At 33.7% G+C, this 288,358-nt stretch overlaps 5 protein-coding genes and 1 long non-coding RNA gene across 16 annotated transcripts in view; 3 read left to right on the top strand and 3 right to left on the bottom strand.

The window, feature by feature from the left end:
* Positions 1 to 59,104: 59,104 nt before the first annotated feature.
* Positions 59,105 to 165,390, bottom strand: LOC127850980 (adhesion G-protein coupled receptor G6-like). 11 transcript variants are annotated; one of them, XM_052384381.1, is made up of 29 exons: positions 165,266 to 165,390; positions 79,335 to 79,538; positions 78,884 to 78,955; positions 78,236 to 78,307; positions 76,811 to 76,882; positions 74,678 to 74,749; positions 73,951 to 74,120; positions 73,651 to 73,754; positions 73,140 to 73,317; positions 71,920 to 72,038; positions 71,518 to 71,576; positions 71,155 to 71,315; positions 70,223 to 70,358; positions 69,016 to 69,119; positions 68,323 to 68,554; positions 67,359 to 67,518; positions 66,928 to 67,053; positions 66,425 to 66,595; positions 66,123 to 66,260; positions 65,684 to 65,811; positions 65,262 to 65,294; positions 64,261 to 64,384; positions 63,748 to 63,892; positions 63,507 to 63,582; positions 62,807 to 63,198; positions 62,447 to 62,509; positions 61,393 to 61,470; positions 60,577 to 60,609; positions 59,105 to 59,981 (listed from the first exon to the last, which is right to left on the bottom strand). In XM_052384381.1, the coding sequence occupies exons 1-29, from the start codon at positions 165,277 to 165,279 to the stop codon at positions 59,953 to 59,955; spliced, it is 3,465 nt and encodes a 1,154-aa protein (XP_052240341.1). In that variant the 5' UTR covers positions 165,280 to 165,390; the 3' UTR covers positions 59,105 to 59,952. The 11 variants fall into 11 exon arrangements, with proteins under 11 accessions (XP_052240341.1, XP_052240347.1, XP_052240340.1 ...); XM_052384387.1 differs by lacking the exon at positions 165,266 to 165,390 and adding an exon at positions 138,289 to 138,475; XM_052384380.1 differs by lacking the exon at positions 165,266 to 165,390 and adding an exon at positions 128,219 to 128,338.
* A 3,074-nt stretch (positions 165,391 to 168,464) lies between these two features.
* On the bottom strand, positions 168,465 to 169,108 carry LOC127851252 (uncharacterized). The gene is made up of 2 exons (XR_008035715.1): positions 168,932 to 169,108; positions 168,465 to 168,786 (listed from the first exon to the last, which is right to left on the bottom strand). It is a non-coding gene; the product is annotated as an uncharacterized LOC127851252 (long non-coding RNA).
* Positions 169,109 to 169,316: 208 nt separating this feature from the next.
* On the bottom strand, positions 169,317 to 181,359 carry LOC127851247 (deoxyribose-phosphate aldolase-like). The gene is made up of 8 exons (XM_052384870.1): positions 181,267 to 181,359; positions 177,753 to 177,850; positions 175,991 to 176,138; positions 175,419 to 175,517; positions 173,909 to 174,043; positions 173,370 to 173,498; positions 172,007 to 172,119; positions 169,317 to 171,260 (listed from the first exon to the last, which is right to left on the bottom strand). Exons 1-8 carry the CDS (start codon positions 181,295 to 181,297, stop codon positions 171,054 to 171,056), a joined length of 960 nt encoding a protein of 319 aa, XP_052240830.1. The 5' UTR covers positions 181,298 to 181,359; the 3' UTR covers positions 169,317 to 171,053.
* A 29,849-nt stretch (positions 181,360 to 211,208) lies between these two features.
* On the top strand, positions 211,209 to 252,548 carry LOC127851238 (adhesion G-protein coupled receptor G6-like). The gene is made up of 26 exons (XM_052384850.1): positions 211,209 to 211,624; positions 228,720 to 228,941; positions 229,218 to 229,289; positions 230,902 to 230,973; positions 231,392 to 231,463; positions 232,232 to 232,303; positions 232,742 to 232,911; positions 233,165 to 233,265; positions 233,788 to 233,965; positions 234,296 to 234,414; positions 234,548 to 234,606; positions 236,581 to 236,777; positions 237,264 to 237,399; positions 237,696 to 237,799; positions 238,233 to 238,464; positions 238,776 to 238,935; positions 240,523 to 240,648; positions 240,967 to 241,134; positions 242,796 to 242,933; positions 243,200 to 243,327; positions 248,765 to 248,888; positions 249,428 to 249,572; positions 249,902 to 249,977; positions 250,173 to 250,555; positions 250,846 to 250,908; positions 251,919 to 252,548. The coding sequence occupies exons 2-26, from the start codon at positions 228,736 to 228,738 to the stop codon at positions 251,945 to 251,947; spliced, it is 3,330 nt and encodes a 1,109-aa protein (XP_052240810.1). The 5' UTR covers positions 211,209 to 211,624; positions 228,720 to 228,735; the 3' UTR covers positions 251,948 to 252,548.
* Positions 252,549 to 269,321: 16,773 nt separating this feature from the next.
* Positions 269,322 to 272,456, top strand: LOC127851245 (uncharacterized). The gene is made up of 3 exons (XM_052384868.1): positions 269,322 to 269,658; positions 270,146 to 271,212; positions 272,109 to 272,456. The coding sequence occupies exons 2-3, from the start codon at positions 270,156 to 270,158 to the stop codon at positions 272,315 to 272,317; spliced, it is 1,266 nt and encodes a 421-aa protein (XP_052240828.1). The 5' UTR covers positions 269,322 to 269,658; positions 270,146 to 270,155; the 3' UTR covers positions 272,318 to 272,456.
* A 10,792-nt stretch (positions 272,457 to 283,248) lies between these two features.
* The window catches only part of LOC127851244 (heat shock 70 kDa protein 12A-like), a 13,156-nt gene continuing 8,046 nt past the window's right edge, over positions 283,249 to 288,358 (top strand). The window contains exons 1-4 of the mRNA XM_052384867.1: positions 283,249 to 283,386; positions 283,840 to 283,964; positions 285,578 to 285,726; positions 287,928 to 288,007. Coding sequence (XP_052240827.1) covers positions 285,712 to 285,726; positions 287,928 to 288,007 — 95 coding nt within the window. The 5' untranslated portion in view covers positions 283,249 to 283,386; positions 283,840 to 283,964; positions 285,578 to 285,711. The remainder of the gene's footprint in view (positions 283,387 to 283,839; positions 283,965 to 285,577; positions 285,727 to 287,927; positions 288,008 to 288,358) is intronic.

Genomic DNA, 288,358 nt, shown 5'->3' with positions numbered 1-288,358 from the left:
GTGTTCAAGGCGATAAGCAAACTTTGTCTAGGGGCTCATCTCCACTGGAAAGCGCTAATCCCCTTGTTAATCTGGGAAAATAAAACACACCTTGTATTTTGTTTTAAGCGAAGTGTTCTGATGACACATTCTGCCTAAACCAGATTTTTGCTTAGAACAGACTTTCTTTTAATGAAAAGTATCATTAAAGCGGAAAGTGTCGTCCCAGATTAGCCTGTTTGGACTGCACAGGCCGATCTTGACGGCACTTTACGCACATGCATTAAACCCCCTTTTCACAGAGCACGACCTATATACAAATATTGCAGTAATTTTAATTAGGATGGAGTTATTGTACTTACAAAATGTATGTGTAGGTAGGTTGCATGCAGATCAAGTGAGTGATGGGATTTGGGGCCATTAGGAACAAGATCACTGTTACTTAAACTGGGAAACAACAGATTCGGCTTAAAGATTTCGGTTTGTATGTAGGTATTTTTCTTTAATTGTGTGCATAGCCAGCTTACACGCATGCAGGAAAACATGAACTTTTTTCAAAGTCTGTTACAAGAAGCTTTTCATTCATGAAAACTAATAAAAGTAATACACACTTTTATTTAAAATGCTTAGCTTTTAAAGTGTTATCGAAATAAAATAAAAAGAACACATTTTTGAAAGTTGGTATTTTTTTATTAAAGACTCACACAATGAAAACATGCGCTTACAATCATTACATTTTTTTCATCAAATTTATACGAAAAGTGACATTATTTGAAGTCTTGAATTTACAATACTTCAACAAATACAAGTAATACAAAATGGTATTAACACTTTTTATCCAAAAAGTGTTACAGAATTAATTTTAACAAATGAACTTTGCTCTGGGAAAACGAAGCTTAATGCATGTGCGCAAATTGTAGTCCAACATTAGCCTCTGCAATCCCCACAGCTTTTTCAGGGACCACACTTTCCGCTTATGGTAGTTTTCGTATAAGGGAAGTCTGTTCTGTTTTGCAAAAATCCAATTTAGACGGAAAGTATTATCGCTGAATAGCCTTTACGGACTGCACAGGCTAACCTGTGACAACACTTTAAGCACATGCATTAAGCTCCGACTTCATTGTTGAACAGCTCCACATCTACTGGAAGTTTTATAATAATATTTTAAAACTTACGGTGTTGAAAGTGAATATTCCCTATTAATGCTACAGGTTCTGCTAGTTATTTAACAATGTATGTACCAAGTTTTTTCATATCTAATAACTGTTTTCGTCAGACAACAGTTTTAAAATTGCAAATGAAACAGTAATAATTCAGTCAATAAATTTAAAAAGGTTTTTTATGCAGAGGGGAACCGTTATAAATCAGGGGACCGTTTCTTGTACAATGCGTAACTTTACGGACGAAAATTTACGTACGTATAAAATTACTGTAGTACGTTTTTCTGAATGCGTAAGTGCGTTTCTATAAACCGAACGTAGCGTAAAACTTAGTTGCTATGCTTGAATAATCTCTAAAGTATGATGATTGCGCGGACCTAATAGAGATCATTTGAAGATATTCATAAAGTAGATTTCATTTGCTTTCTCGAACAAACTTTTGGTAGACTAAATATTTATACATTTATCCGTAAGAAGTACCTTACAAAGAGCACAGTTCTTTCCCTTGTTTGCGAAATTGCGACGAGTAAAAACAAGATCAAATGTAAACAAACTTCAATCTCTTGATTCTTTTAAAATTAAGTGTGACCATGCTTTGTTGTGCTGGGTATGCTCTTTGTTAAAACAGAAGAGATGATTCTTACTGAAGCAAATCTTATACAAAAGGTTAGTCAGATATATTTCAAAGTGGAATTGATGGAGCAAACTGGAAAACACACAGGTACTTGAAACTGTTTTTGGTCCTTATATATTTATAAGAGAAATGGTATCCAACGATGATTTCACAGGTGTATTGAATAACACAATGCAACCGCATAAAAGATCAAGCAATGCACACATATGTCGTTGTGGTTGCCAGCAGGAAGCGTCCATCTATGATAAAACACCTTTTATTTGATGAAAATCCACCAAGTATGTCCAAAATAGCTTAAAGTTTCACAAATATGACCCCAAAATCAACGTGTGTAATTCCGGACGTCCAGCTGTCAGTAACGAATGAAGGCGATTTTCGGTCTATTTTTCACAATAAAACAAGAACTTTGCTATAAACTCCACGAACTTTTTTCATTTACTAAATTTCCCTTCGAAATACATCGTTCTTTAGTAACGGCAGAACAAAATTACACAAAAAAGTAGAAAATACACCAATTATTATATATTACAAGTTCAAACAGTATACATGTTATTGTATAATTGCGCTAAATTTTATCTTGTTGTTGATTGGTTGAATAAGTCGTAAATTATAGAACAAGTTTACCAATTTGATTTTCAACCAATGGAAACGTCTTCTGTCCGTAACACCGATTTCTGCCTCAAAATGATGGTCGTGAAAGTAAAAGTACGCTAAATGTGTTGTTTCTTCTGAATTTCCGACTTTTTACCGTTCATCTGGGACTAAAGAACGCCGTAGTTCGAAGGCAAACTTAGTAAATGAAAAACGTACGTGGACTTTATAGCAATGTTCTTAATTTATTGTGAAAAATCGACCGAAAATCGCCTTCATTCGTTACTGACAGCTGGACGTCCGGAATTACACACGTTGATTTTGGGGTCATATTTGTGAAACTTTTAGCAGTTTTGGACATACTTGGTGGATTTTCATCAAATAAAAGGTGTTTTATCATAGATGGACGCTTCCTGATGGCAACCACAACGACATATGTGTGCATTGTTTGATCTTTTATGCTGTTGCATTGTGTTTTTCAATACACCTGTGAAATCATCGTTGGATACCTTTACTCTTATTATATATATAAGGACCAACAAAAGTTTTTCAAGTACCTGTGGGAAAACATGGATGGATAATACTGAGAAGACAGGTATGTGTATTGGAGCTTACACATCTGAATTTACAGAATCATAACCAAGGAGTTTCCTGACAGGAAATCAATTTACTGGAAGGGTATCTTTGATTATGTTTAGTGCGTCACTGAATTATAAATGGAATGTCCAATCATGAGAAGAACATCAGTAATGTCCTCTGTAAAGAAGGAAGTATTTTTTTTATAATTTCTTTTACAGATTAATAATTTGAAATGTACAGTACAGTATGGTTTAAGAAGTATTAACAAAGGTCTCTGTCTCTGTAACTTGTATTCACTTGTCGCATTTCTAGATAATTTTATAACAATCAGCATCATGTTTTTACCATGTTTACTGGTTAGCGACCTATTATTCGCCCGTACCTATTATTCGCCCACCCCCTTAAAACCAGTCAATGTAACGCTTAAGCACGATTTTTTTGGTCACATATTTACAGACGCTTGTTTCATTGAAGTTGACAGCAGCAATTTGTTAAAATGCTAGTGTTATAAATTGACAATTGCGATTTATAAATTTCGTCGCAAAGTATTGTGACCTCCTCACGGGGGATATTAATATCACGCGCATGCTCAGAAGAAATCCCTTACTGAAACCCGACCTGTGTGCTTGGTATATTCGTTCGTCTACTGCAATAGAGCAGGTCTAAATTATTTGTCTAACAATCACTTATTTTTACCGGAATCTAATGTGTTTAACACGCACACATGATTTAAATTGTAGTTTTTAACATTAAAATTCGACGCAATTTGATGTTTACACATATCTTAATTGCTTGCAAAATGTACCTTGTGCAGATTTCAAAAACAATCGAAAAAAATCCATTTAACACTATAAATCAACTGTTTGGTTTTTGTCCCTTGAAAAAGGATAGTTTGTTTTATCAAAGATCTATAAATAAACATGTTTATTTATATATATTTGTTGCACTGATATTTGAAAATAAGTTATTAGTCTATTTAAAACAAGCAGAAGATGACATATTGCACCATCAAATTAATGTATTTACATAATTTTAACGTTAATGTTAAGAAAAGTTTTATTTAAACTCTTATTTATTTCCAAATACTCAATATATATATATATATATATATATATATATATATATATATATATATATATATAAACGTCCGGAAAATACTTATGTACAGTGGAAAATTACTTCCCTTTAATGACCCCATATACGGCCCTCGTACATAAGCATTCGCCTATAAAAAAAAATTTAGTTAACTTTCGCTTGTAGATGACAAACCCAGGATGTATCAGTTAATTTTGTATAAAATATTTCGTATTATTTAGAAAGTTTTAAATAATACCCCTTAATGTCGATGAAGAAATACCCGCTGACCAGTACCAAGTACTTAGTGCGACTTCTTTTCAGTTTGTTTGCACAAGTTTCTATGTCAATTTCGCAAACACAGACTGTATAGGCATCAAATATCATTGTGCAATAAAAGAGCAACTGGATTTTAAGAAAACCTTGTTTTTCTTAGGTGGGCGAATAATTGGTACAGTTCCAAGCATTTCTAGGTAAATATATGGGTGTTTTTAAAGTGACAGTTCTCTGTTACATTTGTAAGATTTTCATAAAAAAATAATACTAGAATTGATGTCAGTTGTTAAACATTATTTCTGCCAAGTTTCAGTAAAATTGATCTCATAAAACACTTTACAAAGCTCCATTTCCGGGCTAAATTGGGTCGCTAACCAGTATATTTATACTTGTGTGCCAAATATTTGAAAAAACAACAACAGATTTTTTCTCATAAATTCACTTAAAATGAGAATCTTTTTTTCTGTGATAAATAAACATTTTCCATGAATGCTGCATTTCATTTGAGACAATTGGCATTTGCAATTATCATAAAGTATGCTACTACACATACTATATTTTTTGTTCAATATTTAAAAAATGCATGCATTGATAAAATATATGTCAGGGTATGTATCAGTTGTGATAAGTTCTAAATACAAAACTTGAGAAATTGGGATCTATCCTGGGTCATTGGTATTGGGTCATTAATCCGTCACCGTCATTGGTATGACAAGCGGGCACTTTACGTAAACCTGAATCAGTTTACATGCTTTACCAACAGCATGACTGAAATATTTGTGGAAAAGGTCAGTCACTCATAATATACTTATACAAAATGTCATTCACCAATGGAAACTAATGCATCAATTTAAATTCACGGAACAGTTCTACACATCTGGCTAAATGTACATATGAACAAAACACAGGGAGAAAGCAAACCATTTTTAAATGTTCCTATTTTCAGGAAAATAATATTTTACTTGAATCACAGTGTACTGTAGGTTGAATCATGTCATGATGACACAATTTATTCTTGCAAGTTCCTAATACTTATGCTATTAAAAAATATGTGTCCATATACTTGAAATTAAATTAATATTACAATTAAAAAAAATCATTAACAATTGTGTTATTTACGTGTTTTTTCATGTGTTTTGGAAAGATACATAATTATGAGAATATGTTAAATCTGTTTTTTTTCAGTTCAAATCTTTAATAGATTTTTTTCAATTGATTTTTTAACACATACACTGCTACCATACTTTTCCGCAAAAAGCTTTATTTAGCGCAAAACAAACAACTTCTTTTGAATTTATATTGTCTTATAAGTTATGTTTTTGACAAATAAATTAATGTGAATATTATGTGTAAATATGGTGTTCAAAGTGAAGAAACAAAAAAATGGTATTGTTTAAATTATTTGATTGCAATGGTAGTAAATGCTCTTCACAACACAAACATTGTCTATTTTATATGTTATTTATATATTTGTACAAGTTAATGCATTTAAAACATTAAAAAAAATACATTTACTTATAATAATGAAGGCAGTAGAGCGCTATACCTTATTATAATATTTCCGAACAAAAAATGGTATAAAATAACTGAATGTTAAAAAAAGAGAAAATTCACAGCATTGCTTTTCACAATATAAGATACAATAAAGTGAGTTTTGCAATTTTTACAGCGTTATTATAGAACTTTAAATGATATGAATGGACATTACTGTATGTACAAAAACACAGTATAGAGTAATTCAGAGTTTAAAAAAATGTGTTTAAAGATAGTTGAAAATTAAATTGATTGTTGATATTTTTTTGTCAATCTGTGTGACCACCTATAAAGAAAAAACGTTCTAAATAACTTCTTATGATATAACAAAAATTATTTGAGCATTTCAATCAAACTGCATTTAATGTGTCTACATGGTTTATAGGAAACTAAAAAATAATCTTAAAATTAGTAATAAAATATTTCAGACAGTAAAAATTAACAATGACCTTGATTAAAATTTGACACTTCTTTTTCATGGCAACTGCATTTATAATAATAAAATTAAAGATTTTGAATGTTGATGATACCATATATGAAACAAAATGAATTGACTTTATATTGTCCCCATGGTTTGTGTTCTAAAATTCCTTTGTAAAAAAACTGAAAACTAAGAAAAAATGATTGTTAAGCATACAGCAACAACTAAGTTGTGCCATTAATATGATATCAATAATTATCACACATGAAATCTGATAATACAAAATAAAACTTTATGAATTTTACATGTGTAACTTATTTACCAAAAACAAATCTCATTGGTTTAAGTCATAGTGTTTTGACAGGTTTCGTATAAAATGGCATATTTGGTACATTTCAATACATGTTTGCAGTAAATTTACTTCAACAGTGAAAACTTTTCAAACCTACTTTAAAATTAGCCATTATGAATATTCAGATAACTTAAGTTTAAGTTATTATTATTCTGTAGGATTTAAAACAAAGTAATAACTGGTGACAGTATTTGGGGAATGTACGAGACAATTAAAAGTAATATTAATTAACTGTTTGTGGATAGATTTTTCGACAATAACCATTGCGCAAAGTTAGCCAAGTGTGTGAGCCTTGACCTTTACTTCCAGTTAATAATTGCAGCGCCTTAACAACTGAGGCTCGATTGGTCATTGTTAGCCCGGTACTACTTAAAAGTACCCGGGGTACTCTTAAGTACACTACAATGTACCCTGGGTACGGAAAATACTAAATACTAAAATGCACTTGGCCAATATTAGACTGTACCAGAGTTTTATTCCCTCTTAAATCTGAGGTCATAAAACGCACTTCCGGATACGAAACAAAATCCTCTTTGAACAAAACCTAACTCAACATGCTTTTTTGAGTATGTGTTTCGATAATATCATCGCGGAGGCCCTTTCACAGAATATAAATATAAACATAATTAATTTGAAAATAGAGCCGACAACCGCAGATTTAGCCCAAGTATTCCTGGGTATGTTTTAGTATATTTTCTGTACCCAGGGTATATTGTAGTATACTTAAGAGTACCAGGGAACTTTCAAGTAGTACCAGAGCCGACAAAGACCAATCTAACTGAACAGAGCTAACCTGTCGACTGGTTGTATCCAACAGTCTCTACAGTATAGTATATTTTACGCAGTTTTGACAAAATGATATATGCATGATGTTCTTTCCAAAGAAATAGATCTTGACGCTGAAATTGTGCTTAAACTGTAAATGTGCCAATGAACAATAAAGTGACAACCATATACACATTTATAAGAAGCGCTGTTGGCATATCAATCAATATTAGCACAGATTACTGTATAATTGTCATTCATTGACACAGCAGTATAAATGCAACTGTTTACACACACGTAGATTATACAATGCTAATATATAATTCTTGACAGAAAAAGTAAACTTTTACCCATGTTTACAATAAATCAATTCTATCACTCAGCAAGCGTCACATTCGTTGAGCTCAAATTGTGATGGATAAAGCCTTGTTAAAAACAAAAGTTGAATGAATTGTCAAAAGTAAAATCGAACAAATCATAACAACAATCGTTTTGAACATGTTAAAATGCCTCTTTTAGCAAAACTCCAATCCACAATCGTACACAATAGGGAGTGCGCATGCGTAAACGGCAGAAGTAGTGTTTTCTCACGGAGGACTTAATTTCAACTATTTTTAAGTTTTTATAATTACAGAGAGAGCGTGTGATCCACCAAACCGCAAGTTTTGACAATATATTAGACCCATTTACTATTAGAAGTACTATGTTTATAGAATGCCTCTGTAAACCCTTTAAAAGCTGGTTCTCCACCACTCGGTCACAGAGTGTAAATCCAAGATGGCTGCCTCCAAGATGGCCGCCTCAATAAACACCACGAGGACCTTTTATGTTTTTACCATCCTGCTAACTTTGATTACAGTATTTGTGTTTAACATCATGCAATGCATAAAGCTGAAAAAACATGAGCAACCAAGCATAGCTATCTCGATATCATTGAAATGCTCACTTACAAACCTGTTAAAAAACTTTGCAAATTTAAAATCCAAATTGAGGTGAAACTCCATCGCTTTCCCAGTAAGTGCTAAAATTTAAACAGATCAACTTTATTTGTATTACTCCAGATTATAGCTGGAGACATCGAAGGTAATCATGGCCCTCGTCGGCCGCAATCAATACCTAGATAGGAATCAATCTTTCCATGCGGTATGTGTCAATAACCAGTTACCTGGTACCATATTGGTGTATGTTGTGATGAATGTAACGTTTAGCACCACAAGTCATGTGGAGACATAGCCACCAAAGAGATGGAACAACTTAACAGAACCTCAGTCGAATGGTATTGCTGTATATGTGAAAGTGTAAATAAAGACAGTTTTACTTTCAATAGCTATGAACTACACACAACGAACATGTTTTTCCCCCAGTCGGGTACAAATTTAACTTTTGTTTCTTTGAACTCTGTAACCCCATTTAGCCCGTTGCATACGAGTAGCCCCCAAAACAGAGATTACTTACGTAAATCATCGGTGAAATCAGGGAAATCAGTGTCAACAGAAAAATCCCGTTTAAACAGTAAGTCTAGTGTAGCAAATGACTTTTTACCCAGGAAAACAAACCTCAGACTTCTTAACATAAATTGTTGCAGCATACGTGAGCACAAACAAGAATTTACTGCTGCTTTAGATTATGTGAAACCCGATATTATTTGTGGCACGGAGTCATGGTTGAAAGGTGTCAGACCAGGTAAACCGATAGAGAGTAACGCTATTAAGAACTGCGTAATTTTTCCAGATAACTTCATCTTCCGTAGGAACGATAGAGATTCGCGCGGTGGCGGAGTGTTTACAGGCGTTAGCAAGAGCCTCATTGCAATCGAACAACCACAGCTAGTTACCAACTGTGAGATTGAATGGATAAAGGTGAAACTTAAAAATGAGAAAGACTTATACCTAGCCTCCTTTGATATGCCACATTGAAATATAAACGACCTAAAAAATTTAGACCAATCATTGAAACAACTTTCTGAGTGTAAGAAGAGTAAACATATTATCCTCTCTGGAGATTTCAACTGTCCGGATATTGATTGGGAAAATTTGAATGCAAATGCAGAGGATAGGAACGTACAACAAGCATTAATTGACTTATCTATTGAACACGGCCTAACGCAAGTACACTCTCAGCCGACACGTGAAGGAAACATGTTGGACCTAGTTTTCACAAACAAACCTTCTCTCGTAAAATCTTCAGTCAGCATACCAGGCATAAGCGACCACGCAATGGTAGTAACAGACTCTGATGTCAACCCGATTTATAACATCCAGAAATCAAGGAAAGTGTATCTATTCTCAAAAGCTAACTGGGAAAATATATTCACGTCGTGTGAAAAATTGTCTAGCGATCTTGTCAAAATGGACGAATCAACACCTGATATCCAGTCAATGTGGGATAATTCAAAAATGACTTAAACACCATCACTGAGAAAAATGTTCCATCTAAAACTTTTAAAAAGAAAAACACAGTGCCGTGGTTTAATAGATCGTTAAAAAGGATTACTAAACGAAAAGCAAGGCTCTATCGGGCGGCCAAAAAATCAAACCAGTGGAATGAATTTAAACAATATCATAAACTATGCAAAAAGCATTCAAAAAGGCAGAAATATCCTATGTTAATGAAACTATCAAAAATGGCTTCAAAGAAAACAGCAGTAAACCTTTCTTGAGGTACATAAAATCCAAAAAACAAGATAACATTGGTGTAGCACCACTTAAGTCAAAAGCAAATTTGTTCAATGAGGGAAAAGATCAAGCGCAAATTCTTTTGGATCAATTCAGTTCCGTATTCACAAGGAGAGCTAAACGGGAGCTTCCGCCCTTAGAAAAACAGTACAAATCAAAGTTACCTCCCTTAGTTATAACAACACCTGGTATAGAGAAACTACTTACATCACTGAAAGTCGCAAAAGCCGTCGGTCCAGACAACATACCAAATACCATCTTCAAAACATGTGCTAAACAACTTGCACCTGGGATACGTGCAATCTTCCAAACATCAGTAAACAGTGGCGATCTACCATATGACTGGGTTAATTCTAATGTCACACCGGTTTTCGAAAATAGGGACGTACATCTCGCTGAAAACTACAGGCCAGTATCATTAACATCCGTTTTGTGTAAAAACCTTGAACATATTATCTGTAAGCACTTACTGAACCATCTTGAGAAAAATAATATTCTTACAAACCTGCATCATGGATTTCGATCAGGCTTCTCGTGCGAGACCCAACTACTTGTAACTGTGAATGACTTATTATCTTCTTTCGATGAAGGAACCCAAACAGACGTTATTATACTAGACTTTTCCAAAGCGTTCGATACTGTGCCCCACGACGAACTTTTGTACAAGTTGGAATGTTTCGGCATAACTGGAACGTTACATACATGGTTAAAAACTTTTCTCACACAACGACTTATGCAAGTTGTAGTTGACGGTGAAGTCTCCCAGAAAACTACAGTAGACTCCGGAGTTCTTCAGGGCACAGTCCTTGGTCCCTCATGTTTCTATGTCACATAAACGATCTACCACTTTCGGCCAAATCGCAAGTGCGCCTTTTTGCGGACGATTGCTTGCTATATCGAAAAATAAAAACCCAGAAAGACTTTGGAATTCTCCAGAATGACTTGAAAGAACTTGAAAAATGGGCTAATAAATGGGACATGCGTTTTAACGCAAAGAAGTGCTATGTGATGTCAATTAAGAACAAGACTCCACACTTTTATTCTCTATGTGATCGTATTCTTAAACAAGTGCCCGATAATCCATACTCGGGGCTTACCCTATCTGAAGATCTAACCTGGTCAACACACATAAATAAATTAACAAAGGAAGCGAATTCGACAATGGCAATACTTCGTAGGAACTTAAAGAACTGCCCTATAGATTGTAGGAAAACAGCGTATCTAGCGCTAGTAAGATCTTGCATGGACTATGGCTCTTCAATTTGGGATCCTTATTTGAACCGTGACATCGACAAAATTGAACAAGTGCAAAAACAAGCTGCTCGTTTTATAACTGGAGACTACAAATCAAGAGAAGAAGGCAACGTTACCAACATGTTAAAACAACTTGAACTACCATCGCTCCAAGAACGGCGAAAATTCAACCGCCTAGTGATGCTCTACAAAGTGGCCGAGGGGCTGGTGCCAGCTATACCAGCTATACTGAATACCTAAAACCAGCAAGGGTTAAAAGACATATTAAGGCAAAACAATATAGTGGCTGTGTAACATCAAATATAATAGACAATCAAGTAATAAACAACAATAGAGGCTTTGTGATCAAAAACACTAATAGTGTACAATTTAAAAACTCGTTCTTCGTGAAAACAAATTATAGAGTGGAACCACCTAGAAAATAGAATGGTTCACGCAGAGACAGTTGAGGGATTTAAGTCTGCCCTCCATTTCGACTAGCGCACTCCCCCGGTGTACTAAGCCGTAATTGGCCCTCCACCGTACAAAGCAGAAGCAGAAACAATAGATCCTGCACAATCAACGCAGGATTTCCGTTACAGTATTTTCCCATACCCTACCATATAGTAAGATATAAATATAGATAAAAGGTTAAAATTAACTAAAATGATGTTGCGCTCGTAAATTTTCTTAGACTGAATTAATTATTGGTACTATTAATTCCCTATAAATTCGAGGCAAACGTGCGGTTCCCCGAAGCATAAGCCGCCATATTTACGCAAAATAACTGAGTTGCGCGAGCCTTTCAGCAACCGTAACTTTACGTGCAAACTTACGTAATACGTAATTTTACAAAGTTTATAGAAACTCTACTAGCTTTACGTTTTGCACTTACGTATGATTTTTGAACGTACATAAATCTAAGAAACGGCCCCCAGGATATATATGTTTATTGTTCTGAGAAAACTGGGCAAAATGCATATGCGTAAAGTGTCGTCCATGATTAGCCTGAGCAGTCCGCAAAGGCTAATCAGGGACGACACTTTCCGCTTTAATGGTATTTTTCGTTTAAAGGAAGTCCCTTTTAACCGACAATCTAGTTTAAGCGGAAAGTATCATCCCTGATTAGCCTGTGCGGACTGCACAGGCTAATCTGAGACGACATTTTACGCAAATGCATTATGCCTAGTTTTCTCACAACTCGACACATAGGCTGACATAAAAATTTGTTTCTTAAGTTTCGTTGTACTCAAATACATCAATATTTTTAGGGACATTATAAACTAATTATTGTATTGAAACAAATGTTTTTTTATCGAGTTTTCAAAGTAAAAACGTTCAAGAATTATTTCAATATTAAACTTCTTTAGGAAATAGGAAATTTGCCTTAAATAAATGATTCGTGTGGGTGACACGAATTTCTCTCTTGCTGATGCCGGGAGTTGTCCCTCTGTCTATAGTTAGGTAATACACCTGGTACTGTCAGAGCAAAGCACTGTTTGCACAAAACAACTTAGAGGCATCCAAATCTACCGCGCGTTCCAGGCGTATACACAAAGTCTACTTATATTTATGCATTTACTTGTTTACATAAAAAACAACCTCGTGGCTCTCTGCTCATTTTCTTTGTTATTAGTATTGTGTCGTTTAGTTCAGGCCGCACCAAAACTTATTTTAGAGCGGATGTATTTTTTTGTTCTCAATATGTTTATATCCCATGCAGTGCACCTGGGTATGATTTCAATAATTTGTATTGTCTGGAGCAGAGATGAAGGATGCAGTGCAAATATCTGTTTAAGTCAGTTTTATTTGATTAAGTACCCAGCTCGCAGACCCCCGCCCCCCCCCCCTCCCGCAAAATAAAAGCACCCTTGCCGAAAAAGCCGAACCCCACCCAACCTCTCACGCGACCCCACTTCCGATCCTCCGCCCGCGGGAGTATTGAAACAAGCGATTTCATCCTTTTGCTGCCCAAACAACAGGTTGTCCATTTCTTTAAATTTTCTGTTTACATTAACATGGTTATAGTTCCTGGAGTTGATAGTGTGCTCGATATGATACATGATGTTTATAGGAAACTGACTTATACTGTGAGAAATTATAGAGAATATATACATGTTTTGTTTCTTAGTTGACATTAATCGAATAAAGTTGATTTACGTATTTGCCAAGTTAATCAATATATTGATATCAAGCCAGGCTCTTATTATATTTGTAACCTATTATCTTATTGTTTGCTATGACTGTGCTCTATATTGCTCTGTTTTATTATTTGAATGATTTGCTATCAATTGAATCTATGGACGGCTTGATTACTCTAATAATTATTAAGCACTGATTCGAGCGGGGATTTACAGACTCCTGTCCGTAGTCGACATCGCTCATTTGCACACGCTGTCTCGTACCAAGCAAAAAGGCGGCTTACAGGCGCGGCCTCAATAATAATTTTTTTACTCTACAATTACAATAGTTATATAATGGTTTAGCATATGATACTAAGATTATTTTGAAATTAATAAATTATAAAGATACTTCTTACAAAATGTATGGTAAATTTGTAAACAGTCTTTGACTGCGTTTATTAGCTATCCGCCCCAGAATATGTTTAAGGTTCAAGGATATTGTTCAAGCGAAATACAGAAACTCACACACGATTAAAGAAACGCCCCTGGTTCCTTTAAGTGCCAAATGTAAAGCATAGATGCACTTTGCACGATTTCTATGACTTAGAAAAGAAAACGGTTACGGAGAAAATAAGTAGTATTAATTTAATGTATTGTGCTGTTGATTAAAATCGTATGGGCACTCTCAGCTGGAATTGTTAACCGGTTTGTAGCTGTCTGGTTTGATAAGTTATGTGTAACATACAAGATAAGAGAAAACCTCCACCATTGTTTTATTGTAATCTTTAGTAGGTAATGTAATCCTGGCCAAGTCGCGCGGATGCGTTAAAGATTTGCATTTTTGCCCTAACCACCCAAATGTACTATTTTAGATTACTGGATTTAGTTACACATAGTTTGTTCTGACTTGCATGATCAGACATATAATTTAAGACACATAGAGTAATAGTTACAATTTATGTACCTTTCGTAAGGGATTCACTATGGGTACAGTTTGTATTTCATCCTATTTGTAATTAACATAGTGTAGAGACCGTCCATAGTGTGTGTGTGTATTTATGTTCGTGATAATGTACACATCGGCCGGTAAAGATTATTTTGCATTTGTTGATATAGCATGAAGTGTGGTTGTGTTCAATTTTCTTGTTTTTGTTTGTTATATGTTTGAATGTGAAAGTGCGACTTAAGCAATTGGGTAACCACAAACATTCGTAATGCAAATTGAAGGCTGTAATTTGCAAGTTATTCTTTTACTCAGTTAGTTAGCGTGGTTGGTGGATATTTATAAATTTCTTAGATAAAAACATTTGTTATATAGCTCAGATTCAAAGCATTAATTAGATATAACCAAACACTTAGTTTGCTAAATTAAACAAATGGCATGCTTCATTATTTAATCCGATAGTTGATGAAAACTAGTACATTTATTAATAAAGTTCTTCATAATGTCAAAATGTCTAGTCTTGAATATATGACAGTTATACTACGTTAAAGTCTTGGTTACACGCATACCAATTAATGAATAGTCTTCGTGTGCAGAGTTTCCATGACATTATTGCAAAACATGTTGAATGATGCTTAATGAGCAGTGTTAAAAGCAATCTGGTGAACATTTGCTTAGAACTACCTGAAATGTAAGTAGGTAAATTATTTTCTTAGAATTGTAAAGAAATAATCAAAGTGATGCTTTTAGAAAATATATGACGCATATCTTAGTGTAGGATGTTCAAGGTAAAAGAATAAAAGAAGAGGCGGAGAGCAACGTCATTTTGTTAACGCTCGTTGCCCGATTAAGTACTTTAAATAGTGTTCTGTTGAAAACGCTTTAAATATATTAACATGGCATATCAACTTTAAAGACTGTACACTATTTTCAATCATGTTATCAATTGTATCAGTTTTAATTAAATGGTTGCTTTAAATATGCGTCTTGTTTGTATAAAAGCTTAATAATATATTTTGTTAATTAAATCAATATGAACCTGGAGACATTTTGAGCGAGCCAGTGGTAAATCTGTACTTTTAGAAAAATCGTTATGAACAAAAATCGAAATGAAGTTCCGCGTAATAGGGAAAATACATTTTAAATTTCGCGTTGAAGTAAGCGGTTGCTGCTGGCGTGAGTGTGAATCCCACTTGATGCACTATACAAAATCTTATGGAAAGAGATAATTCGCACCGCTTAAAACAAAACCAATATTTTGGGAGATATATATTCGAAACTCCTTAATAAAAATGTATCAGCCATTGTTCTATATTACAATGCAAAACAACCATAATCATGCAATATACTAAGTCTTTTGATAAAAAAGAATCAATAGGTCGTAGACAAGAAATGCCGAACCTCAAGTGATTACAACAAAACGCAAGCCCGAGACCTTAAAATCGAGTTGCATGCTATTGGTTGCTTTACATACACTCACATACGTTTGTTTGCCTACAATTCGGTAATATCAAAAAAACATGTCCGCCCGTTTGATACGGTTACGGAAAAACAACGTGTGGCATACTCGTGTATTTTTGTCTGCAATCATGTGTTTCATGGATTGATTAAGTATGTGTTTTATAACACTTTAAACCAGGATTACGCATATATTAATTTATATTGGTAAAGGTAAAGGCACAATTGAAATATTTGATGTTAATTGTTCAGTTACCTGTCATCTTAGAGATGAATTGTGTGTTGTCCAATATCGATTCAATCATAGTTATATATTTGACTTAATTACGTCTTGGAACTTTGATTCTTCTCGAAATGGTTTCTTCAAATTATTATTTATATAACACTTTTATTAAAAAAGGAAAGCATATGTATTGGCTACTTCGTTTTACAGACGGATTTGAAAACCGACAGCTAACCCAGTGTGGCCATACCACGTGGTCCGTGACGTCATTTTGGCTAGCACGCCTAGTAGAAAATTGTAAACATTGCCTCCGCTAAGAAACTTCAAATAAACGTAAGTATCTTATTATTTACTCTATTTTGCCGAAATTAAGCGCAGGCTATGGGTAAAGTTAAGCACTATTCGCGGTTATATAAATATTTGACAACAGATGAGTAGTTTGGTCTATCATTCGAGGCAAATTCCTAGTTTTTACGTTACAATGCACACAAGCACGACAATCACATTTTAAATCTTCAAAAAATCCGTTTTATATTCATGTTTGCAGTGTACTAATATATGCGAACGTGAATAATTCCATATAAAATGTGTTTTGTCCAAAAACAGTATCTTAAAACACCATCTAATGACATTTCTAAGGTACACCAACAATTTGGAAAACACGACAAGCAACGAAATTCAAGGCAAGCACGACAAGTCGATATTCGGCTAAAACGACCAGTAGTTATAAACTATGTTTCTGAAGCGATGTTATTGTCGAGTTAATAAAAAAAAATATAATTAGAATTTCAAAACATTTTCTTGATCCGGCACATAAAACACAACAAATACAATAGCCTCGATGCTGTCTTGCACAAGTGCTATAACAATCCGAAACTTTCACAAAAAACAAGCCTTGGAATCTGATAGAGAGACTATATTTCTGACAAAAAGTTCCAACTTAATCTGACGACTGTCTGACACACCCTTCTGGAGTCTGGTTTCAATTTAATCTTTTGATTTCGATGAACATTCCACAATAACTCCACTATCGTTACTACGAACTGATTGATATAAAATGGCACATTTGACGCAACATATCAACACATGTTTCTTTGATCGCTGTATACTTTAGTGAAAGATGATGGCGTATATTTGCACTTGTATTTTTGGTAGGATTATATTAGTAACATTTGGTTAGTAGCATTTTTATGTACGTTTTGATAAAACAATACTCAATGCACACATATAGATTCATAACAAGTGATATATCGATCGGAGTTGCAGTTAACTTGGCTTTCGATTGATCCTACTGTTGGTTATGCCCATGTTCTTTCCAACTGTTAAGGCCATTGCAAGGATTAAATTGTACTGTTGTAAACGTTGATTTTAAAGTGATATTATGGGCATTTTTCACTGTTGATTTGAGCTGAAAAGAATTAACAGAATAAAAGAGTAAGTTAAAATGTGTTTACTGACCAATTATCTGCAATTCATCTTGCTACCAGTTGTTTATAAAAATATATTTTATATTCGATATTTTACGTGACTCACCCAGTCCTGTAAGCCGAAATGATCCGAAAAACAAAATTTTGTCTTTGTGTCGTATAAACGAATTTGCACTTAAACTAAATTTAGGTTCACATTGTACATGCGTGATCAGTTGTCAAACGAAAGTACGATACGTTGATATTCAAATGCATTATTTTTCTCTTTCCGGGATATTGTTTTAGTATGTTGATGCTGCATTAACAAATTTAAGTGTATATGAAGTGAAAACAACAAAAATAAACAACAGTTGCGATAGATACCTATAAACTGTTAGATGCCCATAATATCACTTTAATTGCTGTAACATGTAGATTTAGTAATGCCCGTTGTCTTGTTCTTATATACGGTTAAGTGGATGAAATATTTGAAACGGTAACACACATGACACATACATTACATGTATATTATTATATTACTCTTATGGTGACAGCACGGTGAATACAGAATAAAAAATGCATATGTTTTTTATTTAACATATTTTATGTTTTTAGATACACAGCATGACGGCAAAAGCGCTATATATATGTGCTATATACGCCAGAGGATATAAGAACACACGCAATTTGGTATATCATGAAAGATCATACGTTGGGATGTTACCCTTTAACTGTTGCGGGGCTGCATTTCCATCTAGACGACAATAACAGAGACACCGGTCATTTATATAGCGCTCTCGAGAGATAGAGTGTGAGATATGTGAGCACAAGACAAGTAATCGGGCGCATATGCGAGAACATCTGAAAACACATAGTGAAGACAAAACGCATGTCTGCAGAGTGTGCAAAGCCCCCTACAAAAATATCAGCTCACTTTAAAGGTACTACGGGCATAAACACAAATGACATGTATAACGTGGTTTCACCTGTCTGTGATTTACCAGTGATTTAATAGTTTGATAATAGCTTTGTCATCAAATCTCAGTCATAATTAACATTTGAATCTTATCTGTTTATACCACGCTGTTTACTTGTTGCGTTTCTTTATTTTTATTGCATTTTATTTTTTTGTTAGCGCTACAATTATATTATAGCAATAGTGTTTCAGTTTGTGATTTATGTGTGATTTAATTATGCCATTTAATATTGTTTCATTAATTAAAAAAAATGCATTCAACATACACTGCGTAGTGTTCATTTCTGAAATAAAATGAATGAAAACACACAAATCGGTTCAACATGTATGCACAATCCGTGTAATTGGTGCTCACAAAGAAGGAGCAAATATTCCTTGCTCTTTAACAGCATGGAGCAAATCATACGAACAAAAAGCACAAAGTCAAATGAGCATTTGTGTTATATTAAACATTACTGTTATCCCTTTCTCAATAATCTCTGTCACACGATACATAAAATGAAGTATTATCTTTTGTCATTGGCAGTTGAAATATTTGAAAGTTTTGGAACATTTTAAGAGTTATATAAACAACGTTTGACTCAATGATGGTCAAAGCTTTAAGTAATTATTTGCAAGCAATTGTGATCGGATTTACAAATACGACAAGAAACACATAACATTAACATTTATTTGACTGAAGTAAATATTCAGCACTTCCATTACATTAAATATTGGACAAATTAAAACACACATTATGCACATGAATAAATATACATTTAAATGTCTGTTTTATCTCAATTCAAGCTATTTGATTGCAATCCCTCTAAAACAAGGAATTCTACAGAAAGAGGGTATCTGATAAAATTTCTTTTATGTCGAGTCCAAGTCTATAAGTAGGTAACAACTTGCTCTCGCTTCTTCTCGCACTATCCCACCGTACTCCTCATGTTCACCTATCAAACAGCATTTCGACTGGGACTGTGTGATGAGTAAACATTATGTGTGTTTTTATATTCATTTTCACTTAATTGAATATTTCATCTTTGGTTTTGATCCAAGATTACATCCACGTTGGACATTCGTGTTGCTGACGTCTCGTCTGGGTACGCTTGATTCGCCTTCCGAGTTTGTTTGTTGTTTTTGGTCTCATGATTCCTACAAAGGAAAAATAAATATTGTAAGAAAAAAAACCCAATAAAGTTCTAATTATACATGCAGTTCAAATATGAATGTGTCAACAATATTCATTTTTCTTTTGTGTATTTACTGTTTTATCTTTTTTATTAAAAATTAAAAAAAAGATACGTTGTCGGCAAATTTTAATTTGAACATTTTGCGATTGTTCCAAATATATTTTCAACATGTCTGTATATGAAAACAACTTGGGAAAAGGCAGTGTAGTATATAGTCATAAAGTGACTATAAACTATAAAACTATTAAAGGCACAATTTTACCGCACAAATATGTTCCATATGAATGCATACTTGTTTATACGTTTTAACAAAAACTGTTCTCGGTAATATAAATATTAATTTCATGACCCTTCATTCCTCATGGGCGAAGAGTCATAGTTATGGTAATACAATGTCTGAATTTTCATTAAGTAGTCATTTATAAGTGCAGATTGTGTTCATTTGTTCTGTTTTGAAATCTTAAACACGTTACTTTATATACATTATACATTGCTGAACGATCACAGGACAAGGCATAAAATCTCACAAGACAGTAAAGTTACACGAACTATTCAAGGGACTCACAGATTTCATTTATTTAGTTATATTATTTCACGACATAGAAGTTGCCAATTCTACACATATAAATACTAGTCGTTCTAGCCGAAAATCGACTTGTCGTGCTTGCCTTTTATTTCGTTGCTTGTCGTTTTAGCCAAATTGTTAGTGTTCATTAGAAATGTCATCAGATGCTGTTTTAGGAGATTTTTCGGATGGATTTTATATGGAATTATTCACGTCCGCATATGTTAAAGCACTGCAAAAAGGAACATAAAATAGATATTTTGGAAGATTTAAAATGTGCTTGTCGTGCTTGCTTGCATTGTAACGTAAAAACTAGGAATTTGCCTCGAATGATAGACTAAACTTCTTATCTGGTGTCAAATATTTATATAACCGGGAATAGTGCTCAACTTTTCCCATAGCCTGCGCTTTATTTCGGCAAAATAGAGTAAATAATAAGATACTTACGTGGATTTGAAGTTTCTTAGCGGAGGCAATGTTTACAATTTTTTACTTGATGTGCTAGCCAAAATGACGTCACGGACCACGTGGTATGGCCACACTGTAACCTGAGTACGAAGTAAGTGGTCAGTTAATGTCCGGCATCTGCTGTAATATGCTATCCACTTTAAGTTTGAAATCTTGATGCCAGTTTTAATGCTATCAGGTAAGCATGTCTATTATGACTGAGTTTGATCTGGGTCACGTGCGACCAAACTCTAGGTCAACTGTTAGAAAAACATCATTAGCTAGCTTAATGATCACTTAATTACTAAATCTTGATGAAACCTGGTAAGATAGTGAATCTTGACAATATCGTTCCCAAATGTTAACCTGAGTTTCATGCATTTAAAAACAAGGTAAGACATTCAGTCTTGACGAGTGACGAGATTTTTCTAGAACTTTAAATAGTGACCTGGATTAAAGTACGTGAAACAGATTATCAACATTGGATTAGGTTGCATTATGGCATAGTTTAATTTAAAATATGAATAAAAGAATTGTTATCAGGTGACAAAAAACTCACTTTGATTTTTTAATAAACTGTTTTATAAAGTCCGTTATTTTACTCCCATTTAAACTGTTCTATAGGTTACCCGCGTCAACATCCGTTTTTCTGCGCATGCGTTTTGGAGATTTAAATTGATATCAATCAAATGGGGGCTAATTTATTAATTGATTGCATATGTACATCCTTATATGCCATTTTTTCAGTATTGTATATTTTCACGACAAATTGATATGCAAATTAGGTTCTTATTATGCTCAATACATTCTAGGTTTTCCAATTGTAAACCAGAAAAACTAAAAAAAAATGTACATTAAAGTGGACGCCGCTGCAGTATTACTTAAACGAGAGATTAGGCCGCAGTTCTATTACTTAAAAAAAGCTGCGCCTCTATTATTTAACGAAGACTATTACACCACTTGACTATTATTTTATAAGAAATATTACACCACAGTTCTTTTATTTTACAAGAAATATTTCTCCGCATTACAATTTATTTTATAATAAATACAACCCGCAGTACTTGTTTACGCATTCGTATGCAAAGCGCAAAAAAGGCTATGTAACGTATAAGGTGCTAAGCGTTAAGTCAACTCAAGATACTGTGCGATGATATGCCATGTGTGGTTTCTGTGATCGATTAAAATACTAGTAATACATAATTACATAGTATATCATTCATCATATATTAATACGTTAGCAAAATTGCATTTCATAACGTGTTTTGAATGAAAACGTGTATCAAAGCTAGCCTCGACCGATCGGGATGCAGCAAGTACATTATACACAGCAAAACTATAAGTTCGACATGCCGGAACATGTCCACATTTATTGCGGATATTACTGGCATGAGTTGATATTGATATGTAAACTTTAAATTTGCACAGCGTTAATTGTACATTCTTTGGAAATTTTGTTGCAATATAAGCTATTGATAGATAGATTCTTTATTTCCTGCATTCATAGAGAGCATAACACATTTACTACAAGTATTAACATCATTAATAAATACAAAAGATAATTAAATATGTATATTAATACATGTACATGCATACAAACAACAATAGAGAGACACATTTTATAATAAGCACACGCAAACACTAACAAACTAGTCTCAGCAATAGGATTGCTAATTGAGCATTTAGGCGATTGTCATCTGTAGTGGCTAACGTCATTTGAAACAACATCGCGATTTGTTCTAATGGTGTCTTTCGTGTTAATTTTTATAAAAACACTTAAACTCCTTTTGGTAAATGAACGCCGGATTTAGGGGGGAAGTAATGAAAGTCTTAAACAATCAACATATTTAACTGTTTTTCAAACAATTCAATGCAACAATTATTTAAGTGTGCAATGTTTTTCTATTTATCTACACTGGATCAGGGTAACTTATATCATTTAAGGCTCCCACCCCGAAAAAAAAATTAATGACGCTAAAATTAAATGAAATGTTTCATGGTTTTTGCTGTCCAGTTTCTATACCTTTGGTGTGCATTGTTTTTAAACAGAGTACGCAGCAATCTACAGCGCGCAACCTGTTACTTGTTATATGGTTATATTGCACATTATCATATTACATATAAACAACGTTTCCTTTAATTGCATAGTGACATATTGTCAGTACAAAATAATGCATGATGTTGCACCGTATTGCAGAGTATTTACCTAAACCGTTCGCATATCACATAATATTGATTGGTGCAAATTGTGCAGGTACTTGTTTTGTTCAGTTCCATCGTGTTCCGAAGCTAAAATCCATCATACTCGGTAATATTTCTGATAATTAAATGTAATGCTTTGGGAATTAATAAAATATTGAACTTAATCGCGAGTAGTTGATGGTTTAAATTGTAATTTGACAGTGTTATATAATCAACTGTTTTAATTCTGATATCGGTATGATATTATAAAAATGTTGTTTGTTTTAAAATCATATAATAAGCATACAATTTAGTTGAGCACTTTCGTGCAATGGTGCACAGTTAATTAGACATTGGACATATTTGTAAAGTCGAAATCTAACGGGTAACGCACAACTTAAATGGAGGAAAAACGTTATATCAGATGCATCGCCTAGTGACGTTTAATTATATCATTTAATTCAAAGAGAAAATACTTGTTAAATACAAAGTGTTTCTCATATGTTAGAAATGACAAGTTTCACAATTCTTATCACATATTAAGGCAATAAAAGAACACTATACACCAGGGATCGAAATGCCAATAATGACGAAGACTCATAAGGAAGTAACGGCTCCGTTAATAATTTGAAACTGACCTAATTGTAAAGCGTTTCAAACAAACATCGAATGCATAATTTTGAGAGATTCTTTAATTTTATTAAATTATTTTGTTACAGGTGGATTAGTTAAAGCACGTATACTATATCTAAAAATATATGGTCGAGTTTTTTACGCAATAGTTTTTAATAAGATGTACACTGGTTTTACCCGAGCTGCGGACATACTTGTCCCTTTATTTTATTTTCTAAATTATATTCCTTTCTTATGAATGAACTAGACAGACCCTTGGTTAAAATGTAGCAATTTTAGGCATTAACTGACAATTAATTTAACAAATGCAACGATCTGTGACCAAGCTCCTTTAAAATATACTTTTATATCCAAAAGTCGACTTGATATATTTATATTGCCGGCCCCAGACAATCTTTACCTTCAGTTAATCTGTGTTAATATAACGTTTTCAAGATTACACAGGCTTATGAAATGCAAAGTTCCAAAAATATAATGCGAGCTATTTTTTTAATATCTCTACACATTTGCCATAAATAAAAGAAATGTAGGCGAAAGGTGAACACAATACGGACACATATGTCTATAAACAGACCGGCAACGATACAAGCTTCCATTAAGTTTTCGAAATGGAGTTCACCGCACGACCGTCATGGCTTTGTTAAATGTGAGTTCAGAGCCTTTTTAAATGTGAAGTCTTGCAAATGAGCTGTTGAAGCAAACAAATCCCAGGAAGTGACAGGAAATCATAAATGTCATTTATGGCTTTGAAGCCAGTTCTGTCATGTATTGTCTTTTTGAATGGTAATGCAATGAACATGGGAATTCGCTGGTAAAGATTAATACTATAGATACTAAAACTCATATGATTGATAAAAGAGATAAGAAAATAATATTTTTGTATCCTTTAATTGCATAATGCAGAAATAAAAGTTGAGCAAACAATTCTTTCGTAATCACGGTATTCCCATTTTATATCGAAGTATATGACAAATCATAGATAACTACAACGTTATCTACGTCTCTGAGTAAAGTTGCATATACGTGTTACGAGATCTAACATTTATATCATTTATGTCTATTTATATTGTTTATTTAATGTAAAGATCTACAATGGTATGTTTTAATTGGATTGTTGACCTTTGAAATAAAAAATATGCAAGCAATAGATCGATCGCAATGTAAATAATCGACATGCGAAAGGACATTTGAACGATCACTTACGCGGTCACTGCGCGAATTATCGCTTATCTTCGTGCGTTTTCTCGTTGGTAACTTGGTGTACACAGAGAGCTAAAACATGCATTAAAAAGACCACGATGCGATATTACGATTTTGATTCACAAACTTTTGCAAAGTAATTATAACTACATAGTATCTTGCTTTTTTGCATTTTGAAACTTTGGATAGCCAAGGCGATATCAGTCTCTCCAATTCTCGCGCCATGGTCTTGCATAATCGCATAATGATATTAAATTTTACGGTACACAATGTGAATTGACGATGCGAGGTTGCGAGAATTTCATTCGATATTGCTTAAATATCAACATAAACATGGTCGAAAAATGGAAGCCAAAACACGAGGGACGAGCTAATGATCCGAGATCGCGAAATTCATAACACTATCATTCCATGTTATCTCGCATTTCAAACCGTGTTCTCACGTTCTCTCGTTTTATATACAAAGGTAAACAATGCAAAACAACGCTTGGGCATCGTCGTATTATTGCTGAAATGAATCAATTGTGTTGTAAATAATTTAGCGATAACTCGATAAAGTTACATCAATATCTCTTGTCGCTTACAATTTGCCTTGCTGTTTAATTAAACTCTCACTCTCTACGTGATTTATGAGGGATTGAGTCTGAATTATGAAAGCGTTGACACACAAACGTAGTAGCCAAACATGCATTTGCTTGCGGACACTAAACCAACATTCTGCTTGTATAAAATTTTCCAAATAGCCAGGATTGTTATTTCGTGTTGTTTTTTTTTCGCCAAAAAAAAAGAATTTTTTTTTATTCAATATAAAACATACAATGTAAATATGTGCATAGGCAAGAACAAAAGTGGTATAATACATCAGTGATAATGTCAAACACATATTATACATGATATGCTAGTATATACTGTTGTTTGCCTAATACGTCAACAACAAGCAGAAGCTTAATCAAGCGATTGTATCAAACTGTTTTATTTTTGTTTTGTAAAACTTATTAGTTTAATTATTAATCTATAATTTCAGGGTACTATTTAGTTTAATTCATTCAAAATGTTGAACAGTTTGTTGAAACTCAGAACATACATAATTATGTGATATGAGTTTACAAATATATATAGTCATACAAATTTCAAGGATGTGGGTCTTGTGAAATTTGAGAATGTGCAAGCATATATGAAAAACAAATGTGAAGGTACAAAAACATGTTGATAATACTTAATATATGCACTTTTATTAAATTCATTTTAATTTTTAGGGGTTTGCCAAGTGGCTATTTTAAACACTTTTTAGGATAATTGTAATAAACTTTAAAAGATTGCAAAGAATAGTTTCATTTTTCTCATTCATAAGTTAATTAAATTTTACACAGTTTACATTCGTTAGATATTTCTTAAGTAAATATTTATTTCGTAGCTCATTAAAAGGTGTGCATTTTAAAAAGGTTATGGTATTCCTCGCAAATTTCATTTAAATTGCAAAGATTATAGCTTCGTTCATTGCCATTACTATTTGACCATCTTAATTTTTCTATTGACAAAAGATTGTTACACATTCTAAAATTTACAAAATATTTCCTATAGAAACATGGCAAAATGTCTAGACAGGTTTGCCTCCAGATTGGATCAAATGCTTTCAGCGGAAAACATTTCACTTTAATCATGATCAATCATGACGTTCGGGGAACTAACATTCACTTAATCGTTTTTGTTACTGTTATCGTCACATATGTAAAATTCTTTAAAATACTCATAATATAGTGACACGTTTACGCTGTTTTGCTTTTTGGTTTATTAATACTTTTAAGTCCGAAGAGCCTTTGGTGATTTACTTTTAATATGTGTTATATGCTTTCTAATTTCTCTTTTATAATTTTGAAGATTCTTTCTAATAGAACATTTGAACGATTTGGAAGCCGAGAGCATTTCCGACTTTGTATCATTATTTTTAACCCAGCTGTGTTTGCGTTTACTTAAATTGTATTTATTTCTAACAGCTTTACATGCATCATTAAATCGCGTCATTACTAGCATTACATTTTGTTTGCGTAAAGTTGTTATCTGTGAAGCTAAACAAACTTTCATAAACATTAGTCTGAATTGAAGTGTTTGAAGCACATGCAAGTTAAACAAATATTAAGAAAACATTATTAAATTGTATCAACTAACAAGCTACTAGTGTGCCCAACCGAGTGATGTAAAGAAGAACAAATAAAGACGGAGGTTGCAGTATATTTGTAAAGAATAACACATAACAATTAGAATTTGTCATAAACCGATCTGCATGATCGATATGTCAACACACAGTTGTTGTCGTTAAGAAATATAGACTTGTCATGAAGTATGATGTGTCAAAATTCTCACGAACGAGCGGGCTCTCCACTTTATCGCATCAAAAATGGTGAAATATTTAAAAAGACATAATTATAAATGTTAACTGAGTCGCGCTTTATTCTCCCAACAAAGATCTTAAAAAGTCACGTGGTATAGGCAGCGTGTTCCAGTACTTTTGACACAAGGACGCTAGACTTGGGAATATTCGACTCGCGCGTAACGTTTTCGTGCTTTAATTTTCTTTCTACATAGGTATATATGAGACGTTTGAGACGCGGGTATTGTTTGTGATTAGATCAGGGGTAAGTGGGAGGTTCACCTTGCCCTCACACCGGTTTGAAACTCACATGCTTTGCATTAGCCGTTCCAAGTCGGTGACCCCTGCTGTCATCAAATCATGTTAATAGTTGTTATCCTGTTATAGAAGAACCTTAAATGAACACAATTGTTTCCTGATACAGTTTCTGAATTTTAATCGTTTCAAATATTTGTTTAAAACAATTAATCCATGAATTTTACAATACAGGGCCAAACATACAATACGACATTATACATAAAACGGGAGTTTGAAATAGAAGTCTGGGTTGCATTTGAGAAATATCGAAACTTAAGAACTTAAATTCACTGAAAAAAAGTTTCAAAAAGTCGGAAGTCTGTTTATGACGAAGTGTAACGTCAATTACTGAACATTTACTTGTTTATCGAATCAGTTGGCTACATGTTTTGTGAATTTCCAGAAATTTCGTTAGAGCTATTGCGATACTTTGGCAACGTAAAATACGAATGATATGTTACATTCATAAAAATAAAATAATAATAATAAACAAACAATTGACGCATAAAGAAACCCAGTGGCAATTAACGCTTTTTAGTTATGTCAGTACAATAAAAACAATTAATTGTTTCGACGCTCTTGCATATTACGTTAAGAATACTTTTCTTTCGCAATTCAACGCGAAATTAGTGAAACTTCTTTAAATTATGATCTCTTTTACACGTTTTACCTTTCATTGTGTTCATGATTGGCATATAAATAAAACACCTTCAAGCTAGCATTACATGAAGCTTATTCATCATAAATATTAATTCCAAGTGTCATAAACGTTACCATTAAGTAAGCACTGCGTAATCAGTCATTCGGAACCTTGTTTTGATTGATTCTGCAGATGTAGTTACATTAAATATATAGCTCTAATGAATGGCAAACTTATAAATATACATTCTCAGGATAAGCTTACGCCGTCTATTAAGTTAACACCGTCGTAACATGAATTTTATTGATTGATAGCAAGGCAAAGTTGTTATATTTGTTCGGTTTTTGACGTAATTATATTTAATTAATAAATTATTACTTTTTGTACATCAAATGATTCTTTGTCCAAGTTTTGCTGTCATTATTTGGATACCTAAATAGAAGGGTTTATATTTGAATTGTTCTGTTTTTTTACAACTCACATACTATTACAATTGTTTGAACCGACCATTTTTTACATACGTTACGCGATTAATTTAAATCATCAAACATTATATGTTTGATGCAGTTTTTCTTTCATCCTCAGTGGTCAATTTATGAGAAGTTTGCCCATGAACATAGCTCACAATGCAATGCGATGGGAAATATCACATATATGACACAGGTCTATTAAATCTTATTAGACATTTATGTTTAAACGTTTCTATCTAAAGCAAAAGTCTATAGTTCTCTCTTCATTTCATGATTGTGTTTTGCAATGGCGTTTTTTTATTAACAAGTGAGTGTTTATATGAGTTTGGAAGCTGGTTAATCTACGAACTGCATGAGGTTTCCCGTAAATGCTTTGACTATGAAAAACATGCTAACGTATCGTCAGTTTATTTCAAAGGTTATAATATGTACTACTGATGTGCGTACTCATATTTATAAACTGACTACTCGCATATGTTACAATATTTTTCATTATTTTTATATGTATACATCAGGAAATAAATATCGAGGTATTTGCGCTTCTTCCACTATATACCTAAAAAATGGTTTTACAGCTCAAGGACGAGAACATTGCACCTAGTGACATAATCTAATGTACTAACCACAAAAACATCCAGTCTCTGTATTAAAATACAGTTCCATTTCTGAATCAACATAGAAGGCCGACTCACGAATCCTCTTCAAACTCGTCATCCAGGCATTGTAATTGTCACGTCCATAGATGATAATGACGAAGCACCATATCTCAACGCTTTTAAGGATCTAACATCTGAACTAAGGCCGACCAATATTCCGAAAATTGATATCCATTCTTTCCAACCTTCTATGTGCAAAATTACTTGTCCCTCTCAATTTAATTGAATCTCCTACAGTCTTCAATGTTCGAATGTTCAATGTTCGAATTCAATGTTCACATTAAGTCGAATAATCTGTGTTGTTCGCGTGATATTTGTTGAAGTTTTGTCCCATTGTCCTTGTTAAATCCGTTTTGAATTATTACATTCACATGTACTGGACGTGATTCATTCATAATTGAAAATGGAGACCTTTGAATTTTTAAAAAGGAAAAAAATATATTATTGTATTTCAATACTTATGTATTCATAGTTAAGAATTAAAATGCGTGTTTTTGCGGAACTGAAAAGGTATGTACTGTTTAATGTATCCATTTCATTTCAGCAATCGTGCGCTTTACTTCAAAACCATTTCGCGTTCTCATGCAAACAATATCGAACTATTTTATATTAATACGTGAGTGAAAATAACTTTAAGCTACATAACCTCATTTAATGATATTGTATCTTTTAGCAAAGATGCGCCATTATTTTAGAATAAATAGATTTTGTTAGTGTCTGTGTGAACTTGAACTTATGCGACTCGTCTCAGGAAAGTTTACCGGCGAGGCTTGCTAGTGACAGTAAGTACCTGAATTTAGCCGACTCGTCTCAAAAAGGTTTACAACGCTCGGCAAGTCGCCGTGCAAACCTTCTCCAACTCTAAAGTCAAGTATACACAGACATTAAAATAGTATTCTCTATATTTATGCATATTAAACATAATTAATAATACATTCACAATAAGCTGTTACAAAGTTTAAAAAAGTTAAAAAATACAACGAAAGTAACGAAAACTTTTTCTCAAAACAGATTTACATTCATTTCGAAAGTTTCTATTTATTATAGTTTAAATTATAGGGTTTGCCGCGTTGTTGAGGTAAAATAAATGGTGAATAAAACTTCCAAACACTCTCTTTATGTTTGTGTCCTCTTTCAAAATTTCTCCAAAAGTTGTAACTGTTAAACGAACAATAAAGAACGGCATCCAGGACAGGAACAAAACTGCGGTTACGCAAAATAAGATTTTAGCTGCTTTAAGACGGCTTTCAAAATTGTTTGTACGCGACATCTCAGCATTTCCAGTCGTGGATTCAGTTGTCGAATTATCATCATGTACTGTTGAAGATGGCTTAACATGTATTCTTGTCGTTTGAGCACATGAAAACATGTTCGAATTAGAACTACCTACAAATTGATTTCTCTTATTAGGAAAGGTATGTTTCCTGGAATTTTCGAAACGTGGCACCGTTAAAAAGTCATTGTTGGTGTGATAGGTGTTTGATAACTCAATTGGTTCTCGGGAGGTGCTTGGATATATACTTGCGACACTGCTGGATGCAGTAAGCTGTGGTCGAATCGTGTTTCGTCTTCTATATGCCACGACGGCTACTTTCCAGTAAAGTATCACCATCGCTACAACTTCTACTAAGAAGAAGCCCATAATAAGTGCTGCGAATGCCGCAAGAATAAATGATGTTTGATACTTTACTTTAGGGTCACAACGATACGCATATAAGATAACATTGTCAGTTTTAATTTCATAAATCGCTGATCCGTAAAATTCAAATAATGGTAAACTGAAAGCAAACGAACACGCAGTTATTAAGGCAATTCCTTTGCTTACATGATCATCAAACTTCAGGTATTTCAAAGGATGACATATAGCTAAATATCTATCAATTGCAATAAGAAGAAGGGAAAGTCCAGACAAAGACAGATTCCAGTGAATAAAGAACTCGAAGAATTTGCACGTGATGTCCCATGTTTGGTTGTGTGGATGAAATAGTTTATAAATCACGTACGGATGGATAATTGCGCAGGCAATCAAATCCATGATAGCGAGAAGAATTATGAAATGTGTTGCCGACTTCTTATTCCTCCGTTTTCCATACACAAATAACACGAGGATATTACCCGTGAGACCGACGACCATTAACAAAATCATCATCGCAATAATTGGTGTTTTTGCGACTGCATCATTTGCGTTCAGTTCCCGTACTCGTAGGTCCCAGCAGGTTACGTTGATTGTAGCACTGCATATTGACAATGTGTCGTTCTCCATCCTTTTTAGTAACTTTTTATTTTTGCGTCTAAATTACAATCTCCCAATTTTCTCTGAAATACAAATGAACATAAATGATAAAGATACACTACGAATAACAAAAGCAGTTTTATCATGTACGCACTCAAAGTACCAATTTTTGACATTGTCTTGTGTTTTTGGCGGTGGCGTCAGTTGTCAGTGAAATGTGTGCATGTGTCACACTTAAGCAGGAACATACAGCATAATACGATTATAGAAATTGTACATTTGGGTAAATCCCTTATCGTCATTATCAACCAAACGAACATCATAAGAACGTATTTTTGTCATAGGGTTGTTTGTAAAGTTATATACACCAAAATTCGTAAATGCATTACTTTCTTTTGAATACTACATTCATTATCGGGTGAAACTATATATAATAATAAGCGGTATACACGCCTTTTTCGCCCAAATAACGCAAAGTCCACGGTCCAGTGACTTCTCACATTCATAAGCCAAATTTTGTTACCATTATCAGGTTGTAAAACTTTTGTAATGTGTCACTGGATTAACGCATATATGTGAGTTTATGTTAAAAAATGCACGTGTCCAAAATTTTACAGTTATAGGTTATTGCGTAAAACCCGGGTTTCCGACAAATTGGAGTCACAACAAAATATTAGTTTGGTCTAAAAAAGAAAACTTAGAGTGTCCGAAAAATAAGAATATTTAAGGTAGGTCCTTTTTGACAGTTTTTTGTTTTAGCTTGAAATGCCCATGCTTAGCAAAGATTATTCTTTAGCCATTAGTCATTTATATGCAACGATTATTTATATCAGCCATGGTAATGCTTGAACTAAACAATTATATTGTTTGAAAAGAAATTTCGCATTATTGGACTTTTAAAATTCAATTATATGATTTTTAAAAATAAATAACATTTCCTTGACGTCTTTAAGTTCTTATGTTCTAAACTTTGGTGACATGGTGCAGCTTTTTAAGTTCACTGGAGAAGTTTATGCGAATCATTTCTTGAAATCAGCATGAACTGATATTCCGTTTTTATTGTCTTGTGCCTCATACTGGTTTTTATTTTTATTTAAATAAGTAAGCTTATATTTATAGAGCCAATTCATATAAGGTTTGTTTCGTCATAAGTCATTTTAACCTCAGTTAAGAAGGCGACTAAGGGTACCATTGAGGGCAACATCGGTGTCATCCATTAAGCGAGATGTATAATGATAAAACTGAGAAAATTTATTTATATTCAATATGTTCAATCACTATTCATTTGATTGTTTTACAATGTCTAAATTTAATTGCACACAATTCAGCACAGATAATAAAAAATATAGGTACTTATAAGGTCTCCTTGTCGGCTTCCTCTTGATTTTGTAATAAACTCTGATAACAACATATTCATTTTGAGTGACGTCATGGTATTATGAACGAAATGTGAAATCCGTATGGTGTTTTCAATTCTGTAGTTTGAGAACCTTTTTAATGGAAATAACATTAATTACGTCTATAAAAAATAATTCATGTGGAAAAATTATCGCAACACATAATTATAAATAGCACTCGCATCGACTAGACTTTACTCACACATACATAACAAACGCTTACATATAATTATAACCGGAATGCACCTCAGAATGGCAAATGCAAAACATTTAAAATTTTAATCGGTTTGAGGGATTTACGAATCTCAAACTTGTTTCAAATTGATTCACGATACATTTGAATGTGAATTAAAATAAGCCTTATCGCAAAACAATTCAAATAAAATAGCTATGAAAGACCAATCATTGACATTTAATTACCAAAACACTATTGAAAAGTTTAAATGCCAACCAGAGAAATCGAATTATTACTTGTAGTTCACAATGACATTAAACACAAGCAAGTATTACCTATATCTCGGTTTGTATTGAAAAGCTATAGAGATAAAGCATGATTCATCATCATGCATTTTCGAGAGGAATCCTGAATATTTGTTTTAAAACACCAATGAACATGGCTTATGATAATTTACATGTAAGAATGCCAGTGTTCACGATAGCAAAACCCAATAAATGTTCTTTGTATCTTTCGATGTATGGTTTTGAACAAACAATATGATGAGCAAATAATTGATCTAAGAAGTATTAAAAATTAAATTATTTTCACTGACATGAAGATTCAGTCAACTGACTTTATTCTATGCTTCATATCGGACAGTCAGTTCCAAGTACTTTTTGACACATTACAAAATTCTTAGATTTTTTTTTTAATTGAATTATTCGTTAAACATAATTGAGTATTCTCTAAAAGCAACAAAAAACAAAATATTTTATGGCAAAATTACTTTAATGTTTTCTTCGTTTAATATATATATATATATATATATATATATATATATATATATATATATATATATATATATTATTTACTTATGTAGTGGCTACATTCCGGTTGCCTCATGGTTAATATACATTAAAGCACACAATGTCTAAAATCACACAATATGTGTGCAATATATAGTATGAAACATTGAAGAGCTATTCTCTTAACGTTTATTCAAATCATTCCATTAAATAAATACATACTTGGTATATAAATACAAACACAAATAAACAAATAAATAAACGCAATATATAAATAATGCAATAATTCAACTTTTGCCAACACAAGCATATAAAAAAAATTACCCTAATACACTTACCGTCAAGCTTTCGTTTGCTATTGAGTCTCTTGAATCCGATGATTGTTTGACAACGCGCACTGTGATATAAATGTTTCTCGCTCGCCAACCCACTCACACCAGCGTCATACGGTGCTTTGTGATAAAGATTACATTGCACCATTATCTGTTTTTTCGTGAAAAGGATATATGGAGTTTATCTCAAATCAATTGAAATAAAAATGTTAAAAATAAAATTTATTAAATATAAACCTCCCCGACCTGCTTAAAATCTTTCTAACATATATCACTTTTTTATGGTGAAAATTGTTTTATTTGTTTCCATGAAAATAGTATGTTGACTCTGAATATTGTAAAAGACATTTTATTGTTTACAATGGATTATTTGCTTAAGCAGGATAAGTAATGAATTTATAATTCGATTTTTTTACATTTGCACACAAGAGAAAATATTTAATTATAAATAACACTAAAAAAATATACTATGATCGTTCACTAAACAAAGTGTTCGCGCAGAAACAAGAGACTTGTTCCTAGATTGTCGAAGGACAATTTTCCTATTTTTACATATTCACAAAAAAAGGACATCGACGTAAATTCATACGAAAAATACACAAGTTCATCACTTCAACTTGAAAACAAAACAAATTAGTATGATAACAAACGCGAAACGATTGTATAATTTAGAGCGTTCTATTGCTGACCGTGTATTGTGTGATAACACTTGGATCGTTTATATAGAGTCCTAAAATACATGTTCCGTTCGTGGAGAGGTAAATTGCCTTATATCCAGTAATTAATGTAAACAAATTCAAATTTATCAATTGAAACAAATTAATGAGGTGCTTAGAAAAAGGCCAAAACCCCTTCAAAGATAATTCAAACAACAGCAATAAAAATAGCTAAAATATTTGTGAAAACTTGTATAATATATGTCCGAATTTACATGTTTTATCGTACAATGTTTTTAAATAATTATTTGATTTGTTAGAAACCCGTTAACTTCGATGTGATAGTATGTGTTAACATGATTTTATCTATTCATAAAATGACAGTTATATGAACCTTAAAAAAAAAAAAAAATCTTGGTATTTAGGCCAAGGCTTGATGTATGGCCATATCGAACCGGAAATGAACAATAAAATTCCACTTTAGTAACTGCAAACAACCCAAAAAGCACTTGAAAGGATTATGCATTCTTAAATTATCTTAATAAAATTTACTTCTACGCACTACTAATTCAAACAATAAAACACACTCTTAAACATGAGCTGCTTTGTACTAGTCGTCATCAACAACAGCTACTTAGTAATAATAGATCTTTTACTAGTAGTAAAAGAAGAAGTAGTAGATTGAGTACAACGACTACTACTATAAGTAGTAGTAGTAAAAGTAGTAGTAGAAGTATTACACTATCTTACTGTTAAGGACTAGTCGTTAAACATTTTCGTATAAGCTCTTTTTTTCTAAGCGCGGCAAGTGATCTTTAAGCGCTTTCCAAACGGAATTTAATTGTGTAAAGAAAGAGACAGTTCATATCGTTCGGCACAGAAACTAATTCGGGCTCGCAAAACCTCGCTTTTTTCCTAAGCTTCACCGGATAAACTTTCTCAATTCTAAGCATTGGCCGCGTATTCTCTATAGTTATTATTAACTAAGCACGATATAATGACAGCGAATTAAAGTCATGCTGTATAATCATGCTGCATGATATGGGAAATATATAAAAATGGTTCAATGTAATATCCTTAACTTATCCCTTGTCTGCTCAAATAAAGCATATAATTACACTAACGCTTATATTAGTCTAATACTGTTTATTGATTTATCTATTATGTCGTGAGGCGCCTGTGGGCGTCTCTATCTGTATTTCATGTAACTAGTGCCTTCTATTTGTATGTGCAAATCAATTAACTTAAGAATGCCCTTTAAGCAAAATTATGGTTATGGGGGTCTTTACGAGCAAAATATTGCATATCTAATTCGTTATAGTTGTGAGATTTAATTAAAATACATCGGGATTGCAATATGTATAGTGTGACCTTAACTGCGCGATAAATGGACATGCTATGCAACTAAAGATTTAATATTGTGGGTGTATTAAACGTGTGTTATATATTTTTTAATAAATTCAATATGCCTTGTTCACATTTGATTAACATAGGTAACAAAAACCTATGCGTTAATAAACTAAGCGTTGATTTAAGTTTATATGCATACTAATCATATAGTATACAACAATTTTATAATATAATTAACTTTGAATACAAATATAAATATTTTTTAATTACTAAATTAATATCAAAATAGTGTTCAATAATTAAAGACACGTCATTGAACCTACTGCATGATAAATAATGCTATGATGAACTTATTATTTGGTTGTGTTGGCTTGAATCAATATTCGTATATTCTCAGCAGTCAGCGCCTTTAATAATACTAAAATCAAAGAAATAAGATCTAAAGAAGGTATTTATATTTTAAGAAGAAGAAGTAAGTATTAATTATAACGTGTTTATCACCTTATTAAGCAGGAGTTGGTGCGGTGTTCAACGTGTTTCTGTACGTTTTTTTTTAATTTCCCCATCAAAAAGCAGTGCTTTTTTTCTAAAAAAAACTTTATTGTCGTTTTATTAAAGATCAAATAAAAGATGGGATTGAAATTGTACGTAACCATTACGACGCTATTATTTGGTTGAAACTTAAGCATGGCTTTTTTAATACTGCTAGTGATATGTATATATGTGGAAGCTATGTATGGGGAGAAGATTCGCCAGTTTATAATACCATTAACGTGGATCTTTTTGATATTTTAGAAAGTGATATTTCATATTATTCTGAACTTGGTAGTGTCTTTGTTACAGGAGACCTGAATAGTAGAACCAGTAATACATGTGATTTTATTGTATATGACTCAATTAACACTGTACTTGACGATATTGACTATATACCAGATCACACCTCTGTTAGGGCCTCTATTGATACTATACACAATAATCATGGGATTAAATTGCTCGATTTATGTAAATCAACAACTTAACGCATTGCCAAAGGAAGAATTTGTGATAGTTGTAAACAAACATTCTATTCGATTAACGGTTCATCTGTCATTGATTACTTATTGACCAATGAAAGTAACTTTCCATTGTTATCAACATTTACTGTTGGCGATTTCAACGAGTGGAGTGATCATGCTCCGTTACACTTTTCATTATTTTGTAATAATTGTTTACCTAGTTACGAGACATTCGCTGATAATAAATATAAATGGGATAGTTCGCATAGGGATGAATTTCGCTCAAGAATTATTTCGAAACTTCCAATTTTTAATGATATTGTAAGAAGTATTAATAATTCGAGCCAATTGTCAATTAATTCCATTTAAGATAAATTTACAGCCACAATTTGCAGTGAAGCGGATGAGCTATTCTCAAAATCGTATACGTATAGTAATGAACCTTCATTCAATATTGACATTTGTTTAAAGCATGCAGATTGGTTTGACAATGAGTGTATTACAGCACGAAATCACTACCATGACGCTTTAAGACATTTTAACCTTAACAAGACCGATTTAGATAGAAAATCGTTGTGCGAAAACAAAAGTGTTTATAAGAAATTAATTAATAAAAATAAAAATAATGCATATCAGCGTAAAATGGCGGAAATTGAATGTTTAAAAAATAAAAATGCCAAGAGAATTTTGGAAATTTTTCAAATCAAGAAATAAAAGTAATTGTAATTAAATTCCATTAGATGTATTTAAACAGTATTTTGAAATTTTGAGTAATTCTAATTCGGAAAATAATAATGCAGAGGAAGAATGTTTTTGTTCGAATAATAACTTTGACGTTGAAAATTGTACTTTTCCAGAATTAGACCAACCTATAACGGTAAATGAGGTTTGAGCAAACACTTGAAACGTAATAAAGCGCATGGTGGTGACTGTATTTTAAACGAATATTTTATTGAATGTATTGATATATTATCCGGTCATTTGTGTGATGTTTGTAATAGTATTTTAACCTCGGGCTATTTTCCTGAAAAGTGGACACAAGGTAAAATTATACCAGTGCATAAAAAAGGCCCAGAGGATGTTGTTAATAATTATAGAGGGATAACCCTTGTTAGTTGTTTTTCTAAGCTATTTACAAAACATTTAAACAAGAGCATCGAATCATTTTGTGAAAACAATGCTAACATTTCGGATGCACAATTCGGATTTAGAAAAGGGTGTTCAACCGTTGATGCCATATATATTCTTATGTCAGTTGTACAACATTATTTAAATGAAAATAACCGTATGTGTGTTGTTTATGTTGATTTGCTTAAATGTTTTGATAGTATATATCGCAATGCATTATGGCTAAAAATGTACAAATCCGGCATACAAGGCAAACTATACAGAATTATTAAAAATATGTATGAAAATGTCAAATCATGTGTAAAAGCATGCGCGACATACTCTGAATACTTTAGCTACGCCGTTGGTCTAAGACAAGGGGAGGTAATGTCTCCTATTCTTTTTTTATTGTTTGTTGAGGATTTGGAACTTTTCTTACAAGACAGCGTGCATTCAGGTTTAAATATAGAAGATATAATTTTAATTTTATTGTTATTTGAAGATGATATGGCAATTTTGGGTATATCACAAGAAGAAATACAATCTCATTTAGACAAGCTTTACGTTTATTGTAACTCATTGGGACTTATTGTTAATACAAGCAAAACAAAAATAATGGTTTCCGCAAAAGGGGAAGAATTCGTCAAGATGAGAAATGGGCATATAACGGAAAAACTATAGAAGTCGTCGATAATTTTAACTATTTGGGAACTAGTATTAATTATACTGGTAGTTTTATATTAAATCAGGAACATTTAATAAGAAAAGGCCTTTAGGCTATGAATACTTTGCTTTTTAAATGCAAACGGTACGATCTTAAACCTAGAATATTGTGTCAATTGATTGATGCCTTTGGTGGCTCGATTTAAAATTATTCATCAGAGATATGGGGTTTTAATAAATTTAAAGATATTGAATGCATTCACTTAAAATGTTGCAAACGGTTGTTAAATTTTAAAAGCAACACATGTAATGCAATGGTGTATGGTGAATTAGGTAGACACCCACTTTATGTAATTAGATATGTTCGTATTGTCAAATATTGGCTTTAAGTTGTAAATAGTGAAAATATTTTCATGCAAACTGTGTATAACCAAGCAATAAATGATTGCATTAAAGGGTATACACATTGGGTATCAAATGTAAATTTTTTAAAAATGATTATGGATTTTCATATGTCTTCGAAAATGCAACTATGATTAACATAAATTCGTTTTCATGTGAATAAAAATGTAGAATTATAGATATATTTTAACAAGAACGGTTAGACAATATGAATAATAGTAATTATTATTATTATTATTATTATTATTATTATTATTATTATTATTATTATTATTATTATTATTATTATTATTATACCGGATTTATATAGCGCCCTTTTCATGCAAGAGTGCACGTTCAAAGGCGCTTTACATAAGAACATTTGACGTACGAATACATTTTGCAACACTGTTTCAAAAGAAATCGATCAAAACTACTCAATTATACTATAAAACTACTCTATTATACTATAAGTACTACGTAAAAACATGCACAGTAACCATAGATTAGAAAGATCAACACGACACTATAAAACTACCCTATGTGTATAGCTATGAGACAATTAATGAAACAATAAAAACTAAAACTTAAACAATAAGTACTACGTAAAACAACAAAAAAACATGCACAGAAACCATAGATTTGAAAGATCGGCAAGACAAACCAGAGACAAAACAGAGACGGAGACAAGGGTAACGTCAGGATACCATTACCACGAGTCCACAACCCCCCAAAGGAATAATGATGCTTCTTTTAAAAGGGTAAATTCAAGTTCATGCTGATTGAGACAAGGGTAACGTCAGGATACCATTACCACGAGTCCACAAACCCTCAAAGGAATAATTATGCTTCCTTCAAAAGGGTTAACTTAAGTTCATGATGATTTAGATTTTATATAATGAATTGAATAAACCACTGCTTATATTGCATCAGATTGGAGAAAGAGGTGAGTTTTCAGTGCCTTTTTGAATGAATTCATTGTTAAAGAACCTCGAATGTTTGATGGGAGTGAGTTCCAGAGTTTGGGAGCAGCGTACATGAAACTTCGCTCCCCGTATGATACGGATTTAATCTGCGTTAGAATCACTAATGAAGTCGCTTCGTTTTTCGATCTTAAGTTTCGCCCTGGTTCGTAGACTTCAAGTAGGTTTTTCAGATATACAGGCAATTGTCCATTTAAGGCTTTGAACGCATTGGTAAGTATTTTGAAGTGGATTCTTTTTTCTACTGGGAGCCAGTGTAATTCTTTTAGGATCGGTGTTATGTGACTATAGCGGGATGTTCTTGTGATAACACGCGCCGCAGTGTTTTGAACATTTTGTAGTTTCTTGATAGCTGATGTTTGTGTTCCATACAGCGGTGTATTGCAATATTCTAGCCGAGACGTGACAAGTGAATTGACCAATGATTTTGTGGCATTTGGTGTAAGATATTGCCTGATGTGACCTATTTGCTTAATCTGACCGAAACATGATCTACTTATAGCATTAATATGGTGTTCCATGTTCATTCTTGAGTCAAACCAAGCACCGAGATTTCGAACGTATTGCGATGGTTTAATTGTCGAGTCCCCTACTTTAATAGTTAACCCATCTACGTACTTGGCGTTGTTTTGACTTGAAAATACTACGACCTCGGTTTTGTCGGTGTTAAGTTTGAGCATATTTGTATTCATCCACGAGATGATATCGTGGAGGCACTTTTCAACTCGATTTAGTGTTTCGTCTTGGGCTGCTCCATCGATGGGTTCAAAGGAAGGTAGAGCTGCGAGTCATCGGCGTAGAAGTGATGCCCGAGTCCATGTTTTTTGCAAATTTCCCCAACAGGTTTAGTATACATGGTATAAAATTTTGGGCCTAACACAGATCCCTGGGGTACGCTGAAGGTCAGCAGCACTGGTTCTGATACCTTGCCGTCAATGCTCACCGTTTGGAAGCGGTCAGATAGGTAGGAAGCTACCCACTGTAGTGGTTTTTCAGCAAAGCCAAACTGTTGTTCGAGGCGGTTTAAAAGGGTTATGTGGTCGATGGTGTCGAAAGCGGCAGAGAGATGCAGCATAACATAGACAGTGACCTTTTTCTTATCTAATGATTGTAGGACATCGTTTTGAACTTTTAATTAAGCTGTTTCTGTTGAGTGAAACTTCCTGTATGCAGACTGGTTTTCTTCATTTAAATTGTTTTCTGTCAAATATTCATCTATTCTTTTGCTGACAACTTTCTCCAATAATTTTGAAACATATGGCAGATTCGAAACCGGGCGATAGTTTTGTAGTGTTTCATTATCTAAGGTGGGCTTTTTAAATAAAGGTCTTATACGTGATGTTTTAAAGGATCTTGGCACACTTGCTGTTTCCATCGAAAGATTGATGATTTTTGTCAGTATTGGTAGCAGTTCAGTTTTGCATTCTTTCATGAGCCAAGTTGGAATAGGGTCAAGCTCGCAAGATTTATTTGGGGATTGCATAATGATTTTTTCAACTTCTTCCTCAGTTATCGGACGGAAATGTGTTAAACTGCATGTTTCTGCTGTTGGGTTATTATCATTACTCTGTTTTGAATTTGCTTGAGAAAGGGCATGTTCAGAGATATCTTTTCTGATACGGATATGGCTCCTTTGTGCACCCATAGAAACGTTGTCGTGCAACTATATCATAAACTGTTGTTTTTGTAACTGTACAACACACAGACACACACACGCACGTACGCATGCACACACGAAATGAACCTGGTACGAATGAAAAATAGTTATGTTTATAATACAAAAGTACATAATTATCTAATGATGAAACAATATAGCTATTCATGCTCATTTATACTTGATCCTAGATATTTTACACGTGCATTATTATAATACCACACATCTGTACACTGTTTTTATGTAATTGATATATATTTTAATATATAACGGATATGGCTCCTTTGAGCACCTGTTGTCTGCAACCCTTTTCATAAACTGTGTTTTTTTTATAATTGTACAACACACACACAAACGCGCAAGCACCCATGCACGCACGCATTCACCGACATATCATTATATATACCTACATCCCCTACAAACACGCGAGCACAAACACAAGCATGCACACATCACGTGCTTTACAACCACCGATTAACATAAAAATACATCCATTCATAAAAATATTAAAAATATGTTTATTATACAGTATAACATAATTATCTAATAATGTAAAATTTTATATTTGTTGATGTAGCTATGTTTATTATACAATAGTATACAATTATCTAAGGATGTAACTTTTTATATTTGTCAATGTAGCTACTCATGCTTATTTATACTTGAACCTAGATATTTTACACGTACATTGCTATAATTCCACACATCTGTACACTGTTTTTATGCCACCGATATATATTTAAATACGTAGCGTGCGGTGATTATAATATATACCGAACGTTTGTGCTAAACATAAAGATAAATGCAATCTGTAAATTAGATTTACTCTATAATACCACATCACCTATGTTGTTATCTAACTACTCTCGTAAACATTTTTTAACCAAATACTACATTCCCATTGGAGTTACACGCTCATAATTTTGATAACTTAGTATAAACACGTCCGGTAGTTAGTCTAGTTCATCTTTTTTTCGGAGCTAGATAAACTGACGGCCGGATACAGACGAAATTAAAATATGAGATTTTCATTCCAAATGTAGATTACTTCTAACAAGCCTTTCTTTATTTAGTAAAAAGTGTGAGTACCCGTTAGTCGATCTAAGCATATTTCGTTTTTCGTATATTTGGATCGACAAAGAGACGGATGTACAAAATAACCTGTTTTAATTTAGCAGCTTTACCCTACGTTTTCGTGTGCGTTTCTTTATGAGCATATGTCTCTTAATATTAACACATATTTTTGTAACTGCAATAACCATATTTAGTTATTATTGTTATTAAAGTTATCTACGCTTAATAAGTATGACAACGTACACAGACGGGCAAACCCACACGTACGGACGCACAAACACATACACGTACGCGCAACCACATAGCGCGCATGCCCAAAACTCACACGTTCGCGTGCACGAAAAGTTTAACCAGCATACGCACACACTCAAACGAATGCACACACACACATGCGCGCATGCACACACACGAAAGCGTACTCACGCGCACGCGGAAACACACGCGCTCACACACACGCACGTACACTCACACACAAACGCACGAGCACACACACGTAGGCACAAACGCGTGTGTGAATACACACGCGCTTACACACACACAACTACACGCAAACACACGCACGCGCGCACACGCGCATACACAAACTTGCACACACACGCTCATGCCCGCACAAACGCGCGTACGGATACACACGCGCTAACACACACACGCAAGTACACGCAAACACACGCACAAACATAAACTTGCGGACACACGCTCATGCCCGCACCAACACAACACACGCACACAGCAAGCACGCACACACCCACATACCCACCCCCAACACACACCAGGTTACGTGTAACTTGTTAAATGTTGATGTCGATAATAACACATTGGTGGATCGACTCTTTTTACATTATTAAATGTAAACTATATTATATTGTAACCAGGATACGTAGATTTATAATGCTAAATATAAAATCGATTTTTTTTTTATACGTAGAAAAAGAATTTCGCTATTCAGTGATTTATTTTCCAAAGAGTGATCATCCATTGCATGGTGTCATATATACTAATTGTTTGTTGTTGGGTTTTTTTCAGATCATTATCAAAATTTTACGATGTTGACAAAACAGTGTTTATTCATCCCTGAACATAATATTCGTATTCCTTTTTGTACATATAACCTTTTTGTGTTGTTTTCTTTTTAATCTTGCATGTGTGTTTAGACGCAAAATAATCCCAAAGACGATAATGTTAAGAAAAACACAATGTATTTTTTATGAAATAGCTATTTTTGTAATTTGGATTGTGATTTTCTGCGCACAGTGTACTTATCTGACCTTTATTTCTATTACACTAAAATTATCTTTTGAAGATATGAAAAAACAACAACTGTTTTTTAGAATTTACTGCCATACATTTATGTCTCAGATCACTTTTATTACTCAATTAGTTTGAATATTTCCAGTGTACGGAAATATGTTTTTTTCATGTCTCTATTGGATGCCAGTCGTTTATTGTTCTTTTTTTCTCACTTTTGTTATTATTTCTTTTTACTTCCTCATTTCTATGGTATATTCATCTTTTTGTATCTCTAATCTTTGTTTCCTTTTTTTGTTTGTATGTATGGACATATGTCTTAAAATAGAAACCAACTGGACAAGCACACACAAATTATCATTTTCATTACCCTCTACCGCTTTAAATGATTAAAATATGTACTTTGAATGTAAATTAGACTATTTTTTAATATCTGAGTCACTTTGCAACATTATTGACTCATGTAGCATTAAACCAGGATTTATGACAGACCACTCTCTAGTTGAACCTAAACTGCACAATATACAACCTGAAAGAGGCCCAGGATACTTTAAAATTAACAACAGCATCTTATTAGATACACAATACCAAACACAAATAAAACAGGAAATATTAAATACGGTTCAAAATAATAAAGACGCAAACCCAAACACCTTATGGGAAGTAATTAAAGGAAATATACGTAACACAACAATTAGATACACATCATTTAAACAAAAAAAAAACACACAAACTTGAAACTGAAACCATCAAAACCATTGAAACACTTGAAAAACAATTGCATCAAACAAACACAAATGATACCACCGACATTGAAAATGAAATAACAATAAAAAAAACAAATATAAGATGGAATCTATCATACACATCTCAATGGAATAATACTAAGAGCGCGTGCACAGCATGTTAAACACAATGAAAAAAACACAAAATATTTCGCAAACATTGAAAAACGTAGAAGTGAACAAAAAACTGTACACAAATTAGTAGTCAATGGCAAAAAAAAATATTCTCTGATACCTTCAACTTTATTTATGAAAAAATTATTGAAATCTTGTGCTAACTCATCGGATGTTTTGCCAGACGGAAGAGCTATTTCAGATGGGTCATCTAGTAAGTGTTTTGTGATGTTGTGCATGCTTTTTTGATCACGGCCACATGATGTTACTTTATCTCAATAAAAATCTACGCGTGCTTTTTTCAACATTTTGTTCATTTTGGCGCAGTGGTTTCTATACATTTAATGATCAATAGTGAGTCTCGATTTTAGCCATTTTCTTTCCAAATTTCGTTTGATATGTTTAGCGTCATGAAGCTCATCTGTGTACCACGGGCAAGTCGGCCGCAGGGTTATAGGTTTTGTTCTTAGTGGAGCATGTTTGTCTACCAAAGATGAAAGTTTAGTATCATAAATTTGGACAAGGGTTTCAGGTTCATGTATATTTTCAAATTGTATTTCTGACTCTGTAATATCCTGTTTAAATGTTTCAATATTGATCTCTCGTAGTTTTCGAAAGATTACAGTTTTTCTTACCGGAACTGGTTTTGATGCTCTTGCATTAAAGATGACGGCATAATGGTCTTAAGAAATGTTTCCTGAGCCGACTGAAAGTCCAGGATCGGAAACAACTACGTTGGATACCGTATCCACAGTGTCCTTGGTGATCACAACGTCCAGAGTGTGTCCTCGTACGTGTGTTGGCTCTTTTACATGCTGCATCATACCAAAAGAATGGAGTATGTTATTGGATTTTAGAGTATCTTTATCAGACGTATCGTCAAGGTGGAAATTCAGATCGCCGGTCAAGATGATGTTTTTATCTGTTGTTGCATATTTTGATAAAACTGGGACCATTCTTCCTTTAAGAAAGTACTTGATTTCAAGCCATTTTCGTTTACATTACAGCCAATCGTAGAGAGTAGTCTTTAATTTGTACACTACAGTCCATGTTTTCAAAGGTAGTGAATTGTTTGTCTTTAGTTGAAGTCAAGACTTTTATTTCAATGCTAGTCTTGTGTATTAGAGCAACTCCGCCCCCACGGCGACCACTGGGACGTGGTACATGTTTTATTGGTAGCCTTCAGATAAGAGCTCGGTAAAGCAGGTTTTATATGTCGATGTGCCAAGCCGGGTTTCTGTTATGGCTACAAGATCAAACTCATTAGTTGATATAAAATCGTTGAGAAACAGGGTCTTGTTTTTTACAGATCTAGTATTTATGTTGCATATGTTGATGTTTTTCTGCCCGCTAACGGTGATTTTAGCTTCAATTTTGACTTTTATAAGGTTATCATGAATGGTCGACATTTGGGCGGTTTGCAGAGGTTTTGCTGTATTTGACAAGTTATTGGTTATTGTAGGAATTTCTCTTGGTAGTAATTTTATATTCTACAAGTGAACACCCTGGTATATGTCGTGATTTCGTTTCAGCTTATATTTACCGCCCCGGGCGCCTCTTTATTTCAAGATACTGTATGATTTCAATAGTGAAAGAGTTTCATTGTCCGGTTTTATCAACTTTCTATCCACACCAGCACAATGCAGTAATTGATCTCTATTGTACTTAATGAACGACATAATCCCTTGATTTTTCGATCACTCAAAGGTAACAATTAATTTACAACGTACAAAGTTGTATACACAATATTTATAAGACTATTTGTATCTAATTATTTTACTAATTAAAATGAAAAAATTACTACAAATAAGCAAAAAGTACTTAGCTATGTGTTCATGTAACAATGTGACGAAAATCCAGATTCTACAAGTCCATATAATCACTTAAATCCAACGTTTTATCAGACATTAATGTTTACAGCCGACACATGGCGCACTCGCTCTAGTTCTGTTTTAGATATGTACAGGATATTCAAAACAACTCTTGAATACGAAGCGTATTTAGAATTACAGCCAAAAAGTTTGCGTACATATTTTTTTAAACTAAGGGCTTCGGCCCACCCTTTGAGAATTCAAACGAGAAGATACACACGTAACCAAATTCCTCGTAATGAACGATACTGTCAATGTTGTGATCAACGGGACATAGAAGACGAATTTCACTTTATATGTAAATGTCAATGTTTCCGCCAAATAAGGCAAAAATATATATAAACTGTTTACTATGTAAATCCATCAGTTTTTAAGTTCCATTCTTTATTGAAATCAACTTGTAAAATTGAAATTATAAATTTGTGTAAATATATGACGGAAGCCTTAACCGTTAGATATTCTATAACAAATAATATTGTCAACGAAAACTAGTATTTCCTTACTGCCAGTGAAATGATGTGTAATATAAAGTCGTACTACTTTGTTTCAAATTGTAAGATTACATTTTATTATAACCCATACGTTGATATATAAGACACATGACAATATTTTGTATTATATTTCATGTATTTAGACGATGTATATTTGTATAAGTCTTAATAAACTGTCTGTTCTGTTCTGTTCTGTTTATTCATGAAACAAATCGCACTCACTCCGCGAAACGAACAATGGTTCATAACATAACACCATACACAAAAAGATGATTTTATGCAAATACTGCTCACGTGTGACGGGGACTGTTTAGTGTTTAGATCACACAATACTTATTCCAATCTCTATGTAAAACTTTTCAAATGTCATTTATTAATTTGGAATCAATAAATTATGTCAGAATCATTTCATAATCTCTAATATTAACCAAACGTTAAATAAAGGCCATACTGAATACGTTATTTGTTTTTTACTTATTGAATAAAAAGCAAATGTTTTAGTCAAATGATCAGTACACATATTATTATTCAATGGTTTCTTTAAAACATATTTTGCATCGTACATTTATTAACCAATACATTTCATATATATTATAGCTAATATAAGATAGAGGGATTTATTAGTGCAACTGTCAGTAGCAAACAATCATAATCTGTTTAATGCTTGAAATTGCGAAAACAATAGTAAAGGGGAATGAGTGATATGTGGTTGAAGTCAAATGTTATTTCTGCAATATATGAATAACGCAACTACATCGAATTAATGGTACTGTTCGAAAAGAATATTAATAACATCCGCGGCTTTTGACTTTTGAAGCTTTAAACATATTAACTTCAAAGAGATAATCAATAAGCTGCAGTAAAAACATATCTCCCATAAAAATACTAGAACGGTTCTAGACTGGCGAAAAACTTTCCCTTATTATTTTACATACTCAATGTTTAAAGGGGTATATTGTAGTCTGTATGTCTATTAATATTATGGTAAGGCATTCCGTATAAAAGTTTTAAAAAATTGCGGTTGAGTGTATCCACATTCAGCAGGATCAAATAGACGTGTAGATTGCTTTTAACATTTTATCATCGGAGACATACTCTGTCATGAAGTACTTGCCCTTGTACTTAACTAAAAAAATGTTTGGGTATACGAATTACGTTTGTAACAAAAACACGGATGATTGTTATGATGCATTATATAAAGCAAGCGGGGTCTTTGAATATTCATTGACAACCCGATACCCAGTATTCATATAAGTCGATGGTTTACGAACAAAATACACGAGGTTTCCTGTGGATGCTTCAAATAAAAGACAATAACCACATGAAACAATTCAATTTTAACGTTTGGATAATTACTTTTCTAACAACATTCCAATGTTTAGACAATATTAGTTAATCGACGTTTTCAGATGCGTTAGATATACGACTCGTTATACGATTGCTTCACGAACTCGATTTTAGCTTTCCTTGGTCATGGCAACTTCGGTAGTGCCTTAAATAACATATGACGACAACAAGCAAGGCATGCAGCATTACCGTCGGATTTACCCAGGGCTGTACAGACAGGTGCACCAGAACATCAAGTTAATGTGGAATTGTGGTGCTATCCGAAGGAGTGATTCCTCTTACTCATCAAACTGTGTTAAACTTCGAAAGAAAGACAATTTTCTTTGCTATCGTCTTTATTTTCTCATGCGTTACTGTAGGACCATATATTGCGCTTTGGTTAATTAAAGTGCAATATTCCTACGTTGTATGGAATAGCGTTTAAGCGATCCTTTCTTATATGAATGCCTTGTTTTACAGACGACATCGTTTTGTTTTCAGATATGTTTGGGACACATTTAGAGCGACTACTGAAAACGTATGGTCTTAAGTTAAAAAGTTCGAGGTTTGATTTTTAAAAACTTTTGTTAAATATACGGGACAATAATTCAGAACATGGTATTGTCACAGGTTCCGATAAGTCTTCTTCATTTTTGACTTGGTCTATTGAGTGAAGAATATGTGACTTATATTATGTCTAAATATATATTGCATTTAGGTCCCTTGTCTTCATATATGCGTGTCTGTTTGGTAGTATGTGTCTATTTACTGTCTTGGTGAGATTAAGTCCCCTGTCCTGTGTTCGTTCAGCCATGTACCGTGATGTCATACATGGTTTGTCCAGTAAGTGTGAGTGGTTTATCATCAACAAGATTTTTTGGTTAATGTGTAAATGCATTTGCAGACTATGGGAAATATTGCACTATGAGACCTGTTAAAGATTAACCATACAAGTTACAAGACTTACTTTGAACTTTTTAATTTTTCAACCACATTTCCAACCTGGTGAGTTTGTAATATTCATTTAAATTATTGCTTTTGTAAAATATAAATGCGGTGTGCTATGTATTAAATTGAATGTCTTTCAGAATATTTCATTATATTAATTATGTGTTGACGTAAATGAAATATATATAATTTACAATTATGTTATGTTTTCAGTGTTAATTGTATGTCATTTGTTTGTTGGAGGTTTTTTTTATATTACTTTATTTGTGCGAAATTGTTGTTAACCCTGCGTTATATTTGACAACCGCCACCACACTACATGAAGATAATTACTAAATTAGGCAAATTTCTAGCTACTGCAGTTTTTATAGGCGTTTCATAAAATATGAGGAAACAACCTCTAAGGCCTCCTTATGATGGCCACGGTCGATCCAAAAAGGCTAAGGAACCCTCTGTCTTTTGGCCCTCGGAAGAGAGTCGCCTTTGACTTTCTCATTTCCATATTGGCCTCACACATGTTCTTGCATTTGCATACGACACCTCCAAACTATAAATTTCACACACTGATGCATATGGCGTTTGGTTGAGGGTTGTAACTCTCTGTCATCAGGAAAACACATCTGAATGGTTTTAAGCTTACGCAAATTCCAGTGAGCGCAACTATCCTGCACACATTTCCCTTGCCCTGAACTGGGCGATAAGAGGCGAATTTTATGACTATGTGTATCCCAGACCATTTACTGCGACAACTATCAATAACCACTTGACGTATGCCGTGTATACACAGCTTGATGCGACCGTTCAGCGTGGGGTCGTCGCTATGTCGAAGCAAAATTTTGACATTACGTAAAAAGCAATCAACCATATACTGTAACAAGTACCAAGTGTTACGCGATTAGCCGGAGACCATAGAAGTTCCCAATGCTATTAAGTCAATTGGTCAGATAATAACATAAATCAAATTAAATTGCAAAACAATATCGTTATTCCACAAAATGATAGACCCGTTCGAAACTTGTTGTTATTACTGTGTCAGTGTGTTCATGTTTGGGCGTCAGAGGCGCGACGAGTCACCGTCGCTTGTTTCACAGTGTATTTACTTGCTATGAATTGCTAAATTAATGTACAGTAATATTTTCTCATGAAGCAGTTGTATTGTCAGGAAATAACAACAACACATTTACTTCTGCAATTTTGCATGTATATTTAGTCATGAAGGACAATTCAACTTGTTTGCATTGAAGTTTTCGAAGTTGATAAATGTAAATGTGTTCATTTGGATGTGTTGTTTATAATTGACCACTTTGCCAGTTATGCGAAAATAGCCTTGTCGCAATCAGAAGGCGAATACAACTGCCAAAACCTTAAAACGTTGTGTTGCTTATTTATCATTCTCTGAGCGTATCTTCTCTGATCACTTCAGAAACTTTGAAAACGTTGTTATCCTGCAAATGTTTGGAAGACTCGGACCACGCCTTTTCAACCCATGGGTAATCTATCAGCAAAGCCGTTAAATCGTACCATATCCCGCATGTAAGGTACTCGTTGTGATGAAAAGTCAAACTGGGGAAATTCATTTCTTGATACAGGCATAAGATTCGTTTAAGAGCTGCTCCACCGGGTTGCACCCAAATTTCTAAATATTCGTGTGGCGCTTAGGGTAACCAATTTGTAGGAACGCCTCAAATTCGCATACTGGTTATTGCAACTAGGCGTGCATCAAAAAACACAACTCTGCTAGAAAGTTAAGGAGTATCAACTTTACATAACTGATCATGTACTTAAGCGAGCCAATTCACTAGGTAGACATAAATTGGCCAACAAATGTGAGAGAAAACCGTACTTGGTTCTATAAATCCCCATTGAAGGAGGACACTTTCAGAACCGCAAGAGGTCTTTCAAACTCTGCAAAGAAACATGTTGTTGCAATTTGTGTCCGTCCCGGACTCACAACAGGCATTTTTATTGGGTGGCACGGTTAGTACGCATACCAGGTCTTGTCCAGAATTCTGGTAGTAATAGTTCTTGTAGTTCAAATTCTTATTCGGTTATACTTTATTCAAGGAAGGAACACTATCACTCACAAACTGTAACGATAGGCCCAGTCACCAACATCAGTACCCCTTTCTGTTTTTTCTCAATCTCTCTCTATGGATTCTTCTTCACAGCTCTGTCTTTTTAGTCCAACTTCCCTTTTAGTCACAAGCGGTCAGTCCACTCATAGAGACAGTCAAATGTGCTCAATTTGTTCAATATTTCTTTTTCAAGCAGTTTTTTTGTCTCTGCCCTCCTTTAATCTTCAACTATGATGACCCTTACACCAATATTGTCTACAATACAGGTTTGGGAATGTTTTTTTTAAACAGGTTACTGAGTAGTATGTTTAATGTACTGATATTTCTTCATTTTTCAGATTTTTAGTTAGGCGTTCTGTAACATCGAATAGTTGCATGTAACTCACCATGTCCAGATTTGCTAATGTATTTGTATGCGAGTATTATTACATTATTTGTGCTATTTCAGGTATTATAAATTCTAATATTGCATTATGTGAAAAGTTATACCCTGATTTGTAACATGACTGCTTTAACCATTTCGAGACAGGCACAGAATGGTCTGAAATAATATTAGTATCGTTTTTGTATGTGACAGTTTTATTTTGCAAATCTTACTCTGAAAGATAAATTGTCACTTTTTGGGGCAATATCTTTTAGAATATATGTTTAAGATTCCTACTAAAATCATACAGTGTAATATGGAGTGTTTTACTCATGTATTATAAATCGTGTTCAAACATTTTAATATTCCTTGTCATAAATGGTTCAAGTTTTAAGTACTTATATTTAAAACAGGCACAGTAACTATTTGTGTTTGTCTTTTTTAATAATTTAAATAATTTTACTAATTGATCTAGGAAGTTTTTCATTTAGATTAATTGATAATCACAGTCGTTTCATTAAATATATGTTCCTTTTGTTTTTCTAGTTAATATGTTCTATACATTTGGTTTGTCTATCTTGTTTCTTCATTATTCCCTTTCATCAATATAGCTTACGGCACATGGGAGTCAACTCGTATTAACATTGAATTTTAGGATTGACGGCTTGTCCCGTTTTACTACAATATCATTGATTAAAGTAGTCTATCAGCCAGATGGGTTGGGGTGTACCACTCAGGGGGGCAAAACAACACCTATCTTACTTGATTGTATACTCAATATAAAGAAACAAAATGCGTGATAACAATCTCAGTTGGGCAGCTATAAGTTATTATTGAGCTTTTTCTATGGAAACCGTCATGCTTTGACTAAATAGCTAGTTTAGCTGGTATAATTCTCAAATATTTCTTCAAAATTGTTTCTAGAAAAAAAGTTTGGTGTTAAAATGAAGATTATGATTATTACCTAGTATGATCTGCAGTTAAATATGCAAATTAACACATTTTCATATCTATGAATATTAATGAGATTGCAAGAAAAGTTCCTAAAAAACTAGCGAGCCTCCAAAATAGTAGGGTCAGTATATGACAAAAAACACCAAAAAATTGTTACTAAAGGTATTTTAACTGAACCTGGTAGGGTAGAAGCTTCTTCAAAACATATCAAAAGTTTACCACAATCGGACCTCCGGAAAGTTTGTTTTCAAGATGGCCGCCAAGATGGCCGCCATTAACTATTAATGATCACAACTATGTAACTATACAATCAAATTTGACGAATTTGGTGTCTATTGCTAAGTTTCAAGGGGCAAAAAACACATAAAGATCATCAGACATTGTTTAAGTGTACAATAGTACTCACAAATCCAACATGGCGTCAAAAATGGCCGACAAGATGGCCGCCAAATCCTATAAACAATCATAACTATGTAAATATCCACTCAAATTTGATTATTTTGATGGCTATATATGGGTTTCAAGGGGCAAAGAACACATTTAGATCATCATACATTGTATAAGTTGATTATATTACACTCAAATTCAAAATGGCGTCGAAAATGGCCGCCAAGATATCCACCAAAACCTATTAATGATCATAACTATGTAACTATCCACTCAACTTTAATGGATTTAGTGTCTATACATACGTTTCAAGGGGAAAAGAACACATAAAGATCATCAGACATTGTTTAAGTTAACAATAGTACACACAAATCCAACAGGGCGTCTAAAATGACCTCCAAGATGGCCGCCAAAACCTATTAATGATCATAACTATGTAAATATCCACTCAAATTTGATTATTTTGGTGGATATACATAGGTTTCAAGGGGCAAAGAACACATTAAGATTATCAGACATTGTTTAAGTTATCAATTACACACAAATCCAACGTGGCGTCCAAAATGGCCGCCAAGATGGCCACCAAAACCATTTAATGATCATAACTATGTAACTATTAACTATTAGATGATTTTGTTGTCTATATCGAGGTTTCGAGGGGTAAAGATAACATTTCGATTGTCAGACATAGTTTAAGTTTATTATGTATATTATGTTACACAGAAATCTCACATGGCGTCCAGTGACACAATACGAAGGATCGCAACTCCATTACTTTTGACGTGATGCTTGTTATGTGAAACGCCATAGTTTGGACCTGCCGCAATTTCTGAATTTTGACAAAAGGATCGATATTTTTCAGCTTCAGGCAACACTGAATTGGCAGGGAATGACGCGTATTATGCATAAGCAAAGCCAGTACCCTGGGCTGTTGTCAGTCACATTCTTGCCTATGATTAATATGTAAAATGGGGACAATGCGTGCATTCTGTCAACATTAGTCGTAGTTTGCAACCTAGCCACAACCTTCACACTATTGTAACGTTTGACCAACCCGTGTATTGGAAAGCTGCCGAAATAATAATTAATGCGCCACAAAGTAGTTGAAATGTTGTTCAGAATTTGGGATGTTTCATAAACGTATGAACTTGGGGGGGGGTGGGGGGCAAAGGATCCCTCATGGAAGAAACCGCTCTCAAAAACATACTTGAGGCTGTCTATTGAGAAATGCAATTGTGCACATTGTGACACGAAAAGCTGTCCAGAGAGCTTTACGGGGCCATCTTCTCGTTGAAAAGTGCATACACAGCCAGCTTTCAGCCGAAATGACCAAGGAAGATCCAGACATCCAGATGCTGCTGGATCATGCCCAGGATTTGTACTCTTCCGTTTTGAGAGGCAAAACGACGCTAGCAGATGATATGTAATGCGATTTTGATCAAACTCGAGAGGGCTACAGAGAAGTAGAGACATGAAATTGCCCAGACCTCAAAGACAAGCATAGTATGGCTGAATTATTAGCTTATGATTAACAATTCAAGGGCGTTGATTAAAGCATATCGTACTTGGTGTTGGTTGATGCATAAGGCAGTGCCCAAATTGCTATCCAACTTTGCTGCTGCTGGATACATTACCTGCAATCTGCGTATTACTACATATATCTGCAGCAAATAAGCAACCTAGAGGAAACGCACCCGGACGTTTATCGAAAGTTCGGTATTGGTTTTCACGTTGTTTGTAGGAGCCATCAGTGCTGGGCTGGGCTAGGACTTGATCTTGTTATTGATCAAACATTGATGATGTTTTTATAGAGCACATGTGGTCTAACTCGCGGCAGTGGAATGAATGAGGAAATGCAAACCCCTTGGGACCTATCTGCAACATCCGAGCACAACAGTGCGATGCAGGATTTCAAAAACCTGACCTATACTACAAGTCCACAACACAATGACTCAACTGAAGCGTGCATCAAAGGGGATTCTTCTGATCTAGAAAAAATGCAGACACAGAGTACAACCTGATCACCATACACAGATCAGAAACATGGTCAATAGGATAGTAGCTGGGTTACATGCAAATGAGGCGGTTGGGAAAACGATCATAAGAGATATCACAGGAAAGTCGGTCTTTGCTTATAAATTCACGAAAAAATGCATAGCCAAATCTCTTTGGAAAAGCTTGGCTATTAAAATCGCTTCTGACAGTGCTTTTGATCCAGCTCTTCTGTTCCAGCGTTTGCTTGTGGTGTCGACATATGAAGACCCTTCTCTTGCAGTCATATTGTCTTATGAACTGAGCTCCCATCCTGCTGCCTTTTTTTGAAGCCAAGAACATATTTTGTATAGCAGATAAGATATCATTTGAGGCTGTGATGAAATGTATTCATGAAACAGATGCATGATCGTGGCACTTTGCTGCATCGTTAACCATGGAGAAGGGCGACTCGTATAACGCTATATCCGAGTCTTATGTAGATTCAGTGAAAGGCATTATGGACAAGCGACAGTGGGGTTCGATGGCTACGAAAACGGTGATTATTACAACGACAAAACGAACCGGAAACGTGAAACATATTGTGAGTTTTAGCAAAGAAACAGAATGTTGATGTAAAAAAGGAAGACTTTTTGTCTCGTAACAGAAACGCGGCCGGCATGATTGCTCTGATCAGCACAACTCTGACTAACATGGGATGCTATGTTGTTCTGTCTTCAGGGGATGCAGACGTTCAAATTGTTAAATACAGTATAACGATCCCGTCGTAGCGCCACAACGTTCGTGGGCGAGGATACAGATTTGCTCATCTTGATCCTGCATTACTCCGAAAGGGACAATAAGACCATCTGCTTCCGCTTTTATGTAAATAAATAGTCAAAGGAACGCAAAGTGTATAATATTAACCTTTTGAAAGAACTCGTGCTTATTCAGGCTGTAATTAATCTTCAATGATTTTCAGCAACGGTGAAAAATCGAGTCTACAGAAATTTGTAAAACCTGATCCTATCATGAAGTCATGTGCTGGTTTATTCTCTCTTCCAAATGTCGTAAATTGGATGTTATGAGTATTCAACTCCTTAGTGATAATCTCAATTCGATTAAAGTGTTTCTTGTCTCCTAAACTATGGCATTTTACATAACAACCATAACGTTTGAGTAACAAGTTATGATTATAGTCCTTCGTATTGTGTTGATGGCCATTTTGGACGCCGTGTTGCATTTCTGTGTAACATAATTAGCTTACATTTTGTCTGATGATATAAATGTGATATTAATGTATTGTTTGCTCTCTGAAACCTGGGTATATACACCAAATTCATCCAATTGAGTGGATAGTTACTTAGTTATATTTTACAATCATAAATATGTTTTTGCGGCCATCTTGGCGGCCATTTTGGACGCTGTATTGGATTAGTGTGTAATATAAATAACTTTAACAATGTCTGATGATCTAAATGTGTTCTTTGCCCCCTGAAACCTATGTATAGACACAAAAATCGTCAAATTTGAGTGGATAGTAACATAGTTATGATCATTTGATAGGTTTGGCGACCATCTTGGCGGCCATTTAGGACGCAATGTTAAATGTCTGTGTAATATAATTATCTTACACTATGTTTGATAATATAAATATGTTCTTTGCCTCCTGAAACCTGGGTATAGACACCACATTCATCAAATTAAAGTTGATAGTTACATAGTTATGATCATAAATAGGTTTTGGCGGCCATCTTGACGGCCATTTTCGACGCCATGTTGAATTTGTGTGCACTAAATTAAACTTAAACAATTTCTGATGATCATTATGTGTTCTTTTCCTCTTGAAACCTAGGTATAGACACCAAATTCATCAAATTTGATTGGAAATTTACAAAGTTATGATCATAGCTCTTGGCGGCCATCTTGGCCATCCGAAGGTCTGATTGTGGTAAACTTTTAATATGTGTTTAAGGACCTTGTACCCTACCAGGATCAGTTAAAATACGTTTTGTAGCAATTTTTGTGGGGACTGAGTGTTTATTGACTCTACTTCGGTTCAATTTTTCCCAGACAATTTATGAACATTAAGCTTATTGAAGCCCCATCTTCTAAGGAGAAAAAAATATCAAAAGATGCCAGTACCAGACTGTTGTCAACCATTTGTATATGCTACCGGCTTGAATCTTCCAAGATATATAGGTGTAGTCTTGCCCCCCCCCCCTTACTGGTACACCTCATCTCAATTTTGGGTACTTGGCTGAAGGACTAAGGCACAGTTTACTTTTGTTTACCAAGTTGGTGTTTATCTTCGTTCTTTCTATAAAATTGTGTTCGATGAAATCCCAAAAATATTTCTTCTCCTGTGGATTGTTAATTACAAGTTTAAATTTATGGATGCCTTTTCAAGACGGGACGGAATCTGTTGTTAGATAGGTAATGTTACTCTGTGGTTCATATGTCTCTATATCTCTCTATCATATAAGTGGGTACGCCCCTTGTCGTGTATGCATCTGTTGTTAGATTCGGTCCCTTGTTCGGTGTGAACCCGACTTTGTTATGTGGTGCCATACATGTATTGTCTAGTCAGAACGAGAGATAAGCAATTAACAAGTATTTAAGTGAGCACTTAAAATATGTTAGAGATTTCAAATTATTGACTACGCTCCAATTTGCATTTTGACTGTCGCAAGACAAACTTCACAATGTGTTATAGTCTTTCTGACTTTGTACATGGTATTTTTCCAAACTGCTGAGTTAAGAAAATAATGTTTATGTTATTAATTTCCCTGCAGTTTAAACTAATATAGTTTTGTGTGGATCGAATATATTTGTGGAAGATTTTAATAACATTTAAAAATATAAATATTGGTGATCATGATTATGATAATGATTGCGATGATGATGATGATGAATACGATGATGATGATGATGATGATGATGATGATGATGATGATGATGATGATGATGATGTTGATGATGATGATGATGATGATGATGATGATGATGATGATGATGATGATGATGATGATGATGATGATGATGATGATGATGATGATGATGCTGCTGCTGCTGATGATGATGATGATGATGATGATGATGATTATGATGATGATGATGATGATGATGATGATGATGATGATGATGATGATGATGATGATGATGATGATGATGATGAAATAGTAATTATTATGACGATTTGCATCTGCTGATAGTATTGGTGATGATTATGCCAAAAGTATAAATAATGCTGGAATTGATATGATGATGAGGTTGGTGAATCTGCTGATGATAATGACAATGATTCAAATTGTGAGGTAATGCAAAAATGTATTTCGTGATGATGATGATGATGATGATGATGACGACGACGATGACGATTGTGATGAGATGATGATGATGATGATCACGATGGCGATAGCGATGATGATGATGGTGGAGATGATGAAGACGACGGCAACGACGACGACGACGACGATGATGATGAGGAGGAGGAGGATGAGGATCATGATGATGATAATGAGGATGAGGATCATGAGGATGATCATGACGATGATCATGATAATCATGATGATCATGATGATAATGCTCTACAAAATGTACTCGTCTCTTAGGTAGTTATGAACTATGTAAAAATGCAATCGTCAAGTATAGCGTCTGTTTTCGAACATTCTTGGACCTTTAAACTTAAAAAATAAACATTATAAAAGCGTTTAGGTTGTAAGTTTAAAATATGCAGTGGAAAAACAAGGTTTTCAGTTCAAAGGCTCAATTTATTACAATACAATTCAAGATATTATTTCATATTTACACATGCGTTAGGCCTTAAACACCCATACCAGATCATCACTCCTGCAGACAATTATAACCATGCATACCATAATAGCACTGTCGAATCGTATTCTTGATACTGGGTGCGCTAACGGTACCTAGCAACGATGTCGGCATTTAAAAGAATCTCAGAATAATGTCACTGTTTTGTTCAAGAGATTCCGGTCGTTGTATGCTTAACAATAATGTCATCAACATCGATCCTGAGTGTTTGAAGGAGCTTAAAGGAACTTTAAACGCTAAGAAATATATAACACTGTCTGTCGCTTAACATGGTTATCATATCTTCTTTAGCGTAAATAAATCCATTTATTGAACGCGTTCCTGTCTGCTTGAGTTTACGTACACCCAACAATGAATCGACTGAAATGGTCTGTATAAGGCTGCGTACGCGTTCAGCTTCCAAGTTGGCAGCGATGCACAATTGTTTTATCACACTTTTAAAGTCATGTATTTATAAAGCCGATGGGTGATCAATTGTACACCACCATTTCACAAAAGTAGACACATTTGCGCAATATACTTATATTGAAGTTACGGGCAAACAAGTCCGCTCATTCTGTCATCAGAATTTTACTATTGCTTATAATCTCGATACATTTGACTTATGCGTTGCAATACACCTGTTGTATACACAATCAATAAGCTTTTACAAGTTGACAAGGGTTAGGTCTAGGTATAGCTTTCATCTTCCGATAGTTCAGGTGGCATCCGTTTAACACAAATATTTGTACATGTAGTTTCATTAAAACTAGATCTGAAGTCATGGCTAGGCAGATGAACTATTGTTTGGTTTATCTGAAATGTTTCAAAAAACAAAATTTAGAGAAACGGTTATTACAACATGATTGGAAAATGCATATCAAACAAATGAATTTATCAGGAAAAATTTATTTAAAAAAAAATACACATCAATCCAGTCATTTTCTTATGTTAAGTTTATTTAGCTTGTATATGTAGTTTGGTTATTAATGGTATAAACAAATATTATTATAAACAAAGTTTAATTATTGCAAATATGGTGTGCGAACGCGCGTGGCGCTTTTCCTTTCATAATTTAACACACTAATAAATAAGACATATCCTGATAAAATACTACGAGAGTGAGATATCCATCTATCTTTAAAAACTACCTATATTATAACATGTGCATTGGACATTGCTGATTAAATAAACCACAAGCAAACTACAATATTGTTTTTAATACAGTACATTTATCACAAACGTACATGGTGCTCTAATGAACAACTGATACATAACATACTTATATGATCAAGATATCTAGCTCATTCAATATGCATAGGGTATAAAAATAATTGTTTAGCTATAGGAAGCACTATTGTATATTGCATTAAAAGATATTTATGTTAAAGCCACGTGCATGCATACACACCTGATATTTCCACCTGCCAATTGCCTCTAAATGCTGCAAAATTAAACCAAACAGCAAACGCCTATATTAACGAAACCATAAAGCAATAAACTGAAATAATTCATGCTTAAATAGCCGACAACCAAGGATTTTCTGAAAGCCATATAATTAGCAAGATGAAGTAAGTTGAATTTCCAACTGCATTTTTCTATACTTAACATTGAATTGCGCTTATTTGAAAACACCAATTCTTTAATTTGTGTTTTTATTAGTCAAAACAGTTTTGACTTTGTTTTTATACATTTTAAGTTTCACTTCAAATAATTGTGTCTGATGCCCACAGTTGCATTGAATAAGAACATACTATCTCAAATTAAAAAACATAAACATGCTTTTTACACGCATTCGTGTACGGTTCATTTCTTTGCAAAGTTTAGAAATGGAAAGTTACTTGCTGTTGAAGACATTGCTTACCATATAAAATTTATTAAAAGCAATAGCATTCATTCAGGAATAAAACCTATTATATTATTCTAACATAGCATAAGCGATACTTTCTCAAGACATGCAGGTAACAAAACAAATAAAAATACAATAGATATTAACATTTTTATTATATCTTACGAATACAATGATGCTGTAAATGGCATAAATAAACCAGTATTTTACAACATGTTTATGCTGTTGCTTTTGATAGTGCAGCTTTTTTAAAACACCAATCCGCTTTGCAATCACGGATACTTTGCTTTCTGCGAATCACTTTTGCAACAAATCAAACTTATAATCTCTTATTTTAGCAAACATAAACTCATGCCCCATGCCTCAAGGGTTTTTTACCTGTAGTTTTGGATGTATCAACTTCGTATTTCGGCTTTTTCTTCTCTTGTTGGTTCTGGGCGTTGGCAGAGGTGCGTTCTATTTTTGGGATTACAGACAATATATCAACAAACATGATTCCGATACAAACAAATGCAGAGCAGTAAGTATCCCGATGTTACATTTCCCTGTATTGATCATTTTCCTAATATGATATACTGACGGATAGTAACATGGATTTCCTGAAGATGTGTCTATAGTTTCATTGTCTTACATGTACTTTATCTGAGATACCCGCTGCTCATGCGAAAACATGACCTCAGTATACAACTGTATTTAGAAAATAAATCTCTTAAAGTCAAAACTTAAGTCACAGTTTTCGATCCGCAATTGCTAGTAGTTTTAAAGGAATTCAAACACAGGGGCAATGATTTCCAGTAGCCTAAAAAGAATCGATTACAGACGGCAGCTCATACAGCTGACTGAAATTACCTACAAATTGCGCACGAAAGATTAAAATGGTCATGGTGTTCATGCCAATCAAAACTATTAACAAAGATTATGGTTTAAGCCTATTTCACTTTGGCTTAATGTTCATATCAATCTGTACATTTGGTGAATTTAAGACACAAAACAAGAAAATACATTTTCTTCTATTGTATCATCTTTGTATTGCCAATAATGAGAAATTGTACTAGCTTTGTTCTCTGTGTACTCCTATCTCGACAATTTTTTGTTTGTGTTCATATAAATGTTTTGAAATTCAGTTTGAGATCGGACATTCAATCAACCTTAAATATTACAGACAAAAACATTTTGATGAAGATGCCTTTTTGCTTAACACTTTGCTATCCGATTCATTAAACATTGATCCATAAGAAAATAATAAAAAAATCGGTTTACTTTGAAAATAAGTTATTTGGATATTTACTTTGAAACCTCATTCCAAATGAACAAGAATTATTTAAAATTCTTTAACTTCCGTTTTTATGTTAAAGTTCTGGTGTTCTGAGAAAAGAATTGAAACTAAATATACATGGACATATAACAATAAAGAAATAGAGATTTTTCATACCGCTCTGATTTGTTGCCGTTGCGTTGGACGATGTAGTCTGTGCCATGCTTGTGCCACTCGAGTCTGTAAGAAATTACAAATTATCATCGGTTTATCATTAGATTACAGTCATAATAAGCAATACGCTAGAAACATAACGACGTAATCGCTGACGCTAAGGCCATAAATACTATCTATTAAATTCACAATGTAACATGTTTACGTCATATTACCTCTGCAAATTATACAATTTTGTCGTTAAAGCGCCTATTCGTATCATCTTATTTCTGCCAAATTACACGATTATATTACTGTGGTGGGTTTACTTGGTAACTTGTTGCCTAGAGACGAGAAAGAATTTACCTGAAACATGGTCATTACCATTTGTGCTTGAGGTTGTCTGGTAAGGCGACTTCAAACATGGCAAAACGCTCTTGATAGCTTTTCGAACATCTTCTTTTAGTATGCAAAAGAACATAAAAATGAAGAACCCTTGTAGTGAGTTGCAAATGACAAACAGGTACAGAAATGCTATTCCAGCGTCGCCAATAGCTAGAATAGCAAAGGACCAGGTCAGTCCAAGAAGCACCAACAAACTTGCTGCCCCACGAAGACGAGCACCTGTCTTACTGTGCTCTGTTTTTGTAAGTTTACTAGAACTTCTTCTGAATATTTGCTTCATCACGAGAACATATGTGATGACATTAAGCACAAACACTAAGCATACTGGAGCAAGGAATGCCGCATAGAAAGGGATACGTTCCAACCAACATCTGAAAAATAAAACAAACATGTTTTAACAGTACCTTATAGCTGGCAATTATAATGCTTTACTAGTATCTGCGTACGCAAAATATAAAGCATTCATAAATTATATAAATCTTTAGTATGATTAACTATACCGGAAACTATTTACGAAGGAATTGAATATGATGATATTCCCTGAAGAAGGATTTCGCTCAGAATGTATGCATGGTATATTTGATTATGATGCTTTTTAACCTGTAACAAGATATGCTCGAATACGATTTGTGTTGATAACGATTAAATTCATTACAAAAGACTTTAACTATAAACTTACATGCCTCCAGGCCGGTAACCATAATTATCGGTTTTGTTTACAGCCAATGTTGCGACCACTATAATCAATGGTGTACCTACAACCAATTAAAAAGTAAGCAAATAATAATTCAACAATACATTTGCGAATGATTAAAATTATATTAACATAGTGTCGCTGTTTGTATCTTTAACGTCAAATTGTATTGTTTACTTGATAATGACTTTGTCAAAAGTTTACTGAACTAAAAAATACAAAGTACCCCAAGAAAAGACTGCAGCTTTGAGCTGGAAACGTGCAATGTATGTATCGAAGACTTTCACGAGCGACTGGTACATATAGAACGCCTCCACAAGCATCCAACACATGATGACGAGCAGGAAGTAGTGCAGCAGAACCGCCACTGTCTGGGAAAGATTTATTTTTAAGTCAAAATAAAGCCATCAAATACCATTAACTATGGTGATGATGTTTTATGCATTGGACCTCTGAACTCGAGTCAACTATATAACGTGCAATATGTACCATTAGCAATTTAAGGACATTCTTTTCACAATCGGCCGTTGCGATGGTGAAGTTGTATTATGTTCGATCACATTGGAAACATATTAAGGAACATATAAATTGTATTAAATTAATGTGTTTTAACCAACAACAAGATTTCTCTCTTCTGAAGACAGTTTGTGTTTCTATTATCATTCAGCAACGGCTATTAGTGCCCCGGTAATCTGTCTTATTGAAATAAAATTTACCATAGGCCTCATTTTTTGTTTACCTTGCAGCCACCAATATTATTTGCCGAATATTCTTGAGCCCCAACTAGAAACACGAGATTCACCGCGGCTATCGCAGCACACAACTGCATTAGAATCTTCGAAGGGTTGTCCCTTCGTAGCCGTCTGAAAAAATTGAGTAATAGCTACAATAAAAATTAGACAGGATTAAAAGGAAGACTGTTCAGTTATGAGGTCATCTTTTAATCAAGTTGAATTTTATTTTAAACGATTCTCTGTCGTAACAATACTTCGAACATTTGTTTTATGAATTTGAAATGGAACTAATATTTATAAGAGGAGGTAATGCAGAGATAAGGTTGCTTAAAGTTAACAAAAATGGTGGTAACATGCTAGCCGTGTGTCTGCTAAAGACACTCAATATCACAAGAGTATCAATATATATAATAGATTGATTGTGCATAACATGTATCCATGTAATATTTCTTTTTTGGAAACTGACATGATCGAGATGTATAAGTCCCTTTTTTTCTTTGTTTGTGAACTACCATTTTTGCTTATAATACATCGCAAAACAAGCGCTTGCTAATATTAAATTATTCATTATTGTGTGAAATTAATTATAAAAGCCGTTTGTTAACTCACACTACACTTTGTAATGCTCTCAAGAGCCATTTATGAATTTAAATTATCTTCGTATAGTTGTATTTAAGGGTTTCAGTATGATAATAAACTATTTTTAAGACTTGTATGCATTTGTACAAGCCGTAATTTATTTCGAAAGTTATCTCGAATATGTATATTTGATGTAACAGAGCTAATATACTTATATGCTTTTATTTATTGAGCTGCACAGTAACATTTAAATGAATAAACCATCACAACAAAGGGAACATTCCGTTATAGATTCGGAACATTAAAACGCAACAATAATTGTTGGAAGAGTGCAAGTGCAGGTGCTTAAGACCAGTTACAGAACGTAACAATCTAGCAAAACGGTATATCAATATAATTATATATATGTGCTTAAGACTATACTAACGTGCTGGAAGTAACTGGAATATGCCTGGAACTGCTGTTTTCAAAAGAACATAATAAATACACATACAATTAGTGAAGCAATTTATTTTGTATTCTAACTGATTTTATGAAATTAAATGTATATTCCTTATGTTACTGTGTGTATGAATGATCAATTACACCCATTTAAAAACGATAATGGGATTCATTCTTTTCAATATGGAATTTTTAATAAATTCGACTCAAATTTGATCTGTTAGACTGTGTTTTATATTGGCATTAATTTAGTGTGTTTCTTAGTGCGTTCATTTGTTTCTGCATTATATTGTTGTAAACGGAAAAAAAAATCTTAGGATAGATATATCGATTAAAGTGGTTGATTGGTATTTGATATATTAATTATGGTAAAATTGATTCGAACATCATAAACATTGGACTACCTACCTGAATATTGCATATATTATAAGCGTCAGCAATGCTCCAGCCAATGACAGCCCGCAGCCCACAATGGAAATAATACGCAGGGCTAGTTTGTTGGATTCGCTTAGTTCTCCACCAACGTCGTAAACGTCCTTTTAGAAAAACAGTGTACGTATGATGTAATATAAAAAACACGGAATGTTGTTTACTACAAAAATCATTACTGTAAATCATGAAAGAGAACATTTTTGCATCGTTCTAGTTAGTACAACTTAAGTTACTACGAGTAACTGTTCAAATTTAATAACATTATGGCACCCTAAACTCATTTATTATACTATTCTATAGCATATTTCGAAGATTATATTATTTAAACAAAAACGGTTATATGTTTGTGTGATTAATTTTATCCATTAAGATCCATCGTCTTGATTAACAAATACATCATTCTGTGTAAACTCACCATTAGCAGTGCAAAATTTGTCAGGTGATCACAGTGACATTCCGTGTAGACCTCATTTGTTGTATAGACAGAACATCCATCTGAACGCCATTCTGATGTTGTCAGAGACCAGAACACGCATGACACGTTCTTGCCTTTCTGAAAAACGAATTGAACATATCGAATATTTTCCTTTCATTTCGGAAATAAAAACATGAAACGAATGTACAAGTGTGCTCATCATCAACCTAATGGAATACTTATACAATTCCAGAATGTGTGCAACGCATTAACTTCTCTATCTATCTTTGTAACAATCTTACCTTTTCATGGTTTAATCTAATTTTTACTGGTTCCCTTAAATTTGTGATCACCCTTTCTGGTACGCTGGCTGCAATAACTTTGCTGTTTATCTTGCGCTCCACTCCCGTATAGGTATTGGTGTCCGAAATTGCATTAGAGGATGGCTCGGTTTTTGTTTGATTACTTATGGACTGAAAAAAGCCATGTTCATGATTCATTATATATATAATGAAAGATAAAATTAATCAGTATTAGCCTTTTTCACCCTTAAAATTGGTTTTATTATTTTTAATGGATGTCATCAACGTAAATTTCTGTTCTATCAACAACAAAAATTTAAATACGAATTGAGTTTCGGTCTCAACCTCTGTAAGCTCGATATATTATATATATATATAATAATGTAGGGTCAATATAACCGACATTACTTTTCTTATAGTCGTGGATGAGAATGTTTAGATAAAATTTCGTTTATGTACAGGTTGCTTTTATGATTAATAGTACTATGTTTCCAACTGATTACCTTAAACAATTTCGGATCACTATAGATATTCAGTGTAACTTTTGCAGCAATATTCAACATTGTCTTTGGCAGCACAATACCGGACATTCCTGCTCCTATATCTACGGCCGATTTTGAAACGTCGATCTGTAAAATATAAGCGTGAGCATATGTCTGGTTATATGGTGCATGTTTAATAAACGTATATGAACTTCTTGCATTTTTATTTCAAATTTTGCGTATGATTACAGACGATTATATCCCTTAAACGTTGCGCTTAATAAAACGATAATATAACAATAACATTAAATCAGCGAAGGTTTCACTCAATGGAAGTCAAAGTATTCAAGTTACATTCATAAAATTGTGACTAACCCATTGGTTTGCTTTGAGATAAAAATGGTTCATTAAATAATTTAAAAATAGTTCAGGATCATGAAAATCAATCTCACCCCTGACTTTGTAAGGTCCTTTATGCCATCATTAAATGACAGCGTGTAACCACTGAATGCGCCAGTACTGCCGGCTGATACAAATCCAGCAAGGTTTGATTTTACTGCAGTAAAGTCCTTTTCAATACGGCTTAAAAGTTTATCGACGGCTCGAATTAATCTATAAAAAAGACATTTAACATGTGTACTCATTTTTCGTCGCTGTTGAATTCTATTCAATAAAAAAGTTGATCCATGTTCTTATTGTTCGTTTAAGGTGCCACCTTAAAATCTTATAAAAATGATAATTAAAAGCCCATTAACACTCAAAATCAACTAATATTTAAAACCATATTTCAAAAAATAAAGTTAATACATATACAATCAATGTTCTTTATAGCAATAGCCAAAGTTTCAACGCTATATGTGGTCTGGTAACACAGATTTAACGCGATACAAAATGTTCGTTTATTTTTAATTTTTTGTCACAATATAATCAATGTGAATTTTTGGCTACAATATTCGAACATTCACGCGTGAATGCGAGATTGGCTTCACATGAATACGTCGTTCTTCCGACGTTGCCCGAAGTCAGTTTCGCGTTCGCTCGTAAATGTTAAGAAATCGTGGCAGGAAAATTAAAATGGAACATATTGTCGCACAACAAATAAAAACGAGCATTTTTTATCTCGTTAAATCTATGTCACCATACCACATCTAGCGTTGAACTTTTGGCTAATGCTATAAGGAACAGTGATTTTTACGGGATTACTTTTTTTACGAAATATTTTGCGAAATATAAGTTGATTTTGAGAATTCGTGTTACTTTAAGGATTGTCATTATTTGAGTATTTATGTTACTTTAAGGATTATCATTAGAGAATAAAAATCATACGACGCTCCGATTATTTGACATAGCATTAAATTTAAGAAAAACATAAGGCGATTAAAATAATGAATGCTTATTAAAAGGTGTAATACCTACCTGGTTGACGATTGAGAAGATGCCTCGGACTTAACTAAAACATCATCTCCGACATTAAGCAAATTGTTGATAGTATCCACTGTATTGCCAATGACACCGTCGTTCGTGCTTGACGTGTCTGTGTTCAATATTTTATCCACTGTTTCAACAGCCATCACTATGTCCGTCGACGTAAATGAGTCCCATCTGCTGGTAATCGTGGACAAAACAGATGAAACGTCGCCAACGTTTTCTACAAAACACTCATACTATTGAACAGAATGACACACAAATTTCGCATACAAACATTCAAAATGCATCATTGTTTGGAAGAAGAAAAGCACAATGCTTCGCTTGTCATATGTCTTTGACGATATAATAAGCGCCGTTTTTTATAACATCAAAAATGTACGTATTACACTCATCAAGAATGTATTGAACGATTCAATTAAACAACCAAATAATATACTTATATTATAAGTGTCTTGTTCCATAGTATGCATAAACATTTCAAGAAGATATAATTGAATTTGATGATATTTTATGTGCACACAAATGTTATACCACATTAAAACGAAATGAGATAATGATTTACTATCTGCATGTTAATTACTGGCTTAATCTCACTAAGAAATTCAACGATTATGATCAATTTAGGACATCATTTATATAATGCATTTGTTTCTGTGAAAATAAGTGTTTCATAAGCTTTACCCTCAGTTATTGATGTTTGAGAAAGCTGTTGAAGATCACGTGATTGCTCATCTTCAAGCGGACAGAGAGCAATCGATGAATTCGTCCACTCTTTGCCAGATTGACTGAAATATTTTTAAAATATTCACGCCAAGTTTCTTTGCATTCCGATTACCTTTCTTTTTGGTTTAATAAACACAATTATAATCGTTTCCACTACAGCACCAAATCACACAAACTGTAATGTCAAATGGCTCCAGTCGTAATGTATTAAATGGCATTTATAAAATGCTCTCAATTTTATTCGTTTTCAACGAGAAAAGTAGTAATATGCTGCATATTTCTTTGTGTCCGACTGACTCAAAAATGCAACGTCTCACACGCGGCTACACGTGTGTTATATACTTTTTTCCATAGAAAACACTGCTGACACTAAATTAACTAAACATGATAATATTTGTTGTGTCTTTTTTCACCGTTTAAAGTTATTTTTCTTTTTTAGGACATGAAGCATTCTAGAACTTAAGTAACGTACACATGGGCTACTGCTTATGACCAAGCCGATGGCTATAAAGCACTTTATTTTCTAACAAAGGTACTAGGGTTCGAATCTTACAGTTGATACTATACATCGTAGTTTATTATTTATTTATGAAATGTAAAGTTATGAAAAATAATTTATAAGTATATTGATATTGTTTCAGATAATTGTGTACTATTTCTTCGTATTGTAATCAAATCTTCATTATAATTTACAATGATCTATCGCAAATCTGTATGTCTAGATTCGCCTTCATTTATGACGGCATTGACACAGAAGTCCGAATAACGACACCAGAAAACTTTATTAAAATGGCCGAATTCCCTTATGACCTATGTACCTTTAACCAATAAGGACTGGTAAGGCAATACTAGAAAACGGAAGTGAAATGTTAAGGTTATAATACCGAAGATATCTAACGATTACGATATGAATTAGATTTAAAAATGTTTTATGCATTGAGCGTTCATTAATTGAAGGTCACGTGAATGACCGGCATTACAATAATATAAATAAGTTAACAGCATACACAATTTTATTTGCATGGTTTATTTTATGAAATATGTGAATAATTTTCTGGGCGCATAAATTACATTGCTTCAAATAAGTACCTTACGCAAATGAAAATCTTGCGGAACAAACGCACGAGGATGTAAATACATCCACAAATAACAAACATATATTTACCAAAACTTCGTAGCAGTGCTTAAAGAGCCATTGAACTGGAACGGGCATTTTATGGTGGCCGATGTTGACACCTGCGTTAGGGGCCAGTTAAATGTTCCACGATCTACAGTCTTCTCAACAACCGGCGGACAAAAGTCTGAAAGAAAAAGTTGATGGCATTCGTTGAAACTCATCATGGAATGTCCTTAAAGCAAAACATCGAACGTCAAGCGGTAAAAGTATCATTTAATCGTCTAATCAATTAATACTTGAAATAACCGTCTTGGCGTACACACAATAGAACCACATAATCGTGCTTGATTGACGCCATTAAAGGGGCCTTTACACGTTTTGGTAAATTGACAAAATTTATTTTAAAAAAGGCTTCAGATTCGTAAATTTTCGTTGACGCTATGATATTTGTGAGGAAACTGTCATACTGAACAGTTACCATGCTCTTACTTATCCATGATACGCATCTTTTGACGATTTAAAAACCTGAACATTATAAAGCGCTGCAACGCGAAACGATTGAATAATTTGGAGTGTTCTGTTGTTGTCGTTATATTTTGTGAAACTGCGAGGATTGCTTATATAAAGTATACAATACATCCCTAATTGTATGAGCACGGATGGCCGAGTGGTCTACGCGGTAGGCTTTTACCCAAGGACTCCAGGGATCAGTGGTTCGAGCACAGTTGAGGGTTACTTTTTTCATTTTTTTTAAATTTTATTCTTGTTGTTTTACTTGAGCGTTTTAGATCCGATGTAAACATTTGTCAATATAAAGCATTTAATGACAAACTTCAATACATGCCAAAATCTGTGAAAAGGCCCCTTTAAGATAAATTATAATAAAAGAAATACATTTGTGTTTGGCAATATAATTATTAAGCATGAATATATCAACTTCATTTATTTCCACAAAAACCGTTCAACCAAAGGATGCATACCTGATTTATCCGAGGAATATGCGATATTCACTTTTGCTACTTTCAATCCATTGAGTATTATCTGGGGAAGTTTTGCAAATAAGGCTTTGATAACAGTATCTGTTGTTATGTACCAAATAGTGGTACAATGAATATTCAAATGAACAGTTACTTGGGGTGTACTGAAACATAAACAAATGTGAGGCTGAGTATGTAATGAGTAAATGTTACCTGTAGTTGATGTTACTAGAAGCAGCAGATAATAATTATGTTCAAATATATAATAATAATAATAATGATATTAATAATAATAATAATAATAATAATAATTATTATTATTATGAAACCCGTTTTTTTAACTGAACATTCCATAACATGCTGTACCTTAGCTTTGAAAACTCCACCCAAAATCCAGCTTTCTCGTCAAGTAAAAAGTTTTTTACCTGCAAAAATATGATTCTGTCATATGACGCTCTTAAAAGTGATACTTTTAAATAATGCTGTTAACTTCAGATAAACTGTTGGCTAAAGCTAAATACAAATACTTAAACGGTTTTTATTTAAATCAAAATATATAATTAGTCGGCAATGACGATGTATAGTATGACCAACTTGGTATGTAGTGTATAAAATCTTTCCTTATAATGAAATCCAGTTAACAAAATAACGACCGGAATAAAATAAGTCACTAACTCGTCACGTTAAATATATGTGAGGTCATATAATATTTCTTACATAAAGGACAGTTAAAACATATGGTATGGTTTTGTTTTATTATCAACTTACCTCTATCTCAATATTTCTCGTAAAAATGGCATATTCATTTGAATATACATTGTTCAACGCCTCCGTCAAGTTTGCCCTTATCTCCAAAGTAACGTTTAAGACAAATTCGTTCGTATAACCTGTAAAATGAAATGAATTGAATACGTTGAATCATTAAATTTTGAAGATTATGACGACACCTAAGAGTAACTTAAATATTTGCATAAGCTTATGGCTTAGTATGTCAAATATGTGACACTGATTTTTTACACCGTACCGATTTCCGTTACATTTCCGGTCCAAGTGGAAATTGCAATGATTACAATCCTGAATTACTCGTGTTTTTGATTCCAAATAAAATAAAGTACGTGAAATAATTAAATTAAGCATTATGTATAACCTTAAGAATGTATATATTGCATTTAAAAAACGCCAAAAAGCATGCAAATAAAAACACAGAATGTGTTTGAATCTTAAGACATAGGTCAGACTTAAATCAATATCGATGGTTTCATTGTAATTCAAATACAATAAAAAAAGCACACAATAGATCAGTTTATAAAAAAATGCAAAAAATACGGACACATTTCCTTTCGTCGGCATATTTTCCTTTTTACAACATGCCGTTGCGGCTAAATGTATCATCTATCATGACATGTTGTCTATATCGTGTATTGCATACATGAGGATCATACAACTGCAGACACATTATTAATAGATATTTTCTCATCTTATCTAGGCAAGTGACTCTATGCTTATAAATACAGAAGAATACACAAAACACGGCATGGAACGCTCGGTTCAAAGTTTTGGAGTCAAACCGGTTGAATCCAATTTAGCTCTGAAAAAATCCCTAACGCATGTGTTAGTAAATATTAACATCATAGCAGTCTTCGTCAAATTACAAGTGGTGAAAGGGAATGTGAATCCTCTTTAATGACAATGAAATTTTCAAATGGTAAAGTAAGCAACAGAAAAGGATTGAACAAACTCTTTGAGCATGATTAAATTAAATAAAAACAACATTCAATTAAATTACCTCTGAAGTACATAAATAGAGAAAACAGCATGATATAATACTGCTGCCATATAAGCGTAAGGCATATCAGGAAGAAACGGTTATGCTGTGTGTAGAACCCCCCGATTTCATTGTGTGGGTCTTATTATCATCGTTATCACCTACTTAAACGCATCATTTTGCATTAATTACAAACGGCCTAATAGAAATTCGAATGACATACGTGCAGTATCCTTTGTGTTTGAAAGACTTCCAAGGTAGCAGGAGGAGCAAATGGTATCTCCCTGAACGCAAGTTCTGTTGTTCTTTGCAATGAGGTCAAGACATGCAATGTAATCCATGCAACCCGCAGTGACCCAGAGTCTATTGCTGTTGTAAGTAATTGTGGAATAGCAAACATCCTGTAATTAACAATCATAACTTGACACTAAGTGTATAATTGTATGTGATGGTGGTGTAGCATTCATTATGTGTTGACATATACATATGTTTCGTATGTTTGTAATTGTGGAATATCATAAATAGTAGGGACGTAATAAACTGAATAAAAAGATGTCCGAACTGTGGCTTACAAACAACATAAGAAAAACTTAAATATAATGAAAGGAAGGCTGTGGACTCGTTGTATAATGCAGGCCGTGCCAAAGTATTACAGAATGTAACTATGCTATAATATATTCTCATTTTTTATATTTGCATGTTACATAGGTTCATAAAAACACACTGTCACAAACCGTATTCTTCCCACAATTGGCAATTCCATTGGTACCACACGTCACAAGGCCAGGAACATTAGCACAGCTGTAACAATTTACACTGGATTCCCAATAACTTTCTCCTACAATGTGAACGACTGTATGACTAAATACCCATTCGATTTTTGTTACAAAAGAAATATAATTATTCACAATTGATGTACTTAAATAAGCAGTTAAATAAGCAATAATGCATTTTGTAAAAGTATTACTACATTACCACACGAATGTAATATGCATAAACGTGACATTGAAACAATGGATAAGGTTCGTTTTTACCTCTTGTACATGTGTGCATATCAATATTGAACAGCTCTTGGTTATCGTAGTTTGAACAAAGAGGTCCTTTGACGTTGACTTTGAAAGGGCTTTGCGAATTTCGGTATTGTATGTTTTCTTTCATAAGTTGCTCTCCACATTGGCAGTTCAAGTTATTCGCGGTTAAAATGCTGAAATACGTATACGCATGTTAACAATTTACCGATTTAAAATAAGAACTGTCTTTTGCTGAGATAGATATATGTTTAAATATCTTAAATACGTGATCAAGTAAAACACGTAAAACAAAATGAACAAAGCAAGCCTGTATTTATTTCTTCGATTAAAATGAATTGTACATAGACAAGACTAAGTTTTTTTTGTAAATATGTGTCTATATCATGTACAGGGAAAAGAAGACTATGAATCATGAACATATGTGTCTTTTTCTGTGCAAATTGCATGTGCGTAAAGTGTCGTCCCAGGCTAAACAAGGAAGACATTTTTCACTTGTATGGTATTTTTAGTTTCAAGGAAGTTCCTCCGTACCGAAAATAAAGTTTAGGCGGAAAGTGTCGTCCCTGATTAGCTTGTTTGGACTGCACAGGCTAATCTGGGACGACAATTGACGAACATGCATTAAGCCCAGTTTTTTCAGAACAAGGCTCATATGTGTTAAATAACTATCTTAATTATTGTTTTGCACATTGCAGCAAAAACCAAACAAAATAACACAAAACAAACTTACAGTTCTTTAAGACTGGCGAGTGAGAAAAACGAATGTTGATGGATAGTAACAATACTGTTATTTGCAAGATTTCTGAAATCGAAAGAAACACTCTTAAATCATATATAAAATGCGTGATAATATTAGCAATTACGCATGTCTGGTGACTAGTTCGATATGTAAAAATCTTTGTTCGCTGTTAATTGGTATTTATGTATACACCTTACTTGTTTGAGGTGAGTTGGTCATGACATCGGTTAAAAAAGTATTAACAGAGATTATTAATCTTAACCCAAACATACGTCCATACTTCTATACAAAGGATTATTTTTTTAACTTACATATAACATGAAATATAACAATTAGAGTAACCTGTGCGAAAACAACAATAATTTTAGGGTATAATTAAAGTATTCAGAACAAGATGAAAGGATGTGTTGAAGAATATTTTTTATAACGACATGAAATGATATGGGACTCTTGTCTGTCAATGGCGAGTATATCATGGCATTACACAATTCATTAAATATCAGGATATTTGAACAGGACAATATTTATCAAAAGACGTAGAATTCCATTTAGTTATACAATAATGTATAATTATATTGTTTCACGTCTTAATAATATAATGTTTAATGAATCTCAATATAAGAAAATTACAATTATTACGAGAGAGTCAAACAATATATAAGGGTACATAATTATTGCGTCTAATCTTTGTGATGCGATCAAACACACCTCAGTTTTACAAAGTGTATCGTATCAGTTTCTGAAATTATTGAAAGAAATCAAGTTTGTCAACGATCTTTCATTATCTCATTATTTAAACTGGATTTTTTATTCGTATGCATCAAATACGTTATTAAGTGCAAAATCACAGGAATTTGATCTCCGCGTAACCCGCATCGGTTTTAATAGACGTTTTAAACATGACATTTCATCGGACGGCCTGGTTTTCAAATGATCTTTGATACTAGAATTGAAATAAATAAATGTTCGCTTCGTTGCTTTTGTTAACATGAAACGTATATAAGTCGCTCAACTCATGTTGACTTAGCAAAGAATGTTGATCCTATAATGTTAACAACTGTTGTTATATTGCCACAGCAACCTAGTTTGAAAAATAATGTTCTGAGCAAGTTGTCTATTAAGTCGTGATTTGCTACAATGGGTATTATGTCGCTGTATTAAAGATGATGGTACATAACTGAATTCAATATCATATTGATATTTATTTGCGTCTCAATAATATATAGCTCTTCGTCAAATAAAAATATCGACCAAAAAAATCAATAGAGAAATAACCTTTTTTTAAGTCAGCATTCTAGTTCCTTATGAATTTATTTGTACTATTTAGTGTATTTATATAATCAAAGTACTGACAGTACTGGTGTGACGAGGCTTTTGAAGAGGATGAAAATAAAAGCATCGATTTAAGTTTATCTCCATCACTTCAAGTGTGTATGTGGGTACAAAAATTGTGGGTACGAAAAAAATAAAGGGACGAAAGTTTTGGGTACGAAACAATTATGCAAAAAGAAATGTGGGTAAAAAAAAAAATGTGGGTATGAAAAAAATTTGGGTACACAAAAATTGGGTACGAAAAAAAAATTGAGTACGGAAACAATTTGGGTACGAAAAAATTTGGGTACGAACACAATTGGGTACGAAAAAAAAATAGAAACGAAAGATTTTGGGTACGAACAAAAATTTGGGGGCATGGGGAAGTAGTACCCGTGGGGAACTTGACCCATTCAGCGAAACTTGGAGGCGGGTTACATTCTCGATCAAATCTAAAAATAATTACATTTGGGGTTTTCCCATCGACAAAGCGTTGGAAGTGCAAACTGGCAGTTTCGTGTCTGGTTCCTGTCCCGAACTTCTCGATAAATTTGAAAGAGGACGGGAACCAAGCTGCCTTTACCTTTATCAATGATAATCAGTGAGGTATGCCGATTGACAAAATTTTGCTTACTCAATCGGACTGGCTCGGTCTTTTATATAGGTCGCCATTGTGAAGAATTTGTTCTTTTTATGATAACTTAGACAAGCTGCTTCTCTGGAGCAGCATCGTCAAAAAGAAGTCAATCAAAATTGACATATACATATAATAAATCTACGTAAATTTGCTACAAGTTTATCAAAGCTACTTACAGAACTTGCAAAGACGGCAATTCTCTGAAAATATCGTTCGTGATATTTCGTAGACGGTTTGTTGATAAATCTCTGCAAACAAAATCATATATTAAAAGGTTGTTTGTACTACTGGTTTGCATGAATTTGTCATCGAAGGAAGCTATAATGATCGTTATCGCATTGGCCCACCGTCCTTAAGAATGGTCTCGCACCTTGTGCGAAGTACGGAACGGAATTTTAATACACTTTATATAATGATAGAGTTATTTGCAGGGAAGTGAAGTGTAAAATAATCCATAACTATCTCAAAAAGCACTTTTCCATTTATTCGATGTCATGTATCATAACTCGCTCGGTATGTAAGAGGCATGTATACTTGTGCTAAACATTATACATTGTGGTCATTCAAAAATAAACTGAATAATAGCTTCAACTTTTTTGTCAGTAGTTATAAAGGTATTTCAGGTGCTTATTTTGTTCGTACAATCCATTTCTGGAGCGGAGCATAAACGGTTTTCAAACGAACCTTTACATAAATATAGATGACATTTTGAAAAAATATCAAGTACAATGGCCAGACCTCTCCCGTCAGTTTTTACATAATAATTATCCATTTTAATGATTCTTGCGAAAGTATTACAATAGTATAGTATGGTTTACTATTGTAACTTTTCATATCGATAGAGAGCAATGATAGGAAGTGTAGTGTAAAATAACCATAACTCTTTACATTTTAATTTTAGAATGACTGCCCTCTGTTTATTATTTGTGCAACATTTATTCGAATACCGTAATAAAGTGCGCAAAGCATACATTGAAACGTCCTGAATCGATCCTAATTAAAATGTATACTTCAATAAAGTACATTCTTTGGAAGTTAAAAATAGAAGTATTACAACTCTGTCTTTTAGCACTCTATGATAACTTTAAAATTTCATATATTAAAATGAAACTTTCTAGACCTAATGAGAATATTTTGGGTAAGTTTGGAGTACAAGAACTTAAATTTTCTTTTCATTGTATTTCTCCTTTTGTATTTTTCATGTGCATATTCCTATTACAAAGTAGAAGTTTCAAGCTTATAACTCTCAAAGTATTAAAGGGATTAAAATGAGTCTTTATATAATAATTTACAGTGCGGAATACAAGAACCATACTTTTTTGTTTGATATTTATTAAGTTTTAACCTGTTCAATAAATTTAATAGGTAAGGATTACCTCTTAGTATCAAATTCAGTTTAATGGAAATTCATATCAGTTAAGGACATACAGTTTTCTGTCTCTTTATAAATGTATGACACTTTCTTCAACATCTTGACAGGACATCACACTTTTGTGTCGAACTAAGACTTCGATGAATTTGCTCCTATCAGTGACAAAAACATGTCCTTAAAGAAAGACACCATTGCGATAAAAATGTAGTATATAATAAAAGCAACTCACAGTGTATGTAGGTGTACAAGTCCAGCGAATGAGTTGGGCTCTATACTGGAGATTATGTTGTTTTTCAAATATCTGCAAGCAAAATGTAAGTATTTTTGTCAAACGATACGTGGTTTTGGAAATTCATACAAATAACAAATTACATATCGTTTACACCAAAAACCGTTCAAGCGTATTATAATTTGCATTGCAACTGTGTAAAATATTACTACTCATTTAAAACCAGAAATGGGTGATACAAGAGTTTATGAATGAACATAGTACATTCGACTCGATTTGCCCGCGCATGTTACTGCTTCTGTTATTAACCGTTGTACTCCACTATCGAATATTGAATTTGGTGTATCCCACTTAATGTAAGAACTTAAAAATCATAATTAAATATATCTCGTTAATATTTCAAAATAGCATTAAGGCTTCTACCTCGAGTTTAATTAATGTAAACATGCATAATGTTCGCACATTTTGAAAGCAGTTAATCTTCTCGACGTTGGATTATGCTTTGTATAAACTCACTGAAAGATATTATAGAAAGTCCATGCTGAATGTTGTATTAATTACATTTGGTATTACAATCTTATTTTGGTAAGAACATTTTAGTATATGTGTTACTGCTTAATTGTGATAGAATAAATTAGAACTACTTACAGGACGCGTAGGCTCCGAACAGTTTGAAAGGAGTAGTTGAAAACTGATTTTAAGTAGTTGAGTGACAGGTCACTGGAATAAAATCGAAACCACATCAATGCGTGTGTCAGATAAGAAATATTCATTGCCAAGTCTCACGAGAGGCCGTACTGTGATTGAAAAGGTATTACAAAACAAAGCGTGTGTAACTTACTAATTGACATAGATGTTTGGTAACAATATACATTCTTTCAGAACAATATAGCATTTTTAATATAAATATGTATAATTAGAATGATCTCCAAATTAAAATTTGGGTTATGCATGTCAACGGTATTTGTATGGTTGAAAGTATTACTCAGATAAATGGAACACAAATATACCAGCACGCGATACATTTCAAAAGAAACAACTGTTGCCGAAGTCAAAACAACACGATAAATTACAGTCAATAACACAAATATTCAATTACATTTCTATTGCTGAAGAGGCTAGTTGAGGGACTCCAAAATGCCGCTCACTACTGCAGTTGAATACATAAATAGGTGATTCCGTGCAGGCGTCCGCACGCTGTCCGCCTATCGCCATGCTAACAAATAGGACAGCTAAAATGCCTACACAGTGTTCACTGGATCGGATTTGCGTTGACATTATGGATGATGCATCAGTTGTGATTCTACAACATACAACACATCTCTTCAACAACTTGAAGGACAATGCCCTCCTCATATGACATATACAAGTCCCAGACAATAGCTTATATGATCACGAATACACAATTGAAAACTACACACTTTCAGTTCAGTAAAGTTGACGCGTAATGTTTGTTTTATGCTACGTCTTCTTTCGTTCGTTCCAAGAAACCAAGAAAGCAGTGTGTTTATTTGTTTTTATGAAACAAAACATTTATAAACAAATGTGCCAGTTGTCCAACTGTATACGTATGGATATAATGCTGTTGTGTTTGGTCAATAAAACCTATATATTCTTATAAAGACATAATTATATGTGCATATGTACATTTTCAACCTTTGATTGCATACCTATCCAAATGTAAGATATCACAATAAGCCTTCCTTGTGCATTGGGTAGACAGAGTCAACAAGGCGCTCTTTACTTTTCAATAACCCTTTAGTTAACCGCAAAAGTTTCACCGATATAGTTGGCTGTGTATGGCATTAATATGCATATTACCCAGCCAGAATAATCCCTGACCACAAAGGGAATTGAACCCGGGACGTCCCCGTTGCAAGGCAGATACTTCCTCATGGCTATACAAGCTAGATCATATAGCTAGGCAGCATACGTTCTCCTAATACCTAGTCCTGCTACATATATATGAACCAATTAAGATAAGTGGCTTAACTTGTAACAAAACATACTTGTGAAGATTAAAAGCATTTGTCGGGCTTTGTGATATTAACTGTAGACACGTAAATCTTAATTGAAAATGTATTGTTCTATTCAAGATTTGAGATGTAGATGATAACTAGTGTTATATCTTCTTTCTTTCGGTTATTATTAGAAAATTAGTCTACTATTATTATTAAACTGAAACCTTTATTATATAAGTGTACTTCATTCAACTGAAAATGAAGTCCTTAACAGTCGGGTAAGGATGTTTTTGTTTATTAAGCGTACGCTAGTTGATGAAATTAACCCATTTATGCCTAGCGTCTAGAAATAAGGCATTGGCAAACAGCGTAGACCCAGATGAGACGCTGCGTGATGCGGCGTCTCATCAGTGTCTACGCTGTTTGCTTAATAAACTTTCTGTAAGAAATATTCTAAATATAGAAATAAATATACTGGACATCCCTAAGTTTGGAAATAAATTGACCAATGAAGAAGGATGGGAGAGTCCACTAGGCATAAATGGGTTAATTATCACAATTTTGTTTTAAGCCATCTACGTAGCAAATTAAACAACTAGTCACTCACGATAGTTACTTTAATAACACTGTTACGAAAGTAGTGAATAAATAAGTTTGTTTGATTGTATTAAAAACGAATAAACGTCCATGTCTGATACCTCTGATGGACGGGAGTGTCGAAAATATAGCAATTTTATATTTCTATTCAAAGAGCGAGTGTATGTTTCTATTATGTTTATGTTTATTGTTTTTATATATTTTATGATTGTTATAATAACGATTTATGTACTAGTGTAATATTCTCAAGTCGCCATATATATCTTCCGGACTTCCGTAAACGTCAACTTAAGGCCGAACAAACGCAAAAATATTTGTTCGGCCTTAGCTATACTGATAATATGGCGTAACCAAAAACATTCAGTTTATTTGTAAAATGGATACGGGAATCATTGGAATCGTAAAGTGCAACGCATTGATAAGAAAACAGATGGTTGACAACAGTATATCGTGTTAAAATCTCAAGATTATCAAGGGGAATTTGCATGTATTATTTTATAGGCATTTGCGTTATTATCCCCACGCTTTTTGAAAAAAAGGTGGGGATATTGTGGTGATCTCCGCCGTCCGTCCGTCCGTCCGTCCGTCCGTCTGTCCGTCCGTCCTGGCCACTATCTCCTCCTACACTAAAAGCACTAGAACCTTGAAATTTACACACATGGTAGCTATGAGCATATGTGCGACCCTGCACTATTTGGAATTTTGATCTGACCCCTGGGTCAAAAGTTATAGGGGTTGGGGTGGGGCCGCGTCAGAAATTATCACTCATTTTTTTAGGTTATTTTACATTTACTTCTTTATTTCTACACCGATTCACTTCAAATTGATACTGGACCTCACCTATGACAATACGGTCAATCTCAACCATGCATGGCCCCATTCCCAACCCTGGGGCGCCCCGCCCACATAGGCCACACCCACCAAAAATTTCCATTTACTATAATTTTTTCATTTCTACACGGATTCACTTCAAATTGATACTGAACTTTTGTTATGACATTAGGGTCAATCTCAACTATGCATGGCCCCAATCCCAACCCTGGGGCGCCCGCCCACATAGGCCACACCCACCAAAAAATTCCATTTACTATAATTTTTTCATTTCTACACGGATTCACTTCAAATTGATACTGAACTTCTCTTATGACATTAGGGTCAATCTCAACTATGCATGGCCCCATAACCAACCCTGGGGCCCCGCCCACATAGACCACACCCACCCAAAATTGCCTTTACTATAATTTCTTCATTTCTACACCGATTCACTTCAAATTGATATTGAACTTCTCTTATGACAATACAGTCAATCTCAACTATGCATGGCCCCATTACCAACCCTGGGGCGCCCCGCCCACATAGACCACACCCACCCAAAATTGCCTTTTACTATAATTTCTTCATTTCTACACCGATTCACTTCAAATTGATACTGAACCTCTCTTATGACAATACGGTCAATCTCAACTATGCATGGCACAATTACCAACCCTGGGGCGCCCTGCCCACATATGTCACACCCACCCAAAATTGCCTTTTACTATAACTTCTTCATTTCTACACCAATTCACTTCTAATTGATGATGAACTTCTCTTATGACAATACGGTCAATCTCAGCTATGCATGGCCCCATTACCAACCCTGGGGCGCACCTAGGTCAAACATTCGGCGTGGGGATACGCGTCGGCCTCTGCCGCGCCATTTCTAGTGAAATATGTTTTACTATTTAAACGGTAACAAAAACAAAATAAATTAATTATATGAAGAACAAATCATATTAAGCGGCTATTTTTCCTTTCTTTAACAATTCTGAACTGAATTAATATATAACATTATGAATGTATTTTGCAATTGTATTTTGAATAAGTATGAACATCTATTATACAGTTTTTCATGGTTGTTAAAAAAATAGGTTTGCAGGACAATGACAAAAGGGAAAATTAAATGACAAAGATCGTGACTGAAATATGAGCAACCTCCGCCTTCTTATCTTTATTATCAAATTCATATTGCCACTCAATGGGTTTTTGTGTTATGGGTTTCGAATTTTGTCCGTCACTTTATTCAAATTAAATTGTGATATGATCTTGGATAATTGATCAATCTGATCTATTCTTACAACCGCCGTTGTGGAATCAACAAAGCTGAATGTCCTCTTAAGTTTTGAGTCACACACAAGACAGAATTTGAGCAAGAAAACATGAGTCTGTCTAAAGCTAAAACATGATGTTTTTGTTGGCAGACCGACATTATCGGTGTCAAGCTGAGTGAAAACTCAATGCCTAGCGTCTGAGCTGAGCTTAATGATGGGAATGTTTTTCATACAATACGAAGAAGAAGGAATTTGTTTGCATACGTGCATCTGCAAGATAATCTACGTGAGAAAGAAACACTTGGGAGCTCAATGTCCTGACATGATGAAGTGTGCTGATGTTAAGAGCGCGTCCCTTTGATAACACAAAATTGCATACAAAAACATATACAATTCAATTAGAAAAAACTTTTAGATTCTGAGAGTTCTTGCAATTTTTACGCGACGGGTTGCGAAACCAGACTCATTGCATTCTGGCATGCAGATATCTGCCACAAGACATTTTTAAGTGGCTAATATGCAGCAAGGCACCTGTATCAACAATAATGTATAGGAAACATAGCCATGTTTACCCCGAATTCAATATACAAACAAGTGTGCGTCTTTCGTCAAAAATACAAAAACATATTAATGATGGCTTTGACGCGTGTTAAAAATATACAGTACGAAAACAAATACGGTAAAACGTGGAAATTGTAGTATATTAGGTCTAGAAACGCTAAAAGTGTTGACAGTATGCTTATTTTTCGGTGAGTGGTCCGCAATGATTCACATAACATTAATTTCAAGACATAACTCATATGGATATATCACTATACAGACTTTGCTGAAAGCATTGGTTTTATTATCAGTAGGATCTTTAATAATCCAACTATTGCAAAACGTTATCATGATTGTTGTGGACATTAATGTCGCAATACATCAAAAGCTTATCTTTTCTTAAATGCGGATCATTAAAAGTTGTCGACATAAACACTTGCTGTCATGCTAGTTTTCGGATGATCGCAATAAATCCTAAACAGTTCAGGTTCGACAAACATTATAGGTTTACAGCCATTACGTTTATATAATAGCTGTAATTATTTAATAAAAATAAAACCAACTACAACACTACATTACTCTAATTCTTATTATATTGATTGCAGATGTGTGTTTTTGATTTCTTCATATTCACCAAATAAATAATCTTGCTTCTCCGTATTTTTTAAAATTAATTTAATTTTAATTGTAAAAACAAAAAGTGTACATTACCAAGTGTTTGCTATTTAATATAGCAAAGTGGATAAGATTCAGTTCAATACCAGTTTTATTCTGTGCATAAGTGAAACAAATATAAAAACAAACAAAACATTATTATTGTGAGGAAAATAATTTACTAATGCTTAATACTGTTGCTAATCATTATTATCATCGGTGTCACAACTACAAAAATATTGACTGAAGATCAAATATTTAAACGCAGTTTTACTATGTTATAATGACATATTAGTAACGACGTACGTTTAACGAAATCAATTATTATTTATTCGAATATAGTTACTTTCGTTGAACAGTAGTTGTTGTCAAATCTAAAACAGTTTTAAATTTAATTGACGCACACAATATAATAAAACACTACAACGGCTCCATTTGTAGAGCAATGTTTATATTTAAGTATATTAAACACAAGAATACAAATATGGGAAACAGTCCACACCTGTCTTTACCTAGACTTATATCCGACCGTTGACGAAATCCGGTGCTTAATTCTAAAAGCTATATACGCACGTGTAATTCCTTACGTAAACACTGATCGTTTTAAAGCCTATTACAATGCGAGGCTATTTCGACAATAAACCTCGCATGTTTAAAGGATGAGGTCAGGTTAGACTTAAAGCGTTAGTGTTTCGGACTACTATGCTTTTATCAAGTATCTATCGAAGGTATACACTGGGTATGTCTGTGTAACAAACAAGAGTTTATATTGAAGGAATAAACTTTCGTTCTTCGATATGGTGACTGTCTAGTGTAGAGTACAAGTGATCAATATTGTAAAAAAAAAAGTTAAAAATTAAAATAAATGCATACATAAATAAAATAAATTAAAAACATAATAAAAAGTATCAAAACATAACAAAATAGAGACAAAATAAAAAAATCCGAAACATTGCTTACGATTGACCATGATGTATAGCCGCGACGAAACTAACGCCTTTGTAATACAAACGTTGGTGACATAAGTCGCTCGAGGAAGTTGGCCAAATAAATATACAGCTTTTTTCGCTTCAACAATTTGCAAGTTTCCGTTCGTTATGTTTGCGCATTGTTCAGTGAAGTAAAGACATAAAACCTTTGATCGTAAAGTTACTCTCTTCAATCATTATATTTTTTGTTATATTTGTTAACTTATGGTCGTAGAGCACCCTTTTGAAGGATCGTAATTCTATATTCAAACCATATCAGTGGTGATATAACACACACCAAACTGACATTGTCGTTTTGTGTTATTCTTTAAAAATAACTTTTTAATGTTGTATTATTTCATTACTATAGCGAGTCAAATTATCAAAAACACGAAAATCAACTTCGTTATTTAACAAAGTAATCTTAACCGGGTTGAACATTAATGTTTGCTCATTTTACTTTTCAGTCATGAAAGTTAATATTTGCATAAGTTTCCAATTGATCGGTGTAAGGACTCGCTAGTGGTGTGGTTTATAATGAAGTCGATAAAGATTTTTTATAATAATAATGGTCGTTCTCGAAAATCCGACGTTTGAAAAATATGGATATGAATGAATTGTGTTGATTTTCATATTATCTTTTTACGTAGAAAAATTATATTGTATTTAAATATTATAAATGAATTATCAATGAATTAATAGCATAAACGTGATGCCAGTTTCATTAGCATGACAGGCATTGTATGACTTCTATGCAGTTTTAACTGGAGGTAAGTATCTGATTGCACAACATTAAGCCAAAACGATTTTCAGTATAAATCTTCAAATCACATTTGTTGCAACTTATATAAAATTAAAAGCGTATATGTATACATGCAACGATATTTTACCGCAGATTTTAATTGCGTGATCAATCACTGATGCGAACATTTTAATGGCACGAATTAAGAAGTCTAAGTAGATAAAGGTTTTCACTGAATCTAATAACACTTGATACGAAATTGTAATAATTCGTGACGCTAATTTATGCAAATCTGTATGTTTCTATTTTTTCTACGACAAAAACATAAATCATGTATATAAACTTTGATGATTAATATTGAGTTTATCAAACTACATCGGTATAGCGAACAAAACCGAATAAATCACTTAAGTGTCCTGTTTTTGCTATATGTTTAATCGAACTAATTACTTACAACTGATGTTGTTCGTGTGTATGAACGAATGACGAAATAAATAATCATTAAATGTTATTCTTGTTCTGACGAGCAAGTCGGACAAAATACATTGTCCTCTTAGATCACAACTCGTTAAGGCTTTATACTATAGCAGGCGTGTAATCATGAAATAACTTTAACGTTATCGTTATTGTTAATGCATAATATTTGCTTAGTTGTCATAATTCGTGCAAAAGACGTTTATATTCAGACTATTTGAAAACTATTCCTTATTAAGATTGAGCATCTATAATCGGAGTTATACTTTAAAGTGACGGTATATAATGATAAGAGATGCGAAAAACATAATATAAGTCGCTTAAATGCCTAAGACTTTACGCACGAATTCATTTAGGACATCATAATGTAACTGTTCTTCAATAATAATATTTCAAAATAAGGACACTCGAAACGGGCTCCATCCAGATGAAGCGTGGTTGCCAGTTATCAATGGTATAAATTAACCCAAATAGCTCAGGTTTCTTTTACAATTTCTTCCAAACAGGGACTGATGTTATCAAAATAATTAATAATTATTTCACTAAATCATGTACAGAATGGCATATCTGGCGAATAACTTAAATAAGTACGGTTCATATTGCCTTTAATCACTATCATAACCGTTGCTGAATTGGGTGAAAGACTGTTGTACTAGCGACTGCGTATACTAAATCGACACAGTTTTTGTACAGCAACACATAATTAGAATTAACTTTTTGAGACAAAAGAGTTTAAACTGTTTAACTTCAACTATATCTTGTTTGTATTATCATATCAAAAATGAATTTTCTTTATAAATACGTGAATTTAAAATACTATGATAAGTTTGACGGAAATAGTATCTTAATTATTAAGAATATTTACAAAATTGGTTGTAACAAAAAAGTGGGACAGTGATAAATCATGAGTTGTTTTTACAAACGACGTTATGAAGTACAAAAAACGTTCACCTTTATGGTAAAATGTTGAATCGCAACCTTATTTATTAATGACAAAAAAAACATTGATTGATTGATTGATTGATTGATTGATTGATTGATTGATTGATTGATTGATTGATTGATTCCGGTCTCCTACGTCGGTTATGAAGCGTCCGTTTTATCGTGCAATGGTTAAGCAAAACTTCATGGTGAACTTATAATAACAGCGTATTTACTTGACGAGTTCTTGCATAACCTGTGCTTGCACTTTTAACAAAAGCGACAGATTAAACTAGAGCTTTGTCACAGACGTGACGAATACCCCACGTGCCGCATTGACACAGACTATTTTGCAAAACAAGAGAATATAATTTATGGCGATTTTTAAGAATTAGTATGCCATTATCATTTATGGCCATTTTGACCTCTGAATTCTTTCGCATAACACGCCCTCCAATGAATGTGAACAAAATTAATGTACAGACTCATTTTAAAATATCAGAATGAATGACATAGTTTTGGTGGGGGACAAGCTCATTTATGGCCATTTTTTACCTTTGAACTCAAAGTGTGACCTTGACGTTTTAGATATCTTCGCAATTCTTTCGCGCGACACACCGTCCAATGATGGTGAACCAATGTGCCAAATGATTTAAAAATCTCATAATGAACGACATAGTTATGGCCCGGACAAGCTTATTTATGACCACTTTTGACCTTTAAACTTGAAATGTGACCTTGACCTTGAAAATATCGACGCAATTCTTTCGCGCGACGCACCGTCAAATAATGGTGAACAAATGTGCCAAATGATTTAAAAATCTCACAATGAATGACATAGTTATTGCCCGGACAAGCTCATTTATGGCTATTTTTTATATTTGAACTCAAAGTGTGACCTTGACCTTGGAGATTTGGACGTAATTCTTTCGCGAAACACTACGTCCAATGATGGTGAACAAATTTGCAAAATGATTTTAAAATCTCACAATAAATGACAAAATTATGACCCGGAAAAGCATTTGACCTTTGACCTCCAAGTTTGACCTTGACCTCGGAGCAATCGACGTATTTTTTTCACAAGACACACCGTCCCATGATGGTGAATAAATGTACCAAGTCATTTTAAAATCTAACGATAAATGACATAGTTATGGTCCGGACAAACTTTCGGTTTAAAACACTAAGTGACCCCGTGACCTAGTTTTTAACCCGGCATGACCCAAATTCAAACTTGGCCTAGACATCATCTAGATACAATTGTGACCAAGGTTGGTGAAGATCGGATGAAATTTCGGGACAGACCGACAGACCGACCAACCGACAGAGTAATTCTTATATAGCCCCCATTACCAATGGTAATGAGGGTATAACAAAAGCACTAGAATAAACCTAACAGGTTGCGTACACATCGTTTTTAGTGAGCGCATAACGGGACAAATGATTCAACTCAACTGTGCTGTAATCTCAACAACATTATACATGCTTATCTGCGTGGGGACATTACCGCAACTTCAATTGATATATCATATGAACAAATAATTGTTATGAGTTTTGCGCATGTTGAATCTGATTGTGTGATCATAGATCTTAGATGAGTTTCAATTCAAACTGTGGACAGCACATACATGATATATGAATTGACAGCATAATAACACTACATGAAGTAGAAGGTGAGAATTCACATTACTATTATTATCCAGAACTCACCACAATAGGCATCAATAATTAATATAAAAAAAACTGAAAAGAGTATATTTATTTATCCGAGCATCACGGAACATCATTACAGATAACGTATGTGTCATATGTTATCGGGCGTTGGTTAAGACATCGATGTAACATACCAACAAAATCCTTTTTGTTTAAATTTACTGTAATAAATTGGTATCGGTATTGACACTTGCTGCGCCTGTCATTACAAGTCTTATTACAGTAATCGTAGCCAACAACTGTTTGCCAGAACGTTAAATCTTGACAAGCCTTGATCGCGTTATCAGTTTTCTAAAAGGATAGAACTGAAATCGAAAAGCTCTTTATTTAAAGAAACTGCATCTATTTCTTGTGATTTAAATATACAATTAACAGATGTAGGTTAATTTGAATATTTAAAGTGTGTTCTTTACACATGAAAATCGCTCATATGACTCTGATATTATCACACAACAGTTCACCCATTTATGCCTAGCGTCTAGCAAAAAGGCATTGGCAAACAGCGTAGGCCCAGATGAGACGCCGCAAAATGCGGCGTCGCACCAGGGTCTACGCTGTTTTCTTAAAGGAATTTCTGTAAGAAATATTCTAAATATAGAAATAAATATTCTAGACATCCCTAATTTTGGAAATAAATTGATCCAATTTAGAAGGATGGGAGAGTCCACTAGGCATAAATGAGTTAAAGAAACTGCATCCATTATTTTTGGTTTAAATATACATTTACTAGATGTAGGTTAATTTGAAATATAAAGTGTGTTCTTTCCAATTAAAATCGCCCATATGACTTTGATATTATCACATAACAGTTACACACATTTAGGTTCTATAAAACTGTCAGAGCATTGTGACACATGTTCAGTATTCTTAAATAAACAAAAACATTAACCCATTTATGCCTGGTGAACTCTCCCATCCATTTAAATGGGATCAATTTATTTCCAAAATTAGGGATGTCTAGTATATTTATTTCTATATTTAGAATATTTCTTACAGAAATTCCTTTAAGCAAACAGCGTAGACCCAGATAAGACGCCGCATCATGCTAATCCTAATGAATGAGAAAATAAAAATCTAAAAGAACAGTCGTGTTTGATAAACACTTGAAACAGACATAATTGTTGGTGGTTTCAATTATGGGTTAAGTAAATTTCAGAGCTCGAGTATTTATTTAAAAAAAATAATTAAAAGAACTATACGAAAATGTTCTGTGGAAGACTATATAATGTAATAAATCTTACAGAAAGGTATTTCTATAAGAAATGCTAAAGCTGACTCGGTATGTATTGCATTCTATAATATTGTATAGTATATAAACATTTCTCGTTCACTGTAATAATTATTGATGATTGGCAAGGTTTAATGTACTGTAAGACTTATCAGGACGGCGAGTTATATATTATAGTAGTCGCGTATGTATGGTTGATGATAAAGTAAATAACGAAGGCTTTTAACGGTTAAGTGAACGTTCTATTTTCCGTTTTTAAAAGTCTGGCTCACCAGGCACACTAAACAAGATTAACAACATTTGTAAATATAACGTGAATAATAAAGTACATCTAAGGCTCACCCTTTGACAGTTAATTTCAAGTTGTTTTAATTTGGGAATACTTAGAGTTTTAATTTACGATTTATTTAGATTATATTTTATTCATCTTATTTTAACTTTTTGATGTTGTCGATTCAGAGTTGGAAATTTGAATGAATCCGCCTTGTGACGCTCGCCTTTTTATAGACAGTATCAGCCAATCGGGTTGCACGTTACAAAATTCGGACCAATGAAGACAATTGTTACCAAGTTACATTAGCGTTCTAAAATGATTATTTCAGAGAAAATTTAGCTTCTGATGCAAAACTACAATTAATTACAATTTATAATGTCGCGTTCAATTGATATTTAGAAAGAACACTATTTAATGAATAAAATGGCACCACATATGGTTTTAATAGACAAAAATATGATATCAAACGCCGCGTTTCCAAAATAGACAGCTTCCAAACAAGATGGCGGATGCGAATGACGTTTGACAAATAAGTTGACATGAGCAAACTGCTTAAAATTGCATTACATACATTTACATAAACACTCTCATTTAGCCATTAGGTTATAAGAAAAACATATTAAATATATATAAAGGGTGACCTTTTTCAGAATCATACTGATTTTAAGCATAAGCAAAAACTGCAAAATGACAACACATCAATAAATAATTAAATACAGTTTCAACCGTTCCCCAGTAAATTACTGGTGAATAAAATCACATTTTAACTGTTATATTCCATAGGCTATATTAACCTAACATTGATAATGGCCAAGTAAACATACAATAAATTATTTGAGTAATAATAATATTGCATTTGCAATATAAATATAGCCTATAATTATTCATTTAACAACTACTAAGTAAAAATACAATATGAGATATATATTAGAAATTATTAGATGTTTAGAGTTATGGCTTGAGTTCTGTAACAACTAATTTGTTACATTACGTACGCCGATCTCCACTATCATACATTTTTAGCAACTATCAATTGAAGAAGATTAATTATGTATATGTGAGTCTTCCTAAAGCTGAGACATGAGGTTATTCGTTAGCTTACCGACATTATCAGTGCTCAGCTGAGAGAAAACTCAATACCTATCGTTAGAGCTAAGCTAAATGATTTAGAATGTTTTTGATACTAGACCAAGAAGAAGGAAACGGTCTGCATATATGCATCTGCAGGATAATTTACGTGAGAAAGGAACACTTGGGAGCGCAGGCGAACATATCACTCGATCTCCAGTTTCCAGACATGAACATGCTGATGTTAATAGCGCGTTCCTTTGATGACACAAACGTGTGAACAAAAACATCGACAATTCATTTAGAAAAACGTTTAGAGTCTGAGAGTTCTATCACTTTTTAAACGACGGATTGCGAAACCAAACTCGTTGAATTCGTGCATGCAGATATATGCCACAAGAGATTTTAAGTTCACATATGTATCAAAGCACCTGGCTTAACAATCGCGTTTTTGATTCCAAACAAAGCTCAGCCATGTTTGACCCGAATACAATAATTTACATACAAGTTTGCGGCATTCGTCCACATACCCACCCCAACCTTGACGTTGCAATAAAAGTGAGCGCAAATATTCATGATGGCTTTAACACGTGTTGGATATAAACAATACACCAGAAATATGGTTTAAAGTAAAAATTGTAGTAAATTAAGTCTAGAAACGATAAAAGTGTTGACAGTCTGGTTATATTTCGTTGAGTAGTTCGCAACGGTTCACATAACATTTAATTCAAGACATAACCCAAAAAGATATAATACGGTACAGACTTCGATGAAAGCCAGGGTTTTATTATCAGTAGGATTAATAATCCAAATATTGAAACCCGTTATCTTAATTGTCATGGATATTAATGTAGCAATATATCGAACGCTTATCTTTTCTTAAATGCGGGTCTTCAAAAGTTGTCGACATTAACACTTGCTTTGCTGTCATGCTAGTTTTCGGATGATCGCATTAATCTTAAACAGTTCAGGTTCGCCAAACACAATAGTTTTACAGCCATTATATTTATATAATAGCTGTAATTATTTAATAAAAATAAAAACAGCTACAACACTACATTACTCTCACTCTTATTATATTAATCGCTCATGAGTGTTTTTTTATTTCTTCGTATTAACCAAATTAATACTCTTTGTTTATTTTAATAATTTCAACTAATTTAATCAGACATTAAGATAGATGATAATTTCAATACCAGTTTTAATTTTTGCATGTGGAAAATAAATAAGCAAACAAAAAGTATATTTGTATTGTGAGCCTAATAATTTACTTATGCTAAATACGGTTTATTGTTATTATAATCGGTGTAACAACTACAAACATATATATTGTGGATCACATCTTTGAAAACGCTTGTACTATGTTATTTGACTAGTAACGACTTACCTTATAGAGATAACAATTATTGTTTTTTAATTGAAAGTAGTCATTGTTGTCAACTCTCAAAAGTACGCAATCTATTTTACGCATACAATATTTTATCACATGCTATACCCTGTTTCCCATGTACTACAACCATTACATATTTTTGTATATAGCACATGTGTAATACAGCATTATTAATAGTTTTCATTGGCTTAGTTTTCGTTTATTGACCCATCGCATTTTGTTATTTTGCTGAAATGACGTTGCAACTTCAAATGACGTCACGAAATGTAAACAACATTCGAGATTTATCATAATGTTTGCGTAAATATTTATTTAATTTGCTTATTTAAAAAGCATGTGATAAAAATGATCTGACACTCGTTGTCATATCATACCATATTTTATTAAACTCGTCCAGGAAATTCGTTAGTAAGCTCGCCAAAGGCTCGTTTACTAACAAAATTCCTGAACTCGTTTAATAAAATATGGTATGATATGACAACTCATGCCAGATCCTATATATAGAACACTACAATGGCCTCATATGTATAGCGATTTTTTAATTAGAATAATAACATAAAATGGCCCAATATAAATATGGGGAACAGTGCACACGTGTCTTTGCCTAAACGTTTATCCGGCCGTTGCCGCGACGAAATCCGGTGCTTCATTCGAAAAGGTATATACGCACGTGTAATTCAACACGTTAACACTTATCTTTATAAGCCTATTACAATGCGAGGTTATTTCGACAATAAACCTCGCATGTTGAGCTGTTAAGGACAGGTTAGACTTAAACTGTAAGTGTTTCGGATGACTGTACCTTTATCATGTAACTATCGACGGCATACAATGGGTATATCTGTAACAGTTTACATTGATGGAAAAAAAACGTCCGCACTTTGATATGCTGACTTTCCACTTAAGTGTACAATTGATCGATATTGTTAATAACCTCAAATAAATGAACTTAATAAATTAAGTGATTTTTTTTTCAATAAGGTAAAGTAGATACAAATCTTGAAAGTTCTTGGACCATTAACTCGATTAAAAAAAATAATTAAAAACATATGTATCAATAAATCTCAAAAGAGAAAAAAAAACGAAAAATTCCTAAAGTGTACATATGTTTAACGATCATGCAATATGATATATTGATGGGACAAGACTAACGCCTTTATAACACAAACGTAGTTGACAACAATCGCTCGAGGTAGATAATCCAAAACATAAAATAAAAATATTTTTCGCTTCAACAATTTCAGCAAGTTTCCGATCGTCATTGTTAAGAAGTGTTAAATGAAGTAAAGACATAACACCTTAAAACGTCAAGTTACTCCTTTCAATGAATATAATATTATATGTTTTTCTATGTGTAACCATTCAGTCGTCGAGCTCCCTTTTGTATCACCGTACTTCTATTTCCATATCAAATCAGTGGTGATATAAGATTAACCAACGTGACAGTGTCGTTTCGTGATATTCTCTAAATATAACTTTTGAATGCTGTAGTATATGTCCAGATGTCATAACTGAATAGCAAACAATTATCAAAAGACGAAAATTAACTTCACCAACATTCACATTTCAGTTGCATTGCAGGTATCTTATGACTACTATGCGGTACTTAACTCGTGGAAAGTATCTGATTCTCAACAATGAGGTAAAGGACCAAGACACCAGACAAAAATCGCTTCACACAAGTTGATGCAAGTTTAGCTATTAGTTGTAGGAAACCAACTTCCCAGTATAAATCTACAAACCCCCGTTTTGCAGTGTCTATGAAATTTAAATCATAATTGTATAAAAGCAATGTTTGTTTAACCTCAGATTGTAATTGTGAAGAAAATTGCAGATGTGACAATCTTAATGGCACAAAGTAAGAATTCTGTGTGAACACGTTTTTTACTGAATCAAATGATACCAGATCAAACATTACCAAAACGTCGTAACGCTAAATTATGCCAACGTGCATTTTACTATTTTACAACGAAAAAACTATATATTAAGTTTATAAACATATATATTTACTGTTTTGTTTATAAAAACGGCGAATGACTACATTTAATTGGTTTTGTTGTATATTTAATCCAACAACATATTTTGCAAAATGATGTTATTCCAATGCAAGAACGAATGACATAATCAATACGAATTACATGTTATTAATGTTCCGACAAGAAAGTTGGACAAAATGAATTGTCATCTTATAGTTAAACAGAATTGTACTGATTTTAAATTACTTTCAATTAATATTTCCTTTTTAATTATATTTGCTAAGTCGTTATAATTCAGACATAAGACGTTATAATTATGGACCGATCGACAACACTTAAGGCGGTTCAGACGAGTTAAATAAAGGGTGTGTCTTGGAGAGTAACAACCAACACATTTGAAATTATTTTTAATGTTTTTAACATGGTATCTTAAGTTAAATTATTGTTTGATATTCACAATATTAAGACGTTTTATAGTTTCTTGATAAACAAAAAAGAGAATTTCTTATTATCGCTATGAAGGACGGGTTTTGAATGACGCCCGTCACGTATATCACAAGAAAGTTATTAAGCGCTTTTTTCTAAAATTTTCAGAATTAAGATTCAGCATACCGATATTTTAAATATTTAATATTATTTTTTATATTTTATAGTGAGTGTATGCTATGTTCAGCAATGCGATCCCAAATATGTAAGGCTGTTAAATTCATGAGACATTATAAAAGCATTCGTTTAGAACATCATACTGTCACTGTATTTCAACATTAACAAAATGGGACACCAAATAGCCTGGTTTTCGTTTGTGAATGGTACAGATTAACCCAAATATCTCAGGTTTCTTATACAATTCAAAAGGAAATTGATGTTATCAGAATAATTAATAAATAATACTTTATAATGGGCCTGATGACATATCAGTATGAAAGTTGGAGTATTTTGTTCAAACTAACTGAGCTTTTTTACTGAAGTGTTTTTGTCAAGCAGCATATTACTTAAATTACATTTTTGTGAAAAATATAAGAGACTGCAAAAAATTACTGATTAAGTATATCTTCATAATTATTTAAATCATTGGAGATATGAATACTTTTTATAAACTCGTCAATTTGCAGCGAAATGGTATGATAAATTTGAAAGAAATAGTATCTTAAAGCTTCTCTACGCGACTGGTTGTAACAGTACCGATGTGGGGCAATTATATTTGAATATTTGTTTTTAAAATCGACGCTATCAAGTGTCAAATAACCTGTAAACCTTCGAGGTGAAATTTGCAATCTCAACCTTATTTAATAATAACAATGAAAACATTGATTGATTGATTGATTGCTGTCTCCTATCTCGGTTATTAAGCGTGGATTTTATCGTGCAATGTTAAACAAAACTTCAAGGTGCACTTATAATCACATCGTATTATCTTGACGAGTTCTTGCATAAACTGTGCGTGTACGTTAAACAAGCGATAGCTAAAACAAAAGTATTACAATCATGCTTACTGATGGCTAACATAACATATTTAGTGAGCGCATAACGGGATAAATGATTCAATTCAACCGTACTGTAATCTCAACAACATGATACGAGCTTAGCTACGTGGGGCAAAAGTCTACATTAGCCCGCAATTCCAATGGCGATTTAAGAGAAATAAATAAATGTTATGAGCTTTGCGCATGTTGAATCTGAGTGTGTGATCAAAAATCTAAGAAGAATTAAAATTGGAAACTGTGGACAGCGCAGCACATAAATGATTTATCAATAGACATCATTTACAATGGTAATATAAGCATGACGGAAAGAGTTTCTTAAAGCTCCTCTACACTGCTAGTTGTTACAGCACCTATGTGGACCAATGACAAATGGTTAGCTGTTTAAAATGACGTAATTTAGTACCAAACAAGAGGTCCGCGGTCGGAGACATATGCCCCCAAGGGCTTTGAACTAGTCACCCCAATTTCAATAGGGGTATTCTACTGTCCGAGGACGATGCACATGTGATGTATCAAGCACATCGGTCAATTATTTGACGAGTTATTGATCTGAAACAATTTTCACACTAGTTGTGACAGTGACCTTAACCTTAGACCTTGTGACCCCAAGTGCAATATTGGTCATCTACTGTTCAATGCCAATGCACATGGGAAGAATCAATCCAATCGGTCGATTCGTTGACGAGTTATTGATTGGAAACGATTCTCACACTTATTGTGACAGCGACCTTGACCTTTGACCTGGTGACAAAAATTTAAATAGTGTGGATTAAGTGTGGACATTGAAAAAATGAAAATAATGTAACTTATTTTGAAGAACCATTCATACACATTTCAATTATGAGTTAATTAAATATTTGAAACCACTAACCTTATTGCGATTCAACCATATAATCCTTAAATTGCCTACAAATAATGATTGTCAAACAAAATTCGTGGCAGTCTACTTTAAAAACTTATTCAAACTCTTTGACGCACACAATACAAAAGAACACTGCCACAAATGCAAATTTAGATCGCTTTGTATTTACATAATAGCTAACACTAATCAAACTGTAATCCGGCCGTTAATGAAATCCGATGCTTTCTCGGCGAGCAAGCTCACCGTCTGTCATCACCACCGGGATTAGATTACCAGCGAAGCGAAAGTGAACAATGATGTTAGGCATCTTACAGAATAATTAATATGTTTAAAAATGTGTAACTATCTTGCAATTCGTATTGATGAAGCATTATTTACACAAATTTATGACCGCTTGGTACCGGGTTGAAATTGGAACTTCTCGAAGAAACAGCTTTTCTTTCATGATTACATGGTTTGCCATCGAGTATGGAGTTGATTTCCTATTCTTATAGGCAATATATACCATCTTAACGCTATTTCGTGTCTTAGTTTGATTATTGTTTGTGGAAATCTATTAAATTAAAATAACTGTAGTGTACGGCGAATAGTTGTTTATGGCAAAAGTCGTGTACGGTGAATAGTTAAAGTCATGTACGGCGAATAGTTGCAGCGTATTGGCCAAAGTTGTCGAAAATTTAAATGATTTTAAGAAAATATTTTTTCAATATACATATGTATTATTAAGGTCGGACTTTTTTCCCCTTTGAATGATGTATAAATCTTCATTTAAAACTTAGTTTTTGCCCCCCCCCCGAATTAATACGCAAACATAGCACATGTGCTGAAATTCAAACAATTGCGACGTCATGTGCGTTTGTGGTTGAACGCTACAACGCTGTGAACAGAAAGTCAGCAGAGTTCCAATAATTACACGAGTTGTATATCAAACCCTGATTGGAATCAACTTGTTAGTAAATATGTTATCGATTCATCTTGATTTTAAAACATAACTACGATGAAATGCACTAGAATCGTATTAAACTAAAATACGGACTGAACAATGGTCGATCGATTTATCATACCACCGCATTGATATCTGCCTGATATATAGAGAATAACAGGTAACTGTCTGATCTTTTTGTAATATATCAGGCAAGGCTTAGAATAATATAACGGCGAGGCTTGCCGAGCTGTTATTTTATTCGCTCCGAGCCTGAAATATTACAAAAGATCAGGCAGTAACCTGTTTTCTGTTTATCAAAACCTCTACGTCCCCGATTTTAAAGAAATAATGAAAAAAATCTCTATATGGCGGCGAATGTATTTAGATAATGCAATGCATATATTCTTTTTAAAAGCATCTAACTTACTTGGATCATAAATACAATCTAGCTACGGACACTATTCTTTGCCAGTGTACTTAAGGATTCATATTTGTACCATAGAGGTACTTAACACGAACTCCAACAAAAAGAGTTGCATTGGTGTCTTTTGTGATCTGTTTAAATATTCCCGAACGGTACGGGTAACATTAACATTTCATTCAATAAAGTATAACAAGATTCAACATTCACCATATACTGAGTATGCCTTGCTGTTAATCATAGAGTTCAAAGTAGCTTAGCTGAGCAAAGTTTGTCTATAAAACCAATGTAAATTTTAAACAGTGACCCATAAATCGAATCAAAATAATTTACAAAATGTAAGTAACAATGTTCAAACACGCTCCATTCGCACAACAACAATGCGTTTTAAATACAATTAAGTTATTTTTGGAATGTATATATTCCCATGGATTCGTGTCGCACTTGTGTGGTGCGTTTGCTATTTCACGTATAGTAAATCATATGTTGCCTACCCAAGCATACATGGCACAATATCAAATGGCTTGATTACGAAGGATGATATAACATACCATTTTGAACCTGTAACCTAAGATATAAATAACCACAACCTTCATATGTCTATTAACACTTCAGTAATTATTGCCGTATATATATCGCCTAACTGTGTTTATCGCGATTTGATTGTGGAAATTTAATTTTAGAAAACACGCGGAAATTTAGCTTATAGTATTGCAGCTGTATATGCGAAATACAACCCACACTATAACACAAACTTGAAGGCGTTAATGATTTGGTAATTGCGATTGTTTACATTTTTACTGCGGTAACATAAACTGCATGAATTTCGTACATTTCCACTTTTCGGTTTTGTCTGTTGAGGATAGGAATGCGAGTTGTACTTCAAGTGATTTGAAAACAGTGGTGTAATTTCCGAAATAATGCAAACATGCTGTGTTACAGTCGCTAAAGACAAGTCCCATCGTTCCATGCCACAATAAAACCTTTCAAGTATAAGAAAAATTGGTCAACACATGTAATGCACATGATGGTTTAACCAGAAGCAATCAGGATAAGATTAGCGATCGCACTTAAACTGTCAGAACAGCATAGACTGAGACAAATGACTCAACACAGCCGTTTGGTAACTTCAACGAACTTTATATTAGCTTAAACACATATATGAGTCAACCAGAAAACACACCCAGCAGAAAAATGAAGTAGCAATAAAATGCGAAATAAAGAAATATGAAATATGAATGTGCTTGCATCATCCATTCAAATGTGAACTTGGTTGGCAATAGAAAATAGATGGAACGAAAATACGTCTACATTGTTTTTATCCCACTACAAAGTGATCTTTCATAAGAAAACTCTATGGTGTAATACATTAAAGCTGTATCAAATCCATCAATATTCAATATTGTTATTGCATTATAAGGCCTCCGGCCCATATACAAACATATGTACAACCAATGATTAATCATATGTCAGTGCGCATGAGGTTACAATACAGATCACAAATGGTTTAAATCAACAATGAAAATCTAGACAAGATATAGTATGTCTCAATCAAACATATCCAAGTATGCATTTCGTTCTTTAAAGGCATAATATATGTACATGGAAATATTTCTTATCAGTTTCATATCCTCAGTTGACATAAGGCTGTAAAATTTCTCTAAAGTTGGATATTGAAAGTAATACAGTGGTTTATAACTTGGACGAATATTTAAATACAACGGGCAACTAATTATAAAATGGAATTCATCTTGAAGAACAGTTTCGCAAAATAGACACGTACGATAATCCTAAGAAAAATTGTAATGCCTCCCTTTCTCTACCATAAGATTATGTGAGGAGCTACGAAAGCTAGCCAAACATTTTCTAAATGTGTCTATATCTATAGCAGTGACATATTTTTCGGCAGTGAAATTAGTCTTAAATATCGAGTAATAATGTAATTTACTACTATCAATACATCTTGAGTGCCATGTTTACATAAACTGATCTTTTAGCTTTTGTACATATTGTAGTAAAAACAACTTTGGGTTAACAACATTTTGAGCTTCCCAGATATATCCGAAACCATTTGTGTATAGGTTACATCTTACATTTGTTACCCAATTTTTATTTCCGTTTCTATCATAATAAAGTAACATTTCGTAACATAGCCTCGTGTATCTATCTCTTGGAAGGCTTAAAAGTCTATCCAATATGTAATCAAACGTTTCGCAGCATATATGTTCATCGGGAAACTACCCAAATCTCAAAGTATTGCATCATTTCATGCATTTATATAAACATTTAAAAAAACGTTTACATGCATACTATTGGACAGGCTCAATACCTTTTGGATTTTCTAGCCCCCATAATTCAGATCTATAAAGCATAGTTTCTGTAACCTTTGAATCAAATATCTTAAAAAAAGTTTGAAAAGGCAGACATGAAATATGTTGAAATTAATTTAGGATATACATTAACACTTTCTTTGCTTTAACTGACATTGATATTTAAATCCATCATACATCACTCTATGCACATAATGTATCAGAATACTTTTTATCCCACTTTTACAGCGAATTCGGTTGATTAAAGCCCCGTTGATTAAAAATATCATATAATCAACGGCAGGAAATGACGTCAATATTTTGACGAAATGACGTCATAAATCCAGCGAAATTATCCTGTCAAACTAATATTGTTTAAACAAAAAGGTTTACAAAATTACAAGTGGGATAAATAGAATAATAGATTAGTGTTGATTACAGATCAGGTTTATCATGCTCGGCACGAAAACGAAAAAGCACTCGCCAGGGCTCGTGCTTTTTGTTTTCTTAAAGCCTCGCATGATAAACCTGATCTATAATCAACACTAACCTATTATTCTCTATTTCTAGAATATTAAGAGTTGGTCCTTTCTTTGACAGTTAATCTTTGACAGTGAACACTAAACATATAATAATATTATTTCACTGTATACGTTTAGAGTACGCATCAAGCATACACACAAGAAATGGAAAATAAATCTTATCATTTAAAGACAATACAGAGTTCATGCAATTGATTTTCATTCAATGAATATATTGTGTTGATTGTCATATTATCTTTTAACGTAGAAACATTATATAGTATTAAAATATTATAAATGAAGTATCAATGTATTAATAGCATAAAAGGGGTTCCAGCTTCATTAGCATGACAGGTATTTTATGACTTCTATTCAGTCTTATAACTGAAGGTAAGTATCTGATTGCACAATATTAAGCCACGAGACATTCAGTATAAATCTTCAAATCCCATTTGTTGCAACGTCTATGAAATTAATAGCGTATATGAATACAAGCAATGATATTTAACCACAGATTTTAATTGTGTGATTAATCACTGATGTGAACATTTTATAAGCACGAATTAAGAAGTCTAAGTAGATAACGGTTTTCACTGAATCAAACAACACTTGATATGAAATTTTAATAATTCGTAACGCTTATTACGATTCGTGCTTTTGCTGTATGTTTAATCAAAGTAACTACTTAAAACTGATGTTGTTCGTGTTTAAAATCGAATGACAAAATAAATAAGCATTAAATGTTCTTATTGTTCTGACGAGGAAGTTTGACAAAATACATTGTCCTCTTAGATCATAACTCGTAAAGTCGTTATACTATAGGCGGAGAGTACTCATGAAATTACTTTAACGTATTCTCTAATTTTAATGCATAATATTTGCTTAGTTGATATAATTCGTTGAAAGGAATTTTTATTCAGACTACTAGTCCTAATTCACATTGAGCATCTATAACGGCAGTTGCATTTTAACGTGACGGAATATAATGATAAGAGATGCGAAAAACATAATATAAGTCGCTTAAATGCCTAGGACTTTACGCACGAATTCATTTAGGACATCATACTGTAACTGTTCTTCAATAATAATATTTCAAAATAAGGACACTCGAAACGGCCTCCATCCAGATGAAGCGTGGTTGCCAGTTATCAATGGTATAAATTAACCCAAATAGCTTAGGTTTCATTTACAATTTCTTCCAAACAGGGACTGATGTTATCAAAATAATTAATAATTATTTCACTAAATCATGTACAGGATGACATATCTGGGGAATAACTTAAATAAGTACGGTTCATATTGCCTTTAATCGCTATCATAACCGTTGCTGAATTGGGTGAAAGACTGTTGTACTAGTGACTGCGTTTACTAATTCGACACAGTTTTTGTACAGCAACACATAATTAGAATTAACTTTTTGAGACAAAAATATAAGCAACTGCAAACTGTTTAACTTCAACTATATATTGTTTATATTATCATATTTAATATGATTTTTCTTTATAAACGCATGAATTTAAAATAGTAAGATTAGTTTGACGGAAATAGCATCTTAATTATTAGGAATATTTACACAATTGCTTGTAACGGTTTCAATGTGGGACAGTGATAAATCATGAGTTGTTGTTACAAACGACGTTATAAAATACAAAAAACATTCACCTTTATGGTGAAATGTGGAATCGCAACCTTATTTTTTAATAACAATAATAACATTGATTGATTGATTCCTGTCTCCTACGTCGGTTATTAAGCATCAGTTTTATCGTGCAATTGTAAAGAAATACGTCTGACAATGGGTACTTATTATAACAGCGTATTTACCTGACGAGTTCTTGCAGATACTGTGCTTGCACTTTTAACAAAAGCGACAGATAAAACAATTGCACAAGAATAAAGCTTACAGGTTGCGTACACAACGTATTTAGTGAGCGCATAAAGGGACAAATGATTCAACTCAACCTTGCTGTAATCTCAACAACATGATACAAGCTTATCTGCGTGGGACCATTACCGTAATTTCAATGGCTATATAAGAGGAAAAAAAAATATTATGAGTTTTGCGCATGTTGAATCTGATTGTGTGATTATAGATCTTAAATAAGTTTCAATTCAAACTGTGGACAGCACATACATGATATATGAATTGACAGCATAATAACTCTACATGAAGAAGAAGGTGAACTTTTACATTACTATTAATATCCGGAACTCACCACAATAGGCATCAATAATTAATAAAAAAAAAATGAAAAGAGTATATTTATTTATCCGAACATCACGGAACATCATTACAAATAACGTGCGCGTCATATGTTATCGGGCGTTGGTTTGGACATCGATGTTGCATACCAACAAAATTCTTTTTTTGTTTAAATTTACTGTAATAAATTGGTATCGGTATTGACACATGCTGTGCTTGTCATTTAAAGTCTTCGGCTTATTACAGTAATCGTAGCCAACGACTGTTTGCCAAAACGTTAAATCTTGACAATCCTTGATCGAGTGATCACTTTTTTAAACGGATAGTACTGAAATCGGAAAGCTCTTTGTTGAAATAAACTGAATCCATTTCTTTTGGTTTAAAGATACATTTAATAGATGTAGGTTAATTTGAATATTTAAAGTGTGTTCTTTCCAATTAAAATCGCCCATATGACTCTGATATTATCACATAACAGTTGAATTCATTTAGGTTTTATAAAAATGTCAGAGCAGTGTGACATATGTTTCGTTCAGTATTCTTAAATAAACAAAAACTTTAACAATAAGGTTATAATTTCAAAATATATGATTAATAATTACATTGCCGCACAAAGTATGGGCATTCACAACATGATTGATCGATCGCATTTTGAAGAAATGTTTATACACATTTGAATTTGTGCATTTATTAAATATTTAAAACCACTTACCTTATAACGATTCGAAAAGCATATCTCCTTAAATTGCCTATAATAACTGCCCTTTAGTATTTATTGCTGTCAACTCTCAAAGCGTATTCTTACTCTTTGACGCACACAATACCATATAACACTTCAATGAATGTACATTAAGAGCGCTCTTTATTAACATAAAAGCACAAGAATGTCCGATCCGAATAATGTGGTGAACAACTCAAACTTTTTCTACTTAAACGCTTATCCTGCCGTTAATGAAATCCGATGCTTTCTCACCGAGCAAGCTAAAATAAATGCTGTCAACGCACAGGGAGTCTACATGGAAACCTTCAACGCCGATTGCTTGTAAACAATGATCAGTAGTGAGTCTAATTCGACTATAAATCTCACACGTTAAAAAGGGAGGACACTTGATGTTGAAAACACATGCTTAGCGATGGGTATGTTGGGGGTTTTATTACTAATCTTTCGTTTAAATAGACTGTGTATTTATATATTTATGAAAGACTAGGGGACGTACACTGTTTCTTAAACACATAAAGGTTCATAATTATTATGAGATAATGTAATGATATGTGAATATAATATTGAAGCTTTCAGTGGAATTTCTACTCCTAATGAATGAGAAAATAAATCTAAAAGAATAGTCGTGTTTAATAAACACTTGAAACAGATACAAAATAAACCCACATTTATGTTACAACTTACCCATAATGAAAACAAGTGCGTTAGAGGGAAGATATCTACATACTAGACGCTTTAGGTGGAATGTTCTCAACATAAAACACAGTTTCCGTATTTAATCATTTGTGTGAATAAAGAGACGAGTATACATTCTTCTCTTGTCTTCATTAGAAAAGGTTAATTAATTGCGGACCCACAGGCTAATCAGTGACGATTCTTTCCGATTTATGAATGTGTTCGTTTTAAGAAAGTATGTTCTAAATCTTAAAGTCTAGGCGGACTGTGTCGCTCCGGATAAGCCTGTGCCAGCTTCACGGGCTAATCTGGAAAGACACTCGACACACATGCAGTTAGCTTGGTCTTACACAGCACAACCTATTTCTTATTTAAACAAGGTTTTTGTTAAGAAATGTATGTCCAAAGCTCATTTCGTATGTTTCGAAAAACAATCGACAAATATGTTGATAGTGTTGATGGTTTCAATTATGGGTTAAGTAAATTGCAGAGCTCGAGTATTTATTTAAAAAAAAAATAAAAGAACTATACGAAAATGTTCTGTGGAAGACTATATAATATAATAAATCTTACAGAAAGGTATTTCTATAAGAAATGCTAAAGCTGACTCGGTATGTATTGCTTTCTATAATATTGTATAGTCTATAAACATTGCTTGTTCATTGTAATAATTATTGATGATTGGCAAGGTTTAATGTACGTACGCCGATCTCCACTATCATACATTTTTAGCAACAATCAATTGAAGAAGATTAATTATGTATATGTGAGTCTTCCTAAAGCTGAGACATGAGGTTTAAGGTTATTCGTTAGCTTACCGACATTATCAGTGCTCAGCTGAGAGAAAACTCAATACCTATCGTTTGAGCTAAGCTAAATGATTTAGAATGTTTTTGATACTAGACCAAGAAGAAGGAATCGGTCTGCATATATGCATCTGCAGGATAATTTACGTGAGAAAGGAACACTTGGGAGCGCAGGCGAACATATCACTCGATCCACAGTTTCCAGACATGAAAAAGCATGCTGATGTTAATAGCGCGTTCCTTTGATGACACAAACGTGTTAACAAAAACATCTACAATTCATTTAGAAAAACGTTTAGAGTCTGAGAGTTCTATTACTTTTTACACGACGGATTGCGAAACCAGACTCGTTGAATTCGTGCATGCAAATATATGCCACAAGAGATTAAAAGTTCACATATGTATCAAAGCACCTGGCTCAAGAATCGCGTATTTGATTCTAAACAAAGCTCAACCATGTTTGACCCGAATACAATAATTTACATACAAGTTTGCGGCATTCGTCCTCATACCCACCCAACGATGACGTTGCAATAAAAATGAGCGCAAATATTCATGATGGCTTAAACACGTGTTGGATATAAACAATACAACAGAAATATGGTTTATAGTAAAAATTGTAGTAAATTAAGTCTAGAAACGCTAAAAGTGTTGACATTCTGGTTATATTCCGTTGAGTAGTTCGCAACGGTTCACCTAACATTTAATTCAAGACATAACCCAAAAAGATATAATACGGTACAGACTTTGATGAAAGCCATGGTTTTATTATCAGTAGGATTTATAATCCAAATATTGCAACCCGTTATCTTGATTGTCACGGATATTAATGTCGCAATATATCGAACGCTTATCTTTTCTTAAATGCGAATCTTCATAAGTTGTCGACATTAACACTTGTTTTGCTGTCATGCTAGTTTTCGGATGATCGCATTAATCCTTAACAGTTCAGGTTCGCCAAACACAATAGTTTTACAGCCATTATATTTATATAATAGCTGTAATTATTTAATAAAAATAAAAACAGCTACAACACTACATAACTCTCACTCTTATAATATTAATCGGTCATGAGTGTTTTTTTATTTCTTCGTATTTACCAAATTTATACTCTTTGTTTATTTTAATAATTTCAACTTATTTAATCAGACATTAAGATAGATGATAGAGTAAAGTGGATAATTTCAATACCAGTTTTAATTTTTGCATGTGGAAAATAAATAAGCAAACAAACAGTATATTTGTAATGTGAGCCTAATAATTTACTAATGCTAAATACGGTTTATTGTCATTATAATCGGTGTAACAACTACAAACATATATATTGTGGATCACATCTTTGAAAACGCTTGTACTATGTTATTTGACTTGTAACGACTTACCTTATAGAGATAACAATTATTGTTTTTTTAATTGAAAGCAGTCATTGTTGTCAACTCTCAAAAGTACGCAATCTATTTTACGCATACAATATTATAGAACACTACAATGGCCACATATGTATAGCGTTTTTTTATTAGAATAATAACATAAAATGGCCCAATATAAATATGGGGAACAGTGCACACGTGTGTTTGCCTAAACGTTTATCCGGCCGTTGCCGCGACGAAATCCGGTGCTTCATTCGAAAAGGTATATACGCATGTGTAATTCAACACGTAAAAACTTATCTTTTAAAGCCTATTACAATGCGAGCTTATTTCGACAATAAACCTTGCATGTTTAGCTGGTAAGGACAGGTTAGACTTAAACCGTAAGTGTTTCGGATGACTGTACCTTTATCATGTAACTATCGACGGCATACAATGGAAATATATGTAACAGTTTACATTGATGGAAAAAAACGTCCGCACTTTGATATGCTGACTTTCCACTTAAGTGTACAAGTGATCGATATTGTTAATAACCTTAAATAAATGAACTAAATAAATTAAGTTAATTTTTATCAATAAGGTAAAGTAGATACAAATCTTGAAAGTTCTTGGACCATTAACTCGATTAAAAAAATAATTAAAAACATATGTATCAATACATCTCAAAAGAGAAAAAAAACGAAAAATTCCGAAAGTGTACTTATGTTTAACGATCATGCAATATGATATATTGATGCGACAAGACTAACGCCTTTATAACACAAACGTAGTTGACAACAGTCGCTCGAGGTAGATAATCCAAATCATAAATAAAAAAAGTTTTCGCTTCAACAATTTGCAAGTTTCCGATCGTCATTGTTACGAAGTGTTAAACAAAGTAAAGACATAACACCTTTCAACGTAAAGTTACTCCTTTCTATGAATATATTTTTACTGTTTAGTTTTTAATAACGGCGGATGATTACATTTAATTGGTTTTGTTATATATTTAATCCAACAGCATATTTTGCAAAATGATGTTATTCGAATACAAGAACGAATGACATAATCAATACGAATTACATGTTATTAATGTTCCGACAATGAAGTTGGATAAAATGAATTGTAATCTTATAGTTAAACAGAATTGTACTGACATTTGATTACTTAAAATTATTTCCTTTTATAATGATATGTTCTAAGTCGTTATAATTCAGACAGAAGACGTTATAATTGTGGACCGATCGACAATATTTAAGGCGATTCAGACGAGTTAAATAAAGCATGTGTCTTGGAGAGAAACAACCAACACATTTGAATTTTTTTTAATGTTTTAAACACGGTATCTTAAGTTCAATTATTGTTTGATATTCACAATATTTAGACGTTTAATACGTTCCTGATAATAATTTATTTTAACAAAAAAGAGAATTTCTAATTGATCGCTATGAACGACGGGGTTTTGAATCCGTAACGTATATCACAAGAAAGGTATTAAGCACCGCACTTTTTGTAAAATTTTCAGAATTAAGATTCAGCATACCGATATTTTAAATATTTTATATTATTATTTTAAAGTGAGTGTATGTTCTGTTCTGCAATGCGATCCCAATTATATAAGGCTGTTAAATTTCTGAGACATTATAAAAGAATTCGTTTAGAACATCATACTGTCTATGTCTTTCAACATTTTTTAACAAGAGCACCGCCATGCGGGTGCAGACCGCTCATCTATTTTTCTTTTTAAAGGTGAAGGGAGTCTCAATTTCAATCACAAAGAAGGGAGGGGTGGAGTGAAGAGGGGTGTATAGTGTGGGGTGTGGTCATTTATTACATTATCTTCCAAAAATGCGAAAAAAAATGCAAAAAAAAAACAACAACATTTTTTTCGGGTGGGGGTGGGGTGGGGTGTGGGGGGGAGGGGATTCTTGGGTGCGATGGTTGGACGGTAAATCTAAAATAAAATAATAAAAATAAATATTTGTGTTTTTTAACCGTTTCAAAAAAAATGGGGGGGGGGGGGGCAGGGGGTATAGTGTGAGGGTGTGGTGGTCATTTGTGAGATGGTTTGGGTAGAGTCTATTGTGGTATGTCAGGTAAGAGTTGTTTTGTCACAGTATCAATCAAATCTAATCATAAATAAAGAAGTTATGGCAATTATAGCAAAATTTAATAATTTGACATTGAGAGTCAAGGTCATTCGAAGGTCAAGGTAAAATTCAACTTGCCAGGTACAGTAACCTCATGATAGCATGAAAGTATTTAAAGTTTGAAAGCAATAGCCTTGATACTTTAGAAGTATAGTGGATCGAAACACAAAATTTAACCATATATTCAAAGTTACTAAGTCAAAAAAGGGCCATAATTCCGTAAAAATGACAACCAGAGTTATGCAACTTGTCCTTTACTGTCCCCTTACGATAGTTTGCGAGTGTTCCAAGTATGAAAGCAATATCTATGATACTTTAGGGGTAAAGTGGACCAAAACACAAAACTTACCCAATTTTTCAATTTTCTAAGTATAAAGGGCCCATAATTCCGTCCAAATGTCAGTCTGAGTTACATAACTTTGCCTGAACAGTACCCTTATGATATTTAATAAGTGTTGCAAGTATGAAAGCAATAGCTTTGATACTGTAGTTATAAAGTGGACCTAAACACAAAACTTAACCAAATTTTCAATTTTCTAAGTATAAAAATGGCACATAATTCTGTCAAAATGCCAGTCAGAGTTACATTACTTTGCCTGCACAGTCCCCTTATGATAGTTAGTAAGTGTTGCAAGTATGGAAGCAATAGCTATGATACTTAAGGAATAAAATGGACCTTAACACAAAACTTAAACAAAATTTTCAATTTTCTAAGTATAAAAAGGGCACATAGTTCTGTCAAAATGCACGCCAGAGTTATCTAACTTTGCCTGCCCAGTCCTCTCATGATAGTAAGTAAGTGTACTAAGTTTGAATGCAATACCATTGCTACTTTCTGAGAAAAGTGGACCTAAACGCAAAAGTAAACCGGACGCCGACGCCGACGCAGACGCCGACGCAGACGCCGACGCCGACGCCAAGGTGATGACAATAGCTCATAATTGTTTTTCAAAAAATAGATGAGCTAAAAATGGGACACCAAATTGCCTAGTTTTCGTTTGTGAATGGTACAGATTAACCCAAATATCTCAGGTTTCTTATACAATTTCTTTCAAAGAGGAATTGATGTTATCAGGATAATTAATAAATATTATACTTTATGATGAGCCTGATGACATATCTGTATGAAAGTTGAATGAAGAAGTTTAGCTTTATTAGAACTGAAATAGCCATTTACTTAAACACACAAAAGCTGAATTGGTTGAAAGTATTTTGTTGAAACTAAACAGTCTTTTTACTGAAGTATTTGTGCCAAGCAGCAAATAACTCGAATCACTTTTGTGCAAATTTTAAAAATATAATAGACTGCAAAACATTTTACTCATAAAGAATATCTGTATGATTATTTGAATCATTGAGATATGAATACTTTTTATAAACTCGTAAAATTGCAGCGAAATGTTATGATTTGTTTGACGGAAATATTATCTAAAAGCTTCTCTACACTACTGGTTGTAACTGTACCGATGTGGCACAATGATAAATGAATATTTGTTTTAACAAACAATTAATAACAATTAACACATTGATTGATTGATTCCTGGTTCCTACGTCGGTTATTCAGCGTCAGTTTTATTGTGCAATGTGTAAGCAAAACGTCATGGTGCACTTAAAATTACAGCGTATTCTCTTGACGAGTTCTTGCATATACTGTGCATGTACGTTAAACAAAAGCGATAGCTAAAGTATAAGCAATCATGCTTACTGATGGCTAGCATAACATATTTAGTCAGAGCATAACGGGACAAATGATTCAATTCAACCATCCTGTTATCTCAGCAACATGATACGAACCTACGTGGGGCAAAAAGAGTCTACATTAGCCCGCAACTCCAAGGGCGATATAAGTGAAATAAATAATTGTTATGATTTTTGCGCATGTTAAATCTGATTGTGTGATCAAAGATCTAAGAATAATTTCAATTGGAAACTGTGCACAGCACAGCACATAAATGATATATCAATAGACAGCATTTACAATTGTATGATAAGCTCGACGGAAAGAGCATCTTAAAGCTCCTCTTCACGGCTGGTTGTTACAGTACCTATGTGGACCAATGACGAATGGTAAGCTATTTGAAAGGACGTTATTATGTACCAAATAAACAGTTAACCTTCGAAGTGAAATATATGTAGCCACCAGCTTATTTATTAAAAACTGTAAAATCTTTGATTGCTCCATGTCTTGAACATCGAACACTAAGTGTCAATTTATAGAGTTATATAGAGTAATACTTGAGCAAAACACCATGTCGGAGGAAGAACAGCTTATGTATTTGGCGATATCTTTCTTATATTCTTCTTTAACGATGAACAAAATGAGAGCAAAATCAAAAGCATTACCTTAAAGCTTACAGATAGCTATCACAACATTGCAAGTTAACGCATAATGAGACGACTGATTGAATTAAACCGTCCTGTCATCTCAGCAATTTCATTCGAGCACAGCTACATGAGGCAAAAGTCAACATTGACCCGCTATGGCACTTGTGATTAATGTAAACAAATAATTGTGATGAGTTTTTCACGTGTTGATTCTGTTTTGTGATCACAGATATAAAAGCATTTTCAAAAGTGAACTACGTACGGCACATGCAAGTATTCGGCTTATTGCATTAGTCGTAGTCAACAAATGTTTGCCGAAACGTAGTATCTTGACAACCATTGATCTTTTTATAAGTTTTCTTAAAATATTGAACAGAGATCGCAACGATATTTGTTCAAAGAAATTACATCACAATTTGTTTTAATATGTCTATAAAATGTACATGTAGGCCATTTTTCAATATTGAAAATGTGTTGTTTCCGATTGATAAATCTTTTATCAATCTGAAATATTCACATTTTTATTTTACTTAAAGACATTTTCTTGTTTATCTTAGAGCAGTATGTACGATCATTAATTAAGTATTGATTTAACATCAAGTTTATACTTTCACAATGAGTGAAAAGTGAGGCCATAAAGAAAACTTGAAAATAATGTCACTTATTTTGAAGCACCATTCATACACATTTCAATGAACATAGCATTAATTAAATATTTGAAACCACTAACCTAATTTCAATTCAACCATATATTCCTTCAATTGCGCACAAATAATGACTGTCGTTCAAAATTCATGGTAGTCTACTTTAAAAACTTATTCACACTTTTTGGCGCACACAATACAATAGACCACTGCCACAAATGCCAATTTAGAGCGCTTTTTTATTTACATAATAGCTCACCCTCTTCATACTTAAACTGTAATCCGGCCGTAAATGAAATCCTGTGCTTTCTCGACGAGCAAGCTGAAATAAATGATGTCAACGCACAGGTAGTCTACATGAAAAACTTCAACGCCATTTGTTTGCAAACGATGATCAGTGGTGAGTCTATTTCGACTAAAAATCCCATACGTAAAAAGAGGACACTTGAGGTTGAGTACATTTACGTAGTGCTTGGTGACTGGGTGATATGAATTGATCTTTCGTTTAAATAGACTGTTATCAATATAAGAAAAGTGGACGTACACTGTTTCTTCAATAAATGAAAGATCATAATTATTGTTTCATAATGTAATGATCATAATATGTACAATTATCTTAAAGTATTCAATAAAATATCTATGTCTAACGAATAAAAGTACAACTCTGAAAGAATTTATCGTGTTTAACAAACAGTTGAATAAATATATTTTACAGATACAAACAAACCCGCACCTATGCTACGACTCGAACATAAAACAAATGCGTAAGAGAGATGAAAGAAATGCATTTGATATTTAAATACTAGACGCTTGAGGTAAAATGTTCTTAACAAATTGTATCATTCGTGTGAAGAAAGAGATAAGTAAACATAATCTTCTCTTGTCTTCATAAGGAAAGGTTAATTAATTAAGGACCTTATAGGCAAATCAGTGACGACACTTTCTGATTTATGGATTTGTTCGTTTAAAGAAAGTTTGTTCTATAAAGTCTAGGCGGACAGTGTCGTCCCTGATAAGCCTGTGTGAGCTTCACGGGCTAATCTTGGACAACACTTGACGCACAAAGATTGGCCTGTGTATTATATATACAAGCTTTTTGCTAATATGTTAATGCCCAAATCACATTTTGTATGTTGCGAAGAACAGTCGATAACTATGTTGATAGTATTTATGACTTCAACTATGGGTTAAGTCCGTTTCAATGGTTGACTATTTATTTAAAATCAATTATAAGAATTTTGCGATAATTTTCTGTGGGAAATTATATAATAGAATAAATAAACAATAAATATTACAGGAAGGTATTTCTATAAGAAAGGCTTAAGATGACACGGTACGTGTTGCTTTCTATTATTTGCATAGTGTGTAAACAGCGCTCGAAAATTGGTATGATAATTGATAATTGGCAGGATTTTAGTTCATGAAGGCGATTTTCTCCATCATTGAAATTTTAAGTTACTAAACTTTGAAGAAATGTTCCGAAAGAAGATAAATCGTGAATGGCGGCTAAGGTATTTGTAATAATACACTGCGAATATTCTTTTAAAAAGCGTCCAACTTACTTGGACAATACAATAACTCTAGTTTGTGACAGCATTATTTGCCATTGAACTTAAGCATACATATTCGTACCATAGATTTACTTTAAACGAACTTTAACCGGAAGAGTTGCTTTGGTGACTTGTGTAACTTGTTTAAAATAAACTTTATATATTCCTGAACAGCACGGGTAACATTAAAATTTTCTACAATCAAGTATTACAAGATTTAACATTTATCAAATAGTATGCCCTGCATTCAATCATGGAATGTATTATTTGTAAGTATAAATGCTGAATTTTAGATGTTTGAAGACACACGTGAATAAAAACATGTCTGGTATTATTCCAAAATAACACATAACACATATTGCATAATTTATTTAAAGTAGCTGAACTGAGCGAATTATGTATATTAAACCCACGTATATTTTGAACAGTTACCCATAAATCGAATCAAACTATGTGAAATATTAGCAAACACGTTCAACCGCGGTTCATTTGCACAACTATTCATTTATACATTTGGAATGAATATATATTCTCATGTATTCGTGTCGCACGTGTGTGGTGCGTTTTCCATTTAAAGTTTCGTCCATCATATGTTGTCTGTTCAAGCATACATGGGACAATATCAAATGGCTTGATTACGATGGATGATATTGCATACCATTATGAACATGTTACCTAAGATATAAATAACCACCACCTTCATATGTCTATTAACACTTCAGTTATTCTTGCCGTATATATAGCGCCTGACTGTGTTTATCGCAAAATTTTTGTGGAACTTTAATTGTAGAATAACACGCGGAATTTTAGCTTATATTATTGCAACTATCTTTGCGAAATACAACCCACACTATCACACAAACTTGAAGGCGTTAACGATTTGGTACTTGGGATTGTTTACATTTATACTGCGGTAACAATTAACTAAATGAATTTCGTACATTTCCACTTTTCGGTTTTGTCTGTTAAGGATAGGAATGCGAGTTGTACTTCAAGTGATTTGAAAACAGTGGTGTAATTTCCGGAACAATGCAAAACATGCTGTGTTGAAGAAGCTAAAGAAAAGCTCCATCGTTTCATGCTACAACAAAACCTTTCAATTATAAGAAAACTTTGACTGGAAGGTATGGTGTAAAAATTATGTCAACACATGTAACGCACATGATGGCTTAACCAGAAGCAATCAGGATAAGCTTAGTAAAGCAATCGCACTAAAACTGTCAGAACAGCATAGAATGAGAAAAATGACTCAACGCAGCAATTTGGTAATTTCAACAAACTTTATATTAGTTTAAACACATATATGAGTCAACCGCGAAACACACCCAGCAGAAAAATGAAGTAGCAATAAAATTGGAAATAACTAAATATGAAATACGAATGTTCTCGCATCTTCCATTCCAATGTGAACTTCGTTGGCAATAATTGGACCAATACATGTTAGATACATGTAAGCGTATTTATTTATGATTTATTTTTAAATAAACTCGATCTAACGCTTCTGTGTTACAGTGGACAGTGTTACAGCGTTGATGATGGTGAATGCATATGCTCATGTTTTTCAAAACATGTTTGTGCTTTTCAAACTGCCATGTGAAAATTTCTTTAACTGGTCAGATAAATTCAAATTAGCACAGATACTCGGCTTATAATCTCTATATCCTACAATTAATGAACTTACTGGCTGACAACGTTGTTATTGACATCAACGTCAATTTCAAACAAAAGCTCATTTCTTAAATGTAAGTATATATTTAAAAAATAATCGACGGGTAACCGTTGGTTATTGCGGTAATAACCAACGGTATGGAGTTCCGATGCGTAGGAATTAAACCAAGAGGGCGTAGCCCGAGTGGTTTGATAACAAGCATCGGAACGACCTACCGTTTGTTATTACCGCAATAACCAACGCTTACACGTCAATTATTTCGATTCTAACACGATTTCGTTTATAAGTTATCCGCGATTTAAATGTTATAAATGAGAAATATATTAAGCGAACGTCCTCCACTTTTCAGCGAAAACGTGACGTCACCACAACAATGACAATTTAATGACGTCGTCTTCATTCATAAACAGTGCGCGGACAATCAAATTTCATTCTTATCTCCGTTGGTATATTAAGGTAATAACCCACGGTAGTTTTCCTTATTGTATATAGAAAACAAATTACGTGCCGTGGTAGAATTATAATTAAATTGGTGTTGAAAATGACACGTGCGGTACCTTTATTTGCTAGTGGCCGATAGCCGTAATTATGACAGTTCAGTTTCCCACAAAGCGTAATATGTTCATCAACAATATCATCCTGAATCAGCGCATAATTTATATAAAATACAGGAACTAAGGTATTTTATAGACCAAAAACAAACAGACAAAATATTTTAAAAATACTGATTACCGTTAGTTGAAACAAGATGTTGAACTTGATTAAACTTTTTTTTAAATTAAACTTAACATATTGTATGTGTTACGATGTTCATTGAACATGCAAAAGTAATAAGATCTTACTATTTAAAAAGATTGTGCATTTTAAGATTGTCTGCGGAATCCAACTTTAAATTAATTTTTTTTCTATTACACACTAAATTGCCATAAATACATGTTGGTATTCTGTAGAGTATTGCTCAAAGTGTGTCAAAAGGTTCCACGACGTTCATATGCATATAAAATAGTTTATTTTGCAACAACTTACCTTCTAAAAATATAAACATGTATCCAGAAATCAAAAATAATCACTATCGTTTTTCTTTGATCGCTCACTAGTTTCAAAATGTATTCACACTTTTTGGCACAATATAATAGAACACTACAGCGACAGCAAATTTAGAGACATGTATTAACATAAAATCACAATACGAATACGCATCATGCTTGAAACTGTTCTCAAGTCATGTTTCTACTTAACCATAACCCGACTGTGAATGTAATCAGATCATAAATCTCAACGATAAACGAAAGGGAAATGTTGTTAACTCACAGGGACTCCACACGTGAACTGTATCACTAATTTGAATATCTTGATTACAAATACGCTTATATGAAAAATAAATATCGCACATAAAAAAGAGTGGTCATGTCTGATTGAACAAAAACGTGTATGGAATGACTGCGCGTTAATTATTATTCTGCCGACTGAAACACATGTAATATTATTGTATGTCATTATTGATTGTGAAATAATCATTAGCCATTTCTAAGTTAAATTTCTTTTTTGTGTAAATAAATTGTAGCAAACAACAAGTTCAACAAAATTAAAAGCGGGCAGGTCATAAACATTTAAGTGTCGACTTTTTTTAATTAAAAGAATACCATTTAACAATACAATTTTAATGTGCGTAAATATTAGTTGTCGAAGTGTGTTCATTTGAAGCACGGCATTCCAATGCTGAAATAATATTAAAGAAAGGAATATTACAATTCAATATCTACTTATAACCGAACAAACACAAATTACATTTTTCAGTTTGTTTACCGATAACCTTACACCTTTTGAATAGTGTATACAATGTTCAACTATTTTCAAAGGCATATTTGGAAACGGAGTCACAAGAAAGAACACATACATCGACATATGTTCTCATTATACGTCTAAACCGCCTTGGAATTAAACTGTTATGTACGGAATAGCGTAAATAAAATCCAGAGGGAGACAATGCGATAGTGCGATAGTACGATGGCGACAATGCGATAGTACGATGACGACAGTGCGACAATACGATGGCGACAGTGCGATAGTACGATGGTGGCAATGCGATAATACGATGACGACAGTACGTTAACGCGATAGTACTATGGCGACTAAGCGATAATACGATGACGACAGTGCGACAATATGATGTCGACAGTGCGATAGTACGATGGCGACAGTGCGATAGTGCGATACTACGATAACGACAGTGCGACAATACGAAGGTGACATTACGATAGTACGATGGCGAAAATGCGGTAGTGCGATAGTACGATGGCGAAAACGCGATAATACAATGACGACAGTGCGACATTAAGATGGCGACAGTGCGATAGTACGATGGCGACAATGCGATAATAAGATGACGACAGTACGATAATGCGCTAGTATGATGGAGACAATGCGATGGTGCGATGGCGACAGTACGATATGACTATCGCATTGTCGCCATTGTACTATCGCACTGTCGCCACCGTATTGTCGAACTGTCGCATTGTCGTCATCGTACTATCGCGATGTCGCATTGTCGCCATCGTACTATCTCATTGTCGCCATCGTACTTTCGCATTGTCGCCATCGTACTATCGCAGTGCCCCCATCGTACTATCGCATTGTCGCCATTGTATTATCGCATTGTCACCTTCTGGATTTTAATGTGTTACCACGATGGCACTAACGGTATTCCATAGTAGTTAAGACATTCGACTTCTAGTTTTGGTAATTGTAATTGTAAGTCGTGCTTATTTTTACACTTCGTTGGCCAATTTATTGATTTAAGGCACTTATCGTATTGCTGTCTTTAGTAAAATCAACAAATGCATTAAACAGTTATGGTGGTCAATTAAATTTTAATATATCAATAAAATAATTACATATTAGCATCAATCGTCTGTTGAAACTGAACGTGGCTTCATAGCTATCAATGATCTAGAGTTTGCTTCAACTGGAAGATTTCTAATTCCATTTACTCTAATTTCAATAAAAGAAATTGAAATCATATATAATAATTGTGTTGCAATGATTCAAAACTAAATGAATCAGTGAGGTTTCCTGATTTTACTATCATTGAAGCCATGTTCTCTCAAATACTTTTCGGTCGATATGGTCAGTGTACAGTTGTACACAAACTTAATTTATAATTATTATTATCTCGAACCATAATGTAATAAATACAATTATTCGTGAGCAACACAGATATCATATGATCCGCGTCATGCGAGAATGAGTACTAAGCCATATGCGACCAGCATATCTCCAGACAGAAGTGCAGAATTCGCACAGTCTTGTCAGGAGCTACCCTGTCAGCTTAAGAGACCACGAAAACTTGCAATACTTGATAGAAGGCAGAGTTACTAATGACCAGACTGTGAAAATACAAACACTGACAATGAGCTACACTGGTCGCATTTTTTTATTAGACCCATTATCGCATGACTCGGGTCATTAAGAGACTTATCGCACGTCATTTACGTTATGATACAAACCGACATATATTTTCAACAATACGTCGGGTTAAGATACGACTGTCCCAAATTGTCAACTAAACAGATACATGCACTAGGACACGTCCGTTCAGCAGTTGATTGAACCACCCATTGCATCTTTAACACGTGATTTTATAATTTAACATTTCCGGAGGGCGCGTGAAAACATACATTCGTGAATGCAGGTAATTAAACAGTTAATGCATGTCATTTAATACGTCAAATTATTCATCAGAAACTTAGCCGATCGGGGTAAAACCGAATCGCATTGTTATCATAGTATTGAAGCATTTACAATAACTGCAAGCAGCAGTTTTATTTATCCAACAACAATAGAGATTATGTCCTTTCAGATGTTATTGGGCGTTGACATGAACGCTAACGGCACATAAAACCTAGGCTGGTCTATTTTAATGACAATTAAATATAATTGAATCTGGACTTGTGGGTGTAATAAAGTCGATTCATAAAAGAACCGTATCGAAGCTATAGAAAACGACTGCTTAATCATCATAAATACGTATTGTATTACCATCTACAATGTTCAAAACCATTGTGTCTAAGAAGAATCTCAGCGACATTTTACGTCTGCAATCCTTAAAATATGTATTATGTGCGATAACCCGACTCATTACATGGAAGCATTGTGATTTATACCAGCTATGATTCACTTTATAATCCTTACAAATAATCTTAATGAAAAACGCTCATATTGTTCTCATGAAAAACGACCAACGCTCGATAATTTTGCAAACAACAAACGCGCGAACTTTAGCTACGTGCACAACGTCTTTCTTGTAAATATGGCCGCACATAATGTTTTCCCCTAAAAGTCTTTGGGATGGCGCAAATAAACTGAGTCGGTATGGTTATCCCAAATAAATCCATTTTTAAGGACAGCCACGCATTTGTATTTGTATTAGGTATACTATGACAATTATTAAACTCTATATATAAGGTGTCCGCCTAGCGATCGAGAAGTCACGGGATATATCCCCACTCGGGGAGCGTTCTCTAGATCTAGATCTTCCCCAAAGACACCAAGTACTGGTTATAGGTCCAGAAAACGGACACGATAGCGTTTCTGTAAGCCTTAGGCTTTCGAAGCAACCGAGCTTAAATAAATAGGTTTAAACTAAACTCTGTTTAAAATTACAGCAATGTTTACATGTAATGGTTATGATAAATTCAATAAATTTACCCATTCCAATGGTTCTTTTGCACAATAATCGTTCATGTTGACGCACATAATAGAACACAATGAACGCAGCGGCTTTTAAGCGCTTTTATACATTCACAAGTTAGCCAAATCTGAATAAAGTGGGTAAATAGTTCACGCCTTATGAAACTTTAACCTGGGCGTTAATGAAATCTGATGATTAAATTGTCAGAGGCTGCCCGGCACGAAGAGTTACTTTACACCAAAAAGTTGCAGGTCACGCCTATATTGAAGAGGCGTTTTGACCGTCCGTTCAGCAGTTGATTGAACCACCCATTGCATCTTTTTAACACGTGATTTTATAATTTAACAAATGTTCCGGAGGGCGCGTGAAAACATACATTCGTGAATGCAGGTAATTAAACAGTTAATTCATGTCATTTAATACGTCAAATTATTCATCAGGAACTAAGCCGATCAGGGTAAAACCGAATCGCATTGTAATCGTAGTATTGAAGCATTTACAATAACTGCAAGCAGCAGTTTTATTTATCCAACAACAATAGCGAGTATGTCCTTTCAGATGTTATTGGGCGTTGACATGAACGCTAACGGCACATAAAACCTAGGCTGGTCTATTTTAATGACAAATAAATAAAATTGAATCTGGACTTGTTGGTGTTATAAAGTCGATTAATAAAAGAACCGCATCGAAGCTATAGAAAACGACTGCTTAATCATCATAAATATGTATTGTATTACCATCTACAATGTTCAAAACCATTGTGTCTAACAAGAATCTAAGCGATATTTCACGTCTGCAATCCTTAAAATATGTATTATGTGCGATAACCCGACTCATTACATGGAAGCATTGTGATTTATACCAGCTATGATTCACTTTATAATCCTTACAAATAATCTTAATGAAAAACGCTCATATTGTTCTCATGAAAAACGACCAACGCTCGATAATTTTGCAAACAACAAACGCGCGAACTTTAGCTATGTGCACAACGTCTTTCTTGTAAATATGGCCGCACATAATGTTTTCCCCTAAAAGTCTTTGGGATGGCGCAAATAAACTGAGTCGGTATGGTTATCCCAAATAAATCCATTTTTAAGGACAGCCACGCATTTGTATTTGTATTAGGCATACTATGACAATTATTAAACTCTATATATAAGGTGTCCGCCTAGCGATCGGGAAGTCACGGCTTCGATCCCCACTCGGGGAGCGTTCTCTAGATCTAGATCTTCCCCAAAGACACCAAATACTGGTTATAGTTCCAGAAAACGGACACGATAGCGTTTCTGTAAGCCTTAGGCTTTCGAAGCAACCGAGCTTAAATAAATAGGTTTAAACTAAACTCTGTTTAAAATTACAGCAATGTTAACATGTAATGGTTATGATAAATTCAATAAATTGACCCATTCCATTTGGTTCTTTTTGCACAATAATCTTTCATGTTGACGCACATAATAGAACACAATGAACGCAGCGGCTTTTAAGCGCTTTTATACATTCACAAGTTAGCCAAATCTGAATATGTGGGTAAATAGTTCACGCCTTATGAAAATTTAATCCGGGCGTTAATGAAATCTGATGATTAAATTGTCAGAGGCTTCCCGGCACGAAGAGTTACTTTACACCAAATAGTTGCAGGTCACGCCTATATTGAAAAGGCGTTTTGACAGTAAACTTAAACGTTGTTATTATTTTCTTTTTTATAAATGATTTTGGTCGATTCTTACGCTAACAGATTATCGGATGATTACAAGAGATTCTGATGATATCTCTGGGGTCTTATTATCTCTAAATCCGTATACCCGTTTATTATGTGTCATAGCATTTGATAAAATAATGAAATGAAAATACTTTTGGAATTCAATTTTGACCCACAATAGCATTTTTCAAACGCATAATTTATGCACATGAACAATCGTCCTAATGCATTATGATAATGTTTCAAAAACATGTTAATAATTATGCTACTCATTTTAAAGGCTTAGCTTAAGGCCTCCATATTAAGTCCTTTTTAATGTTACATGGCTCTTTACTAACTTACCATTGAGGAAGCAGTCAGCCACATTTACCAGCGGTGAACACAGCACACATACTTCAACAATAAACCATTGATAAGTCATCCGCGAGGGAAATATGTTTACGATTGTATGTGTTTACTCCATTCACGTAAAAGGAAATGCCCGATGGAGACACAAGTCGCTCGTGATGGTTACTGCTTCGCATAAATAAACAACAAACCCATTTATGTTTTAACCTTTGCAAACAGCTGTTATTTAATATGTATTTTGTCTTTCTTATGAAAAAAAATGATTAAATTTAGATTTGAAGGTAAATAGTTTTATTCGGCAAACATGGTTAAAGTTACTATATACATTTGATAAAAGTCAATCCAGTGCGTAAAGGTTCGGTTAGTGAACTGGTAACTGACCATTGTAAATATTTGCACAAGTCATTTGTCAATTGATAAATGTCTAACACACACACGCCTATTAGTACCGTCTTATTTAAGTCAATCAATATTGTCCGATATGATGTTCTTAAGTATTGGTCAAGTATGTTCAAGAATTTCGGGGATTAGTTAAACTTGCATTGCAAAACTCGAGCAAAAGGGTTGAAGTGTTGGGAAAATGGTCAATACTGTTCCCACTCATAATGTTATTGAATTTAGGTTTTAGATTAAATATGTACATTTACCAGTATGAAAAAAGTTATCGAAATCCACTTCTTCATATGTGAGTAGTATCATCATCGAAGTTGAATACAAATCAAACAAGCCAAATAAATAAATATATTAAATATTGACGCTTTGATCTTTAACATGGGCATGACACAACCCATTGTATTACCTTGAAGATAACACCGACCGTGGGTGTCGCAGAGTATTTCACACAGCCTCGAGTATTTGTTTTATACTTAATAAAATGTTGTCAACATTCCCTAAGTTATGTTATGTTTATGATTGATTTAGAATAATCCTTTTTTGTTTCGGGTGCAACAGAGTTATCAAGCTGTGAATATTGATGTTGTATGAGTGCACAGAACACTATAATGTTGTTTGTATTCCGAATACAGCCTAGTTTTTAAGGCAGTGTAATTATACAGGTTAAACACCAACTTACGTTTCAGTGATGTCATAAACCTATGTTTTAATCCTGCATAATCACTGTTTGTTATGATTAAATGATGTCAACTTTCAAAATGTTTTCAAACGATGTTTAAATCCAATAAAATCACTGTCGTTTATCATAAAATGATGTCAACTTTATATATTTATTCAAACTTTTTGACGCACACCTTATTAATGAAACCTTCAACGAATGCAAATTTATGGCAACTTTTTAACCCAATAACGAAATATGATCCGATCTAAATGATGTGGGCTACGACTGATATGTTTTATACAAATCAAATTTTAAGTTCTCAATGATCGACCTAAAATAAATACTGTTAACTCACGCAGTGTTTCATTATTAAATGAGTTACTACGATGAAATGAATAAATCTAGTTTACAAACATGAGGACATTAGTCGTTCAAGATCGTAATAGCGCTTAACATAAATAAAATATGTGCCGTTTTAACCTTTAATGCAGATACGGTGGTAATTGTGCTAATACTTTACTTGTCATTTTGTGAAAGGTTGAGTTAAAGAAGATAGTTTACTCTTTTTAGTGAACATTATTCTCTTTAAACTGTGATATAAAAACTTATAATCTCTATGACTGGTTTGATTGTTATTTTAAAACACATAATTTCGTTATTTATTTAGATGTGAGGAAACAACACAAGCCAATTATTCTCTGTATATGTAACAAGAATAACTTACCTTTTGAACACCATATCCTTTCAAAATGAAACGTGTTAAATAATGTTTACATGTCCAAGTATCATAAGCGCGTAAACACGAAAATTAACACGGACAAGCAATTAGACTCGTAATTACTGCTAGACCATCATAGAATGACATATTTTATCCCATTTGTCCTGCATAAGTTCTGTTTGTTGACTGGTCAGTCGCGTTGGTTTGTATTTACACAAGTTATTTGTCAATTGATTAGTGTCAAACACACACGCCTGTTTAAATGGTATCAAAGGTCAGCCGATCAATAGGTTGATAGCTAGGATGATCTTAAGTATGGATCAATTATGCGAAACAAGTCGTTTATTTTTATTACATGAATAAACCCCGTAGAGGACAAATCAATTAATAATTGTAATTTTAATTCATGTGAGCAGCTGGTATTGTTATTTGTTTCCGCTTATCTTTGTGGGTTGCTACTGTGCTGTTGAGTTCATAACTATGTGATTGAATATCTGTCACAAGTGTGTGTACAATCTATATATTTAATACAAAAGCAGGCAGTGCTACTTTTTACACGGATGAGGCAAACTAAATTAATTATTATATACCGAGTTCATATTCAAACATGTCCAGATTGTTTTTTATGAATTAATATTTGTATGAAGGAAAGACGATAAAACCATACGTTAAAATCGTAAAGAAAAACACACCTTTTATAAATATAGAATCCTTCGATAAAGTCGAATAATTTCAAAAACATGAATTGTTAAAACAAATAGTCTATCAAATAGTTATTATTTGAAAATGTGTTAAATGTAAGCGTTTTCAATAATAACAATAAATATGATACTGTAGTTTCGTCATTTAGTTATAAGTTGACCTATAATTTACACGCATGTAAAAGCTACATTTCCTGCATAATATAATGATCGTAACGTGATGTTCGTTATCAATAAACACTTAACATAATCAAATAAGTTTTTTTCTCTGCTCTACTAATGTTTATCAATAAATTGTAACATACGCAAGCGATGTGCCTGGGAGTATGGTTTTGGGTAAGTAAAACATGTATTGGGTCGGTCTCTTTGAACTTACTTTAGACAAGTTTATCATCAATTTGACTAATTCCCTATTTAAAGTCAATCAGCATTAAATTCAACTTCATATTTTAATCGAATTTAACCAAACGGTCAGATGAACAACCCCGTCATTTTTAAAAGCTTTCAGCAAATTATTTAGCATCTAGAGCGAGATTGGAAATTGAATTATGTTCAGTGATGCGATATATTTTTAAAGGGCGGTCATATTGCTTAAACATCGCGATAACTTATTTTGAACATCGTAAGCTGCTTTTTCACTTAAAAGTCGATGTTTGAGAGAAGAGACACTTGAAACAAAGGTCACAAGAATAAACGTGTGCGTTTTCTGTAAACAAACTCCAACGAGATGTTTTTATAATGGATTTCATAAGGATGAGCCTTATCAAATATCCTCATAAAATGCAATTTTTATTGCAATTGATTGAGCTGTGTGTACGGCACATTATGAGGTTTAGCCATTTTTGATCTGAATCATTGTGCAAACATCGTGCACAACATACATCCGCTATAAATGTGAGCTCAACCGTCATTACTTAGACACTGAGCATTGAACGGAATGATTTTTGCAGCAGCACATTAATAATTTTCATTGATAGTTGTTTAAACACCAATATGCTTTTATACTTTATCCTTTATTATATTAATATTTTGTCTGTAAAATTAATTATCTTCCATTTTTTTAAATTAAATGTTTGATAGGTTTAATTTTTTTTCTTAAATGCATAGTGTAGTTTAAGAGATGAAGCATCTTAAAATAAACTTTGCACGATTTGTTGCTCAAGCTTGCACGTGGGTCATTGGTATGACGAATGGCGAGGTCTTAATACAGACTTAAATATCAAATATGAACCTGTAACCTGTAACCTGTGTGGCCAAAGCCTAAGCATCGATTGTAACGAAATTTATCTAAATCCTATACATTATCAAGCTTATGTTTGCTACTCAAATTTTAAAATAAAAATACAACCGTGTAAAATAAGTCGACTAACATAAAATAATACAAAATGTCAGAATTAAAATGTACTTGTATATTGAAAAACAAATGCGACTTTGAACAGGTTGTCTACCCTATTTATGTTTATTGTTTAGTGATAGAACTTTGGGTCAATCAAAAATGCTATCAAGTAGGATCGTCAAAAAGCATCATTTACGCTTTCATACGCTTTCCAATTCAACTTACAACATTTTTAAGACAGTGTGATAAATTTTACATTTTATTTCTTTTTATGATTAATGACCCAGTATGGAAAACAGCAGCATCCATAACATTGGTTTGATAGTGGGTACAAAATCACAATTTTACCCGACCGCATTTAAAATCGAAATGACGATGAATCCCAATCCGTATTGCCTTTAAATTGCTTTTAATAAGGTATAATTTTCTAATTAAATACTGCATTACACTGTAGTTTTAAACTTTGGAAAAACGATGCAATAACAAAATTGTGCAATCTACAACATTATGAGTAATCATCTTGAACCAAAATCTAACTTGGTCGTACGTCATTAATCTTGAATGTTTGCATGCGTTATTAAAACAAATCGTATTTATGAGGACTGGCTTTGTTATCCTGTAAATGCATCCACAATTCTGAATATATTACATCCGTCTATCTTAGATCCTAATTTAAAAAATGTTAAGACAGTTCGCGTAAACTTATAACGTGCATCTGCACTTTTCTATAATGTTGTCGATTGATCATGCAGACAACGATTATGCGTTGCGCCTCATAACAACTTTGCTTTGAACTCAAAGAATCAGATGCAGGTGTTGTGCAAAACATGCTGGGTTTCGGAAAAGATACGTTCCATGCCCCGTCCATCGCACGTTTAAAGTACGACAAAAACAACCCTTTACAATTAGACAAGCAGTCAGACAACTAAAAAGCTAGCATATATGTGTCTTGTTCTGTGAAAATTTTGCAAATTCTTGTGTGTAAAGTGTCGTCCCAGATTAGCCTGTGAAGTCTGCACAGATTAATCTGGGACGACACTTTCCGTTTTTATAGTATTTTTCGTTTATAGGAAGTCCCTTTTTACCGAAAAACTAGTTTAAGCGGAAAGTGTCGTCACTGATAAGCCTGTGTGGACTGCACAGGCTAATCTGGGGCGACAATTTAAGCACATGCATACTGCCCATTTTTTTAGAACAAGACACATACAATGAGTCAGCATGTTATATGTCAGAACAGTATTTTACAGACGCAATACTATTTAGCTTACGGAAAGCAAACACTGGTTGAATGATAGCATTGGGATTACTCAACACTTACGCCGAGTAAAGCCTGCAAACTCAGATAGGCTACGTTTGTCTCAAATGCAAAAATTGCTGGGTCAATTTTCAAAGGACATACTCCAAACATTGCAGAATAAATACGAGTAACATTTAAAAAAAATAAACCACGATGACGTCATCACTCATTAGCGTATTTACTTAAATTAGGTCAATAGGAACTGGCGCCATTGGTTATTGGTTTGCCAGCATGTTAAAATACTTTTTTTGATGATTCCTGTGTTTATCTCAGGTCAGATTTATATAATACATCTTTTATTGCAACTATAACAGTTAACATACGGATTTCACTCATACTTGCATATTCATTAATTCAACAACAACTATGATAATGTCTGCGCCATATGTTATCAGGCGTTTACATGAACAATAATAATACCTAGGCAGATCTGATTGTATGTAAATATCATCATATGGTATTGATTTTGACGCTTTTTTATTTTCTTTACATGCAAAGCCGTTCCCATCGTTCATTGAAATTTATTGGATAAAAATACTCGATGTAAATTTAAACAACTATTTAAATAGTATTACATTTTAAAGTAATGCAGTTCAACGAAAATTGAGTATCTCTACGTATGTATAAAAACAAAGTCAAACAAAGTTGTCATTAGTTTAAATTACAGAGTTTACAGCAGAAGAGCTCATGATGTTAATTATGAAATACCATGTTACAATAAGTGATTGCGACATTTGCCTTTCACATTGACACTGTTTGAATAACTCATGAAGTTTAGAGGTACTGCTATCAATATAAATCTCGATTCACTGTATTTATAGCACATTTAATACCATATGAATAATGTCGCAATGCCAATGCTGTTTGTACTGTAATTAAATATTAAATGCCCCTTGAAATTATTGTTATTTATCGCAATCTTACCTTTTGGCTATTTTAATATTTCCTTGCATTTGAAGATGATTTTTTACAGAAATTCCGTCTCGCCTATTTGCAAACTGAATAAAAATATATTTCACGATGACATTATCATAAGCACCACTGACACTGCAACTTTGAAGCGATTCGTCTTACTTTAAGATGGCCCAATCTAAATAATATGGGATAGTGTTCGCATACTTAAACTGCAATCAGATCGTAAATGCAAACTTATGCTTGAACTGAACTTGATCCTAAGGCACAGAGGAAGTCCTCATAATATTAAATAGTATAAAATACGATCGCATTACGAGGGTGTTTCGACACTTAACCTCGCACATTACATTAAGGGATTACATGCTTGGTTAAAACAGTTCAGTGAAATGGTCATTAATTATTTATGTATTTAGTAAACGACTTTAGAAGGAGTATCACATAGGCTGGCTTTTTTCACAACTCTGTTCGTTGACCACTCAAAGGCTGTAAACCTGTTTTAATCAGTCGTGGGTTTAGTATTGTGTTGATGTTTTATATTATCCTGTTGTTGTTGTGTTTTTTTCAGGTAAATCGTCATAACCTTACATACGAGATTTCTTAATGGTAACTAAAGATTGTCCACTCATGATATCTCTTAACGCTTATAATTCCTATATTATATGCACTTTTTCAAGAAAATTCATTTTCAAATAATTTTAAGATAAAAGACCGCAATAAATGTGGACCATTTACATGTATATAGGATTAGAATTGAAAACCTATGGCAGGCATTTTACAATCATTGTTTGGGTCACTATGAAAGAGAAATACTACAATATATGCTTAAAGTAAATCACAATTTTACGGATTATTCGATTGCTTATAAGAATGTGTTGACTGCATTCGGAAAATGATGTGCTTGAAGTACAAAAGTGGGTGACAAATTGCATTTAGATGTTCATGCTCCAGGCGAACTGAAACACCACTCACATTTTCAATATTTATATATGTCAGATTACATGATGATATGCGAAAAGGAACCGTGTACTTTTAGCGCTCATGTTTCGGTTAATAAAATTTATGCCGTTGACCTCTGAAAGCATGCTCTTAGTTTAATAAAGAAAAAGTTCACTGTATTTTTTCCCCGATTTGTTTAAGCACAGTAAAAACCCAGGTGTCACTTATATAAATACACACCCACGACATTTAATGGCATATAGATTTCAAGTTTTGCTTTAATTGTTTGAACTCTAACAAATGAACACTTTCCACCAATGTTATATTTGAGTACACTGTCCACATCATATTTATCCGTACTACATTAAGTGGGAAATCGATTGTTTAACGACGTCATTCTGCTGACACTTATCTCTGAAGCCATGTTATTTTATGTGTTATGCAAAATAATAAACATGAATATCTATCATATTTAACCCACCTTCGTTATTTTCATAACAATCACAGTAGCCTTGTTCTGCCATGATTGTCATACAATTATTGAGTAAGATATTGCAGTGTGTCTATTCTTGGTGTTGGAAGTGATGCTAACAAATGAGTAAGTAAAGGTAGAAGCGTGATTCAAAAAATGTTATCCCATTGGTGTACTATTTCTAAGAGTTCAAGTACTGTTTTAACTTTGATTTTTATTTCGAATTTCAAATTAATAATAACCACGTTTGATTATGTTAATAATTTTTTTATCACAAGACCTTAAAAAGTAGTAGCTGCTATGTCAGTTTGTATTCAGTTGTTATTAATCTAGTACTTAACTTCGTACAGCCTATCTACATTAAAATAGTTTTGTCCTAGTTTATGTTTTGTTCAGAGTACATTAAATTCGTTCAGTATGTTTTGCATACAGTTAATGGATGAATCATATCCGTCAAGACGTAAAGAGGTATCATTGGTAAATTAAAATAGTTTATATTCAATGTCTTAAATGGAAAGTAGAGAAATAAATAAAGTAAAACAATAAAAGACTTTGTGATTATATTGCTCTTGTGTATATAATTAATTAGTAAATAAAATTGTTATTAAATCGATTAATTTCATTCTGGAATTATTGTTAGGCTAGGTTTAAACTCCTTTTTCTTTAAATTAAACGGCCCAAGGTCGTGATCGCACGCAGTTTTTGACTTTGTTTTATTCAATGTACGTGTTGAATGTATTGCATGTATTGTCGTTTATTAAATAGGCGATTGGTCACTTGCCTTCAAGAAAAGACTATTGGAGAATACCTAGAATTTCTCTCGGATTAAGTTTCTGGAGCTCCGTTTTTCCCATAATAAAGGAAACGTGCATAAACGAGAATTGTTTTAAAAATATCAATTAATTATTTTTTCCCTTCGCTTTAATTAGAGTGGGCTGAAATGGCACTATTCTCGTAAAGTGCATTTTTCACATAAGCTTGTGTAAAGTGAGTATCGTTTAGTGAGTGAACACGCATTTATGATTTGCTTGCAAAGACGAGGCATTTAATTTTTATTGGGAAGACACTTGAAACCAACTTCCGGTCGATGCGTGGGCGAAGTATGTGCACTGTGTAAATACAGCTCAAAAACATGGGTAATTTACAATTCGTTTCGATATGAATTCAAACGCAATCAGTGTGTATTGTCATCAACGGGAAATCTCTTATCTGTATTAATGTTCCATTACACGCTTGTACTAGAGTTGGTTTGGAATCCGTCATATATGCTGATATGACCTGATACCTAATTTATCTCGATTAACATCTAACCTTGATTTTTACCCCTTATGACGCAGATTTAATATGGGACGAGATATTATTGGATTAATCATTCTTACACAGTTTAAGAATTAAGCTAAGAAGATTGCTTCTTGTTGGCTTTTGTAAAATTAAAAAAATAAAAGTATGGTACACGTATTACTTTTCATTCTGTTAAAACCAGGAAAACTGCACCATCTTCAAGCAAACATGTATTTTTATCGACCATCATCACACTCTATAAAGAAATAATTATTATAAGAAATAATAGTGTGAGTACGTTTTGTGATAATTGCGTTTTACTTCGATTTGCTTGTTCGCAATAATTCTCTATTGTCACACGCAAAAAAATCTTCGCCACCCCCTGTTGACAAAATTAAATGTTATACCAAGTTTCTTGGATTTTTGCCAAAAAAGTCGCCTCTAGGGTGCGTCATATGGTTGCAAAAATAACTTATGTTTTGCAAATAAAGTACTTTTTTAAGAATGATGAGCAGTCATTAATAAATTGTGTGCATGTTTACTGAATCTGTGACAATATGCTTTATTTCGAAAATTAATGATCGATTTAATCGTTGCATGCTTAAAAAACCACCAGGCGACGATATGATTAACAATAGTGAAGTGATAATTGTGCATGTTTATTGTATCAGCACGTTTAAATCAAATGGTGGCGATAGCAATATATCTGAAAGCTTACATATTAATATCGCTATGTTACATTTCGTTGAGCGTTTCGTTTAACAAGAACAAATACAACAGCACCATCTCATAATAGAACTGAAATTAAAGCAGTAAAACCCACTACAGCGGTGAGCGATATGTGTTTGATCATGCATGTACGCTTTTGTTTTGCCCGAAAATGACACTGAATTAAAAAACAAAAAGATGCATTGCTACACCGTAAAGAAATAATTGTGTATTTTCTATAAAGATAATGTATGTATGCAAAGAATTGCGACAAAGTATATAATTATGTATTGTTAGTCTTATAATTAAACATATTAAATGATTAAAAAATACAGTATATAAAAATAACGTAATTTGTTACTAACACTTTATGCATATATAGAATATATTATGCGTCATATATTTGTTGATGCAGATCGGCATATTTCTCAATTTGATCCATGTTTATTGACACATTTATTCTGTAAAAAAAATATTTTTACAGACATGACATTTTTCAACAATTTAAACCTTCCCATCATATTGCTTTTATAAGATTCTGAAATCGAAAATCCAATATATTTAATGTGTTTAGACGCAAAGGCAATTACAAATATTAAACTCACAAATCGTGTCAAATGAACAGACATAGATTCAAAAAACAATCGTGGCAATATTATGTTATTGTTCCAATAAAAAGCAAAAAAAAAATATTGAAATTGTTCTTACTATTTCAGCACCATACGTGGAGTCTCTGTTAGCAAACAGTTGATAATCACGTCGTTTTTAATACACGTTATTTAAACAAAATGTTCATAAATGTAAAACCAATATTGTAAGTCCTCATGTCGCAATATGTTGACTTGTTTTCAAATTCAAACAACAGCTCATTTGAATCAACACATCAGGAATCATACACTAGAAGTTATAAAAAATTTACCCCATGCATTATTATTTAAGTTGAGCTTGCACATAATCTTGCTTCTAAACATATTTACGAAGGCCGTTTGATGAATGTGAATTTTATGATGCCTGAAATGTAAGAAAATACAATGATAAAAAACTGCTCACGCTCAATCTTCATATCGTTTCTTAATAACCATAGAATAAAGATGTGACTTGAAAATAAGAGTAAAGTTTGCAATTCAGTGTTATCCTTCATACTTTCGTGTACACTGAGTATTGTTCAATATAAATATCCGCTGTTAAAATAGCATTGCAACAAATTATCACGAAAACAACAGTAATCATAAGAAAAAGCTTTGAATATAGTTTAAAGTTGAAAGTATAATGACAGCTATAAATAAAATATATTTGAAATGTATTTTGCAACAATAAATCATGAAAAATGCATTAAACAGTAGGGGCATATGGAAAATCGGTGAAAAGTCTTAAGACAGCAATAGATAAAAATAGTTGAACTAATATATTTTTCTGATTGAGTTAAATGTTTAAGTTATTACCATATGTTCTTTTCTTGAAACAATCTAAGTTTGTAATCACGATAGATGAAAATGGCAAGTTTACAATTCCGTGTCCGTGTCCGACCCCTAACCCCTCCCACCCAACCCCCTCCAACATAACAAACAAACAAAAACAGCAACTTTAACATATGGAATTAAATAATCACGGGTCGGTTAAACGCCATGAACATTCTTAAGATTAACACCTTAAATATTAACGAACGATATCATATAAGGGCTTAAGAGTGATTCCACCGGCTGTGCGAGCGGATTCACGCAGTTTGTGCAAATTCTTCCTCTAATTCTCCCGGACTTTGTCTCAAGCTTTCATACACGACATTACTCCATATTAATGATATACACGAAAATACACGACATGTTATAATGATTAATCCGAATGAGAGAATTATACAAATTCTTCGCACAAACAGATGAAATATTGTGACGCTTATCATAAATACGATTTTTATGCAACAAGTACATATACGATATACTTTACGCTGTTATAAGTTGCTACCTATTATTCTTACAAACAAGATCTAAACTCTAACCTGACATAGCGTATAATATTTGAATATTCGTCAAGTGAATAAAGTAAATGTACCTTCTGGTGTGTATTTGACAAAATGTTTTCATCGTTTTATGCCCACACTATCATAGAAAACAACCTCCTATGTAATTGAAAGTATTTAATAAGTAAACACAAGGCTGAAGAATATAAATAGCATTGGTATAATGTTTACAATAGTTCTATTTAAACTATAACCCGATCGTGAATAAATTCGGATACTTGATTCTCAAGAATAAATCCGACCAAGCTCTTTTGGTACGAAGGGCTCTAACACTAATCATTTGCATTTCACAATAACATGTGAGGGTGTTAACAAAAGGGAGGGAATGTTTGATGAATGCGCTGTTTTGTATGGCTGTGTGTGCATTAGGTATCCGTGTAATCTAATTGTAATATAACATACAACGGATATGTTCATCTGATAACAATGTTATTTTATTCAAATGTTTTTGCAGTGGGGTAGTGGTAATTAGAATTTTGTTGAAGGTGAACGCATATAGGTTCGTTTTTGTTCGGCCAAATAGTCACCTTACTCAAATAAGTGATTATCGAATGGTAACGAAAGTTTATAATCATAACACATATATGATGCATTTGTATTTAGTGGAAATAAAAACATATAGAGTTCATTTTTATAACACACTTTAACGGTCACATGTGAAACAAAATGCTATCCACGTAGCGTCGTAACGTATCAAATTGTATACTTTATCACCTGCGAATAATTTGTGTCTACCGCATTTTGGTGAAATGATATGCTTGAAGTTCAAACGGCAGTGACACAGGTCGCTGAAGGTGGTTATCCACATTAATGAAACAAACTGTAAAGATGTCAGCATTGGCTTAAGGCAGCTTCATATTAGATGGTACGTTATATTTCTTGTTAATGCAATCCTAAATTCAAGTTGTTTACTTATTGAAATAATTATTCCCTCGTAACATGGGTGCAGAATGAACGGACTTTCCCGAGTTTTACACACGGGTTGGACAGAATGTAAACACGTCGTTAAGAACTTTATTTGTGCAAATACCTCAAGTTATTGAAATACATTTGCAAAAATCTTTAGTGCATAATAGACAGTTTTTCTTGCAGTATGTGCCGATATCTTAAGATATAAGAATAAATGATTGAATACGTCTTGAAAAGTTGACAAAATTTCACGTCGCGTGAATCATAGCCGTCTTAAATGAATGCAGCAGATATCGATTTTTGAACAAGAACACAGGCTTGTTAAATACAGTACTTCCGATGTATTCCACATTTCCATATGCAGCATAAAAATCTGTCTTTTATGCACTAGTTGAAATCAGTTTCGCCTATTTGTTAACACAGCATAGTAATTTTTCATTTATAATAATAATTCTAACATTTGTTGCTTTCAAAGACAGTTATAGTCTATGATAGTTCAATATATTCATTCAAATAAAATGTATTACCCTAGTTTTTTACAATTATTTCGGATAAAGTATTGAGCTACTTAATCTGCGTCGTGAATAGCCTTATTACGCAGGCGGATCACGCGTTGGGTGAATCAAAGCCAAGATGGCTAGAAATAAGGTACGAGTCCACTCTTTACGGAGACTCCGGATATGGACGAAGTGTTACGATTGTTGTTTAAATATTCCCGAACGGCACGGTAAACATTACAATTTCCTTCAAACAAGTATAACAAGATTCAACATTAATCGTATAGTATGCCCTGCATTCAATAATGGAATGTATTATTTGTAAGTATAAATGCTGCATTTTAGATGTTTGAAGACACACGTGAATAAAAAACATGTCTGGTATTGTTCCAAAAATAACAAATAACACATATAACGGTTACATAAATTATTTAAAGTAGCTTAACTGAGTGAACTGTGTTTATAAAACCAATGTATATTTTGAACTGTTACCCATGAATCGAAATGAAATATTTTAATTGTTAGCACACATGTTCAACCGCGGTCAATTTGCACAACTATACATTTAGACATTTGGAATGAATATATATTCTCATGGATGCGTGTCGCGCGTGAGTGGTGCGTTTTCTATTTAAAGTTTCGTTTATCATATGTTGCCTGTTCAAGCATACATGGGACAATATCAAATGGCTTGATTACGAAGGATGATATAACATACCATTTTGAACTTGTAACCTAAGATATAAATAACCACCACTTTCATATGTCTATTAATACTTAAGTTATTCTTGCGTATATATATCGTCTGACTGTGTTTATCGCAATGTGATTGTGGAAACTGAATTATATAATAACACGCGGAATTTTAGCTTATATTATTGCAACTATCTATGCAAAATACAACCCACACTATCACACAAACTTGAAGGCGTTAACGATTTGGTAATTGCGATTGTTGACACTTATACTGCGATAACAATTAACTAAATGAATTTCGTACATTTCCACTTTTCGGTTTTGTCTGTTAAGGATAGGAATGCGAGTTGTACTTAAAGTGATTTGAAAACAGTGGTGTAATTTTCGGAACAATGCAAAACATGCTGTGTTGCAGAAACTAAAGACAAGTTCAATCGTTCCATGCTACAACAAAACCTTTTAATAATAAGAAATTTGGACTCGGAGGTCTGGTGCAAAAATTATGTCAACACATGTAACGCGCATGATGGCTTAACCAGACGCAATCAGGATAAGCTTAGTTAAGTGATCGCACTATAACTGTCAGAACAGCATACAATGACACAAATGAAACAATACAGCCGTTTGGTAATTTCAACAACTTTTTATTAGCTTAAACACATATATGAGTCAACCAGGAAACACACCCAGCAGAAAAATGAAGTAGCAGTAAAATGGGAATTAACTAAATATGAAATATGAATGAGCTCGCATCTTCCATTTGTTTCTTATGTGAACTTCGTTGGCAATAATTGAATAGAAAATACGTCTACATTGTTTGTATCCTACCACAAATTGATCTTTAATAAGAAAACTCTATGGTGTAATACATTAAAGCTGTATGAGATCCATATTCTGTATACATCACTATATGCCTATAATGTATCAGAATACTTTTTTCTAGAATATGAAAGGTTGGTTCGTTGTTGAGAGTTAATCTTTGACATTGAACACTAAATATATAATGATTTCATTTCACTATATACGTTTTAAGTACACATCAAACATATACACAAGAAATGAAAAATAAATCTGATTATTTAAAGACAATACAGAGTTCATTTAATTGTTTTTCATTCAATGCAAAATAAAGCAAAATGCACGTGCGTGTGACGCAGTACATTAATTACATCATTCAGCTGTGGGTCGAGTCAAACAAGGACGCTAGAGTGGTTGCATATATTTCCGTAAACTCAATCGGGATAAACTTTTAAATGTATATGTTATTTGGAAATAAAATAGATATAAACACATTAGAATATATTATTAAATATGTTTGGAATATATAGCACGGCACAATCTGGTATGGTTAATTGTATTAATTACACTATATATAACTGCAGATTATACTCGTCTATTTGCGGGTCGGGGCAAAGACTCTCGGTCTTTAAGAATAACTAAGAGTAGCACAAATGTGTGCAATCTAGTAACATTGGTGCACGTATCGTGTGATTGTGCTTTTAGATGTAACTTAAAACTTTAATCACTAATTTTGCAAGGCATTGGTAAGAACTTTTTCGAATGGCGCGAACATCTCAAATAGATTTCATTTATTACGTAATGTTAGAATCGATACGTTAATGCATGTTTAGAAATTGTTTTACAATGAAACGGTGTTTGTTTCATATAAAAACATAGATTTCTGAAAACAAAAACATTTAATTAGATAAATATATTTTTAATAAGCGTCTTTATTTAGGATTTTTGTTTTTTATAAACTTGCCCCAACGCTTCTGGAGTGTGTTACGGTGGACATGCTGATAATGGTGAATGCATATGTTCATTTTTTTTAAATAACATGTTTGTGCTTTTCAAGCTGTCATTTGAACCTTTCATCAACTCGTCGGATAAATTCAGATTAACACAGATACTCGCCTTAAAATCTCTAAATCCTACAATTAATGAATTTATTGGCTGGTTACGTTGTTATTGAAATCAAAGTTAATTTAAAACAAAAGCTCATTACTTAAATATAAGTATATCTATATTTAAATTGGTGTTGAAATTTTCACGTGCGGTACCTATATTGGCTAGTGGCCGATAGCCGTAATTATGACAGTTCAGTTTCCCCAAAGCGTAATTTCTTCATCAACATCCTTAATCAGTGCATAACTTATATAAAATACCGGAACTGCAGTATTTTATAGAACAAGAAAAGCACACAGAAGTATGTTTCAAATACTGATTACCAACAACAACAATATTACCTTTATTAAGCTCAAATGAAACAAGTATGTTGAAACAAGATGTTGAACTTGATAGAATCAAACTAATATTTAAAATTGAACTTAACATATTCTATGTGTTACGATGGTTATAACACATTAAAAAGTAATTCAAACATACCATTTAAAAAGATTGGGTACTTTCAAGATTGTCTGTGGAATCCAACTTTAAAATATAGTTTTCCATTACACACTAAATTGATATAATACATATTGTTTTATTTAGATTATTGCTGATAGTGTGTCTATCGGTTCCACGACGTCCATATGCATATAAAATAATTTCTTTTGCATCAACTTACCTTCTAGAAATATAAACATGTAACCAGAAATTGAATATAATCACTGTCGTGTTTCTTTCATCGCTCACTTTTTGTAAGATGTATTCACACTTTTTGACACAAAATAATAGAATACTACAGAGACAGAAAATTAAGAGACTTTTATTAACATAAAATCACACTACGAATACGTATAATGCTGAAAACTGTTCACAAGTCATGTTTTCTACTTAAACCATAACCCGACTGTGAATGTAATCAGATCAGAAATCTCAACGATAAACGAGAGGGAAATGTTGTAAACTCACAGGGACTCCACACGTTTATTATATCACTAATTTGAATATCTTGATTAGAAATAAGCTTATTTGAAAATAAACATCGCACATAAAAAAGAGAGATCACGTTTGGTTGAACAAAAACGTGTATGGAATGACTGCGCGTTAACTTTTATTCTGTCGACTGAAAAACATGTAATATTATTGTATGTCAATATTTATAGTGAAATACATTGTCGATTGTGTAATAATCATTCTACTAGCCATTTCAAAGTTAACTTTCTTTTTTTTGTAAATCAATTGTAACAAATAACAAGTTTAACGAAATTTACAGCGGGCAGGTCATAAACATTTAAGTGTCGACTATTTTTATATTAAAAGAATACCATTTAACAATAAAATTATAATGTGCGTAAATATAAGTTGTCGAAATGGGTTCATTTGAAACACGGCATTTCAACGTTGAAATAAAATTAAAGAAAGGAATATTACAATTCAATATCTACTTATAACCGAACAAACACAAATTACATTTTTCAGTTTGTTTACCGATATCCTAACACTTTATGAATAGTGTATACCATGTTCAACTATTTTCAAAGGCATATTAAGAAACGGAGTCACAATAAATAACACATACATCGGCATTATGTTCTCATTATACTTCTAAACCGTCTGGAGATTAAACTGTTAAGTACGGAATACCGTTAGAGCCATTATGGTTACTTATTTAAATCCAGAGGGCGACAATGCAATAGTGAGATAGTACGATGGCGACAATGCGATAGTACGATGACGACAGTGCGACAATACGATGACGACAGTGCGATAATACGATGGCGACAATGCGATAATACGATGACGACAGGACGATTACGTGATAGTACGATGGCGACGTTGCGATAACACCATGACGAGAGTACGACAATACGATTGCGACAGTGTCGCATTGTCGTCATCGTACTATCGCGTTGTCGCATTGTCGCCATCGTACTATCGCATTGTCGCCATCGTACTATCGCATTGTCGCCATCGTACTATCGCATTGTCGCCATCGTACTATCGAATTGTCGCCCTCTGTATTTTAATGTGTAACCACGATGGCACTAACGGTATTCCGTAGTAGTTAAAACATTCGACTTCGAGTTTTGGTAAGTTTAATGGTCAATTGATTGATTTAAGGCACTAATCCTATTGCTGTCTTTATTAAAATCAACAATGCATTAAACAGTTTTCGTGGTCAATTAAATTTTAACATATCAATAAAATAATTACATATTAGCATCAATCGTCTGTTCAAACTGAATGTGGCTTCATAGCTATCAATGATCTAGAGTTTGCTTCAACTGGGAGATTTTCTAATTCCATTTACTCTAATTTGAATACAAGAAATTGAGATAATATATAATAACCGTGTTCTAATGTTTCAAAACTAAATGAACCAGTGAGGTTTCCTGGTTTTACTATCATTGAAGCCATGTTCTCTCAAATACTTTTCGGTCGATATGGTCCGTGTACAGTTGTACACAATCTTAATGTATAATTATTATTATCTCGAACCATAATGTAATAAATACAATTATTCGTGAGCAACACCGATATCATATGATCCGCGTCATGCGAGAATGAGTACTAAGCCATATGCGACCAACATATCTCCAGACAGAAGTGCAGAATTCGCACAGTCTTGTCAGGAGCTACCCTGTCAGCTAGAGAGACCACAAAAACTTGCAATTCTTGATAGAAGACAGAGTTACTAATTACCAGACTGTGAAAATACAAACGCTGACATGGAGCTACACTGGTCGCATTTTTTCATTAGACCCATTATTGCGTGACTCGGATCATTAAGAGACTTATCGCACGTCATTAACGTTATGATACAAACCAACATGTATTTTCAACAATACGGTGGGTTAAGATACGACTGTCCCAAATGGTCAACTAAACAGATACATGCACTATGACATTTCCGATAAGCAATTGATTGAACAATCCATTGCATCTTTAACACGTGACTTTATAATTTAACAAATGTTCCGGAGGGCGCGTGAAAACATACATTCGTTAATGCAGGTACGTTAACAGTTAATTCATGTCATTCAATACGTCAAATTATTCACCAGGAACTTAGCCCATCGGGGTAAAACCGAATCGCGTTGTAATCATAGTATTGAAGCATTTACAATAACTCCCAGCAGCAGTTTTATTTATCCAACAACAATACAGATTATGTCCTTTCAGATGTTATTGGGCGTTGACATGGACGCTAACGGCACATAAAACCTAGGCTGATCTGTTTTTATGACAATTTAACACAATTGCATCTGGACTTGTGGGTGTAATAAACTCTATTCATAAAAGAACCGTATTAAAGCTATAGAAAACGATTGTTAAATCGTCACAAATACGTATTGTATTACCATCTACAATGTTCAAAACCATTGTGTATAAGAAGATTCTTGACATTTCACGTCTGCAATGCTTAAAATATGTATTATGTGAGATAACCCGACTCATTACATGGAAGAATTGAGATTTATACCAATTATGAATCACTTTATAATCCTTACAAATAATCTTAATAAAAAACGCTCATATATTGTGCGCATGAAAAACGACCAACGCTCGATAATTTTGCAAACAGCAAACGCGCGACCTTGAGCTACTTGCACTGCGTCTTTCTTGTGAATATGGCCGCACATAATATTTCCCCTCAAAGTCTTTGGGTTGGCGCAAATAAACTGAGTCGATCGGGTTATCCCAAATAATTCATTTTTAAGGATAGCCATGCATTTGTATTTGTATTAGGAATACTATGACAATTGCTATAATTGTTCTTATGGTTATTAAACTCTATATATGAGGTGACCGCCTAGCGATCGGGAGGTCACGGGTTCGATCCCCACTCGGGGAGCGTTCTCTAGATCTTCCCCCAAAGACACCAAGTACTCGCTATAGGCCCAAAAACGGACTCGAGAGCGTTTCTATTAATTAACCTGAGGTTTTCGGAGCAATCGAGCTAAAATAAATAGGTTTGAACTAAACTCTATATAAAATAACATCAATGTTAACATGTAATGGTTATAATAAATTCAATAAATTTACCCATATTAATCATTCCATTTCGTCTTTTTGCACAATAATCTTTCTTGTTGGCGCACATAATAAAACACAATGAACGCAGCGGCTTTAAAGCGCTTTAAAACATTCACAAGTTAGCAAAATCTCAATAAAGTGGGTAAATAGAGACTAGTGGGTAAATAGAACTGAAACATTAATCCGGGCGTTAATGGAACCTGATGATTAAATCGTCAGAGGCTGCCTTGCACGGGGAGTTACCTTTACACCAAATATGAGCAGGTCACGCCTATATTGAAGAGGCGTTGCGAAAGTAAATTAAAACAGTTTCGTTTTTATTTATTTCTTTTTTGTAAATGATTTTTGTCGATTCTTACGCTAACAGACTGTCGAATGATTACAAGAGATTCTGGTGATATCTCTGGGGTCTTATTATCTCTTAATCCGTCATTCAGCTTATTTTGTGTCATATGAATTTGATAAAAATAATGAATTGAAACTACTTTTGGAATTCAATTTTGATTCACATAAGCATTTTTCTAACGAATAATTTATGGCAATGAACACTCGTCCTAATGCATTATGATAATGTTTCAAACCTACGTTAAGAATTTTACTACTCATTTTGAAGGCTTAGCTTAAGACCTCAACATTAAGTCCTTTTTAATGTTACATGGCTCTTTACTAACATACCATTGAGGAAGCAGTCAGCCACCATTACCAGTGGTGAACACAGCACAGATACTTCAACAATAAACCATTGCTAAGTCATCCGCGAGGGAAATATGTTTACAGTTTGTATGTGTTTACTCCATTGAAGTAAAAGGAAATGCCCGATGGAGACACAAGTCGCTCGTGGTAGTTACTGCTTCGCATAAATAAACAAACCCATTTATGTTTTAACCTCAGCATACAGCTGCTGTTTGATATTTATTTTCTCTTTCTTATGTAATGTAGGATTACATTTAGATTTGAAGGAAAATAGTTTTATTATGTACACATTGTTAACGCAACTATCTACATTTGATAAAAGTCAATCCGGTGCGTAAAGGTTCGGTTAGTGAACTCGTTACAGGCCATTGTAAATATTTGCACAAGTCATTTGGCAATTGATAAATGTCTAACACACACACGCCTATTAGTACCGTCTTATTTAAGTCAATCAACATTGTCCGATATGATGTTCTTAAGTATTGGTCAAGTATGTTCAAGAATTTCGGGGATTAGTTGAACTTCCATTGAAAAACTCTAGCAAAAGGTTTGATGTGTTGGGGAGATGGCAAATACTGTTCCCACTCATATTGTTATTGAATTTAGGTTTTGGATTGAATTTGTACATTTACCAGTATGAAAAAAAATAGTTATCGAAATCCATTTCTTCATATGTGACTAGTATCATCATCGAAGTTGAATACAAATCAAACAAGCCAAATATATAAATGTATTAAATATTGACGCTTTTATCTTTTACATGGGCATGACACAACCCATTGTATTACCTTTAAGATAACACCGACCGTGGGTGTCGCAGAGTATTTCACACAGCCTCGAGTATTTGTTTTATACTATATAAAATGGTGTCCACATTTCCTAAGTTATGATATGTTTATGATTGATTTAGAATAATCGTTTGTTGTTTCGGGTGCAACAGAGTTATCAAGCTGTGAATATTCATGTTGCATGAGTGCACAGAACACTATTATATTGTTTGTATTCCGAATACAGCCTAGTTTTTAAAGGCAGTGTAATTAAACAGGTTAAACACCAACTTACGTTTCAGTGATTTCATAAAACTATGTTTTAATCTAACATAATCACTGTTTTTTATGATTAAATGATGTCAACTTTCAAAATGTATTCAAACGATGTTTATATTAAATATAATCACTGTCGTTAATCATAAAATTATGTCAACTTTATATATTGATTCAAACTTTTTGACGCACACCTTATTAAAGAAACTTTCAACGAATGCAAATTTATGGCATGTTTTTTTTTAACCCAATAACGAAATATGATCCGATCTAAATGATTTGGGCACAACGACTTATATGTTTTATACAAATCAAATTTTAAGTTCTCAATGATCAACCTGAAATAAATACTGTTAATTCACGCAGTGTTTCATTATAAAACCCGATGAGTAACTACGATGAAATGAATAAATCTAGTTTACAAATATGAGAACATGAGTCGTTTAAGATCGTTATAGAGCTAACATAAATAAAATTTGTGCCGTTTTAACCATTCATGCAGATTCGGTGGTAATTGTGCTAATACTTTACTGGTCTATTTGTGAAAGGTTGAGTTAAAGAAGAGAGTTTACTATTTTTAGTCAACATCATTCTCTTTAAACTGTGATATATAGACTTATAATCTCTATGACTCGTTTGATTGTAATTTTCAAACACTTAATTTCGTTATTTTTTTAGTATGAGAAAACAACACAAGCCAATTATGCTCTGTATATGTAACAAGAATAACTTACCTTTTGAATATCATATCCTTTCAAAATGAAACGTGTTAAATAATGTTCACATGTCCAAGTATCATAAGCGCGTAAACACGAAAATTAACACGGACAAGCAATTAGACTCGTATTTACTGCTAGATCATCATAGAATGACATATTTTATCCCATTTGTCATGCATAAGTTCTGTTTGTTGACTGGTCAGTCGCGTTGGTTTGTATTTACACAAGTTATTTGTCAATTGATTAGTGTCAAACACGCACGCCTGTTTGAATGGTATCAAAGGTCAGCCGATCAATAGGTTGATAGCTAGGATGATCTTAAGTATGGATCAATTATGTGAAACAATTCGTTTATTTTTATTACATGAATAAACCCTGTAGAAGACAAATCAATTAATAATTGTAATTTTAATTTATGTGGGTTGTTGTAATTGTTACGGTTTTTTTTCCCGCTTTTCTTTATGAGTTGCTACTGTGCTGTTGAGTTCATAACTACATGATTGAATATCTTTCACAAATGTGTGTACAATATATATATATATTTGATACAAAAGCAGGCAATGCAACTATTGACATGAATGAGGCAAACTAAATTAATTATTATTTACCGAGAGTTCATATTTAAACATAACCAGATTGTTGGTATGCATTAATACTAATATGTGTATGAAGCAAAGACGATATAAGTTAAAATCGTAAAGAAAAAACGCAACGTTTATAAATATAAAATCCTGCGATAAAGTCGTTAAGAAAATAAAAAATATGACTTGTTATTACAAATCGTCTATCAAAAAGTAATTATAAAAAAGTGTTTTATGTAAGCGTTTCCAATAATAACAATAAAGATGATACTGTAGTTTCGTAATTCAGTTATTCGTTGACCTATAATTGACACGTATGTAAAAGTTACATTTCCTGCATAATATGAGTTGCGTTCTAAGAAAACTGGGCATAATGCATGTGAAAGTGTCGTCCCATATTAGCCTGTGCAGTCCGCACAGACTAATCATGGACAATACTTTCCGCTTTAATGGTATTTTTCGTTTTAAGAAAGTCCATTTTTACCGAAAATCTAGTTTAAGCGGAAAGTGTCGTCCCTGATAAGCCTGTGCGGACTGCACCGGCTAATCCGGGACGATACGCCCAAGCATTTTGCCCCGTTTTCACAGAACAAGACACATATAATGATCGTATCATGATGTTCGCTATAATTAAACACTTAATATGACACAAGTTTTTTCTCTGCTCCACTAATGCTTATCAATAAATTGTAACATACACAAGCTATGTGCATGGGAGTATGGTTTTGGGTAAGTAAAACATGTAATGGGTCGGTCTCTTTGTACTTTAGACAAGTTTATCATCAACTTGACTAATACCCTATTAAAAGTCAATCAGCATTAAGTTCAAATTCATATTTTAATCGAATATAACCAAACGGTCAGATGAACAACCCCGTCATTTTTAAAAGCTTTCACAAAATAATTTAGCATCTAGAGCGAGATTGGAAATTGAATTATGTTCAGTGATGCGATATATTTTTAAACGGCGGTCATATCGCATAAACATCGCAATTACTTATTTTGAACGCTGTTATTTCACTAAAAAAATAATGTTTGAACGAAGAGACACTTGAAGCACGGGTCATAAGAATAAACCTGTGCGTTTTCTGTAAACAACTCGAACGAGATAAAAAAAAATAAATGGCTTTCCTAAGGATAAGCCTTATCTTATATCATGATCAAATGAAATTTTTATTTCAATTGATTGAGCTAAATTTATGGCATATTATGAAGTTCAGCCATGTTAGATCAGAATCATTGTGCAAACAACTTGAAAAACAAACATCAGTAATAAATGTGAGCTAAAACGTCATTGCTTAGACGCCGAGCATTTAAATGAATAATTTTAATAGCAGCATATAAATAATTTTCATTGATAATCAAACGATTTGACAACAATTATGCGTTTCAACTTTATCATTTATTATAATAATATTTTGTCTGTAAAATTAATTATTGTCCATTTTTTAAATTAAATGTATGATAGGTTTAATTTCTTTTCTTAAATGCATAATGTAGTTTAAGGGATGAAGTATCTTAAAATATACTTTGCACGATTTGTTGATCAAGCTTGCACGTTGGTCATTAGTATGCCGAATAGCGAGGTCTTAATACAGACGAAAATATCAAATATGAACCTGTAACCTGTGTTACCACAGCCTTAGTATCGATTGTTACAAAATCTATCTAAATTCTTTCATTACCAAGCTTATGTTTGCTACTCAAATTTCATAATAAAAATACAACCGTGTAAATTAGTCGACTAAAATAAAGTAATACAAAATGTCATAATTAAAATGTACTTGTATATTGAAAAACAAATGTCACTTTGAACAGGTTGTCTACTGAAACGGAAACTGGTTGATTTCATTAAACGCCTATTTTAATCCGTAAATATTCAATGGCGTTGTACATGTAAATATAACAAACAATTCATAGAAGTTATGAGGTGAAAAGCTGACACCATATAAATAAATGTAGTAACTAAAATCTGATAAACACTTTAAAATAACCAAACTAAATAGATAAAACAAAACACTATAAATCAAAATAAATATGTAAACATAAATGAATGAGTAAGTGCATGAATTGTGGGGTTTTAAGCACACATTAAGTGAGCACATTTAACAGTTTATACAATTAAGAACAGTGTGTCAAACTTCCTAAAATAAAATGTCTTCAGGTTTCTTTTGAATAAATCCAATGTCTCTGACTGCCTGAATGCTAATGGAATAGTGTTCTGGATTCTTGGGCCAGCAGTCCTGAAAGCCCTATCGCTGAATGTCTACCCTATTTATGTTTATTGCTTAGTAATAGCACATCGAGTCAATCGAAATGATATCAAGTAGGATCGCCAAAAAGCATCATTTACGCTACCATACGCTTTCTAATTTCACTTACAACATTTTTAAGACAGTCTGATTAATTGTACAGACTTAGTTCTCTTTATGGTTAATGACTCAGTATGAAAAACAGCAGCATGTTTGATTGTTTGCCATGGTGTACTTCACGTGTGTCGTTTTTATGAAAAATATTTAGAACAAACAACAACGATCAAAACGTGTAATTATAATGTTTCGCAAAGATAGCAACGTGTTGATAACGAAGATGTTAACGTCAATTTCAATAAATAATCTCAATTAAGCATTATTGAAATAAGTCGACACATCTAAAACAAAGTCCCTGTAGCTGCTGACTATTTTTAAAAGCGGTTGTGTTTGTATTATGTATTTGTCTTCATAAAATTCCAAGCATCCATAACATTGGTTGGATAATGGTGTTAACTTGAGTAATATTTACTACGCTACAAAATCAACATTTTACCCGACCGCATTTAAAATCGAAACGACGATGACTCACAATCCATATGGCCTTAAAATTGCTTTTAATAAGGTGTAATGTTGCAATAGACCATACTACATTACACTGTAGTTTTAAACTTTGGAAAAACGATGCAATAACAAAATTGTGCAATCTATAACAACCTGAGAGCTTCAAGAATATAAGACCTAAACCTCTTGAACCAAAATCTGACTTGGTCGTACATCATTAATCTTGAATGTTTGCAAACGTTATCGAAACAAATCGTTTTTATGAGGACAAGTTTTGTAATCCTGTTAATACATTTTACACCAAATTAAATAATGAATATTTAGCATCCGCCTGTCTTAGATCTTTCGATCCTAATTAAAGAAATGTTTAGATAGTTTGCGTGCACTTATAGCGTGCATCTGCACTTTCTATAATTTTGTCGATTGATCATGCAGATAACGATTATGCGTTGCGCCTAATACCAACTTTGCTTTGAACTCAAAGAATCTCAGTTGCTGGTCCTGTGCAAAACATGCTGGGTTTCGGAAATGATACGTTTCATGCCCCATTTATCGCGTGTTTAAAGTACGACAAAAACAACACGTTACAATTAGACAAACAGTCAGACAACTAAAAAACTAGCATATATTATGAGTCAGCATGTTATATGCCAGAACTGTATTTTACAGACGCATTACTAATTAGCTTACGGAAAGCAAAAACTGGTTGAAGTATAGTATTGGAACTACTCAACACTAATGCCGAGTAAAGCCTACAAACTCAGATAAGCTACGTTTGTCTCAAATGCAAATATTGCTGTTTCAATTTTGAAAAGACATACTCCGAAACATTTCAGTATCAATACGAGTAAAATTTAAACAACACGATGACGTCATCACTCATTAGCGTATTAACTAAAATTAGGTCAATATAAACTGGTGCCATTAATTATTGGTTTTCCAGCATGTTAAAATACTTTTGTTGTATGATTCCTGTGTTGGTTTATTTCATGTCAGATGTATATAATACATCTTTTATTGCAACTATAACAGTTAACATACGGATTTCACTCAACATTAACATATTCATTAACTCAACAACAACTATGATAATGTCTGCGCCATATGTTATCAGGCGTTAACATAAACAATAATAACACCTAGGCAGATCTGATTGTATGTAAATGTCATCATATGGTATTGATTTTACGCATTTTTATTTTCTTTACATGCAAAGCCGTTCCTATCTTTCATTGAAATATAGTAGATAAAATACTCGCTGTAATTTTAAACAGGTGTTTAAATATTATTACATTTTAAAATTATGCAGCTCAACGAAAATTGAGTATCTCTACGTTTGTATATAAACAAAGTCAAACAAAGTTGTTATTAGTTTAAGCTACAGAGTTTACAGCAGAAGAACTCATGATGTTAATTATGAAATACCATTTTACATTTAGTGACTGCGACATTGGCCTTTCACATTGACACTGTTTGAATAACTCATGAAGTTTAGAGGTACTACTATCAATATAAATCTCGATTCACTGTATTTATAGCACATTTAAGAACATATGAATAATGTCGCAATGCCAATGCTGTTTGTACTGTAATTAAATATTAAGTGCCCCATTGAAATTATTGTTATTTATCACAATCTTACCTTTTGGCTATTTAAATATTTCCTTGCATTTGAAGATGATTTTTTACAGTTACTCCGTCTCGCCTATTTGCAAACTGAATAAAAATAAATTTCGCGAGGACATTATCATAAGCACCACTGACACTGCAACTTTGAAGCGATTCGTCTTACTTTAAGATGGCCCAATCTAAATAATATGGGAAAGTGTTCGCATACTTAAACTGCAATCCGATCGTAAATGCAATCTGATGCTAGAACTGAACTTGATCCTTAGGCACAGGGGTAATCCTCTTAACATTAAATAGTATAAAAACACGATCGCATTACGAGGGTGTTTCGACACTTAACCTCGCAAATAACTTAAAGGGATGACATGCTCGGTAAAATAAGTTTTGTGAAATGGTCCTTAATTATGCATGTATTTAGTGAACGACTTTAGAGAGAGTATAGCATAGGATGGCTTTTATTCATAACTCTTTTGGTTGGCCACTTTAAGGCAGTAAACCAGTTTAAATCAGTCTTGGTTTAAGAATTGTATTTCTGTTTATATTGTCCTGTTTTGTTTAGGTAAATTGGCATTACCTTAAATACGAGAGTTCTTCATAGTAAACTAAAGATTGTCCACTGATAATGTCTCTTAAAGCTTATAATATGTATATGCACTTTTTTCAAAAAAAAAATATTTTCAAATAATTTGAAGATAAAAAGACAATTTTACGTGTTATTCTATTGTTTATATGAATGTGTTGACTGCATTCGGAAAATGATGTGCTTAAAGTACAAACGTGGGTGACACAGTTGCATTTGGGGGTTCATGCTCCAAGTGAACTGAAATACCTCTCACATATTCAATATTAACATGCGGCGAATTGCATGATGATGTGCGCACATAACCCGTGTACTGACAATACTTTTCACGCTCATGTTTTTTGTTTATAAAATGTATGCCGTTGACGCCTGAAAGCCTGCTTTTAGTTTAACAAAGAAAAACGTTCACAGCAGAGTGTTTGTTTTATTCCCGGTTTGTTTAAGCTTATTAAAAACCTACGTTTCGCTTATATAAATACACGCCCCGGACATTAAATGGCATACATATTTCAAGTTTTGCTTTAATTGATTGAACATTTACAAATGAACACTTTCCACCAATGTTATATTTGAGTACACTGTCCACATCATATTTATCCGTACTGAATTAAGTGGGAAATCAAGTGTTTAACGACTTCATTATGCTGACACTTATCTCTGAAGCCATGTTATTTTATGTGTTATGCAAAATAATAAACATGAATATCTATCATATTTTACCCACCTTCGTGATATTTCATAACAATCACAGTAGCCTTGTTCTGCCATGATTGTCATACAATTATTCAGTAACATATTGCAGTGTGTCTATTCTTGGTGTTGGAAGTGATACTAACAAATGAGTAAGTAAAGGTAGAAGCGTGATTCGAAAAATGTTATCCCACTGGTGTAATATTTCTAAGAGTTCAAGTACTTTTTAACCTGATTTTTATTTCGAATTTCAAATTAATAATTACCACGTTTTATTATGTACATTTCAAATTTGTTAAGCAAGTTTTACATACAGTTAATAGATGAATCATATCCGTCAAGACGTAAAGATGTATCATCGGTAAATTAAAATAGTTTATATTCAATGTCTTAAATGGAAAGTAGAGAAATAGATAAAGTTAAACAATAAAATATAATATAATATTGTTTCAATTGTGACTCAAAAAGTTGTGATTATATTGCTCTTGTATATATAATTAATGAGTAAATTAGATGGTTATTAAATCGATTTATTGCACTCCGGTATTATTGTTAGGCTAGGTTTAAACTCCAATTTCTTTCAATTAAACGGCCCAAGGTCGTGATCGCACGCATTTTTTACTTTGTTATATTTAATGTGCGTGTTGAATGTATTGCATGTATTGTCGTTTATTAAATAGGCGATTGGTCACTTGCCTTCAAGAAAAGACTATTGGAGAATGCCTAGAATTTCTCTCGGATATCTGGAGCTCCGTTTTTCCTATAATAAAGTAAACGTGCATAAACGAGAATTGTTTTAAAAATATCAATTAATTATTTTTTCACTTCGCTTTAATTAGAGTGGGCTGAAAAGGTACTGTTCTCGTAAAGTTCATTTTTCACATAAGCTTGTGTAAAGTGAGTATCGTTTAGTGAGTGAACACTCAATTATGATTTGCTGGCAAAGACGAGACATTCCATTTTGATTGGGAAGACACTTGAAACTAACTTCCGGTCGATGCGTGGGCGAAGTATGTGCACTGTGTAAATACAGCTCAAAAACACGGGTAATTTATAATTCGTTTCAATAAAGTTATTCAAACGCAATCATTGTGTCTTGTCATCTACGTGAAATCTATTTTCTGTATTCATGTTCCATAACACGCTTGAACTTGAGTTGGTTTGAAATTCGTCATACATGGTGATATGACCTGAGACCTAATTTAACTTGATTAACATTTAACCTTGATATTTACACCGTATGACGCAGATTTAATATGGGACGAGATATTATTGGAACAATTATTCTTACACAGTTTAAGAATTAAGCAAAGAAGATTGCTTCTTGTTGGCTTTTGTAAAATTATCAAATAAAAGTCTGGTACACATATTACTTTTCATTCTGTTAAAACCAGAAAAACTGCACAATCAACAAGCAGCTATGTATTTTTATCGACCATCATCACACTCTCCAAAGAAATAATGATTATAAGAAATAATATTGTGAGTACGTTTTGTGATAATTGCGGTGAACTTTGATTTGCTTGTTCGCAATAATTCTCTATGGTCACACGCGAAAAAAATCTTCGCCACCCCCTGTTGACAAAATTAAATGGTATTACCAAGTTTCTTGGATTTTGGCCAAAAATGTCGCCTCTATGGTGCGTCATATGGTTGAAAAATATAACTTATGTTTGGCAAATAAAGTACTTTATTAATGATGAGCAGTCATTAATAAATTGCCTGCATTTTTACTGAATCTGTGACAATATGCTTTATTTCGAAAAATAAAGATCGACTTAATCGTTGCATGCTTCAAAAAACACCAGGCGACGATATGATTAACAGTAGGAAGTGATAATATTCTATTACAGTTTAAAGTCATAAATCACAGAAACAGTTATTTTTTAAAAATCACGACAGCCCGCACTACAGAAGTTAAATGACGTCATCAATGGGACAATAAATCTTAAATATCGATATAGTCTTGCACTCGCAAGTGTTGCACTGAAAGTCAAGACAAATGATAACTGTATTCTCATCCTCAACTATTTAAACAAACGATTAAACACGCTTATGGCAATATTGACACCATCATCAAAATGTCAATTTCAATACACATCTCCAAAATGGCGTCCCCAGACTTTTCGATGAAGTGTGTTCTTTGATTAACTTTGTCGCTGCAGTCCATTCCTGATCTCCAATTCAAGACGTGTATAATTAAAGCGGGTGTACTCTTTCCATTCGTAGTGTAAACAACTTTTTTTCTCTGTACGATGTTTAAAATGAGCGATTATTCGTGTCGTCTTTGCGAACGCCGTTGCTTCATGTATGTCAACGTGTAAAAGCCGGATCAGCAAAATCAGCGTACATTTTAAATATAAAAAATGGATTGTTTTGCAGATTTTTAGGAAAATGTGGTATGATAAACAGAAAAACAGGTTACTTTCCCATCGTTTTGTAATATATCAGGCTCGGCACGAATAAAATAACGGCTCGGCAAGCCTCGCCGTTATATTATTCTAAGCCTCGCCTGATATATTACAAAACAATTGGACAGTAACCTGTTATTCTCTATGTATCAGCACGTTTAAATCAAATGGTGGCGATAGCAATATATCTGAAAGCTTACATAGTAATATCGCTATGTTACATTTCGTTGAGCGTTGCGTTTAACAAGAACAAATACAACAACACCATCTTATAATAGAACTGAAATAAAAGCAGCAATACCCACTACAGCGGTGAGCGACATGTGTTTGATCATGCATGTACGCATTTGTTTTGCCCGAAAATGACACTGAATTAAAAAACAAAAAGATGCATTGCTACACCGTAAAGAAATAATTGTGTTTTTTCTATAAAGATAATGTATGTGTGCAAAGAATTGTGACAAAATATATAATGATGTATTATTAGTCTTATAATTAAACATATTAAATGATTAAATAATACAGTAAATAAAAATAACGTAATTCGTTACTAACACATTATGCATATATATAATTGCGTCATATATTTGTTGATGCAGATCGGCATATTTCTCAATTTGATCCATGTTCGTTGACACATTTATTCTGTTAAAACAATAGTTTTACAGACATGACATGTTTCAACAATTTAAACCTTCCCATCATATTGCTTTGATAAGATTCTGAAATAGAAAATCATGCAGGGATAATAAAATTAAGGTGTTTAGACGCAAAGACAATTAAAAATATTAAACTCATAATTCGTGTCAAATAAACAGACATTGCTTTAAAAAGTAATCGTGGCCATATTATGTTATTGTCCCAATACAAAGCAAAAACAAAAGTATTGAAATTGTTCTTACTATTTCTGCACCAAAAGTGGAGTCTCTGATAGCAAACAGTTGATTATCACGTTCTATTAAATACACGTTGTTTAAACAAAATGTTCATAAATGTATAACCAAAATTGTAAGTCCCCATGTCGCTATATTGTGATTTGTTTTCAAATTCAAGCAACAGCTCATTTGAATCAACACATCAGGAATCATACACTGAAAGTTATAGAACTTTAATCCCAATGCATTATTAATTAAGTTGAGCTTGCACATAACCTTGCTTCAAAATAAGTTTACGAAGGCCGTTTGATGAAATTGAGATTTATAGTGCTTTAAATGTAAGAAAATACAACGATACAAAACTACTCACACTCAATCTTCATATCATTTTTGTAATAAAAATAGAATAAAGATGTGACTTGAAAATAAGAGTAAAGTTTGCAATTCAGTGTTATCCGTCATATTCTCGTGTACACGGAGCATTGCTCAATATAAATATCCTCTGTAAAAATAACATTGCAACTATTTATCACGAAAACAACAGTAATCAAAAGAAAAAGCTTTGAATATAGTTTTAAGTTGAAAGTATAATGACAGCCATACATAAAATATATTTGAAATGCATTTTGTAACAATAAATCATGAAAAAGAGCAGTAATCAGTTGAAACATATGGGAAATCAGTGAAAAGTCTTAAGACAGCGATAGATAAAAATAGTTTAACTTATATATTTTTCAGATTAAGTTTAATGTTTAATGTTACTTTACAATATTTAACACTACCTTAGCATAAATTAGTCCCTAAATTTTATCTTATGTTCTTTTCTTGAAACAATCTAAGTCTGTAATCACGATAAATGAAAATGTCAAGTTTACAAATCCGTGTCCGTGTCCGACTCCTAACTCCTCCCACACCCCCCCCCCTCTCAAACAAAACAAACAAACAAAAAACAACAACTTTAAAGTATGGAATCAAATACTCACGGGTCGGTTTAACGCCATGAACATTTTAAGATTAACGCCTTAAATATTAACAAACGATATCATCTCAGGGCTTAAGAGTGGTTCCACCGGCTGTGCGAGCGGAATTCACGCACTACGTGCAAATTCTTCCTCTAATTCTTCCGGATTTTGTCTCAAGCTTTCATACACGACATTACACCATATTAATGAGAGAATTATACACGCACAAACACATGAAATATTGAGACGCTTTTCATGAATACGATTAATGCAACAAGTACATATACGATATAATTAACGCTGTTATAAGTTGCTACATAGCTATTATTCTTATGAACAAGATCTAAACTCTTTCCTGGCATAGCATACAATAGTTGAACATTCGTCAAGTGAATACAGTAAATGTACCTTCTGTTATATATTTGACAAAATGTGTTCATACTTTGAGGCCCATAATATCATAGAATACAGCCTCCTATGTAATGGAGCGTGTTTAATAACAGGGTGCAGGATCACGTGACTTTTTGGGATTCCTCTTTTTAACTTAAAGAGATTTAACACGACGGAAAGCGGTGCTATATTTCAAATAATTTACAAGTTTAAACAAGTTTTCTGATGAATTTCAACTAGTGCATAAAGATTGTTATGCTGCTTATGGCAATATGAAATACATCAGAATTACTTTATTTAATAAGCATGTGTTATTGTTCAATTTTTTCATTTTTACTGCATGCGTTGTTGACGATTATTGGCCGATTATGTTTCACGCAACGTAAAATGTTGTCCTCATTTTTCTGACGAATTCAATGATTAATCTTATACTTTAAGATATCGGCACAAACTGCAAGAAAAACTGTCTTTTATGCACTATAGATTTTTGCAAGTGTATTTCAATAACTTGAGATATTTGCAAATATAAAGTTAGTAACGGTGTGATTTCATTCTGTCCAGCCCGTGTGTAAATCCCTGAAAACCTCGTTGATTCTGCACCCTGATAAGTAAACACAAGAATGAAAAAAAGAGCATTGGTATAATGCTTATAATAGTTCTATTTAAACTATTACCAGATCGTCAATAAACTCTGATACTTGATTCTCAACCATTAATCCGACCAAGCTCTTTTGGTACGTAGGGAGTCGTCTAACAATATATATTTGCATTTCACGATAACATGTGAACATGTGGGGGTGTTAACAAAAGGGAAGGCATGTTTGATGAATGCGCTGTTTTGTATGGCTGTGTGTGTATTATGTTACCGTGTAATTTATTGTAATATAACATACAACGGATATGTACACCTGATAACATTGTTCTTTAATCAAAATGTTTTGCAGTGACTCCAGTGGTAATTAGAATTTTGTTGAAGGTGAACGCATATAGGTTCGTTTTTGTTCAGCCAAATAGTCACCTTACTGAAATCAGTTATTATCGAATGGTAACGAAAGATTATAATCACATATATGATGCATTAGTATTCAGTGGAAATTAAAACATATAGAGTTCATTTGTATTACACACTTTAACGGTCACATGTGAAACAAAATGCTATCCACGTAGCGTAGTAACGTATCAAATTGTATACTTTATCACCTGCGAATAATTTGTGTTTACCGCAATTTAGTGAAATGATATGCTTGAAGTGCAAACGGTAGTAAGACAAGTCGCTAAAGGTGGTTATCCACTTTAATGAAACAAACTGTAAAGATGTCAGCATTGGCTTAAGGCAGCTTCATATTTGCAAAAATCTTTAGTGCATAAAAGACAGTATTTCTTGCAGAATGTGCCGATATCTTAAGATATAAGAATACATGATTTAATACGTCTTAAATAGTTGACAAAATTTCCCGTCGCGTGAATCATAGCCGTCTAAAAGGAATGCAGCAGATATCGATTTTTGAACAAGAACATTGACTTATTAAATACAGTAATTCCAACGTATTTTACATTTGCATAAGCAGCATAAAATTCTGTCTTTTATGCACTAGTTGAAATTCTTAAGAAAGAATTTCTTATCCTGTGCACATGCAATTCATTATATTGTTGAGAGAAAGAAACAAACATAACTAAATTATGCTAAAATGCTGTACTAGGCAACATGTTTTTGTCTACGTATTTAAAGCATATGTGTACAGCAACATGAACATCAAATATATAGTGTGTATAAGTAAACCTTGAATTGTGACATTGACCTTCGACCATGGGGTTTAATATTTATTTGCTACACTTCGCCATGTCGCCCTTATCTTTTCAATGTAAATAATTGCTCAATTAATGTATAACACATTTACGATCTGGAAAAAGTACTTGGAAAGATGTTTAAATATTTAAACTTTGGGCATAAAACTGTAACCTTGACCTCAGTCTTAACAACTAAGTTTTTGCGTTTGGCTATTTTCAGTTCTTGCGTTCGGCTATCTTCAGTTTTTGAGTTTGGCTATATTCAGTTCTTGCGTTCCAATATCTTCAGTGTTTACGTTCAGCTATCTACAGTTCTTGCGTTCGGCTATATACAGTTCTTGTGTTCGACAATCTACAGTTCTTGCGTTCGGTTGTCTACAGGTCATGTGTTCGGCTATATACAGTTCTTACGCTAACTATCTACAGTTCTTGCGTTCGGCTGTCTACAGTTCTTGAGTTCGGCTATCTAAAGTTCTTGAGTTCGGCTATCTACAGTTGGTGCGTTCGGCTATCTACATTTGGTGCGTTCGGCTATCTACAGTTGGTGCGTTCGGCTGTCTACAGTTGGTGCGTTCGGCTATCTACAGTTGGTGCGTACGGCTGTCTACAGTTGGTGCGTTCGGCTGTCTGCAGTTGGTGCGTTCGGCTGTCTACAGTTGTGACCTTCGGCTGTCTACAGTTGGTGCGTTCGGCTATCTACAGTTGGTGCGTTCGGCTGTCTACAGTTGGTGCGTTCGGCTGTCTACAGTTGGTGCGTTCGGCTGTCTACAGCAGGTGCGTTTGGCTGTCTACAGTTGGTGCGTTCGGCTTTCTACAGTTGGTGCGTTCGGCTGTCTACAGTTGGTGCGTTCGACTATCTACAGTTGGTGCGTTCGGCTATATTCAGTTCTTGCGTTCAGCTATCAACAGTTCTTGTGCTCGGCTATCTTCAGTTCTTGTGTTCGGCTATCTACAGTTTTGCGTTCCAATATCTTCTGTTTTTGCGTTCGGCTTTCGTCTTCCAATTGAATTGCAAAAACACCCATGCTTGTCGAAGTTGTGTTAAGCAAACAGTGCTTACAATGATTAATTTTATTTTATACTTGACCTTTGACCTTGAGTTGTGAACTTGATCTTGTTTTTGAGGCATGCGTCTGGCATATAACAATGCCGACCACCATGTTTATCACGTAAATAAATTATTTTATTATTTATTATTATCAAATCTTCAGAAAGTTATTTTCCAAGAAATGTGTTTTTGGTACATTTTTCTATTGGGCATTTGACCTCGAGTATTGACCTTGACCACTGATCTTGGCGCCTGGGTGTTGCGCAGGACATTTTGTCTCATCCTGCTAATAACTTCTTCAAAGTAACTTCAAAATCCATGATCCTATCTGAACAATTGTATGCCCTCAGATCCTGAATAAAGCGACCTCGTTATTGATTGCGACACAAGGTCGGTCATGTTTATTATTTCTGCCCAGTTATTTTGAAATGCCATCGTGGTAGACAAAGTTATGTTGCATGCATGTATATCCCTGACTCAGCCTGCCGTCCCAACAAACGTATAGAACAAAAAGGTATTTGCCGTAATGTTTGTGCCGCAAAGAATTTCTTAATGAAATAAATACCGCATCCTTGCGTGTGTACTCAAATAAACTAGTCGCAATGAAAAAACATACTGTTTTTAAGATGCAGATTTTTTTAAATTGCAATTTGTATAGAACGCTTCATTATGAATCACTGCTTCAAATGGACTGCAATTTCACTGACTCGTTTAGAAAAAAAAAGGAAAAGCTTAACAAGATAAAAAGAATGGCCTTACTGACAGTAAAACCGTACATGATGATGGCAATAAAAAAAAATCCGTCTCACATGTCTAACCAACCCAAAGAACAAGGTGTTAAACAAAACCACTTCAAACATTATTTAACTGTGGCCTTTTATATTTTTTTTCCAAGGGTGGGGAGAAAGATTTGTAGCACAAACATGAATTTTGTGTATTGTGCAAAACAATCTACAACATGCTGTTTACAAACAAAGTAAGTATTCTGATTATGACACATTATGAAATTTAAAAAGCGGTTGTGTTTGCATTATGTATTTGTTTTTATTTAAGAAAAAACATCATTAACATTGGTTCGACAGTGGTGTTTACTGGAGTAATATTTTATTAGGCTATAATATCACCATCTTACTAGATTGAATTTTAAATCGAAACGACAATGACGCCCAATTCGTAATGCCTTTACATTGCTTTTAATACTATGTAATTAATGTAATAGGCCAAAATGCAAGCAAGAACAAAAAAGGTATCTACAGCAACCGTAAAGTTTCAAAAATATAAATCCTAAAACTATTGAACCACAATTTGAGTGTTTGCATACGTTATTAAATCAGATCATATTTACGAAGACTGGTTTTGTATTCCCGTAAATTCATCAAATTAAATAATGAATATTTAGCATCCGCCTGTCTTAGATCTTTCGATCCTAATTAAAGAAATGTTTAGATAGTTTGCGTGCACTTATAGCGTGCATCTGCACTTTCTATAATTTTGTCGATTGATCATGCAGATAACGATTATGCGTTGCGCCTAATACCAACTTTGCTTTGAACTCAAAGAATCAGATGCAGGTGTTGTGCAAAACATGCTGGGTTTCGGAAAAGATACGTTTGATGCCGCATTCATCTAATATTTTAAGTACGACAAAAACAAACCTTTACAATTAGACAAGCAGTCAGACAACTAAAAAACTAGCTATATGATGAGTCAGCATTTTATATACCAGAAATGTATTTTACAGACGCAATACTATTAAGCTTACGGAAAGCAAACACTGATTGACTTATAGCATTGAAATTACTCAACACTTACACCGAGTAAAGCCTACAAACTCAGATAAGCTACGTTTGTCTCAAATGCAAAAATTGCTGTGTCAATTTTCAAAGGACATACTCCGAAACATTGCAGAATAAATACGAGTAACATTTAAAAAATAAACCACGATGACGTCATCACTCATTAGCGTATTTACTTAAATTAGGTCAATAGGAACTGGCGCCATTGATTATTGGTTTGCCAGCATGTTAAAATACTTTTGTTGGATGATTTCTGTGTTGGTTTATTTTATGTCAGATGTATATAATACATCTTTTATTGCAACTATAACAGTTAACATACGGATTTCTCTCAACACTAGTATATTCATTAATGCAACAACAACTATGATAATGTCTGCGCCACATGTTATCGGGCGTTAACATGAATTATAATGAAACCTAGGCAGATCTGTTTTATTCAAATGTCATCATATGGTATTGGTTTTGACGCTTTTTATTTTCTTTACATGCAAAATCGTACATATCTTTCATTAAAATCTATAAGATAATACTCGCTGTAAATATAAACAACTATTTAAATATTGTAGACATTTAAAGTAATGCAGCTCAACAAAACTTTAGTATCTCAACGTTTGTAGTTAAACAAAGTCAAACAAAGTTGTCATTAGTTTAAGCTACAGAGTTTACAGCAGACGAGCTTCTGTTGTTTACTATGACATAACATGTTAAAATTAGTGATTGCGACATGGGCCTTTCATATTGACACTGTTTGGATAACTCATGAAGTTTAGATGTACTACTATTTATATAGAGCTCGAATCACTGTGTTTATAGCACATTTTAATAAGAACATTATGAATAATGTAACATTGCCAATACTATTTGTACTGTAATTAAATATTAAATGCCCCTTGCAATTATTGTTATTTATCGCAATCTTAGCTTTTGGCTATTTTAACATTTCCTTGCATATGAATATGTGTTTTTTTTTGTAATTCCGTCTTGTCTTTTTGCAAACTGAAAAAACATGTTCCACGATGACAGTAACATAAGCACCACTGACACTGCAATTTTGAAGCGATTCGTATAAATTTAAGATGGTCCAATCTAAATAATATCATGGGAAATGTTCACATTCTTTAACTACAATCCGATCGTAAATGCAATCTGATGCTTGAACTGAACTTGATCCAAAGGCACAGGGGGAGTCCTCTTAACATTAAATAGTATAAAAACACGCATTACGAGGGTGTTTCGACACTTAACCTCGCACATTACATTAAGGGATGATATGCATGTATTTAGTTAACGACTTTAAAGGGAGTATCACATAGACTGGCTTTTTTCACAACTCTGTTCGTTGACCACTCAAAGGCTGTAAACCAGTTTTATCAGTAAAGATTGCCCACTAATAATGCCTCTTAACGCTTATAATTTTCAAGAAAATTCATTTTCAAATAATTTAAAGATAAAAAGACCGCAATAAATATGGACAACTTATATAGGATTAGTATTGCAATGGCGGGCATTTTACAACAATTGTTTGGGTCACTGTGAAAGAGAAGAACTAAATATATGCTGAATGTTTATCACAATTTTTAGGGTTAGTCGATTGCTTATAAGACTGTGTTGACTGCATATGGAAAATGGTGTGCTTGTAGTACAAAAGTGGGTGACAGCGTTGCATTTGGAGGTTCATGCTTCAGACGAACTGAAACACTTTTCGAATTTTCAATAGTTATATGCAGCAGATTACATAATGATATGACCCGTGTACTGATAATACATTTAGCGCTCATTTGTCTATTAATAAAATGTATGCCGTTGACCTCTGAAAGCCTGCTCTTAGTTTAACAAAGAAAAACGTTCACCGTATAATTGTTTTTCCCGATTTGTTTAAGCACAGTGAAAACCTAGGTGTCACTTATACACGCCCATGACATTTAATGGCATATAGATTTCAAGTTATTCTTAAACTGATTGAACCTTTACAAATGAAAACTTTCCACCAATGTTACATTTGAGTACACTGTCCACATCATATGTATCCGTACTAAATTAAGTTGGCGATCAAGTGTTTAATGACTTCATTCTGCTGACACTTATCTCTGAAGCCATGTTATTTTATGTGTTTTGTAAAATAATATACATCTATATCTATCATATTAAAACCCACTTTCGTTATATTTCATAACAATCACCATTCTTGGTGTTGGAAGTGATACTAACAAATGAGTAAGTAAAGGTAGGCGCATAATTCGAAAATTGTTATTTAATCCCTGTTGTGTAATATTTCTACGAGCTCAAGTACTGATTGAATTTTGTTAGTTTTTTTCAAAATTAATAACAACCAAGTTTTTTAAGTTAATATTTTTACCTAAAAAAGTATTAGCTGCTATGCCAGTTTGTATTCAGTTATTATTAATCTAGTATTTAACATCATACAGCCTATCTAAATTAAAATGTTTTGTATTAGTTTATATTTAGTTCAGACTCAGAGTATATTTAAAATTCGTTACACATATTTTACAAACAGTTAATGGATGAATCAGATTCGTCCATAAGTAAAGATGCATCATCGGTATATTAAAATTGTTTATATTCTATGTCTTTTATTGTTTTACTTTATTAATTTCTCTACTTTCCATTATTTAAAAGCATTACATATATAATATAATATTGTTTCCCTTGTAACTGAACAAGTTGTGACCATGTTGTTCAAGTGTATATAAATAATTAGTAAATTAAATTGTTATGAAATCGATTTATTGCAATCTGGGATTATTGTTAGGCTAGGTTTAGACCTCTATTTCTTCAAATTAAACGTTCTAAGGTGGGCATCGCATGCAGTTTTGTATTGGTTATAATTAATGTGCGTGTTGTATGTATTGCCTGTATATGGTCGTTTAATAAATAGGGATGGGTCACTTACCTTCAAGAAAAGACAATTGAAGAATACCTAGAATTTCTATCCTGATAAAGTATCCGGAGTTCCGTTGTTCGTATAATATAGTTAAAGCGCATAGGCGAGAATTTCTTACAAACATAAATTATTATTTTTTCTTTCGCTTTAATTGGAGTGGGCTGAAATGGCACTTTTCTCGTAAAGTGCATTTTCACCTAAGCTTGTGAAAAGTGAGTATCATTAAGTGTATATGAACATTTATGATTAGCTGGCAAATAAGACACACTCCATGTCGATTGGGAAGACACAAACAAAACAAACAAACTACCAGTCGATGCGTGGGCGAAGTCTGTGCACTGTGTAAATACCGCTCAACAACATGGGTAATTTACAATTCCTATAAATAGTGTCATTCAAACGCAATCATTGTGTCTTGTCATCAACGTGAATTCTCTTTTATCTGTATTCATGATACATTACACGCTTGAACTAGAGTATGTTTGATATATGAAGATATTGTTAAACACGATATCCAACGTATTGTGGCGCTCACCTGAGTCCTAAATAAACTTGATTCACTTCTGACCTGGCTTTTTTACCCCATTTTAATATGGGACGAGCTATCATATGAGCATTTATATATTCATGTAAGTTTAAGAATTTAGCATAGACGATTTATTGTTGCTGGCCTTTGTAAAATTTTCAAATAAAAGTTAGGTACACGTATTAATTTTCATTATGTCTTAACCGGGAAAACTGCACCATCTCCAGGCAGCCTTATATTGTATAGACCATTTTCAAACTCTCCAAAAATATTTATTAACTTCAATTAGTCCCCAAAGTTTACCTTATGCTCTTTGCTAGAGGCAATCTAAGTCTGTAATCACTATAAATGATAATGGCAATTTCACAATTCTGCTTCCAAGTCCGACTCCCAAGCCCTGCAACAAGCCCCCCCCCCCCCAAAAAAAAAAAAACAAAAAAAAAAAAAAAACGTTTAAGTATGAAATCAAAACGGGTCGGTTTAACGCCATGGATATTCTTAAGATAAACGCCTGAAATATTTGCAAACGATACAATCTCAGGACATAATAGTAATTTCCCCCGGCTGTGCGAGCGCAATTCACGCACTACGTGCACATTCTTCCTCTATTTATTCCGGATTTTGCCTCAAGTTTTCGTACTCGACATATTGCTCCATATAAATGACATCAAAGTACACGGCATGTTATGACGGTTAATCCAAATTAGAGAATAATACAGAATCTTCGCACAAACACATGACATAAATAGACACTTTTCGTTGATACGAATAATGAAAATAAAGTACATATACGATATTATTAACACTGTTAAAAGTTGCTACATGTACCTATTATCCTTATGAACATGATCCAAAATCTTACCTGACAGCGTACTATATTTGTATATTCGTCAAGTGAATATAGCAAATGAACCTTCTACTAGTATGTATTTGACAAAGTGCTTCCACCGTTTGAGGCACACAGTATCATAGAAAACAACCTCCTATGCGAAAGTGTTTAATAAGTAAACACATGGGAAAGAATACAAATAGTAATGGTATAATGATTACAATAGTTCTATTTTAACTATAACCCGATCGTCAATAAATTTTGCTACTTGATTCTCAACAATAAATCCGACCAAGCTGGTACGTAGGGAGTACTCTGACACTTTACATAAGCATTTCACGATAACATGTGGGGGTGTTAACAAAAGGGAGGGCATGTTTGATGAATGCGCTGTTTTGTATGGCTGTTTGTGTATTATGTTACCGTGTAATTTACTTGTAATATAACACACAACGGATATGTCCACCTGATAATATTGTTCTTCAATCCAAATGTTTTTGCATTGACACCAGTGGTAATTAAAATTTTGTTGAAGGTGAACGCATATAGGTTCGTTTTGTTCAGCCAAATAGTCACCTTACAGAAATAAGTGATTTTCGAATGGTAACAAAAGCTTATAATCATAACACATATATGATGCATTAGTATTTAGTGGAAATAAAAACATATAGAGTTTATTTTTATTACAAACTTTAACGGTCACATGTATGTAAAACAAAATGCTATCCAAGTAGCGTCCTAACGTATCAAATTGTATACTTTATCACCTGCGAATAATTTGTGTTTACCGCATTTTGGTGAAATGATATGCTTGACGTGTAAACGGTAGTGACACAAGTCGCTTAAGGTGGTTATCCACATTAATGAAACAAACTCTAAAGATGACAGCATTGGCTTAAGGCAGCTTCATATTAGATGGTACGTTATATTTCTTGTTAATGCAATCCTAAATTCAAGTTGTTTACTTATTGAAATTAGTATTCCCTCGTCGTTAAGAACTTTATTTTTGCAAATACCTCAAGTTAGTGAAATAAATTTTCAAAAATCGTTAGTGCATAAAAGACATTTTTTCTTGAAGTTTTTACCGATATTTTAAGATATAAGAATAAATGATTGAATACGTCTTAAATAGTTGACAAAATTTCACGTCGCGTGAATCATAGCCGTCTCAAATGAATGCAGCAGATACCGATTTTTGAACAATAAGACAGGCTTATTAAATACAGTAATTCCGACGTATTTCACATTGCCATAAGCAGCATAAAAATCTGTCTGTTATGCACTAGTTGAAATTCTTAAGAAAAATAATGTTAAAAAGTTATTTGAAATAAAGCACCACTTACCGTCGTGTATACATTCAATAAAGTTAAAAAAAGGGAACTACACAAGGTCACGTGATCCATTACCCTGGTAACACATCCATGTTAAACTGCGAAATGTTCTGTGGCACGTATTCTTGTAAAACATGCATGAATATTTCATGCAATATTAATAAATGAAAATATAAGCAATTAAACGCCTACAATATTTGAAATTTCATCTTCGCTCTAAACTACATATTAAGTTTAAAATAAGGATATTGCATGGTTTAATGTTATCTTTAACCAGTTTAACATACCTGTTTATAGCACACTTGCTGTAAATCTTTTTATAAATGGTATGTGTATACATATTTTCTGCCTTTACATGATATATTCTCATAATGCACAATGACTTGCGAAAATATCATGACTTTCATGTTATTGTTCTTAAAATCGCTCCGGACGCCGCACAATGCTACAAAATGACCCGGTGACCGTGTGATCATCGGCCGGGCGCCAGCCCGATGATCGGACGGTGATCGGTCTCTATTTGTGACTAAGGTATTAAACGTTGTCACTCATCGGACAGCGTACGGCTCCGACGTGTCCAGTCTTCCCGATGCCAGACAATCGGACCAATCGGCTGACGACCGGATTATTTGTGACTGAGTCATAAATGCTGTTCGAGTACCAATTTTACCATGAAAGTTGTGTCGATTTACAACAAACACAATCTAAATTATTTATCAGGTCAAGTAAAATTTTACAGAATAAAATATATCATTTTACCCCATAAATAAATGGAAAAGTAAAACAGGATATAAATCATATAACAATAATAAGTATACATGTATTTTACCTATAATTATAATTAACATTATAATTATTATAATAATTATTAAATAATAATTATTATTATCATTTTTATTGATGTTATTATTATTAATTTTTTTTTATTATTAACAAATAAATTGCAATAAAATACTGAAATAAAAAAGCTAATACTGAAATCTAAAACGCTCATCATTGAAATCCTGCCTAGTAATTTATCAGTAAAGTGAGAGAAAAGATAATGATTAGTGGATTTATTGTTGGGCAGTACAGTCTATTTGTTTCAATATGTCGTCTGTAATACCAAATGGATAGAAGATTGAAGTTTCGTAAACCAGTTTTTTTAAGCGCTACATATTTTAGCTGTGAATGTGCTTTAAAATTGATAGTGTTGACATAGGGACACGTGATAACAACTTCAACAAACAAGATGCATGGGTTACATCCTTGTGTAAATAAACCCAAACGACACCGGTATTTTTCAAATGCTTTCAATCAGGTATCAAATATTAAAAATTAAGATTAATACCTCACTTAAACAAGGACATTCCTATTTCTTATCCGGTGCGCATGCAATTCATTATATTGTTGAGAGAAAAAAAAACATAACTAAATTATGCTAAAATGCTATACTAGACAACATGTTTTTGTCTACGTATTTAAAGCATGTGTGTACAGCAACATGAACATCAAATAAATAGTGTGTATAAGTAAACCTTGAATTGTGACATTGACCTTCGACCATGGGGTTTAATATTTATTTGCTACACTTCGCCATGTCGCCCTTATCTTTTCAATGTAAATCATTGCTCAATTAATGTATAACACATTTACGATCTGGAAAAAGTACTTGGAAAGATGTTTAAATATTTAAACTTTGGGCATAAAACTGCAACCTTGACCTCAGTCTTAACAATTAAGTTTTTGCGTTTGGTTATCTTCAGTTCTTGCGTTCGGCTATCTTCAGTTTTTGCGTTTGGCTATATTCAGTTCTTGCGTTCCAATATCTTCAGTGTTTGCGTTCAGCTATCTACAGTTCTTGCGTTCGGCTATATACAGTTCTTGCGTTCGGCTATCTACAGTTCTTGCGTTCGGCTATCTACAGTTCTTGCGTTCGGTTGTCTACAGGTAATGTGTTCGGCTATCTACAGTTCTTACGCTAACTATCTACAGTTCTTGCGTTTGGCTGTCTACAGTTGGTGCGTTCGGCTGTCTACAGTTGGTGCGTTCGGCTATGTACAGTTGGTGCGTTCGGCTATATTCGTTCCTTGCGTTCAGCTATCAACAGTTCTTGTGCTCGGCTATCTACAGTTCTTGTGCTCGGCTATCTACAGTTTTGGGTTCCAATATCTTCTGTTTTTGCGTTCGGCTTTCGTCTTCCAATTGAATCGCAAATACATCCATGCTTGTCGAAGTTAAGCATACAGTGCTTACAATGAATAATTGTATTTTATACTTGACCTTTGACCTTGAGTTGTGACCTTGATCTTGTTGTTGAGGCATGCGTCTGGCATATGACAATGCCGACCAACATGTTTATCACGTCAATAAATTATTTCAAAATCTATCAAAACTTCAGAAAGTTATTCTCCAAGAAATGTGTTTATGGTACATTTTTCTACTGGGCATTTGACCTCGAGTATTGACCTTGACCACTGATCTTGGCGCCTGGGTCTTGGGCAGGACATTTTGTCTCATCCTGCTTATAACTTCTTCAAAGTAACTTCAAAATCCATGATCCTATCTGAACAATTGTAGGCCCTCAGATCCTGAATAAAGCGACCTCGTTATTGATTGCGACACATGGTCGGTCATGTGTATTATTTCTGCTCAGTTACTTTGAAATGCCATTGTGGTAGACAAAGTTATGTTGCATGCATGTATATCCCTGACTCAGCCTGCCCTCCCAACATACGAATAGAACAAAAAAGGTATTTGCCGTAATGTTGGTGCCGCCAAGATTTTTTTAAGGAAATAAATACCGCATCCTTGCGTGTGTACTCAAATAAACTAGTTGCAATTTAAAAATACTGTTTTTAAGATGCAGATTTTTTTAATTGCAATTTGTATAGTACGCTTCATTATGAATCACTGCTTCAAATAGACTGCAATTTCACTGACTCGTTTAGAAACATTATGAATCACTGCTTCAAATAGACTGCAATTTCACTGACTCGTTTAGAATCAAGGGCTGTTTGTAAAACATGCATGCCCCCCATATGGGCTGTCCGTTGTAGCGGCAGCCATTGTGTGAATACGATTTTTGTCACTGTGACCTTGACCTTTGACCTAGTGACCTGAAAATCAGTAGGGGTCATCTGCGGGTCACGATTAATGTACCTATGAAGTGTCATGATCCTAGGCAAAAGCGTTCTTGAGTTATCATCCGAAAATCATTTTACTATTTCGGGTCACCGTGACCTTGACCTTTGACCTTGTGACCTCAAAATCAATAGGGGTAATCTGCAAGTCATGATCAATCTACCTATGAAGTTTCATGATCCTAGGCGTATGCGTTCTTGAGTTATCATCCGAAAACCATTTTACTATTTCGGGTCACCGTGACCTTGACCTTTGACCTAGTGACCTCAAAATCAATAGGGGTCATCTGCGAGTCATGATCAATCTACCCATGAAGTTTCATGATCCTAGGCGTATGCGTTCTTGAGTTATCATCCGGAAACCATTTTACTATTTCGGGTCACCGTGACCTTGACCTTTGACCTAGTGACCTCAAAATCATTAGGGGTCATCTACAAGTCATGATCAATCTACCCACGAAGTTTCATGATCCTAGGCGTATGCGTTCTTGAGTTATCATTCAAAAACCATTTTACTATTTCTGGTCACCGTGACCTTGACCTTTGACCTAGTGACCTCAAAATCAATAGGGGTCATCTGCGAGTCATGATCAATGTACCTATGAAGTTTTATGATCCTAGGCCCAAGCGTTCTTGAGTTATCGTCTGACAACCACCTGGTGGACGGACAGACCGACCGACAGACCGACATGAGCAAAGCAATATACCCCCTCTTCTTCGAAGGGGGGCATAAAAAAACGGGGATGCTTAACAAGATAAAAAGAATGACTTACTGACAGTAAAACCGTACTTGATGATGGCAATAAAAAAAATCCGTCTCACATGTCTAACCAACCCAAAGAACAAGGTCTTAAACAAAACCACTTCAAACATTATTTAACTGTGGCCTTTTATATTTTTTTCCAAGGGTGGGGAGGAAGATTTGTAGCACAAACATGAAGTCATCTTACATTTTATTTGTTTGTGTATTGTGCACAACAATCTACAACATGCTGTTTACAAACAAAGTAAGTATTCTGACTACAAACTGATTATGACACACACAATTCATATAAATTGTACCGACAGGTGAATTTGTATTTGTCAACAACCAGTAAAAAGACAGTTTTATTTTAGAACTTTAACCCATACACGCTTCCAAATACATGGTTCTCAAAACGAATGAACATTACGAACCACATAAACTGCCTTATATTCAAGTTATTAGTTCTTTAAGATTATATTACATGTATTTGAAATCATTTATTTTGAACATTAATGTCTTTCATTAAACTTTTATACGAAATTCTGGGGGTAACAGTTTTGATTTTATGAATTTTCAGTCATTTGTTTTATCAGCATTTCAAAAACATGTCAATATATGTATATAAAGTCATCAACATACATTTTTCAGATGAGATTCTTTCAAGAATCAATCAAATAAAAACAAAATAGTGACATAACAAGAGGTATATTTAAATGTAAAATAGAATGCAGTGCCTTTTTATATAAAACATAGAGACAGTTGAAAAACATAAATATCACTTCCAAAGACAAAATAACTCAGTAAGTCCTTTCCATGTCTTTTATTTAGCTAACAAGATGTATAACTACTCCATACCATGTATAGTATAACACAATAAACAAAGTATTTTTCCTAAAAAATATTAATAAATAATGATAGCTCAATATCATTCCAGAACACAGAAATTCCAAAAACTAAATTACATTTTTCTTAGATTCTGATTGTCATATAATGAACACGAACTACAAATTATGCCGACTATTTAAAACTTCTAATCTTGAACGTAGTTATCTATAATTGATATTGAATGCTGTATTTCTCTTATAAAAACTTATGGCGATAAATCAAATAAATCTACACAAGTCATTAACAGTAATATTCCATACAGCACAACACAACAATTAGTACACTTATACAGCTGCCAATAGATAATTAACAACACATACTTTGGCATGTGGTGAAAAAGTATTCACTCAAAAATTCTTTTGAGATTCAATTGAACACCTTTTTAGTAATGACACAATAAAGGCAAATGGGTCCAATACATATTTTATTATAAACAGAAAAAATAGTATATATAGCTAAAGCCTTACAAAAAGTTCAATTTAACGTAAAGCAATCTGATACTATCTCAAAGAAAAACAAAAATAAATAACTCCATATACTTAAATAATTCTGTTCAGATTTCAAAAAAACTTAAATCCAAAGAAAGACTATTCCTCTTTACTATGGTGGCCATTAAAACACTAACATACATAATATGAAAACAAAATAATACCAAACAAAACTAAAACAATAAACTCTGAATACAACAAAATCCTGTACCATAACAATTTTTAACAAAATGTAAATGCAATATGGCAGTTCCCTGCAGATCTCTGATTATATTTCATTAAATTAAAACACTTACTTGGAACTTTAAATAAGGTTTAATAAACAGGTTTCGTTACTTGGAATTCAATATACAACAAAGTTTTTTAAAAAACCTACTAAAAAATACAGAAGTTATTGTGATATGTATGCTAAGAAATGCTAGTTGTTAATAGTCAACTAAATAACTTGTTACCAAAATATTTGTCTTTTATAGGAAATAGACGTAAAAAAGCTTGAATCACAGGATACCAAAATATCCAACCTTTAATTAAAAGCTAAATACACTGGAAGAAAGACATGATTATGACATAGGAATTTCGTGAGCAGCGGCATAGCGTCCATAGACAAAGTGGAAGAGCTGCCTCTCAATGTCCACCAGCAGGGTGCTGGCCCCTAATCTGAAGAGTTCCGGTTGGGTCCACTCATCCCCTAGCTCTTCCTTCATAAGGGACAGCCAGGTGCATGCATCCTTGGCAGATCTGATACCACCTGCAGGCTTAAATCCCACCTTCAAGAAAACGGGTAATGTGCATTTCAAAATTTATGAGATTCTTTCTGTGACGGAAGATGATTTATGTGAAGAAACAAAAAGTGTCGTAGCGCTCATACCTAATTTATCTACTAGACATATGTGGGCCAACTTTGAATTAAGGTGGCCACTTACCAAACTTACACGCATAACAGGGTGGGAATAAAGGCCAGATTGTTGAGGCAATAAGTATACAAACCACTGTTCAAGCTGGATAATGTATTTTTTTCTTGCATTTTGATGCAAAAATGTCTGGGTGAGGGTTTTAAATAAACTGAAACCTTATGGTCTCAGGAGTATACAAAAAAAATCAACTCTTTGAATTTTTTTCTTCAAATTAAAGGGAAATAACTCTATTGTTTGTACTTAAATCAGGAACATTTTTAAATCTTTTGACAATTGTCCCTTAAACACAGGCCGTTTAAGTTTGGTCAAGATTTGATGAAATATAATGCTTATATGTTGCACATAGCATCTTTGGAAGTTTTTGTCTTGTAAGAAAGAGTAATAACTCCAGTGTCATTCAAAAATTGTGTAAGTTTGTGAAAACAAAATGTATGAAAAGTTAGGTTTCTTATGCATGTTTCCTATTATTGTCACCATAGGGAAAACTCACTGCATATGACTGAGGAGGGGTCACCCATACCAATTGCTAAACTACATACAAACACATTTTAACACATTTGAACTTGTGCATGACTGTGTGATATTGCATATGAATATACCTTGTAGCCTGTGCGTTCAAAGTATTCTCTGATAGCTCGTACCATCACCAGGCCTACCATCAAGGTGGCATTCACGCCTTCTTTGCCAGTGGATGTTTTAATGAAGTCCGCTCCTGCAATTCATAATAAGAATGAGCAACATGGGCCTGCATCAATCAGAGGTTTCAGAGGAACAGGTTGAAATAATGACAAAAAAGGTGGCAGCAATCTTTGTAGCCATCTTGGATTTATATTTTTTACTTCTTTCTCTGTTGATTAAGGTCTGGCTGGCATAATATTGCAGAACTTCATACCATCACTAGGTAGGGCACTTCTAGAATCAATAGCAACTTTCTATGAAATATCCTCAAACAAGAAGCATTAAAAATGAAACAAGCCTTCCCAAATTTACGATATAAATTAAAATAATTGTGTCATAAGCTATATCTGCATGAAAGCGACTCATGCACACAATTTTCAGCAAAAAATACCAACTTCCAAACTCCAGTTATTTAGACAAAACAATTCACAGCAAACAGTGTTTTTGATCCAACCTATCCAAATACAATCCTGCTCCGTTAGATCAAGCTACATCAAAAGTTTCTTAAACATTGGTCTATCCAAACTAAAGTTTCGAGTAAAATCCACCTGTTTTCTTTTTAAAGTAACAGTAACCTTTACCTAAATTTGACTGGCTACAAATGAAATCCCAAGCAAGGTCGAAATGTAACAAAACTACACGATTTCAGTGAAATACCTCAATCCAAACTCAAATTATTGAGTCAATAACTGTTTTTTTCTATTTTGAGTAAGTGACTTTGAACTTGATGTGACATGCCTAAAATACATTCCCAAGCTTATAGGTCTGCATAAAAGCTTGCTAAGTCCCGAATTTACAAAAGATTCTTTAATTCAAATTAGAAAACTACTATTTGACATCACCCTACATGACGCGTGACCACCTTGCCCAATCTCATAATCATGATTTTCCACTTTGTCATCTGAAGCTGTTTATAAAATGTTACCAACATATGAATTTAAGTCACAATATCCGCAAAGTGTCTGCAAGAAAATTTGAACTGTTATATCTTCAGTATTCAAACAGCATTTTTTTGCATTAAAACACAGAACAACTCTGAATATTTTAATAGAAATTAGTATTGGAATATATATAAAAGTATTCAACAACCAATCTAAGATATAACTAACCACTCATCCAAGTTCTCTGGTTCACCAATTCACACTTGACACACAGCATTTCAAAACCCCTTTGGTATTTTTTTAGCATAAGAATACCTAAACATGTTTAACAGGACCAAAGGGAGACAAAAGCAAATTATGTAAACAGTTAAACATAAACAAAGTGAGACAACTGTGTCCATACCAGCCATCATGCACACGAGGGAGGCCTTGTAGACATTGACCAGGGTACCCAGCTCTCCAGTGGCTAGGATGGTCTTCATGTGGGCGTCGCTGCATGCCTCCTTCATCATACGTACCTCCTCATAGATTCCTGAATTAGAAATATACAGTATGAAGGGTATTTGTTTTATGCTTCAGTCATGACAAACATCTTTATTTGTTTAACCATTCTGTTTTATTCTTACTGCTTAATATACACAAATTAGTTAGGTCTTGAAATGACTTTTGGTGATAAAAAAATCAAAATGTTCAGCTTGTCGTATCTTAAGGTTAAGGTAACGTTAAAATACATTTAAGACTGTGGCTATTGCCTTAAAAAAGAAAATAGGAATGTTTACTTAATAATGTGTGGTTGATGTTTTGCATTCGTATCATATTTCTCATTTACCAAATGTATTATTACAAGATATAAAAAAGAACAAATTTTGAAAGAAGGTCACCCAAGGATAAGTGCAGTTTCATGAAATAATTTTCATTAAAATATTCGTCTCCAATTCCAACCTTTCCAGTCTCCAGTGAGAGCCAGTTGCCGATTGATGACGATGTCGATCTCCCGGGCCCCATCTGCTACTGCCATCCTGATCTCCTCCAGGCGTGTCTTTAGTGGGGTCTGACCACACGGGAAACCAGTGGCAACTAGAGGGCAAGTCAATTAGTTTCTGTTTGAATTGGCTATTTAAGTGTGTATATCAAATAAAAACATACATTTTATTCATTATCCAGTTCAACAAATAGTTAATAAAATTATTAAGAATAAATTGGTACAAAGTATTCCCCCAAAATTAAATGATTATAAATAGTACCAGTTACAATGTTTTAAAAGTAACTTATATTTATTTATCACATGCTATACCCTGTTTCCCATGTAATACAACCATTACATGTTTTTTTTAATTACACATGTGTAATACAACATTTTTAAGCGTTTTCATTGGCTTTGTTTTCGTTTATTGACCAATGGCATTTTGTTATTTTGCTGAAATGACGTTGCAACGTAAAATGACATCACAAAATGTAAACAACATTCGGGATTTATCATTATGTTTGCGTAAATAGTTATTTAATTTGCTCATTTAAAAGCATGTGATAACAAGGGACAAAATTGTCACAAAACCAGGTTTTCATTGTGAAAAAAAAATCTGATAAAGGGAGAAAACTCAAACTGAACTTTTGAAATGACCAAAAAAAATTAACCCCCTTTGTAATCTTTTTTTTTTTTTTTAAATCTATTTTTAGTCGTGGCGACCTTGACATTGGAGATATTGACGTGATTCTTTCGTGGGACACACTGTCCCATGATGGTGAACAAATGTGCCAAATGATTTTAAAATCTCACAATGAATGACATAGTTATGGCCAGGACAAGCTCATTTATGGCCATGTTTGACCTTTGAACTCAAAGTGTGACCTTGACCTTGGAGATATCGACGTAATTATTTCGCGCGACACACCGTCCAATGATGGTGAACAAATGTGCCAAATGATTTTAAAATCTGACGATGAACGACATAGTTATGGCTCGGACAAGCTCATTTATGGCCATTTTTGACCTTTGAACTCAAAGTGTGACCTTGACCTTGGAGATATCGACGTAATTATTTCGCGCGACACACCGTCCAATGATGGTGAACAAATGTGCCAAATGATTTTAAAATCTGACAATGAACGACATAGTTATGGCCCGGACAAGCTTATTCCGCCAGCCCGCCAGCCCGCCAGCCAGCCCGCCAGCCAGCCAGCCCGCCCGCATTCGCCAATCTAATAACCAGTTTTTTCCTTCGGAAAACCCGGTTAAAAAAGATCTGACACTCGTTGTTATATCATACCATATTTTATTAAACTCGTCCAGGAAATTCGTTAGTAAGCTCGCCAAAGGCTCGCTTACTAACAAAATTCCTGAACTTGTTTAACAAAATACGGTATGATATGACAACTCGTGCCAGATCCTATATTTATACACCCATGCCAGCTATAGCCATTAAAAAGTTTGCAGAATAAGATTAATTTCTACCTGAAGCCACAGGTATGTGTGAACCACCAGCTGCTTTCAGGGAATTAATAGCGTCTGCCACACGATTTGGATATACACATACTGCTCCAACAGTCAAACCTGGTCAATACAATTAATCGTAATAAGTTCTTAATATTGTTTACATTGCATGAACAATATTTGCAATGAGTCACCTTTACATAGAGTTCAAGTTTGTTAGATTATTTGGCTGTTACACACCATGAAACTGGACAATTTTTGTCCAGGTATAAGTGGGCAAAATAATGTTATTGTCTGACAGTTGATTTAGACAAATCAGACATGTTTCACATAGAATGTCTACACCCTTTTTCATTAAATTGTTATAGCGTAGTAAGCAAGTCATTAAATGATAATTGCAATTAAATGCTCAATAACATACATTGTACTCATATAATGCATCATATATAATCAAGGAAGTCATACATACCTTACATAAAATTTCCAAAAATAATTAAATGGCAAGCTGTAATCAAATGTATAGTTTTAAACTACAAACAATCATAACAGTTTATACTAAAATTTATCAATATATGAATCTTTAGTTTTCATACCAACATCATCCATTTCCAAGGCCTTTAGAAGGTCTGGCCTCACTGGTGATTTTGCCTTAAAGCACAATCTGTTCACGTTTGAGAGGGTATCATCCCCAGCCAGTGTGGTCAGGTCAATACAGGCTACAGCTCGCAACTCCCATGCAGCCTGAGGGTTACATACCAGCAGAGGATATGATGAATTCATGCACACGGGTAACTTATTGCATACAATCCAGAGACTAAAATATTTCTTTTGTAAACATTTCTTTGTAATAAAATATTCTCAACTTACGTGCCTTTTCCAGATTGTACAAGCACCTTTTACCGAGGTGCTTGAATTTTTATATCCCATGTCTTGTGTTGCACTTACAACCATGGCCAGAACATTATTTTATCAATTAATCAAGTATGTTTACTGCAGCTGAATGACAGTTCTTACTGTGGACCTTAAATCAAGATGGCCTATGCGAAACTTAGGAAACCTGTACAATTACCAAAGCAAGTGTACCAATCATCATTTAGCATTTTGTTCTAAACATGAAATTGTTTTTCAATTATAATTGTTTCAAAAAGTAACGTATTAACACACAAATAACTTTTAATGAAAATTACTGTACATTAATGGTAATTTATACAATAAGATTTACATGAAAATCGCTTTGTTATTTTAAGGTATATACACTTACAAATTTGATGAATCTATTTTACCATTATGTAAACATATAGTCATTTATTAAACTAAACTAAACAAGAGATGTGTTTGTCAGAAACACAATGCCCCCGATTGCGCCGCTTTAAAATAAAATTTCAATACATCATTTGGCAGGTTTAGAAATTATCTCCCTTTTAAAGCTTATTACTTCCCTTGGATTGTATTTTTTACTTTTGACCTTGAAGGATGATCTTGATCTTTCAACATCCAAAATGTGCAGCTACATGAGAGACACATGCATGCCAAATATCAAGTTGCTATTTTCAATATTGCAAAAGTTATCGTAAAACTTTAACCAAGGTTAAAGTTTTGGGACAGAATGACAGACAGACAGGCCAAAAACAATATGCCCCTGATCATTCCGGGGGTATAAAATCAAATCAACAATACTACATCTACACACAAACAGCATGCATATGGAAATCCTGTGCGCCAGAAAATATAAAGATCTGTCACCTTAGTCAAATTAAAACAGAAAAAATGCATATGGTGGGTTATCTCTGTCTGTTTAAAAGAACATGTTCCTTATGCCATGACATTTTATTACGTCATACAATGGAAGGAAGAGAAGTTCCCATCCTTAACCCCCTGCCACAAACAAAATCCCGGACGAGGCACAGAACTGGTTTCTACTAACCATTTTCCCACTTTAAACTACATACAGTTACCGACAAATAACACTGTTTTATGTTGTTTATTAAGTTTAAAGGAGTAAACAATGCTTTATCTCACAATTGCTAGGATAAAGCTGTTGCACAGGAAACAATTATGTCATTTTTTTTACTTTCATTTTATACCTTGATGTTAATAAACTTTTTTTTAGCAATTTAAGTCCTTTATTGTTTGTTTTAAAGATATTATATAAATTTGTTTGACACAAAAACAAAAACCACTTGCCAAAGATTGTAGTTCAGGTTTTCGAACCTTGCTTAATGAAACTATATATACTCAAAACAAACCCAGAAGTCTGTATATAACCAATAACTTTCATTTAAACAAGCATAACTGTTGCCTATAATGCAAAGTGAATTAAAATGTAGGCTATGGGTGCCAAGCATGCAATCTCACCTGCCATTGTTTCTTAACTGTTCTTCTGGTGCCCAGAACCTCTGCCCGTCGCTTGGTTGCAGAAAGGTTGACATACACATTCTGTATCCAGGCTTCATCTGCAACAGCAATATTATCATTCAAACTCCAGTAAGTTTTCAAATTGTTGGTATTAATTATAACTGCTGGTGTTTACATCTGTAAATGGTACTGACATTACATTAACATTTATTTATAATGTATTACTATAGTCATATTGTGGCTGTAAATGAAAGGAAAATGAACATTTTCCAGGAGTGGTATAGTTTGAATTTGTATTTTTTCAGTATTGCTATTTCGGCGGTATTTGATAGCGCCTCTAAATGCTGTAAACAAGTTGTAATGCATGACCAAACTTCCAGTAAGATAACAGGATTATCTGTGATCATTACATAAATTTTGGTAACTTGATATTGTTATGCATTAAAAGTTTTTCACTCAATTTCACAATATTTTCATTAAATTTTTTACTGTTTCACCTAAGTTTCACTTAGTTTACACTTCATCAACTCGCACTTTCCCCTTCCCGTAGTCACATTGGTATGCAAATTTAACTTCCATCAATCGTTACTAAACAAATGTTAAATTGCCAAGCAGGAGAAGCACACTTACGAGCAGAGCAGTGTTTTATAATAGCATTTACTAATGCAAAATGCAAACTTTTTGGCAGATACTATAAACAAACTGTGACACACAGCCTGTGGACGTACTAACGGCCAGAATACCAATATGGCGTCATGCAACTGCGTTAAACACAATATTAACAGCTAAATACGCTATATTTAAATAGTATTAAGATAGATATAAGGAGGAAATAAGTTTATTTCACAAAGGAGTCCTTTATTAATAAAGTTAGCATTTATTTCAGCTTTTATTTTTATGTGAAGGTTAAGTACACAAAGAATACAAATGCAGGGCTCGAATTTAGAAAAAAATTCTACTTTCAAAACATTGCGAGAAGCTTTAATACCAACTCGCAAAATCTCGCAAATTTTGCTGGACACATAATTAAATTTCTTTTTTTTACTCAACAGTTAACTTTGCTTTATCTTTCATATTGTTATTTCCGTCTGTGGGCAAAAATAAACTAGTTATTTTTCTCTTTGACGCCCAGGGCTTCCGCTGTCGTTCGCCAAATTCGCTGTTGGCGAAAATTTCGCAAATTCGGCGAATAAAATTCTCGTTTCGCGAAAATGCTCGGCGAAACGTTTTTAAAATTCGGCGAATAAAATTCTCGGTTGGCGAAAATGCTCGGCGAAACGTTTTTTGCCTGTCAAGTACTATCCCAGATAGTAAACTCTTTAAACTGTTGACTGTGGGTCAATACATCATCGTGTTATTAACCAGAAAATTTGATACGCAGTCTGCAGCAACACCGGTCAGAACCGGTCATCGAAACAAAGGAAACTTGCTGGTGCATTGTGTACTGGCAGTGACGTCACCATCTATGTATAGAACGCTTGCTGGTGTGAAAACAAAAGGTGTTATCGAACAGTATGTCAATACCACGGGCCTGGAAAAAGCATTTAACAAAAAACTGTTTCTTCACAAAAACACATGAAATCTTGTTTCAACAGGAATTTGAGAGCGTTTCTGTTTAATAGTTTCATTATTATAATATTTTGGGAAAGGTAAAGTTTGATTAAGAAACCAACAATTTCGGAAATAAAAAGTATACCATTCACTCGTAGTAATATATTTCGGATATGTTAAAAATTCGGACATTTAAAGATACCGACATTTATGTGTTGGTTTGTTGTTGATAGTTTGTAAAACTATGTTTTATCATATTTCAGGCAACTAGAATGGATGGTAGCAACTATCTGGGCCTTTCTGTCAAGAAATATGCGTTAAAAACATTCATTTATTTGAGCCTAGAAATCATCCACCACTTACAGAAAATGTTTTAACATCAGAAGCTGTCAAAGCTGATGTATATCATATCCAAATGACCAAATATAACTGTTTAACAATATGAAGTGAGAGGCTTTGAAAATAAAGCATCTTCAGTCTTGATCAACTGTTATGTTTTGCAAATATTGAAATATGTGCTCAAGAATGAATATCTTTAATATAATGAAAATGTGCTTATTTTGTAAACAATGTGAACTGAACATGTGCTTATGATGTATGAATAAACTGATATTATGTTATGTAGAATAAAAGTATGGTTATTACATTGATGTATGTATATCTAGATGTATGCATATCTATAAATGTTTTTTTTATAAACTGATATTCTGATATGTAATATATTTTAAAAGGATGATTATAGTAATAAATATATTTAAGCTTCATATTGTAGTTATTTGTGTTCTTACACCCCTAGACTTTCACGAGGCGGTCCCAAATGCTTGGCTTAAACTTTGGCTACAGTTTCTAAAATTTGGCTACAATAAAATCCAATTGGCTAAAATGTTGGCTAAAGAAATTTTTGAGCCAGGGGAAGCCCTGGCTTCAAGTTCAATGAACACATGTGAATTAGTTGACTGTTTCACGTTCTTTGTATCAATACCATCCACGTATCTGTACTATATGTATACCAGTCTACATACAAGGTGCGCCCTTCCCCATACGGGTATTCAGACGTTCTATGACCTACGGTTTAGCGTTCAGGACGTCGAGCGCATTTAGCAATACTACTCGATTATTTTCACTATTTCTTTACTCGCAAAAAATTACTAGTGGCTTAAAACTTAACTCGCAATCAGTGTTTTTCACTCGCATTTTGTGAGTGAGCTAGTATTAATTTCGAGCCTGAAATGACCAGTATACATTACATTTTCAAAAGTTAGAGTTTATGAAAAATATATTTTACTGAATAATTTTCAATTTTAAAATAAAAATTTGAAGGAATAATAGAAAAAAATGTATTTTCTCATTGATTCATAAAAATGATAATTGTTTGCAAAAACTCTGAATCATTTGGTTATTTATCAGTTAAAACATTGGGCAACTGAATGTGAACTATTAAGTTTAACAATCATCAACAATGCATTTTGATATACATAAATTTTACAAAATTCTGGACCATGTATATTCTTGATAGGTAGCAGTAGCTTGGTAATTGAACTTAAATATAAAAAAATACATGAGAATAAACCCCCTCCTGCAGTCCTGACATTTAACAATATGACTAAATCTGAAAAATGAATGTAACACCCACAGATAAGTTGTAATTTCAACAAATATCTAAAGTTTTGTTCTGTACATGCAAAGCCCTGAATAATTATCTATTCAAGTTTTGCAACTCTTCAAACCAAAGTCACGAAACCTAATCCAGATAATCGCTCTAATCTCCAAGGACTATTGACATTTTAATGACATTTGAAAGGGAAATTGGAGCAAGTTTGTGGCACCATTCCAACAATAGTAAAAAATCACTATTAATAATATTGTTAGTGCATTAATTACAAATATGTACACAGTTCTCATTTATACTCATTACCTAACATGTCATGAACAAACGAAGGTACAAACACTAAATAAATCTTACCAAACTCAACACCAGGATTTCCAGCTGCCATCTTTAAAGGGAGGCTACTCTGACAAATAAAAGGTTATGAACAATTATAGGTCACACTATACTAAATAGTGTTGTACCGGTGCCCGGTCTACAAAATGCGCACATACCTCGTGATTGGGAACCAGCGACAAATCGGTATAGTGCATGCTGGGCAGCACGAGATAGTACGGTCTCTTGTGCACGGGTGATTGATGCGAGTGGACGTCTTTTCCCAAGTTGAGTATTGCTTGGAGTAATTGTGAGCCTGAGTGAGTAATTGTGAGCCTGAGTATAGGTTATATTGTATTATATTGTATTTTATGTGTGTTCAACACGTATTTACCTGGAAGGCCATTCCTAGAAGATATAAGTGAGTCTGTGTATGTGAGTCTGTGAGTTGCCTGTGATTGTGTCAATGACACGCATTTCCCTGGAAGTGTATCCCAGAAGTATATGTGTATGTAAGCCGTTGACTGTGTGTTTAAGTACGTATTTGCCTGGAGGTGTATTCCCAGAAGTACATGTATAGTGCCATTTTGTGACGTGCAGCCGACGAGTATAGCCGACGAGTTCCCTCGAAGACGACGAGGACGATTGGTGCCATCCTGACGAGCATTCCAGTTGATGCCCATGTGAGTAGTTTAGTATCTTGTCGTTGCTAGTAATTGCTGTAGTTGTTGTGAAAGAACCCCAAAGAGCTAACCGTAAAAACACTACAATGGCGCCCAACGTGGGGCCAAAGTGAAAATTGTGTTTAACGGTTAGGCTAGTTGCAAAATCAATCGGCATCGCATACTTTATTTTCAATCGACGGATCAAATTTAATTTGAAGTGTATAGAAACTGTTCGTTTTATAAAACGTGATTTTTGTTTTTAACTTGTTGAACTCAGTGTTCGTCTATTTTAAGAAGTGTGTAACAAACAGACGGCATCGTAGTTTTTGTTTCCATTGTTGGCATTCGCCGGCCATGTTATCAGTTGGTGAAATATTTCTTAAAAAACGTGATTCTCCAATGCTGTTTGTTACAGTTTAATTGCTTGTGTAATCAACGGATGGCCACGTGTTTTTTTATTTGGCAATTTTCCCGTGATTAGTTGGCGCGTATTCTGTGCGCAGCAGTTCATGAAGCAATTCTTTTTATAGCAGTGTTATTGCGAATGTAAACTGGGTCCCGGGAAATTAGTGTTTAACGTCAAGTTAAAGCGACGTGTTTCTTACTTTCAGTTTTTATTGATTATTGATAGCAACAACAGTGATAGCGATTTTGTTAATTGGTTATTGTTGGGCAATTAAATTTTAATTGCCTACCAGTAGATACAAAAGTTTTTATTTCAGAATTTCTCGGCCCATTTATTTTAGGTTGTTTATTAATTTAACTTTTTCATATTTACTTGTAAAGTTCTAAATTAACAATGGATATGGGAAGTGGATATACCCCACCATTTTTACTGGTAGCCCCAAGAAAAATTCGAGTGAACTACGACACTCCCACTAGATTATGCAATATTCTGGGTGTGGGCAGACAACTGGCACAGGCCATTGTTTTGATACGGGAAAATACGGGAAATTTGTTACCACATACTTTAGAGGCAATTATAGGGCGGCCGCTGACCTTTGGTGACATGACCGAGTTGGATTTTAGTACTAACCCCGCATTATTTAGAGAAGCCCTGGGGTATGTGGATGGGGCGGAACATGTTGGGGAGGGTGGAATGGGGCGGTCAATCGCAAATAGGCCCATGGACCCACACGAAAGGTGGATAGATATGTCTGTGCTCGAGAAGGAGTCGGTAAGTCAGGATCACGAGAGGGCCCAACTCGAAGCCCAAATTTCGGCTCTTGAGGCGGACGTAGCTCAATGGGACGATTTTCTTCCCCAGATTGCAAAGCCTTTGCTCCCAAAGCGTCTGTTGTTACAGCCGGACAATATGATGACAAGCATACCGAAACCGTTTAATGTCGCATCAAGCGTCCCCGCCCCGCCCCCTTTGTTAGGTTTGCCCCAGAGTAGGGACAATGGGCCTACGGGATCCCATCGTGCCTCAAAGGGCCCTCTTGCCCCGAATGGTCTACCTGTCCCAATTCCATCTACCATCACTATTCCCATACCCAGCAATGCACCGGTTTTCAATAATTTGCCCGGACCAAGCAACCCTCCTGGCCCAAGTATTCCCCCGACACAGAAAGATCGGGATGTTCTGACAAAATTGCCTAAGAGCCTGCTATATGATGGGCAGAGCAATTGGTTTGTTTTTCAGAGCAAGTTTGAGCGCTACGCAAGGGTGCAAGATTGGTCTGACGCAGAATGCGCCGATTGCCTTGGTTGGTGTTTGACAGGAAAGGCGGTCGAATTCTATGCGTTGCTTACCGAAGGGAGAGGGACGGTACCTTACGCAGAGCTAATGCAGCGACTGCAGGAGCGTTTTGGCGCCAGGGAGCTTACCGCCACCGCGCAGGGCCGTTTCCACGTTGTCCATCAGGAAGTAAGCGAGTCCCTAAACAATTGGTCAGATCGGGCGCTGAAGCTGGCAACAGCGGCGTTTCGTGATCTGCCCTATGCATACGCCGCTGAACAGGCAGTGACGAAGTTTTGTCACGGTTTGATTGACGAGGAGGCCGGCAAGCATGTTAGTCTGCAGTTACCAACATCTATGGGAGATGCGATGAACATGCTGAAGATATATTGCCATGTTCAGTCGGCTTGCGCCGCGGCTCCGAGGTATACCCAGGAGACTGAGCAAGAAGAGTCAATGTGGGTTCACGAGGTGAAGAAAGCACCCACTGCGGATGAGGTCAGTGTGTCGGCGGTCGACAAATTGACCCAGGTGGTCGAGAAGTTGCTGGATGCTGTGGAGAGATTGTCAAACTCTTTTGGAAGTTCGGCCGTTGATCCCTTTGTCCGACAACCGGGTAAGCCGTTTCGAAATAAAAAAGGCTATGCCGAATACCCTGTGGAGTGCCCCTACCCAGGGAAGGTCCGGAACCGGTGGTACAACGACCAACGCCAGGTTATGTATCCTGCGGGAGCGGGTGGCGGAGGTTTACGTGGGCATCGGAACCAAAATTCAAAAGTCCGCCCTGAGGGATCGTATCGCGGCAGATATGGTTCCAACTGGGGACATTTCCATGCCATGTCCTTGCCCAACCATAAGGAGAAGGAGCCCGTTGTGGTAGCTGCGACGATTAAGCAGTTGGGCCAACCGGAAGTGGATCATGTAAACCAGCTAGGTCCGGTTTCCCAGTTCTGCATGAAGGTGCAGCATGCCAAGGACGTGCACGATGCAGTTCCCTTGGTGCTGCCAACAGTGCCAGATGTCGTCAGTGATCCAAGGATGGTCATTGGCGAGAGCACTGAAGGAGACCATGGAGATCCTGTGTGCGATGATAAATTTCGCGTGCAGCGCGTTGCGGTTCAGTCTGCGGAGGCGGCTAAAAGCATGGCGACCGACAGGGCCGACCAGGTGGGGGCCAAAATAGCCCAACGAAAAGCTGCTGAAACTACTCCGGCCACCGAAAGGTCAGTCCCTGTCAGACGGGCGACAGAAGTTGCCGCGTGTGACCGCCGTGAGGGCGGTGCATGCGGATGCCGAGTTACCCCAGATGACAGCTGGGAAGGTGGTGTTCGAAGACTTGTTAGGCGTGGTTCCAAAGGGTGGCGACCCTCTAGTTCTCGCCGCTGGGAGCGGTCCCAGCGGTGGAAATTAGGTTGGCGACCACCAGAGCGTCTAACTTCCAAAATCTGTACCGCCTAAAATTGTAAGTGGCGAGGTTAATTGTTAGTAAAACTAGGAAAACAATGCAAAATACAAAAGACCCCCAATTTAAAAAAAAATTACAGTAAAGTTGCAGTGACATTCTATTCGCGGTGTTGATAACGTATTACGGTGTACGCGGAGTATCTCTAGTAGTAACACTAAAAGCAGCAGCAGTAGTAGTAGTAGTAGTAGTAGTAGTAGTAGTAGTAGTAGTAGTAGTAGTAGTAGTAGTGGTAGTAGTAGTAGTAGTAGTAGTAGTAGCAGAAGTATTAGTAGTAGTAGTAGTAGTAGTAGTAGTAGTAGTAGTAAAAGCTGTTGTTATGAATATTACATAATGTACGCGGTGTATAAAAGTAATAGTTCTCTTAAACATTTTGATTAATTTGATTAGATTGTTTTGAATATATATGTCCTATTGTCTCAGTTTAAGCCCAGTCTTTTATTGCAATATTGTTGGAACTATAAAATTGAAATTAATCTGAGCAGTGCTCTGCGAAATGGGGGTTTAATGAATAGGCATAAAGTGTCGTCCCAAATTATCTTGTGCCGTCCGCGCTTAACTTCCTGTAATTTTTGTATTACCGCGCTAAGAAGTGCTTTGCACAGTCACGGATGTGTTTGATTATTTCCCGTGAAGTATGTTGTTTTGTTTTTCCTTATGGTCGGCTGTGACATTGTCGGACATTGTCGGACGACCGCTGTCACACCGCACCATCGGATGTGGTAACTACGCAGATGGTGAATAGAAACCCGGTTTCCCCTGCAATATCCCAGTCTTGGCACCTCCGTCACCTTTTATCCTTCCATGTTAAGATTTGTGAGTCGATCTAACTTCAATCACTTCGTCATTGCTGTATCATGTCATTTATTTCCGTAATTTTCTATAAATTCTTTACTACCAACCATATGCCGAGCAATATCGTAGAATTTTGTCGCATGAGTTTGTCTTTTATAGGTGACAGTGCTTGACGACTACTGTCACACTCAATACTGTTGGCCGGAAGTGGTATTTCCCGGAGTTGTTCTTTTAAACAATATTTGCAGGTCTTTTTAAATTTGTGTGTGACCGTGCTTGACGGCAACTGTCTCTAGCGTCACTTTGATTTTTTGAATGGCCGGAGATGTTTCCCGGTGCATGAACACATGTACACTTTTATCTTGTTTTTATTTTTGTAAAGTACATTATTTCTCAGTGTGATCTCCACATTCTAATACATAAGTGACTGTACTTGTTGGACGAAAGCCAACAAGAATGTTTTTTCTTGATTAAGCAATTGTCGGACGATAGCCGACAATAATGTTTTTTTTTAATTAACTAATGTGATGGAAATTTTCTTATGCAAGAAACATATTGGTCACTAACCGCTAGAATGCAGCGGTCTGTATGTACCCCGCTATGCGCTGGCACTCCTGTGCCTGCGGGAGGGGGTTCATGGTCCCATTTGAGTCTCTATCTCTTCTGCCTTGGGTGCGACCGTACGGCGGCGGCCCAAGAAGAGAAAAGTGGGAGGAATGTAGTGGGTACAATATTTTTATTTTAGTTGCCTTTTCCTCCATATAATGTCAATGATTATGTTGCAAAATGTACGTTCTCTATATAAAATTAAAAGCAATTATATGTATTATTTGGACAAAAATAAGATTATTTTTATTCTTATATTTTTAACCTTTTTGTCACTTAGATATTATTTTAACGCATTTGTAGTACCTTAGAAAGTTACATTTCTTGTGATTTTTATTTTAATATAACCAAGAGGATTTTTATAACCTTAGAAAGTTAAATTTCTTGTGATTTTTATTTTAATATAACCAAGAGGATTTTTATCGTATATTATGCAGTCACATGCAGAGGGCGTAGGCCTTCTCATTTGGGCTGCGAGGGGATGTATTTGTATGATATTGTATGATTTTATTTGATAAGTTATTTTATTTGTTAAAATTTGTGAAAATGGATTGTAAGGTGGGTGCTCCTGTCCATTCATTGTGTAGACAAGGGGGGGACAGGAGTAGCCTGACCTTGGAGATATCGACGTAATTATTTCGCGCGACACACCGTCCAATGATGGTGAACAAATGTGCCAAATGATTTTAAAATCTCACAATGAATGACATAGTTATGGCCCGGACAAGCTTGTTCCGCCCGCCCGCCAGCCAGCCCGCCAGCCAGCCCGCCAGCCAGCCAGCCAGCCAGCCCGCCCGCATTCGCCAATCTAATAACCAGATTTTTCCTTCGGAAAACCTGGTTAAATATCTAACCAAACAAGCAGTATTTCTAAATACACTGGGTATATTGATATAATTTCTCAGAAATACATGTTTTCTCCATTTTATGACAATTCTAAAACACCAAGGTAATTTGAACTATTATAGATCATAGATGATGCACAGTTATTTCCCTTTTGGATGCTGGCTGCTGCCTCCGAGAAGCTTGCATTTGTTGATCTGAGTAATCCAGACGCGTGCTGTAACCATTTACCTGTTCTTGGGGAATATTCGGCTGACGTCGTATCTGAAGCGAAGACACAAATTTTGGTGTCGTCATTAGGCTGCTCCCATTTTCAACCACGTAAGTCGGAGTATTTGGGCTGCTGTGACTGGTTTTTGCCTTTTGTGAACCAGTCTTGTTTGGGCTTGGCCCATGGCCGGGACTAGAACGTTTTCGACTGGATGACGACGATTTGCCTTGCTGTGATCCACTGAAATTCTGGGAACTAGTTTCATAATCATTAGAAGTCACCTCCACTGACGCCTTTGTTTCAACTACACGGTTCTCCTTCCTTTCCACCCACACATTCTCAACGACTGGCAACACATTTTCTCTGTCATTTCTGACTGATATACTCACAGGTACAGGCTGCTTGACGTGCTTTACAGGCAGTTCGTGTACGACTGGTATCTGATAGTGCACGGGGATCTGCTTAACGTGCTCAACAGGGAGTTCTATAGGGGGGTCGATGTAATCATAATCCATGATAGTATGCGCGTTCTCATTTAAATCACCATTACCATTAACCAATGAATGCTTTTCGCTCATATTGTCATAGTCAGAAGCTCTTGACGGGGGGTTCTCAGCATGAAGGGCTTGAATGTTTTCTAGGGTAATCTCGCGGGTAAGGGTGGAATTCTCATTGCGCACTCTATCGCGATCTTCGTAATTCAGTTTCTCTAATTCACAATCTATCTCCATATCATCTTCATTGAGAGTGACTGGGGTATGTCTGGAAATGGCCAGATCGACACTGCCGACGTCAGAACCTTCAGCAAAGGAAGTCCGAGAACTTTTGGGAGACGTTTTTGAACTCTGTTCTGCGAACGATAATCTGGAGTTGGCGGCTGTATCGTAAAACGAGGAAAGATCCCCCCCTGAGTATTCTAAAAGACGATTGGACTGAAGGGACTTTGTGTCAGAACCGCGACCACTTTCTGGTGTGGCGTGAAGACCACGTTTTCGGTAATATGCGGCTTTCCCGCTACTCTTAATAGTGCTCTTTCTGAAATGCTCGTCAAAAGTCTCATCTTTTCGTCGATTTATGATTTCCTGTATACTAGGCTGGATCTCTAGGCCGAAAGGAAGGGTAGGAAGTTCATTTGCCTTGCCCGGTGGTGGTACATCCATTTTGGCTTTCTTCAGTTCTTCCATGGCAACCTGTAGCTGATCCATGACTATATTTTATTTTAATAATTATATTACAGGCCAATGGTATAGTTGTGGTCTATGGCAGGCGTTGCGCCAAAAGAGAGGTCGGACGAAAGCTATACCTGACTTAGGGGAGTTTGGTCAAGGTGCTTACGCAAGGGGCACTATTACTTCATCGGTAGCGCCGGTACGATTCCTTCGCTGTGTGGCGTCGTCCCAAAAGGACAAAAGTGGGAGGAGTGTTGTGCCGGTGCCCGGTCTACAAAATGCGCACATACCTCGTGATTGGGAACCAGCGACAAATCGGTATAGTGCATGCTGGGGAGCACGAGATAGTACGGTCTCTTGTGCACGGGTGATTGATGCGAGTGTATTATATTGTATTTTATGTGTGTTCAACACGTATTTACCTGGAAAGCCATTCCCAGAAGATATAAGTGAGTCTGTGACTGTGTATGTGAGTCTGTGAGTTGCCTGTGATTGTGTCAATGACACGCATTTCCCTGGAAGTGTATTCCCAGAAGTATATGTGTATGTAAGCCGGTGACTGTGTGTTTAAGTACGTATTTGCCTGGAGGTGTATTCCCAGAAGTACATGTATAGTGCCATTTTGTGACGTGCAGCCGACGAGTATAGCCGACGAGTTTCCTCGAAGACGACGAGGACGATTGGTGCCATCCTGACGAGCATTCCAGTTGATGCCCATGTGAGTAGTTTAGTATCTTGTCGTTGCTAGTAATTGCTGTAGTTGTTGTGAAAGAACCCCAAAGAGCTAACCGTAAAAACACTACAATAGTTTCCCTATATAATTCAATGTAAAAGCGACATCATTAAGCGAAAATAAATGCAACATTTTGTACATAGAGACCCACATACCCATACCTTTTCTCAAAGGCCATTCTAAGCGGAGTCGATTTGTGCAATAAAAAAGATATATCATATACGAACCAAGAATGAACTTGTCAAAAGTCAAAATCGACTTTTTTTGCAACTTTTTTTCCGGCCGTTGTATAGTGGAATGTAACCTTTTTCAGTGCAATGTTTTACTTAAGTCTCTAAGTTTATCACATTTCAGGGATTTAGTAGTGAGCACATATTCATGCCCTACTACTTTCTCCAAAAGATAAAGCTAGAACAATAGTTTAAATTGTACAACATGCCTTCGAATCAACTATGATATTTTTTAGAGAGTACAGCACTACATGAAACGGTTATTTAGTATATTGTAACCTATACATAAAAAATATGGCTAGAATGCAGTGAAAACTTCATAAAGCCTTTGGGGGGGGGGGGGGGTAAACAGTGCAGATTGAAAACTTTGAATTCAAGTTATAGGCTAAAGACAATAAAGACATAATCATTTAAATTGAATTTTTGTTTGATATTTGCGTAACAAATCGACCCGTTGCAATTGAATGAACAACATCAACGAAATACTGGCTTCCTTTCTCCTTATCAATAATATCGATTTATACAAATAAAATATAACTGGTTGTATGGTAAGCGAAATAGACTTGTTTTAACCTATTAAATTAAATATGCATCAGTAAAACTTAAAAACCTAAATGGTTAGAAATTGAAGCAACAATTTAAAATTCGTTCTTACTTTCATGTGTCTAGTATGTGCATTAGGTCGAAGTGCAGGGGGGGGGGGAAGGGGGCAAACTACGGTTCGTCACATTATGCATCATCCGGAGTGAACGATTTTCATACAGAGATAAAGGATGAAATATACTGAAATATTTGAATTAATGTGGTATATTTTATATTGATGTTTTTGAGTGAAACCAAAAATCGAAAGTATAATTCCAGTTGGGAATCGAACTAATCGTGTGTTTCAGAGTTTATTTACCGGTCTCTCTGCACCACCGGCAGCATGGGGACAATCAAACATACTGAATTTATTATAAGGTAGCGGACATCTTCAATATATTGTCATGGTTGGTTATCTGAACGTGGTTAACTTGGTTTTAGAATTAACTCATATACTCACAGTGTGTAGACTCCACAAGCTGGTCGGTTACAGGATGGAGCCTATTGAATCACAACGCCCGTTCCAAAGTTGACCTTTGCACTCCATAGGTTCTTGAAATGCCAAAAAGTGTGCACACCAATAGATATTGGCCTTTAACCCCAGAAATGCGATCTGAATCTTATAGCAGAGGCCGCAAGCCGAGAAAATACGTGTGCGATAATATATTTGACAATCTCTCATGCAAGGCAACACAAGTCATGTGGCCTTCAAGGTAAGGCATATAATAGGGCATCATACCAGAATTGTTTTTGCATTTCGAGTATTTTTTTCAAGTATTGATCGTAAAGAACAGAGACACGCTTACAGTATTGTAAACTGAATGTTATCGTTTTATATATATCATTAGAAGTACAAAAAAAAAGAAATTAAACCAAAAGCTGAACAAAGTTGTAGAAGATTATACATATTTATTATGACGCGTTTTTTCTACCTCTAATAAAATTGAATGTTAAAAAGAACAGGTTCATATATTAATTATCACGAACGTAGACGGATGCACAGATTTTGAGAAGAAGAAACAGCGAATGTTACATATAAAATTAGAAATAAATCCATTTTGTCTGTAGTTTGCCATTTGCGCTAAATTTATCCTTTCATTTTTATTTATATCACAAACTGTCGGTATATAAGCACACAATAACAAGAGTTTGTTCCAATTAGATACTATCAAATGGCTTTTGAAGAGTAATATTTAAATGTGATATTCTCATAATTGCTAATCCGAAAATAACACTGACGTAAACTAACTAAACCTTTAGTTGGTTACACGACCAAGCATGATGTTTGGAGCTTCTGAAACTAAGTAACTCCCGAATGCTTTTTATTGGTGTTTTTGTAGTTTTCTGTGTCACATTCCTCAGCATCAATGAGGTTAATATACAGTAAGGTGCAAGCATATCAAGTGATAAAATGCATGCCGAATCTTTCACAACTACGATCAACCAAACCCTTACGAAAATTTAGGCCCTGCGGCAACTATTAGCGGCTAAGTTGCCGCAATGTTGCGGCTCAGTTGCCGCTACTAGTTGCCGCTTTGTAGCCACAAAGTTGTTTTTCGTATGCAAATGAGCTTTCTGGTTACTAGTTGCGGCTCGGTTGCCCCTGCTAGTTTTGGCTCTGCTCTGGCTACTAGTTCTGGCTACGTTGCCGCTCCTAGTTGCGGCTATGTTGCCGCTACTAGTTGCCGCTACGTTGCCGCTACTAGTTGCGGCTATGTTGTATTTGCTAAGGACACAGTAGAACCAATTCCTTGGCACGCACACCTAATTGTTCGCCAGCCGCTCCGTATTGGCTGGTTGGTCATCAGTCATTGGGACGAATTGCTGGGAACAAAATGACAAAATATTCCCTTTGAAGCAAAACAGCCGATAGAGTCATTGGTGACTGTTAAAAATTGTGACATAAGGGCATGATTACCCAATATTGTACACCTGAAAATACCTGAACTCCAAAGCCTTGGGATTTCAGAGAAGATAATTAAAAAGAATATACAGTTATGTAAAACTTATAAGACCCTGGGATAGTGCGGAGCAGTCACTGCAAGGAGTCATGATTTGATCAAAATTGGTTTAGGGTCACTATTTGACTATCAATATTATATAAAAAGTGAATCACCACTGATATAAAAGCTCAAGGCCATATGACCCTAAATCATAAAGAAGTTGTTGTATTTTAAAGTAAACAGAGATGAACATTTAAGCATTTTCAAAATATTGATTAATTTGCTCAATTAAGTGATCTATATATAGAGAGAGCCTAAACAATTAGAACAATCTTAGAAGTAGACCATCTAAAGAGCAACAATCCAAGTGGATTGTGGCTCATATGTTCATCTCACAAAATATTTTGATTGTAAAAGGTATTGAATCCTTTTTGGGGTATGAAGAATCAAATTTAATACTTCAATAATGCAGGTTATTATTTCCAAAACCATGTTTTTTCATTATAATACACCAATTGAAACTGTATTTATCACCATAACTTATTTACAATGACTTTAACTCTTCCTCAGTAACTTCTTTTTGTTTGTAAACTTATTCAGCCATTTTGATTTTTCGTCTGATGACATAATAAGTGATGTCATGACATCATACACAATATGATGTCATTCTACAATTGTGGCTAACTTCTGGCTCACAAGTGCCTTTCTATTGACAAAAAATGTTCTGGCCACCTTCTGGCTACTAAGAGCCACTAGTGGCTACTATAAGCCTTTTGTGTTTTCAAGATTAATATTAAAGTATTGGTTGTGGCTACCATTTTGCTAATAAGTGCACTTTTTTTGATACAAGAATATGTTCCGGCAATCTTCTGGCTACTATGAGCCGCTAGCGGCTACTACGAGCCGCTAGTGGCTATAAGAGCCGCTAGCGACTACTAATAGCCATAAGATTGCCACACGGTAGCCGCAAGCGGCTACTATTGGCTTCTTTCTGGCTAGTAGTTGTGGCTACAAAAAATGGTAGCGGCTTTGTAGCCGCAACATTGCGGCTACAAAGCGGCAACCTTTTCATTTCTGTAAGGGAACTTAATTAGTAGGGATAGATAAATTTCATGAAATTAGTACGAACTTGTATAACTATTAGATCCAACGTGTTTCTTGAATTACTGTAAAGACACGTGTACAACTATTTCGTTGAGAACGAGTTCTTTGAGTTAAAACAAATCATTGATTGACAATAACGATTAACTGATTAATCGACCTGTCCTGTCTTAATCAAGCGGAAGAATGTGATGCCTCTGGATTACGTACACTGTGTACAATTTAAACATATATTAAAGTGCATTTTAAAAGACCCTATTATAAACTGCATTATATTAATGACAATTTTTATTTTATTTATATATATTGCACATGCTTCTTCATTTTAGACGTATCTAATGCAGATACGATATGAACTACCTCCGCAACCGAATGCGTTATATAAACGGACCTCGAATATTCAATCTGTATTTAACATGCATTTTACATCACCTTGCATATTTATTTTTTTCCACTGAATAACGTGAACGTTTGACATTAAAAACACGAACATGATTTCAGTTATAACATGGCCAAACACTGAAAACATACTATACCCAAGGGTGTGCATGTCGCCGTTGATGTCAACGTCGGTGTCCGCGTCGGTGTCGGCGGAATCCCCTTAACTTTGATCCGAACAAGGCTTTTAGCAATTTAATAAAAGAGGTTCAAAGATGCATACATCCTGAGAAGAAGTGCAATTCACAATAACAATTGTTCTGCGTCACATACTTGGCGCGTTTACCCTTATTATGTTTGTTTCGTTTAACACTCAGTTTTCGTTCGTAGTTTGAACATAAAAATTCTTAATTACAAGGCATTCTTTGCTACACAATCGTCCATGTTTTACGTACGCTATCTGGCGTCTTGTAACACATCATACCCTCAAACACAAAAAAACACAATATACGAGTATAGCTTCTCCAATTAAAAAATAGAGTGTTCCGTTTTATAAATTTGATTGTCTAGGGAATATTTTCTCATTTATTCTTGAAACTAGATCCACTGTTATACAACGTACTCATTTCATATTATGTATTAGGAGCTATTGGGCAATCACGGTGTCTTTAAAATGTCATCCATCGCCAGTCTACACATTTGGACAAGGTCATCGCGAATCTGTACAGCTTGTACATGATCATACGCTTGCTATTAAAATGGACCAGAAACCAAACGCATATTGTCTTTTTGTATCATTTTCTAACTTAAAACAAGCATTTCGCATTAAATATTGATTACCCTCGTACAGTATGTTCGACCATACGATTTCAAACAACAAGTATTGGCAGCAAGGTTTGGCAACGAGTACAGCCACTATTGTATTTAGTTTGTTAAACAAAAACAAGAGATTAAGACAGCCTGATGCATATTCAACGATTAATTTCAAGAGAGTATTCACGATTTTTTCAAATATTTATGAATATCGTGGAGGATCGTGTTGCTGCTTAACAAGATATCTGCTGGTTCTCCGTGTCTTCCCTTAAGAAAGTCGTACCCCATCAATGCTTCGTCTTCTATTTCTGCAATGATGACCTTTTCAGACAGTATAAGTAGGCAAAGCTCAAGATCCATAATCGCTCCACCCGCACCCTTAATTGGTACCCCGTTTGCATAAACCAGTCGGGCTGATTGGTCCCACTGCGGACGTGAAGTGACGACAAACTGATTAAATGCCCGTAAGATGATGGTCCGTGAAGCACCCGTATATATCGTGAACGTAACCGGATGACCGTTTACCTTATCGTGAACATAACCCCCCTGCCAGCTTCCTTGGCCTCTGTATCTCCCTATTAGTAGCCTCTTCATCCTTATGGCTACGGCCCTGCTGCTTCTCCTCCCGCCTATCATGGCCTTCGCAGCTCTCTAATTGGACCTTCCTTTGGCCGCAAGGTCTGGTCCTTTTGCGTTTAAAGAGTTGTTTGCTGTCAACCTTGACTCGGTCTCGATGTTTGGAGAGCCTTGTTAAGTGGCCGTACACTCTCTAGCGTAGTGACCCTTCTCATGGCACTTGAAACATTCGACCTCCCTTTTCAACCGGGGTCTTTTTTCCGATTTCTGTACCCGTAGAGATTCTAGCCTTTTAAGGATCTGCTGCATTAGTGTCTCCTGGCGGTCAATCGCCGCCTCACTGGACCAATGCTGTTACTCTGTGTTAGGACTACGCATCTCAGTAGTCGTGTGCTGCCTCTTGTACAGACTGTCGTGCGGTCTGGTGTCCGGATGTCGCTGCTTGTCGTCGGACGCCATGCACTCTGTTGCTCTCCTAGTAGGTCGGTGCTGCTTCCTTATGGGTGCTTTTCGTGATTTGCAAGAAGGAAAAGGCATTGAAGACAGCGTCTTCAATGTTGGTTGGCTCTTTATTAATCTCTACTTCAAAACGAGCGTCCTGGTCTAGGAGACCATCCCGATGCGGATGTCCCTTGTCATAAAGCATCTTTAAATTAGCCGCGTACTCTTCTACGGACTCACCGTGTTGCTGCACTCGATGGCTAAATCTAGAAGCAAACGAGCGTGCTGACTCTGATAACCAATCGACCTAGCTCTGGTGCTAGTCTGCGCATTGGCCGATGTCCTGAGTGGACCCTCTTTACTGCCTTAACCTCAGTGGCAAGGTCTGAAGCGTTTCTACGGCCTTCCAGAGGTCACGAGATGATCTACGGCGAGAAGGTTGTTTGCTTAGACTCATGGGCCGGTGCGTAAAATCGCTTTCAGAGGCTTCTGAAACTGTTTCCGAGTCGGTATAAGCGGCGCCTGAACTCCCTGCATTAACATGCCCATCCTCCTTGTAAGGGAGATTGAACTGCACTTCAGGGTCACTGTTGGCCATTTTATGTTATGCTGTTTAATCTAATGTCTTAATAAATGCTTTAAAATTATCAGAGTTCAATTTTCTGATGACAATAACATTTATATTTTTGGTTGTTATTACTTTATTATTACTTGTCTCTGGGGATAAAGTCACTTGTCACAAAAGATGTACTTAATTTGAATATAACTGTTATTAATTTTTTTCAAATAAATAACGTAAGATGGTTTCACTGGATCCACAGAAACTTTCATGGATCCCACTGCTGCCACCATAACATGTTGCGTTCCGAGCGATAGTAAATTGACAGACGACGTTCCCGTGTTTACAAAATGTATTCATGTAACATATGAACTCAAATAACTGTGGAACTCATATGTTCAGTCAAATTGTCATTTAACAGTATGTAAAATAGCTCCCGTTCACACGCATTAGAATATGAGTGTGAAGTATCTAGGCTATACATTAAATTCAGTAAAACAATCTTCATTGTTTACATTGCGTCGATCAATATAGAATTAAAACACTGCGAGCCCAACATAGACTTCAATGTGACGCTATAACGCATAATAACTGTCTTATTCTTTATATTAGCTTTTACATTAAAAGTAGTACATGTAGTTTAAATTATTCAAAATAATCTTATGATGAATGTTATGTTATTATTTACTTCAACAAGGTGAAGGAGTTGCCTTTAAGATGTCGCGTTGCAAACTAAAACTTACTGAACAATTAGTCCATTATATACTAAGAGCTCTAGGTCGACCCGAAACATGTTCGATCGACCACAAAGATTGTCGACCAAACGCTACCGACCTACCGAAAATGTCGACCCAAATGACCCAAATGATGGTCGACCAGACCCTCACGACCAAAATTATTGGTCGATGACGTAAAATGTGATACAAGTATTTTACAGTTCCTATGCAACGCCGGAAGCAATATGGCGGATGAAACATTTTCCGATTTTAACAACAAAGTATTTAAACATATAAATGAGCTGTTTAAAACCAGTTGTGACAAATTTTAACAGCAAAAATATGGAATATATTGCTTAGGACCAGACCAATTGAGATAGTACCATGAAATAAACGTAACTTGACTTTTAAACTGATATTTAGAAATCTTCAAGTCAGACATTTCTCGACTAAACAATGTAACCGTTGACATGAAATGGAGCGGAATTTTCACTCGAGTATGAAAGAAAACTCTGGATCTCACGAAAATCGCGCTGTTATAAATTACTGGAAGGGCTATATAATGCCTTCTTGTGAGTTGTATCAGTGACAATCCACAAAGCATGAAAGAAAGGTAAGTTTTTTAGAATAATCAATACCCATAGTAGTAGATTGCATCAGTATAAGTTTAACTTAATATGAAAAATAAAATTATTTATGGCACTAGCAGGCTTTGTGAAATATCGAAGGAGGAAAGTGTGATATGAATGAAAGGAAACAATTGTTCTGGTAACATTTTATCAATAATTTCTTTAGATTGCTAACATTCCCATAATAAATGTTATAAATGTTCATCACTTTATTTGCAAACAGAACATAATTGATAAACAGTAATTTTCAGTTTATTCAAACAACTATTTGTTCCAGTAGTAACAATTTTTAGAATGATGACCATTCAGCGTTCGATGCTATTATTTCAGCAACAAAAATTATGCAAGCGCCGATATTTTATTAAAAAAAACATCATACATCTGCGCAAACGAAATTGCATAAACACCGCTTTCTACGAAAAGAACACTTTGTACAGAAACATAATCTGATAACACATTTTAACCAATTACAAACCAGTTAACCTATGATAAATGTGCCGTACTCGAGAGATGACGCTCGCGCGTAACAGACTTAAAAACGATCATTTTGACAATTGATTAATTTCCTTAGCCAGACGATTTAATATAAAATGTCCATCACACTTGAACATTACCTTGTTTTTACAAACGAGAACGTGCATTTTAGTTGTGATTTTTGAAAGTGCACGTAGTAATGTTTGTGGCTTAGGATGTTCGTTGTTAAATGTTCGTTCCAAGAATCAACATACGTGTATTTTCGAAGAAAATCCGCGTTTTTTCTATTATTTTTGAATGACAGAGGTCTGCTTGTGCGATAATTATTTATCATAAATTGATCGTAGAGTACTTACCTTCACATTTAAGATCACGTTTAACAGCTTGGTTAGTTTAACATAGTACTTGCATACACGATATTGTAATATTATACTTTACAAGGACCAAAGTCGTTCGACATAGATTGTGAAGCGTTTATATTGCTTTCTGATTGGAGACATTTTATGATTAGACAACACGAATTGATGAACTGCAGTCGGATTTTTTACTTAAAATAGAAATATTGAAACATCGAGAAGGTAAGTTGCTACTGTTCATTATTATTTTTTAAGTTGAAACGTTCACATTTTATAAAAAATTCATTTTTAAAAATATGTTTTATTTTTAATTTTACATTTTAAGTCAAAATATTTAAATGATTGATACTTTTTAGAAATGCAGTTTCAATACCCCTTTTTAGAAATGCAGTTTCAAATATCTCGGAGCAGTAAAAAATGTTCACTATGATGATAGTAATTTCACCACTTCAACAATAAAATGCAAGATATGAAGCCAGGTTCTGTAATATTGTAAAAGAAAATTGTAAACTTAAGTATACAATCTAATTATTAGAAGATCTATTCGATTTTTAATAAGAATGGTTAAAATAAATTTTGCCATAACCGTTTTATTATTATGTACATTTGTACCTTTAAGACAGCTAATAAGCCACATTAAACCACTTCCATTTTGTGCTTTTAATTTTTAAAATAAAATATTTGATTTGCTAAGAAATGACTGAAAAGTTATGAACATTTAAGGTATTAAAATTAAGTAAGCAGGAACACATTTCAAAAACAATGTATTTGAGATTACATATAAGCAATATTGATGTGTAAGTTTTGAGTTTTATAAAACTAAAAAAAGGAAGTCTTATTTCCCACATAAGTAAATTTGACTGAAAATGTCAATAACAATTAATTGCTAAAGCAATCCTATACTCATTTTTTTACATAGACAGAGTTTAATGTGTTTAGAGATCTTTGTTGTTGAAACGTCCAATTAAGCAATTTACACTGCTGAAAGTTTTCATAAGATGTTGTTTGATGTTCTACATTCACAACACTTTTATGAAAAAATGAGAGGTACATAGGGTGATTTCGAATATTTATGTGACTTGTACAGTGTTAACAAGATTTTACAATAGGAATATAAGGAAAATGCCCCGCCCCCTGGCGGCCATATTTTTTAACCAACCGGAACCATTTTCAAACTCATCCAAGGTATCATTGGGACAAATCTTCTTACCAAGTTCATGAAGATAATGTGGACTTTAGAGTGTTAGCAAGGTTTTACTATAGCCATATTTATAGCCATATAAGGAAAAAATGCCCCGCCCCCTGGTGGCCATGTTTTCAACAAACCAGAACCATTTCGGAACATATCAAAGTATCATTGGAACGAATGTGCTATGCTCTTTTTGCATCATTGAGCAGTTTAGTTATAATCAAATGGAAATGTATTCTCCTTTATTGATATTCTGTTGGAGGGGAATGACCAGAGGTTATTGCTTGTAACAAATATATGTTGTTATAACTGGACCAAGTGTGAGGTTTGAAGCATCTTTGTTTAAGTAAATTCCGAATGCTTGGCATTGACCGTTCCCGCACAGTAAAAGCAGTTATATTTTTTTATTTGTGTCTTTATAGTTTTCTGTTTCACGTTCCAATTCATAAATACAGTAAACACACAATAAGTTACAAGCATATTATGTGAAAAAATGCATGCCAAATCAATTATGATAAAACAAAATAAAGTGGTAAGGGTGATAAGATAAGTATCCTGTAATTAGTATGTACTTGAATACATATGAGATTAAACGTGGTTCTTAATTACTGTATAGACACATGTGCAGCTATTTCGTAGAGCATGAGTTCTTTGGGTTAAAACAAATCATTTAGTAACAATTAAGATTAATTGATGTCCTTTATACAAGCGGAAGCATGTGATGCCACTGGATAAAATACACTACAATTGTTACACATATATTAAAGTGCATTTTAACAGACAGTATTATAAACTGTTTTATATCAATGACCAAGATATTTGATGTATAAATGTTGCATATACGTCTTCATTTTAGACGTATCTAGTGCAGATACGATATGAACTACCTCCGCAACCGAATGCGCTGTATAAACGGATCTCGAATGATTTAATCTGTATTTTACATACATTTTACCTCATCTTGCATATGGTTTATTTTCACTGAATAACGTGAACGTTAACATTAAAAAATACAAACATGTTCCAGTTATAACATGGCCAAACACTGAAAACATACTACACACAAGGGTGGCAGGAGTAAATAGAATTTATTTGTGTGTGTGACCTTAATAAAGGTGTGACTTTTGTCAGCGGCGTCGTTGTCGGCGTCTGTTTCCGTGTCGCCGTTGATGTCAGCGTCGGCGTCGGTGCCCGCGTCGGTGTCGGCGGCATCCCATTTACCTTGATACGAACATGGCTTTTAGCAATTAAACAATGGAAGTTTATAGTTTTATACATCTGGAAGTGCAATTCACAATGACTCAGTTCTGCGTCAAATACTTGGAGCGTTTGTCCTTATTATGTTCATAGTTTTTTTGTTTTGTTTTCTGTCGGAATGTAACTATATCAAAGCCCAAAAATCAAAACTTACTATGAATATCGATATTATAAAGGGAAAAGGCAGTGCATAAGAACCGTTTTTTTTTCTCACATATCTGTGTTAAATTGTTATAAATGGCAAGTTTATTTTTTAACTCAATTTTCTATTTCTTCTCAGCATACCTATTAAACTGACAGTTGTCGAATTAAATCTAGATAGGCGGAGAGGTTCGTTTAAAAAAAAATGCAGTGCACCAGAGGAAAGTATTATTGTCCATTTCGATTTAATTTAAAAACTCAGTTTTAGATCGCAGTTTAACACAACAAATTCTTTTTTACACGGCATGCTTAACGACACAATCGTGAATGTTTCACGTTAGCTATCGGGCGTCTTCTAACATATCATACTCTAAAAACAACAACAATATACCAGTATATCTTCTTCAATTAAAAAAAAAGAGTGGACCGTTTTATAAAGTTTATAACATAGGGAATAATTTCTCATTTATTCTTGAAACTAGAACTATTGTTGTAATACGTACGAATCTCAAATCAGCTGTTGTGAGCTATTATACAATCACAAGGATCTCAAGTGTCATCCATCGCCAGTCTACACATTTGGACAAGGTCATCGCGAATCTGCACAACTTGTACATGACCATATGCTTGCTATTAAAAAAATGGACCAGAAACCAAACGCATATTGTCTGTATGTAATAGTTAAATTCTTCGAGGATTATTTTCTAACATAGAACAAGCATTTAGCATTCAATATTGATTACCCTTTTAAATTATGTACGACCATTCGAATTCAAAGAACAAAGATTTGAAGCAAGGCATGGCAACGAGTACAGGCGTTATTGAATGTTTTTAAAACAAACAAATGAGACTTGGAAAGCCTGATTCATATTATTTTAGTTAAACGACTGACTAATTAAATTAACATGTATGTCGATAATTACATATTTGCACAAAATATATTTCGTTAACCATGATTAATGCACACATGAACCAAATATAAGTACATCAACGCTGGCCATTTAAATCATATACATGGCACATAAGTCTCTCGATGACTAAACTGCCGACATGATGAACGGAATTTGATTACAAACAGGATGCACAAACATTTTATCGCCTTGTTTTGCGTCAGCTTCATGCGCAAGCTGGCACATACAGTATCAATCAAACAGACTCTCTTAACATCTTGAATATGTTGATTATTTTCGACAAAAATAGGGAAAAGAATGTGCGTGGTAGTAGTATCAAACAACAAGTGTTCGTAAAGTTATCTGTGTCATTCGAGCAGTCATTATCTGGTATCGTTGCCATCTGCATACTGTAATTGAATAATTCGATTACATGCTCATCCCTTGCTAACATCTGCTAGCAGTCTGGTAATCATGCGTTAGTTGATTAGCAATTGTTCGGCAATTTCTGCAGATTTTTAAATGTAACTGTTTACAAAGTAAATGGTAAAACGCCAACATTGAGATATAAACAGTACATTCGCCGACTTCTGCAAAATACCTTCACTGAATTCACTGCACGTAAGTGTTCATTCAATTTGCATGATATTAGAGGCGCATGTAGTATACTGATTGCACATATGATACTATTTTATTTTTTTGTCTTATTTCGTTTAACTACGCGGACATTGAGTGGCATCTGTAGCAACAACTATGTAGCAACTTTATTCAAGCCATTTGGCATACGTTTAAAGTACTCTCAATTAAAGTAATGCGAAATAATACTGGTGTTGATGGTCATTCCGACGCAGAGACGTTAATAATCGATGACCCATCAAAACTCGTTTATTCGATATACATAACTATCATTATAGGTTCTACATAATTAACGGGTAAAAAACTGTTTATTAGTTATAAATGTATTGAATGTAATGATAATTTGAAATCATTAACATGTTGATTGAGAAACAATTGTGTAAATTAATAAATGTTTCAACATGTTCCATTTAATTTTTGAGTGCAATTTGATATTCAAATGAACAGGATGTTTGATAACATTTGTTAATGTGTCTGTCGTAGTTGAAATGTAATGATGTCTGATTAATATTAATATATTATTGGTCCAATACACATTCAAGTTTGTTGATCTCAAACAACAACAGCATGTACTGACTTCATCCAATAAACTGACTCCACGTTTTTTTTTCTTTAATTAAGGTATTGTATGTTTGTAAACAATTATTGGTAATCAAGTCACTACATATTTAAGTATGTTACCGAATAAGCAGACATGTTATTAACTGCATATGATTTGTTTGCAAGATTCTTTTGAATTAACATGTATGTGCATACACTTAATATAAAAACAGCATATTTTTGTCTTACTAGTTGACTCTGTTAACCTGACTTACTTGTCTTACACTTGCAAGTCCATATTCCGGCTGTCAGAGACAGATAAAAGAAATTTAAAGTCAGTTCTATGTTACCTAACGTAACGCTGATCGTTCACCTCGTAGACGTGTTCGTTTCCCCGTGAGAATGCTTTGACCTACCGTCATTTAAATTAAATTGATGATAACTGGGGATGAACAAAAACTATAATAGATTTTGAAGTAAACAGGTCAAAATTTTAAATAAAAAAGGGCGTGTAACCTGAAATCTAGATTATTTCGTTCACGTGCAATATGTAGAGAACGCTTTTACCTACAATTAATTGTGATGAAAGCATATTACTTTTCGATTTTAAGGTCATGAAATGAAGACTTGTATATGTCCACGCAATATGAGGAGAACACTTTGAAATACCATCATACACTAAGCGCATATATATTTAGAGGTCAGCAGGTCAAATGTCAAATCTTATTAGTGAACAAGTAAAAAAGGAATAATACATTGTATTATTTTTAGTATGCTATAAACTGTTTATATTTTACTTATTTTTTAACCCTTTCCAGGACTAAGGCATTGTACTGTAACCCATAATAAAGTTATATAAGTAGTATTGTTTCAAGACCGCAAAAATAACGCTTGAATGAATACATGATATAATGCAACAACGCACCCTTGATGTTTGCAAGTTTAAATATTTAGGTTAAATATGTCCACAATAACTGCATCACGCCACCAAAGTCAACAGGAATAAATAAATTTAATGAAAATTTGCAAAAGCTGGAGTCACTGTAAAAACGATTTTCTTAAATGACAGTTGTTTTCATTTTTAGTGAATGTTGGGTGACTGCTTAAATTGTTTCGTAAATATGTAAGAACCGAGATATTAATACTTATTTAGGACACTTACATGTTTATAGTAAAGCAAATTTTAATTGTATGTCAGTGTATCCGATCTATTCATTTAAATGTTTATCAGTATATCCTATCTATTCAATCGATTCAATTGTTTGCTTTGCCATTGTCTGTATTTTAACATTTTGAACACAAAAACATTATTGAGACGCTTAGTTTGGCACTAAAATCTGTGTAAATTATAAGAATTGAACGTGTTTAACGAGTCACGAACAAATTGGATAGACACATAACGGTGTTCATGTGCAGGAATATTGATAGATATAGATAAACTAGCAAAATCAGCTTTCAACAACATATTGCTTGAAATATAATCACATATCAATTTCTGGAGCCATCTAAACAGTATTATTTTAATACTATCATGTCTTTACTTTAAAACAATCTCTCTGCCAATGACATATCGCCATTTATTATACCGTTATATATTTGTTTATCAGTTCAACAGTAAATTCTCATATCAGTCGATGATAGGAGGTAGGTCATATTACTCGGAATCATTTATACAGTACTCATTTTTAGTAAAATCGATTCATATTCAACATAACAAAATATTTGCTACCAAGATGTAATATATTTTAAACACAACATGCAACACAAACAGCAAAAAAACATGACCTGCAGCTTTTTAGCGATTGTTTCATTATTTCTTAAAAAATGTAGATACATAGAGAATAACATGTTACTGCCCGAATAAAATAACGGCTCGGCTTAAATAACGGCGAGGCAAGCCTCGCCGTTATATTATTCTAAGCCTTGCCTGATATATTACAAAAATATCAGGCAGTAAACTGTTATTCTCTTTGTATCTACGCCTAGAACCATCCATCATCATAAATGACAAATCATCATATGTACTGCTTCGATCATCCTTGCATGTATGAAATACAACCGTGTATCAACTGCCTGATCTTAAATACTAATGCACTATCAGATTGTTTCTATGGGTGAAACCATCTCGACAGTATGCATGAAACATTCATATTTATCGTGTCCTGGAACCACCCTGTATGATTGGAATATCATCATGTATGTAATGTTAAAATCATCTTTTGAATAGCAATGAAACATCACCAATTAACTTATTCAGCAGCCACTTTCTACAGATGAGTGAAAAATCGCCAAGTATTTTGTTGAAACTGTATATATTCAGTATGAATGGAGCAGTGTATCTATTTCTGTAACCATCTTTTAAGTATGAATGCAAAATCAAAATGTATTTATTGATGGAACAATCTCCTCATTGCTGGAACAATCTTAAACGCATGAATAAAACATCACTGTGTATCTTTTGTTTTAACAACTCCTTCAGAATGATTAAAAGACCACCTGAATTCTATTGCTGGAGCCAACTCAGTATGAAGGAAACATCACCATGTATCTACTTGTGGAACAATATTCTATTTATGAAAGAAACATCGCAATATATTAATTGTTTTAACAACTATTTGTATCTATAGCTGAAACAATCGTCTCAGTATGAATGAAACATCACCAAGTATAACTGCATTAGCCTACTCCTCAACATGAACGAGGCATCACCATCAACTCTGGAATCATATTTTCGTTATGAATAAAACATCACCATGCACCTATTGCCAGAGCAATCTCTTCGTTTGGAATGCACTTTCACAATGTGTCTAGTACTTGAGACATCTACTCGGTAAAAATCACAATGTATCAACTACTGGAAAAGTTTCATTTATGTGAATAAAAAGAAACCAGGTATATATTGCTTTAACAACTCCCTCAGTAGGACTAACAAATCAACTCGTATCTTCTGCTTGAACCATCTCCCCAATATAACTTAAACATCACCATGTATCTATTGCTTGAACAGCTCCCTAAGTATGAATTGGAAATCACCTTGTATGTATTGCAAGAACCAACTCCCCAAATAGGAATGAAACAGCACGACGTATTTACTGCTGGAACAAATGTTTTAGTATCAATGAAAGATCACTTAGTATCTACTGCTGGAACATTGTCTTCACTATCAACGGAAATTCCTCTAAGTTTTTACTTATTGAACAATATCTTTAGTAGCAAAGAAGCATCACTATCAATCTACTGTTTGAACAATCTCTTTAGTATGGATGAAACATCAACAAGGATATACTGCAGGAACATTTTATTCAGAAACAACGGAACATCTTCAAGTATCTACTGCTAGCACAAACGTTTCAGTATTAACGGAACTTCACCAATTATCTACTGCTAGACAAATATATAGAGTATCAATGAAACATCACCAAGTATCTACTGCTAGTGCAGTCTCTTATATATCAATCATCAACGAGTATCTACTGCTTGAACTATATCTCTAAATATCAAGGAAACATCTCTAAGCATCTACTGCGAGAACAATCTTTTAAGTATTAATGAAACACGGCCGTTTATCTACTGATAGATTTTGCTCATGGCTATTAATGACATATCACATTGTATACTCTGTGAGAACAATCTAGTTATTATGAATCAGTTAGAAACATCAATATGTATCTACTGCTGGAATCATCACCTTAGTAGGAATGATACATGACAATGTTTTTACGCATCTAGAGCCTTGTGTCTTGCGTTATATTGGTAAGTACCACACACAGAGTTTTGCTTTATTTTCAAAGTATTGTCCCCGGGAATTTACTTTCTGGACAATTATGTTACATTACAATTTCATGTAAGTTAAAATTTCGCAATATTCAGTCATGCTTTTCTTTCAGTGAAAATATACAAACATTACACGTGTTTATAGAAAATGATTGCAGCATATCATAATGTGTTGTTCTTTTTTTGAAGTTTTATTTCCAAAGAGAAACAAAAGACTTCCTATTACTCAGCGTCAAGATTTATGCATGCGGCATATAAGCACCATTTTCAGTTGTATTCCATCTAATTGTGAATAATTGTTAGTAGATAATTAGTAAATAAACACAAAGGAAAACTTTTTTAATAAAAGCCTTAATGGTAAACGAAATAAAATGACAGCTTTGCATCAACCGTTTTGCATGTGCTAAATTCGATCACGATTAAATCATTCGTGTTACAATACATACCTATCCAAAGAAAAGTTGTTTTGCACCATAGATTAAGTAAGAGAGAAGTCTAACCGCAAACAAATTATATCATTATTTTTATTTAATTCATTTTATAGTACATTCATTTTGATACTATGTTTTGTGTGCACTAAACATACAATCTCAACCATTATTTTTTAGTTATGTTTTGAAAAAATAATACTTCTAATTTACACAAGTTAACAATATTCTTTATTTTCGTATCAGCATTTTGTCCCTTTTACATGGCTTTGTCAAAATATAATCTTATGTATATCAAACGGTATGCATCACTTTGAATAAAGACTGTTTGAGCCGATCTTAGTTTAAGGATCACTATCAATGCCAAAATTTTGATGTTAAGTTCTTATGCCCCGATCTTAAGATCTATTTTAAATTTCCCAATTATTCGACAATAATTACTGTCTTCCCTAAAAAAGCATACCATATTTTACAATTACCATTTACTTGTTTAATAAACCGCGTATTCATTGACAATCGAATAAAAAATAATGCCAACTAAGGATGGTAATTAAAAAACAAAAATACAAACAAAGGTTGGAAGAGCTTTATTAATTTAGTAACAATAAAGCAAATATAATTAACATAGACATCACAGTTTTATTAAAGTATCATTACTAGTATTAATCCCAATCCATCCCGATTCCCTTCTGTCTACCACCACTCACTCCTAACACACACAACTAAGTCATATTTTGTCAGTTTTGTTTTCTGTGTGGTGTAAGTTCATACAAATTATAATGGCGTCAAAACGCTCAAATCCCAGCCAGCACACCACTATCGGATAGATATCGGTAGCAAAACGGTATATCGGCAAATCGGCCCGATGTCTATCCGATGTTAATCCGTTTCGCCGTCCGATATATGTAATTATATATTTTAAGTAAGTCATTTTACATGCAACACGTTTAATAAAATACTACATTATGTAAATATTCGTACCACAAAACATAAATATGGTCAATAATAAATATGCAACTTGTGCTTAATTTTGCCGATAACGGGCCGACAAAGTCCCGTTGTGGCCGTAAATGTTTCCGTTCAAAAACGATAATTTCGTTCGGTTAAGGAAATTTTCTGGCGGCCAAGTCAAATGAGGCGTTCGAACACAAACATTGTGTCTTGCGTTTTGTTTCGGAGATCTTCATTCAAGTTCAAGTTAGTATTTGTTGATTGTAATATATAATTAACTTTATTTTTGTATGCACACGTAGATTTGTGCGTAAATAACGTGATGGTACAGTAATTAATTGGATTATGCATTCGTAATATATATTCGCGAGGTACTTTTTACCGCGCGTTCATACTTTGTTGTTTTTGTTACCTGTACACTCACTAAAATTGTATGTGTATACAATTTAAATGTATGTGTACATATTAAGAATATTTTTGTTTCGTTTTTTCATGAAAGAGTCAACACTAATGTTGCCAAGACCCAACCTTCAACAGCCAACCCACATTTCCAAGGCGGAATCTGCAGGGTTGTCTTCTGACAGACCACACACTATAGTTTCAGGTACGTACTATTCCTGGAGTTTTTATGCTCCCCCAAAATTTATTTTGGGGGGAGCATATAGTCGCCGCTACGTTTGTCCGTGCGTGTGTGTGTCTGTCTGTCTGTCAGTCCGTGCACAATTTTTGTCCGGGCTATTTCTCAGCAACTAATAACCGGAATTCACTGAAACTTTATGGGAAGCTTCACTACTAAGAGGAGATGTGCATATTATCAGCGGGTACTGGTCGGATGATTTTTCACAGAGTTATGGCCTTTGAAATTTTCTATAAAAAAAATTCTTGTCCCTCAACTACTGTGCCCTCAAGACGTTTCCTTTTATCTGAATATATAGTGCAATATTGTGACAAAAAAAATTTGGGGAGCATCACCCGTCTCCGACGGTTTCTTGTTTTATATGGTTGTTAACATGCTATTTGTATTATGTAAAAAATTACACTTTTATAACAGCCTAAAGTACTAGTCTGTCAGCAGTAGTGCAATACTTTATGCTGATAATTTAAAAAATGTGTATTCTGGTGACGTATGAATTAAACTGCCATATTTGAGGTTATACAAACAGTACATCAACATTAACTGTATATTTGAAAAGTTAACAATAATATTTGTCCATGAAAAAGTAAGCGAATATCATGTTTTAATAAATTAAAAATCTTTGGATATTTAAGAAAATGTAATTTAATGATCATATAATAAACCTAAACATGTACTTTTTCAGAAGCCGTCAAGCAAGTCTTTCTGAACACACACAAACAACAGTGAAATGGCGTGTTTTTTATGCTCCCCAAAAATTTTCGGGGAGCATATAGTTGCCAGTTTGAAGTTCCTTCCTTACTTACTTCCTTCCTTCCGTCACACTTTTGTTACAGTTTCTCATAGCGCCTTCAGTGTTTTACCGATCTCTTACATATTTGGCATGTAGGTACCTTGCATGGACTTCTACCTTTTGATGAGGTTTGAGGTCACTGGGGTCAAGATCAAGGTCACCGAGGCTAATAATAAATTTTTCCGTCACAATTTTGTTACAGTTTATCATAGCACCTTTAATATTTTTCCGATCTCTAACATATGTTGCAAGTAGGTACCTTGCATGGACCTCTACCTTTTGATGAGGTTTGAGGTCACTGGGGTCAAAGTCACCGAGGCTAACAATAGATTTTTCCTTCACAATTTGGTTACAGTTTCTTATAGCGCCTTCAATATTTTACCGATCTCTTACATATTTGGCATGTAGGTACCTTGCATGGACCTTTGTCTTACCCTAATGTAATGAATAATGTAAAACATGTGCTGAAAAAAAGGAAAATTAAAGTCTTTTTTTATTAATTTTGTTTATTTTGGTTGTCTACTAGGGAACGTATTCAGAATCTAAAAACAAACTGTGATTAAATAAGTTAGATTTAATTATTATTTTTGAACGTTTACTCTTTTTTTTTTATTCATTTAAGTTTTTAACTGAAAATATGACTTCTACATACAATTTGAGCTACTATAGTTAAGAATTAAATTTACATGTTTTTCTGACATAATTCATGCTATAAATTTAGCATTCTAATTTTTCTCTAAAAGGGCTTTATAACTTTGGTTTAAAATAAATAAATGTAGGATTTGTTTTTTCCCCATGTTTTCCCATGTCAAAATCATTTTGTCTGAAATTGTCGTTCACATTTGTGTTGTATTCATGGCCAGTCACATGCAGATGTATAATATTACATAACATGCCGCACCATTAGCCGGTTATTTATTTCTGTGTAACATATGTTATGGTAAATCATGGCCATACCGCCTTTTTTTCCTATATACACGAATCGTATGTGTTGCTTTTTAAGCTTTTTGAATCTACATGTATTATTTGAAGCTTAAAATAGTTGTTTTAATGTTATTATGACATAATGCCTTTTCAAAGTTAATGTTTATAAGATAAATCTGTGTTGTTTGTTATATACATGGCAAAGTGCTGCATTTGTGGTATTATTGAGGGCGTTACATAAAACCTACGGCAGGCCGATAAGCCATTTTGCCGATATGGGGCCGACGACGGGCCGATAAACAATTTTGCCGATATCGGGCCGATCAAATTCCGATGGGCAAAACGATTGCGGCCAGACATCGTTTACGATATCGGCTCGATATAGTTTATATCAGGCCGACGGCGGCCCGATATAGGTTTGCTGGCCGGGATGTTATCATGAAAGAACCGCACTCGAACACGCTATTAACCATTTTAAAACTGTTGATCATTCAGCATTCGATGATATTATGACAGCAGCCAAATTAATACAAGCCCCAATATTTCTTTTAACACATCAGACATCTTCTGCGTAAACACCATTACGCAAACACAACTTCCTAAGAAAAGCACACTTTTCACAGAAACAACGTTGTTGATAAATAACACTGATAACACATTTTAACCAATCAAAACCAGTTAACCTTTGATGTTACATACTCTAGATGACGCTCACGCGAAACAGACTTGAAAACAAGTTTGGCATTTGCTTAATTTTTGTAGCCAAACGATTTAATATAATATGTACATCGCACTTGAACATTACGTGGTTTTTACCAACGAGCACGTGTATATTGTTTGTGATTTTTGAAAGTGCACGTGGTAGTGTTTGTGGTTGTAGATGGATTAATAATAGTGTTTAACATTATTGAGCAATTAGCGTTGTAAATTGTCCGTTCCAAGAATCTCGGTACGTGTATTTTCGAAACACATTCGCGTTTAATCGTGATACGGGTTGGTATATTAAGAGGCCTGTTTGTGCGAGAATTATTTATTATCGGTTGTTCGTGGAGTATTTAGCTTCACAATTAAGATCGCTTTTAACAGCCTGGATAGTTTACCATAGTATTTGTATACACGTTATTGTGCTATTAAAATTTACATTGAACAAGGTCATTCGACAAAGCCTGTGAGCTATATGTTGTTTTGTTCTTGGATACATTTTATGATTTGACAACATGAATTGATGAACTGCAGTCGGACAATATTACTTAGAAGAAAAATATTGAAACATCGGGAAGGTAAGCTGTTTTTGTAAAATATTATTTTTTTAATTGAAGCGTGCATCTTATTTAATAAATAATGAAAGTATGCTTAATTTTTAATTTTACATGTTAACCAGAATATGTGAATGATTGATACTTTTTTAGAAATGCATCTTCAAATATCTCAAAGTAGTTAACAAAAGTTACTATAATGATATTAATTTCCCCACTTCAAAAATAAAATGCAAGGTTTTCTGTAATATTGTAAATGACATTGTAAACTTATGTATAAAATCTAATTGTTTAAATATCTATTCGATTTTTATTAAGACTTGGTAAAATTAATTTTGCCATATACATTTTTTTCATCATGTACATTGTATATTTAAGAAAGCTAATAAGACACATTTAAATGCTTCCATTCTGTGCTAGTAATTACTTATATTTGATGGGCTAAGAAATGCCTGATAGTATATTATTTCCGTCATTAGTCAAGTTCACTGAAAATGTCAAAACCAATTATTTGCTAAAGAAAACCCATACATATGTTTTTAAAACGACGGAATTTAATGTGTTTAGAGATCTATTGTTGTTGAAAAGTCCAATTTAGCAATTGACTTTGCTGAAAGTTAACATTAGATGTAAGTCGTTGTTCTACACTCACGGCACTTTTAAAAAAAGTGAACAGTACAAAGTGTGATTTCGAATAGAAATATTCTCTTTGCGGTTGATTGACTCAACACTTTAGTCGGGTTTAGGTATTAAGTTTACGTGTAACCTTTTTGCCAAATCCATTAACTAAAAAATGTTTTATCCGATCGGCAAATACCGTTGTAAGTAAACTAACTATATATAGTAGGAATTCCACATTTACCGTATTGTAAATGTTACCTCATTATGTAAGGTAATCACAACGAATGTTATCAAATTGTTGAAGCATGAGAAGAAGAGCGAAGTGTGCATAATCTATCTATGAACTCTCGAAAAGTTTTGCTGATATCTTGCGATTTTGGATTAAGATACATTACGCAGAAGAAATTTGAGCCTTCACCTTTTTGAATTGAGATATCCCAAATGTTTTATTTAATTAATACAATTATTTCAGGTAAACTTCGTAATGCTCACTAAATTTGTTAACATATATATGTTATTTATATTTGAGTGCGTTTTAAACGTATGAAGAACGTCGTTTTAACAGCTATTTGAAATTATTACTATTTCAAATATCGACCGTTTGCTTCAATGTTATACATGTGATAAAGAAAAAGATAACCACGGACAAAATAATACCAATAATTAAAGTGGGCGATCCTTACTTAGTGCAAAATCACAGAGGAATAGTTCTTAACAATATGACTCTTAATATTAAAATAATATATAAAAAGATAATACATATCAGTTCGGGTATCAAAAAGGTTAAGGGACAACTGGGTGAAGTTCTTTATTACAGACTATCATATCTTAAATAATTTACAGCGGAGAAACATAATACAGAGCAGTCATAGATTATGAGGAATGTTATGATAAAATATAAATGTCATTCTTATTGCAAGCACGTGTCTCAAATAGTATAAGTGCCAAAATTATAAACGCCAGTGAAGCGATGTATTCCATTGTAAAATCAATTGTCAAAAACAATAAAGAAGTATTGTGCATCATATACTCTCATCAAAAAGTAAATCAGGGCGTATGTGAGTCGCCCATGCTAAACGACGTCGATGTATACGGTAGCACATGGAACTTAAAGATAAATACGACAGCAACGACATAAATGATATTAGAATAAAATGAAAGACATACAAATATTGATTTATTCCTATATGGCGTAAAAACGTTTTTTCCATTAAATATTTAAAAGATATGACCACGATATAGTGGCGACGTAAGATGACAGCTAAAATATAAATTTTGTATTATGTTGTCTTCAGTATCATATCAACTGCAGAGAAGCGCAAAATTATTGCATATGCACGTTATATAAAATAGCAATTGAAATATTAATTTGCGGTACCGCGCATCCGCTCAAGCGTATCTGTCACCATGTTTCATCTGAAAATTGAATAAATTAAATAGTAAAGCTTCTTAATTAATTGTTATATTTATTATTTTGTATTGGTAAATTTTGATAACTTCATATTGTGCGGGAATACGGTTACACACTTTTATACATCTCAGAAATGTTGATACATTCGGTAGAGGACAATATGATTCCCAAGGATTTACAAGCAAGATTATGTATATTATTGTACTATATTTCATATTATATTTCATGAGTAGGTTATGTTATGTTTTGATTGCATCATTCGTCCGAATTTATCATGTTATGAAGTAGCACATTAAGTGTTAAAATATCACATATATAGATATTAGAACGCTTAATAATTCAATATATATTACCGCAAATAATATTTAAATAACAATAAGTCAATATATATGTCTGGTCCTTCACAAACCTGACCGATACACACTATAGTTGGTTAATTGTAAAAAAAAATAGGCGCGATAATGATATGTTACGTCAAATTTATTATCTCAAGATATTAAATGGCAATTATCGTTAAATAAAAAAGCTAGACACTTCATTTGCCGATACTTCGAAAACCTCAGATAATATAATAATGAAAGATGGATTCTTATTCGATGTTTATGGACACCATTATTTAACCTAGTTTCAAATGTTTTGGGAATGTTTAGTTCAACACTCTTAACCTGTTTTGACAAAAATATATTAAACATGAACTCGATTAAAAGAAGTTGAAAAGTTTTCACTGGGGATCAAGTTTATCGTACATTTTACCACCAGCTCAAGTATCATTATTCATGTGTTTAATGTAAGCAAAATAGTAGAAGAGCATTTGTTGCAAATAATGTTCGCTGCTTTATTTCATCGTGTTAAAGTGGCAGTGCGCGTTTTAACTTTAGTTCCCGTGATTGTATTTATTAGCTAACTTTTCATAAAAGGAACACATTTTGTATTGGAAATATCGCAAATAAGTCCAAAAATCATTAAACTAACGAATGCGGTCAATTATTAACTTATGTTTCATACCTTTACAATTTTTATTAAAAAAATAATTAAAGTTGACGTAGTTTATAAAGACTTCTTATAAGAGCACCATTCTGTCAACATGTTAAGTAGATGTATAACCTAGTTTTAAAAGGATTGTTTATGTGATATATCAAGAAAAGTGTTATAATATTTCGTACTCGCATTTCATTGCATTTGCTCATGAGCGAGACCTTTTGTCTAAAAGGGCAATTTATGGCCCCATGCAAATTTGATTATGTTTGTATTTGTATTAAATAGCACTGTGAAAAACTTTATATTCATTATGGAAATTATGCATAGGATTTAACATGCATTTTAATACAGCTAACTGTATGATGTACACATAATGCAAGTGCCTCATGAAACGAAAGTTGTTACACGAGGTTAGTACAAGGTATTACTACATTATTTGGTTTAAACACTATTTATTTAGTTCATTGAAAGTACATATTTGCAATACAATACAAACATACATATTATTTTCGAACAACATACTAGGGAGGTAGAATTGCAGTATTGCTTAACATAAAGGCTGTAAAATACAATTGGACAAAATTGAGAAGGAAGCCTGAGGCTTATACTATGTCTCTCTTCTGTCAGTTGGAAGCGCTGCTGTAATGGTGTAAACAACCAAACGTATAACAACTATTTAAAGACATGTCAAAATTACGAACAATAAAGTACAGTGATAGGTAATTGTAAACCGTTTAGTAATGGAGAAATATTATAAGTTATTATACAAATAGTATTACAGAGTAATATAGATAGCATAAAAACTAATAAGTTGAGAAGGAAAGGGAAAGAAGTGGAAGAGAAGAGTTTCAGAATAAGAGAAGTTGCGGTAAGAAAAGAAGCAGTTGCGGGGCGGGGCATCGTTAGCAGAATATGGTTAGTTCCTGAGATAGAGTTGGGTTAGAATCTACGACTATCTCGGATAAAAGACATATTTGAATATTAATGAGTTTACTTCGTTTGATCCGTCTTTAACACCGAAAACAAGTAGCTGCAAAGTTATGGGTTGGAAACTGGACAGATTGTCAAAGGATAACTCTTTTTTCTGTGTAAATGGGGCAAATAAGGAAAAAGTGATGTGTATTTTCAATCGCACCACATTGACAATATGGACTTCGTACAATGTTTTTCGCGTACAAATGTTCATTTAGTCTGATACAGTGCATTCGTAAACGCGCATGTAGAACATTTGACGTCCGCTCCCCATCGTAGTAATGCTGGGGAATATGTTTTATCTTTACTAAGATTTGCTTTAAAAGCAGAGAGAGAAGGAGCCGTTCTTACCAATTTCGGTAGATTGTTCCATAAGAGTATAGTTGATGGTAGATAAGATCGTGTAAAAAGTTGTGATTTGCATTGAATGCGGCGAATATTGTAAGACTTACGAAGAGGATAAGCCGATCTTACACCCACGCTAGAGGGGATCAGTGTGCACAAATATGTGGATGATAGTGAATTATACATTTTATAGAAGAGGGAAAGTTTATGTTTTGTTCTCCTATTTTTAATGGCTCGAGAGCAGTTTCATTATATAGGTTTTGCAATGATGCCAAACGTGTTCCCCCGCTAATTATCCTTGCTGTTTCATGTTGAATCATAATAAATGTTGTGTATATCGATAGAAGGGACTTTCTATCGAGCGTACACTTAAACGTTCGCATTAGATTGATTCTGTGCCACGCTTTCTTCTTGATTGATTCAATATGGTCATGCCAGGAACATGTATCAGAAAAAGTAAAGCCTAGATGCTTTTGAGACAAAACCTCAGTGATTTGGCGGTCGTTGAGAAAAAGAGGGGGATGGATTGGGCGGTTGATTGTTCTAGATATAACTAAGGATTTGGTTTTGGATGGATTATCCACCACTTATCAGCCAAGGAATGAATTTGTTCAAGATCAGAGTTAAGATGATTAGCCGCATAAACAGGGTTGTCGACGATGATATATAGCGTGGTGTCGTCTGCAAAAAGGGGAATTGGACAGTCAATATCTCGTACAATGATATTTATATATATAAAAAAGAGGAGGGGCCCTAATAAAGACCCTTGAGTGACACCATCAGTTATGGGTAATGGGTCAGATTGGCAGCCAGAGATTAAAACACACTGGGTCCTCTCATGTAGGTAGTCTTAAAACCAAACTAGAAGATTGCCCGAGATACCACTTAGTCGGAGCTTGTGAATAAATCCTTCATGCCATACTCTGTCAAAGGCCTTAGAAATGTCGCAAAAAACGGCTCGAACCTCTTTACCTTCGTAAAAGCATTAAAAAGGTGTGATATACAGATACTAATTGGTTAACATTAAAATCTTTCGGAATGAAGCCTGATTGAAATGGGGTTATAAATTAAATAGCCCTTAAATGGTTAAAAATATATTTGTTAATAATTCTCTCGAGACATTTACTTAAAACACTTAAAAGGGAGATCGGTCTATACTTTCCCACATCCTGAGGATCAGACTTTTTGTGAAGTGCACAAACAATTGCTTCTTTCCAGCTACGTGGGACCCTACAAGTACTGATAGAAAAAAAGAAAAGTTGAAAAGATTTTGTAGTGGACCTGCAATCTCAGATGCAATTTGCTTTAGGACCTGACTATGTATTTGGTCTGGACCTGGTGCCTTTCCCGTGTTCATAACTTTTATGGAATCAAAGACATCTGGACGGGAAATGATGAGATCTGGGAAATCTGGCTCTTGGGAATGTAGGATGTCCATATGCGTACAGGGTGTAGTTAGAGTAGATTTAGATTGGAAGAAGGAATTAAGAATATTCGCTTTATCAAGGGATAACTCATATATGGTACCATTATGAATTAAGGAGGCAACTCGTTATGTGAGGTGTTTTTATTTGTGAATTTTGGTATCATATTCCAAAGGTCGGATGATGAGGTTTGATTTTGACGTATAAGTTTAGCGAGATTATCATTGTTAACTTTGTTCGCTGATCTGACAAGATTATTAACAATATTACGTTGTTGGCGAAAGATGGGCCAGTGTCGGTCTATATTTGTATCCTTGACTTTTTGTATGCTTGTTTGTGGCGGTGGATTTCCTTGCAAATAGTGTTATGTAGCCATGGAGGATCAGCTGTTCTTATTTGCGCTCTGTCTGTCACACTTTTCTGGATCCTGCGATAACTTTACAAGTTCTTAATATTTTTTCATGAAACTTGAAACAAGGATAGATGGAAATATGGACATTATCCACGTCATTTCATTTTGTTCATACGTCAAAAATTCTGGTTGCTATGGCAACAAATACAAATATCTGACAATGGTGGAGCCGGTAGGGGACTATATTTCTTGGTAATAGTCTTGTTGTAACTATTTTGTTTGGGATTGTAGTTTCGCAGAAACTGATAAGTTGACGTGTGAAATTTGAGGTATATATGTCAATATTATTATCGCAGCAACTGTTCCAATCAAAGTTCTGCACAAGTTGTCTTAGATTAGTGTAGTCCCCATCTTTATATCGCCATATTTCACGTTTAAAATTAGACCCAGCTGTTCCATTGAAGTTTATTACGCAGTAGACTGGACGATGAAATCGAGATTGCTGGTTAAGAAAAGGTTCTTAAACGCCACTTTTTAGTACTGTCAATGAAGATATTATCATAAAAAGGTCAAGAATGGAATTCGAGGTTTCAGTAAAATGAGTAGGTTCTTTAATAATCTGTGTGAGATTATACTGTAAAAGAAGGGAGTCCATTTTGATCCTGCACTGTGGTTTATTCATGTCGAGATTAAAATCACCTGTGATAATACTGCTCTTAATACCAGTGTCAACGGCTAGTGAGATCGAATCATTTATGCATTCTAGTAGATAAGGGCAAGAGTTTGGTGATCTGTAGAAAGAGCCAGATAAAAGACGCCTTCCCTTTATACGTAATTCAACCCATAGACATTCTAGATCGTCAATTTGTAGGTCGGGTCGCTCAAGGGCAAAGAGATCAGATTTAATGTATACTAGAATACCTCCATGGGGATCGTTTCTTCTATCACGTCGTCAGTGTCAACAACTGTTGAGCTGAGCCAAGGTTCAGTAAAGATTATAATATCAAAATTGTTAAGATCAGCATACAGAATATCTTTCTTGGTGAGGAAGCTCTGAACGTTGCTATTATCAATTTGTAGATTATGTGCAAATGCATCAGTTATTGAAGATGAGAAAGGTGTACCCAAAGATGAGGAGGACATATCAAGGATTCAGGACATATCAAGGATGTCGGGTCCAGGATTTCGATGGACATCGCCTCCTCTAAGAAGAAGAATTGCCAGCCAGCAAACTAACTCGAACATATTAATTTGTTGAACAAACCTACCCTCATCCTGTAAACTCCTATGTCAGTGTACATCATGTTATGCCCGAGTGCAAGAAATAATTGGATGAGGAAAAGCTTTCGTGCGCCCGGCCCGCAAAAAGTGGAATATTGAGTGGACGAATATTGAGAAGACCATAACAAAAATAAACCAAAAGTTTGGTCACGTTGATGTTTTAAAGAGATGTTAAAACCTTATTTGATAAATTTATATTTTATGCTGTCTAAATGATACAAAAAATAAAGTGAAGCTTATATTCGATGATCGCGTGGTAACATAGTAGTACAATAATGTACGCAACATGGGCTTAGTACTTAGTCAAACCGAAAAAATGGCAAGATTTTTACGAAGCTTGTAGTATTTGCTAATGCGGCGTGTTAACGGGATTGTGTTTGTTTGTAGAATGTGCAGGATTTCCGCAAGCTGAAGAATACATGTGCACTATGAGTGTGTCGAAGGATTGTAGATTACTGTTCAGGCACACGTTAGGAGTAAGTGATCGTGTTATTGTATTTGTTCTTAATAAGAGTTTACAAATAATATTCATTTTTCGAGCTTGTGGATTAATTAATTCGTGGATGTATTACCAGCTGATGTGGGCTTTATTGCACACCACAGTTGAAAGCAGCATTTAGACAGATATGTACAAGAGTTGCGTCTGGTAAGATCTTACAAATCATAGTAGCAAGTAGATGTTTGCTATTTGGTATGTTAAAAAACTGCTTGCATACTTAACTTAGCATAAACAAGTATGGACTTATTTACAATTTTCAATATGACAACACAATAAGTCTAAACAAAAAGGTTTACAAGCAAGATAAGCTATCTAGCAGTTGAGCTTCAAAATATATGAGTGCTAGTGAGTACACAAGCTTTATAAAATTAAGTTGCTGTACAACAAAAAATAAATCATCCAGCAACTGCAGTTCACATATGTAAGTATTAGAGATTTCACAAGTAATAAATAATTAGATTGATGTACAAAAAAAAGATAGATCAACAAGTAAGTGAGGTTAAACTTTATAAGCGCTAGAGAATACACAAGCTTTTTACAATTAAGTTGCTGTACAAAGTAAGATAACTCACCCAGCAACTGTTCAAGTTCATATATGAGTGCTAGAAAACAGTCAATACACACATGCATAACATATTGTCAGGTGACTTATAAACATATCCATTTATCAAATATACACCTTTAATATTTATAAACGAAGTTAACACCTTTAATATTAAGTTCAACTATTTGTGCAAAAAAATACACAATCAACACACACATGCAAAACATATTATCAAGTGACTTGTACAGCATTACCATTTGCTGAGTATCATATATTCCAATAATATGTACTTAAAAGTATCTAAAACATGTACCAGTATTATGTTCAAATATAAGTGCTAGGAAGTACACAATCAAAATACACATGCATAACATATTGTCAAGTGACTTATACAACATCACCATTATTTCACAAGTATACCTAACATATGTACATTTTATTATATTTGATACATGGTTTCGATTAATAAGCTCAATTAGAATTTAAAGATATTACATATATGATCTTATTACATTTATACTATCGAAAGTTGTAAATATAATAACCCAATATTTAATAAAACATGTATGTATTGTTGCAGTAAAATTGTATTATTACTTTGTTTAATCATAAACTATTTACTTTGTAAACACTGAATGCTTACTATGTCCACTTGGGCTTTTGGTCTTCTGGATGTATTGCTTAAAATAACTTCTAAAACTTAACTTTGCTAGAACAAATTACTACTTCTAATTATCTAATTTAAATTTTAATTATTTAATTAAGTGAAAAAATAAGCCAATTTGTATGCATCGTTATAATTATTCATCTTAAGAGAAAAATAATAATCTAATCTTTGATGAGAATACACTTGTGCATTTTATTCTCAATAATTCAATTACGTGCTTATTTACATAACTCGATAAAATATTTAAAAATATTTATACCCTGTGTAGTTAGCATCGATACCGATACACGAGAATACAATCTATGCACGTGGTATTTTCAGAACACAGTTCGCTTTAGTCTTCAAAGAAGGAAGTAAACAATTATATTCATTTCATGTAAGTTTGTTATTCGTCCGGACTTTTAAGGATTACAAAATTAACAATCCGAAAACAATTTTGGTTAATATCTTTTTTTCATTTCGAAACAATTGTTTAAAGGGTCAAATCTATGTTCCTAAAATATGAGAACATTAAAGGGACGTCAATCTCTGCCGAGTATGAACAGCCGAACTTTCAAACAAACTCTTTTCCACATATAATCATGTAAAGGTTATGCAGTGGCTGAGCTTCAAAATATTAAAATATTCAAAAGGTGGTCAAATAATATTTTAATACAAAAAAATATCAGACCGTCCTCTGATAAAAAAACTCATAATCAAAAATATTTTGGTATATAACTTTCCATAGATTGGGTATTACTACAAAATATTATCAATATAACTTTTAATCTTGCTGATATATTACCTATAAACCATGTTTCTTGACAACCTGAAAAGTTCCGATAAATTGCAAATATCGAAAATTATGAAGTATACTATAAACAAAACATACTGTATGCGAAATGAATTTACGTGACAATTTAAAAGCAAAACAAAATTGCGAATTATCTGTTTCTTGAAATAACTGTTTACGTTGACAGTCGATGATAAACTTCTGTTTTTACGCGTTAAAGCGTACCCGAAATAAATAACGAAATAACAAAATTAAATACCACTGCATATGAGTAACAATGCAAAATCAAAGCGCTGTAGGAACTGAAGGCCTGAGGTTAGGTTTAGTGTGACGTAAAATGCATTTAGGATGTTTTGTCCAAATTTCTCCCTTTGTCCGAATTTATACGGATTGACCCAAGCGGTTGAGTGCAGAAGCTCAGAAACTGCAAGAAAAGACAATAGTTGTGTATATCTACAGTGTACATAGACGGTGGAGGACAACACGATACTGGTTGTGGGAACGATAACCTTTTGTTCAACTCTACAGATCTGGTAGAGGTTCGTCTACATAGGCGGTGAAGATATACAACAACATGGCCGCAAAAAAACTGTTATTGTTGGCGTCAAATAATACCTTTCAATAGCCTAAAAAAGTTTTCAATTACATAATTAACAGATCAGGAAAACACTCATACTTCCTTTGTAATGTGTATACAAAAGAAAATCCACTTTAGCCCAAGTCTCACTTTTGCCGGTAGAGCCCCGGTCCATCCCGGTTAACGCCGGTCGACTGGCGAGGACCGGGATGATTCGTAGACATTTTTAACGCAGTCACACTATTTTCCGGTGCCGCCCCGGTTGAAGCCGGTCAACAGCCCGGCAGAGTCCCGGTCAATCCGGACTGGCTACGGTTTATCCCGGTCAAGCCCCGGCAGAGCTCCGGTTGTCGCCGGTATTGCCCCGGTGAAAGCCTGAAGCGTCCCGGCATAGCCCCGGTTGTCGCCGGGAGTGCCCAGGTGAAATCCGGCAGAGCTACGGTCCGCCCCGGTTGCACCCGGTCGTCGCCGGTATTGCTCCGGCGGAGCCCCGGAATTCGCCGGTGGCATACCGTAGCTATACCGGGACTCTAACGGCTTTCATTAAAATGAAAGAAAAAAAATGTATGAAAAAGTTAACGCTTTCTGCGCAGATTGAGGGTGTTGACATGTTGATTTTCTCTTCTTTCTTCGCATATTTCTAAGTATTGTGGTATTCTGCATTGATCATTAAAGTTTAAATACAATTCACCGTAAAATCATATTTTTTTCAACGTTTTTAGTTTTGACCCACCCCCTCACACACTTTTTTTTCTCCATTTTTTGTGAGCCATTTATTTACAAAATGCACTCTCATTCATCCAAATGTTGATCAAACAACACTTTTTAGTATGTATTAATAGATAAATGCATAATATATACAAATATGATAGTTATAACATGTGACAAAAGGAATAAAGAAAAAATTAACAAACAAGTGATGTCATCATCCTTCGAAAACGAGAAATATTGCAATCTCTAGTCTTGGGTCTTTTTTTAAATTAATTGTCAAAAAAAACATGGCAAAAGGAAATTACAATCTTCGAACATAGAAATCATCTACAATGTATGCTTGAATCAAAAATAAAGAAAACAAGAGCTGTCAGAGGACAGCGCGTTCGACTATTCGAGTGCTTGACAGTATAACATAAGCCATCATGGGGAAATTGTTCAAATTATTCAATAAGCTCAAGGTAATAGTTCAGATATATTTTCAACAATCTATTGAACATTTGTAAAGACATAAAACAAACTAATAAGATTTGTTTTCAAGTTTGATAGCAATAGCTTGGTTGGGATGTTTGGACGGTCCTTCAAAATTAAAGTAAATAAATATTTGTTGTTTTTTAACCATGTTTCAAAGAAAAAAATAGTCTTTTAGGGTTGGGTAGGGGGGTTGAGCGGGGGTATTATGTGGGGGGGCGGGGGCTGTCAGGGATTCTTGGTTGGGGCGTGGGGTATTGTTTTGTTTGGGTGGACTCTATTGTGGTATTCAGGTAAGTGTTGTATTGTCAAATTATGAATAAAATCTTATCATACATAAAGAAGTTATGGCAATTTAACTAAAATTTAATATTGTGACCTTGAGAGTCAATGTCATTCAAAGGTCAAATTGAACTTGCCAGGTACAGTACCCTCATGGTAGTAAGAAAATATTTGAAGTTTGAAAGCAATAGCTTTGATACTTTAGAAGTCAAGTGGATCTAAACACACAATTTAAGAAAATATTCAGTTACTAAGACAAAAAAGGTCCATAATTCTTAATAAAACGACAAAATTATTGATACAGTTGTCTGCTCTTGTTTATAGATTGGGGTCATGTTGGTAAAAAAGTTTGCAAAATATGAAAGCAATATGTCAAGGGATATTGAAAATATTTGAGGTGGTTACGCAAACTTTAACATAGATTCATCAATAATATGCATATTCTAAATGGAAAAAGAGTCATAATTCTTACAAAATGCTTGATACATTTGTCTGTTCTTGTTTATATATTGGGGTCATGTTGGTAAAGAAGTTGGCATAATATGAAAGCAATAGGTCAAGGGACATTGAAAATATTTGAGGTGGTACGCAAACTTTAACTTAGATTTATCAATAATATGCATATTCTAAGTGAAAAAAGGGCCACAATTCTTACAAAATGCTTGATACAGTTGTCTGCTCTTGTTTATAGGTTGGGGTGATGTTGGTAAAGAAGTATGCAACATATTTAAGCAATATGTCAAGGCACATAGGAAATATTTGGGGTGGTACGCAAACTTTAACATTTGCACGCTCACGCCGACGCCGGGGTGAGTAGGATAGCTCCACTATATATATTTCATATATAATAGTCGAGGGGGTCACCAGTGAAAACAAATTTGAGATTTTTATATGTGAGCATAAAGATGAGCTAAATGTTCAAAAATTATTATAAGTATATTTTTAAAAAGAGGAAAAGCCTATAATAAACTCATAAACATACATACATCTCATATATCATGTGTGAGATGGAACCTACTCAGTGCAGTAAAATTTGCTAACCTAGTTTGAAATTGCACGTGAAATGCGTTCTTCTGTAAATAAGACTTGAAAATCTTACAGGGAAAGGATCACTGTCAACTGGGTCATGCGAGTTGTGTATCGTGTTATTTCTTGAAAGTTGACCCAGCATTTGTAAAAATATTGCAATACATATACATTTCCAGAAACGAAATTCATTTCTGCGTTGAATAAGACCGAGATCGTGAAAATCGCTGCACAATTGATGAAGATATGGCTGTTCAAAGCGATGCACCCCGTTTTGGGCTGATTTTGAGTTGCAAACCTTGTTATATATATTTGATAGTGATTTTTTTTTCAGAAAAGTTAATTTTTCGTTATAATATGATTATTTATCATTCAAAATGATGTTTTTACTAATGAATATCATAGCTACACGCTTACCACCTGTGGTTTCGCCCCCAAGACGTTTCGGCCCTCGTCGTTTCGCCCCTGGTCGTCTCGCCCCCCCCCCCCCCCATTAGCGGAATGTTTAAATGTACAATGTTTTGTCACATATCATCATTGTGTAGTTTGTTCATTGCTGGGATTTGAATAAAATGTGAAATTAAAATGCACTACAATTGATTTTTGTCCTTCGTTGTTCGATGTGGTTTGAAAATATTATATTAAAGGTAACACAATTGAAAATTACGTGTAATAAATATAGTATTGTGTACGCTTTAATGCTTACGTATAAATATATTAATTGTTTACACGAACAGTTTAATTGGTGATAATTATTTAATCATCAAAGAAAGTATCCCGAATCAATAATGTAAGTATATCACGCATCATCCGACAAAGGGTAGGTGATAAAAACAATGAGCCACAATAAGTATATATATTAATGTAAAATGCATGCAGTCAAACGTAGCGGATCCGTGGTCTAGTGGTAACACACTTGCTTCACAATCCAGAGGTCGCTGGTTCGATCCCCCGCTGCACCTAACCTACTAACTCGTCTTTCGCATGAGACGTTAAACCGAGGTGCAGTGTACTAGGTGCTATATATTGGAACGGGGTGTCTCCTGTATCTTGCACTATCCCCCATAACAAACTAACACGTCTTTCTGGGGGCGATGGCCAAATGGTAGAGACAATCCCGGTGCACTCGATAAAAAAAACAACAACAATGCAGTCAAACAAAATTAATGGAGAGTTAGACCAGTGCATAGACCTAGTGTAATGTCAATAAGAACAGGACTTTTAACGGCGATTTTATTTTCAACACTCCACATTGTTTTATAAAGTGTAACATAATAGTGTTATAGTTTAATAGTTGTGAAAGGGAGTTGTGTACAACACGGATTTTCCATGCATAAGAAGCAGTACTGAAGTGCTTCCTCGGCAACACGCGGTCCAATGTGATTCATGTTCGCGTTGGCAGCATCGAACGTGCAAAACAGGTGAGTCAGATGAATAATAGTTAGTTACTAATGCAAAATTGATGATGATTTATGGACTTGATAATCACAATCCAATAAACTCGATACAAGTATATTCCAAAGCGCGTCATAAAGCCAGTATAAACATATATATTTGAGGCAATTGACCGTTAATTTAAAACATTTGGCGATCCTGAGTTTAAAAAAAAATAGTGTTGCTATATTGTAATGTATAATAATTACAATACTCGTTCAACGTTAAATAATAACTTTACGGATATGCAGTACACCCCGTTTTCCCAGAGCGACGCGCAACTGTATTATAATATACAAATATATGGTTTAAAGATGTTAATTTTCAAATACAAATTTCTTTGTCAGCAAAACGTTTGCGCAAAATATTAACGAATAGATTATTGACTTATATGAAATTTGGCAGATGTCACAACCGATGCATTATAAATTATTTTGGTATAAAACTTTTCAAGCATACACAAACGCAAATGAAATAGAACTGTATGTACGAAACTTATAACAACCGTTTCTTTCACATTTCCGTGTTCCTTATTATAAGGAAATAGCGTATTATCAATAATGAAATGACAAATCAACTTGTTTTTCAATGTACTTGATTAACTTATAAAACGATATAAGTTTACTTATGTTAAAAAGTTATTATATAATCCCGCTGTATATTGTATGGATAATATGATAATTTCTGTATTCATTATTGCTAAGAAATAGCGTATCATTAATAATGAAATGACAAATCCACTTGTTTTTCTATATACTTGATTTACTTTTAAAACGATAAACATGTACTTATTATAAACAAGTTATTATATAATCCAGCGATATATTGTATGGATAATCTGATAATCAATAAATCCGTCATTGCACAGGTATTTCTTCTGAGGAATACAAAGCCGCTGTGAAGTCAGGATGCGAGCTTGAGTTCGTATGCAGTCCTTGTTAAAAAGAACAAACACGTAGAACAGAGGCCACCGATATTAATGCCGACGACTTTGCTCCAAATTGGGATTTGGGATTAACGTAAGCGACATCGGTCACAACGTAACCGACGAGGACTTGGACGGTGCGCGGGCAGAAGGAAATATGCGAGATATCGAAAGGGACGCATAGGTCGGTGAAACATTCACAGAGGGGTCTCAGCGTCACTTGCACCCAGCCGATCCCTGTGTGATGTCGAAAATGCAAGTTAAAACCAAGGTAATTGCACACGTAAAAGTTAATAAAAGTAAAAGTAACAAAAGTACTATAATAAGATTAATGTATATAGGTGTTAATGTAAGTAAAACATACAAACTTGTCAAAAATAAGTACATTATTGAATAAATTTCCAAGCACAAGTTGGGTCTCGTTGTCAACTTTTTAAATCGGCTAGAGAGTTGGTGGAAGAAGCAATGGATTCCGTGCCAATGACACAGCCGAATCTATTCAAACCGGAAAATGTTGCACGTGCTGTCAACCGCCACAGGTACAAGGAAAGAGCGGCAAATCCCACGGACCTATCGTTTGAGATAATCATTGAAATTTGACGGCGCACTTGTATTTTTACTGACATTTTATAACGTTGCATAAGTATGTGATTTGCATGTTATTTATGTTATTATGTTCTAATTACAGATCAACTATGACTATCTACAATGCAGAGAGTTCATCATTGGGGACATTCAGGTGCAAGAGGCCAGACACATCCTGTTCGCCACCCAAGACCAACTCCGTTTGTATTCTCAGACATTCATAAGTGATTAAAAAATATCATCCATTATACATGCTCATATATCTTTTTGCGCTATGCGTATTTGTAATAGTTCATTATATTATACTTCAGGATATCACCATCGGTTGAACTCGCGAGCTGGTCACCGCGGTCTGACATTCTATAGATTAGTTCCTGTGCTGCTCAGTGAGTGCAAGCAGGCACAACGGCACGCAGCCCTGATCGCATCCGGCAGCAATGACGGCACAAACAGAGGACGCCGGTAAAGACGACTCTCCCAAATGATCAGCGAGTTGTTTGAGCAATACTCTGCAGGTGAGCTCACGACCTCAATACCTGCGAGCTTGCGCAAAACTCTATGGACCGCCAGACATGGAGTAATGTACGCTGCATCGCTAACACCCAGTAGGCAAACCCACTACCTGCGTGCTTTCGGGAAACTATGGACTTTTCTTCATGTTGCTTGCTTCTAACAATAAAGATGCTTTCATTGTCGTTTACTACTGAATTATCGTATGAGTTATATGTGTGTTATCATGTTGTTTTACACTGTTATTTTAAGTTATTTTATGTCAGATAAATAAATTAATAAAATAGAAAAAAAAAACTTTTTTGTTTTTTTCGTTACTTCTTTATACTGCGTTAAATTAGTGACCTGATTAATATCCTCTTATTCAAATTAAAATTGGGGGCGAAACGACCAGGTCCGAAACGTCTTGGGGGCGAAATAACTAGGGGCGAAAATACTTGGGGGCGAAACGTCTGGAATTCAATTTGCAAGGAATTAAGCACATTTCCCATATGACGCGTATTTAATATTGGCTAATTGGAGATGTTTGCATGAAATTATTGCAACATTGGCATGTCGTGTTAAATAGGATAATGACATAATTGGTGTGTTTAAATTTTATCAGATCTTCGTTAATCTAGTGATTACAACACTTGACATTACACCAGACCAAAGAACCTGTCTCCGGAACAGAAATTATTCACACTTAAACATGATAAATGTTTCATTACGAAATGGCGTATTTAATTTCAGGATTTCATAACTCAAAATGCCATCGGAATCCGAAACAAAGCACTGCATTACCAGCCTTCTCATTATTCTTCAATTCGTCACCATGGCGAGCGGTCTTAACTACAGCGTAATTGACTACGTTGACTCGCCATTCTCTTGCAATGAAGCAGTAAACAATTTTTACAACTGCAGAGAATTCGGTTTATCTAAACTGCAAGAATTCGACACAACTGCCATTGAAGTGTATGTAGAATGATACATTGATATATGTAGACATAGGTTTTTGCTGTTCGATTTGTTAGCTCGCTCATGATTAAACACTTTACAGCTTTATGTAAAAAGTAGTATCCTGTATCAGCAATTCCATCGATGTTTTATAATATATAGAGTATGCACTAATATGTGTCACATAGTCAACTGTAACGTGTTTTAAACGATAAATGTTTATCATTGCTATGCATAACTAAACATGTTTGTATTAACAGCATAAAGTTCTCGTGCTCTTTTTGTCTTTTTCAGAGATTTTAGCTACAACCATTTAGAAACAATTTTCAACACATCATTTTCTGGTTTGAGAAATCTCCGAATCTTGTAAGTAACTTCCTTCTCTGACGAGATGGTATGCCCAAATTAAATTGTAGGTGTTGACCATTGCACTCGTACGCCAGTTTTTCTGAGTTTTGTAGTGAAATCGTCTTTAGTTGTTGTGTGGTTTTTTCCCACATGCTGACATCTATGTGATCTTATGGTGTACATGATCTTTAAAGAAACTATTTTTGCTTCGACCAGTTTTGGCAGAATTATAGCCCTTTTTCTATTATAACTATATGGTGTGTAGTCTCTACAGTATTGTGTACTCAACTTTTATTCAAGTATTGTCTTATTTTGGGCAAACTTGCCAGCTTAATAATCTCAGTGTGTTTGTGATCTTAAAGAAAGCATATTCGATTGCGACCGATTTGGCAGTATTATAACCTTGTGTATGTTGTCCACTAAATAATACTTAGTTCAATTAACGATCAAAAACATTCGCAGCTTAAGAACCTTAACGTATAGATGATCACACCTGAAGGAAATTTGACTTCGACCAATATCGAGATTTAAAGTCTTTGTATTTTTCCACGACAGAAAATATTAAGTTTCCCAAATTATGGGTTCTTTTAAGTGCTAGTTGGATCTCCCTAAAACATTGAACGCCAAAGAAACGACAGGCTAGGAATCGGACGGAGTGGCCGCTTTAACAAGATTTCGCATAATTATTAACAATGAGATGGTAACTTCTCTTGAAGACGTTATTGAATTTATATACAATTGCGTTGCTTTCAAATAAAGTCAATAGGGTTGAAATGGATTGAAATGTAGCTACAACACATAAGCTGAATCTTAAGTCTTTGCCATTTTTTTGTTAGTATTGTGTATAGTAAAAAAAGTATTTGTTATGTGATAGCAAGTCCTTTGTAACTGACTGTCGGATATGTCTCTGTCCTAACATGTGTTAGTAGGGGCAAACATGCGTGTAGCACATACATTTTTTTTAATTATTGTTCAATATATTTGTTAATATGCCACATTAATTTTATCGAATTTCGCAAATCGATTTAAGACGACGTCTTCATCCAGCCCGTATGTGTATATATATATATATATATATATATATATATATATATATATATATATATATATATATATATATTTATATATATATATATATATATAAACTTTAAATGTACATACTGTAACCCGGTATCGTCGCAGGTCGGCTATATGATTTTGCAATAAAGAGGATTGGCGTTTTTAAAATAGGTTTCTTATCATTTTGCTAATGGTAAAAATAATTACATGGTTATAAATGTAAACTGTACAATTTTTTTTATTTAAAACCATTTCATGCGCACCTTTCTAATGTGCTTGGGAGCGCGAATTTGACATTGGGTAAATGTCTAACACATTGATCTAACGTAGACTGAGCATTTGATACTCCGCCGTTAACATTTCATTTTAATGAAGGCAAAATGACATGTTACCATAAGAAATATTGATATAATTTATGTCATCAACATAGATGTGGCACAACAGTATGTTTCTATTAGCAGTATTGTATGCTTTATTCTTTCCTTAATGTTTACGTATTTATGTGATGGTGTACGCGTTAGGTTATTTTATTTACAGAAAACAGTCTTAAAAACATTAATTTCGCTTTCAGAAATTTAAAACAGAATAATATCTCCAAGATAGAACCATACTCGTTTGCAGAACTTTTCCGTTTACAGATACTGTAAGTTACAATGTTTGAGATATAGTTATTTTGTAAATATTATTTAATTGTATATATTTTTTCTTTTTTTTAAACCAACACTTATCATAAGTCTTCAAACTATGTGTATTGAATTTGAACAAGAATCTTTTGAATTATAAATTTCATGTTATTTGAAGTACCTTCTGTGTGTTTTCTTCATTAAGAGTGTGTTTTAATTTCAATTCATACCAACTTAAAAGCTAGTTTTAATTGGATTATACCATATGCACTTTTTTTGAATATGTACTAACTTCGCATATAGTTTGCTTTTTAAATAAGTCGTTCGAATATGTATTTGAACACATTTGTGTTATGCTGCTTACTACGTTTCTACAACGTATATTTGCTTTGGGGTGACTTATACATAAAAATATTTCAACGCATTTCTTCTTTGTAGAGATCTATCAAACAATCGTCTTCGGAACATTACAGAAGATATTTTCTCAGGACTGTCGTCTTTGCATAGTCTGTAAGTAATGTACTGCACATGTAGCAACCCTTTGCATGTATCGTTATCTTACGATGCTGAATGACCATACATGTTTTCCTGCATATTTATGTTAAGACCAACAAGTCCGCTCATTTCTCCGATTTGTAAGCTTATAGTTTCAGAGGGTTATGCATAAAGATTTGCAATTGTCCGTCGTCTTTCCGTCATTCAATCCGTTATTCGCAAAACTCAATAAAAATATGGATAATACTAGACAAACATATTAACCTGCACGTGAACTTGCTAAGTATGACATGTTTAACATATGAATGGAGTAATTCAAATGTTATTGTTGACAGAATAATTAAATGTTACGAGCATATTTACCAGGTTATGTACTTGAGCACATGCACATTCGGTTCGGTGACCTTTGAAATAACCGGATTTGGTTCCTTTTTCTCTCGCGTTTCTCAAAATATAAGACAATTCAGTTAGAGAGATTAAAAATACAGCACACACATGAGCCGGCATGTTAACGTGCGCAAATGGGTACTTTTCATGACACATCTAGTTCTTAAGGTCGTTAGTAGCCACTCAGTATGTTGCAATATATCTGTGATTTGTCGTACAACATTTGTATTCTGATCTTTGAACATGATAATGTAAAAAGTGATATTTGGTTTGTGCAAGAACCAAAGTCATGTAGCAAATAATTGTTCTCTGATAAATATTGGTTTTTAAATTGAATGTTGTGTGATTATGATCCAAGAGATTAATATATTAATTGCGTGGTTTTGATGTTGTCAGAAATCTCACCAACAACAGAATTGTAGCCATTCATCATCAATCGTTTTTCTCCTCTGCTAGTCTTCGGGAGCTGTAAGTACATATTGAGCCATAGTATTCTTAACATCATTTGTTCATGTATACAGAGTATGTACGTATATAAGGTCATCTTGTCTTTCACAAAAATGGAGACAAAAAACGTATCGCATCTTTTTAAATCTTGTTTTGTTGGTTGGAATGTCAATATCGAAATTAATTTCGATTATTTGGTTGAAGTGTGATCGTAAAAATACGTAAATCATTTATTTTACTGCTAATATTATTAGCTGATTAAACAGTATTATAAGGTTTATTATAGCTGATATAGCAAAAGTCAGTAGAGGGTATTTGTAATTATTACAATATATGTGTACTTTTTGTATATTGTTGCTAGATATTGTAAACTTGTATATGTTGGAACCTTAGAAAGTTTATTGTGCCTCTTTACATAACAGTCATTATTAATAATTAAAAAAAATGCATACTCTTCAGGATGTTATCCGGTAACGAATTGCAATGCCAGTGCGAGGAGCAACATCTGAAACAACATATTGAATATAGAAATGCTAAAAGTGCTCTGAAACTCAATGTTCAAGGAGCGTTATGCGTAAATTATGACAACAAAGAAATGTTCAATATAACACTGGACGCATGTACAAATGGTAATATTCCTTTCACGCAAACATAAACTATATAATACACTACAATTACTTAAGCTTTCATTTTATTTAAGTAGTACGTTTTAATGATTACGCACTGTACATTATATTATTTTCATTGAAATCATTTAAAGGAACATACAAGTGTACAAAACAAATTATTCCAACATTGTAATTGGGTATCAACTTATAATATGAAGTTTTATATGTGAATAATGTATCAGATGCCATTTTTATCTGTTCACATTTTCCGAAGGAAGGCATTGGGGACCCGTTGTACAGTGCTATAGCTGTGTCAATTACCCTGATCGTTTGAACTGTGACACGATTAGTATTGCAAGCTGCGGAAAAAATACGGTTTGTTGCGATTAACTGTTATCAATACATTTTACTTAAATATCATTTAAAATTGGCCAATACCTGAAATGCTAAAACGTGTGTTATAAACAGTTGCTTGAAAAAGCATCATAATACAAAGCTTGCGGTTTTATCATTGTGTACCTTTCTTGTTCTTGAATGTTATCAAAGATGTTCTACAATCATGCATACACGTACAGTTATATTGCGATTATTTCATCAAAAGAAGTTATTTGTTTCACAATATATGCGACATTAATAGACTCGCCGTTACATAATCTTATCTGCGACTTCTTGTTTCATCATATGAATAATATTTCACAAGAAAATAGGGTATTCATAACTCACACACACAAGTAACATACTCAACGGTTCGTTATTTTTTATGTCATTACATGACGTCCGCTTCTCCGCTGCCATGAACAAATAACACTACTTGACGCGACAATATTGATCTGACTAATTTTAATGTATTCTCAGTTTAGAAAGTTGGTATAATCGATTTGATGTATCTTTTCACAGGATGTATGTTACTCATCACTTACGTACAACAACAATAGTCTTTCCGTCACCATGGGGTGCATGGATTACGTGGCATGTCTCGGCCTGATTGCGAAGAACAACAAGATTTGTGTTGAGGGAGATACTCAGTGTTACTCGTGCTATATTGGAAGTCTTTCCAATATGAAGGATATGGCGGGTATGTCAAACATATTTATTATAAATCTTCTAAATAAATAATATCACACCATTGCACAGTTAACAAATAAATAGACTTCAATCCTTGGAAATCAAGCATAGATCGGAGTCAATAACGTTGAAGACGCTGCTAATATCGTTGAGTTATGATTATTATAATATCAAAACGTATTAATTAAATTTACTTACGAAATTTCAGATATGATTTGTCTGTTGTTACATTATATCAAAAATACCACTACACACTTAATTTACGTTCAAAGTATGTTGTCACGTGTATCTTTTCTTGTTACTAATCGATATGAATTATCGGTTGTTCACGTCTTTTCAGGCTTTACCAACGAGTTTGTGTTAGATGTAACAGTGGAGCTAACGATGAATATGACGGCTGAGTTGAAAAACATTAGTTCAAAGGAGTACTATGAATTCACGAAGCACATTGCCTCCGATGTAAGTTACATGAATTGTTTGATAACATTCAAATTTCAAATTCGTATTTTTAAGCTCTTTTTTAGCATTACCTTTGTCAATTTTAACATTTCTTAATAACTTGAGCTATAAATTGCATATTCACTAATTTCAGGTAACAACCTTCGTCAAAGATGAGAAAGTGAGGTTTTGGGTTAAATTTAATAAGTTAAGGTACAGTATTTACTTATTTATGAGTACACAAGTTTTTGCGAGGTCTATCTTGTATACATGTATAAGACTGCGCCTTCTTTTTCTTTTTATTTAATGAGGACAATTTTCTGAAATGTAAACAAGTAATAATAATAATAATTAAGCAGTGTTTTATAATAACATCATGAATTACAACAATAGTATTATATAAGCAACATGAATAACTTCGGTATAGCCGTCAATACTAAAATTAAATCACAAACTATATTAAGTTTTATAAGTATTGTAATTATGGTACAATACTTATGAATTCTTTTCTTACTCAATTTATTAAGATCTAAGATACTTTATTTAGAACTATTACATTAGTATTTATTAATTTTGATATTTTTCCTCCTTGAAATATTTATCGCTAGAAAGTGTTTCACTTTTTAAAGCATACTATAAAATCAAAACGTTAAATGGGACGAGCTACAATTTATGCACTTCGGCGTCATACGCGCTCTTCCTTGACGCAAATCATACTAATAATTCTGCATACGTAATTTATAAGTGAAATCAGAACATAGTAATTTATTATTATTATTATTATTATTATTATTATTAATCAGGTTTTCCGAAGGAAAAACCTGGTAATTAGATTGGCGATTGTTTGCGGGCGGGCGAAACAAGCTTGTCCGGGCCATAACTTTGTCGGTCATTGTGCGATTTTAAAATCATTTGGCATATGTGTTCACCATGTGTTGGACAGTGTGTCGCGCGAACGAATTACGTCGATATCTCCAAGGTCAAGGTCACACTTTGAGTTCAAAGGTCAAAAATGGCCATAAATGAGCTTGTCCGGGTCATAACTATGTCGTTCATTGTGAGATTTTAAAATCATTTGGCACATTTGTTCACCATCATTGGGCGGTGTGTCGCGCGAAAGAAATACGTCGATATCTCCAAGGTCAAGGTCGCCACGACTAAAATAGATTGATTTTGAAACAAGGAGGGTAACTATGAACATTTAACAATGCACATCTTGAGTTGTCTTCCTTTATCAGACTTATTTTTAACCAGGTTTTCCGAAGGAAAAAACTGGTGATTAGATGGGCAAATGACGGCGGGCGGGCGGGCGGAGGGTTGGCGGGCGGGTTGGCGGGCGGGCGGGCGGAACAAGCTTGTCCGGGCCATAACTTTGTCGTTCATTGTGAGATTTTAAAATCATTTGGCACATTTGTTCACCATCATTAGACGGTTTGTCGCGCGAGCAACTTACGTCGATATCTCCAAGGTCAAGGTCACAATTTGAGTTCAAAGGTAAAAAATGGCCATAAATGAGCTTGTCCGGGCCATAACTATGTTATTCATTGTGAGATTTAAAAATCATTTGGCATATTTGTTCACCATCATTGGACGGTGTGTCGCACAAAAGAATTACGTAAATACCTCCAAGTTTAAGGTCTCCACGACTAAAAATAGATTTATTTTGAAACAAAGGGGGTTAATTATAAACAATCAGTTCAGTTTGAGTTGTCTCCCTTTATCAGACTTTTTTCAAATTGAAAACCTGGTTTTGTGACAATTTTGTCCATTGTTCAAATTGAAATCAAGGTTGCCACGAGTAAAAATAGATTGAATTTGAAACAAGGGGGTAACAATGCTCATTTTTTATTGTCTCCATTTATCAGATTTTTTTTAAATTGAAAACCTGGTTTTGTGACAATTTTATCCCTTGTTTTTATTATTATTATTATAAGTAGTAGTAGTAATATTAGTAGAAGTAGCAGTAGCAGTAGCAGTAGCAGCAGCAATAGTAGTAGTAGAAGAAGTAAGAGTAGGAGTAGTAGTAGTAGAAGTTGTTGTTGTTGTTTTTGTAGAAGAAGTAGTAGTAGTAGTAGTAACTGTTGTTGTTGTTGTTGTGGGAGCAGCAGCAGCAGTAGTAGTAGTAGAAGGAGTAGTAGTATAAGCATTATTATAAGTATTATTTTTTAGGAAAAAAAATGTTTTCAGTGAATCGCAAGAATTCCTTGGAGGTGATCCAGTTCACGTTCAACCGCAAGTTACAGTTCACCTGACTATCCATTGTACAACCGTTTGGTATGTATCAACAACGGATGTTAGGAAAGCCTTGTCCAAGAAACTTCCAAGCTTGACTCTGAGTGAAACATCAGTGACGAGCGTTGACATAATGACTTTATCAAATTTAGGTTTGTAGGACATGCGCATATGTGTTTTCTTATAATAAAATAAACACTGAGATATTTTCATTGTTTTGCAAGTTTAGCTACTGCAGGCTTCAACAACAGTAATTGAGGTTTGTCGATAGCTTTTTAGGGACTGATTATACTTAAGTTTTATTTTAACTAGTGAAAATGCCTTATAAACTTTTTTTACGTTGTTATTTATGTGACAAAACGTTTAACCAATAAACAATCCAAGACGTTATTGTTTTACGAATCCCTCTTGAACATTTGTAGCAACAATTGTCAATTGTTTAGATCTTAAATGGATTTTAAGAATTCAATAGAGTGCGATCAAAACAATTTATTTTTCAAGTACATACTGTTTTTTCATTGATGTTGCCTTTTGTAGATTATTGTCCAACGATTGTTGAGCCATTTAATAGAGTGCGGTCAAAACAGTTTATTTTTCAAGTAAATACTTAACTGTTTAATTGGTGTTGCCTTTTACAGAATATTGTCCACCGATTATTGAGCGAACCACAGGACGAGGTCAGCTATACTGGCCATTAACCCATGCATCAAATACGGCCAATATTGACTGTCCATTCCAATTTAACAATTCTAGAAGTGCAGCTCTGAGACAATGGTAATGCAAAATATAAATATTATTGAGTCGGGTTGCTAAGTGTATTTTCTTAAAATAAATTTAAGGCATTGTTTCAGTGAAGCTGTTTGTAAATATCATGTTTAAATTGTGGGACTTAATTTTTTAACTGTTAATCAGTTTGTATTTAGGATAAGGGCTACTTGACACACAACAACTGAAAGCAAATAAACGAAACGGTCAAAATGACTTGACTTAATTGATGAAACATGCAAATGTATAAGACAGAAAGCCAATCTACCGTTGGTTTTATAAAAACAAATGTATTATTATTTCAGCCTATCAGACAGGACATGGGGATCCTCATTTCATGTCGATTGTCCTTTAGAAGTCCAGCAATCACGTTATCTGCAAGAAATGGTTCAAAGAAATGTATCAAATGGTATGGCTTATATTTATGCATAATAACTTTCATACATATAGTATTTTCAATCAGTATTCTTACTTTTCACTTTTTCACACGCGAAGTTGTGAGCCCTGACTATGTTGCTGAAAACGTCAGTATTTACCTTCAGTGAAATATATGTTTCTGTCGGTTATATCCATAAACACTGCCCACTACTTTTATGTCATATAAAATGTCCAACAACAAAATGTGCCATGCGAAGGTTAATCACAATAGGAAGACCCAAAAACAAGTAACATTGGTGTAAAAACGTAAACATACAAGCATTCTGCAACATTTTAGCAACTAAAAATCGCTTCACGACGTCATCTTGTTTTGATTTACGGATGATACATCGATATTTAAAAATTTATATTCACACATTGATTTACAGATATTTATTGAATAACAAATGTTATATACTCTTCAGAAAACGTGGCTGCTGTGTCTTTAGAATTGTCCACAATCACTGATAATTGGAACACGTTTACGTCTTCAGACATGCAAATGGTAGTTGATACCGTGGATAAAATATTGAACACGGACTTGTCAATTACCGACGACGTTGTTATTAATAACACAGTGGATACTATCAACAATTTGTTGAACATCGAAGATGATGTTCTAGCGAAGGCAGAGAAATCATCTCAATCATCGGCCAGGTATTTATGAGACTTTAATACAAATTTGATGTAAGAACATATTGAACAATAACAGACTAGATTTTCTTAAAAATGTGCGACACAACATCCTGAAACTGAAATGTATTGAGATAATATATCCTCTTTTACTGTTAAATAGACAGTTAAATAATTTATATTTTCTATTTTAGCACATGTATTTGTCGTGTCATATTAATCTATTTTATATTTTAATGGATGTTTATTTGTATCACCTTGTACATGAATATTATAAGCACACGGTTACATCTTGTGCATGCTTATGTATTGCATTGTGCCATTTATAATTTCAGAATGATTTTAGCAATCGAAAAACTTTTAAGCAGGATTGACAAGGATTTTGCCTTAGTTAAATCTAACTTAGCTGGATTCGTTTTCACCTCTGGATCGGGTATATTCAATGGATTAACGTTATCATTAAGTGACGGCTTTAAAGACCTAACAGGGTCCAAGGTAAGTCAACATGTATTGTGCATTATTTGCAATCATATATTTAGTTCAACAGACTGTTTAACAGCTTGATGAAATCGAAAGTCTTTTTAAGGCTATCTAAAGACCCTTTTTTGCAAACTCAGCGTTGAATGTCTCATTAAGGCTCCACTAAAAATCAACATTACGGAAATACTGTGTTTTTAATTGTGCTGAACAAATTTCAGATGCATTCGTGATTGAGGAAGGATGAGTGTAGTAATTTCGATGACCTTGATAACCAATAACATATTATTAAAATAAACAATATTATTTTGTATTCATTCCCTTAACTTCGACCTTTTTTCGATGATATAATATAGTTTCAATGATATAAACGCCTTTTTATAACTGTTTGTGAAATGAGATGATTATGAAGCTTCAATACCACATTTACGTAGAGCACAAAACACCGCATAACCAATACTTGGTACATTTGTTTGTGTCAAACATTTGAATAACCATATTAACATTGATAACACCAATTTTACAAATGCATGGCACATGGTAAACAGTTGATTGATACAGTTAAGTCCGGTAATCTTGCGCGTCCGGTAATCTTGCGCACTCCGCAGTTACGACGAAGAATGGTTTTCTTTAGTGATGGAAGATGAAATTTCAAATTTTTAAGAATTAACGGATTTAAATTGTACGTATTCCATGCAAAATAAAAATGTATTACATTACATTTTTATTACATTTTAACACCGGTTGCATAATCTTTGTTCATTGTACATGTATCGTTAACACTGACATACTTACGATAAATTCGACATGAATCACAAATTCCCTGCATTTTTGAGTGTTTTCATACTTTAAATTAAGAATTCATACATCCAACGTGTAATTAGCAATCTATTGCACGATATTCGATCAGTTATGGTATTTTTGGCTATTGAAAATATATCGCATCAGACAACATTGTCATCATTTCCCGCCATTCTGTTAAGCCACATTTGGTATGATCTCCTCATACGCAATGGCCTAGTTTTGAGATTGTCTGTAAACTATGGAAGCATGATCGGGGTAAAATTTAAACTGTTATGCAAACACATTTTTTTTTTCACGCTAGAAATCAATTAATTAAAAATTGTAATGTATATTTTGCTACACTCAGAGGAATGCCACCACCATCATCAAAGAAACCGAAGTACAGCTATTAATCCACATTAAATTTGAATGGTTTTACAGACTGATTTTTTAAATAATATTCTGGAATGTTTTTGTCGATAATTGGACACCATATTATGTCTTCAATTCTGCCAAAATGAGGTCGTTACACCAAGTGCGCAAGATTACCGGAAACTGTGATAATTTGGAAATGCGGTGAGTCATGTTTGCTTTGAAATCAAATCGGACAGTTCTTCACTGAATTAATCAGATATTTTTGTGTTAATAAGCACATGAACTTCTTATTTTCATAATAAATTAAGATATTATGTTGTCAATTTATAAAAGAACATGTTTTTAAACCAATTGACCCTTAACTGCGCAAGATTACCGGACAGCATCGTATTATAAACGTCGATTACACCAACTGTGACATTGATGTACCATTAAATAATATAACAGATCAACGTCGCGCGATCAGCTATTGAGATAGGAGCAGGAATGTCCGGTATCGTGCTGCCACCAACACTGCTGAATAGCAGTGAAAAAGTTACATTTACGGTCTATAGTGATCCGAAACTGTTTACGGTGAGTAGGTTTGTTTGACATTGGATAGCTGAAATTTTGATTTATTACCAGACGTATATGCACTCCGTGTTGTGTAACTGTTCAAATCAAATATGTTTCTGATGCTAATTATCTGATTACCAAACATTAAAGGTCTGTAAAGTATTTCTTGATTCTTTATACTGTTTTGATATACATGTATGATACAAATTGCATCGACCTTTTTCTGGTATAATTAAAAGCGATGTAGAACGTAAATATACTTAATCAATAACTGTCTGTTTTAAAGGTGTTATATACATATTATTTTCTGTTATTTATTCATTTGACCTCTTTCAGTCAGTAACCAAGGAAACAACAACAGATACACCCATGTACAATATTTCCTCCATTACTTTTACGGGCGTCGAAAGAAAGGTTGCCAGTAAAGTTTTGGCAGCCAGCGTACCGGATAGACATATAACGAATTTACCGGAACCAGTAAAAGTCATATTGAATCACGAACTAGTAAGAAATTTAAGCAATTTCCTTGTCATGCATGATATTTTTCTTTAAAAGCCTTCTTTGTCATTACGAGTCTGTCTTTAAAGAGGATATTTGTGCCGGCAATCAAATAATATTCCCGTGTGGAGTAAACGATCGCCTGTTCACACAAGGTGAGATTTTAGCATACCCTTTTGTTTGTCGTGTTCCGTCATGTTTCGTGGGTCGTCCGTAAAACTTTTATTCTACTTAAAACGAAAAAAAACTTTTCAGGAATAAACCTCAGTTGAACGTTGGTCAAAGTTATTCAAATATTTCCGTTACACTGTTAATGCAGGTCAACAGAGCTGAAAAAGAAACTTTGCAAAATTAAAGCTTAAACAATATTCTCAAAAAGGTAAAATGGCAAATATTTGATAATATATATAATTTTATGCTTGCCGGTGGTTTATAGAGAAATATCAGTGAAATAAAATTGGTATTCCACTGTTTTAAACAGTGAAAAATAACTGTGACAAATATCGATATTTTTCACTGTTTTACTGTGAAATGACGTCATTTTTTCGACGAAAAGACGTCATTAATCCAGCGAACTTATCCAGTTAAAATCATTTACAATCTAAATAAACGGTTAAAAAAGCATAAAATAAAAAGAGAATTTGTTGGATTCGATGGAATATCGATTTTATTTCACTCGTGATCATAGAAAATATATATTTTCACTCGTGGCTTCGCCACTCGTGAAAATATTGTTTTCTATGATCACTCGTGAAATAAATTGGATATTCCACCGAATCCAACAAATATCCTCTATGTAAATAATTACAAAAATCTCTGAAATAGCAATCTTAAGGTTTGAATATTGGGTTTGTTTAATCTTGCAGTGACCCTCTATAAAAATTATTTACATCATGCGCCTTTAGTAAAATCTGACCAAACCATATAGCTGACTAATAATTGACGTCCTATTCTCTGAAACCGAAAGGCTTAGGGATTTAATATTTGATGGGGATTATTGCCTTTTTTCTGATAATTTCACTGGGGTCAAATTTAGTCACTTCTCAGTGATCACATTTTTAATAGATTTATAAAGCAAATAATTGCGAAATGTAAGTTTTACTCATTCTCCGAACTTTGTTATTGGGCTTGACACATCCGATAGAGCTCATGTCTACAATATGTTTAGAACATGCCGCTAGGGGTAAAAACTAGGGACCCAAAAAATGTATATAGACAGATACGAAAAATTACCAATGAAGTCTTCTCCATAAACACGCAATGGTCAGTGGTTGCTTAAATCATGCCCCTGTGATCAAATCTGGTCATTTACAAGACGTCAAATAATTTATATGGACCCTTAAAGAGACATAATATCTTAAACAACACGTCCAAAAGGTGCAATATCAGTCATATAACATTATGTTGTAGCCCACTATGTTTATTGAAATCATTCCTCTGGAGTCAAAGAAGGTCATGCCTGATTTTTTTCTGAACAATATTTTCGTGTAATTTTGTTTAACCTTCTATATATTCACAAAGCACGCCGCTTTTCTATTTGGTTGGTGACATTAGATTATAAGCCCCATTGGCTCTTAATTGGCTTCGCCGGCCACATAAAGTGTTTCGAAGGCAAAGAAGAAGTACATATGCATGCGGTTATGTGCGCTAAAAATTATTTGTTTTAGAATGGAAAACATGTTTCATGTGTGTACTGGTCGCTCACGGCATCAGAATGGCGCTCAGATGGATGTTCTGTCCACACGACAAATGAGGACTACACGGAATGTCACTGCGATCACCTAACAAATTTTGCACTGCTTATGGTGAGTGTTTTTATAGATTAAATAATTAGATAGTTTGACATTCAACGAATAAGATTTCAACTATCTTATTAAAATTTGGTTAACATACATATGATCCTCCATTCTCGAAACAAACGCACAAAGCATAAACACCCAATACAAATGGCCGATATATTACAAAAGGTTAGATTTAGGATCTTGCTCCTGATAAAACCGATGTGTACGTTTTACTTCTCTAACCGTAACTTATCAAATCGTTATCCATATCATTTACTTCAATATTTTAGGATGTATACGACAAAGGTGCGGAACTGAGCGATTCAAACCAACTGGCACTGAGTATCATTTCAATGGCTGGGTGTGCGCTGTCACTTGTTGGATCTCTGCTGACATTTGTTTCCTATGTAATATTCAGGTAGGAAGCCATCATAAATGTTTACAAAACAACACCGCACCAAAAAGTGGTGTTTTGCGCTGTTATTGACAGCTTGCTACTGTTCAATCAAGGATTGATGTTTCCAAGTGATAAGTTTTAAAACATACATACTATTTTAAGAATAGTCCCGATTTCTGTCTAAGGTTAGTTGTTGAAGTATTTTAAGTACTGTATTTATTTGTAAATCATGAGCTGACATACGGTCGAGCAATTCGAGGACATGAAAATAAAATCAACTAAATTAATAATCCAATCTTAAAATATTGCGTTAAAATCCTTTTATAACATACATACTACATACAAATACGCAGCACCGCTATCTTTTGTTTTGCAATCTGACAACTGCGCACAAATGTTTCATAATTTCAAAAATGTAATATATAAAAATGATAATGCATGTATGGCTTATTTGAATTATAGGAAGTGTCAATCGGCGTTAATGCTATCACATATATATTTTTATATATGATTGCGTTACATATAAAAAATAAAACACACTAAATTGAAGTCGAATTCGAAGAGCGTCACCCACATTCATGTTGCATTGTTGCAGCGAAGAAAAAGCGTCATTTATACTTCTATTGATGTAAAAGATATCTAATTGTCTATGAATATAGCGTTAGCAGAAGAACGGCAGAAGCTACAAACATGTTAGTATGAATGATCCTCTGCTCACTGCTACCGCAGGCTGATGCATTTCTTGGACGTTTCGCTTTTGCACTCTCCAAGTCTCTTCTTGTGTGATCCCGAACGCTCGTTTACATGTACATGTTGTTTACATATACTAGCATATTTAAACACCACTTGAAGCTTTGCAGTTAGTTTGTTTTTGTTTTTCAATAATATAAATAGCAAACGGTAATACCGAACTATATGTTGTGGCATTTTACACCACTGGAGACACATGCTTGGCTCAGTGCGATGTTCGAATCGACGTAAAGTCGGATAAAACCTCTTATGCTTTACATAGAATGTTAAAAGAGCCAACCCCGTCCACCCCACCCCGAGCTTTAACCATTTATCTGTTTAAGATTGTGTTTTATGTATTGTCCTTCTGAAAATAGATAATGTATCCCTTTCTTAATAACCGGTTAGGAAAAGTTAACAATAATTTTGCCTTTTATAACGTTTCTAGAGTTTCAGTACTCCTATAATGGAAATGTATGCGAAAGCAAGTTTTGATACTATTCAATAAAGAAAAAAGATAACGACACATGATAAGCCATGCCATACGAAAACAAAGATCTTGTTATAGTGTATAAGTTAACTTCACTTACTTATAGACTAGGACATTTGTGTGCAGTAATTCTATTACACGCTTTATGTCATTTAACAACTGTATATGCGTCGTACAGTGATACAACATCTGCAAATAGAATTATTCTGTTGATTACTCATTGACAGTTGCAATCGCATGTTTTGCAATCCAATCCGACAAACTTAAAAATCTATGCAATTTTTATGCTTAATAAATGTTTCCATCTTGATGGAACGCAAAGAACGCAAAGAAATCACGCATGCATTATGGATATTTGGGGTATTGTTTACTTTCATTAAATGGTAGTATTGTATTACCGTACACTTTATAATTATTTACTTATGTGAAATTGCAGACGCATAGATATGTAAATCACCAGATTAAATATGTCCATACTCGGATTAAACGATCTGCTTACGTATTTTAACTGTATATATTGATAACTTAATATGACAATGCCTATTGATTACTAGTTGATGACACTTTCTTTTATGGAATGTGGAAGGTTTAAGTGCAAAATAACAATACTCAGACTTTTAAAATTATGTTTGTTATTTTGATGTGTTGCTATTAAATGGAACTTGGAATGCTTCTATAAAAAAAACGTAAGTATTGACGGTTATGATTGCTTTGACTGTCCCCGTCCGAAATCTAACAGTAAAGCTAAAAGATTTGGCGGAGGGGTTATTGTGTATTATAAAAGCTGTTACAAAAATTATTTTCACCTATTAAACATTGATTGTAAAGGTTTAATCTGGTTTAAACTTGATAAACAGTTTTTACAATCTGATAAAGATGCCTATTTTGCATATGTTATATTCCTCCGGAAGATTCTGAGGTTTATAGAAATGTTAATTATGCTTTGTATGATTTTGATTTTTATGAATGTCTAGATACTGAAATACGAAAATATTGTGATAAAGGTAATATCTTTTTACTAGGTGACCTGAATAGTCGCACGAGCAATTCACCTGATTATATTACTGACCTAAATCTTGAAAGATATGTAGATTTACCCGAGTCCGTTATGTCTGGGGCGGATTTACCTGTACGTAAAAATCATGACAATGGGTTCAATAACTATGTATCAAAATTGTTATCTCTTTGCAAGGAAAATAATCTTTGTATTTTAAATGGCCGTAAAGATGAGGGATAATGTACTTATAATGATATGTATAGAAATAGCCCAGTGTCTAGCCTGGTATATTATGAAATTTCTTATATAGAATGTTATGATGATATCTCTAATATGTGTGTTCTTGATACAATTAATAAATATTCTGATCACTGTCCATTGACATTTCTCTTTCTTGTTGTATATCAGATGTGTCAAACGAATATGTAGAATTTGAAAACATTGTATGGAACTCGTCAGAAAATTATGATTTTTTAAACATATTACAAGACAAATGAACTGTCTTTAACAAAATAAACCTGAAATTGTTAGACGGTGTTTATGATATTGATCAATATATGTTATGTTTCTCTGATACTGAATATGCCATTTCATTCGCATGTTATGGTAAAACGTACAATAATCGTCCCAGACAAAAGAAGCGCAAGTCGTTATGGTTTAATGATGATTGTAAATATGCAAAAAAAGTTATTTTGTGACGCGAAGAGACGTTATCCTAACATAAAGTCGGAGGAAAATATAATATATTTGCTTAATTGTAGAAAACAATACATTACAATAAAGAGATCGGCTAAAAGCAAATATTTTTACAAAGAAAAAAAGTCTAATATTAGCTAAACGTCTCCCCGCAAGTTTTGGAAGAATATTAAGAAATTTAGAAAAACAAATGGTTTTGATTCTAACGCTAGTCTTTATGATTTTAAAAATTATTTTCAAAATATATCTTATGATAATCAAAGTGAGTTCATGGCTGATGAATTTTCTGCTGAACGTGATGAAACAATTAATATTGAGTATCTTGAAAGATCAATTTCTGTTGAAAAGGTTTAAAAAACATTATTTTCTCTATATAGATATAAGATTTGTGATTATAAAAGCAATGTATTAGACTTCTTTATTGATGCTAACAAAGTTATATCTCCTTATTTGTGTACTTTTTTAACCATATTTATGATAAATTTATATATCCTTAGGCATGGTCCAAAGGAGTAATTGTACCAATATATAAGAAAGGTTACAAAAATATACCTAGTAAATGTCATGGGACAAATATCATCTTTGATACTAAGGAATCGTATTAATAAGTGGTGTGGACATGAACATATTTTTAACGAATCTCAATATGGTTTTCGAGATGGACGCTCTAAATCTGATGCTATTTTCAAATTACATGCTATTATACAGAAAGTTCTGTCTAAAACGTCTTAATTATGATGTGTTTTTATTGATTACCAGAGGTAATTTGATACAGTTAGTAGAGATGCGTTATGGACTAAATTGTAACAATCAGGAATTAGTTGTAAAATGACAAATTAGATAAAATGTATATATTTAAATGTGCAAGCCTGTGCGAAATTGTCAAGTAATATGTCTGACTGTTTCCATGTAACAATTGGATATAAACAAGGGGAGCTGAAAACATGAATTAAATGAGTAAACTGAAAAAGATTACGAACTTTTGTCCATGTATATGATTTTATTTTTCCGATGATATTGTATTGTTCACAACGGATCCAAATAGTCGACAGTCGCAAATAGATGTTAATCTATGAAATGGGGTTTAAAAATAAATGTTAAAAAAAAACTAAAATATGTGTATTTGAACAGAGAAAGCAAACTGTGTATCCTGACTTCTATATAGATAATGAAAAACTTGGCATTGTTGACAACTTTGTATATCTTGGTATAGAATATACTTATACTGGCAACATGGTCAATGGAGTAAAAGCACTGCATGATCAAGCCCTTAGGGCGTACAATAATCTTTTAAATGTGTTTGATAAAGTTAGCCTAGATATTAAGGCAAAGTTATCCCCATTTGATTCTATGATTGTACCTATACTGACATATGGTTGTAAAGTATGGGGTGTGTATAATTATAAACATGTTGATAAATTACATATTAAGTTTTGTGAATATATACTAGGTGTAAAGAAACAAACTCTACATATGCTGTATATGGTGAACTCGGTCGAGTACCGTTTTCAGTTATTTGTAAGGAAAGAGTAATGAAATTTTGGTTGAAAATCATGAAAAATAATGAATCACCTATATATAGAATGTATAATGACCTATGTAGCAATGTAACTACTTCTTGTTGGCTAGTAGAATAAAATCTATCATAGACCATTTAGGTTTACGGGATATTAGATTGTATTTTGATCCCTGTGTAAATTATTATAATTCATTTAAATCGAGAATCAGAGATTAATTTGTTCAAGAGTGAAGCAATAATGTTAATTTAATGTCAAAGTTAGATTAGTATTATTATATAAGTTATAGTAAATTTAAAACTGAATTTTGCTTTGAAAAGTATTTGGATGTTATATCAAATGATAAACTTAGACATCAATTTAACTTGTTTAAGATTAAGTTCTCATAGTTTAGAGATAGAACTAGGAAGGTATAACAATACAGAAAGAAACAATAGATTGTTTAAATTAGGTAAACACAATGCAGTAGAGTCTAAATATCACTTTATGTTATATTGCTCACGATACAGTTGTATAAGATCAAAATTTCTAGACCAATGTTCATGGCTTACAGTACAAAAATTTAATTCTTTAATGTCAACTTCAAGTAAAAAATGTATGTATAATCTTGAAAATATGTTAAACAAAGCATTATGTATACGACACAATACACTTGATAGTTTACCTGTGTTCTGATCGCTTATATATGTGTATGTATATCTATGTAATGTTCTGCAAAATCTGTCTATGCTTATTTGATGTTTGTGATGATTTTGGCCATTAGTTTTTTGTGTTTGTAAATGGGCAAAGGCAAACGTTTTATTGATTGGCAATAAACTGAAACTGAAACTGATTAAAACATAATTTTATAACACATTACGATTAAAAAACTGTTACACATTTCTTAACGGCTTTATTATGAATTTACATATTGATAATAGTCATAGTATCAAATCAGAATAATAATATATATATATATATATTGTAATACATTGTTAATAATACAAGAACTTTGTCGTTCTTACACTATATATTATTTTGCTACTTCAGACGAATACGAAAAGACAACCCTTCGAAGATTCTGATGCAGCTGTGTGCTGCTATAGCGGCGGTGAATCTTGTCTTCCTAGCTGGAGTGCAGAACTACTCGAGGAACAGTATTAGTGGTTGTAAGGTAAGATATAAGCGTTTCAAACGATACACATATTTAAGCTTGTTGAAATATTTTATATTCTTTCCCAGTGATATAAAAATAACAATGACAAGATTTTTTTCCGTCTGAGAATGGGTTGATAAATGCGGACCTCGCATGGTGGGCTCATGATTTAGTGCTAGTCTTATCTGTTTGTGATGTGATTATTATTAGTTTATATTCTACCTATATACGACTATAGAAACGAACAGTCTTTAAATAGTATAATTTATATAATTAAAATACATTCTCATGAGTTCATTGACTCGGAAGCAGCTACACACAACGATATTGTAATATCATACACTACCTAATTAATCTGTTTAACAGACAACTCGTTTTTGAATGAAATCATGTTTACAATTTAATGATAAAAATGTATTTGTTTTTAATGAACTACTGTTTTACTAAAAATGTTTCAGTATGTAAGTGTTGACTTTTTTCATTTAAATGCATACTAGTTTTAATCGGTAATGCTAATATTTTGCTTATATCGTATTCCATCTCGTCCATTATCACAGACAGTGGCGGTTCTGCTTCACTATTTCCTTCTCGTCATAATGTGTTGGATGCTTGTGGAGGCGTTCTATATGTATCAGTCGCTCGTGAAAGTCTTCGACTCGTATATTTCACGTTTCCAGCTCAAAGCGGCGGTGTTTTCGTGGGGTAAAAATCATATTAACTATACAATCTAATGAATGGCCTTTAAATACGTATGTAAGAGGACCTATAAGTACGGTAATTTTCAATTGCTTAGTGCTCAAAATTGTAGGAATTAACACATAATGTTGCATGACTACATTATGCATTCTTCTTTTTAGTAATACATTGTTTCAAATAAACGTCTAGTAAACAGTTATGAATTACTTGGAATATGGAACCAACTATATTTACACATTATTTCAGTTAATAAATTCGATTTTTAATATATAAAAAAAACGAAAAACTATAATTTTTAAGATTAATATTATAATTTACAAAAAATAACATTTCAGGCACGCCTTTGATTATAGTAACCATCACCTTGGCTGTGAACAAAACCGATAACTACAGTTACCAACCGGGCGGAATGTAAGGTTATAATTAAATATTGTGTTGACAGCCATCCCTATAGGTTTTAATATAGAGATTTTAAATGCTGTAAATTCACTTACTTTCCGAGAATAGACGATAAAATACCAAAGTTTGCTTATGCAAATACAGTCTGACAACGTTATAACCAATCACGTCGACTTATAACTGTATGTGCTGTTGTTTGTTTTTCAGTTGTTGGTTGGATCGCACCCCCTTCTTAACGACGTTCCTTGCCCCAGTATGCCTAGTGTTTTTGCTTAATGCAATCACATATGTACTGGTGATGAAGCAAATATTAAGAAAAAGCTCCAGTAAACTCACACAAACAGAACAAAGTAAGACTGGTGTGCGTCTTCGCGGAGCCGCAAGTTTGCTGGTGCTCCTTGGACTTACATGGTCCTTTGCAATTCTTGCAATTGGTGATGCTGGAATAGCATTTATGTACCTGTTCGTTATTTGCAACTCACTACAGGGGTTCTTCGTCTTTGTGTTTTATTGCCTGCTCAGAGAGGATATCCGCAAAGCTTGGAAGAGCGTTTTGCCGTGTTTCAAGTCGCATTACATTGCTGCGTCAGGTACGAATGTGAACAAGCAGTTTAGGAAATTATTGTTTTTATTCTAATAATATTTGCTTGTTAATAAAGCAACAAAGCACAGTTGTCATTTTTAAGTAAACGTTTTTTATAAAATAAAAATTATTCGAATTTAGTGTATCGGTATTCGTCATAATATACAATATTAAGTATGTTCAATGTCTTTTCGATACGCATTGTTCTCGAAGTATTTTCACATTATTTCCAAATTGTTTGTATCACGTTTTCCCAAACGAGAAATTTTGTACATGCATTTGTTCTCGATATGTCAGACTCAAGCGGCATGAACATGGTGCATACCATAACTTCCAAGGTAGCCTCGTCGACCCAAAGCGGTAAGCATTCGGTGTTTATTTCCAATTAATACTCAAGTATTCAGTGTCAAATAAAGTGAACTCCAACACGTAAATGCTGGAAAATCATATGTGGATTTTTATTAGTTTGTATTAAAAGTTTATAAAAGTCTTTAAATGTTTGAACTATAAAACATGTTGTATACCTATATTCTGAAAATGGTTTGTAAACTATAGAAGGAACATCGGTTATCCCAAAAAGTCACACAAAGTACAAAGAAAAAATGAAGTTGAAATATTAAATGTACCATGTACTAAAACACGTTTATGGGTCACTTATACAGCAAACAGAAGGTGCTTTGATCGATTGTAAACATTTAGTGGTAATTTGCGAATTGTTGGTTTTGATTTTATCATTAACCCCTCTTATAACAGCTTCGTCGCTTAGTTTGCAATACTTTCTTTAAGGGATGGCAGTTTGAAAACAAGTTATTTAGTAATGTGTTTAATAAATATTGTTAAACGGATAGTGTTAGTGTTAAATGCGTGATGGGTTATAATGAACAAATCTTATATTACAATCATTGAATCTAAATATGTCACATAATAGTGTCATTCAACACCATTCAATTTTTTAGAGTTTCAGTTTCGAAGATTATGATTTTTCATATTTAAAAGGAAACGCACGCATAGGTAAAAAAATAACCTGATAAATGTGTCATATATTTGCATGAATCACGCGCTTGAATTTGTTACGATTTTGATATTGTGATTTTGTTCGTACACGAGTGTCACGAGTTGTATTTCACAATAACAATATTTTGACAATAAAAAAACGTTTCACTATCTTCTGAATATGGTTACCATATTCAAGAAAAATATTAATCATGCAGTTGTATATATGTATTATGTAACAGCTTCATAATCTTGCATTTCGTTTTCATTTTGGATCATTTATATTGCATGCAATTAATACCTTCTTAAAACATTTTTGATTGAGATATTTCTAATAGCGTGTTGTTTAAGATGTGTATATTTATTTTTCACTACAGATAATCAACGAAAAAACCAGACACACTGATTATTCGGGAGGAATGGATTGCTGTGCGTGTAGTCTTAACACGACCCTTCAATGCTAAGAAAATAGCAGTTTATAAATGGACGAATCCATTATAAAATCAGTGTTTACGTAGTGTATACTAACGCGTGTCGTCAACCAGTGTCAGATATGAAGTTCTTTTGAGTTTGAAATATACCGGTTACTTATAACAATGAATACGTCGGTATCATGCTTTCTGCTTTTTAATTGACAAGAAAACAAACCCAATAAGAAGGCATTGTGTAGAATAAAAAACTTTACTTGAAAAACCAATACGGTTTTCTCTTTTGATAAATTACTTACTAGCAGCTCTATAACGTATGTAAAAGTTGCACATGTATTATCTCAGATGTCAGAGTCGCCGTATGAGACGTGTAAGTAAGCTTTTCAGGGATAGTGTAGAGAACTCCAGAGAAGACCTTACCTTTTTAAGTGCACGGCACACATTTCGGTGACAAATGCAATACATGTTATTAATTATTTTATCACTTGCCATACCCTGTTTTACCATGTAATATAACCATTACATATATTTTATCTTACACATGCAGCACACAGTATGTCAAATGAAATAATTATTTGCTCTTGTGTTTGTATGCTTGTTTGTGCCGTAAAAGAGACAACGGAGGCACTAAGTAAACGTTAAGTTGTCACTAGATTAGTCAAGATGTTTAATCATACACGTTCTAGTCAAGCGTTCACTGTTTTAGCAATAAAAATAAGGTGTTTAACGATTTTTTTTGTTAGTTTTCTTTAAGTGTTAAATTGTAAATATTATTACTGACATTCAAAAAATAACCATAATTAAAAATGATCCAAACCATACCGACAATGGTTTACACCAAAATCTTAAAACGCTTTTCGCTTTGCATCGTAAATTCAATTGCTGGTGTTCAAGGGTAACACCATGGTGAACGAACACTTCAACGGACCTCTAGATGGCATTTGATGCCAATGGTATCTTGCGGATTTGTCTAATTAACCATTTACGGTATAAGAAGTATAATTTTATATATTTAGCTAATTATAAATACATATTTTTGGCCTATCAAAATGAAACCTGTCGGCGGTTCACATGGTATACTTGCTAAATGGTGAGCACTTAACTAGTATTAAAGGGGCCTTTCACGTTTTGTTAAATTGACACAATTAAACAAAATTGTTTCAGATTCGCATATTTTCGTTGAAGTTATGATATATGTGATGAAACAGTAATACTGAACATTTCCCATGCTCTTAAATATCAATTACATGCATCTTTTGACGATTTAAAAACCTGAAAATTATAAAGCGTTGCAACGCTTAACGATTGAATAATTTGGAGACTTCTGTTGTTGTCGTTATACTTTGTGACACTACGAGGATTGCTTATATAAAGTATAAAATACATCAAACATTCTAATAGCACGGATGGCCGAGTGGTCCGAGCGATATAATTTTACTCCAGGGGTCAGTGGTTAGAGCCCAGTTGATGGTTACTTTGTTTCTTTCTTTAATTTTATTTTGAAGTTTTTCTTTACTTGAGCTATTTAGATCCAATGTTAACATTTATCAATATTAAGCATTTAATGACACACTTCAATACATGCAAAAATCTGTGGAAACCCCCATTTAAAGCGCTTCAAATTTCAAAAATAAAAAGCAATGCGAAATATAGAGTAATACTACTTGCGATCTGTGTACCGTAAGGGTAAGGCACAGCCTAGTAGTTATCAGCTCATACGTTTACGGATGTATGCGATTATGTTTTCCAACATACAATGCGTATCTGCACGCTGGTTGATGTTAGAATGGCGTTTCATCACGTTTCGTGTGGCGTCACACAATCATAGAAACCTTTCCACCAATAAATTTCAAATAAGTGTAATGCATCTGTACACGGATGTACTACCGAAAGTTCACACTTATATGGAAATATATACAAATTATTAGTTACATTTGTATCAACAAAATGATGTCTAGCGACCGTACGTTGCACACTATGAATCTTTTCGGACATTTACTCGTTTGGGTTCCCGTTGCTGAGTGTTGAATATGATGGTTAAGTTATGTAGTCACCTTACTCGGTTTGAGCTAGTTTAATATTCTATATTATGCGGTGCGTAATGATAAGACTATATAAGAACTAACAATCCGTATGATGTTGGTAAAAGTGGATATTAAGAGATACATATAAAACATTATCATATGTCATATAAAACAAAAAATCAAACATTTCATCTAAATACTATTAATAGTATTTGTAAAGAAAATTAAATTTAAATCATTATTTTGAAAGCAGATACACAACATTGTTTATAAATACACAAAATCATCTACAAAGTATATATTCTAGGGAGATAATCAATACTCATGCTTTTGGCTAAAACTTGTGTTTGCATGAATGTATTTGTACAGAATCTGGAGGCAACGGGTGAAGAAGACATCACCTATTTCCTAATCGACACACCTTTCAAGTTCTCTGCATTGAGCGATTTTGATGAAAACGTAAAAATGGTTAAATGAAAGACAGGCATCTACTTACACTCTTTTGCAGAAAATTCAATACTGTCGTTGGTATATTTTTTATCGTTTTAGCACTTATCGAATCACATTATCTATATAGTGAAATGTATAATGAATACAAGGTTAGCGTTGAATACAGAGAAGTTTATGTTGCGAGGCTTAGAACGCCGGGAGCGCGAGCCATGGTGAGCGCTTTCGGTGTTCGAGCCGAACAACATAAACTTCTCTGTATAAAACGCTAATCCTATTTATCCCATTTGATTTTTTTTCAACGTGACATTTAACATAAATGGATCGAATAACCTTAACAATAATTTTAATTCATTCTTAAAAGCACTTAAAACCCGGGGCTTAAAATCTAACGAATGTAACCATGCGTAGTGATATAAATGTATTTGTTCTGGTACGCAAAATAGTCTTTAAAAGATTCACACACAAACTGTAAAACGAGAAAAAATATCACCATATGCCTCGATTCAATTTTACGCAGCATGCGAATAGTAACACATTACGACCGCGAAAAGAAGATTTTACTTTAATATAATTCATTTTATTTTCGAAAGAAAATGATCAAAATCCAATATGGCGGCGATTTCGCCTTATTTTTTAATGGGCGCTGCAGATTTTGATGGCGTCTAGATCTACCCTTCACATCATGTAGTTTGTGACCCAACACAAGATAATCCGTCATAATTCTATTAATTGTTGAAACACTTGTTGCAAACGGGATATTCTTACTGAATATACTTCCTTTGATAAAATAACAAAGACAAAGTTTATTCATCAAAGAAAATACCCTTACGTTTACTTACATCCAAAAGCAAAACAATTCGAATAGACTACTGAACCAAACTACACACCCATCAATATGTTCTACACACACAATTTCACATCCATATGTGCTCGCACATTCTGAACATCAATAACACGAATAAGCTAGATCTACATGTAGATCTTAATCCTTCGTCTCACCGGTTCCATCCTAGGTAAGTAGTCCATAGAATATGCACTTCATATTATAATTACATCCAGGATAAATGTACACGGAAAAAAAATCGCGTCTTCAATGTTTTTCCCACATATCGCATACTAGTTTCGTGTACACCAGAATATGACATCACATATTTTTGGAAAATGACGCAATAAGTATGTCATTTTATGACGCCATCAATCAGCTGTTTCATTATACAGATGGCGAAGGTTGTAGGTCATATAATTTTTAAGCTAAAGTTTTCTCTGCTCTAGAGATTTCTTATGAAATATCATTCAGTGGTCAAGTAAAAAGTAGTCCGTGCACGCGACAGGTATATTCAACAAGGTGGGAGACAGGCAAGTTTATTTCACAAGGTGTTATACCGTCAATCTCGGTATGAAAATGGGATAAAAACCTATAGTTCGTGTCTTGTTTGTGTAATATTCAAAAACTGAATATAACATTTCAGGATTCTACCACAGCAGAGTCAGACGCAAATTTAAACGCTTCTGTTATATTTTAGAAGAAACTTAAGCGGAATACAACATTTTACGTGTTTACATACTCATTTCCATCGTCCTACTTTCGTTTTTAAACGTCCTCACATTTGCACTTCCTGTATCTTCGGGTGAGCGCGCTTCCTATGCTGTCACAGTGTTCCTGTCCTTGGCCGTGTTTCTCACAATAGTAGCGTCTGAAATTCCGAAGAACTCAAACACCATCTCAATCATCTCAGTTTAGATTACGACAATGATAGCGCTAAGCACTGCAACCGTAATGACGTCACTGTTAGAATTGCCACTTAAGTTTAGAGATAAAAACACAGACTCAATCAGCTCAGGATATATGTCACTTTACCGCTTAGCTCGGAAATACCAGTGTGAACGTAACGGAGGCAACCATCCTGAAAAAGACATTGGATGGGGTGACGTCATCGCTGCATTGGATTTTTTGTTTTGGTTATTTTTGCGCAAACCTTTTTAACAACTGTAGTTCGGTTTTATTGCGATTTAAAATAAAGAAGGTGATTCCATGAAAATTAAATGATCAAGACAAACGAACATAAAATGGAAATTCACTTATCTTTTTAGCAAACACATACACAGAGCAACTAGAATAAAAAGTGCAAAACGTTCAATGGTTTATATTCGGTCTAAAACGGGACCTACTCGAGGTTAATATAACATCAGACTGCGTTGTTGCATCGTACATATTCCATCTGAGATTTCAAATCTTATTAGTCCAATGTAAACATCGAGACACTTTAGGTGTTCCAAGACACAACAAAACATTTAGTATCGCATGTTGTCCTTTATGTATAGCAGTGATTCAATTGTCAAATAATGTGACACATGTACTGAATATTCCACACAAAACAAGAGACTTAAGCATCACATTACAAGTTAGTGCAGTGCCGTTGTTGAAATCCTGTAACAGACACACATTTATTGGCGTTGGTATTTCTAAATAAATAGGTATTAGTTACACTGTTAGTAACTGATGGTGTATGGGATAAACACCCTCAGTAATTTCATACCATACGAGAGCAAAGCTCGAGTATGGTATGAAATTACCGAAAGTGTACATCCCATACACCATCAGTTACTAACTGTGTAACGATTATATCTAAACCGACTACTCGATTACCCGGGGTGTATGGAAATTAGTCGGGGGTGTATGGAAAATACACCATGGGCAAGTGACCGTTGTTAGCCAATCGGAATAGGTCATTTTTGTAGGAGATGAGATATATATAATTTGGAATATATTTTGTGTCGCGCGATTCTTTTAGTATTTATTTCGCATTATTTATATCATAATTAAAGAAACGAGCTGCCTTTTGAACATGAAACATCTATATTTAGCGTAACAATCAGTAGTCGTGTCTATATTAGGTTTGAAAAGGACGGAAGGCTGGTTTTCCTTATAACTATAAGTCTTAGATTATGTAGTGCTTTGGCACAAACAAGTATTTTATCCCGTCTGTCCTGATTTGCTTCATATCATTGAGATTAGTTATCGCTAGCATCCGTGGTATAACTATTTAATTCTTCGAGCGTCGGTATCATTTCTCTACCACAGATATGTATAGCAAATGCACGACCTTTGGCTCACTAACACACATACAGTAATTGGTTCGCACGATTTGGCTTGTCGCTTAGGCAAACCTAAGGTCTTAAAACCGTCTGTTAAAGTAATACATCAACTTGCTTGAAATATTGGCGTAATGTCCATTTTGTTGTTTTTTTATGATGCTGTCACTTGATTGTGAACATAATCTCATATGCATAGGTTATTATTTATAGTAACTTATTGTTTTTTACGTTTTATAATATCAACATAAATAATTTATGTCTCTCAATTGCTCGAGAGAAAATCTTTTAAATTCTTGATGATTTTGACCAGCTTAAACATAACATTGCATCTTGAATATTGCATGGCACCGCTAATTAATTGCATGGCGAAATTGTAATTGTAATCTCAAGATGACAATTGTTGGTCTGTCTATCACAAGCGCGGTCATTGCAGTCCGTACAGATATCTGACCGAGTCTAGATTAACTCAAGGTTTACGAACCGGCCGCAGAAGAACACGTGATGATAATCGATTTAAATATGTTTTCATGTTTATGTTTAATATTTGTTGAAATAACAAACACTCTAAACACAATCCGTACAAAAGTTAATGAACATTTAGTAACGATATATAATCAAATCAAAATGTAATATTGATATTTAGAAATAAATTTGGCTATATCCTCAAGAGGTAATTGGTTTGCGAATAATACCTGATAAATAGTCCGAAAAAAGAGAACAGACAAATACAAAACACAATGTAAAAATAAGTAAATTTGACAATATTTTGTATTTTATATCTTTTTTTGTAATACATTTTATAACAAAGGATTTCAAATCTTTAAAATAATCAACAAACTGGCCTAAATCGGTTTTTGAAACTTTTTTACAATGGTAGCATCACTTTTGAACCGCTTGTCATTTGTTATTTGGAGTGTATATATATATATAATAAAGTCGCTTATAGCCGTTTATAAAAAATAAAACGCTTTTATTGAATTTGCCGTAGCTTTCGACCTCTCGGTCTTCTTCAGCGGCGTTTATTTGTGAATAAGCATATCATCTTTAGCGGATGTGACGTTATATTATCGCACGTTAAATTGCGCGCCAATTTTTGTCTTTTGCGTTTAGTCCATATGGTTTGAACGTCCTCAGTTTGCGCTTCCAAAGTTGTTCGATGATCTTCCGGTACTCGTCGGTTCCATTTAATTTTTCGAGTCCCATGACCCGGAAGTCTGCGACGCTGTGGCCGTTTGTGTAGAAGTGCTCGGCTATCGGGTCGTTGTGTCGAGTCCGTATCCGGGACAGGTTAAGAAGATGTCGCTGGTACAGGGTATCTCCCGTTTCTCCTACGTATACGAAGGTCTTACACCGTTCGCAGTGTACAGCGTAGACTACATTGGTTGATTTGCAGGTGACCTCGTTCCGCACATTGTAGCTTTTGCCGGTGGTGTCGCTGAACTGCTGCGTATGAAAGTGCCTTCAAAAAGTACCTCCAGGGTACCGCTCGTTATCACTTGCTCCAGAGCGCTACCAAACGTCGGCCATATCCTCCAGAAACACCTGCCAACACTCCACACTTCAGATCATATGAAAAACGTATTTCCTGAACCCCCGTTAGCAGCATTCAGAAGAGACTGCAACCTTCAAGACATATTGGTTCATAAAAAACACAACCGGATGTATTTCCGAGTTCCCAACAGGAGCGGACCTTGTGGGGCACAGAGGTGCGCAATCTGTCCATACATGATGAAGGCTAAAAAGTTCAGCGACACCACCGGCAAAAGCTACAATGTGCGGAACGAGGTCACCTGCAAATCCACCTATGTAGTCTACGCTGTACACTGCGAACAGTGTAAGACCTTCGTATACGTAGGAGAAACGGGAGATACCCTGTACCAGCGACATCTTCTTAACCTGTCCCGGATACGGACTCGACACAACGACCCGGTAGCCGAGCACTTCTACACAAACGGCCACAGCGTCGCAGACTTCCGGGTCATGGAACTCAAAAAATTAAATGGAACCGACGAGTACCGGAAGACCATCGAACAACTTTGGAAGCGCAAACTGTGGACGTTCAAACCATATGGACTAAACACAAAAGACTAAATTTGGCGCGCAATGTAACGTGCGATAATATAACGTCACTTCCGCTAAAGATGATATGCTTATTCACAAATAAACGTCGCTGAAGAAGACCGAGAGGTCGAAAGCTACGGCAAATTTAATAAAAGCGTTTTATTTGATATATATATATATATATATATATATATATATATATATATATATATATATATATATATATATATATATACCGAGAAAGCTTCGGATGAACTTAAACTTGAGCCTTTAAAGGATCGCAATGTACATAAAACAAACTATTGTAGCGCGAGGCCGATTTCACGAGGCCGCAACCGAGTGCAATTTGAGCGGCCTAATCACGATGGGCTTTCGGAAGCCCTCGGGTGGGCAATTACAAAATAACAATTAATTTTCTTTAGGCTGTCTTCCTCATGATTCGAAACTAAAAATAATCGATTCGCCACAAATATATACAAAACGTCAAACAAGATTCCTTTGCCTCCACGAAGCTTCTTCGTTCAATTACTTCCAGGTTCGATTAACGGTAAGCTTTATCTCTTCACCAAGCCTATAATAAAGCTTCCGCCACTCCCTCCAAACTTATGAAGAACTTTTACACTTCCAATAGGAATTCTGCAGCCCGGGCAGCACCGTTCTAGCCTTACAGCAAACGTAAACACCCACATGTTCCAGACCTATTCTTATACAGTAGTATACCTTTTACTTCAGATGTTGTCCGGATTGCATCCACATAAGAACTGACGAACATACCAATTTTTAAGCCTTCCCAACCTCTACGCATAGTTGACGTTTCATGCTTGTTACAACCCGTTTTGCAATAAACCCGTTTTGCAATAAAATTATTGCAAAACGGGTTGGAGTGTCTTATTGCAATTTTTTTTTAAACAACCCGTTTTGCAATAAACCCGTTTTGCAATAAAATTATTGCAAAACGGGTTGGAGTGTTTTATTGCATTTTTTTTAACAACCCGTTTTGCAATAAACCCGTTTTGCAATAAAATCACCACACATTTATTTGCAATAATTTCATTGCAAAACGGGTTGGAGTGTCTTATTGCAATGAGAATTTTGTATAACAACCCGTTTTGCAATAAACCCGTTTTGCAATAAAATCATCACACATGTATTTATTCAAATGGATTGGAATAGTTAAAAGTGATGTTCAAATTTTGTATTTAAATAATATTGTTTTAAAATAGACAAAACTGTGAGTTAAAACTTCAAATTAAAAAGCATGGAAGGTGGTGAATTTCGAGATTTAATACGATAAAACAAAACAGAATGTGTGTCGAAACGTGTTGAAGTGTCTTCATGCAACGTCAGTTGTGAGTTACAAACCGTTTCGCAATACAATCATCACATATATACTATTTGTTTCAAATTGATTTGAAACGGCATAAAGGAAGTTTAAAATGTCGCCTGCAAGGTAAATATGATACAACTAAACTGAATGTATATATGAAGTGATTTTCACCAATTGGGAAATTAAGTGAAAACAACCCAGAAGTGCAATAACTTTATTGCAAAACGGGTTGGAGTGTTTTATTGCAATTTGTAATTTTTATAACAACCTGTTTAGCAATTAACCCGTTTTTCAAAAATTTTATTGCAAAACGGGTTGGAGCGTCTTATTGCAATTTGAAATTTTTATAACAACCCATTTTGCAATAATAACATGACACATGCATTAACTAATTCAAAAGGAATGGAAAGATTAAAAAGGAAATTTAAAATATCGTATTGAAATAATATTATTTCCAAATATAGACAAAACTGTTAGTTTCCACTAAAAAGTAAAAAGCATTGAAGGCGATGCATTTCGAGATTGAATGCGATAAAACAATACAAAATGTAAATAGAAAGTGTTTCAACCTATTAAGTACTGAAGTGAAGATAACGCCGAAATGCAATAATTTACTTAAAAAACGTGTTGAAGTGTCTTCATGCAATGTGAGTTGTGTGTAACAAACCGTTTCGCAATAAAATCATCACATATATACTATTTTTTTCAAATTTCTTTGAAACGGAATAAAGTAAGTTTAAAATGTCGCCTTCAAGGTAAATATGATAAAACTAGAGTGAATGTATATATTTATGAAGTGATTTTCACCAATTGGGGAATTAAATGAAGACAACCCATAAGTGCAATAATTTTATTGCAAAACGGGTTGGAGTGTTTAATTGCAATTTGTAATTTGTATAACAACCCGTTTTGCAATAAACCCGTTTTGCAATAATTTTATTGCAAAACGGGTTGGAGCGTTTTATTGCAATTTGATTTTTTTTATAACAACCCGTTTTGCAATAAACCCGTTTTGCAATAATACAATGACACGTGTATTAATTAATTCAAATTGATTGTAAACATTAAAAAGGATATTTAAAATATCGTTTTTTTTATATTTCCAAATATGGACAAAACTGTTAGTTTCCACTAAAAAGTAAAAAGCATTGAAGGTGATGCATTTCGAGATTTAATGCGATAAAACAATACAAAATGTATATAGAAAGTGTTTCAACCTATTTAGTACTGAAGTGAAGATAACGCCGAAATGCAATAATTTACTGAAAAAACGTGTTGAAGTGTCTTCATGCAATGTGAGTTGTGTGTAACAAACCGTTTCGCAATAAAATCATCACATATATACTAATTTTTTCAAATTTCTTTGAAACGGCATAAAGTAAGTTTAAAATGTCGCCTGCAAGGTAAATATGATAACACTAGGCTGAATGTATATATTTATGAAGTGATTTTCACCAATTGGGGAATTAAATTAAGACAACCCAGAAGTGCAATAATTTTATTGCAAAACGGGTTGGAGTGTTTTATTGCAATTTGTAATTTGTATAACAACCCGTTTTGCAATAAACCCGTTTTGCAATAATTTTATTGCAAAACGGGTTGGAGCGTCTTATGGCAATTTGAATTTTTTATAACAACCCGTTTTGCAATAAACCCGTTTTGCAATAATACAATGACACGTGTATTAATTAATTCAAATTGATTGTAAACATTAAAAAGGAAATTTAAAATATCGTTTTTTTTATATTTCCAAATATGGACAAAACTGTTAGTTTCCACTAAAAAGTAAAAAGCATTGAAGGCGATGCATTTCGAGATTTAATACGATAAAACAACACAAAATGTATATAGAAAGTGTTTCAACCTATTTAGAACTAAACTGAAGATAACGCAGAAATGCAATAATTTACTGAAAAAACGTGTTGAAGTGTCTTCATGCAATGTGAATCGTGTGTAACAAACCGTTTCGCAATAAAATAATCACATTTATACTATTTGTTTCAAATTGATTTGAAACGGTATGAAGGAAGTTTAAAATGTCGTCTGCAAGGTTAATATGATAAAACTAAGCCGAATGTATATATGAAGTGATTTTCACCAATTGGGGAATTAAATGAAGACAACCCAGAAGTGCAATTATTTTATTGCAAAACGGGCTGGAGTGTTTTATTGCAATTTGATATTTTATAACAACCCGTTTTGGAATACAATTGTAAACCCGTTTTGCAATGATTTTATTGCAAAACGGGTTGGATTGTCTTATTGCAATTTGAATTTTTATAACAACCCGTTTTGCAATAAACCCGTTCTGCAATAATTTTATTGCAAAACGGGTTGGAGTGTCTTATTACAATGTGACATTTGTATAACAACCCGTTTTGCAATAAACCCGTTTTGCAATAAAATCATCACTCTTGTATTTATTCAAATGGATTGGACTAATTTAAAGGGATGTTCAAATGTTGTATTTAAATGATATTGTTTAAAAAATATACAAAACTGTTAGTTTCCACTAAAAAGTAAAAAGCATTGAAGGCGATGCATTTCGAGATTTAATACGATAAAACAACACAAAATGTATATAGAAAGTGTTTCAACCTATTTAGAACTAAACTGAAGATAACGCAGAAATGCAATAATTTACTGAAAAAACGTGTTGAAGTGTCTTCATGCAATGTGAATCGTGTGTAACAAACCGTTTCGCAATAAAATAATCACATTTATACTATTTGTTTCAAATTGATTTGAAACGGTATGAAGGAAGTTTAAAATGTCGTCTGCAAGGTTAATATGATAAAACTAAGCCGAATGTATATATGAAGTGATTTTCACCAATTGGGGAATTAAATGAAGACAACCCAGAAGTGCAATTATTTTATTGCAAAACGGGCTGGAGTGTTTTATTGCAATTTGATATTTTATAACAACCCGTTTTGGAATACAATTGTAAACCCGTTTTGCAATGATTTTATTGCAAAACGGGTTGGATTGTCTTATTGCAATTTGAATTTTTATAACAACCCGTTTTGCAATAAACCCGTTCTGCAATAATTTTATTGCAAAACGGGTTGGAGTGTCTTATTACAATGTGACATTTGTATAACAACCCGTTTTGCAATAAACCCGTTTTGCAATAAAATCATCACTCTTGTATTTATTCAAATGGATTGGACTAATTTAAAGGGATGTTCAAATGTTGTATTTAAATGATATTGTTTAAAAAATAGACAAAACTGGGAGTTAAGACTTAAAATTAAAAAGCATGGAAGGTCGTGAATTTTGAGATTTAATACGATAAAACAACACAGAATGTGTATCGAACGTGATTTCAAACAATTAAGTACAAGTTAAGATAAATATAAAAAAAACGATATTTTAAATTTCCTTTTTAATGTTTACAATCAATTTGAATTAATTAATACACGTGTCATTGTATTATTGCAAAACAGGTTTATTGCAAAACGGGTTGTTTTAAAAAAAATCAAATTGCAATAAAACGCTCCAACCCGTTTTGCAATAAAATTATTGCAAAGCGGGTTTATTGCAAAACGGGTTGTTATACAAATTACAAATTGCAATAAAACACTCCAACCCGTTTTGCAATAAAATTATTGCACTTCTGGATTGTCTTTATTTAATTCCCCAATTGGTGAAAATCACTTCATAAATATATACATTCACTCTAGTTTTATCATATTTACCTTGAAGGCGACATTTTAAACTTACTTTATGCCGTTTCAAAGAAATTTGAAAAAAATAGTATATATGTGATGATTTTATTGCGAAACGGTTTGTTACACACAACTCACATTGCATGAAGACACTTCAACACGTTTTTCAGTAAATTATTGCATTTCGGCGTTATCTTCACTTCAGTACTAAATAGGTTAAACTATTGTATTATTTTTGTTTTGTATTATTTTATCGCATTCAATCTCGAAATGCATCGCCTTCAATGCTTTTTACTTTTTAGTGGAAACTAACAGTTTTGTCCATATTTGGAAATAAAAAAAAACGATATTTTAAATTTCCGTTTTAATGTTTACAATCAATTTGAATTAATTAATACACGTGTCATTGTATTATTGCAAAACGGGTTTATTGCAAAACGAGTTGTTATAAAAAATTCAAATTGCAATAAGACGCTCCAACCCGATTTGCAATAAAATTATTGCAAAAAGGGTTTATTGCAAAACGGGTTGTTATACAAATTACAAATTGCAATAAAACACTCCAACCCGTTTTGCAATAAAATTATTGCACTTCTGGGTTGTCTTAATTTAATTCCCCAATTGGTGAAAATCACTTCATAAATATATACATTCAGCCTAGTTTTATCATATTTACCTTGCAGGCGACATTTTAAACTTACTTTATGCCGTTTCAAAGAAATTTGAAAAAAATAGTATATATGTGATGATTTTATTGCGAAACGGTTTGTTACACACAACTCACATTGCATGAAGACACTTCAACACGTTTTTTCAGTAAATTATTGCATTTCGGCGTTATCTTCACTTCAGTACTAAATAGGTTGAAACACTTTCTATATACATTTTGTATTGTTTTATCGCATTAAATCTCGAAATGCATCACCTTCAATGCTTTTTACTTTTTAGTGGAAACTAACAGTTTTGTCCATATTTGGAAATATAAAAAAAACGATATTATAAATATCCTTTTTAATGTTTACAATCAATTTGAATTAATTAATACACGTGTCATTGTATTATTGCAAAACGGGTTTATTGCAAAACGGGTTGTTATAAAAAAAATCAAATTGCAATAAAACGCTCCAACCCGTTTTGCAATAAAATTATTGCAAAACGGGTTTATTGCAAAACGGGTTGTTATACAAATTACAAATTGCAATAAAACACTCCAACCCGTTTTGCAATAAAATTATTGCACTTCTGGGTTGTCTTCATTTAATTCCCCAATTGGTGAAAATCACTTCATAAATATATACATTCACTCTAGTTTTATCATATTTACCTTGAAGGCGACATTTTAAACTTACTTTATTCCGTTTCAAAGAAATTTGAAAAAAATAGTATATATGTGATGATTTTATTGCGAAACGGTTTGTTACACACAACTCACATTGCATGAAGACACTTCAACACGTTTTTTAAGTAAATTATTGCATTTCGGCGTTATCTTCACTTCAGTACTTAATAGGTTGAAACACTTTCTATTTACATTTTGTATTGTTTTATCGCATTCAATCTCGAAATGCATCGCCTTCAATGCTTTTTACTTTTTAGTGGAAACTAACAGTTTTGTCTATATTTGGAAATAATATTATTTCAATACGATTTTTTAAATTTCCTTTTTAATCTATCCATTCCTTTTAATTAATTAATGCATGTGTCATGTTATTATTGCAAAATGGGTTGTTATAAAAATTTCAAATTGCAATAAGACGCTCCAACCCGTTTTGCAATAAAATTTTTGAAAAACGGGTTAATTGCTAAACAGGTTGTTATAAAAATTACAAATTGCCATAAAACACTCCAACCCGTTTTGCAATAAAGTTATTGCACTTCTGGGTTGTTTTCACTTAATTTCCCAATTGGTGAAAATCACTTCATATATACATTCAGTTTAGTTGTATCATATTTACCTTGCAGGCGACATTTTAAACTTCCTTTATGCCGTTTCAAATCAATTTGAAACAAATAGTATATATGTGATGATTGTTTTGCGAAACGGTTTGTAACTCACAACTGACGTTGCATGAAGACACTTCAACACGTTTCGACACACATTCTGTTTTGTTTTATCGTATTAAATCTCGAAATTCACCACCTTCCATGCTTTTTAATTTTAAGTTTTAACTCACAGTTTTGTCTATTTTAAAACAATATTATTTAAATACAAAATTTGAACATCACTTTTAACTATTCCAATCCATTTGAATAAATACAAGAGTGATGATTTTATTGCAAAACGGGTTTATTGCAAAACGGGTTGTTATACAAAATTCTCATTGCAATAAGACACTCCAACCCGTTTTGCAATGAAATTATTGCAAATAAATGTGTGGTGATTTTATTGCAAAACGGGTTTATTGCAAAACGGGTTGTTAAAAAAAATGCAATAAAACACTCCAACCCGTTTTGCAATAATTTTATTGCAAAACGGGTTTATTGCAAAACGGGTTGTTTAAAAAAAAAATTGCAATAAGACACTCCAACCCGTTTTGCAATAATTTTATTGCAAAACGGGTTTATTGCAAAACGGGTTGTAACAATGCTCTCACATACAATCTCTGACACCACAAATATTTATCAAAGGTTTTTATTTTTACTTTTAAGTATTACTTTTAAGCATTATAATATTAAAAGTAGTATGATTTGCTTTTATATTTAAAAAACAGTGTATAATTGTATATGCATAATGAAAACAAATTACCTAATCTAAAAAAGGAATCATAACAACAGGAATATTATTGTACCACCTCGCTCGGCTATCATCACGTGGTTGGGAAAACAGCATGGATTTCATCAAGCTATGCTGGTTCCAGACACATACATCTTTGCGCGGAGGTTGAACGTCACCTAGTCAACGATTCGGAAAGTCACGAGTCTGAAATTGCCGACGTTCCGAATTCCCTTCGTATTTGAAGAAAATAACAGACTGCCCTGCGTTGTCTACGGAGATTACCGATCACGAATTTCTTATACACTGCCACAGAAACGAGCCGAATTAATACGCATTTTTTATAAGGCATTCATAAAATATAAAATGCTTTAACAATGCTTAATTAATCACTTTAAACAAGACATTCAAATCACTTAGTGAATTACAAGTAGCATGTCTATCCGTATTATCGGCCCTCTAAATGAATAGATACGAATTTTGGAAGTAAACACATACAAAAACACGCATGTGTTATATTTGTGTGTGAAAGTGATAATTGGCGAAAGCTATTACAACGAACACACCTAAACATACAGGTACTTTAATTCAAAAAAATTATCCATGCCATGTTTGCGTTAAGGTCGTTGAACAAAAGTCTAGGAATAAAGAGGAGCCCTATTTGATCACTAAGTAATGAATACTATATCCATGAATATCAAGGTCTACAAAAAACAAACATTTCCAATATGACAACAACGCAATGTACCTGGTTTTTCCAGTCAGTTTGCACACCGATAAAATGAAGTGAATGCTTTTAATAAACCTTTCATTTGAAGATATTTTAAAATCTTAGCAAAAGTATATATATATATATATATATTATATATATATTTATATATATTAGCGTAAATCAAAGATGATTAAAGGAGCCTTTTCACAGATTTTGGCATATTTTGAAGATTGTCATTAAATGCTTTATATTGATAAATGTAAACATTGGATACAAAAAGCACCAGTAAAAAATCAAGAATATTTTTTTTTTAATAGGTAACCCTCAGCAGGGCTCAAACCACTGACACCTGGAGCACTGGAGTAAAAAGTCTATGACTTAGACCCCTCGGCCATCCTTCCGTATACAACCTCACGTATTTTATACTTTATATAAGCAATATTGGTAGTTTCACAAAATATAACGACAACAACAGAACTCTCCAATTTATTAATTCGTTTCGCGTTGCAACGCTTTATAATTTTCGGGTTTTTAAATCGTCAAAAGATGCAAATAAAGGCTATTTTAGAGCATGGTAAATGTTCAGTATTACTATTTCCTCACAAATATCATAACTAAAACGAAAATTGTAGAATCTGAAACAATTTTTTTCAATTTTGTCAATTTAACCAAACGTGAAAAGGCCCCTTTAATGCATTTATATATATATATATATATATATATATATATATATATATATATATATATATATATATATATATACGAATAAAAAATTATAACTATTGTTTTTGGCAAACTTTTAATACACCGTAATTTTAAAGTTGTCTTTCACGTGCTCTTGTGTGCTTTAACAATTCCACAAATAAAATATTGCATGTAAGTCGTACCGATTAACTCGTTTAAAAAACACTATCATATTATAATTATTTATGTAATCGGGTTATATTTAAAACCCCAAAACAATCCGGATATTTTCATTAATAATACAAAAAAGATTGTCTGGGATCCCATATAGTAAACCTGCTCGGCGTATAAGAGCAAACAGTTTGAGTTGTAAAACATGTCATGAATGTTGCGTTTGGTTTATTTATTTTTAGAAAATCGTCCGTGCAGGTCATATATGCGATGTTTTCTATATTTAGAATATGTGTCAGGTTTTCCCCCTTATGATAACACACATGACATTCAAATTGTATGACTAGGAAGGGGCTATATATATATATATATATATATATATATATATATATATATATATATATATATATATATATATATATGTGTGTGTCCACCCGTATATTTGTCTGTTTAGTTTAATAATTACAGTGAGAAACACTCGACCATTTGTTTCCTTGGTTAATCAAACGTTTTAAGATTATGATTTGTTTACATTGATACTAACAGTCTTTGAGTTAAATTAAATTGAAATAAAGAAAACACACTTAAGGATATAATAGTGTAATTCGGATAATATCTTCTTTAAAATAACTACTGTATAGATAATATTTTAAATTAAGATAAATTAAACCATATAGAAGAATGTGTTTTATCAGGTTGTTCTAAAATGGCGATAACAGTTTGCATTCGGAAGTGCCTTCAATATTCCTTTATAGTCGATATTGATAAGTGAGCAAACAGGTAGGTTTTTCGTATATGTCTTGAATCTAATTTTAAAACAAAGATCAATCATACGCATCACAATATTCTGTGAATAATATATTTAACTTTTCAAAACAGTCCTAACATGAACTGTTTAGACACTGCTAAAACCTAGTGCATACCTTATTTTTCCTTTTTTATTTTATTCCATATGTTTTATAACGTGAATAAGATTGTACAAAAACTCTATTTTGACTTTGACTGTTACAAATAACGGAGCGAACGTGAGGATTTAGCAAAAATAATATGTACAGTTCTAATTACACCATTGTTTTAACAATGTCAAACGTCCTTACTTCCTTATAAAGAAGAAAGATGTTTTTAATTTATAAATACATATAACTGGTTTTTCAAATAACCTACAGGTGACTGCGAATGATACAACCTTAGCAAATTGCGTTCAAGTTTATATTGTAATTGAAAGTGTTAGTAACTATGTAATTAAATACAAATTTATTTTATCTAGGTTATAGAAAATGTCGGAACAAGACATTATCGATGAAGATGTCGAACATTTTATGATGGTTATCAGAGATGCTACAGAGGCGTTTAGATTTGAAATTGATAAACATAGTGTCTTCAGAGAAATGCAAAGTCTTGGTTACGACATTCGAGAAGATATGATAGAAATACGATTTGTAACAACACCATATGAAGAAACACAGATAATTTTAATCGCATTATTCAGACTATTTGGCTTATCAAATTTCTGGTTTATAGCTAGACTTTCTTTGCCTCGAGAAATTCTAACCTATATTCTTATAAGATGTGTTCACCCGCGTGTTCTTCAAATTCCATTAAGAAGGATTCCTTCGTCTAGGTTGTTAGCAACACTATATTGCTCGCTTAAACAAAAACTAGATAACAATGCGTTAAGTACAATTGAAATGAGAATTTTTGTTCTGAATCGCCGCTTACGTTTAGAGACGAACATTACGCAATGGAATGTTGATATTTACGTTGTTTCGGTCGCTTTAACAGTCCAACTGTTAAATGAGTTCAGACAGAAAAAGTCATATTTAAGAACGATGCAAAGACACATTAACGGTTTGTCTGTTCGCGGGATTGACATAACATTCGCAAAAGTCGTATACAATGGATATCGCGCATATTTTGCTTCAAAACATCCAGAGAGAGCACAACTGGCAAGAAATATTCTCACGGAGATTGCTGTGACGGTCCACATGTATGCCGGTCCATTACTTAGATTAGCATATTATATTTTTTACCATTACTCTTATCGGTGGCTTTGCTGTGGCAGAGCAAGGGCAGGCAACCATTCGGACTATGCAACCGACAGTGAAATTGAATCGTCGGTTCAAATGTTCGAAAGAGCAGCTATTGGTGTGATGTCCGAGTTTGAAAATAACAATGCGGTGAAACAATTCGTTCGCTGTTGGAGTTTCGTTAACACCGTCCAGTGTTACTTGATGATAACCGACCATTTTGTGATAAACACTGATCACGAAATAGGGAGAAAGTCAGTGGCAATGGCTAAGAAATACCTCAATATGCTCCAAACAAATCTTGCAGGTGAGTCTTTTTATTAGTAGAATCAAATAAATTACAATTATCATGAATATATAACGTTATTTTTTATTCAAAAAAAAGTAATTAAACATAATTCAAAAGAGACAGATAAAAAGGCTTTCTGATTACCTTTCTTGAAATATGTCTCCCAAAATGAATAAATTCATAATTTATATAAAGTACTTGGGTATTTATCCATCAATCTTTGGAAAAAGGCTTGGAATTTATCTTCTAAAATATTCGTTTTATCCATATTCCATTACATGGGCTAACAAAAACAACAATGAACAATTATTTTGATTCATTTAAACAACACATGAAGCAGAAATGTATAAATTTACATAGTTAAGTTGCTTAAATGTATTTAATAAATAATTGGAAAAAATTGATCAAGGCTTTTTTGTGCATAAACTATTGACACTTTTTTTACTGAATGTTTAACATCTGCAAGTAAATTCACAACATTTATCCCAACACTTTATAAAAACGAGAGATTAAAAGCAGGGCAACAACGCATTGTTTTGTGTGCAATCAGTTTTTTTGCCGACAACTGCTGACGGATGCGCTGACAGATGATTGCGCTTGAGAGTTAACGTTCAGACGAACGTGTCCGAAGCCGACAATATTATGGCATCAAAAATCAAAGTACCAGTACATTTAGTTTATTTCGACTGAAATTTAACTGTATGCGATTCATTCCACGGATCAGTTGGATAAGCATCGTCGCCAAAGTCGCTAATGTGTGATGTGCTACAAGCGATTGCATTTGACGCAGCAAAACCAAAAGAAGAGGTTGAACACGACCTCTTATGCGCAGTCATAAGATCCAGACAGCGGAAAGAATGATATAGTATAGAGAATATAGATGTATTTGATAAGATTGTTCTGTTCTCATTCAGGCCTTGTAAAGCGCCACAAAATCAAGTACTACCTGTGCAAGGCACGCGTCTGTGAGTGCGAGGGTGATTTGGAATTAGCGTTGTTATATGTTATAGATGTCGTGCGGCTTGCACCAGCGGGTACCTTATGCACCGACGAAATAGACAACATCGATAAATACCACACTTTTATTTTACGCTGGTGTCTTCCGATCCCTGACATTATCTAAAACGGATCGTGAATAAAATGAAAATACGATTTCGTTCCGCAAATATTGTTCACACAATAATAACTACACTATGAGTAATATGTGTGTTCGCCATTTTAATTGTTCAAAGATCGGCCAAATTAAAGTTATACAAAACAAGTATACATTACATTCAATCAAGCTCAATCGAACTCATGATTAAAAAATGTTTCGAAATACCGTTTCGTCTATGGATGACTATCATTTGAAACATGTTACGCATTATTTATGAACAGATGGCTTATATTCAGATTATGAGTGTCGAGCATGTACAATATTACACGAATATTACACGTATTATTTGCGTACGTATATAACAAATCATGTGTTATTTTTTTAAGTGTTTACTGCTGGCAAATTTAACATTAAACATATTATTTCAAATAAGCTAAAAAAAGTTCTACACGTGTACAATTCAATTACAAATAAGGTTGACAAAGCATTCGTTTCCCATTGTGCTTATGTCATAATATGACATAATCCGAGTTGCGAATTCTACGAAACATAAATAAACAAGATAACCGATAGATTATCTAACCTAGACTTTTTATAAATATATGTGGGATTCCAAATACTGCGGAATCCCAATAGTATAAAGGTTACTTAAACACAAACTTGTGTGTCGTATTTCACAACCAATTTATACAAGAGTATTTGTTAATAAATGTTTGTTTTTTTAATAAAAAAAGCTAAGTAATAATATATGTAATAAAAGGATAGCGGATATGAACACGAATTTCCATTGTAAACATACTGGATTTTATTATTTCTATATAATGTTTACAAACTAACCTACCCCAGCCAGTTCAATTTCCTTGTCTGACTTAGGCATTGATTGGAAAATCGAAATCATTTGAAAACGTTATATTTTTAAGGGGCATATACGTTAAAACAAACATATCTTGTTAGTGAGTGTTTTAGAGAGTATGTTAAATAAGAATGTTAGTTTTTAAACACCATGTGAAAATGTTGAGTGCACAAGAGATTTACAGTCAAGGGGAGACATGCTTCGCTTTTTGTCTGAAGAGAAACATCTTATTATCTAAAGTTTCAATATAAACACATTACGACAGGCAGTTTCCTTTAAAGAGACCTTTTCACCGATTTTGACGTGTATTGAAGTTTGTCATTAAATGCTTGAAATTGATAAATGTCAACATTGGAACTACATTGCTCAAGTATAAAAGAGGTATAAAATTTAAGAAAGTAAAAAGTAATTCTCCACTGGGCTCTAACCACTCACTCTTAGAGTTTTAGTCTAACACTTACACTACTCTGCCACCCCTGCTCACATAGTTAGGCGTGTATTTTATACTTTATATAAGCAATCATCATAATATAACGATAACAACATAACCATCTATATTTGTCAATCGTTTCGCGTTTGTAACACTTTTTAATCTTCAGGTTTTTAAATCGTCACAAGATGCATATTATGAATATTTTAGAGCATGGTAAATGTTCCATATTACTGTTTCCTCGCAAATATCATTACTAAAACGACGATTTGCACATCTGAAAGAATTGTCTTCAATTTTGTCTAATTACCCAAACGTGAAAAAGTCCATTTAAAATAGCTCGAAAGTCGCAAAATTCAGCCTTTTTATGGCTATGGAAAGAATAATTGCAAAATTGTGTGAAAGAATACGAGAATATTTAAGGCATTTAATCTATAATATTCCTGACTAGGTTGTGTTTTTTTTTTGTAAACTACCATATACCAAACCCTCCTTAATAAAATGTCGTTGGAATGCAATACATCCCGATATAAATCTTTAATGCTAAAAAATAGTAATTACAAAAACTTATTTTTTTTCCAAAATTTCTTAAACATTAATTTCTTAAACATCAATGTCAATTGTCGGTTGGCAAAAGCATTGTCATACCTCCATATTCAAGTCAAGTCAAGTACTACCTGTTCAAGGCTCGCGTCTGCGATTGCGAGGGTGATTTGGAATTGAGAACATCAAAAAATACCACGCTTTTATTTTACGCTGGTGTCTGCCGATCCATAACATTATCTAACACGGATCGTGAATACATTGAACAAACATTTATCATCACATTTTCGTTCTTCAAACGTACACAATAGTTTATTCAATAATTACTGCCCCATGAGTTGTGTTCAACATTTAAAGGGACTTGTTAACAGATTGGCAAAATTATAAATTTAGACTGAATTTGTCATAGATTCAAAAAAAGAACGGATAAATTACATTCAAGCAAGAGAAAATTCACTCATAATTAGGAAAACATTTTAGAGTACCGTTTAGTTAATGGATAATCATCTTTTCAAACATGTTTCACATAAAAAAATCAGATTATATTAAGCTTTTTAGAATTAGTGTCGAGCATGTTATATAAGACAATAATTGTTTTCTTACGTATATGGCACAACATGTGTTGATTTTGTAAAGTATTGTGTTGCTTTTAACTTTGAATTACGATGCAAAGAGTTAAGTTATATGTTCGCTTGTGTGTTTTGTGATTAATTCTTGGCTAAGTGTGCAATTTTTTTCCTAAAAATGCTTGTGGCATCTCAGTATTCCTATATTGAAAATCATTCTGGAGTCACATGTACTTTTGTTGAATATTTGGAAGTACTTAACTTTCTTAGTATTGGAAAATGTGGACCATTCCAGTAACAACTGATTACCAATACGCATAATCTGTACAGCTCATGATATCGTACATGTTTATGAATATTCGTTGCCATCGTAAATATTACAATGATAATTGTAAAGTGATAACAGGAATAAAAGTATTTCCTTGTATATTGTGAAATGATTATATTACAAATGATGTTGTAATCATGTTGTTACTATTGATATTGTCATAATCCTTTTATGAGTAAGTTCTAGCATTCAGGTATGATATTACTTGCTGATTATGAATGCAAATGGTGTGAATGGCAGCTCATTTTTTCATTGAAGACCAACTGAATTGTCAATATACTTTCGCTCATATATAGAGAGAATAACAGGTTACTGTCCCATCGTTTTGTAAAATATCAGGCGAGGCTTAGAATAATATAACGGCGATGCTTGCCGAGCCGTTATTTTATTCGTGCCGACCCTGATATATTATAAACGATGGGACAATAGCCTGTTTTTCTGTTTATAATACCACACTTCCTAAAAATCTGCAAAACAATCCATTTTTTATATTTAAAATGTACACTGATTATGCTGATCCGGCTTTTAAACGTTTACATACATGTAGCAACGGCGTTCGAAAAGACGACACAAATAATCGCTTATTTTAAACATCGTATAACTACGAATGGGAAGAATACACCCGCTTTAATTATAAACGTATTGCATTGGAGATCAGGAATGGACTGCAGCGGCAAATTTAATCGAAGAACACACTTCACCGAATAGTTTGGAGACGCCATTTTGGAGATGTGTATTGAAATTGACATGTTGATGAGGGTGTCAATATTGACATAAGCGTGTTAAATTGTTTGTTTAAATAGTTGAGGATTAGTGTACAGTTATCATTTGTCTTGACTTTCTGTGCAACACTTGAGAGTGCAATAACTATATCGATATTAAAGATGTATTGTCCCATTGATGACGTCATTTAAGTTCTGTAGTGCGGGTGTTGTGATTGTTAAAAAAATAAACATTTTTGTGATTTATGACTTTAAACTAGAATAAAATAGGTACGTTCTTAGTATCAAATTGTTTGTTTTGTTGAACTTGATTCATGTTGATAGAAATAGTTGACTTTATTGCAAATCCCACGTAACTCAAAACATTGACTGATATAAGAACTTACTGTTGACCATGATATAAAAAAATATATCAGGCAACGTTATATCAGGCAGATATCAATGCGGTGGTATGATAAAAGTTGTTCTTTGTCAAGTGTATCTAAAATAGTTCAAGAGTACTTACACTAAACAAGCCACTAAGTTATTCTTGCCAGAACTATAACCTGTCCTCTCTTTTAAGTCTATAATGATAATGTGTTTCGTTTCTTGTATAAAAGAGAGATCTAAATTATTTTAGATGGAATTTGAAATTAGCTGTTCTAATATACTATGTTTACCCCCGTTTAAACTGACCAACCATTTAGATAGATAGCACACGCCAACATCTATTTTCTGTGCATCGTTTTACACAAAAATCAAATTTACTGGGGCTAATTGCATTCGTTTCTTGTGTTGCTATATCGTTTGCATCCTTGTAGTAACTATAAATGATGCAGAAACTTGCACATCTTCATACGAAGGATGATTGACGTGACAGAACTATAATTACATAACTGTATGTCATAGATTATATAGACATTCACACTTTAGAACTGTATGTCTTGTAACAATATGCTATGTTGATTAAATTCCATGGTACATTTATTCCCAGAATGGAAAAACACAAAGAAGGCTCATATTCGTTAACGTGTATTTAATAATTTGCATAGTTCCACATAATATAATACTTAAAACAATAAAAAAAAGATGTTCCACAAATAGAAGAACTGCAAGCAAAAACTTATTTCTGTTGGAAATGCTATTTGAAAAATATGCTTATGTCGTAAAAAACTTAATATGTCACATAAGCAGTAATTGTTTTAGCGCGTGTAATACGATTAAACGTAAGGTTGACAAATCATTTGTTTCTCATCGTGATTAGGTCATAACGCATAACGTGACATTCTCCAAAAATTAAATTCACTAGATATCACACCGATTAGCTAACTTAGACTTTTATAAACATGTGTCAGATTCCAAAAACACCAGGATCACAATGGTATTAAGCTAATTTCAAATAACACGTGAATGTCTTATTTCAAAACAATGTGCACAAGAGTAATTGGTAGTACATGTACCGGCATGTGTATGAAAAAAAAGTAAAAATATATATAATAAAAGGACAGCGAATGTGAACAAAAGTTGATCTCAATATATAAACACTCTTGAGTTTCCTTATTTATTTACGATGTTAACAAACAAAACCATCTCCAGCCTGTTTAATGGCCTGGCCTAACTTTGGTCTTTACTGAGAAATCAACATCGTTTTAAACCTTTATTCCTTAAGGGGCAGACATGTTTTAAAAACATCTCTTGTAAGTGATTGTAATATATAAAGACTCTCATACATTTAACGAGTATGTTAAATGTGAAAGTCAATTTTTAAACACTATCTAATAATGTCGAATGAACAAACTTTTATAGAATTATTCACATTTATTACACAATGGGAATAAAGAGAAAGCGTGAGCGTGAATTGAATATCTTTAAAATGATGATTGATTTATTATTGTGGCGGATATATGGCCTGGTTTATGTCAATATCCCAACTTTGAAAAAGATATTGTTTACTACTGTGACTTTCGGTGCATACATTATGTAAATAAGCTCTGAATGCGTCCCGAACGTAAACGATTAATACGAGGTAGGTTTTTTTTCGCGTCTTTAAAACAACTTTGCGGAAGTTTTCTCTGGTCGCAAATAATTTAGCTGGTCTTGTAATGTTTATCCAACTAGATTTGTATTATTTGTGGTAGTTTACTAAGCATGGTGTAATAAATTACAGTTTACAAATATCGCATCTCTAATTCACAGAACCGCAATAAATCTTTACACATCCAACACATCCTATAGGTAGACATTCGATTAATATAATACAATGGCAATATGCTAAATTATCAAAACCATCCCCAGGACAAACATTTGTTGCATTTTTCTTCCAACTTTTATTCGGGTGTTTAAAATGTTTATGAAGCTTTATTGACAAAGGTGTTATAAATGTTCTTTAGATTTGAATTTTTCTCATTTACCGTTGATGCCTTATCCATGTTAAGTGTCTGTTCCAAATCAAAATTCATATTCGATCATGATCTTTTTAATGCAAAATAAAAAATTCAGTAAAAATTGTATAAATGAAAACTTGGCAATATTCATTTTCATACAAACATCAGAAATTTAGCCATTTGATTATTTAAAATTACTGTTGTTTATATTTCTGTTTTAAAAACACTGTTATAAATTATTACCTTCATTTTTGAAAAGTGATTTTATTTCAAATCCGAACTGAATATTCTACTTCTTATTTCAGATCTTCTATGTTTTCAACAGACACATGGGCAATCGCTGACCATTATCATTTATCAGCTTTTCAATTAGTGTTACGGGAGATCACCTCATATGTGTCCTTACATGGCGTATTATGGGTTTATTTTTCACCATCGAAAAATATTTTATAATGTATTTTAAAATTTGATTAACACGCAGTTTTCCTTCGACACATTCAAACCCTACCTTCAGAGCCGCGTCATGCGATGCTAAAATGGGTCTTATGGCGCATTCGGCTAGCGTAGCTCAAGCCTAGTCTGCGCAAGACTGGACAATAGCTACGGTGGCCGCATATTGCATAAGACTCATTTTCGCATTACGCGGGTCTTTAAAATATCTCTGGTTTTTATAAAAGGAACATCTTAGCACTATACTTTTCTATAAAAAATTGAGGTCTAACTGTGTTATTAATAGAAAACTGACAAATTTCGGTAGCCTATTCAATCTTGCCATACTGACAGACCGAGAAAGGCAAACATATGTGATAAGATAATGAAACGATTTCCTTCTTATCATGACACTATATTATTTCGTTAGTTTTTGGTTCCTCATCTTGAAAGCAATACGGTGTTATCAACGTTTATCGATAGTCCATAATGTCTTACCCGGACGATTTAGTGACCAAGTACCGAGTCAAAATGCGAAGTATTATTTTGAAAATATATCAAACACAATAATGTAATAAATGATCAAAACAAACCTTTTTATTGTTTTTTGTTGAGATTAAGCAAATATGGATACATTATTTCCGATTGCCACGATTTGTCTTAATTAACAGCGTTTTACTTATCATTATGTAACCATAACAAAATGGAACGTATATGCATACTTAAATAAATTATTTTTTCTTTTAATATTAGTGTTTGCTTTACACAATGAAATACTTGTTCTATTGATCACTAGGTAAACTAGTATTGAGGTTTTCCGTTTTTCTCCCGTTGATCTTATAAGGAATCGGCTGTTATTAAGGTTGCTAATTTATAGCCGCGAACTCTTTCTAGGCGCAGCTGCGGGTTGAGTTTGATTTGGTGAATCGTAGTACCCAGCATACCAATTTTCCAAGCACGACTATTAACCTTAGTTGTTCTAGCGAACAACTAAAAATGATAATCAAAATGGGATAATACAATTGGAATCATCGCTTAGGCCTATTATCCAGTTGTTTTTTTCCACAGCTTGAATATCTTTATGTAGACTCCGTTATAATGCATCGACCGGAAAATGATCATATTTCACATTATTTGCTTTATTCCATCTATTTGTTATAAACCATTTGTTCTTCAAATTAATTAACTCCGTACATAGTAGTACTTATACCATTACACATTAAATATGTAAAATACCAAAACGTTCGGACATATTATATAGTCACACATATAATTATGGTTGATTGAAAACGAATGACAAAGTATGCAATTTCGCTTTGATTGTCCGGATCATAAAAAATCAATCTTTCAACAGAAAACTGTATAGGAAAATATATGTCACTAACGACAAGTACGCTGGTTTTCGTTACTCTATATTGGTGTTGGAGTTATTTCCTTTTTTCATGCTCAAAATAAGTTTGGCTATATGATACAAGCAATTCTTATACTATACTATGAACGCACTACACTAGAAACGCATAGATATCAGTTATATCTCAAACAGATACACATCAGTGCATAAGACACAATCTTAAACTCATACTTTGACCGTTTTAATTCTTATTATTTAGCATAATAATACATATTATAAAGTAAAGGTACATGAATTCGTTGTTTGTCCAGGATTCCTAATACATAATCGATTGTATGAAAATAAGATTTAAGTAATATTTTCCGGCTAAGTGTTGGTAATAACCAAAGATCTGTTGTTCAAATACACGTAAATGTAATCACTACGCGATAGCCTGGACTGCAGTGAAATTATTTGCTAATATATGTAAATAAAATGCCAAATTAACAACACATTAATAAATGAATTAAACTATAACAATTGTACTACTAATGAGGTTCAATTTGCTGCATAAAGCAGACCTTGTTTGTTTATAAAATGTTTCATAGATTGCGCCTTTAGTCATGTGCATTTTGCGGTACATTCTTTTAATATCCGGAGCTACTTGCACACTTTAAATTTCTCTTTTGGTTTTCTAATTGTACACTTATTTACCTTCTATGTCTACAGAAAATAAGTCGTGCATCGTTGAAGAATTGAAAATTATTATGAAAATTATTGGAGTTGAAAGCTTTTTGATATTTTTTTTATTTAATATGTATATACAGTTGCATTAGAAGTTAATACAACTCGATTGATGGCGAAGAAGTACGAACGACCATAAATAATAATACGACTGATTTTACACTTATGTGCTTGAGTATAAAATATGGATAAATATGTAAAAGTTCTCTCGTTATGAGCAGTATCATTCCAGTTAAACCTGTTCAGTCGTCTTTTACGGACATTTCAATTAAAGAGAAACAATGTGAGGTTGGTTAAAATATGTACTCTCTGGGGAAAGATAGCGAACAATCATAATTACAAGCGTGACTTAATCGGGCATTTAATGAATTCGAATGACTGACTGTTGATATGCAACCATAATCATTTTAATACTTTATTTATCCATTCATGTGTGGCGTATTACGAGACTTTTGGTCCTTATTTGGAAATCAGAATTATTAAAAAACGTCGCCAAATTTGCGTTATCATTTTTTTTTGCATTTTCCCATAGATTTCTAATATTTTAGAGTTTATCGTATTTAAGTTATATAAACATCATCACACATTGGTCCTTGAAAGCATTTTCTATTTAACAAATAGTTTTAGATTTTAGCCTCATTTTTATAATAATACTTGGCTTTAACTGTTCTTTTGTTAATTAAAATATTATTTTCTTTTGTATTGTAATACGAAAAAAAAATCCTATTTACAACTGAAAAATAAGTCAAATTTGAGACCATAACCGTTCTTAGATCATGTGATATTTTGTTTTAATTTAACTTTGATAAATGAAGATTTGTAATGTTGTGTAGGATTGAATGCGTCACTCCATATGATAATTATAGCCAATATTTGTCTGCAATAGCATTTTCTTGAGCAATTTTTATCTGGAACTTCTCGTTAAGTGATTGTCTGTAGTTGAAAGTGAGATGTAAATTTTATATTGACAATAGATCCAAAAAAAATATTGGATATATATAAAGGGCACATGATAATTGAAGTTATTGTGTTCAAACCATAATTCTTGTCCGGGACAAGAAATGTGATTAAAATAAGATTTAATTAATAATTGATAGTCATTTTTGATAACCCAAGTTATTCAATGTAATAAAGCATACGTTATAATATGTATCTTACTTTGGCTTGTTTGGGTCTGAATATCTTCGTCTATTAATCCCAATTTGACCAAAACTGTCAGAACAGGACACATTAAAAGCATTGAGCATTTTCCATACATCAAACCAGTTGCTAAAATATCATATTTCTTCACACATGATTTTGTCAAAGTGCATACCTGTCACTTGTGATATCTGACATCCCAAAGTTGTTAGCTGCCAAGTTTCTAAGCTATACTTTATCTCTCCAGCTCCATATAATTGGAGTTTTCAACTTCATTACTCTGAAATACATTCTGATTTTAATATGTGAATAATCAGGCTCGTTTCTAATTGCTTACACCACTTGTCTATATATTAAGAATTTTTTGAAGACCACAATAATATTATCATTTGCATTTGTATCAGAGTATTGGAGTGTAGACAGAAACCACCATTTTATTAAAAATCTACGATATTATTGGTTTTGTTAGCATGGTTGATGCATACCGAAGCTAGAATACACAATATTTAAGTTAAGTAAAATGAGAGTTTCTTTTTCTTTATGCATAGAAAGAAAGCGAATAAGTAACGAAGGTTGAGAACCTGAATTAACTGCAATCAATGAATGTTGGTCCCCATGAGAAAGAAGGAGCCGTACTCGCTGTACGGGTGTGGACCATTCGCAATAGTTTGAATCGATTTACGTGTGTAAATGTCCAGTTTTTAATATTAAAGCATTAATCCAACAATACTATAGAGGATATAACTATAACTCCATCAGATGATATAACAGTGGGGAGTGAGAAAGACGGGGAGGTAACCGTTGTAAGAAGTTGAGACATAGAAGCGTCTGTTCCTTAAATATACCATATTGCTAAATTAAAGGTATAAATCTTCGCTTACCGGGTGCTCATGTAGTTTGATAGTTAACAGTATCGATCGCTCTGAGTGGTTAAAGAAACCACAACCATACGCTTACCGCATGTTATTTGTTACTTTTAAATCGCGCTGAATATCAATCTCCACGCAGAGTTGTCGTTCCTTGCTCTCACATACAACTCTGCGAAATGCTCAGCTTGCCATTTTGTCTATAAAAAAGGCAAAACCGAACAAACGCATTCAATGTATATTTGATTGGATATTTAAGATCGCATGCATTTAATTAAGAAATATGACTTTTAAATGTACGATAAATCGTGCAAAAACTTGCGAGTTTTAATGCAACTCTTTGGAACTAATTTATTGCCCATTTACACAGATGGAATCATTCCACGCACTTCACAAAGGTAAACAATTGAACATATTTATTTTGAGTGACGTTAGGAATTGCTTCGACGTGTGTATGTATGTTGGTTTCTTAACATAAAAAAAAACATATCAATTTTATAATAATGAATTAAGACTGATATAAGATATCATGGTATGAGTTGGTTTTCTTTAATGCAGTGAATGCAATGTAACCGTCGTTTGATTGTTTAGTATTCTGTAACCTCAATGATGAACGCTTGGAATGATCATTACATAAATGAGACGCTTTCATAGCAATAGTCCGTTCTGAGCCCAACACAGAGGTGAATGTAATGTAACCGTCGTGCAAAGATAGTCATACAAACCTGTGAGTAGATTAATCATACAATGTGGAATCTACGGTATCTACTAAACTGAATCAGGTAACAGTCACAATGGTTTTAAATTGTTTAAAATATTGGGTAGCACAGCTGTTTTGAATTTTATGCGAGTTCATTATACAATCTTTTGCAAATATATGCACTCCTAATGTAAAAATAAAACCCATTTTGTTTTGACAGGAGATATAAGCGAATACTGAGTAACCCTTTATTGGGTCAATGTTGCATGTTGAAACAGGATAAACAAATGTCTACAAATGTATTGAGCATATTTGAATATTTCAATTAATTGCGAAAGTTGCAATGAATTTTTAGTCTGGTATACTCAATGCGTACTTTCGATTTGAAAAAAAAAACATATAAATTATTAAATATGTTTATATTCCGGATTGAAATTTATTAACAAAATCAAGACGTTATCACGGTGTGCGTTTATATGATTGATATGTGCATGTGATACACATGTATTTTATGTTTAAAATATTTTCTTTTCAGTTTAGATTCTGAAACTACCGAGGTTATCGACTAAGAGTGTCAAGTGACAGATTGACCGATATTTGTTAAAGAATTGGTCGTTTGAAGTAGATGTGCGACCGTACCGCCTCAAACAAACAAACATGGTAATTCAAGCTGATATATTATGCGTCGTTGTGTGAATTAATAAGTATGCTGTTACACAGCATGGTTTGTATTGTTATTTCACGCGAGCTTTGATCCATTTTATTTAAATCTTAAAGGAGCATATTCAAGTACTTGTCCTGTTATGTATTTACTAGAAGATAAAGTATACAATTAAAATATTTCTCTTGAAAAAACATAGGTGCATGATATTGTAATATTCATTGCAATCATAAAACTATTCATTGCAATCATAAAATATTCATTGCAATCATAAAACTATGTTGAACATTACGTGATCATTAGGTATTAACTACCACGTTACACTCTAACGAAAACAGTTTTATTTCGTGTATATTTAAATTGATCTTTGTTCGAAACGACGTATTTTATATTTACTTTAGACACATGCTGTTATTGTATATGTATTTTTATGACGATGAGCTTAATATGCTTAAGTCTAATAAAAAAATCTTTTTTGTTCTGTTCTGTTCTGCTGTTACACCGAAATGACATTGAACGAAGCCTTTACCTCGACAATGAAATCAATGGCAGTTTTTTGTAATTCTGTATTACATTCTCTCAGCTTGAGGAATGACAATGATTGTGTTGTTATCGATACCAGTATATTCTCTTGGGAAAAAAACCAATTATTATATTATGTACATAAGAATTGTTTTAACTACAAAAAAATAATAATCATAATGATTATAATATTGATAATAATAATAATAGTCATAATAATATTCATAATAATAATAATTCATATTATTCATGATTATAATAATAACGATGCAAATATTATTTAGCAGTAGCAGTAGTAGTAGTAGTAGTAGTAGTAGTAGTAGTAGTAGTAGTAGTAGTAGTAGTAGTAGTAGTAGTAATAGAAGAAGTAGTAGTAGAAGTTGTTGTTGTTGTTGTAGTAGTAGTAGTTGAAGTAGTGGTAGTGTTGGTAGTAGTAGTAGTAGTAGTAGTAATAGTTGTCATACTGTTATAACAATTTATTGTTATTTTATACTAATAATAAGTATCCTTTTGTACCTTATGATAATATATGACATTTCTGCAGTGAAATAACAGCAATGAAAATAAACAAATTGTTATTTACACCGGTGTAAGTAACAAATTGTCGAAAATCCTTTTTCTATTTTTAGATTATCATAAATAATTTTACATATATTTTCTATGATCACGAGTGAATAAAAATCGACATTCCACCGAATTCAACAAATTTTCTTTTTATTTTATACTTTTTCACCGTTTATTTACATTTTTAAAGAGTTTAACTGGAGAATTTTGCTGGTATAATGACGTTATTTCGTCACACTAGTGACGTCATTTTGTGTTTTGAACTGTATTAAGGCTGTCACGGGAGAAGGGGTAACTTTTCAGCGAAACGGAAACAACTATTAATTATTTTCTTAAAAAAGGCACATAAAAGAAACAGAAAATGTGTTCAGGTCAGTGTAAGATTTTTTTGTTATTTCACTCGTGATCATAGAAAAATAATATTTTCTATGATCATTCGTGAAATAACAATCAATCTTACACTGACATAAACAAATATCCTTTATATGTTTTATTGTTGTAAAATTATTCACCTCTATTTGTAAAGGCCCAACATGCGTTTTGATCAAGCCTGACGGTAAAACGTTGGACTGCTTCGGATTTGAGGCGGAGCATCGCTACGCCGAGCTGTGTGAAACTGGTGAATACAAACGCTGGTATTTCTTTAACAGGTTTTCGAAGATGCTCTGGAACAAGGTATTTATTAAACAAATTTTCGTTTTTTATATGTTAACATCAACAAAAAGAGAATGTGCGATCGAAATTATCAATCAAAACTTCTAATATCAAATACAAAACTATATCTTCATACACATGATGAAGGATCGATATTCGCAGATCTGTTTATAATTATTCTATCTATCTTTCTTTTTTATTTCTCATAATATAGACACTAACCTTTTCAGCGCTCTTCTAGATTTAACTCTTTTCATAATGTGTGTATGTATTTAAACCGTAAAATCGTCCAAGTTTTTGTATCCTATTTTATATTTCGTGATCTGAATCCGCACCTGTTAAAATTCATACTTGTGTACGCGGCATTATTGTTCTTGGCAATTGTTAAACATGTTTAATTAACAGTCTTCGAAATTAGCACACGCCCGATCGCCCGTGGCGAGTAAAATTACTGCTGGGCACATAAAAAATTCACGTTTGTGGCCCGCCAGGCATGTCAATTATTGAAGCCAATTGACAGTTAATAAAAAAATGCGTGAGTGCTTGATATTTGCATAAATATTTTTCAATTTTGCGATTAAACACCTCGCCGTAAAATGTAAAACAATGAAATTTGATTGGTTTAACATGAAAACACGCACCTGCTTGCGCTTGTCATCATTATTGTTTTTTACCGATGCATTTCGGTCACATTCGGTTCTTATTGACAGTTTCTCTAGAAATTAATCGAGTAGATGCTTTTTGCATTCATTATGTCAATCAAGTAATACGCTTATGTTTTCGTGAATGTCAACAAATGTCATTGTCGACAAAGAGGCTATGCAGTATCTAAGGTATGTTCATGGTGCTAAGCCAAGTAAAGCACTTCCAAAATAGAAAATTGACAATGATTTAGAGAAAAAGGAAGCCAAGAAACGGTACGAGGACACCAGAGAACGCTCTGTTCAAGAGCACTGGTGTAAGGATCGACCGTTCTTATTCTAGTGACTGCCTAGATGTCATTTTAGTCACTACTATTGAAACAAATGTTCTGCTTTACTATGTGTAGCGTTTAAGTGCTAAATTGATGTGATTTGTTATATTTTTGGTTAAAAAAGTTTAGGCATGTACAAAATATGTTTGGCATGTACAAATTCTTAAGTTACTGGCCCGACTGGCATGTAACATTTAAAAGCTAATTGCAAAGACAATAAGCATTTCATTTTCAAATGTATGTCTGCAATGCAATGGCGAATCGTTAAATGCTTTGTTGTCATATGCAATCGAGGAACTGTTGAAGAACTTTCAGTTTCTTAACTTAGTCACACAAAACGTTAAACGAAATTCATCGTATGACGTCCAAAAATGTCGTATAAATTTTGAGTTAATACGTCTTTTGCGTTTTCTAATGAAAACAAAAATGATAGTTGTAGAATGTATTTGTAACATAACACATTGATTAAAATGGGTCGACATCTGAGACGAAAAGTTCAAACCTAAAACATTGTTGTATTATAGACCTCAGATGTAAGAACGTTTTGCATAATGAAAGTAAACCCCATTGTCGGCATCTCAAAGATAATACATATTAGCGATCAAAGTACTAGACATAATTATGAGCATCAAACAAGCGAAAAACCAAACATAAGTCGACCCTTTTCATAACAAATTGTCACGATATTGTAGGTCATCTTTTTGATTAACGTGTTTGTCGTGGAGACCCGACCCAAGGGTAACCCTTTAGCGTAAAAAGATAGTAAAATTTTGTATTAGACGGATTGGCCTAGACGTGAAAGATCTTTTATAAGACATTTAGACTTTTCGCCAAATTCATAACTTATATACTTTGAACTTGTGTAAATTGAAAATTGGTACAACATTCGATTACATAGTAGTATCACTAGTACAATACCACATAGACAGAAATTAATTTAAAACAACGATATAAAATACTTTATTGTGAATTATATCGATTGTGTCGCCGTCAAGATAAACGCTACATAATTTTCATATACACAACACTGTTTCTTCATAGCTTACAATCAATCTCAAAACAAAAGTTTAACCAAGTGTACTTTTTCTTATATATATATAAATCACTCATAACCTCATTTTATAATTTCATTATATATTACACGTGACGTTGGGAGAAAAAACTTAGCTTTCGAAGATTACTGTTTTTGGAAGTTTAATTTGTGAGTTCAGTGTGTAATCCTGTCCACGCATTCATATTTTGTTTGTAGCCGATACACAAGGACACGATGTTTGAAGACAAAAGTGGAAAACGACTTCCAGCTCTTAAAGTGTTATCACTGGCAATTAGGTTCGTAAACATAAAATATTGGTTCACCTATGTAAAAAAAGTCTTTTTTCGTCTTTTGTCCATTATAATAGTAATTAAGCAACGACATGACAATGCTTAGTGGAACCATTATTACCACAGATAGTTTAAAACAAAAGGACAGATTCTAGAGTCTCTGCCTGTTTGGATCGTGGATTGAACCTTAATTCCTGTCCACAAAATGACAGCCTCAATACCCGAAAATAGATCAGCCACATCTTCAAAATAGCTGAGTCTTAAATAAAATTAGTTTCTTGCTGTAGTTGGCACATCATAATATAGATACATTTTGGGCGATTTTATAAATATGTTTACGTGTTGCGTTGTATGGAA

Source organism: Dreissena polymorpha, chromosome 11 (genome assembly GCF_020536995.1).
Source record: "Dreissena polymorpha isolate Duluth1 chromosome 11, UMN_Dpol_1.0, whole genome shotgun sequence".
Lineage (NCBI taxonomy): Eukaryota > Metazoa > Mollusca > Bivalvia > Myida > Dreissenidae > Dreissena > Dreissena polymorpha.
The sequence above is the reverse complement of the archived record's forward strand: the minus strand, read 5'-3'. Positions and strand labels throughout refer to the sequence as shown.

Excerpts from the sequence above, each read along its gene's own strand:
- LOC127851247 (XM_052384870.1), bottom strand. The coding sequence starts at position 181,297 with ATGGCAGCTGGAAATCCTGGTGTTGAGTTTG. Across the intron at positions 173,499-173,908 it reads TCTCACTGGAGACTGGAAAG|GAATCTATGAGGAGGTACGT; the intron begins GTTGGAATTGGA and ends TTTCTAATTCAG. Across the intron at positions 172,120-173,369 it reads CCTCGTGTGCATGATGGCTG|GAGCGGACTTCATTAAAACA; the intron begins GTATGGACACAG and ends TATGAATTGCAG.
- LOC127851245 (XM_052384868.1), top strand. The coding sequence starts at position 270,156 with ATGTCGGAACAAGACATTATCGATGAAGATGTCGAACATTTTATGATG. Across the intron at positions 271,213-272,108 it reads GCTCCAAACAAATCTTGCAG|GCCTTGTAAAGCGCCACAAA; the intron begins GTGAGTCTTTTT and ends GTTCTCATTCAG.
- LOC127850980 (XM_052384380.1), bottom strand. The coding sequence starts at position 128,247 with ATGCAAGGAAATATTAAAATAGCCAAAAG. Across the intron at positions 68,555-69,015 it reads TCAAACATCAATAACTGAGG|AAAACGTTGGCGACGTTTCA; the intron begins GTAAAGCTTATG and ends AGTGTTTTGTAG. Across the intron at positions 67,519-68,322 it reads TCTTCTCAATCGTCAACCAG|ATTAATTCGAGCCGTCGATA; the intron begins GTAGGTATTACA and ends TCTTTTTTATAG.
- LOC127851238 (XM_052384850.1), top strand. The coding sequence starts at position 228,736 with ATGCCATCGGAATCCGAAACAAAGCACTGCATTACCAGCCTTCTCATT. Across the intron at positions 241,135-242,795 it reads TCATATTGAATCACGAACTA|AATGGAAAACATGTTTCATG; the intron begins GTAAGAAATTTA and ends TATTTGTTTTAG. Across the intron at positions 242,934-243,199 it reads CAAATTTTGCACTGCTTATG|GATGTATACGACAAAGGTGC; the intron begins GTGAGTGTTTTT and ends TCAATATTTTAG.